Source organism: Notamacropus eugenii, chromosome 5 (assembly GCF_028372415.1).
Source record: "Notamacropus eugenii isolate mMacEug1 chromosome 5, mMacEug1.pri_v2, whole genome shotgun sequence".
Taxonomy (NCBI): domain Eukaryota; kingdom Metazoa; phylum Chordata; class Mammalia; order Diprotodontia; family Macropodidae; genus Notamacropus; species Notamacropus eugenii.
The window spans coordinates 335,454,991-335,691,816 of NC_092876.1; the positions used below are offsets into that span (position 1 = coordinate 335,454,991).

General features: G+C 38.6%; 3 protein-coding genes and 2 pseudogenes across 7 annotated transcripts; 1 reads left to right on the top strand and 4 right to left on the bottom strand.

Moving 5' to 3' along the window:
- Positions 1-21,682: 21,682 nt before the first annotated feature.
- On the bottom strand, positions 21,683-153,596 carry PAK2 (p21 (RAC1) activated kinase 2). 3 transcript variants are annotated; one of them, XM_072613642.1, is made up of 17 exons: positions 153,485-153,596; positions 99,932-100,142; positions 78,147-78,247; positions 77,629-77,776; positions 74,311-74,342; positions 73,202-73,309; positions 71,638-71,770; positions 69,123-69,186; positions 67,692-67,740; positions 63,410-63,522; positions 61,796-61,913; positions 58,667-58,766; positions 57,598-57,794; positions 56,385-56,522; positions 28,024-28,067; positions 24,358-24,474; positions 21,683-22,409 (listed from the first exon to the last, which is right to left on the bottom strand). In XM_072613642.1, the coding sequence occupies exons 2-17, from the start codon at positions 100,116-100,118 to the stop codon at positions 22,133-22,135; spliced, it is 1,926 nt and encodes a 641-aa protein (XP_072469743.1). In that variant the 5' UTR covers positions 100,119-100,142; positions 153,485-153,596; the 3' UTR covers positions 21,683-22,132. The 3 variants fall into 3 exon arrangements, with proteins under 3 accessions (XP_072469743.1, XP_072469744.1, XP_072469745.1); XM_072613643.1 differs by lacking the exon at positions 24,358-24,474; XM_072613644.1 differs by lacking the exons at positions 21,683-22,409; positions 24,358-24,474; positions 28,024-28,067 and adding an exon at positions 49,745-51,650.
- LOC140506452 (AT-rich interactive domain-containing protein 5B pseudogene) lies at positions 30,213-33,233 on the bottom strand (annotated as a pseudogene).
- LOC140506454 (large ribosomal subunit protein uL10 pseudogene) lies at positions 33,176-34,421 on the bottom strand (annotated as a pseudogene).
- Positions 153,597-156,383: 2,787 nt separating the features above from the next.
- On the bottom strand, positions 156,384-175,951 carry PIGX (phosphatidylinositol glycan anchor biosynthesis class X). Its single transcript, XM_072613646.1, has 6 exons — positions 175,761-175,951; positions 173,751-173,814; positions 172,910-173,051; positions 167,582-167,795; positions 165,753-165,853; positions 156,384-158,103 (listed from the first exon to the last, which is right to left on the bottom strand). Exons 1-6 carry the CDS (start codon positions 175,894-175,896, stop codon positions 157,960-157,962), a joined length of 801 nt encoding a protein of 266 aa, XP_072469747.1. The 5' UTR covers positions 175,897-175,951; the 3' UTR covers positions 156,384-157,959.
- CEP19 (centrosomal protein 19) lies at positions 175,753-181,494 on the top strand. Of its 3 annotated transcripts, none has more exons than XM_072613647.1 (3): positions 175,753-175,886; positions 178,263-178,464; positions 180,967-181,494. In XM_072613647.1, the coding sequence occupies exons 2-3, from the start codon at positions 178,335-178,337 to the stop codon at positions 181,326-181,328; spliced, it is 492 nt and encodes a 163-aa protein (XP_072469748.1). In that variant the 5' UTR covers positions 175,753-175,886; positions 178,263-178,334; the 3' UTR covers positions 181,329-181,494. The 3 variants fall into 3 exon arrangements, with proteins under 3 accessions (XP_072469748.1, XP_072469749.1, XP_072469750.1); XM_072613648.1 differs by lacking the exon at positions 175,753-175,886 and adding an exon at positions 176,134-176,862; XM_072613649.1 differs by lacking the exon at positions 175,753-175,886 and adding an exon at positions 176,810-177,085.
- The last annotated feature ends 55,332 nt before the right edge of the window (positions 181,495-236,826 follow it).

A 236,826-nucleotide genomic window follows, 5' to 3' on the forward strand; every position in this document is an offset into this window, starting at 1 on the left:
TATATTTTCCCCAATATCATACCAGTCTTGCATTTCTGGTATAAGTCCAGACTGGTGATAATGTAGGATCTTTATAAGATGTTACTACAGTCTTCATGCTAGTATTTTATTTAAAATTTTTACATCAATGTCCATTAGAAAAAAATGGTCTATAGTTTTTTCTTCTGTTTTGACTCTTCCTGATTTAGGCATCAAGACCATATTTGTGTCCGAGAAGAAATTTGGTAGGAACATTTTTATTCTTTTTTTTCCAGTTTATGTATCATAGAAATTAATTGTTCTTTAAATATTCAATACAATTCACTTGTAAATCCATCCTGGCCTAGTTTTCATTTTTCTTTTAAAAGTTAATTTATGACTTATTGGATCTATTTTTCTTCTTTTATCATTTTATCAATTGTCTACTCTAGACTTAAGAAAATGATAGAGAAAATGTTCATACAGATTAAACTTAAAAGTGAGTTGAGCATACTTTTTTTTTCCAGAAAGCTCATTGTTAAAAATTTACCAGCACATCCCTAATACAAACATTCAACTACATATTCAGGTCCAAGAGAAAATAAAGTTAGAAAAATGGACAAAATAATAAAACAAAACAAAATATTATATTTTACTAGTGAAGAAATAGAGAGCCAAAGATGTAACATAGCACAGGGCAGAGATTCTGGACTCAAAGGACCTGGGTTTAAATTCTGCCTCTGATCTTGTCTGTGTAACTTTAAACAAGTCACAATCTCCCCGAGCCTCAATTTTCTCATTTATAACATTAGTAGGTTAGCCTCCATGGCTTCCACCTCCACCTTCCACCTCCAGATCCATGGTCTTCCAAGGTAAAGTAGTTTAGAACCATAAATGTAGACCTGGATGTGCTAAGACTAGAGCCCAAGTTCTCTGCCTCCAAATTCAGGATTCTTGCTACTGTACCACTTAGCATGAATTATTAATTTTATAAAATTATCATTTGATATTTATTTATGTATAAAACTTTTAGCAAAATGTAAATAGTTTATAAAATTTATGAAGTGACTGGATGCAAGGTTCCAAAGAAGCACAGGTACATTTTGATGGGAAAGAAAGGGAAAGGATTATGAATTTAGAGGAAGTTTAGAGGTTATCAAGCCCAATCCATTCATTTTCTAGTCCCAGATCTGGCTATGCCAAAATGGGCTTGATCAAGAATCCTGTCTAGGGTTGAAGAAATAGAGCTGCAGGTCTGGTCATGGTCCCTGTGCTGGTGACTATTTTTGTGGGAAGAATCAACAATCTCAGGCTACAGAAATGGCCCACTATGGTTCCTCAGTGGGTTTCCTAATCACCTTCCACATCTAGTGCTCCTTCTTGGTTTGAGTTGGCATAGTTGTGAGTTGGGCTGTACTACTTCATATTCTGCCATCTTTGCTAGTGCTTCATCCATTCATTTTCTAGATGAGGAAACTGAAGCCCAAAGAAGGTAAATTGACTTACTCAAGCCCACATGTTGCAATTCAAAATGGTCTGTCCCAGAATGCAGTGCTCTTTCCATTATAACATCCTGCCTTTCCACAGGTTAGCATTAGAGGATACTATTATACAAACCTGAAATGAAGTAGGAGGGGCCCTGAATAGCCAGGAGAGCAACATGAGGGGACTGGGCATCTGTGAGACATGAGGAGAGAGGAGTATGTCACAAATAGAAGCGAGAAGTTACAGAAGAAAATATAACACGTAATTGATTTTACTATTTTGCCTAAATTTGGCCCTTCCTCCCTACTCTCACCTAGAATACTGTTATTATGAACTGATTTGGGGTTTCCAGATGAAAGATGCCAGATAAATCTGAAGAAGCATCATTATTAATAAGCCCATTGTTAAATGACGGGGAAGAATGAGGTCTATGAACATACTCTAATTACCTGACTTCCTCAGAAAATGGAAAAATCTGGGATTCAGGATTTCAAGCAGGAAAGGAATCTTCATTTCAAATGCAAGGGCACAGGCATCAGTTAAGTGACTTGCTCTTGATCACAAAGTATGTAAGTAGCCAAGCTAGAATTCAAACTAGCTCTGCTAACTCCATTAGAGCAATCTATGTTAGGCAAAAGGGAAAGAAAGTACATATTCTTTCTTTTATTCTGGATCCATCTCTTGGGATGCAGCTAAGTGGCACAGTGGATAAAGGGCCAGACCTAAAGTCAGAAGACTCACCTTCTTGAGTGCCAGTCTGGCCTCAGACATTTACTACCTATGTGACTGTGGGCAAGTCATTTAACTCTGTTTGCCTCAGTTTCCTCATCTATAAAATAAGCTGGAGAAGAAAAAGACCAACTGCTCCAGTGTCTTTGCCAAGAAAACACTAAACAGGGTTATAAAGAGTCGATCATGACTGAAATGACTGAACAAAAACATCATCTCTTGGGAGTAAGCAGGAAGAGAGAACAAAGGATGCCTGAGTCTTGGTAGACTCAGGTCATGTTATTACACAGCTGACTTAGCCACAAGGGATAATAGGGCACTCTCTCTGATGATAATAATAGTAACGATCTATAGGTTCTCCTATTACTTATGGCCACAGCTTGACCTTTTGCCTCTAGAGTATCTCTTCTCCAATTCAGAACTTTACAAAAACTTCCAAGTGGGATAGGATAACTTTGTGTTACTCTAAAGTCTGTGATATTAGCTCAAAATTAGCCTGGAATGGAAAGAGGATCTATGGGTATAGAGATATTCTAATTCTAGTAATTTGGTCCAATAGTACATGTTACTTTCCTGGAGTGGATCCAACAGCAACAAACACCCTTGCCCTCACATCTGCATTCACCAAATACATTTAAAAACTCTTTCAAGCCATTCTCTCTGCCATGTATGCCAACCAAAGTCACTCAGATACATTGATGAGGATGGGAAACAGGGAAAGAAGGGAATAAATAAGAGATTCCCTTAGAGAGAAATAAGTGGGAAATACCTTCCATGCAGAGGAGAGAAAGTAATAGCTCAAACTAGAAGCCGATGATGGTATCTCTGATCAGCAGCAGAGCTGGACATTAAAACCTGGATGGCCACATTCCTACACTGCTAACTTGGAAACATGAGGTCACTAGGCTAGAAGCAAGGGCAATTCCAGACATCATCTGGTCCACCCCCACCTTATAAACTGGTGAACTATCAAGAAGCCTGGCAATCATCTAAACTAACTAGTCTCAGGAAGGGAAACTCTAGAATCATGGGATCCAATGTCAAACACATACATGTTCTCTAGAGGAAAACAAGGTTTTCATTGACTTCATTTACTGAACAGGAAAGGCGTTGACCAGAAAATCTGGTATACTGAAAGGGAAGGGCCATGTCAAAGCATCATTCTGACATCCTGGTCAGTGCTAAAGAGCTCAGAGCTACAGAACTTCTATCAATCAATAAGCATTTATAAAGCTCCTAGTATGCATTTTTGGTGTATTAACATGAAAAAAACACAAGTGCTCCATCAGCCAACATCATATCATCCATACATGGAACCATCGGTTACAACAAGCAGAGAAGTTTTGAATGCTGTGAATAAGTTCACTTACCTTGGTAGCGTACTTTCCAGGGATGTACACATTGACAATGAGGTTGATGCACGCATTGCCAGGGCTAACTCAGTGTTTGGGAGGCTCCAAAGAAAGGTTTGGGAGAGAAGAGGTATCAGACTGACTACCAGACTAAAGATCTACAGAGCTGTTGTGCTGACCTCATTATTATATGCTTGTGAAACATGGACAGTCTACCAGCTCCATGCCAGGAAACTGAATTTCTTCAATTTTTAACTGTCTTAGGAAGATTCTGAAGATCACCTGGAAGGATAAGGCACCAGACATTGAAGTCCTTGCTCAAGTTGAACTGCCAGGTATTCAAACTATGCTTCAGAGAGCACAGTTGTGATGGGCTGGCCACATTGTTCGAATGCAAAATGCACGCTTGCCAAAAAGACTATTTTACGGAGAACTTGCATGGGGCAGGTGATCACACAGTGGCCAGAAGAAATGATAGAAGGACACTCTCAAAGTTTCTCTCAAGAACTTTGGATTTGACTGTGCAACATGGGAGACACTGGCACAGGACTGCTCAGGACGGCATGCCCACATAAGAAAAGGTGCTGTGCTCTTCGAGGAAAGCAAAATCAAGACAGCACAAAGTAAATACAGGATGCACAAATTTGGGATATCCACCCCAAATATTCATACAGACTATCTGTGCCCAACCTGTGGTAGAGTGTTCCAAGCTCATATTGGTCTGATCAGCCACAGTCAGACACACTGAAATTTCACTTTACAATGGTGATGTCATTTTTGTCCTCTTCGAAGATGAAGGACAATAACCACTATGTATCAGGAATTGTGCTTGGAATACAAATGACAAAGAATGAAACAATCCCTATCCACAAAGAAAGGAAGGGAACAAGCAGCTGTTAAGTGCCTGATGTCTTCCAGGCACAGGGCTGAGTGCTTTATAAATATTACCTGAGCTGGTTCTCACAATAATCTTGTTAGGTGGCTACTCCTATAGTCCCCACTTTACAGTTGAGAAAATTGAGGCAGAGGTTAAGTGACTTGCCTAGGGTCACACAGCTAGTAAATATCTGAAGTTAAATTTGAATTTCCTGACTCTAAGCCCAGCACTGTACATTGCGCCACCTGGCTGCTTACATTTTAATGTTTAATGTTACATTTAATGTTTGATGTTACATTTTAAAAGGGGAGCTTACATTCTAACAGGGGAAGAACATACGTGGCACAGTGGATAGTGGACTAGGCCTAGAATCAGGACCTGAGTTCAAATCCAGCCTTAGACACATTAGCTGTGTGACCCTGGGCAAGTCATTTAACCTCTTGTCTCCCTCAATTTCCTCAATTATATAACAGCACCTACTTTCCAAGGCTGTTGTGAGAATCAACTGAGATAATGGTTGTGATGTGATAAGCATAATTGCTAGCACAAATTAGGCACTATATACTTATCAGCTATGTGACCTTAGGTGACCCACTTCCCCTCTCTCTGCCTCAGTTTCTACAGTGTAAAATGAGGATAATAATAGCACCTACTTCCCAGGGATTTTGTGGAGATCAAGTGAGATAATATTTATAAAGTGCTTAGCACAGTGTGTGACAAATAGTAGGTACTATATAAATGCTAGATATTGTTATTGTTGTATGTGACTTTATACAGAATAACTTGAGAAAATAAATGCAAGGTAGTTAGGGAGGGAGGGCAAAAGTAGTTGGTGGCATCAGGAAAAGCTTCATGTAGAAAATAGTGCTTAAGCAGCATCGTGAAAAAAGAGAGGGGCTCTGGAAGGGCCAGACCCACTAGAATGGACAGATCCACATGACATTAAGTTGCAATCTCCAAGAGTCGGTCACAGAATGTCAATATTGCTCCTCTAGTTGTCTGAACATCCAACACATTGGATGAATGGGAAAGATAGCAGACAGTGCCACACTGAGTGATCAAGTCACTTCCATAAGCCTTGTGAGAGGGCAAGAGTTAATGAGATGAGTGGCTCTGGTCTGTGCTGCTCCAGAGGCAAACTTTGTCTCTCTAAAGTTATGGGGTCCACATTAAGATCAGTTGGGTGATGCTCTGGCTCATGCCTAGAAAATAAGATGAGAGCAGACATTGCTACTGATGCAAGATGGTCAGACTGCCAAGGGGGCCATGCTCACTGAGCACCGGCCAAGAAATATACATCTTGAGACCTAGCCTATCAGCATATCAAATAACTGACTGATAGCCCCTATGGGACATAACCAAATGCATCAGTTACTCCCCACTAAGAGGATGGGCCTCTAGGGTTAGCTTTGTTGAAATATTGAGAGATCCTTACCAAGTAACACTTGAAGAGGACCGTTATTGAGCTCTCTTGTTCCAGTAAGGTTGGTTTATGGGGAAAATCTGTCTCTAAGACCTGCACACCAAACAGAAGCAGAATGAGACACACCCCAAACATAGCTTCCCTTATTTGGAATGGGGCCCAGGGCAGAAACCTAAAAAACAAGGAATCTTGTTGGCTATAGAAGGAAAAAAGACACAGAACAAATAGGCAGGATGGTATTCCTGCCAGAGGGAGTTTAGGGAGTTCCCACTTCACTGACCAGGATATCCTCAATGTCCCTTCCTGGTCAAGACCCCTGAGCCACAGCCTCCGCTGCCTCCCCTGGAAACAGACGTGAGAGCCAGGTGGTCATCAGAGGCACAGAGCAGCAGCAACAGTAACAGCAAAAGTAATAGCAACAAATGTAACAGCAATAATAGTAACAGTAACAATAGTAACAGCAAAAGTAACACTAATAATGCGACAGTAACAATAGTCAAAGCAAAAGTAACACTTAACAATGCAACAGTAACAATAGTCAAAGCAAAAGTGACACTAACAATGCAACAGTAACAATACTCAAAGCAAAAGTAACACTAACAATGCAACAGTAACAATAGTCAAAGCAAAAGTGACACTAACAATGCAACAGTAACAATAGTCAAAGCAAAAGTAACAAAAGTAATAGTAATGGTTGTAGTAGAAAAAAAGGAATAGTGATAGTAATCCTTTTATTTCTAAAGTAGAAGTAATAGTAATAGTGACAGCAACCATGATAGTAATACTCTTATTTATAAATAGTGATAGTAATAGTCATAAATCATAGAAATAGTAGAAGTAATAGTAATAGTAATAAAGTAAGTCACAGTAATAGTGATAATTATTTTAATTTATAAAGTAATAATGATAGTAGCAATAAAAGTCATAGTAATAGTGATAGTAATATTTTTATTTATAAAAATACTAACAATAGCAATAATGAAAGTCATAGTAAAAGTCATAGCATTAGTGATAGTAATAAAGTGAAAGTCATAGTAATAATAGTAAAAGTCATAGTCATAGTAAAAAAGTGATAGTAATAATAAAATAATAGTGAGAGTAATTTATTTATAAAGTAAAAGTAACAGTAATAGTAGCATCAACAGTGATAGTAATACTTTTATTTATAGAGTAACAGTGATAGTAACAATAAAAATCATAGTAATAGTGATAGTAATAATAATAAAGTAAAACTAATAGTAATAATGATATTAATAATTTTATTTATAAAGTAATAATGATAATAATAAAAGTCATAGTATTAGTGATAGTAATAGTAATAAAGTAAAAGTGATCATCATAGTAAAAGTACTAGTAATAATAGTAAAAGTAATAGTAATGGTCAGAGTAAAAAAGTGATGGTAATAGTGAAAATAATAGAGCGATAGTGATACTTTTATTTATAAAGTAATAGTGATAGTAACAGTAAAATTCATAGTAAATAGTAAAAGTCAGTAATAGTAATGAAGTAATAGTAACAGTAAAAACAATAGTCATAGTAAAAGTAATAACAATAGCAATAGTTTTTATGGCACTTTAAGATTTGCAAAGTACTTTACAAATATCATCTCAATTTATCCCTATAATAACCTGAGAAAGAGGGGCTATTATCCCCATTTCATACAGGAAGAAACCCAGGAAGCCAGAAATTAAATAATTAAGTTTCAGGGTTGGAGCATGTGTCCAGGTGGGGAAAGCCAAAGCCAGGGTCAAGTTCAGCCTTAAGTATAAGTCACAGATAGGTTCAAGGGTAAGAGTAAATAAGCAAAGTCAAGCGTCAGTCTCTCAAATCTGGCCTTCTGTTTTCAGCTTTGGGTCAACATCAGCATAGCACAGTAGGAAGAATAAGGGTTGTAGCGTCCAATCCTACCTCCGGCATTTACTTCCTGTGTGACTTCAACTCTTCTTGGCCTCAGTTTCCTTATCTGTAAAGCAACGTCAGCCTGGATGACCCCAGAGCTCCCTTCTAGCTCTAGGATGCTTTTCCATAAGTGGAATGTCTTAGGTTGCTTTCTTTAAGCATTTCATAACTCTATTGAATTTTTAAAGGTCCTGAATTAAAACATTTCAACTAATCAAAAATATTTCTTCCCCCATTAGGTTCCTTGACATCAAAGGCTATCTTTCTTTGGTTCATATTTGTATTTCCCACTTTTAGCATAGTGCTTTGGTCCCTAGCAAGTCCTTAATAAGGGTTTAATCTAATCTAGAATACAAGTTATCTTCCCAAGATGATTTATTTTCCCTATAATGGTGTTAGGTGGTGTGACAAGACTAGGGTTCTCTCCTCCACCCACTTGCCACTCCCTTTCCCAAACAGGGATTAGTTTTCCTTAAGAGAAAAAAAGCTGTCCTGGGGAACCCATTGATCCCTGCCTCCCTCATTTTCAGGTCATCTAAGGGTATGATAAAGTCTCTTCCATGTGAAGTCAGTCCCTGTAAATTGGTGGATGTCTGAAGACAACAGTGGTCTCTGTATTTTTGTTTCCATGTAAAGAAAAGGTGAGGAGGGAGAAGAACAAGATATTGGAGTCAGGCCTGCCCCTAACAGGTGGGCATTGATTCATACAAATCTCTTTTTTCAGGTACCCCTTATCTAGGGCATAAATCAGCAGAATGCTCATCAGGATTAGGGGTGCATTCTGTTGTTAGGGAAACTGACAGAATCTCATATGGCAAACTGGGACAAGTTCTCTACTTTCTAAGTGGACCCTAAGTGGACCCTTGATGAACATCTATTGAACTGAGTAATGCTGATCGACCATACCTTGTTGACCAGAATTATAGCAAGGCATGTAACATAATAGGCTTAGAGCAGCCCCCAAAGTAAAGGGGTCTCCAGTGAAGAAATTCAATAGTCAGTCAACAAGCACTTATTAAGGGCTTACTGGGGCATATGGGGTGTTCAGGGTCTATTAGCACCACTGGTATGAGGGCTGCTGAGCCCTTTTGGGGGCTATTCATCCACCTTTGGTGTCCACCCAGCACTCAATTTTCAGCTGTGGCTCCAAGAAGCTGTCACATACCCAGTGCCACACCCTGGTATACTATTGTAGCAGATGGGCTAAACCAGATTGAGGGTAGCTGAACCCATCAGTGAATTAGGGCAATGTCTACACCAAATATGTGAAGACTTCCCCCAGAAGAATGAGTGGATGAAAACAGTTTGTTCCAATGGTCATGAAGGTGGCTGAAGCAAGTGCTGTGGAGCCTTAGAGCTTGGTCAGACATCAAGGACACCAATGTCACCCACTGCATCCCAGGCCATTGCCAGTTGCCTTGACTTTTGTTTTGTCAAAGAGTGTGAGGTGGATGGCTTCATGCAACTCTGCTAAATCTAATTCATGTACGTCATGACATCATGCTGTGATGTCATTGGTTGGTTTAAAAAATGAAGGACAAACAACAAGGGCTTATTATGTGCTTGGTAGGGCAGCTAGATAGCTCAATGGATAGAGTGCTGGGCATGGAGTCAAGAAGTCCTGAGTTCAAATCTGGCCTCAGACACTCACTATGTGACCCTAGGCAGGTCACTTAACCTCTGCTTGCCTTAATCCACTGAAGAAGGAAATGGTGAACCACGCCATTATCTTTGCCATGAAAATCCCATGGACAGTGTGGTCCATGGAGTCACAAAGAGTCAGAAACAAGTGAACAACAAATGTACTAGGCACCATGTTAAGAAATATAAATACAAGCAAAAAGACAGTCCCTGCCTTCAGAAAACCCACATTCTAATGAGGGAGGACAGCCCAGAAAAAGAAACACAAACCACAGTTCAGTGGATTGTGGTGACTGGGACTGATGAGGGTAGGAGTGTGGTAGAGAAGTCCAGATGCTTGCTAGCTGTGTGACCCTGGACAAATCCCTTAACCCTTCTTGCCTCAGTTTCTTCACCTGTAAGATGAGCTGAAGAAGGAAATGGCAAACCACTTCAGCATTTATGTCAAGAAAACACCAGATGGAGTCATGGAGAGTCAAACTCAACTGAAACCACTGAACAACAATAAAGGAAATTAGCCTTGTTCTGTCTGGCTTCAGAGGTCCAAACTAGGAGTAACAACAGGTCACAATCGTAGTAGGTTTGATGTCAGGAACAACTTCCTAGTAACTAGAGCTAATCAAGTAATGTCCCTCAGTGCAGCCCATTTGAAGTCCTACATCCTCCATGAGGCTTCCCCTAACTATTTATTCTACCCCCACATAAGGAGTAAGCATCAGAGGAAGACTGGAATTCTCATCAGCCCACCGCAAAGCCAATACTCATCTGCTGCATCATAACTCAGAAGGATGTGACCATGGAGTTTTTAAAATCAAACATTTCCAAGGGCAAATACTTAGAAAAGTTCTCAGGTCTTCAGGGCTCCATGGGGCCTCCAGGCTGGGCCATGCATTTGTTGGAGGTTCCTCGGGAAGGTCTCCATTTCAGATATTTTTCTCAGCTAACTCTAGGCCAAAATCAACCTTTTATGCAATGAAAAGTCCTTTCTTGAGTCCCCCTGTGGCCTTATCTTCTTTAAACAGAGGGTTGCCTTGGGCAGCACATTTCCCGGCACTTGGAAAAAGGTCATGGCGGCATTAAGGAAAACAGGTGAGGAGGCAGAGTCAGTGATATTTATAAATCATTGGCTGTGAAGATTGGTCCCTGCTACAGGTGCTTTTAATTATGTAAAACTCCATATAGATAAGAGGCTTAGACTGAGCCTTCTCTAATCTTCTGCATTACTGGCACTTTAACAAACTGAGACCTTGTAGCAACTTCCATTATCTTGAAAAGCAAATTAATGGACCAGTATCTAAGAGTGAACAAGAAATTCCTGGAAGGTCAATTTTTTTTAAATTTTCTTTTTTTATGAACAAAAATGTATGGGACAGACAAGAAGTATATTTACAAGTATAGGCAAAATAAATGTAAGGCAACTTCAGGGAGAATGCGGAAACTGGTATATTTGACAGACAGGAACATGATGAAGAGAAAAATTTTACCAAGCTATTCCTAACAATAATCAATATACATATAATTATTAAAAAAAAAAAAAAGATTCAACCCTGAAGTTTTGTTTGCTTGCTTGCTTGTTTTTCCACAGAAAGGCCCAGATGGTACCCAAGAGGCAGCTTGGGAGATTCTGGATTCTCATCCCTTTCCTCAGCATCCTCTGCATGTCTCTCCAAATGCTGGGAAACCTCCAACAGATAAGGTAACATGAGGATGGTATTCCATGGTAGGGTAGGTAGGGTAAGAAATCCTAAGCACAGTTTGAGTCAAGAGTACAAGGTCCATAGCGTTCTTCTAGGTCACAGGATGTCACACAGGTGCTGTAACCAGTGAAGGTCCACCCCATAGTGCTGTAATCACATTTTAAAGAGGTACATGAAAAAAGCCAAAGACTCTCAAGAGAAGGATAACCACAGGATCCCAGGGCTGGAAGGCATGAGACAACCCGTTGGCAAAAATGTAGCAGCATGGCCTACAGGAAAGAAATCTGAGCTTTGAGTCAGGAAGGTCTGGGCTCACATTTCCCTGTGACACTTGATAACTAAGTGACATTGGAGAAGTCACTGAATCTCTCTCAGCGTCCATTTCTTCAACCTTAAAATGAGAGTCATAAAGAAAAACGTTTACATCTCAAGGATATTGTGAAGCTCAAGTGAGACAACATATGGAAAGCACTTCACAAGCTGTGTGACCCTGTAGAAACTGTAGAAACACAAGCTGTTCTTGTTTAAACTTCCTTATCTATAAAATGGGGATGACATTACTACCTCAAGAGTCATTGTGAGGTTCAATGGTATGGAGTATCCAACATCATAGCTTTGCCCATATAACTGTCAGTTGTTGTCATTAACAGGCTTGTTCAAAACACTAACCTTCTCACTTTCTAACTGCAGTTGCAAACAAGAAATCAAACATCTCATCCTTCAGCAAAGTATCAACCTCCAACAGACATCCCAGGTTTGGAAGAGCCACAACTCCAACTCCACGTTGTCTCCTCCCGCCTTGAGCAATCTTCCCATCCGTCACACTGAAATTACTGCAACTCAAGTCTCCCTGCAGAGAATGAAGCAGGACCAAGCACTCAATCCCACTTTGCAACTGCAGAATGACCTAGGTTACCCAGAGAAGGATGCCTCAAGTGATCTAAGTTGGCTTTCTTATACCTCTAAGCATCCAAAGCCTTCATCATGGGCTTCTAAAAAAGCAGCAGGAAACAAAGGTTGGATTCCCCCTCAGATCAAGGGCTCTGGGTCCTTTCCCAAGGCTGCACACATCATGAGTAGAGAAAGAGAACGGGGGAAGAAAATGGAGATGGTTGACTCACTAGGTAGGTCCCAACAGAATCATCCTCAGGGCACAGGACAAAAAGATGGTAAACCATTAACTGATCTAGCAGACACCACTAGGGCCCAGCCTCAAGAAAGAGTAATGGAAGCTTCTTTACTCAGGCAGAAAATGTCATTTAAAGGTCAACTTACAAGGCCCAGGACTCCAATTTTCCCTTTTCTGGCCCCTGGTTTGCCAGATGGCCTTGCATCTTCCCGTGAGGCAACCTGCACACCCAAGACCCACATCTTTTTTCTGAAGGTCCACAAGAGTGCCAGCAGCACCATCATGAACATCCTCTTCCGTTTTGGAGAGCAACGAAATCTCACCTTTGCTCTTCCTGTTAACCAGTACAGTCAACTCTTCTATCCTTTCTATTTTGTGGCCGAGGTGGTGGAGGGGTTCAAAGATGATACATCATTTGACATCATGTGTCACCACATGAGGTTCCTGCAAATGGAGGTGAGTCTTGGAAGTTTAGAAAGGGGGGGGGAAGAGAAAATAATACTGGGTTTTCCTCTTGGATTCATGTCCACAAGTCACACAGAAATCACAGAATGCTGACTTTGGAGTCAACAGACTTTGGTTTAAATCTCCCCCACTGACATTTACTACCTATGTGACCTTGCTTACAAATCACTTCACTTCTCCAGGCCTCAGTTTCCTCATCTGGTAAAAAGAGGAGGCTAAAGTTAGAAAGTTACTAGGGTCCCTTCAAGATTTAGATCCATGATCATATGATTCATATTGCTCATCAACAAAGGCATCTAGATGACCTATATTTTCTAAGAACAGCAAGGGAACACTTTGGTATATCCAAACACTGTGTTCCCAACATCAACAAGCCAGGAAATGGAGACAAAATTTTTTAAAATGTATGTATGTTATGTATGTGTGTATATGTATATGTACACATACACACATATACGTATGTTCATATACATATATGTATTGTATTGCACATGTATATTTGTGTGTACATATACAGATACATCTATACATATACATGTCTATGTATATACATATATATATCTACACACACACACACACACACACACACACACACACCTTTTCATCCTGAGAGAATATAGGCCCATCTTCTCACCACTAACCAAATACTACTCTAAAAAGACTGGATTCTAAGAAGAATACAAAATACACCCAAAATGATTTAGACAATTGGACCTTTCTCTAAGACTTGTCAGTGGCTTAACCACTTGGATAAATTAACTAATAATGTCATCTTGCCTTTCAATAAACGTTCAAGAAGCATTTATTAATAATCTACTCTGGGAAGGAAAGAACAGCACCCTGGTTAGTAAACAGAGAGCTGATTTCAGAGTCAACTGGGTTGACCTGAGTTCAGTTCCCAACTCAAGCATCTCTCAGTGTCCCAGGAAACTCTCTAATACTCTAAGTTGCAAAAGAGTTGCATTGATAGAAGTTTTAGCACAGGGCCTGGCACATAGTAGGTGCTTAATAAATCGTTGCTGATTGATTTCTTCATGGGGAATTCCCTATACCAATGAAATTACACACACACACAAACACACATACACACATAGTGGCAAAGCTCTATACTGGTTGTTGTTAATTTATAGAGAAAAAAATGAAATAGTATAAAATAATACCTATCCTCAAGGATATTATAATTTAATATAGACCAAGGCTAAAAAATTGCTTATTGATCTCCAAGGCATGAATACTTTGACCACTCTAGTACTTACATTCTACTTTTCAGATGTTTTATAGTCTAGCAGTGTTTTCACGTACCTCCTCATATATGATCTTTGGAGATAGGTAGTATAAATATTCCCATTTAACGGATAGGGAAAATGAGGGTCTAAAGAAGTTGAGTAATTTACCAATCTCAGAGCCAGTAAGTGACAGAACTAGAACTTTATTCCAGGTATTTAGACTCCAACAAAAGCTAAGGCTCTTCCTATCATGCTACCAAATGGCAGCTTCACAAATCTTAGAGCTAGAAGGGGCCTCTCATGGTTAGGGTTATTTCCAAACAGATGAAGACAACTCTACTTTTAAAGTACTTCTAAGAAAGTCCTCGTTGTGTCAAACAGTGCTTAGCTAGGAAGTTTTTCCAGCTTTTTAACCTAAATCCCTCCTCAAGCTAATATGGACTCATTTCCCTGAATCAATTTCTTCATCTTGACTTTCTTTCTTCAGGTCCAGAGGGTCATGCCAAATGACACTTTCTACTTCTCCATCCTCCGAAATCCCATTCACCTCATGGAGTCATCCTTCATGTACTACAAGGCCAGTTCATCCTTTTTCAGTGCCAAAAGCCTGGATGATTTCTTGAACCACACAAGCAAGTTCTATAATCCTCTCAGGCTTGACAGCCATTATGGCCGAAATCTCATGACCTTTGACTTTGGTTTCAACCACAATGGTAAGGTATCCACCCACCACATCCAGCTGCTAGCCCAGACTATTGAAAGCCAATTTGATCTTGTCTTGATTGCAGAGTATTTTGATGAATCAATGGTACTGCTAAAAGACGCCCTCTGCTGGAGCCTAGATGATGTAGTGTCATTTCCCATTAATCAGCAAGATGCTTCTTACCATTCCCCACTATCTTCTAGTACCATTCAAAAGATAAAGAGCTGGAACAAGCTGGACTGGGAACTCTACCTTCATTTCAATCGTACCTTCTGGGAAAGAGTTGACCAGAGCATGGGCAGGGAGTACCTGCAGCAAGAGGTTGCTGCCTTGAGGAAGCGGCGGAAGCAACTGGCAAAGACCTGTCTCCAAGGTGAACAAAGCGTCCATTCCTGGAAGATTCAGGACAAATTGCTAGCCCCATTACAGTATGGCAAAGCTGGAATTCTTGGCTACAACTTAAAGCATGGATTGGACAAGGCAACAAAACAGGCCTGTCAGAGTCTTGTCATGCCTGAACTCCAATATAGCGAGAGGCTATACAAGAGACAATTTCCCCAAAAAGCCCTCCGACTCAGTCAGGCAAAGAAACACTCCAAAGTCAACAGCCTGGAGAAGCAAAGACTCTTCAAGGGCCATGCCTAAAGATCTTAGGCATCTCTTTTCTGATCCAAGCTTTAACTGACGAATCAGGAGAGGATACTGACATGGGCACTTATGGGCCATCAGCATAAAGCAGTTATATTCATAAGGTTCACATGTTCTAGACACTCTGCTGAGTACTAAACAACATCAGCTGGATGATTTACAATCTAGAATAGATGACAGGATAAACAACTGTGTAGTCATCGGTTGGATATGTGAAACAATGAACTAAACACATATGGGACTCTTTAGAAGATGAATGTGGATGTGAGTATTCTCAAGTAAATAGAAACCTGGATTTTCTCCATTCTCTCTCACTGATGAGAGAAGGAAAAATACAGTTTGTTCATTTTGAAGTCCTAAACAAATAGATCTCACATTCTTCAAAATACCCAGAATATTTGAGATTAAATATATAGTACTGAATGCTCCATCCCAAGCATTAGACTAAAGGGCATGTGCACTCTCTGCCTGGCACAGGGTTAGGCTAAAGCTAAAATAAGACCATGGTCTTCAAGTAAACCCATAACAGAGTTGTGGACACATATGGAAAACTGTCATGACAATTTAAAAAATGAGCAGTTGATTACTTGATGATGGTGACTGGGGGAGGCAGGGAAAGTATAAAAATAGAAGAGTCCAACACTGATGTCTGAAAAGTATGATTAGTTGAAAAAGACCACTGTGACCAGGAGACAAAAAAAATGTCTGCTACTCATTAAAGACTTTTAACATCTTCTTGGCATCATCTTTGGGTTTCTTTTTAAAACTGATGAAGATGTAGATTGTCAAAAAAGGGAGGGGAATGGACCTTTACAACAGTTCCCAAGCCTAGAAATAATCTTTTTTGCCCTAACTGGATCAGTATCTTTGCTAACCCAGGGAGAACTCATAGACACTCTGGACTATTTGCTCAGCAAATCAGGGAAGAAGGTAGACATATGATTCCCCCATTGTTTGCCCTAGCTTGCAAAGCTGTTTTCAAATGTCCGCCAATTTTTACAGATTAGCTCTCTCAAGAGAGCAAAATTAGTCACTAGAGTTTATCACGGCCTTGTGAAATTAGCAACTCCTTCTTCAGAAAACAAGATTAAAAAAAAATGAAATGCATAGCATGGTCACATACCTAAAGTGATCTTGAAAGAGAGCATGTATACATTTTAGTCTAGACCTGTGGTGTTTCAGTGTGGGATATTCCATATGTGGAAATTTCCTCCAGTGATTAAGATTGGCAAACTATCTGTAACTTAAAGAGTTGCTTGGGGGGAGGGGTGTCAGAGAGATTCAATAAATTGCCTGTGATCACACAGTTAGTATGTTTTAGAGGTGGGACTTTTAGAGGCCAGACTGAACCTAGGTTTTCCTGTTCCAAAGCCAGTCCTTTTATCCACTACATCATGGTGACTCTCACTAAGTGTTAAAAGGGATATAAAAAACAGTGTATCTTTTGAAGAGTCTAGTTAGGGAGAAAAGATGAGCGTTCATGAAGCAAGGTAAACTGCCACCTGCATAACTAACCAATTCCTCTCTACTTATCATTCCCATTTAGTAAATGCAAACTTAGTGTCCTAATTTTTTTCTTTCCCCAATCTGTTCCCAAATCCAGTGCTCTATCCCACTCTTAACTTTTCCATAATTCAAATAATTGCCCTTTTCTTCTTCTATTTCATGAGCCTACTGTGTGCAGTCGTCTAAAACCTGTAGCTTCCTTCAGTCTCTTTGCAGGATGCACCTGCTTAAAAATTCCCCATCTCCATGATCATAATCTAATTGGTTCCATTATCATCTTTCTCAGTTCCTTCCATTTGTTTCCCATTGCTTTTCTCATCCCTATGTTAACCTTCCCTCCTACCAATCCCATTCCATTACTCTTGTCCAGATTTCTTGATTTTCCTCCTATTTCTCCATCTACCCTGTTTACTCCTCTCAGCCTTTTCTTACTCCCTCCAGCATGCACAATCCCTGGAAATACTGGAAATAAGACCCCCTTCCAACCTTCTCAGTCCCAGCCACTTCCCAATGATCTATCCTGAAGACGCATCATTGGTAGCAAAGTTTGCCTTAGGCTTCACACAATATGCTTTATAGCCTTCTAGTTGATAATGCCTCCCCCAGCTTTGAAATAATCTTATATTTACTGTGTATATATCTTATATTTATTTATCTGTGCACATGTTTTTTCCTCTTAGTAGAATGTAAATTCCTTAAGAACAGAGACTGTTATAAATTTTTTTTGAGAAGAAAAGTTAAATAAAGGAAGACAAAAAGTACAAAGTTTAAGGTAAGATACTCAAATGAAAATAACCTAGTATGCAGGGCTAGAGATACAGATATAGGAATATGGTGATGTTAGAACGTATGGGAGAGGATGCGCTTTTTAGTGATGGCGTCGAAGGCGTCAATAGAATCAAAACTGACACGAGAACTGAATCAGGAAGAATTTCACAGTTTGGAGATGAGAAGAGGAGTCAAAGTAAAAGACAGAAGATCAGACAGAACAGTAAGAGAAAAGAATAAGGAAAACAGAGGAAGCAAAGAAGGAGAAGATAAGCATATATGTTAAATGGTTAGGGTGAGAAAGAAAAGATCATTGTATCAGGTCAGAAAAAGCTCATGGATGAACATAGAGGGTACAATTTCATATCATAATGGGAAGGAAATAGGGAGTTGTGAAGGGGGGATGGGCAGTAAGGAGCTTGAGGCAATTTGAGAAATTTAGCTATCAATGGGTTAACATTAAACTATTGTTAGTAGGGGTTGTAGGACCAAGTAAAAGATTAAAATACTGGACAATGAATGTGGAATGTGTTAGAAGGGAACAAATAAGGTACTAGCAATTAAAGATATTGGAGATATGAGGGTGGGTATAGGAGCTAGGTCTTTCTGGTGGTAGAGGGAGACTAAAACGGAAGTTTTAGAGAAAAGGAAAGAAAAGACATCTTCCCCTTTGAAAAGAGAGGGAAGGCCAACAGAATATAAACAAATGACATAGCTATGCATCATCTGATAGAAGGCTCCTTCAGTCTCTGGGGCTTTTTACTCAAATGGAGTGTTACTTGTTTTTGAGATTATCCATTCATAGAGGTATTTCAGCTTTTTTGTTAGTCAGATATACAGCAGAACACAGTCAGTACATAAAAGATCCCTTAAAGTCTTTCTTATTATATTTTTTTTCCTTAAGGGAAATTCCTTGTAGACTTATTTGATATTTAGATTGGAGGGAGTAAATTTCTCTCAATTCCTACCATGACTAGCGTCATGACTAGCTAGTGCCAGAGTCATGCAAATTACCCTGGAGATTACTTAGCAATACTAAAAGGGTGATGTAGAGCTGGAAACTTCCGTCCTACACTTCTGCATCCAAACCCATGTCACTGTCCTCCTTATGAGTAGGAAAGAGATTCCTATAGGAGTTGCAAGGTATAGCCTCGTTCTTCTTAAGGATGTAAGAAGTAAAATTATCAGCTGTAAATGATATTAGTAGAAAGGATAGAAGACTTAGGAGAACGGAGGTTGGAACACATTTTGTGAGGATCATCAGGGTATTATGAAGGATAAAGATCAGGATTGACAACCAGTGGGCAAAGTTAACTGAAAAGCACAAATTTATAAAGTCCTTTCTCTGGAGGCATTATGCAATACGAGAAGAGGAATGGATCAAGTAGAAGTCAAGTCTTATTGAACTGAAAATTGGCACAAATAAATAGAAACTGAAGGGGGCAAAAGAACATAGAATGTCAATGAGGTCAACACTGGACTAATGGATCATGGAGCTCACAGTGGAGAATAAATCTGCAGTGTAATTGAAAAGGCATGATAAAATGATGGGGTTGATTACTTAGAGGTCCAAAAGAGGATAGATAATTGGGTCCAGTGTGGGAAACAGCATTGGATAACAGGGATAAAATGCTAGATTTGGCATAAGGAAAACTCAGGTTCATATCCTGTGGTCTGATGCTTACTAGCTGTGTGACTAGGAGCAAGTACATAACCTGAGCCTCAGTTTCCTCATTTGTAAAGTGGGAATAATAACATCATTCAAAACCACCCCATAGGGTTGTTGTACATATCATATGAGAAAATGTTTATATAAAGTGTTTTGTAAACCTTATGCCTATATAAACATAAATGAATGACTACCCATTTAAGTGTTTACTATGTACCAAACGCTATAATAAACACCAGCTATTATTACTATCTCTCCCATTTTTATTTTTCTAATTTAGGCAAAAGGGGATTTTCAGTTTGCTACATAGTCTATATTTCCAGGACATGCAGTAGGTACTGTAGGTACAAACAAACAGGGAAAAGCCCTGGATTTGGAGGTGAGAACATGGTTTGGCATCACTCTCAAGGGATGTTTCCCATCTAAAAAATAACAGGATATCTGGACAGAAAGAGACACCAAGAGATCATCCAAGCCCACCATCCTGTACACAGAAGGTTATATCCAACTCATTTCAGAGAGAGAGGAAATATGCTTTAAACAGCATAAGCAAAGGCACGGGGAATTTCCATAATATAACAGAAAATATCAACAACCCTGCTAATCAGGAAATTAACATAATTTCTAGCTTACTTCCTTCTGTTTACCTACACAAAACTCTCTACAATCTAGCAATAAGTATATTCAGCATCCTCTGAATCCATTGAACCTAGCATCTTAATCCATTTGGGAAAAATGTAGAAAGAGGAAGTGAGCCAGGATCCCAAAAGAAACTAAGATTAACTATGTCCATTCTTCCCTTGGTGACTTTGCTTACATGGTTCCTAGAAGATTCTCCCCACTCTTGGTAGGATCATAGATTCACAGCTGAAAGAGACCTTTAAAGATTATTCAGTCCAACTCTCATGTTTTCATAGGTGAGAAAACTGAGGCCCAGACAGGATAAATAACTTGCCTAAGGTCACCAGGGTTTTAAGTGGCAGGGTTGGAATTTAAATCCAGATCTTCTGACTTCAAATCTAGGTTTCTTCAGTTCCACCATCTTTCAAAGTCCAGTAGAAGTCCCACGGAACTTCATAAAGGTTTCCCTGACCATCCTAGCCTTTGGCAACAAGTTGAATGAGAATATTAGGAATCAGAGGACCTGAGTTCAAATTCTCAATGTGCCATTTTACTACTTCCTGTATGACCTTAGGTAAGTCACTTCCCTTTTCTAAACCTCACTTTCCTCAATATTCATTTTATATTTTATATATTCGTATTCATACAAAAAAGCACAGAGGTAAACATGGGTTTTAATGTCCTTTCCAACTCTAAGATCTATGATCCTATAAGGAGTGGTCAAGATGACCTTCTGACTCTGAATCTAAAATGAATTCTAGGGTCCTTTCCCTAAACCCTGTATTACTCATTGAACACTTAGTTTTGTATGTATGTGTCCTGTGTCTCTGATTAACTTTTATGTGTCCTTAAGGAAGGGACCACTGTTTATACTTCTTTATATCCCTACTGCTTAGCTCAGAGCATTTCTCATAGTGCTCTTTGATAATGATAGATACCTGGCTTCAATTTTCTGTGCTATAATCCTAAAAGACATAAATTATTTTGCCCTGTTGATCTCTTAGTCTTCTCATTCCCAAGTTAATTTTCCCTAACTCTCATTTCTTCTCTGTATTTTGGGGGAGAGGGGAAGATCTTAAAATAGCTTTTGGAAAGGTAAGGGCCAAGCCAGATCTTTCCTGTCGGAACCAATCCAATCAGCACTAAGTACCTACTATGTGCTAGCTACAACTATGTGCTAACCTCCTCCAAGAAGGTTACTCCTACCACAGCATGCATGTACCCAGGAACCCTGTCAGGCATGCCCTTCCATTCAGGATTCACCCCAACTCTGAGTGAGTACTTTCTCCTAGGACTTATCAGTCAATCTAGAATAAAGGGGATATGTGTCCCTTAAGGACAACTGCCCCACAATTCATGGGCCTATAAACTAGTAAATGTTTAACAAGTGGCTCTCTAGAATACCCAGAACACACCTTAAAGTTTAATCTGCATTATAAACATTTTCTCTAACACTCCTAAGTCCAAACAAGCACCAAAACAATAAATCAAGCCCTAATAAAGCTTATCGCCAAGACATAAACACTCACATTGAAAATTTAACTATTGGCTCCTGGGACCTAGTTGGAGTTGGCTCCAACACACCCTTCCCTATAACCCAGGCCCCTCTGTCTCATAAGCCTCTCCACAGGCTAATTGGATTCCACAGACCAGGAAGTGATGGAGCACTGAGAGTATAATTATAGGGGCTTAGTGAGGGTTGAGAAGACTCCCTTCTTGGAGAAGCCCAGCCACTGCCCCTCTACTTTAGGGCTTCAGACACCTTCACCAAACCTCTGGGTACCGAGGAAGCAAACAGGTCCAGTCAATATTTTAATGATTTCTCCCAACCTCCAACCCCACCAAGGGTTGTTGTTTTGTAAGGAAAGAAGGAAGAGGCTTAACCTGGGTTTCATGTACTTATTTTATTTAATATCTTGATAACTGTATTTCAATATAACTAGTATCTTTTGTAATCCTATCTTTTTGTTGTGTGCAATTAAAATCATGAATTCTGTGAAGGGGAGTCCATAGGCTCTACCTCATTCTCGAAAGACACCTCCACCCAAGAAAGGTGAAAACCCATTGCTAGGGTGCCTGATTGTGTTTTTGGTTACTGCCTGAAAACATTCTCAACCAGCTCAACGGCTTTAGAGATAGGAGGCCAGCCAGGCTTTCCTCGGTTCCTTCTTTTTTGCTGATCTATTCACCCAATAAACTGACAAGCCAAGGAAATGGGCACACCTGTCACAAGCTAGTAGGATCACAGGAGCACAGATCCAGGGCTGTAAGGCACCTCAGAAGCCATGTAGTTGAGCTCTCTCATTTCGCAGATGAGGAAACAGATCTAGGGAGTTTAAGTGACTTGTCCAAAGTCCCCCAGGTAGTCATAAGTGGCAGAAGCAAGATTCATACTCAGGTCTTCTGATTCCAGAACAGCTGCTGTCACTCCCTTTTCTGAATGGGCTCTGCTTTTTCCCTCTTGGTACTTTTCTCCTGTTTCTGCTTCCCATTGGGTGTGGAGCCTGGTTTCCCCTTGGGTACCCGATACTTGCTCTTTTGAGGGTAAAACAGGTTTCTCTGGAAAAACCGGGGAATGTTGCCCTGATGTAGTAGAACTGCCACCACCATTCCTGGAAAAAAAGATTTTATGAGTAGTCTAGGGAAGCCTGTAAACTCACTGTCCAGCTTGACTTGAAAGCATTGCACTCATACAATACAGGCCTCCCTCCAGAGCCTCACTGGGGCAAGGAGAGGACCTGGGGTTCTCAAAGACTAATAAAGCTGGGATGCCCAGCCAAGCTGGAACCTGCTGGTTCCAGTGATGGATAGGATTGCTCATTATTTGAGGACCAACCTAGCTCAATTTAGGGAGGTTCATTAACAGGTTGGGCACCAGAAGATGAATGTTTTTGGTCAAACAAATCACAAAAGCCATCTGCAAAGGCATAGAGAGATTACCATTACCATCTGTAGTAATACAGTACCCACATAGGTTATCACCAATCTGGCCTGAAGATACTCAGGTAAATGAGTAAAATATATGGAAAACATACCATCACAGACTTATGGATTGAGAGCTGAAGGCCCTCTACGCCATCTAACCTGATTCCCTTGTTTTACGGACGAGGACTCTGAGGCCTAGGGAGATTAAGTGACTTGTCCATAAGTTCCCTAGATAATTAGCATGACATCAAGCCTTCCCCAGTAAGAGTATCCAAGGTCTCAGCGTACTTTATGTGGCTTTACTTTCCCAACAGTTAGATCTATATTTTAATACTTAAAACTATTATTCAACATTCAGTTTGAGTCATTCCATTTTGTTTCTTATTCATTTACTAAATAGTTAAATAGGGAAAGGTGGTAAAATTATTGATCTACATAAGGTGCTAATTATCCACATGCCTCCTGCTGTCTACAACCCAATAAATCCAACGTTTAAAAAGGTTACAGTTTGTTGGACTTAAAATACATAATATATACACATATAGAATAATTACATATACGTATATGTCACATGTAGTCATCATATATACCGATATACATATATGCATACACAGTCATCCTATATATTGATATGTGAACGTATATATTTATGCGTTCATATGGCTATTTATATGTAGTTCATATACTTATATATGTGCTTGTATATATTTACATACATGTCCATAGTTGTTTCATATAGTCATTATAAATACTTATATATTTACATATTTAGCCATAAATTCTCACATATGATCTTGTATATGTTTACATACATTTATAGTTATTATCTACATATATGAACGTGCATGTATACTTACATTTATGTAAAACTCATATGTTTATAGTCATTATGAACATGTGAATTTATATATGACATATCTATATGATCATAGACATATGTATGTTTTATACTGTTGTATATTCTCTTCTATATGTGAACTTTATATGTACTTATATATTGCATATATGTGAACTTATTTGTAAGTGGATACACAATAGTCATCTTAAATATCATCTGTCCTAAAATATCTCTTACTGTAGGATCACAGAAACATTCTATTATTATGCTGGGTTTGGAATCAGAGGATTTAGGTTCAAACCCTGGCTCTGCCACTTAGTGTCTGAACAACCTTGAGCAGATGACTTCATTCCTTTGGACCTCGGTTTCCTCATCTGTAAGTAATAATACCAACAACAATAACTAGTATTTATATGACACTTTAATGTTTGCAAAGTGTTAGATAAACATTATCTCATTGTTCTCACAATGACCTTGTGAAATAGGTGCTATTAGTAGCTCCATTTTATAGATGAGGAAACTAAGGAAGACAGAGGGATTTGCCCAGGCCCACAACAGCCTGTAAACGCCTGAGGTTGGATTTGGACTCAGGTCTTCCTGATTCCAGATCTAGCACTCTAGCCACTGCACCATCTAGCAGCCTCCAATTAGGGGGTTAGACCAGATGGCCTCTAAAATTTCTTCCAGTTCTAAACTTGTGACCCTTACATTGCCAACTTTGTCCTAAACAGATTCAAACCTCTAGACTTGATCAAATGCATGAAACGGACCCTTGAAGCCCCCTGTGCTTTTCTTACCTGCGAGAGGGCCCAAGCAGTAGACCTGCATGTAATCCAGTAAAGTATTTCCAGAGCAGTGAAAAGTCACAGAGGATGCTAGGGCAGGGTTGAAGAATGCAGAAGTGAATGGGCCAGCTGTGGAAAGAATAATTCAGAGTGACAGCGTTCTGTTGGTTTGAAGTCACCTCTCCATGCTACTATGTCAAAGAATCCTGGAACTGAAAGTGCCCCTCCCTGCTTCTTGAAGAATAGCCATTTTAACCAAATTGTAAAGATCTTTCCTACAATGTGCTCCATTCTGGTTTTGCTTCTTCTTCCACAGATGCTGGCACTTAGGTAAAGCTTACAAAGAGTTGGCCAAGGTCTGTGAAACCTCATCCACCTCCCTGTATTCCTGGCTGAAGAGTTACCATGAAGAGGTGAAAGGTGGAACAAAGTTCCACAAGTACCCTCCCCTGGGCCACCTCAATCAATAGAACTCAGCAGAACAAACTTGGTGCTCACGTACCCTGGTCTACTAAACAGTCTGAGAAATACTGTTTCCTTTCTCATTTGGTCTTTCTCCCTTTTTTTCAGCAATGCAAGAAACTAGAAAGAAAAATATTTGATTGCATAATGTTAAAAGCAATCAGCCTATTTCAGTATATCTCCAAATCTACAGTCTAAAAGGAAGTCAGATTTCTCAGTCTTTAAAAATTGTTCTCTGATTTTATCCTGAGAACTTCTAAGAGGAACAGTTATGAAGTCCTAACCTTTAGAGAGGCAGCATGGCAGTTATGAGTGACATAACAGCTAGAGTATTGAATCTGAATTTGGAAGCCTGGGTTAAAACGCTAACTGTGGAAACAATCACTTAAACTCCAATAGAATCAATTTCATCATCGGTAAAATGGAGGGAAAGAGGGGGTGTTTACATTTACATCAGCAGCAAGGAAAGTACTTACAGAGTTTTTCAATTATCCTCCCTCGGCTCACATAGTTAGCAAGCAATTAACAAAATGACCCTGATCTAGGTTGGTTCTCACCACGGTGGATACTTATTCAGGACAGGGAACTACAGTAGCAGGCATGCCCTCTAAATTTTCCAAGAAGGGCTGATGGATTTAGGTTCATCCTTCCATTGTCCTTCATATTTTATAATGCTATGCATGCCTTTGCTGCTAGATCATAATTCAAATGTATAACCTTAGAGGAAAGAGGCTAATTAACCTAATACTATAACTTTGGGGAAAATTGTATTCCTACTTCATAGAGATAGAATGGTCTAATTGAAAGAACACCGGACACAGAGTCAGAAAGGACTCAGACACTCAGCTTACTAGCTATGTGACCTTGGGCAAAGCATTATTTAACCTTTGTGGATTTCAATTTCCTTACTTGTAAAACAGGGATAATTTTTGGACATTACATGCCTGTTTCACAAGGTTATTGTGGAAAGGCACTCTGCAAACCATAAAATAACGTAAAAAAAAAACCTAGTTATTTATTTTTTAGGGGCCATAAAATGCTGTAAAAAAGACTAGTTATTTTGTAGGAGTAGTCCACTTTAAGAGCATAAGGCAGCTCTCTGGTAGCAGTCAATAGAGTGCTGGACCTGGAGTCAGGAAGTCCTGAGTTCAAATTTGACCTTAGACTCTAGCTGGGCGATCCTGGGCAAATCACTTAATCTTTGTCCATTTATAAAATGCGGATAATAATAGCATCTATCTCCCTTGGTTGTTGTAAGGATCAGGTGAGGTAGTATTTGCAAAGCATTTTGCAAACTTGAAAGCACTATATAAGTGTGAGTTATCATGGTGATGGTGATGAGGATAATTCATTCTACTAAAATAATAGGTAACATTTATTTAGTGCTAACTATATGCCAGGCACTACTAAGGACTTTACAATTGTTATCTCATTTTATTCTCACAACAATCCTTGGTGGTGGGGGTAGTTACTATTATTATCTTTATTCTACAGATGAGGAAACTGAGGCAAACAGAGTTTAAGTGACTTGCCCACGATCACATGGATAGTGAGTGAAACTGCATTTAAACTCAGAACTTCTGATTCTAGGCCCAAGGCACTATCCACTATGCCACTTAAAAAGGTAAATTAGTGAGTTGGCTCTCTTTCTCTCTCTGTATATGTATATATACACACATATGTGGATACACATATATAACTACGTACGTATGTGTACATTCCTTAAACTCAATACACTCTGGTTCTCATTGATTGGCCAACAATAGGTCCCTGCCCATGCACCACTTAATGGTTATTTTTTGGGCCCTAATGGCTCAAAGTGAATGCAAATAGTAATTGTTTCCCTTTCAGCTAGCAACCCTGAGGGTCTTCCCCTTCCTGTTTGTTTGTGTTTTTAATTAAAGGGGCCATCGCTCACTCACTTCTTAAAAAGGCTACATGGCTAATCAGGCATTGGCTCAGTCAAAGTGAGAACTCAGGAAGACCTTAGCTTAAAAAGGCCTAGGTCTCCCACCGCATCCTGGGCCATCTCCAGAGTCCTGATCTCAAATCCACTTCAATTGCAAATCATGGCATCCTCCTCCTGATATCCTTTGTTTGAGAACAAAGGACAAACCACATAACACATGTGTGTGTGTGTGCATGTGTGTGTGCATGTGTGCGTGTGTGTGTAAAAATTTACCACCAAAGTCTTTTCAATAGAAACCTTCCTACTGAATTTGGATTTATTTACAGATTTAGAAGAAAAACTTAAGTTATATTAGGATCCACTGTCTATAGAAAATCAATTGGAAACAAGACAAATCACCTAAAGTAGGTGGCTCAAAGGAAGAGCCAACAGAATCGTAGATTGAGAGCTAGAAGGGACCTTTGGATGATACCTAGTTTGACCCCCTCATTTTGCAGATGGGAAAACTGAGGCCCAGAGAAGTAAAGACACTTGTCCAAAGTCATATAAGTAGCAAGCAGCAGAGTGTTGGTTGTCTGACACTCTAGCACTCTCCATTTTACTACATTAACACTGTGCTATCTTGGTATTAACAAGTTATTATATAATCCTATTTATTTTTTTCAGTCCCTAAACAAGGTAACTCTACCTCAGCTCCCATTGCTTTCCCCTGCCCCTTAGAGTTATCCCCACATTCTTCCTACTTGTTCTGATGCTGTAACACTACTATCTCATTCATTTTCCCATTCCCTCTGCCCCCAAAGCACAGTCTTTTTAAGTAAATTGAACTTTTTAATTAAATTGAATAAAAAATTCCAAACTGAATCATTCTAACATATTCTGAAACTAGGGCTGGGAATCACTCCACCAAAAGCTATGAAATGAACATAGGAATTGGTTTTTAGCCCCCTCTCCCAAGTAGCAAAACATGGCCCAACAATTTCAAAGATTCCCTGACCTTCTTTTTCTGATTCTCCCCATCCCATCCCACTATATACACACATGCCACTTCCAACTACCTCTTGGTCTCTAGCACTATGCCCAAGAAAACAATACAAAGCAAATGACCAACTAAAATACAACTGAAATTCTCATATTTCTTAAGACACTCAGCTTGACTTTCATCAGGCTACCTGTCTGATTTCTATTAAGTACTGACTATTCTAATGAGTGCTTCTTTTCTCTCCAGTAATTTAACATTGCTTCAAAAGATAACCCTCCTCCCTCTCTCCACCCATCCCTAACTCTCAAAGAGAAAATTCTCTCACCTGTATAAGTCAAGACGGTGACCATGAGAGCCACAGCTGTCACCCTGTAGATAAAAAGACTGTGCTGAAATAGGAGGAGAGTTGAATGGAAGAAGAAAGAACAAGTGGCTTCCACCAAGGTGCCCTGACCCACTGATGTCCGGAGGGAGGAGCTGCAATCTCTGGCAATCAGATTCTGGATTAGATGGAAATCTGTCAACTCCCAGGACCAATAGAGATTGGTCAAAGCACAGCTGGCCTTCATCCCCACAAAGTGAGCCAACAGCTTGACAGCTGTATTCAACAGAGAGGACTCTACCATCAGGAATTCCTGGATGGAAACAGCTGGGTTGGCAGATGCACCATCAAAAGACACCCCGTGGATCAAAAAGAGCAGGAAGAGAAGAGTTAGGACGACATCTGGACCAAAGCCGCCTCCCCAAGGCCCAATCTCCACTAACATCCTTAGTTCTAGGCAGCATGCACACAACTGGAAGGCACTTGCCAGCTCCCCAGCAAAGCTGCTATAGATTTTCTGGGGGAGAAACATCTTGGAAACTCTTCTGACCCCTTCACAGAAGGTCACAATAATAAAGAAGAAGGAAAGGGAGACATTTAAACCGGCCATCCAGGAATCTTCAGTACCTAGGAGAAGCAAGGGAGTGTCTAGACTGTACTACACAGGAAATCAGGTCAGAAAACCCCACCTCTTTTAACATAGAGGTAGATATTAAGCTAACGTGGCAAAAAACTAACATTCAGGTCCATAAGGTCAAGGAGGCTGGAAGGAAAATTCACATATGGCAGGAGGCAGATAATGCACACCCCAAGAATATTTTCCCTTAACTACAATCCCATTAGCCACTGGACCTTCAGAGACTTTCTTCTCCTTTAACAAAAATGTCCCAACAGTACAGAGCTACCTGTTAGAGAGGTATACATAGACGCAGGCTACCCAGAGGAGTGCTGGTGAGTCACACCATAGTAATTGTCTACTTCTTGTGGTGACGTGGGAAGATCAGGAATCGTTTGCTCAAAGCATCGCACATCCAAAGCATAGAATTCATTACAGATATTCATGGTACTTTGATTCACTTCTGACTCCTGGACTGTTACTCACCTGACTCTTCCTGAAAGGCTGAGAATATGTTTTTGACACAAATACCAACATTAGTGAATATTAGCTATATGGAAGATGGTATATGAACTCTTTTGTAATCTTCATGTTGGGAGACAAAACTATGCCGTAATGTAAAAAAAAAAAAAAGTTACTTGTATTCAGATAGTGCTTTGTAGTCTATAATGTGCTTTTCTTATGACAACCTGAGGTAGGTAGTGTATGTCTTTTCACTCCCACTTTACAGATAATGAAATTGAGGCTAAGCAATACGCCAATGGTTCATTTAAATATACAATCCAGTTACATTTCTACAGAAACTACTCAAACTACATTCAAAATAATGTAATGATTGGTGTCATAGTAGGAGTATGCTGAAGGAAAAAATTCTCTTTGGGAGAGCAAAATGTATCCTTGCACTGTTTTTAATTAATCTGTTTTTATTTTTCTTCCTAGATATTTATTTTATGTAGAACTTATTACCAAAAAAAATTGGCTAACCTGGAATACATAGTTAGCATTTATGTAGCATTTTAAGATTTGTAAAAGCAATTTACTTATCTTTTTTTTTGCCAACAAAAATGATACTGTTTAATTAAAAAAAAATAGGACAGAATACACTGAGGAGGAAGGGGAAACTGGAACTACCTGTATATAAATTATGTGAACAAACAAATACAGGTATATTTTAAAAAGCAAGTCTATACAGACAATTGAACAGTGTTTACTTTTCTGGCTTAAGAGTGTCAAAAGGAAAGATCGATTGCAGATTCACTATACGTTGCATTGATTTAACCTTGAAAAGTCAAGCAACTGACCCAAAGATGGGTATCCCTTGATGCTGTGGATTCACTACATTCTTCCTTTTTTCCACCTCTTTAGCTCAGGCCCAACAATCTGAGGACAGATGAGGGTCTCTTTTAGCAATTTTTGGTCATTGTAAATCCCTTCACAAAAGTCGTGTACAAAGTGAAATGATTTGGAGGTTGGGGAGATCATCGATATCAGGGAGGGTCAAGACTGACCTAACCAAAGCATAGCCTTACCCCAAACAAAGAGACCTTTTCATTCTATTCCCAGGGTGGATCCTGAGCCCTAGTTTAGAAGGAATACTAACTTCTCCTTCTTCAAGATGTCATCATGGGGTAAGGAGTGATGCTACAAGATTGACATTTGCATTTAGATGCTTTGGAAGGGTAAGTTTACAGTTTTGTACTGGAGCGGACAGATGACAGTTGGGAAGATGGGAAGGCTGCCTGAGGGTTTATAGCAGCTAAAGGGTAGATGCTGTTGTGCAAAATCTCTCTGTAGGAACTTCCTACCCAGGTGTGGCTGTAGCTAAATGTTTATAGAGCTGCTGAGAATTTGCTGGGGATGTGAAGATCCCACACTGCATCACAAGTGAATGAAAAGCCAGGGGTTGCATTAGTGAACAGAGCGCTGTTTGGTTTTTCAAGTACTGCAAAGGGTGAGAATATCCAGCTGGGACACGAGAATTGAGACCAGAACTCAGGGTTCCTGGACACCACCCTGTGAAGATAGGAAAGGAGAGGGAGAGTTTGTGGCTCTCCAACGTGCTGTTGGCATGCCCCTCATGACCCAGCTTAATGCTTTCACCATCCTGCTCTGATGCCTTGTCCTTTGCTGAGGCCTCCTTGGAGGAATCCATGGGAGACACTGCAGGGATTTTTTGCCCCGAAATCACAAGATCTAAATCCTCCAGGCTCCTCTTTAAAGGGTGTGCTGCGCCAATATTCTGGGGGCTTGTTTTGTAGTGTATCATTGGATGAACCAACCCCTCCATCTTCCTTAAATTTTCCATTCTCAGATGGTGAAACTTTCTAGATCTAGCAAGGAATTCAATGTATTTTTGGGGGGCCGACATGGTCATGGTTGACGCTCGGCAGGCTTTGGGGTTACAGTCTCGATTTGTCTGGCTGCTTGTAACCTGAAACTGTGAAATAGTTTTGCCTTCCTGATGCCCCACTAATGAATGAGCCAGGCCCAGGGCCTTTCCCGTCTGTTTATACGAGCTCTTTGGAAGACTCAAATCTGTGTGTTGATCATCTGACGAGGCTTCCAATGCCATCTTTTTGTCTTGCAGATGCAAAGACGTGATAATTTACGTTGAGTTTTTCTTGGTGTTTATGTGAAAGGAAAGTAGAAATATTTTCTGATTCTCTATACATGTTTGGGGGGGGGGGAATATTTGGATGTCTGTTCATTATTAAGGTGGTGTTCTGTATGTCAGTAAAGGTTGTGTAAATGAGGAGATGAACAGAAATCTGCCAAAAAGCTGGGCACATGGGAATGCTGGAGTGCCCTTTTCTCCATCAGTTAGTCTTTGCTCTCCTCTAGATCTGATTTCAGTGCATATGACTCAGTGGTGGATTAAGGTGATGTTTGGAGAAACTGCAACGGTGGGGATCTGCTTACTTAATTTGTCATGCTTAAAGACTTCATTAATTACTTTCCTTTCTTCAGAAGTCTTGCTTTTGAAATTCTGCACATGCTGTATTACCAATGGCCGACTGACCACCATGTGGTCTGCATTGGGACTGTGATGGGCCTGGGACAAACCTGAACACAGTTCATCTCTACTAGTCAGTTTCTTTTTGCTGATGAAAGTGGGAGGGGAGCCATAGGGATAGCTGTTGGATAAACTGGCCCCACTCACTTGGGACAGAAGTTTTTTCTTTGCCAATGGAGACATGATGCCTGGATTACCCCGGGAGTAAAGCAAGGGGGTATAGTTAAACGTGGGGTCATCGTGAGGAACTGTCAACTCTTTCATTTTGAACATGTTAAATGACTAGACCACAAGGACCTTGGGGTTTTGTTTCAACACATCATGGATGTCATCATATCCAAGCTGGTCCACTTTCACAGTGCAGTTGGCGATGTAATAGGCCATCACAGACAGCTTGTCATCTTCTATCTCGTTCTGGTTTGCCAAAGGCAGCTACATGTTGGGGACACCACTGAATGGGGTTTCTTGAAGCTTATTTTCAGGGCTCTCTAAAACTGCAGGTTTGGGGCTCTTACTTCATGTCAATGAGGACATCTGGCAATGGGTGCAACTCTTTGCCAACCAATGGAATGTGGCCTGGCTCCTCCTCGGGGAGCATCAGAGGAAGGAAGAAAGATGGAGCCTCCTCTTCCTTGGCCTTGGCCTCTTCAGCTTTCTCCTTGTTTGAGCCTTGGTCCTTCAAGTCTCCTTTTTCTGGGTCTGCTCCAGACACAAGCACCTCTGCTTGGATTCCTTCCTTCTGTTTCTCCAATTCTACTGCAGCAAGGGGTGTGGTCAGACTTCTCAGATCTGGCATCTCCTCCTTCTCTGATGAGACCTCAGGAGTGTCCTGGGACTTCGAGGCATTTTCTTTTTCTTTTTTGTTCTTTAGGTTTTCACTTTTGATGCATTTGGTTCCAGATAGTTTAGATTTGCTTTCACTCCCTTGGAACTGTTATCATGCTTTTGAGGTTTGACTGGAGGGAAGGGCTTATCTTCCTCTCCTTTAATAAATCTGTCATATGACAGTATTAACCTTTCATAACGTCCGCGGTACGCGTAGCTGCACTTGTGCTTCCCGGGTTACCTCCTAATTCATCATAAATATGCTTCCATTGTCAGCAGGCTGCTATTGTTCCGTATCCTCCCAGGTTTTGAGCACCTTGAAACATAGCCCAAAGGTTGATCTGCTTAAACTCTAAATAGGGAATGCATTCTATCAGTCTTCCTTTCTTTCCATGTACTTGTAAAGGGTCACTAGGAAGGCCTTCTCTTTCTCCCAGCATTCTTCCCCAATGGTAACCTTTGATTTCTCCTCACTGGAGCCCTTTTCACAGCTGCTGTGGTTACTCTTGGGCTTGGCCAAGGCTGATTTGGTCTCACATTTCACCTTGGCAATGCTTTTGCCATCTGAATTACTGTTGGAATCCTTAACTCCATTTACCAAATCTCTTCTCTGAGGGCAGTTTCTTTTTGCATGGCCTTCCTTTAAGATTAGGTGCCATTTCAATCAGCAAGTATCAGCCTGATTTCTATCTGTGCTCATGAATGCCAGACACACAGCATGTGACTGCCCACTACTACATCCCTGGACATCTTGAGCTTTCCTCCAAAATCAGCAATTTACTTATCATATCTCATTTAATCTTTTTTTTTTTTTTTGAGATAAATGAGCACTTTTATTTCTTTGTTTCACAAACAAACTGGCTAAAATTGTTGTTTCCTGTGGGCTAATCAAATAGACCAATCCCATATGTTCATCAGACTCCTCTGATTCTTCCTTGGCTTCCACCTTGGCTGGAGCAGCAGCAGCAGGGGCACCAGTAGCTGGAGCAACGACTGCAGGGGTGGCCACTGCAAATGCCAAAGGGTCAGCCAGGAAGGCCTTCGCCTTTTCAGCAAGTGGGAAGGTGTACCCAGTCTCCACGGCTACAGCCAAGACCTGCTTGTACCCACTGATGATCAAGTGGGGCACTGATGCAACAGTTGAGTAGCCAATCTGCAGACAGACGCTGGCAATGTTACAGACACCTTCTAAGAAGTGAAGGTGCAAAGTCTCCTCCATGATGTCCAGCACTTCAGGGTTGTAGATGCTGCCATTGTCAAACACCTGCTGAATGATTAGCCCAAAGGAGAACAGGGAAATGTTCAGCATGTTCAACAAGGTGGCCCTGCTGGCACCCACTTTGTCTCCAATCTTAATCAACTGCACATCAATGGTGCCCATGGAAATTTTGGTGGTGATACCCAGAACCTGGAAGAAGAAAGTCTTCTTGGGACCCAGACCACTGTTCTGGGCAGGCACGGTGACATCACATAGGGCAATGGCACCAGCACAGGCAGCCGCTGGCACCTTATTGGCCAGAAGCGTACCCCTAATCTCAGTCAGATCTTCCTTGGTGAACACAAAACCCACATTCCCCTGAATATGAGGCAGCAGTTTCTCCAGGGCAGTGTTGTGCTCTAGATGACCATGAAAGGTTTTGCACATCATGGTGTTTTTTCCCATCAATACCACAGCCTTACCACTGAGGGACATCCGAATCTGCTGCATCTGCTTGGAGCCCACATTGTCTGCTCCCACAATGATGCATTTTGGATAATCATCCAAAAGTTAGATGACCTTGAGGAAGTAATTGGATTTCCAGATGGTCCTGTCTTCCCTGGGCATCTTGGTGGTGCTTCAGGGATTGCCACGTGGGGTTTAAAGATTATGTCCTGGATGCCTGGGGAGAACCTCAACTTAATCTTCTTAATGACCCTGTGAGAGACTGATATCATAGTGATCCCCATTTTACAGAAGATGAAACTGCAGCCAAGAAAGATGCCCACAGTTCTTTTATGTAATCTAGTTACATTTCTAGAGAAATTACCTGAAGCATATCCAAATTAATCTAACAATGCTTGGTCTCATAGCAGGAGTACGCTGCTATGGGCAGCTAGGTAGTGCAGGGGCTTAGGGCACTGGGCCTGGAATAAGGAAGACACATCTTTGTGAGTTCATATGTGGCCCCAGACACTTAAAAGCTGTGTCATCCTGAGTAAGTCACTTAGACCTGTTTGCCTCAGTGTTCTCATCCATAAAATGAGCTGCAGAAGGAAATGACCAACCACTCCATGTCTTTGCTAAGAAAACCCCAAATGGGGTCAAGAAGAGTCAGACATGAGAGACAATTGGAAAAACTACAACAGGAGAGTGCTGAAGCAAAAAATAGTCTTTGGGACAGTGAAAAAAATCTTACTTTATTTTTAATCAATCCATTTTCATTTTTCTCCCAAGAAGTTTATTTTATAGATGACTTATTTCCAAAAAATAGTTGACCCATTTCAAATAATAATTAGCATTTATGGAACATTTTAAGATTTCCAAAGCACTTCACATATCTTATGTCCCCTGATCTTCATAAGAATTCTGTGAGATGGGTACAATTATTATCTCCATTTTACAGTTAAGCAAACTGAGACAGGCAGAGATTGAAGGATGTCCCCAGAGACACTCAACTAATGCCTAAGTCACGATTTGAACTCAGGTCTTTCTGACTCTAGGCCCAGTGCATCATAATCATTGCCAACACTTACATAATGCTTACTATATGTCAGGCACTGTGCTAACCACTTTGTAATTACTCTCATATGATTTTCAATCCTAGAAGGTAGATGCCATCATTATCCCCATTTTCCAGATGAAGAAACAGGCTAAACAGGGGTGACATGACTTGCCCAGAATCACACAGCTAGTGAGTGTGTACAGCTGGGTTTTTATTCATGTCTTCCTGACTCCAGGTCTAGTGATCTATCCTTTGAGCCACCTAGCTGCCTCCAAGCAGAGGCCCAAGATGAACAAATCTGAATTACTTCTAAAAGAATGCCCTTCTTGCCAAAGGTTTTTCTACTTTGTTCCTTCCATCAGTTTGTGATATTGTCATTGATTGGGTCCTTCATTTAAGGGTATAGTCCACACCCTATCTGATTTTTCCTTTTCCTCCCTGCTAAATCCTCCATGGAAGTCCCAGTCAGCATGTTAACTGGCCTTTCTCTGGATCTCTTTGCATTACACAGGATGGTGACTAGACTAGCTTGGTGAGCCCCATTCTCACCATTACCTGGCCAGTCTCCTTTTCTAATCACACACCTCTTTGACAATATCTTCTGGCTATTTATCCCATTCACATCTTCCTTGGCACCATATCATGGCCTATACAACACACACATCACAATAACCTTCTTTGTCTTTTGGGTAAAGTATGGCTTGAATCCTCTAGAGATTATGGTATTCTGTGATTTGTAGACATACACAGCATCTCCAGAGGAATACTGGGCTTAAAAAGAAATGACTTTATTTTAGACAGGGAAGGAATGGAAAGAACACAAAAATCAAAAGTGAACCCTGCGTAATTACAGTGACCAAGGCTGACCCTGAAGAAGAATTGAGAAAGATCACCTTTTCCTCTTCACTGAAGGGATAAAGGACCATGCACATGGAATACAGCATATCCTGTCAGGTACAGTTTATGTTGGTTAGTTTTGCTGAACTGCTTATTTCAAAAACTTATTATTATAAGGACAAACACATTGGATTGAGGAAGGGAAGGAATATATTCGGAAATTAATGTAATACAAAAATGAGACAAGGATCCAAATTAAAAAAAAAAACTAAAAAAAAATCTAAAACATCACACAATTTCCCAAAGGCATTTGGAAAATTCTCCTCTTCCTAATCAGTTCTGGGTCCAGTTTGATGTTCCTCAGCAGCACCTCTCTAAGATATATGGAATGATCAGCTGCTCTCTTTGGGGTTGTCCATCCTGCTACAAATCAGCTTATATGATAAGAATTTTTCATTCATTTTCAACCATAGGCTAAACATCCTGAAATGCTCATGAACTTGATGAATTCAACACAATGTCATCCAAAAATAGGAACATCTGGAGGATTGGAGGACTTTGCCTGTCCATGTGAAGTGTGCAGTTCTCCTTCATAACAGCAGCAAATATCTTTGGGGAATGTTTTAGTTCTTGCTTGATATGAATAACTAGTGTTGAATAATGTCACTTCCTGCTGTTAGATCTTTCAAGATTTCACATATATGCAGGGGAGAAAACTGTAGGAGGAAAACTTTGAAGGGAGCATCTGGTTGCACAAATACTTTTTGACAGTTAATAGAAAAAAAATCCACCAGACAGTGGGATCTTGTATTCTCTAGTCCTTTCAGTAAATCAGGGCAGTGACTGTGAAGAGTAAACACATGGACTGGCAATTTTCTTGATCAGTTTTTTTTCTCAGTAATAAAGTTCATAATTTTTTTCCCCTAAAAGTTTGCTGTTTAGAGGTTTAAGTAAGATAATTTCTGTAAAGTGCTTTGTAAACTTTAAGCCAGTATATAAATGCCAGTAATTTTTATCATAAACATCCTTAATATTTTTGGTAGAGAAAAATTTGTTATAAAGACCTTTAGAGATCTTTTCATTTTTGCCAGTCTGTTGTCCATCTTCCAGATTTATGCTTAAACATCTCCAGATTGATCTGGCTTATCTCTTGCCAAATATTCTGTAAACCTGTTTATTTCTTCATTGAGTCTCATTCTATTATGAGGCAATACACCTCATATTGTTCCACAGTCTGCCTCCATTAGGGTTTCTACAAAAGTGTTGCTATTCTAACTGGTGTTGCCCTTGACTGTCCTCTCTCTCTGCTTGTCAGTATCATGTATTGGTTGATGATTTCTAGGTTTTCTTAAACTCATTGTGACTATTGATTTATTTTGATTAAACTTCCTTGGAAAATTACGATAATTTGTGTTAATGTCTGTTCTATTCATTTCCCTTTTTTAAGCATTAAGTCAATAAATATTTATTAAGAGCTTATTGTCATTAGCTATTAGATGTGACCCAATGTTCTAACTTGCCAAAATCCTATCATACTTGCTATCCAACCCTTCCAGCTTTATCTCCAAACTTGATAATAATATCATCTATGCCTTCATCCAAGTCATTAATAAAAATGTTTAATAAGTACAGGGTCAAAGAGATATCCCTGGGTCACTTCACTAGATACCTACCAACTCTTTCATGGCTACTGGTTGGGGAGCTAATTATACAAAGGCTGTCCATGGCTAAAGTCAACCAGGAAGAACAATTTTTACACACAAAATTTAGGCTGATAATGACAAAGGAATCCTTTTTTGTAAAAAGACTTTTAAATGAACCATTTCCCCTAATCTGGGATTGGGATTTCAAGCTAGTTATCAGACTATTCCAAGTTACCCATGTTAAGCAAATTTCTAACAGATAGCTAGCAAACTCTTTAAAAACCATCTTTTGTCCTCTATGTAGAACAGGTTGCACAGCGGTGGAGGACCAAATCCAATTGGTCCTGGGGTAAGAACGTTCCATGTTCAAATATGGCCTCTGACACTTATTGGTTGTGTGACCCTGGGCAAGGCACTTAACCTCTATTTACCTGTAAATAAATATTTACTTTCTCATCTGTGAAATGGGAAATAAGAGTACCTACTTCCCAATTATGAGGATCAAATGACATAGTAATTATAAAGTATTTAGCATAGTACTTGACACACAATACATACCATATGTGTTATCTATTATTATTGTATTTATCCGCTGGGTATGTTTCTTTTCAAGGAGCTCCCATTCTAATGTGGGAAACAACCTGCAAATAACTATGAACATACTGTGCACATACATATATATGTACATGAAGAGTAAAGACTTGTTTTAAAATTTCAGATTGGTGTTTATTCTATTACATGCCACACCCTTCTTATTTTTATTTTTCCTAATAATTCAGTATTGATTTTGATCTTGCTATAAGGCATCAAAGGTCTCAAGAGAAAGTTGATTCAGAAATGACCCTCATATGGGTGACCAGTCTTTTCGTATCCATTAATAAATATAATCATCTTCTACAGTTTTGTCTGGTTCTTTTTTTTCCCCACCCCATAGCTAAAGGATTGCATCTAAATCAATAGCTCTAATATATTATCTTTACTATTCAGGAATGGCCTACTTTGTTTTTTTTGCCAATTTTCAATAATCCATGGTAAGCGATCAAGCAGAAAACATAGGAAGGATCCTTAGCAGGTAGACAAGCACTCTCACCACATTTCCTCAGCAACTTTGTGTTAGGAAGCCTCAGTCTAACTTAAGCAATCACAATGCAAAAATTCCAAATTATCTGGGGGGAAAATGAGGTACCCTGATTTAAACTATTTTTCTTCCCCATTAGATTTAGTAGAGTTGCAAACAAACAAAATAACTAGCTTTTGTGGGTTTCTGTTCAGTTCTTTTACTCCATACTTTCACATAGGTCAGTTAATAATGAAATGCACCTATGGCAAGGAGAAAGACAACTAAATATTTTCCTACAAGTGTGAGCTCTTCTTGTAGTGATTCACTAAAATTTTTAGATGAACACACTAAGAAAAAGAATCGTCAATGTTGCATTATAAAATTCTGAATTGAGACGCTCCCAAAGCACCATAAAACTTCAGAGTCAATTTGCAGAGATGCTTAAACATGTTTAATATGGAGGGTGGAGTAAAGGTCAAACAAAACCCAATGAAATGGCATTCATTTAATCCCAGAACAGGTTTTCATTTGAACAATAAGAGGGAGCTCTACTCTCTGGTGTTAAATTTAGAATCATCAAACCAGGATTCAAAGATCTTGGCTCTGCCACCTGTGTGACCTTGTATCTCTTCACCTTTGTAGACTTCAATTTAATCTGTATCCATAGGGTGGGGTCTACTTAATGAACTTTAAGGTCCCATCCAGCTTTAAATCTAGGATCTTTCCTTAAGCGTTCAAATCTAATTTACATTACTTTACAAATAAGAAGCCTAGAGAGGCAACTGACTGGCCCCCGGTCACAGATAAGCAAGTGGCAAAGTTTAGATTCAATTGCAGGATCCAGTCTTCTTTCCATTGGATTGTTTCTTCTCCACAGGATAGGAGTAGGGAACTATTGGCAAAATAACCCAGGACCCTGACTCCAAGGGCCTTTGAAATAGCACCACTTCTCACCCAGTGCCAATAGCCATCATCCTGGGAAGCAACTCCTTATGGAGATACTGCCTACCAACTAATACAGGTGCAGTAGCCACAGCAAAAGACCCAGAAAATAAAACTTTTGCCACCAAAGTCCTTAGCGCTGCGTCACATGGTTCAACATCACAAATGACTGTTAGTTTATCCACAGAAATTATATTAATGGAAATAGTAGCATAAGCTTTGCTGCTGCCCATAAAATCCATGCAACGTCTTCTAATTTAAAACTAAAATCATCCTTACATGCTATCTCCCCCATTAGAATGTGAGCTCCTTGAGAGAAAGTAACACAATGCTTTGCACACAGTAAACGCTTAAAAAAATTTGTTCCTCCCTTTCCCGCTCATAAATGCATTCCCCCAACCTTCTTCCAAAACAGATTTCTTTTAAATACTAAGTTTACTTTTATTTTCAGTTATCACTGCACTACATGAAACTGAACCAATAACAGCAGAGCGTTTAGGGTTTTGCAAGAGTTGTGTCCTTTCTAATAAACTAATCAAAAGGAGTCTATGCTCAAGAGAAACACCATGTGAGGAAAATTTGCCTGTTATTCATGAATTACGAACTAGGCTCTAAACAAACAATGCACCTCACCAAAGTACACGATGCATTCAGCACCTGCTGGATGGAGTTAGCGTTTGCTATAATTCTCTTTTTCTCTTTGAGTCATCTCAGCTCTGTACCTTGCATCATCCCTTACCAGTTCCCTTCCTTTTCCCTTTCAAAATGTAATTTCCTTTATGCTACTAAAATTGTAAAATGTACTATAAAAGTGTGCAGATCCTTTGTATGGCACATTTAAATAAAGAGCAGGCTCAAATTTCTCTATACAATTATTGGATTAATATTCTCATGTTGAGTGTAGTTTCAGTTATGTGAATCACTGTTAGAGGTATGTATATCATACATAGTACAAATCCATTTCAATAATATGTGGAGGCAAAGGGAAGAATCCTGGATATTCCTTTAACTGGCATAAGTGACTGTCTTAAATTGTCATTTTAGTATAAAATGAACAGTCATGTCCATCCTTCCTCCCATGTTTCATTCTTGTATTTTCGTCCAAGGCCAACAGATTAGTAAGCCTCTGCCCACCATTAAAACCCCAATATCCTGTTTTTCTGCTTCCTTATACACATATATATGCATGTATTCCTTTTCTCAAATTCATATCTCATGGAAATTTATTGTAACTTTAAAATGCAAGTAGAATATTGGGAGAATACCAACTGGTACTGCCAACTGGAAACAACAATTGAAAAATGGCTGACATGAAACAACCTTCCTCACAGAGTCAGGGATAAGGTGTGTCTACCTCTGACCCATGAAGATTTTTGAAAATTGAAAGTAGAAAATGACTTAGGGTGAAGCAAGTCTCCCTATGGAGATGTGTTTATTCCAAGATCCATGGAGAACCATGAAAAATTTATTCCATGTATGTTTTCATGATAGAGATATGTTTATCTCTGATCCATGAGAATTTACATGAAAAATCTATGCAAACACAAGAGAAAATAAGGATGGACTTCCTATGCAATCTAAATACTACTTTTAAATCCTCTAAGTATCAGTTTACAAAGAAAGAATTCTCTAAAGACCTTGAGAAAATTTGATTGTTACTATCACTGCTGAAAAGAGAAAAAGGACTATTCTGGGACACATTAAAGAATGTTAAAGAACCTTAATTATTATTTGCAATGATTGAATTGAGACTGAGCTTCCAGACAAGTACAGGCATACATGAGATAAGATGATTGGGTTCCATGTCACCACAATAAAGTGAATTATCATAATAAAACAAGTCACATGAATTTTTTTGTTTCCTAGTACATATATAAGTTATGCTTATAATATGCTGTACTCTATTAAAATACGCAATGGTATTATGTCTAAAAAACAAGGTATATACCTTAATTAAAAAATACTTTATTGCTAAAAAATGCTAACCATTATCTCAGTCTTCAGCAAGCTGTAATCTTTTTGCTGGTGGAGTGTCTTGCCTCAGTGATGATGTCTTCTGACTGATCAGGGTGGTGGTTGCTGAGGGTTGGAGTAGCTGTGGCAATTTGTTAAAGTAAGGCTATAATTAAGTTTGCCCCACCAGTTGACTCTTCCTTTCACTTGAACACTTAGAGGACGTTGTAAGGTTGCTGTCTAATTTTAACATTATTGTGTCCAGGGAACAGGGAGGCCCAAGGAAAGGGAGACAGGTCAACAGTGGATGGAGCACTCAGAGTGCATACATTTATCAATTAAGTTCTCCATAATTCATGGCACCCCAAAACAATTATAATAGTAACACCAAAGATCACTGATCACCACAACTGATAAAATGAAAAAGTTTGAAATAGCGTGAGAATTACCAAAATGTGACAGAGACACATGGACACATGTTGTTGGATGCAGGGTTGTCATAAACTTTCAATTTATTTTAAAAAAAAAATTAGCAAAGTGCAATAAAATGAGGTATGCCTGTAAACAGGAGTCAACTGCTGACTTTGGCTACTCAGCTGCCACTTGGCAGTGGCACTGCTTATACCCAAATAGTGTTTAGAGCAGTGCTGTCAACCACATATTGACTCAGAAAACCACAAATTGATATTGTTACATTTCATTTTGTTAAACATTTCCCAAGTACATTTTAATGTGTTTGTGCTCCCCTGGGGAATGTCTGCCCCTGCAGGTCAGGACAAGTTTCACCCCTCTGATTTCAAGTCTGTATGTGCATACACAATTATATCAATGTGTATTGTTGCTCAGTTATTACTAAAGTATACCCAGTTGGCAATTTGAGAATTACTAGTGAGAAAGTTCTCTCTAGATCACTCAATAGTATGAATTTAATGAAGTGGAGTGGGTGCTTGAGCTCTTCAATTAGTAAATATTAATGAAGAATTATTTTAACTACCCCTAGATTGTTATAGTTATGGGTAATAAATATACAGCAATTAATCAAATGGCATGCTAAGGTTGGGTTACTTACCAGTGACTCCGTGTAAGTAGAACATGAGTATCCTTCTATAGATTATTTGCATCACTCTCCTCGGTGAAAAGGACGCTCATTTAATATTGCATGCCTACATAAAGGGTGGAGTTGGTGCTAGAGTTTGGGAGAAGACCTTCTTGTCCCTTTGGAGAACACAGGTAGTTCCAGACCCTCTTTGGGAAAAAGGAGAACTTAAAGGCAAACATACAGAGGAAAGCTATCTCCAAAGGCTTCACCCCTCCCCTCCTAAATCCCTCATTTCCATCTTTCCTTCCAAGACAGCAAGGGATTTCCTCTTGGATGAAATAGGGGACTATTTCGCTCTTAGATGAGCTAATATATTTTGCTCCAAGTGAGGATGCTCATTATTTACTCTCTGAATTGTCTGATATGCTCTAATCTGTGTAACTTCTTCAATTTGTTTGCTCGTTCATAGGATAAATAGGTTTATTCACTATTATCTGTGCTAGTTTTTTGTGTAGACAGCATCTGGTGCAGAGATCAAGTCTTCTGATATAAGCTAAGTTGTACTCTTTTCTCTTAAAGGCATACCGAAGAGGACAGTTTGAATTTAAGGACAAAATCATTTCCTCTAGAAAAGCAATATTTAAATCACAGAAAGGTTTAATTCTAGTCTAGGATTCCTCTAATAACAGTGGCCAGTCTCATGACACCTTTCTCCTGTGCCCCTTCAGACAGAAATCAAATAAAGTGGGTGAGAGACTAAAGATCTATTCATGACTGTGAATCACACTTAGATAAGCCATGTACACATGTACAAAACCTACATGGGCAACACAAACTTATCTATGTGCATACACACAGACACATACAAAGGGGTGGAAGGAGCAGGTGTCAGGTGAACCTCACAAAACTGAAAGGGACAAAAGAGAGTTGAACGCAGTAAAGAAACACATCAAACAGGGAGACAAAAAGGCATGGGGAGGGCACAGTTAAAAAGAAAGTATAAAGCTGAGGAGGGGATAGCCTCAAGCAATATAAGCATCCTGCTCTACATGAAGGGGATAGGAAGATTAAGAGGGGGGATGTAAGGAAATTTAATAGCGATGCAAAAAAAGACATTGCAACATTTTTGGAAAAGTACAACAGTAGAGAAGGAAGCACAAAAAAGCAGGGCAGTGTTCAAAGTAACACATAGAATTATGATAAACTCTTGGTTTTTTATCAGCTGGCCTAACATGGAGATTTGATTTCATACACAGTCACCTATGTTTAGGTAGGTATATGGAAATACATTTTGGAAGGAGTTAAGTTGTGAATAAATTTTATTATTATAAATCATGTCATTTAAAAATGAGAATATATATGCCTTGAAAATTTCAAAGTGCAACATACATGTCAGCTATCTAGTTCAACGCTTTTGTTGCGCAAATTCAGGAGCTCAGGTAGAGTGAGATAAGTAACACTACCAAACTGGAAAGTCTTTGATTAGGATACTCACAGAGAAATTGTGCATCAGTAATCCAAGAACTAGCCTGACTAAAGTTTGGAGACATTAGCCACCAGATCACTCACTCACACATACACCTGAGGATGACACCACCCCTGCCTGCCCACCTACCCCCTCATCATAAATACACAGACATAGACAAGCACATGCACAGTTGCCCCAAACAAATTAACTCAAAGAATAATTTGCCATGTGGGTCAGTGGAGAGAATACCATACATATTAAGTAATCTTTTCAAATACTAAAATATTTTGGCACCATTATTATATTTTCATTAGTTAACACAAAATTACTAACTGAATCCCTATCAGTACATTTTGTAGCTAAATCACTTACTCAACCTCCGTACTTAAGCGAGTACTACAAGCACGTAAAAGTTTAACAGTGTTGATATCAAACTAAAATTTTTTTTCCTCCTGAGCAAAAGGGTGCAATTTTTAGGCTATAGAAGCACCTCCATAATTGAAAGTCATCCTGAGGGGCAAAAACTATCATAATTTTTATAAATAGTATGAAACATGCTTTTCCAAATGCTGTTTCTTAGGATGTTCAAACATATCCTTATAAAAAAATTTCCTGCAGACATTAAAAAGTTCTTCCTAGATTCAAATGAGGAACACCAGAATGAAGAAAGCACAAGTGGTTTTCCTATTTCTGCTTTTCTAAAAAAAAAAAATTATTATAAAAGGATGCCAATTCAACATCCACAAATAATCAAATACTTTTTTTCTCTGAGTGGCTTCATTTGATGAGCATTCCTTGAAGATTACGATAGAAGTCATGAATGACACCGCAGATACAATACTATGTACTCTTCTGGAATATCAGTAACTAAAAGTTATCAATAATTAACACTACTAGAAAGTTTTTTTTAACATTATGTTCAACATATCATTTAACCTGTACGTTCTCTTAGAGTAAATCCCCATTAGAGTAAAAAAAGAATAAGTAATATCATCCATGCCAGGAAGAATCAATTAAGCAATTGTACAGTTTCTAAAGGATGGATTATTATTGGTCTGTTCTCACTTCTATTCTCTTTCTCACCCAACATATTCTCCCCATAGCTGCCACACTGATGTTCCTAACACAAAAATCTGAAAACACTAACCTATTGAAGATTCTTTAGTAACTCCATTATCTGTAGAAAAAAAACCACAAAATTTTCTGCTTAGCTTTTAAACCCACCACCATTTGGCTCCTATCTACTTTTCTGGTTCTATTTATACTCCATCCCTTCATGCATTTTTTGTGCTGGTCAGACTGACCTTTTAGCTGTTCCTCATATGTGGCATTCCTTCTCCAGCCTCTGTGCCATTAAAAATGTGGTCTCCCTGATCTGGAATGTATCCCCTCACCTCCAACTTTCAGAATCTCTAGCTTCCTTCCAATAACAGTCAAGTGTCACCTTCTTACACATCTTTCTGTATGCCCTGAGTTGTTAATGTCTTCTCTTTCATAAAATTACACTGTTTTTTATTTATTGTGGAAAAAGTGCTGAATCTGGAATGAACTGAGTTCAAATCCCAGCTGTCCCATGTGCTATTGCATGATCTTGGGTACATCATTCCATCTCTCAGCTTTAGTTCCTCACCTACAACAACTAGCGGACTTCTAAGCTCCCTTCCAGCCCTAAATTTAGGCTGCTAAGTTTTAACTCTCCACATAACTAGTAGCAAATACAGGGACACTTTTATTTTTGTATCACTGGGGCCTGGGCAGTTGGTATCTGTTTGCTAAAGGAGAAACTGTGCTCTTTGGGGAAAAAAACAAACAGGAGACAATATGCCCAGCAGAGTATACATCAATTGTAAAATACATAAAGTTCTGAAAGGCATATGCAGGTCAGCATTCGATTTGTTTTCACAAAGTGGCCCAAAAACACAGACTAAATATCTACATATTTTACTAGAACACACATTCCCAATGCTCAAACTTGATTTTTCAAGGCATGATGATGCCAAACATTTCTGAAAGATCTAAACCCATCACAGAAGCTGTATAAGATGAACGAAAAGAATAAAAATGCTATGGAGTCTGCAGCAAACTTTGAATAAATAGCAATGATTTTTAAAATTTTACTTTAAAACATTTTTCAAGAAACAATACTTTTTATACCCCAAAGACTTTTGAGTTTTCTGAATTCAAGTGAAGATTCCAGAGTCAACTTGCTCAGCAATTTTGTTGTCTTTCAGTTGTGCCCAACTCTTCGTGACATCATATGGATTTTCTTGGCAAAAAATACTTGAATGGTTTGCCACTTCCTTCTCCAACTCATTTTACAGAGGAAACTGGAGAAGACAAGGTTAAGTGACTTGCCCAGGGTCACACAGCTAGTAAGTGTCTGAGGTCAAATTTGAACTCAAGATATCGAGTCTTCCTTACTCTATCCACTGCACCACCGAGGTGCCCTGCTCAGCAGTTACTGCACCCAAATTAGATAATGTTAAGTCATTCCTTAATGAACAGAGCAAACAAACTCTGTTGGATTAGGAATCAGAAGAAAATAACCTTTTTTTTTTTTTTTTTAGTAAGAAGGAACCAAATGATTTATTTTATTCAACCCCTTCATTTTACAGATTAAGTAACTGAGACCCCAGGTTGGTAAATGGAATGCAAAAAAGAGTATTCAAATCATATTATAACTAGTGTCATACTGTTATCAGTTACTGCTGAGGGGAAAAAAAAGGAATAAATTCCATCTTAAATTTCCTTTGTACTCTAAACTTGATAACCAAGTACATAAAATCAACTTGAGTGATCACAATCACCTGCATAGAAGAATTCTTGATTTGTCATGGGTACCTATTTTCCCTTGTTGGGAGGGTGTCTATATATAGACCATTTCAAGGAAATCACGGATGAGTTAAATGTTAGCAGAAGTTATTGTACTATGTCAAAATTTCTATAGCTTCTACTCCAATTAAATCCTCAATGAAATGTTGCTTTAAAATATTTTAATTTTAAAGATTCATTCGTCCACACAGCACATGAGAGCAGTGTAGCAGTGGTGAGAGAGCTGGCATCAAAGTCACAAAGCTCTGGTTTCAAGACTTGCCTCTGACACTAGATTGTGTGACTGGGAAAAATCACTGAATCTCTAAGTGCCCCAAGAAGCTCTCTAGGATGATAAATTGCAGAAAAGGTGCTGATTGACACTGCAGATTTAGTTCAAAAAGAAAAGAGAAAAAAGTGGCATACAGATCACAGTATATGTTGTCCTATTTTTTTAAACTTCCAAGATTCAGCGAAGTCTACTGATACTATCTGAGCTGAAAAAATGGATAGACCCATAGTCGTTTTTCTGAACTTCACAGTCAGAAAAAAAGTTGTCAAGAATTTCTTATTAACTCAGTTCTGAACAGGGGAAGTCTATGCTTTTTATTCATGTTTCCAGAAACCTAAGACTGGAGCATTATAGAAAAAATTTATGCCATAGTCATGTAAAAAAAAGAATTCATACTGTAAGAAACACTGAGCACACTCTCCCACAACCTATTAGAAATCTAAACATTTATTTTTTAAAGCTAATCTGGTCCAAAAAGATAAAAATTCGGGAAGGGGAAAAACACATTTAAAATTTTTTTTTATTTCTAGCCCTGAAAAGAACAAAGTTATTGAACATCAAATACAGTAGTTAATGTTGCAGTAACAATTAAATAACATAAGGGATTAAATTAAACAAAAGGCAACATAAAATTTGAAGACAATAAAAAATAATATAGCTACTTGCACCTAAGTTCCACTTCCATCTGCCAAAATAAGGAAGGAGAGAGAAAAGACAACAAATTTTTACCAAAATTTGTGTTTGATTGCACCCTTTTACTACAGAACTAAAATTTAAGAAGAGTTAGTTGGCTTAATTACATTTCTTACTGCCTCTCTATCTGAAAAGGCTAGGGGGGGTGAACCAACTAGATGGCAAGGATCCTTGAAGACAGGGGGTCCAGCATATCTAGCATAGCTCTTTGCTTCTAACAGGTGCTCAATAAATACTTGTTACTTGAGCGAATATATACACTCTGAAAAACTGTTAAACTTGGAGGAGGGGAAGAGGGCAGAGACAGGAAGACAATGGATTTTAAAACTTTCCCTTGGACATCTGGTTTTTGTATTGTTACACTTCAAATTAAAGCTATGAAATTGCACTGCAAAACACCCAAAGCAAATCCTCATCTGGATGTCTGTAACCATAACCTCAAATAACTGGGCACTGAAATGTAAAGATGCTCACTGGATTTAAAAGATTTCTAAAGTGTTACCAATTCCTTACGCATCCAATTTTCCTACTACTCCTATTTCTCTCTACTACTGTCTGAGATGTACTAAGATTATAACTAGCTAGGACATGGCATACACAATTCATCTCAAAAGTTCATTTAAAGGTCCCCCAAAAGAAACACTCAAAGATACTTTAAAAACTATATTTAAAAGGCACAGGTTAATTTTGGATTGATGGTTGGCTTAATTAAGTTTAAGCAGCTTAACAGATGTTGGGAAGATCAGATTAGTTTATGTAATCCTAGTCTCAGGACTTACATGGCTTCCTGGGATTATCTATCCCTAAAGTTTTTGACACCAGAAAATGGGGACAGGTAACCAACCTAATGGCCACCACAAGTCACAGCTTTCATTGTAGTACTAAGTACAGTACTACAACATAATACCCTATAAAAAGAGCTCAACTATTAAGGTAAATCCTGGATATGAATGAGACATTTCAACCCAAAGTGAAAACAAAAATAAGTTTAAAAGGCAACTGCTTAAAAAAAAAAAGAATCTTGATTCAATTAAATTTGTTCTTTCAACAAGATCAGAAGGACATTTTAATTGTTAAAAATTAATAAATCACAATTCCTTATTGCTCTTAAACTATTTTGTTTAAAATTTACAAATTTCAGAAATAAAGTATATTCATATGATAGATTAGTTTATCTTACTAAGTAAAGAACAGACTGGGGTTTAGGTCCCATATCCCAGGAGTCAGATTTTCATGATGCACGGTCCATTGCCGGCAATGGACATAAAGGGCACCATCAATAAAAAAAGATTAAATATAATTCCAAACTCTTCCTATAAACCAAAAAGCCCTTTACTGAGTCACGTGCTTAAAAATGGGGGCACTGACATTGTATCCAGTGAACATGCTTTCTATGGCTCATGTATAGAAAAAGAAGCTATTTATAAACTCAATACCTGAAGCTACTGCCTTCTTGAGGAATGATCGTTGCAGTTTGATCATTAGGTTTTTCACTCCATTGGTAGGATGGTTTTTATATAAGTCTACCTAGTGACTGCTTACAAAGCAGAATGTTAACAAGTTGAAACTCAAGAGGCACTAGAGTTTTTCAAAGGGAATAAGGCATTTTGTTGTTGCAAAGTGATAAAATAATAAACCACTGCAGAAGGGCCAATAATAGCAAGAAAAATAAAAATCAAGACAGACTGAAATCCAGAGACCATTCTACTAAGTGCTCTAATTACAGTTATGTTTTATGATTTTGACAAAAACCTTTCGGGTAGTCATTTCTATTTATCACGGCTATATCTTAACATGGACATAAGAAGAAATTAAATATGGGCCAGCTTCCTTTGATGACAAGGTAAACATTTTAAGAAATGTTTATTTTCCCATTTTTCAGAAAGTATCCCTAACAGTTAATTTTTCTTACTCATAATTTGGCATTGCTGGTGTATGGCTAAGTAATGTGGGTTGAGTAGAAGCAACTGCAAGAAACAAATTTTTTTTTAAGCTCCTGGCATTTTAGATGAGGCAGCATAGCTTCTAAGAAAAGGTTCCTATTAATAATGAACACAATAGGTGAGAGATGATTCTGAACATCAAAATGTTTTTAAAAATCGAGTCAAAATTTAAACAGAAAGAATGCCGTATAGACATCAAAATATATTTCATACTTATTTACTTCCCTTTTCCAATTTCCTGGTACACAAAATTTAGAACTTTACATGAATTCAAAATGATTACCTCCTAATTTAAACTTATAGTAACTCAGTAAATGAAATGATCCACAAGTCCTTTAGCAGCAGTATTTGTGGAATTACTTATGTCAACCTAGCCAGTAAAATATTGGTGAAGTTTTGGGACCTCTCCATAATTCAAGATGAATCTCCCCAGTTTGTAACAAGCTTTATCCCTGTGAGATGTCTTTAAGCTTCTCCTCTCTCTTCATTAATACAACTACATCTGTTCTGGGAATACCAAGTTTCAGTTCACATATTTTCAAGTCTCTAACTTATCTTATAATATTCCCCAATACATCAAATTATTTGTGTATTTTAAATGGAATACATATATTTTAAAAAGGTATTTAATATTCAAATCCTGAAAATCCAATGGTTATCGCATTATTTGCCGTTGGGATTAAAAAAAAAGTTACAACATATACACAAACTTATTTGATAAAAGTAAAAAAGAGGCACCAGCCAAAGCGATAGAATCCAAGTTGGGGAAAGAACAAACCGTTTGGTTTCTGAAACCAAGTACACAGTAGGAGATAACTTTGAACTGTAGCCAATACAAATCCAACGGAACAGAAAGGAAGATGAAAATTGCAGGGACACAGTTGCCAACGGGCTCCTCTCTTCCTCTGCCTCTGATTTAATTAAAAAAAAATCCTCCTCTCTACTTGTAACTTTCACTCCAAACATCACCACCATGATAATTCTAAAAAAACCTTAATTTTAATCTCCCTAAACCCCCCTCCCCCGAAAAAAACCCCACCTTCCCTTCCCTTCCTCAAAATGGTCTGTAACAACTAAAATGTTATTGAAGGTAACAGTGCTTTAAGTAGCTGGTCCTGGCTTCTACACAAAATTAAATCATAGGAAGCCTCTTTTCTAATATAAGAAGGTACATAATATCTATCACACTTGCTTTAATTTAGGCATGAGAAAAAATTTCTCAAAGCAATCCAAAAGGAGTAGGTAAAGGAACAGGAAGGATAGGGGAAAATAGGAAAGGAGACTAGCAGATCAAACAAATGCCTTTCTCTGCAAGCTTGAATCTGCCATTCAAGTATCGAAAATACCCGAAAGGGTACAATGAATGGGATCTGTTACAGCAAAGTCAGCAAAAACAAAATAAGATACAAATTCCAAGCTTGATAAATGGCACTGCTGGGCTGTTGGCAGAAAGGTGAAAGGCCAGTGATTCAGTTCACAATTTCTCTTGGACCCTAAAAAGGGGTTGCTTTGAGAGTCATAATAATTCTTTTCCTTAATTTTGTCTTAGGTGTCTCTAGGGAGTGGGGACTGGTTCCCCCCACCACCCTAGTGTGCTGACAATTTTTTTCAAACCCCTAAAAAGAGTAATAATTTTGTATGTTATAAAGACTTCTTTTTAAAAAAAAAATGACAAAAGAAAGATGAGGCCACAAATGGCAAGGCTATTAACGGTTACTCTTCATTGCTTCTTTAGCTGCCATGATCAGCGGTGTCAAGCTAGACAAAGGTTTAGCCAGTTTCAGGAAGGGATGCTGCCAGAAGAAAAAAAAAATAGAATGGTAAATTTGCAACTCACTTCTCTCACTGAACCCTAAAGATTGCTTTTATAGCCTCTAACACAATTAAACTAGAAAACTGAATACATTTTTTATACATTAGAGTTAAGATAATACCACCACATATTAACAGGTTAAACCAGCATCTGTATTTTTTACTGAATAAGCTTATCTAGCCATGAACTACCAATATTTGACACTTGGATGGAACTGTGTTTTCATCAATGTGGCCAGTCCCCTCTACTGATGCAGACCATCTCCAAACCACCTCATCCAGGTTTGATTCTCATCCATGTTTTTCAATAAACCTTTCACATGGGATTTACCTACTCCACTACTGATACACTGTCTTCTTGGTATCTAAAAGGTGACTAAACTAAAACACTTGTTGTTCAGTCATGTCTAACTCTTGATGATCCCATTCTTGGCAAAGATACTGAAGTGGTTTGTCATTTCCTTCTCCAGTTCATTTTATAGATGAGAAGACTGAGGCAAACAGGGTTACGTGACTAGCCCAGACTTACACAAGTAACAAGTGTCTGAGACCAGATTTAAACTCATGAAAATGAGCCTTCCTGAATCCAAGTCCAGTGCTCTATTCACTACATCACCTAGCAATCCAAAACACTTGTATTCTCTATTCTCTTTCATCCTACGGGATCTTAGGATTCTTAGCTTTAAGGGCCCACTCACAGCATGAGTAACCCCATTACTTGTTATGATCATTCAATCCATATACATATATATACATAACATACACACATATAAAATCATATACTACACACACACACACAATGAATACACATATATAAAACCCTGGTTCTTGCATACAAGCCACTGTTGGCAGCATACTTTAGCCCACTTATATTTATCATGGTTTGTTTTTTTAGGGGAAAGGGAGGATGCAGGAATCCTTTGGGTTACTTGTAATTTTGATTCTTACAAGACGGTGGTATTTCATGATTTACAACCATGTAACACTCACCACAGCACTGATGTTAAAAAAAACAAGACTTTTGAAACAGCATTGTCCAAATGTGTTGTAGCCCTTCTCAATTCTGAGCCCATTTTATTGTCTATATTCCTGTCCAAGACATACATACACACACACACACACACACACACACACACACACGTATTTCTATTGGCAAATACCATGGGCTATGTATCTAGCTGAATGTCATAGAATGGGCATTGGATGTTTCCCATCCAGGTTTTTTCAGTTTGGATGATTCGGCCAATTCTTTTCCCACTACTGTGAATTTCCTAGAGAAGGCTTGATCCTGTACTGGAGCTTGATGCAATTAGTACATAATCCATAAACAGAACACTTGGAGAATGTTAGCATCAATAAGGAATACTTCTTTTGTTTAGACTCTGCTTGGGATAGCTTCCATGAAAATGGTGATGACCTTAAACAAATCTATTTTTCCTTGTTTTACACCTCATCCTGATGCCAAAATTCCATAGACTGTTGAAAAGTACAGTTATGAATAACTTGAATGTGCGAGAATCCTCACTTACAAGGAAAGTCTTTATATTATGTCTAACTCAGTCAAGTTACTTTTTTAAATCAAAAAACAAAACTTTGAACTTTGTTGCCTACACCTCTCAATCAGTTGTGTAAACTAAAGAGGTAAGCCACAGAAAATCATCTATAAAAACCTACCTGTTCCCTTTTAATATAGAAGAAGAAAAAAAAGTAGGTGCAGGCATTGAGTACTGCTGATGTTTTTTGCAGGGGGACATTTAGTTTGTTCTTTTTCCAATACATCTATTTCATTGTGGAATTTTTTTCTTTGAGATATCATAAAAATCAATTCCTAGGAAACTTTAAAATTGTCTCACCTCCAGCATTCGTAGTATTATCTGGCAAGATCATAGTCTCATCTACTTAAGCATCGCTTCCACTTCTCACAATTTATTTTAATGCTGAGATGGCAGAGTCCAAATGTGGTAGATTGATTATTGTTACTGATGAAAATTCATCACTTTAAAATCAGGAGATTTATTCCATTTTGTGACTGTTGTCCTTTTGGGTTAATCTAAAAATATTCTTTGGACACTCTAGACTTGTGTTGTTGTTCTGTCATTTCAGGCATGTCCAACTCTTCCTGACCCCTTCTGTGGTTTTCTTGGCAGAGATCTTGGGGTGGTTTGCCATTTCCTTCTCCAGCTCATTTTGCAGATGAGGAAATGGAGGCAAACAGGATTAAATGGCTTGTCCAGTGTCACACAGCTAGTAAGGGCCAGATTTGAACTCAGGAAGATAAATCTTCTTGACTCCAAGACCAGCACTCTATCTACTACGCCACCTAGATACCCACTCTAGGCTTACTAGGGCTCTAAGCATGTTGCCTAATTGATTGTCAGTGGTTCTTCTCTACTACTACTGAGTCCTCTATCATCTTCCTCTATTATTTTGAAGGTGACCTTGTACTATAAATCAACACTACCCTTGGCTGCCACGTATCATTTTCTAACAGGTTATTTGCTAAAACTAAGGTGGCTTCTGGGTTCTTTTAGTCTATTAATTTAGTGATCATTTTGCTCTGATTAAACTTCTCTAATAAATTGTGATGGTCAATGTTTTTACTCTAGACTGTTTCCTACAAGATATGTCCTATAGCCTATCCTATAGGGTAGGAAGCTATCTTATTCCAGTATTATTCTGTCTTTACAATTTTCTGCCATAGATGTGATATTTACTCTGACTTTAGCTCTAATGAGTTAATAAACTAGCCAAAGATGGCTGATATTTAAATGACAACTATATCTATAACCAGTCATCATGACAAGACACAGTCAATTTCACTTTTAAAGACAGTTGGGACTCACCACCTTTGTTATCTTTTGGCCTTCTTCTTGAAGGATTGTGAAGAGTTTATGCAACATTTAGCCTCTTCTATTTCTTGATCCTAAACCATATTTTCTACCAGCTTTCATCATATTCGTGCCCATTTTTGTACTGAAGTCATGAAACATCAAGATATGTGTTAACTTTGCTTTGTGGATCCTGAACTGTTTCCCCTCCCAAAATATCTCTATTTCTCTTCATCAGTCAGCAAGTATTTATTAAGTACATAGCATTGTGCCAGACACTGTGATTACAAAAGGGGGAAAAACAAATCTACGTCTCTAAGGGGTTTACATCTTACTAGGAAATAACATGAACATATAAAAGTAAATTCTAAATACAGGGTATCCCCAAAGTTCTAGTGCAGTTTTATAGCTATCAAAGCTATAGAGGTTTTTAAAGCTATAAAATAGCAGTAAGACTTTTGGGATACCCTGCATAGACAAAGTAAATACAAAACTATTTTTTTTGCAGTGAATGAAAGGCATTAACAATTAGTACCTCTAACAATAGGTACCTCTATTAGTACCTCTTAATTAGGAAAGGCCACTAGAGCTAAATTTTGATGGAAACTAGGGAATCTAAGCAGTGGAAGTTGAGGAAGGAGTTCAATTGAGGCATTAGTCAGCCTGTGCAAAGATAACAGTGATAGAAGATGAAATATGGTATATGAGAAACAGCAAACAGTCAGTATGGTTGACTATAAAGTGACTAAAGGAGAGTAATGTTCACTAAGTCTGGAAAAGCAGGCTGGAGCCAAATTCTATTTGTTTTAGAAACAACAGGGAACCACTGGAACTTTCTGAGCAGAGTACTACAATGAAAGACCTCTATTTTAGGAATCTCACTTTAAGCCTAAAGAAGGGAGAGATTTGAGGTGGCAGGGAGACAAATAGAGGTTTTTGTAACACAGATCTAGAAGTCATCTACATAGTGATGATACTTGAATCCAAGGCAGTTAATGAGACGATCCAATGGAAGTGATAAGATACAACTGTATTTACGGTGGCACATTTGCTTGAGTCATTGTGAGCCCTAAAAAGTATTGGCGAAATGACCTTCCTTGTTTCCTTTAAAAGTATAATGAAGCCAACTTGGGTCAATTTCTTTATTCTCCTCTCCGAGGGGAATCTGTAAGTCATCATTCCACTTAGTTATTTCTTTATGTCTTCTGGTTTCTGTCATATCCAGGATATCAATAAGGATGTAGATAAAAGATCTCATGGGTAGAGTACCAACAGCTAAAAATTAATGGTTATATAAACAGTAAAAATATTACAATTCTTAGCAACCTCTACTCCCTTTACCATGAACTCCACTACAGAGGCAGGAGGACAAATTCCTTGTGAGGGAATTGTGTAGCATTTTTCATTTCATGGATTGTTCTGGCAAAAAAACACTGGAAGTAAGCCACTCTGTATTGAGTTAGATTGTTCCTTAGCCAACAGACACACCATTTACACAAAGACCTTTCAGCTTGTTAGAAATGAAGAAAACCTGTCTTCAAAAACTCAAGGGTAAGTTGTAAACTACAATGAGGCATGGAAGTATGACTTCTGCAGAAATTTCATCAAAATGGCTTCAATAATTAGAAAAATGAGAATTTTCTGTTTTTCCAACATTCATGAAGCCTTCATTTCAATGAACCACAGATACATCAGTGTAAGCAGTGATAAGGCCAAGGTACAAAAACTCGATTTTACAGTAGATGAAGCCTTGGTATTGAACACTAATGGCATTTTACTTGTTTTCTAAGTAATGAAGTAATCAAACTTTTGAAATGGCTACCATCTTACTTCTGATTCCAAAGATCAAGGTTTTCTGGTACATTCCCTCCCTATTAACAAACTTACCTGTAACAATTCTTTGGCTGAACCCCTTTTTTCTACATCCATCTCCAAACACCGATTTAAGAAATCTCTAAATATTGGGGAGAGTTTCTCTGGGTTCTGAAGTTCAGGAGTTCCATTTGTTGCTATTAGATACAAGGCCTAAAAACAAAACAATATTGTCAGAATTGTTAGCTTTGAAAACTCAAGCTTTTCTTCAGGAAGATGGTATAGCACCTCTATTTCGCGGGTCCCTCAATTCATTACAGATATTACCCCTAAACATCTTAAGGGAAAATTTATAGTGGTTTTACCCATTTGATAATAACATTATTGTTATATTTGTATTTTTTACACTCATCTTTCATCTGTGTTTTAGATTGTGTATTAAAAAAAATAATCTTAGGACAACGGGTCATGTCTTTTGAAGGTCTTAGTTTTCTCCTGGGGAAAATACCTTTACTAGACTAGACGCTCTCTAAGATTCCTTCCATCTTGAATATTCTGTGTCCACACAGATAGCTCTAAGAAAGCCAATGACAATCATCTCAGAAGCTTAGAACTATCTGGCTGAGATCATCTAAATGATATATGATGTGTGTATGCTGATCAAATTACTATAAAGGGCTAACACTAACCAAATTGTGAAGCATGAATGAAATTCATAAACAAAGGAGCTCTAACTTTGACAAGAACATGGTAATTTTATTCTTTAAAGTACTAGATAATAAATGGAATCTCTATAATTTTGAACATCTTTTTTAAAGGAAAAGCACTGTTCTAAGAGGACAAGAATGGCAATTAGTGTCAAATGAGAGGAGCATTTAAAGACTGAAACAATTATAACAACTGAAACATTAATAAAACTCTCACCTAAATACTTAATATCTTTACTAAGATTGGATTCAAACTGAAGAGGCAGTAATGTGTAGTATACAGAGCTCTGAACTTAGAAGAATGAAGTCTTGGATTTGAATCCTGCCTCAGACACTTTCTAACTGTGCATGCCCTGGCCAAGTCATTTAGTCTCTTTTAGATTCAATTTTCCTCACGTATAAAATGGAGATAATAATAGGACCTACCTCATAGAGCTGCTGTAAGGGTCAAATGAAATAATATGCATAAAATGCTTTGTAAATTTTAGAGTACTAGGTAAGTCAGCTACAGTCCCACTGCCTCCTGGTTTTCTATACAGAATAGGCCTGGTAGATCGCTGTTGTGCCAGAAGTAAACTTACCCTCAGGGGATTCTCATTAAGGTACGGGGGCTCTCCTTCTACCATCTCAATCGCCATAATTCCCAGAGACCAAATGTCCACTTTAGGCCCATAAGCTTTTCGTGTGACCACTTCTGGTGCCATCCAGTAAGGGGTACCCACCATTGTACTTCTTTTGCTCTGCTCTGGGGTGATCTGAGCACAGAAACCAAAGTCGGCTGTATAACAAAACAACAGTTTAGAGTTATTATCTAAGCCTCAGAAGGCACTCCAGTGCAGCTTAGAAAACCATTTGTATATTAACTACTATTTATAACTTTCTATACCCTATGAAATTTATTGCTTTTAAAGAGGTTAAAAAATATCCACAGTTTTATTGGAGAAGTAAAATCAATAGGTTTGTGTTATAGATGTTAAGGTTCTTATTGAATAATCTCTCTGGTTATCTCTCTGTTTTCTCTTTTGTGTAATAAAAGGATTATACTAGATCTCCTCTAAGATTACTTCTAAGTCTAATTTGTGATGCTATTTTTTTTTAAATGCATTAAAATATTTATCTATGACCCTATGATTCTGAGGCAGGAGATTTTATATCATATTGCTACAGAAACTCCCAGGCAGAGGTATATTAAGTCAACATCAACAACTGGCTCTCTGAAAACACAAAACATACTTTTAAGTTTAATCTGCATGAACATTTTGTCTACCACTTTCTTAGGACTTGACAATCAAGAAAACAGTAAGTCAGGCCCAGATTTGTGGCATTTGCAATCTCCAAGGTTTTTTAAGTGCTCACACTGAAAATTGAACAACAAATTCTTATGAGCTAGTATGAGCTGGACTTCCAAGACTCAAAAAGCTTTCAGACAACTATACACAGTTAGATATACTTAACTACTATATTAGCTAGCACTGACAATTCAAATCCCCTTTTGGAGAATCTAAAAAAAGATTCTTCTCCATAAAAGACACTAGCCTTTGTGTAAGTTGTGTAGTAGTAGCAGTAGCAGTAGCAGTAGCAGCAGCAGCAGCAGCAGCATTGACTTCTTTAAAAGTAGCAGAAATTAGAAAAATGCCATCTTTTACTCACTGAGTTTAACTGATCCTTCCATTCCCAAAAGCACATTGTCACTTTTGATGTCTCTGTGAATCACCTGATTGGCATGTAGAAATTCCAGAGCTTGTAAACACTGAATAAGAGAAAAAACATTTGAATAGAAAACAGGTGCTGGGCATAACCAACTGCTGTTCAAACACAATGAGCTATAGTAGTATCCTTCAGAAGGCACAATGGTGTGATGTTAACAAAAGACAAATCCACTAGCATACACACCACACTTATACAAAAAGATCACTATGATAACATCATTTGACTTATTTGATTTTTCTAAACTTACAGAGGCAGAATACATGACAAATTTAAAAGAAAAACAATAGTTAACCACTGACCCTTCTGAAATACACTGAGAAACAAAGTGAAGCAATATCAGTTTGGCATCCCAAGCAAACAGATTTGGACATGGCAGGGGCTTGGAGATCACTTAGTCCACCTCCCATTTTGCAGATGAAGAAACTGAGGTTGAGAGGCAAAAGTGATGTGCTCAGGGTCACAAAAGCAGTAAGGCAGTAAGTTTAAAAGCCAAGATGTGACTATAAATCCAGAAACCCCTGCACCACAAATGCCTTGGACCATGCACTAATCCCTGCTTCATAATGAAGATCATGATTGCACAAGACACTTTAAATGCCAAGTTATGCAGTAACTCAAAGACTCTTCTAATTTTTTATATCTTCTAGGATACTTTGACCTACAAAAGACTATAGATCCAGCCAGCACCAGATCTGTAGCCTCTGATCTGAATTCAGGTTCAGATTCTGGCTCTCTGCTGCTCACTGTTACCTGTCAGGTAAATCCCTTGACCTCTCTGAGACAAAGGTTCCTCATCTTTGGAACACAGGGGAGCACACTACAGCAAAGGGGTCCAACTCCATGCAGCTCATAATAGACTAAATATAGTTGGGAAATATTTGGCAAAATAAATAAAAACACAAGGAAACATAGATAATATTACATTTAAAAACTAAGTCAATATACAGCCCACAGAGATCCTCACATACAGACTAGTGACTAGATGATCTCTGGGGTCTCGTCCAACTCTCCACATGGGATGTGAAACTCATCTACTGATTAGTCTGTAATCTTAGGTAAATCTGTTCATATTTATGCACAGCGTCCAAATGTATAAAACGAAGTTGAACTAAGTATTTCTAAGAATCATTTTATTTCTAAAATTCTATCATTGTCTCATCATTTAAAAAAAAATTCACTTTATGTAGCCAAAGAAACTGGAAACAAATTGGGGTTCCCTTGATTAGGGAAGGAACAGTTGAACAAATTGAAGTATATTAAGTATGTACTGCACTGAAAGAAATGATAAATTCTTGGAAACAAGGAAATATATAAAGTGATTCATAACAAAGGAAGCAAAACTAAGAAACCAGTATACACAACTACTACAATGAAGTCAGTGAAGCACACCAACCCAGATTAAATACAGTCAGAGGCAGCATGGCAAGGTAGATAGTAAACTGTACTGAAGAGTCAGAGAGACTTACATTCAAATCCTACTTTAGAAACTGCATAGTAGATAAGTCACAACTTCTCTTTGTGCCTGATTCCTGACTGATACTGGTTCCAGAGGTCAGATGATAAAACATGCCTCCCTCCTAAAAGTCAAATGTGCTAGCTCTGTTAGCTGATTGTGCTTCACTATTTTAATTTGTTGTGAGGAAGAATTCTATTTCGGAGTGGAAAGGAAGTGAGAAAACCATTGTCTTATAAAAAACAAAAGGCAATAGTAAAAAAAAAATTTTTAAAGAATGAACTTGTGGTCAAGTTCATTTGAATTTACAAGTTCATTAAGTGCATATCAGAGTATCAAAACAAATACGAGAATCTGAGTGACCTGGTTCTATGTGGTTATTTACCCATCTGACAAAGGCTAAGTTTTCTTTGTTCTCTTCTGTGGAAGGGATCCAACCAAGTTACTTAACATTCTGCAGGTATTTAGAACCACAGGCATATTCTTACAAAGAGAATAATGGTAACAAAAACAAAAGCATATTTCACTCATTTAAGTGTCTACTATATATATGCAACACTAATCCAGGTGCTAAGAAAAGATAATAGATAAGACTGTCTCTGGCTTAATGAACTTATTAACAGAACAAGACACAAATATGTAACTAGGAAAAAAACTACTTGATAAATGAAAGCATTAAACTAAAACAATGTGGGGTGGGTAGAGGAGGAGGACAAGAACATTAAATAGAAAACAAATTCAGACTCCTCTTCGTTAAAATTTTCACTGTTTCTCTTCGACACTTGGTCAGATAGCTTCTTCTTCTTCTCTAAATAGAAAAATTACTCTGAAATTTTAGAATTTACTGCCTAAACACTTTCTAATGCAAACAGAAACCACAAATTCTAAACCATCTACCAAGGAAGCTATTTTTTTTTCCTTATCTCAATTATATGGTATTGTGTTTAATCACCAAAACTATTTGTCACCCAACTGGAAAACTCAGTTGAGCTGCTCAAATATGTTACCTTCCCACTGGCTTATCCCATTTAGCAAAGTAGCACAAACAATCAACATCCAGACTTTTACTCTTACATGATCTAATCCAATCACAAGTTTTCAGAAAAGAATAAATGTGAAGGGTCAGTAGCTCTAACAGGAGTTACACACATACCTTCTACTTTGGTTTAAAAGAAAGAAGTCCACACAGAAAGGACAGGATCAAAGAAAGAACATTACCACATCTTAAGGTAAGAAAAAGGGCAAGGGGGTTGGAATTAAGAAGCTAACACCAAAGGATCTGTTTAAAATCTACTTTGTACGGTTAAGACAGCAAAAAAGCAGAGACCTGGAGCAACATAGTGGGTTTTACTGACTTATAACCTGAGCTCTCTAGAGGTCCAGACTTTATCCCAAGACACCGGAATGTGTGAGCTCTCAGACTACTCCAAAGGTAGCTGAGAGCTCACATGTAAAGTAAATCCAAATGGAAATAACTTCTGAAGACTTTTCACTAAGAAAACTTTTCTACTGCAATTTCCTAGGAACATAATCAGTTACATTATTAAAACACATGGCATAGACTTTCCTTCCTGCACCCCCACCTAACCATTTTAACAAGAAAACACAAGACCCACCTCTCTACACACAGCAGCAATCTGTGCTTCATCCATGCACGTCTCTGTTACAACATCAGTAAGAGACCCTCCAGCAAGGTATTCCATTACCACAAATAATTCATCCCCTACAAGATAACTAAAAACAGAAGAAAAAAATAAACATTCTTTTCTATTAGATTCACAGCAATCTTCACTCAAATACTTTCTTTGCAGTTGATTTTAGTTCTGTTAACATCACTAAGAATCATCTAAATTGATGATCCATAATAATTCCATAATAGAGGATTCCTCAATCCCATCGAATTTACACTTAGCATTCCCTTATTGAAATAAACATAAGAAATGAAAACTATCATGACATTCTATTTACCAGCCAAGAATCAGTAAGTAAACTAAACAGAATCAACGATAGTTGTGACAGAGCACTCAAAAGAGCACACTGGAAATGATACAAATAGATGAGAACAAGAAACATTCCCCAAGAGATAAATGGCCAAAGGATTTGAACAGGCAGGCTACAAAATAGAAAGGTAAGCTATTAGTAACCAATACCACAACAATGATGATGAAACATGATTTTCATCTTTTGGCAAAAAGGTGATGGAGGAAATGAGACATAGGCTGTCAGACAAAGCCTATGTGTGGATTTGTTTGGAGAGACTATACCTTTTGTTATATGGAAGGGCTAGAGGGTTTTTGGTGGGGGGAAAGGGGTGGGGAAGGGAGTAATAGGAATTATGGGGATGTAAAACAAAAAGATCATCAATAGAACATTTTTAGACACACAAAAAAGAACAGGATGAAATTCAGTAGGCAACAGACAAGACTGTTTTGTTAGAGTGTCAAATTCTATATGTACTTTAAAAAACTATATTCTACAACTTCACAATTTCATATATAATTCTTTCTCTCATGTTTTGTATACTGAAATGCTCATAATGGCTGTTTATTAAGTTCACAATAAAAAGAAAAATGTAGAAATTTTTAAAGTCACATTAGATAATGGCCTTTCACTTTACTTTATGAAGCCATATAGAACATCATCCAAAACTTACAGACTCAACAAATGTAGTTCTAAAAACCTTGGTTAAGTGTCCAAATCACAAATCAGAAGTAACAAATCATAAAGAGAAAGGTTAGCGAGCTCTGGTACACCCTGAAAAAACAAGACATAGCTGCAAGCTTAACAGCAAGAAAAGAGATACAGAAATTACTACATTACAACATAGTAGAAGACAATAACTAATGGTCATAATAACTCTGATTTATCAAAATATACTACATCTCAGAAATATTTTCACTAAAAATGGTTAATGGAATGTTTTAGCATTGGAAAAAACTTCACCTTTATGGGTGCCAGGTAAATGAATCATCAGTATACAAACGCATGCTATTTGCCAAGAAAATGATCATATGACACTTGAAATATGAACTAAGGGTTTCAATCTCAAGTTGGGAGAATCGTCTATCACAGACCAAAGAGGATGGGAAGGAAGAGAAAAACTACAACATAGCCTTTCATAAAGAAGCCCTTTTGTACCTTTGTGTCTAATTATCTTCACAACGAAGAAACACCATCAGATTTTAAAGATTACATTCTCACCTCAAACTTTCTGAAAAATCTGTACTTACCTATCTAAGAAGTTGACTATATTGGGGTTCTTTAATTCTTTCATTACAAGAATTTCGTTAATGATTAATTCCTTTTTAGGCTGTTTCTGCAAATTTATCTGTTTGATAGCAACCTGCATCAAAGGAAGAGAATAAAATAAGAGTGGTAACTTGCTAACCTTTTGTAGATTAGGACATCAGCACCTGTTAATATATACTGGGCACTGAACAAGAAGCTATCCCAGAAATTAATGGAACATTTAAAGTACAAAGCACTGAACTAGGCTCCATGTGATCTGAAGAGTTAACATTATTCCCTAATTGCAAAGAATGTCCAATCTAAAGAATAAATTCACTCACTACATGTATTCATGATGGGAACCATAGCATATTCTAAAGTACAAATACCAAATTTGTGGGAACTAACAATGTACTGAGAGGAAGTATGGTGTAGTTATTTGAGTTCTGGGATTGGAATCAGGAAGACTTGGGTTTAATTCTAATTTAAAACATTTACCAGCTGTGGGACATGAACAAGTCAGAACCTAAGTCTTAGTTTCCTTCTCTGTCAGATAAGGGTAATAGGATCTACAGCACTTACCTCACAGGGTTTTTATGGAGATCAAATGAGATAGTGTATTTAATACAAGCTGCCAACTTTAAAACACTATGCCATTTTTAAAAAAATAAATTTGTGTTTATATGCATTTATAATCTGTCCCTCCAGTTGCCCAACAAAAAGAAAATCTTCATCACAAATATGCACAGTCCAGCAAATATATGTAAATTTAATATGACAACGATGATAGCTAACATTTTACAAAGAACTTTTAATATTTGGAAAGCACTTTACAGAGATTATCATTTTAATCTCACAATATCCCTATAAAGCAAATGTCATTATTATCCCCATTTTGCAGATGAATAAATTGAGACAGAGAGGTTAAACGACGTGCCCAATGTCACACAGCTAGTAATCATTTGAAACAGAATTCCAACCCAAGTATTTTAAACACTGAATATATCTCCTCCCATTTCAGCAATAATAAATTTAAGTTATTACAAATAATAATTACAACCATTTATGAACTTGTCACAAAATTCAGGTTATTCAGGTTCTGAATACCTCCTTCAAAACTTTCTCTGGGACAGAAAATATCAAATTCACCATGCATGACAATAGTTTGACAAACCACATTGACAACTAATCCTCTCCTCTCTTCACCAAAGAAAGTTAGCATTTGATGCTCATAATTAACTTACCTTTACTTACCCAATATTATTTCTAGCATTCCATAACACTATCCTGCTGTTCTAAGTAGTGAACTGTCCTATATTCATTTAACCTCCATACTTTCGTTCATGCTGTTCTCACCTGAAATGCTCTTCCCTACTCTTTTCTGCTTCTACAAATACTAGTAACATCCTATCTCCTCCTTGACTACTCTTGCCCCCATATTTCCCTTCTCTGGATCCCTATTACATTTATAGTCTGTACCACATAAGGCAGTACTTGGTATTGTCTTATAACACAAGCAGAAGCTACTATTAGCACTTATTAAGCATTTATTATGTGCAAAGTTCTATACTGGCATTGGGGATTCCAAGATAGATACAATACATACCTCATTCTCAAGTACCTAGCAATCTAATTGGGGAGAAAGATGGGAGGGCAGAGAAGAGTCACATCCAAATAAACTACGGTATAAGGAAAAATGAGATGGCAAAGTACTACAGAAATTTAAGGAGGTTAAGAAAATTTCCACAAGGAAAAAGAAGGAAAGTTTTATGGAGGACAGCACCCAAAGTGAGTCCTGAGGGACTTCAAAAGATGATTAGCAAGCGGTAGGGAGACATCTTTTCTAGGCAAGGGACTCAGTGCAAGTAAAAGTACTGGAGACTGGAAAAAATAGTCTAGGTTTGAGCAGAAAAGAGAATACATGAAAAGGATGTAGTATGAAATAAGGCTATAAGGTAGACTGGAGTTACATTTTAGAGAACCCTGAATGTCAGAAGCTTATATTTTATTCCAGAGCTAAGTGGTTAAGCTTCTAGGTGATGTGACCAACAAGATGAAGGCCCAGATAATTTTTCTGATCATGAGATCTCTAAATAAAAGATAAAGGAATTTTAGCTATCTCCATGGAATGTGACTCCAAGAACCCAAACAAGGTATACCTGAACTGCTGAACTAAAGCAGAGAAGGCTAGCTCCTAATATGCTCACTCAATATCCCTTCCCTCTAGTACTTGATCCAAAGCAAAGCTATACAAGCTGAACCATTCCTTTGTGCCACAATTCCACCTATACCCTAACCCCACCCAATCTTCCTCCTAGTGCCTCAGAAATCAAAATGGCAGAAATTTTCTTAGGCTGCACAACAGCAACATGGAAGTGGTCTGGGCTACAACAAAGCTCAGTCAGAGAACAAATGAACAGAGGGAAAGGGGATATAGGATACGTATATAAGAGCTTTGTGTGGCACTCCACTAAGCAAGAGGTCAAGAGCTCAGCATCCAAGTGAGACCAGTTCTGTCCTCTCAGAATCACTTAAGGTGGGGTAATGGCAACATGAACTGTTGCCCAGCATGGGAAGAGGCTAAGAGACTTTCAAATTCAGTCTGCAGGGAAACCATCATCAAAGAGAAAAAAGCAAGAAAATGAACAAAAGGGAAAAGGAGAATAAAATTACCAAAGATCTCAGAAATTAAAAAAAATATACAATAAACATTTATTAATTACCTACTTAGGCAGGTAGGTGGCTCAGTGGAGCCTGTAGTTAGAAGACCTGAGTTCAAATCTGGCCTCAGACACTTACTAGTGGTGTGATTCTGGGCAAGTCACTTAAATTCTGTTTGCCTTAATCCACTGGAGAAGGAAATGGCAAACTACCCCAGTATCTTTGCTAAGAAAAGCCCAAAGAATAGGACTCTACCAAAGGAGTGAGGAATAACAACAAAACCAGCGTTTACAGTGTGCTAGGTCCAGAGTTAAAAACTGGGGATATAAATAAGAAAAAGAAACACTCCCTGCCTGCAAGGAACTTATACTCTTAATAGGAAAACACAACAAAGAATACTGGACTGGGAGATTTGAGAGCGAGGTGATGGTAATGGTAAAAGTAGATGGTAGCAAACAAAGAGATGACTGGGATTCTGAGCTCTCCACAAAGGAAGGCTATGGTTGGAGGAACAAAAGCAACCATGAGCACTGATAAGGCGTAAGTACCAAAGCTGAAGCAAATCTCCATGAGGAGTGAAGAAACTGGTTATACTTTTCTAGAAATCAGGTGATCAAGGAAAAGAAGAAAAGAATTATCAGTTAAAGTGGCTAGCAACATCAAGGGGAAAGATATTTGATTTATTTGGGATAAGGGAGATATGAGCATGTCTACAGACTGAGGATCCAACAGAGAAAGAAAGATGGAAAAAGTTTACAAAAAGGACAGGAAGAGATAAAAAGTATCAAGGATACAGATGGAGGAAACCCAAGATGAGGAAGAAGGCATTCCTTTTAAACTTTCAGTGTGAGCATTCATTTTACCTACCCCAATGAACCTATATACATCTAAACTCTAGTCCTGACCATCTTCTTGCAAGGTGCCACTAAGCCCTAATGACTTAAAGCCTTTTTCTCTGAGACCTGTCCCCTTCCCCCACCCAGTCCCACCCCTAGGTCTCCCACTGTTCTCATGGATAAATGCTTCATAGGGCCTATTCTTTCAGGCAACTCCCAGCCACATTTACTCTACTTCCTAAACATCTTATTAGCAGAAGCCTTGCCACTGAACTTCTACCCCCCACTTCTCCTTCAATCCCCTTTCCAGCACTGAAAATCAATGTTTCCATTACTCCTGAACTTCCTAATGAAAATACTCTTCCCCCAGGCACTGTTCTCTCTCTCCACATCTCCTCCATTACAATGGAAGCTCCCTGTGGCAGGGACATCTCACTTTTTATTAGTAACCAACAGAGCTTAGCACAGTGCTTGGTCTTTAGTGGTGATTTAATAATTTTTAAAATTAATTTATTTATTGTGAAAAGAGAACATAGCTTTTAATTCCTTTATATTTTTCTACACTGCTTAGCGCAAAGCTAAACTGAAGTAAACATTTAATTACCTTTAAGTTGATTTACCCACTATCAAGCCCAAATAATAACAAACCTCCCTTCTTTGTTTCCTGGTTAGGAATATAAATTTTTTTTTGAAACATTTTCTAATCAAAACAATAATTCTTTATTAATTAACATGCATAATTCAATTCATTCAAAACAGACAGTTATTACAAACTGATGTGACCTACCTCCTGCCCCAACGCCACATCTGTAGCAGTGAAAACGGTACCTGAAGCCCTGCAACAATAAAAGACATGACCAAATCTGGGGTTTCTAAGACACTACAAACACTGCAATCTTTCTCATGCTGTGATTTCACTGGTATAGAGAACCACAGGAGAGAAAACTCCTGTTACTGACAGAGATCAATAATGAGTTTTAGAGAGGTATACCTCACTCCTTTGGTAGAGTCCTGACAAGGTTAAGTGATTCGCCCATTATCACAAAGCTAGCTTATGTCAGAGGAAGGACTTGAAACTAATATTCCTGTCTTCAAAGTTGACCATGTGTTTACTATAATCTCTCATATTCCTCTCATAATTAGAATGAAAGGCTTAAAATAGCCAACAAAGGTACTTAACATAAATGGAAAAAAAATTAAATGATCAGAGGGATTTTTTAAACAATATAATAAGTTTTCCATAAAGGCATAAGGCTTTTGTTCCTAAAATATTTTTTTTTCAGACAGAAAAAGCAATTTTTCCAACATAATTACTCCTTAAAATTCCAAATCTTCACTGATTTATAAACAGAACAGTATGTTTTGCTTTAAAAATATGGTTTAAAAAAGTGGTTTGCTAAAATTCATAATACTATTACTACCTAGACAAGGGCAGGAAGAGTGTCATGCCATAGTGAGCATTCAATACACATCTGATGAATGAATGGATAGATGAATATAAAAATAATATCAACAAGAAGAGCTAAAAAGCTAAAACTACTTCTTTTCCAAGCTAGTAGCATTCCAAGAATTCATTTAAAGAAGCAGAACCAGTTATTTTTTTCACTTTCCATTCAGTATAATGAATGTGAATTTCCACAACATCTAATTTTAAGTATTTACCCACTAAAGGTTCTTAAAACTTATTTTCTTATTCTAAATAAAAATTAACAGAAATCCAACCTATAATTTCTTTTAAATTTCTGTTGCATAAAAAATGAGGTTTATTGCCCAGATTCCACTCCTCAGGCCAGCTGAAGTCCCAAGCCAAGCTGCCCTACACCAAGGTTTTTTCACAGTCATTATATTGTTATAATATACCCTGGCTAATTTTAATTACATCTCGATAATTACCATTATGTTTTCACATCCATTTATACATATATGGCTACAAATCTACCTACATGTTACCCCGTAAGATTCTCTGAGCACAACTACAACATAATTTGCCATTTATTTTCCTTACACACCCAAAGCAACAAAAAGAAAACAGTATTTGGGTAAAAATAAGGATGAAAAATTGTTCACAACACAACTAGTACAGAAATCCAACACCATTTTAAATGTGTTTCATCTAGTTACCATTATACTAATCCATAAAGACATTAATTTTAGTAACAGCATGATAACAAACAGCAAGCAAGATGGCATCTTGGTAAATATCTTTATGAATACTCACCCCTGCCCAATTTTTTCATATCTGGTATATTTTTTCTTGGGATCACCTATGCTGACTATAGTTCCTATTTTTAAAAAAAGAGAAAGCCAATTAAAATATTAAAAATTACTGGTACTATTTCTTTGCAAACAACATTTCAGATTTTTTTTTTAAATCAATATTCTCAAATATGCTACCAGGCTTACAAAAGTCAGAGAAAATTCACTGAGAAAGAAGTAGCAATAAAATATATTATTATGTATATAAGTTATTTCTTAAAAATAAATATAATCTTTTACCTAACTCTTAATTCCAAGTTGTTTTTAATTATGCGGAACAAACTAAATTTTCTTTAAGTACAGAAAAGTTAATTTTATACCAATCACTTTCAGAACACAACCACTGGTGTCTAATGGAAGCTGCTTAATATTAACAGACTAAAGAAGCAAGTAATAAAAATGTCTACATGGTTATTTTAATTTCATCTTGTGGCACATACTGGCAATTACTGTTACTATGAAGGTTACAGAAACAAATAAGAAAAGTCTTTTAAGTAGCAACTTTTTACAGAAAGGATTCAATTATGTAGGCATCTGCTTTGTGTCAAAGTCAAAAGACAGAGAGGTGATCAACAAGAGACACAGAATGATACATACATTTTCAGACTTGGCCAATGTGCATAATTTGTTTTACTTGACCATATTTATCTGTTCCAAAGAAGGCCTTTTGTTTGGGGAGAATAAAAAAATATGGAGGGATAGTAACAGTAATGCCATCAAAGCAGAAACAAGTGACCAGAAAGAAACACAGATATGGAAAAAGTGTTGGTAGCACTATTAAATATATGCTTTAAAAACAAGTTATATTTAATACAGACATATGATTCCAAAAAGAATCCTCTTTTCTATTCTACAGAAATATTTGTGTTGATGGTTTAGCCTCTAAAATAAATTAAAAATAAAGTCAACAAGGACTAAATAAATGGCTTCAAAATTGTGAAACTTAAAAAATGCTAACATCCTAAACTGGAATTTTTATGAACAGATCAACAAAACTGAAAATTCAATAAATTAACAATTACTCAAGTTAAAAATCAGGGCTATGTTAAAAATTCATTCCGTATAATACTCAACTTTAATTTGGCCAACTGGGACCAGAGTAGGACAAAGGGAGATGATAATGGGTGCATAATAAGTACATGTATATTTTTTTAAAACAGCACGGACACTTCTCCAAAAGAGAAAAGGTGATAAGCACATTATGAAGCATCCACCCTTATTTCCTCCAAAAAAAGGGGGGTGGTGTGTGTGCTTTATGCTTGAAAAATCAGAAATCATAAGGTAAAAGTTAGTGGGGAGAAAATAAATGCTTGAAATAAATAACATCCAAAATTATTTTCTTTATCTCTCTAAATCAGTGCTTTTCAAAGTCATTAGTAGTTCTGCCAAAATTTCCTAGAAATTCCAGAAATTCTACACTGGCACCTCATGTATTACATGTTTAGTCTAAACTCTATTCCTGGTATATAAGATCTGGAAAAAAGGTAGAAAAATGAAGTCTAAGCAAAAATAACCTTTTTACTTAAAACCCAAACAAATGTGGATTCCATGCATAAGTTGTTGTTCAGTCATTTCACTCGTGTTCAACTCTTTGTGATCCTATTTGGAGTTTTCTTGGCAAAGATACTGGACTGGTTTGCCATTTCCTTTTCCAGTTTATTTTACAGATGAGGAAAGTGAGGCAAACAGGGTTAAATGACTTTCCTAGGATCATACAGGTACTAAGTGTCTGAGGCCAAATTTGAACTCTGGTCTTCCTAACCCCAGGCCCAGCACTCCCTCTACTATAATAATTCACATGTTAAGGCAAACCCAAACCCTCATATAGCCTTTCTAACTATATTATACCTTTGTGCGAGGCACCAAACATCTATGGTACCCAAGCACTGGGAGAGGCAAAGACAAAAATGAAACAATGCCTTCTCTCCATGGAGAAAACCTTGACGGAACCTTTGAGAGATATCACTCTTAGTTAATAAAGACCACCTTCCAAATAGTGGACTGGTACACTAACCAGACAACAGCAACTCTTCTGAGTATTATTCTGACTTTACTAGATGGAACTGGAGCTATTCTTACTCTGGAAAGAAGCAAACTCTTATTAACACCTACTATGTGCTGGGCACCATGCTAAGCACTTTACAAATATTCCATTTGGATCCTCACAACCTTGGACACAGGTGCTTTTATTATCCCCATTTTACAACTGAGGAAACTGATTCAGATAGAGGTTAAATGTCTGGCCCAGAGTCACGTAGCTACTAAGTGTCTGAGACTGGATTTGAACTTAGGTCTTTGTGACTCCAAATCCAGTGTTCTATCCACTAAGCCACCAACTGTTATAAGACTATAAATTAATCTATCCTTAAGATATGGTTTAGGAATAATCTCTATTCAGCTTGAGTGGAATACAGCACAAAAAACTGTAACAAAAAATCACAACAGTTTTAGAAAATTTTAAGTGTTATTAAACTTACTTAGTTTCTCCATAATTTCTTCATCTGTCATCTTAGTCTTCTTTTTCTGTTTGTCTGAAGATTTGGCAGCACTATCAACATTAGAATCACCAGCTGGTGCAGGAATAGGGTCAATTACAGACCGTGTGTAAATCTATGGGGAGACAAAATTGACTACTCAGGCCCAACGTTTTCAGGCCTTAACTGTTGGACACGATTCAAGTCTGATTTTAACCAATACTAAAATCATTTATGGTCACTTTTAGTGATCTAAAGATTGAGAGGTTAACATTTTCAGCATTCATTTGTCTCTACAAATCACTTAATGGAAATAGTGAAGATTTGATAATATTTGTTGTACAATGTGGTGTATTTAATAATCCACTTAAAGAGTATAGCAGAGTCATGTATACAATGTCAACCTCTCATTTTAGAACTAAACTTATACTGTATCTAAAGAAAGGATGAAAAAAACAAGCCTAGAGACCTTATTTTTGAAAAAGAATTAATTTTATCTATTTTATATCTATATCTGTAATTATCTTATTTTTGCAAATAAGAATTACAAAATATGCAATCTTCATAAAATGCTATTATTTTCTACAAGAAACAAGCTTCTACTAATTTGCATCACATTTATTTCAAACAATCATCAACCAATTAGCTTACGGTTAAACAACTAGTAAATAAAATCCACTCCCTGGCTGTCACCAGGATTTCCAATAAAATTGCATATAGCCTGAAAAAAAAACCCTTTCCTCATTCCATTCTGGGACTTTCCAGTGTTTACTTCTCTGTACCTGCACAAGAAGCTCGTTGTCCTTAAGGATCTTATCACCTGCTAGTGAACCCAGGGCTCTGGGAAAACTAAAAATAGGATCTTTCAAAGAAAAGCTGGAGAAACTAGTAATTGCTTTTAACCTAGATATTATGGTAAATTTTAAAGAGATATAAGACATGATCTCTGACCCCAGGGTTTTTATTTCCCTAAACAGTTTCACACATAAGATACAAAGAACAGTTTTTAAAAGCCAAGTTAAATGGTATGCCTAATACAGACTATAAAGACAAAGGAAGTTCAAGAGAAGGAGATGGTCAGGATGGTTCAATTTGTTAAAGAAACTTCAATTTAAGAGATGGAACTTGAACTAGAATTTGTAGAACAGCCAAGAAATGGGTAGGCAGGAATACTGGTAGAACATCCAAGAGAAAATATCTACAAGTATATAGAAATGCAAGAATGAAACTTGGGTGAAAAGTGATGACTAGAGTTAAAAATTTAGGAATTATCAAAAAAAGGTGCTTGCTAAAGCATGAACATGGTTGAATCTCACAAAGCAGAAACTATACATAGATCTAAGAGGGCCTGCTCACTTCTTAATAAAAGTTATCTTTCTAGTGATCATTTTCAATCACAAGTCATTTTCATAGATCTCATTGTACAAAATTATTTTGTTAAAGCTTAATGCCTTTAGAAGGAAGATTAGCTATTGGAAGGTTTCTACAACCAGAATAACACTAATTTTTTTCTCATATAAACCATAAACCAACAAAATTATCATCAGTTCACAAATAACGCACTCACTGATTTTGTATGATCCGGTCTAGGAGCAATGACAGGTGGAGCAGTTTCTTCATCATCATCATCTTCTTCTGTTACTGCAGCTGAAGTTTCTGAGCCTTTTGCATTCAGCTGGGTTATCAAATGGGACAAATAGTACACATAACATCAAAGAAATGAAGCCTAAAAAAATTGCTTCTTTAAAGAAGCAATTTTAATATAATAAAAACCTCATTAGGAGACATAAATCCATTCAGAATCACAGTGAGTTTAGTGTAATTCCATAATTTTGCAGTCACTTAAGAGAACAAACTATTTAGCAAGCATCCATCTGTACAAAGACCATTAATATGGAAAACGTTCTCCATCTGCTATGGCCTAAAAGCAATAGTTTGAACCATCTGAGCAATTCAGTAGAACCAGGCACATTTTAAAAGAAGGTTATTAATAACCTTCATCTGACTTACACTAAGTACATAAATAAGGAACATATTAGAATATATTTATGAAATATACAAAACTTGTTAACTTTAGTTCTTCCCTTACATGATTTCAGTAAAGAACATAGCCAGAATGACTTTTACTTGACATTTGTTAATCATTAACATCATGGGATGTAGTAGATAAAAAGTTAAGTGAGGAAAACCTCAGTTTAAGTCCTGCCTCTAACTCAAAATTGTATGTGATCCTGGTTTAAGTCTCTTTACCATTTTACACTCTTGTTTTCTCATCTGTAAAATGAGGGAAAAATTAGATGTGATAAAGCTCTAAGATTTCTTCCAGCTCTTAATCTATGATTCTATGATCCTAAGTTCCACTGATTTAAAATGGTTTCTTGTACTTATCAAGAAAACAAAATCAAATACCCTGTCCATTAGACTGTGAGCTCCCTGGGAGCAAAGGGGCTATCTTTTCCCTTTCTTCCTATCCCTAGTCTTAAGTGGAGTATCTGACACACATTATGCACCTGATAAATGACTGCTGACTTCTGCGCCATTTATTTAACACAGTACCACAAGGTTCAGCGACTATAGTTATTTTAGAATGCAAAGCAGAAACTAACAACTCCTTTATTAAGTACCAAAAACATAATGGCAATTTGAAGAACTGCAATAAAAATAGCAACAACTTACTGCTGGAGTTCCTGAGGGGAAGCCATCTTTCTCTAAAAAAGAAAAACAAAATAAATATTTTTATTTAAATAAATGACAAAAACTGAACTAATTAAGAGGAAAAAACGAATTTCAGCAAATCTGAAGTTAAACAATGAAGTTCTTTGGGTTTTTTTTTTCATCCTTAAGGACTTTGGGCTAATTTATTAATCCATGCAGATTATGCAAGAAAACTTAAATTTGTACAACACATCATTACAGGTTTACAAAAAAATTAGCACCCACCAAATATCTAGAAAGACCTAATTTGAGGATTAAAAGAATCATACCTAAGACTCTTGTCTTTCATAAAATAAGAAACAACTATTCCCCACAGTACAATGATAGATCTCAAAATATTTTTTTAAAAATCAATAATAAATTGTACTGAAACTGGAACATTATCATACACCAAACTGTTGTCCAGTCACCTGCATAATACTGATCCATAAATATTTAGGAACATTTTAGATAAATGTTACCATGGCAACTCATCACAATTTCCAAGCCATATCCAACAACAAAATTAAAATGTAGAGATCTACCAGAAAAAATAAAAATTATGTGAGAACACAATGAGGTATATTTTATCCCCTTCATTCTGTTAAACAATGAAGTTAAGCAATATCCTTTGGATTTTCAGTTCAAGATGAATTAATTTTTGAGAAAAAAAATAATTATGTAGAAGATCTCCCAATAGCTAAAAATTGGTTTTATATAAAGTTGTATTAAGTCCCAGATCTTAACAGTAACTGTGACATAAGATACCTTTATCCAAAAAGATTATTATGTACTGATGAACTGACTGGAGGAGTTACTTATGAAAGGGCAATTTCATACCCTTGCTAAAGTATAATAGAGCTCTCACTGACCAGTAGATTTTAAATAACTCTGAACCATTTACATATTCCAGGAAAAATACAATGAAACAAATTCCATTTCCAAACCACCAAACTTGTACCTTAATTGAACTAGTAAGACTGAGTTTGGTATCTGGCTACAGAGGCTGGCTGCCAAATAGTTAACACCTCAGAATTTCAATGCCAATCATGTTACCAAAATTTGGGTAAAAATCACTACTGTGAGACCTTTAATTCTTTTCAGAAATTCTAGAAGTCCAGAAGATTATGCAGAATATGCAAACTGAAAGGAAAGCATTTCAAAACTGTTATCTGTCCCAAAGATGAATTTTACTGACTGATTAGATCTGAAGTGACTGAGGTGGAGGGATAAGCCACAACCCTTACTAGTAATGATTAAGGTCAAGAGAGATCAGGATATTGGTGTGGGAAGAGACTCTATTCCTTTTTGTACAACCACTGTATAAAGACCCTTACACTGAAATACCATTTAAGATGGAATCCCTAACAAAAGGAACTGTAAATTTGGCCACTATGTGACCTCAGAGAGCCAGTTTTCCCTTCTTCTGAATGACTAAAATTGAATTTGCTTGTATCAACTGGATTAATTAAAAGAAGGCCTCACCAATTTGAAGCTTTACTTTATACTCTGATACTCAGGTTCCCATGCCTGAGGTTTTAGGTGTTTAATGTGTGTAAATTCTACTTACAAAGCTAAATGTCTTTACTGATCCTGTCAATAAAGATCTGATGTGAATACCCCACAATGGAGCACAATCTTCCTATCTTTCAACATTACTAATTATTCTTCTCTGTTAAGAAACTCGGAGGGTGTCTGCCTCAGTCTGTTTTGGTAAATTCTCTGATCATATTTTTGGGAGTGAAATTCTAGATGGTGCAGTGGATAGGGTACTGGCCCTGGAGTCAGGAGGACCTGAATTCAAATTCAGCCCTAGACACCTGACACTTACTAGCTATGTGACAACGTGCAAGTAACTTATGTCCAATTGCCCCTGCTCCAAAAATACTATAACTGCCAATTTCTAGACTTTAGCTCAAAATTGTGCAACAAGTTTTAAATGGAATTTCTAAAAAAAAATCTAAATTATAAGTTTGAAATTATAAAATTGAAGATTTATAGGCCCCAGTACTCCAGAGGCCTACTCTAAGCATCTACCTTTTTTAAAACATAGTTTTCAATCTCATTAACATAAGAATCAAAAATGGTTGTACATTCTTCATTTATGCCTGTTCTGATACTCAATGATATAACAATCTGTACAAATCCTACTTCCCAAGCTTCTATCAAGTGGAATCACTGGGAGAAGCCATAAACTTACCAGCTCACCCTGCCATTTAACACAGTGGCATTCAAACTCACCTTTCCTTTATATTTTATCTAAACGGTTACTATAAGTTTAGTAATTATCAACCAAAACTACCATCAACTGAAACTACCAAAAACAACTAAAACTACCAAGGGATGGGGACTGGGACAAGGCCTAGGATCTCATCAGTAGAGGGAGTGCCTAGAGAGGGACTTACTCTACTAAGGATCCCCTTCTCAGCAACTTGAAGAGTCTCAGAGTTACCTTGATAACTGAAAGATTCAGTGACCTGCCTAAGGTCATAAAGCCAGGATATATCAGAGGCCAAACTTAAACTCAGGTCCTCCTGGATCTAGGGCCAGCTGTCTAGGTGATGTAGCAGATAGAGCACTGGCCCTGGAGTCAGGATGACCCGAGTTCAAATACAGTCTCAGACACTTGGTACTTACTAGCTAGCTATGTGACAGGTGCAAGTCACTCATGCCCAATTGACTCCCCTCCAAAAAAATTATAACTCCCAATTTCCAGATTTTAGCCCAAAATTGTGCAACAAGTTTTAAATGGATTTCTAAAAAAAAAACAAAAAACTACTACACTATCATATAGGAAAGTCTTATTCAACCCTCCCCCCCACAGATAATAAGGTAGAACAAAAAAATTTAACAAGCTACAAATATAAAAATGAGCCCTCTACTGACACTAGCCAACAATCAACTGATTATATATTTGATTATTACTCAGTACCTTTCGTGACTGATTCCATACTGGTAAGAAGCCAATTTTTCAGACATAACATATTCTTAAATCTGTCTCTCTCTCTTCCCCCAAATGACACAAAGCAAAGTAGACAAACCTGTTGTGTGTGCCTGTCTATTGTTTGCTTGCTTGTTTGCCCCACTGAACCCCTTAAACTATTTTGAGCAACCCCAGAGAGAAAAATCTGAGTAAAAAAAAAGGAATCTTTCATTTATGGATAAGTAGCATGTCCTAGAATTATTTCTTGCTTCATTAGCTATGTACATTAGTATCTATTTCTTTTCTTCCCCCCATCTTAAATTTTACAACCTTGTCAGCATCACTACACCTTATTACAACGTAGTCTAACGTCTTACCGGGAGGGGTAAAGCTCAAATACTTCTGTTTCACTGTATTGGAGTCATAGAACTTCAGAACATCCAGCACAGCCTGGGGGTTCTTCTTTTGTTCTAGTTTGGTGATATTGGAGGTCTGTAGCAACCGAGCCCATTGTTCTGGCATTCCCTTAAAAAAAGATATTAATTGAACAGCACTGCCTGCTGACATGGCAAATTGTCATACATAAAATCAGTTGGATTCAATATAGGTCAAACTTTTACATAATGGCAAATGTAATTATCCCTCAACTCTAGATTCATCTCATTAGACTGGGGTACCACAACTTAACTTCCTCTGTCTGAAGCTTGTCCATCTTCGTTAAATATTTCTCTATTCTGGACAATAAATAACAAATTATTTTTACAATTGGTAGCACTTCCCAGGAAGCAAAAAAAACTCTAATAATTAAGAAATTATATCCTTGGAGAAAAACTCAATTCTGCAAAGTAAAACTCTCTTAAGCACACAATGAAAAAGAGTAACCAATTATACTTACAGTGAATTCTCCTGTAACAGCATCAAAGCCAACATGGATAGTGTGTTCAAAATCAGAAGGAGGAGAAATTTCTGGCCGTTCCTTTTCTTTTTTCTTACTTCCTACATGGAAAAAAAAAAATCAACATATCTTTACTGAATAAAGTTTTAAACTTGGCAAAAAAATTCTGTTGATAGAGTAAATAATTTTTACAGGTTAGCTAAAATTACTGGGGACAGTTTTCATGAAAACAAAAAACAACCAACAGAAAATAGGCTGGGACCTTACAGACAAGATGGAACTGAAAGATGGGAGGAAACAAAGGCGGAACACAAAGAAGAGGAAAGAGTGACATGATTTATGAGGTAATGGGAATGAAAAGAGGTAGATTCATAGAATACTAGAGTTGAAAGAGGCCTTCTAGGTCATTTAGCCCAACAATTTACCTGCTAGATGAATATCCTATACAGTAACAGCAAGTATCTACTGGGCTCTGCTTGGATATCTCCAGTGACAGAGACTCTCAATTAGCTAACAGGGAAGTCCCTTCCATACTGGAATCCAGAAAGGTCTGAAGTACATATTGATTACTATATGAGAAGCTGAATGCTGGGCCTACCTGAATATTAGGCAATTTTGAAATCAGGTAACAGGGAGAAAAATGTCTCATTCTTCTATGACCAGTCAAGTCCCAGGACTCAGTCAAACCCTCCCTTGAAGCTTAGCTTCTGTCCTGCCACAGTAGGCATGCTTATGCCTGCCCTGCCTTCCCACTACTTCTTGCTCTGGGGGAATGAAAAGCCTCCATTTTCTGACTTCAAACCTAGTTTTCAACTCTCCGCAATAAAGCTTCTGATTTGAAATTATTCTCTCCAAAGTTATCCATGATCTATAAATTGCCAGGTCTAATATCCTTTTCTCAGTTTATTTATCACCCTTGAATTACTTAATACAATTAATAACTAACCCCTTCCTTCTAGATAGCCTCTTCTTGAGTTTTCCTAACACTGGTCTCAGTTCTGCAACCTCTCCGGTCATTCCTCAGTCTCAGACTCTAGCTATTCGTGATTGTACCAACTTCAATACACAAGTGACCCCCTAGACTCTACCCAAAGACCTCTTTCTTTTCATTCTCTAAACACATATTTTCTAGATATACTTATCAGCATCCACACATTCAATGAACAATTCTAGGCAGCTGACTCATAGATCTATACATCCAATACAAGCCTGTCTTTGAAAGGTCAGATGAGCATTATATCATCACCTCTACAACCCTTAGACATCTCAAACTCAACCTGTCCAAAATATAATTCATTTTTTTTCTCTCCCAAACCCACCATTCTTCCTTCCTACCTTCACAGAATACCTAGTTTCCCTCAAAATTTAGCTCGTGCCTCTTTTGACATGAAAGCACAGTCTGATCCTTTTCTAGTACAACCTGTACGTACGTGTACGTACACACGTACACACACACACACACACACACACACACACACCCTCTTAGACTGTAAGCTCCCCAAGGTTAAGGATTATTTTATTCTTTTCTTTGCATTCCCAAGTCTTTGAACAGTGCCTGCCACATAGTCGGTGTTTAATAAATGCTTTTTAAATAAATGAATAAAATTTTTTATCTGTTATTTCTGATTCAGAAAAATGGCCTTTTATTCTACTCATGTTATACTTACATCACTATTAATATATATACTAAAAAATAACAGGAATTATAGGTCATGCTGAGGTTTTATACAAGCCAATTCAAGGAGAAAGGAAGTGGCTTAAATTTGGATCATTTTGACAACAGAATTAGGAAGCCAAGAAGAAGAAATGGCTCAGTTCAAAATTACATTTACTGAGAATTCTGATAACTTTAAAGAGGAAGAAAAGAGAAAATTTATAATCTTCTGGAAAGTTGCCACAAGCAATTAGTAAGAAAAAATGCATCATATATCACAATGATGAACTATGTCAATATCATTTTTTCTCTCTGGCAAAGCTATTGTCCTAAATCAACATTTACCAAGAATGCAAATGTATTTGGTACTATTCGGATACACACAAAACTCTAAACATATCCTTTTCAGACCTTCACTTATTCTGCAAAGATTTCCTGGGATAAGAGGACATTAAAAAGATTTTTTTTTCTGAGCAGATATAGACTGAGGAAATTATTTAACATGGAAAGTAGAGAATTGAAGGGAAGCTGGTATGCCATAAAAAAGGGAACAAGCATGAGACTATCAGAAATTCAGTGAAAAATTCAGTGTCCTCAATCAGCTAAAGGCAAAATAATTAGTAGGTATAGGTGATTTTAGGTCTAAATAACACAAAAATTTAAGGACTGAATGATGCAGGAAGCTAGTATGCCAATGTGATGCTTCCAATCATTCCCAGGAGCAGTGATCACAAGTTAACCTTTATATGTAAGGATAATTTCAGAATTTCACTGACACCTATGATCTTGAGCTTAGCCACCTAGTTCTGGACAAACCTGAAGAAGTTTGCAGCACCACGGAAGTTCATCATCTATACAGCTTAGAAGGAAAGCATTTCTAAAGTAAAGGAGACTTCCTGACCATGGGTTGGTCTTCAGTTTCCATTTCAGACTTTTGAATTATATGAACTGCTTCTATGACACTTTATATGATTCTCTGGACTTTCCCTTTTGAAGGGTAAAAAGATCTGTCCTACTGGCAACCCCAATGGTTGGTACTATCTGCACACTGCCCAGAAGAAAAAATATCCCTCACAGGAGACCTATTTGTGTTTGTCTACTTGGGTAGGAGTGCGGTAGGAACACACAAGAGGCTGATCAGATAATAAGATGAACCAGTCTTTGATACCAGCCAAACTCAAGACTCTGTGGACTATGTCTGAGAATACCATTCTGAGGCTTCTTACATATTCCTTCTCCTTATAAACATGGAATAAAACCAGGAAATGAGATTAGGTCTTAATATCTTATCCCTATTCAGCTCAGCACCATCTTCTACCCCAGTCGCTATCTTTATTTTCAAGCACAGTTAACCAAATCCTCTTTATCCTAAACATCTTCCTCTTATATTTCTTCCATTTCTGGCATTCAATGAAACCTATTCATCTCAAATATCCCTTCCCATTAAAGTTCTTGCCATTCCTTTCATTCATGTTATATGGACCAAGCCCATATTCTTTGCTTCCCAGTGTGTCTTCCTCAAAAATGTCTTTGAAATTTCCTCCATTTATATGAACCTGTCCAGACCAACTGAATAGTTACACAGCAAGAGCAAGGTGATACCTTGGTATCCTCATAACACATGAGATTACAGATCTATTTAAGTACTTGAGAGAGTCTAGCTAGAACCTTGTTACTGTTATGAGATCATTATTTCTTAATGACTTCAGTATCTGGTTTATAATTTTCATTTTAAAACTCCTTAGGCTCCTACTTTATCAACCACCTCAACTCCTGGGATCCACATTTAAATCAAAAGCTTAAATCAAAAGTTAAGTGGCACAGTGGAAGAGTGATAGAGCTGGAATTAGGAAGACCTGAGTTCAAGTCCAGCCTCAGACACTAGCTGTGTGACTGAGTAGGTCACTTGAGACCTCCTTCTCAATTTCCTCATCTGTAAAATGAGAATAATAATAGCACCTTCCTCTTAGAGTTGATATAACAATAACGATATTTGTAAAGCATGCTACAAACTTTAAAGCACCACATAAATGTTAGCCATCATTATTACTGTTGTTATATTCTACCTCAGTCACCTGATCATTATCATCAAAATTGTTCTATCTCCAAAATCTCCATCTCTGAAATTCCCCTTTTCTGATCAATTTCCTTCAATTCTCTTCCTTGTTCCAGTCTATCATTCCTATTCTGACCTCAAGCTTTACTGTCTTCAGAGCATGTTCAGTTCAACAAGACACAGTCCTGCCCCCCTTAAATCCCTTAACTCCTTATTCTTCCACTCTTCGTGCACTCATCTTTCAAAGCTTGATCATCCCCACCACAGAACTTTAATACTTCTTAATCTGAGGTGATGTAACCAAAGGAAATCACAAAACCATATTTCCTGGATTTAACACAAATTCATGCTATTTAATTTCTGTGGCAATATGGCAATTCTCTTATTCTTCTGATTGCCAATCACATCCTATAGTGACTGCTTGAAACCTTCCCTCCACACCCCACACTCCAACTCATCTCATTCAGATCATGACTAAAACATGTGAGGTAAAAGAACTTGTCCTCTTCCATCAAAACCTCTCTAAATCTTTACCCTTACTCTCCCTATACTTCAGCTCCAGAGAATAAAACAGTCCTTCTTACAGTACTCTTAACCCCATCATCACTTCCCTTCTCCTTCAGGGACCCTCTGCACTAATAATTATTTCTGTCTCTTCTTCCCATGTAGTGGCTCCCTTCTTGTTACCGACAAAGAATCACAGATTTAGAGCTGCAAAGGTTCTAAGAGAGTATCTAGTCCAACCTTCCATTTTACAGATGAGGAAACTGTGGACAAGAGAGTTTAAGTGACCTGCGCTGTGTCATGTGACTCATTACTATTAGGGACAACATTTGAATTCACATCATAGTACCTCCAAATTTATGTTCAGGTCTTTCCTATTAAAAAAAAAAAAAACAACTTCTCTTGTTCTTACTATCCATAAGCTATCTTTCTATCTCTCTCTTATTTTGATTATTCAACCACTACAAAGAACAGTTTAAATTTCCTGTCTTCATTTTCTTACTGGCCTCTAATACCACTTTACAAAAGCAACTCTTTCAAAAGTTACCAATTATTTCTTACTTACTCAATACAACCAATCTTTTCTCAGCTCTCATCCTCCACTTTTCTGTAGTTCTTAACACCACATCTGTCCCACAATGCATCCAATAAGTTTAAATTAATTAAGGGATACTTATACCAAAGGAGGAGGCTGGAAGGCATAAAAGTTTGTAATTTAAGAAGGATACAAACAAGACATGAAATACGTTAAGAAGCGGGCCACATAGATATAAAGGAAAAAACTAATACTAGATGTTTATTTATATGAATTAGTTCATTTTTCTTAAAAAAATAAGCCTCGGAATCTAATTCTATTAGCCCTCATTTTTTGTTTGTTTAAGATGATCTATGCCTACTTGACATAGTAGGTTAGGAAAGGGTATTAGATGTCGCCAAGTTAGAAAACGGTAAAATGGCAAGGTTCTGCATTATGCCTGAAACTGAACAATGTGCTGGAAACAGAAAAGTCATTGTTGGACAAACAGGATGTTTTAAATATTACTGCATAGTTCTTGAAGCCAAGAAGTCCTTGGCCACTTTAAAGCTATTTTAAAGAGAGAGAGTCTTAGGAAGAAAAGATACCCTGACTGCAACAGAGAGGAGAATCTGTTTATCAAATGTACATCTAGTTAATCCACTGGAAAAAGAGTTCAAGAATCAATTTTTTCATCTTATCATAAAAATGTGAGGCTACAGTGTTGAGCCAAGAAGTGAGGTATGAGTCATACAGTGGCAGCAGATATTAAAAATACTTTAAAGTAGGCAACTCTAACATACTTTGGGCCTTATATTTTATTAATTTCAGGGGTTTAAAGATAAATAATAAGATAATATTTGTGCCATAATCCTAAGTCTAAAATGATTTCTCCCTTTAACTGGAAGGACTCTTTTCCTTGCCTAATAAATTCAGCAGATAGTATTTTTGTTCCTGACTCAGAAATAGCTGAAGTATAGTGCAACTAAGCTTGTTCTACATAAGAGAAGGCCCCTATTTGTTGCAAACAGGCAAAGAAGTATGTTATTATGACTTACCTTTGTGAATCAACAGAGAAGGAAGGAGTTAAATGTATGAACTACTGCTAATCAGTTCCCCACACACACACAATTCAGACACAAATTGATAGAATCATTAGCTATGAAGATGTTTTACTGTGATGAAATTATTAAAATGATCATGCTGTCAAGAATCACATTCCCAATCTAAAGAAGATGGAACTGAACTTCTTTTTAGTCAACTAGCATCTGAACTAGTGACTATTTCTACAAGGTTTGTTTTGGTAGATATCTTTGAAGAGTATAGATATGTTCTAATTAGGTATTTAGATAATTGTCTTAAGAAGAGGTAACAAGAGTTAATAAAGCATTTTATTTATAGAACTGAAAACAAAAACAACTTTGTTGTACAAAATCATTCGTTAGAATAGTATTCAACATAATGAAAAGGTATGCTCCCTTTCACTGTGCCCACTCCAGAAAAAGGTATATCCAGCTCCAACTTCAGTAAGCTGGCCTTCATTTACCAACTTTGTTTCACTCAGGGCTGCTATTTGGATATGATACCTGTTGAGTTCTCTTGCAACAAGAGCAGTTCTTCTTTCAGGTCTACTGGATTTTGTGTTGTCTATTAGTGTGTGCACATTCCATGTGCCGATGATGAGTGGAACCATCTTTGCAGATATTTTCATACATTTTTTTGTGTTTCAACCACATAGTGGGATACCCCGCCTGCCATGGTAATCAGGCCAGGCTTGGGTAAGCAAGCAATAATAAGGCACCTTTTCTAGCCCCCTTCCTCACACCAGGAGGTGAGCAATGCAATCCTTAAAAGGCTGCTCAGACACCCAGGGGGCTGCCGAGTCCCACTGCTGCTTCCAGTAAGAAGTGAACCTATGACCTGGGTCACCTGTGACCAGGGTTGTGACTACAGCTCCCAGTGTATCCGCATCTGCTGCTTGATCACTTGCCTGTCACCACAGGACACTGAGGCATAATAGTGAAATGGTATGAGTGATGACTTGTGATTCGTGCGTAAATTGGATTTAAGTGAAGCAGAGTTGCACGAAGTCATCAGCCTCACTCACTGTTCCAGAGTCATCATAGGCCAGTGTTAGAACAGAGTCAAGACAGCTTACGATAGCTCAGGATGCAGTGGATGACCTTGGCATCTTCGGTGCCTAATCAAGCTCTAAGCACTCCACGTAGCCTCCATTTTATGGAGAACTTGCATGGGGCAGGTGATCACACAGTGGCCAGAAGAAACAATACAAAGACACTCTCAAGGTCTCTCTCAAGAACTCTGGATTTGACTGTGCAACATGGAAGACACTGGCACAGGACCTCTCAGTATGGCGTGCCCAGATAGGTGCTGTGCACTTTGACCAAAGCAGAATTGAGACAGCACAAAGTAAACACAGGATGCACAAATTTGGGATATGCACCCCAAATATTCATATGAACTATCTGTCACCAACCTGTGGTGGAGCATTCCGAGCTCGTATTGGTCTGATCAGTCACAGTCGGACACAATGAAATTTCACTTTACCAAAATGTTATGTTTTCCTCACAACAGCCCCTTTTTTCAGTTGAAGAAACAGAATCAGATTAAGTGACAGTAACTAGTAAGTGTCTGAGGTTGGAACTGAATACAGGTCTTCCTGCTTCTTACTCCAACACTATCTATATCACCACCTCACTATTTTTGTAAAACACTTTGTAGACCTTGAAGTGCTGTTTTAATGCTTTATTATTCATTTAACCCATTTTTACTTTTAAAAGGACATGTCATTTTGGTTCTCTTCAAAGACGAAGGACAACTATTCAATATAATGGTATTTTATCTGTCTGCTGCTACTCAACATCAAAAATATATTCTAAATTAAAATTGGTCAAAGAAATAATTTTAGCTCAATCACAGTCAACATTCCACTGGGAAAAAAACAAAATTAAAAGAAAGTCTTGCATATTCTTTACCTGTAGTGAAAGGCTCTTAATTTGGCTGAATATGAACTTTGATTTATTTCATCAAAATAGCTATTGTAAAAAAGGCACAATTTTATCTTCAAATTTCTTTTTAATACCTAATGCATATATGAAGCCTCTTGCCCTCTAACATGAATTGTTGCCTTTCAAAAGTGACTTTATCAAGAACATGTAATATATAAAAAGATGTCCTTTTAAAAGTAAAAATGGGTTAAATGAATAATAAAGCATTAAAACAGCACTTCAAGGTCTACAGTGTTTTACAAAAATAGTGAGGTGGTGATATATATGTTGGAGTAAGAAGCAGGAAGACCTGTATTCAGTTCCAACCTCAGACACTTACTAGTTACTGTCACTTAATCTGATTCTGTTTCTTCAACTGAAAAAAGGGGCTGTTGTGAGGAAAACATAACATTTTTAAAGTGCTAAGCACACAGCCTGGCACATATAGGGACTTATTTAATAAATAAGTCCTTCCTTCCTTTTTCACAACCCTAGGAATGGGGATCTATTAATCCTATTTTACAGTGGAGGAAACTGAGCAGAGGTTAAGTGACTTTCCCAGCCTCACAAAGTTACAAAGTGTCAGGTCTTCCTGACTCTAGCTTCAGCACTCTATCTAATGTGTCATCTAGTTATGTGCCTCATTTACCTACTCATTCAACTTTTACTGAGCACCCAAATTACATATTAGAGAACTGGAAAAAGCAAAAATGTCACCAAGTTTTCTGAGGAAAATGAAATCAAATGTATATTCTCCCAACATTTCAGGTTAAGTTTCACAGCCTCCATATAATAACACCTTAAGTTAATTTGCATCTGAGCAAGCCAAACTCTTAAACAGCTGAAATAAGAAGTCTCTGGGGAGACAGAAGAACATTCAAAATCTGCTTGCTGACATCAAATGCCAAAAACTTTACAAGTCATAGTTCTAAAGTATTTTAATAGCTTCTAACACAGAATTCAACAAGGAGTAGAAAATCAGAGGCTATCAAATACAGTTGGCTGATGAGGCAGATATACAAATTTTTTGTATAGGAGACCCTTATTTTGCTGACAGCTGGACATTTAGGGAGACAATAATGTGGTTCTTCTATATCACCAAGTCAAAGAAGATCATCCATCATGTTTGCCTAAGCACATTCTTCTGGACTACTTTTTTGGCAAAAGCACTTACTGTGTAGATAGCCTTTACGAAGAGTTTCACTGCAAAGGACAGAAAAATACAGGATGAGAGTTAGCAGAGATGGAAGGATCAAGTGAGGGGTTTTTCAGGATAGGAGAGGTATGGGCATGTTTGAAAGTGGTAAGAAATGAGTCAGCAGACAGGGAGAGATTGAAAATAAGTGAAAGAGTGGAGATGACAGAGGTGGCAATCCACTAGAGGAGACAGGATGGAATGAGACCACTTAACAAACATAGGGGTTAGCCCTGGTAAAGAGTGAGGCCACTTCATGTGAGATAGGGGTGAAGGAGGAGAAGGTGACAGAAGGCATCCAAGTAACAGGAGATGAGAACTTTATGGAGAATGGCCTCAATTTTTTCTGTAAAATGTGAGGCAAATTTCTCAGCTGAGAGAATGAGGGAAGCAAGAGCCATTGGGAAGTCTAAGGAGGGATGGAGAGTGCTCCACCTTCATTCAGCAGTACACATGTGGACATGAAGGTAACAAATGGCAGGAGTGAACCAAGGCTGAGGCTTGGCTGAGTATAACTGGCGATATGATAAGAGGGCTAGGGATTCATGAGAGAACAATAGCATAGAGTTGAACTGGTTCACCAAAGAGTCAAGACGAGATGAAGAGGAGTAGCTAGTGCAGGGAAGATGCTCTGGGAGAGCTTTGAAGGGTCAAGGGATTGGAGGATAAGGATGAAGAGTACATTATATAAGGGAAGACAGAGGGAGAGGTGAACGAACACCCAACAGATTTTTTAGTTAGGTAAGGAGTTTTCAGAATTTCTGAACATGGGGGTGGTATGCTAGTGATGGCAAAAATCAAAGGTATGGCCATCTTTATGTGTGGCTGAGGCAGGGGGAGGGAGTAGCTCATAGAAGGAAAGTAAGTTAAGGAACTGGGTGGTTAGGGTATTTGAGGGACAGTCAATATATATTTTGAAATCCACTAATGTGAGAGCAGGAATTGAGGAGGAGAGAAAAACTCTAAGCCAAGTATCTAACTCACTGAGGAAGGAAGGAGAGTGACACAGGGGTCTGTAGACAACAATTACTAGGATTTAGATTGGGTGGGAGATGTGAATAAAACATGAATCTCAAAAGAAGAAAAGATACTGAGTGAAGGAGGAAGGGGGAGAACCTGGAAGTGGCAACGGGAGGCAAAGAGTATTCCAACTCCCCTGCCTTGACTGGTGAGCCAAGGAGAATGAATGAAGGTGCAGCCAGTACCGAAAAGAGTACAGGGAAACTGTCATGAGAGGAAAGTCAAGTTTCAGTAAGAGCTAGTAGATGAAAGAAGTGGGAGATGAATATATTTAAGATGAAAGGAAGTTTGTTACCTATGAAACAGGCATTCCAGAGGGCCTAGTGGAAGGGTTAGTTAGCCTTATGATGAAACTTTGAAGAGAGAGGGTTGAGAGGAACAGGAATGAGGAATCAGGTGTTTGGTGGTATTGAGTGGGGTTTAGATAATGATCTATAGGGGTTCAGTCACTGAATAAACACAAATTCAAATAGATTATTCCACAGTCATAAGAACTAAAAGAAAATGGAGTAATATTTTCTCAAAAGTAAAGAATTTCAAGGTGCAACACAAAATAAAAAGTCTTACACAAAGCTAAGTCTAATCATCGGACAGACAAACACCAGCACCACCACAGTGGGGGGCCAAGGACCTTCCCCCTCCCTCATTCTATCCCAACAGGCACTCATGAGAAAAACATCAAGACTTGGAATTCTTTTCCTCCCCTATTACCTAGTTGCCACACAGGCCATAGACCTAGAGCCAGAATGGTCTCAGAAGCTATCTAGTTCAGGCATCCATTCTTGGCTAGATGCTGACCATTTTTCAGTCATTACTTCTGCTAGAGATAACAGACCTACTATACTGTGAGCCTTCAGTCCTCTACCCCCTTTCTATAACTGGTCAGAGATCATCTGCACTGCTGTTTTGCCAGTTATATCCTAAGTATCACCTTTAAACACTGCTTGCCCTAATTAGCATGTGAACTCCTAAACAGGGCCCATCTTACTTTTATATTTGTAGTATAACAGCACAGTAGTAGTTAGCACATAGTAAGAGCTTAACAAGTGCTTTTCCAATACAACAGCAAAGATGAACTTTCAATAAAAGATGTGAGTCATTCCTCCAAGGAAAACCTAGAAATGAGCAGAATATTCAACATGCAAATATCCCCCCAAATAAAAGAAACACAAGATACACAAATTAAATGCAATGATCAAGAACCCTAAAGAAAATCTATTTTTTCATGTTTATAATGTATTTATTAAAAAAGAAACTAAGCTAAGGGATTTAAAAAAAGAGAGAGAGACATCATCCAAGGGCAAAAAGGTCCTAGAAGCTAAAAATTTGAATGAAATAATCTAAATAAGGAGGAGAGATAACTTAATAGTTGTCCTTCATTTTTGGAGAGGACCAAAATGACAGACTTAGAGTCAAGTTATAGTGTGTCCATCAGACCAATACAAGATCATAATGCTATATCACAGGTCAGGCACAAATAGTCCATGTGAACATTTGGGATGGATTCTCTAAATTTGCACATCTCACATTTCTTTTGAGCTACTTCAATTCTGCTTTGCTCATATAATACAGCACCTTCCCTAATGATGACATGCTATGCTGAGTAGTCCTCTACCACTGTCTTCCATGTCATGCAATAAATTCCAAAATTCTTCAGAGAGATCTTGAGAGTGTCCTTGTATTGATTTTTCTGACCACCATGTATTTTCCTTGTGAGTTCTCCATAATTTAGTCTTTTAAGCAAGCGTACATTTAGCAAACAAACAACATGGCCAGCCCATCAGAATTGCACTCTCTGAAGTAGAGTCTGAATGCTTGACAGATAAGTTCAAGAAAGGACCTCAGCATCTGGTGATCTTCAGAATCTTCCTAAGACAATTCAAATGCAAGCGATTCAGTTTCCTGGTGTACTGTCCAGGTTTCACAGGCATTGGTCAGCACAATGGCTTTGTAAACCTTCAGTCTGGTAGTCAGTCTTCTCTCCCACACTATTCTTCTGAGTCTCCCAAACACTGAGCTAACTCTGAGAATACGTGCCTCAACTTCATTATCAATGTGTACATCCCTGGAAATTATACTGCCAAGACAAGTGAACTTTTATCCACAGTATTCAAAACTTCTCCATTTGCTGTAACTAATGATTCCACATATGGAGGATATGGTGCTGGCTGGTCAAGCTTCTGTGTTTTCATGATGTTAACTGTTGGGAAAAAATTAGCACAAGCAGCAAAGAATCAATTCATACTTTGCACCTCAGTTTCAGAGGCTGTATGGAGTGCACAAGCATCTGCAAACAAAAAAACCACACACCAATACTCCCTCCACTTTTGTCTTACCTTATAGCCTTTACAAGTTGAGTAATTTATCATCAGTGCAGTAGCAACCTCGATCCTCATTTGAAAATGACTGACAATATGGCTAAAAATATCATGCTAAAGCATGGGAGCAAGCACACAGTCTTGTTCCACTCCACTGGTGACTGGAAAAGCTCAAAAGTATAATACTGATGAAGTACTCTGGGCAAACAAATTTTGACTGTTTTCCACAAGCCCTCACAAGTGACACTATCAAAGGTCTTGGTCAGATCTACAAACATTGTATACAGACCTCTGTTTTGCTCCTGGCATTTCTCCTGAAGTTGTTTCTCCTGGCAGCAAACACCATTTTGATCATTTTTCTGCCCTCTGTGAAGCCACACTGCCTCTCAGGTCGATGACCATCTTCCAGGTGAAGGATCAGCCTTATTATGGAGAACTCTGGCAAGATCATACAATGACTAAGAGAGAGGCCCCCTGTGATAGTCACAGGAGAATTTATTCGCTTTACCTTTAGACAGATGGACAATGGAGGCATCCTTGAACTCCTTGCAGGATAATCTCTTCTTGCCATGCAATCTAGAAAACTTCAGTCAGCTTTTGTATGAGCAACAGACCCCCACCTTGTAAATCTCAGCTGGAACAGAATCAGCAGGTGCTTTGCCACAGGAGAGGAGTCTAAAAGGCATTCAAAATCTTTTCTTCAGTTGGAAATTTGTCTAGAGTAGGACTGTCTTCAACCTGAGGTAAATGGTCAATGGCCTCAGTATTAACTGATGAAAGTCTGCTGAGAACACTATGAAAGTGTACAGCCCTCCAGGATCATACCCTTATCACTAATCAATGTAGTTCCATCAGCACTAAGTAGTTGAGATGTACCATATCTCTACTCTATAAACAGCCTTTAGGGCATAATAAAAGTGCTTTGGATTGTTACTAACAGTGTAAAACTGAATTTCATCTTGCACTTTACTTCTGATAGAGTTAAATGCTTTCTTCTTATAAATAGATGAACTATCCTGCCAGTAAACCCTGTGGAGTTCTCACTTTTCATTTAGCAGCTTCTGAATTTCTCTATCATTTTCATCAAACCAATCTTGATATTTACAAGTGTTCTGTCCCAGATGAGCAAATCCAGTGCTGTACACCATATCTCTGAACACTGCCCACTGCTTTGCTGCTTCACTGTTGGTTGCCAAATGTGTGTTGGCTCAGAAGCACTCTAATTGCTGGCATTAAGTCTTCGGGTAGTCTTTTTGCTTTGTGGTCATTGCTTTCCTTGATTGCAAATATTTAGCTTGGAGAGGATAAGTCGATGCTCAGTCCAGCACTCTGCACCACACAATGCCTTCATCACTCTCATATCCTGTCTGTTTCTTCTCCTTACAATGAAAGATTCTGTTTAACACCAATGTTTGCTGCGAGGGTACATTCACAAAGTTTTATTACATTTCAGTAAACAGAAGATATTGTTAGTAATGAGGCCATGAGACATGCAAGTCTTCAATAGTAAGTGACCACTGCTGATGCTATATGGATGAGATCTCATGATCCTCTCCTCTAAGTGAAACATGTTTTGTGGAAGGGATAACACAGTGGGAAAACATGTAAATGGAAAGAAAAGAAGAAAAAGAGTGAAAGGAGCAGGAAATTCGAGGATAGCAATTTAAGTCTCTCAACAAGACTGAATGCAGTGTGAGAATGGGATAAAAATGACAGAAGACAGAAGAACATCAGATGTGGCTAGTGCTGAGGGAAAAGAAAAGGATGTCATTAAAGAACAATCATACTCTGGTGAGAGAAATGGGTCGTATAATGGGGTTTTTCTGTATGAGAAATTTAAATATTAGGAGGCTACCTTCTCCAAGAAAATGGGCTTTGCCCCCAAAATAACAAATCTATAACCCCAGAAACTCTACTTTAAGAGCAGAGAGAGAATAAAGGGGAAACAACAAAGTATAGAGCCCAGGACAGACTACTAGGGAAGAGTAGGAAGAAAGTTTAAAATAAAACAGAATCATACATCTAGAGCTAGAATGAATTTCAGAAGTTTAATAATCCACAATGGAAAAATCTCATGGATTAAGAATCTCTATTGTATGATCAACAAATAGAACAGAGAGCTGGTCCAGCAGCATAGACCTCTTAGAGTAGCCCTATACATGTGGAGCCCACATCTGAACAGAAAGAACACAGTTTGAATAGAATTTGATAATCTGTAGAGTGCTTTCAATAATCCCAAAGATTCTCCTTGAAACAAAAATCCATCTTTTTAATATTATACTGTTCTAACAGTGATGCTGTATAGCCATAAATCACAGAATGCCATAATCTATAAAGAATCAAAATTGCCCTAAAGATAATGGAGAGGTGTGGTGAGAATAGGTTACAGCAAATAATTAGTGACAATTCTGTGTGATTGATTGGTTGTTGTCCTTCATTCTCAAAGAAGACCAAAATGACATCCATATGTTGGAGTCAAGGTACAGTGTGTCCAACTGTAGCTGATCAGATCCACAGACGCTTGGAAGGCCCTATCAAAGTTTGGGCACAAACAGTCCATGTGAACATTTGGAGTGGAAATGTCCCCAAATTCGCAAATCTCATGCTTCTTTTGAGCAATTGCAATTCTGCTTTTCTCATGAAACATCACCTTCTTTAATGTGGGCACACCATGTTGGGCAGTCCTTTGCCAGTGTCTTCCATGTCATGAAATCAGTTCCAAAGTTCTTCCTTTCACCCTTTTGCCACCTTCTTATAACTCATGGAAACTTGGCTCCCCATAGGAGACCTTGTCTTACTGGTCCCCCTCTCTACAACAAGGTATACTTTTTCTCATGCCTTCCAACACAGAATGAGGAAGATACGAAATAGGCATACTCTCACTGCCACTTCCACTGCCACCACTTTCTGTTGCTATCACTCAGCAATCTAACCATCTGTATTACCTTATCTAGGAACCTGGCTGCAGTTACCTACAGTACCACACCAATTCTCAGGTCATTCTCCTCCTTTTTCATGGAATTCAGCACCTAATTCATAGTCTTCTTTTTTATCCCAATCCCTACCCTCATACCAGGGGACTTCAACATTTATGTTTATATCTCCTCAAACATCCTCACCTCCCAGTGTGTCATCCTCCTCAACTTACACAATCTTTACTTTCTACCTCAGCCATGTGCAAGGACAGTCAAATTAGTCTTTATCTCATCAATCACCTGTAACTGTTTCACCTCTGTGGTGCAGAACTCTGATATCCTTTTCTTAGACCATACTGTATCCTTCATCTTTTCCTCTGCCTCACTCATCTTCACATACTCTTCCCTCCAGTCCCTCCAATACTCTACCTTCTTAGTCTATCACATCCCACTCTGGTCTCCTTCTGCCAGCTTAACTACAGGTAACCAGCCCAGTTCTACTGCTCTCCCCTGGAATCTCTTATTCCATCACTTTGCCAATCCCAATCCTAGATGATCACCTATATCCACCTTCTTCCACTTAGTTTTATGCTGAACTCAGAAAGTCACAACAGTTATGATGTATGATCTCAAATGGGGCCTCAATGCTGCATATCAATGCTTTTTATCTTACCTCACAGTAAGATAATCTTACCTGTTTCAAACCTACTCTACTCTCCTCAAGACACCTTGGCCTGCAATATATATTTATTGATTTTTTAAATATATTTTATCTTTCCTTTATATACTTAACTGTGCTAAGGAAAATAAGGGCCTCAATAAATATTTGCTGAAATTCCATTCTTGGCACAGTGCACAGGCTGTACGAGCATGGTCCCCGCCATGGCAGGGTTGAGCAGGAAGCCCTGGGCAGTCTGAAGCTGCAGATGCTGCAGATCTCAAACATATCAGCTAAAAATGGGAGTCCAGTGGAAATGCAGGAGAGAGAAGCGCAGAACCCCAGGTAATCGCAGCAGCCGCTCCTGAAATTATCAGCCCACAGATTAAATGTCTGTAAGTCACCTACTTGAACTTCCAGGAGCCAAGATGGGGGAAAGATCAGTAATTGCTATCTTCCTCCCCTTGTTGACCTTGAAGAGCCCAGAGAATATTTCCCCGGGAAAAATCCTGGAACAGTGGGATCTGGCAAAGGGGCAAACAGTCTCTTAGCTGGTGAGGCTAGGAAAATAGCTGAGGAGGGTCCCTCTTGCTGTGGCTGAAGGGGAACCAGTGCAGGACCAGAGCTGTCCCAGACAGTCCCACCTCACTAAATCTTGGGAGGAGATCCTGAGCCCCAGGTGAGTGGAGCCTGCAACTGCCAACACCAGGACCCCACGCATGCCTCAGAACCCCAGGGGAATCAGGAAGACACTAGCTCAGATGGGATCACCAACCTCTGAGCTGGCCTATGCTCTAGCTCAGCAGAGGAGATCTCCTGTGGCCAGACCACCCCTCCCCCACACAATGCAGTTAGCTCCAGGATAACTCCAGGGAAACCCAGAAAGACTTCACCTGGCCTCTGCTTTCAAACACCAATCAGCTCAGCACCAAGTAAGGTGCAGCATTGTAGCTTCCAGCTGAAAGAACAGAGGCCACAACATATAAAGCTTCAAGTTCAAAGCCACAACTGTGGAACAGATCCCCTTGTGCCCCAGAAGCAGAAATCTACTTTAAAAGCCAAGAAAAGGGGGACAGAGCCAAGATGGCAGAGTAGAAAGATGCACATTCACTAGCTCTTCCCCCACAGCCCATAAAATTACGTGTGAAGAAAGACTCTCAAATTCTAGAGCAGCAGAAGCCACAGAACAACAGAGTGGAGGAGATTTCCAGCTCATGGTGACCTGAAAGGCTGATTGAAATGTATGTTGCACCAGACGAGGAGCCCAGCCCAGCCTTGGCATGGCAACAGGAGGAGGACCAGAGTAGGCCTCAGGGGCGGAATCCCCAGCCGCAGCACTAGTGGTTCCCAGATCTGTCAACCCACAGGTGCCAAAGGCCAGTGAGAGGGTTTTTTCAGCTGGCCAAGGAGGGAGAAGGGCGTTCCCATAACTCCAGCCTCAGGCGGCGGCAGAGGCCACATCAGGGCAGGCAGGCAACAGCTCCCACAGCAGCCTGCATTCATTGTAGGATCTTAAAACCCCTGGGGGCACTGAGCAGCTGATTCTTACCTCAGCTCTATATAGCAGCCCTGCCCCCACCTAATACTCCTGGCAGATCTGAGCAGTTGATCTTTATCTCACACTGAATGGCAGCCCTGCCCCTGAAGCTTATCTGAATCTGGGCTCCCAGTGCTGGTATGGTGGAACTGGAGGGCAGGGGACTGTGGAGAGGAAACTCTACCACCCAGATTCTGGGCACAATAATTTCTGGTTGCTCTGAGACCAGTGTACACATTTGATTGTACCACCTTGGAGGAACTGAGATCTTACAGATACCCAGAGTATACCCTACTCTGGACAAAGGACCCAAAAGTCATGTAACTGGCTGGGAAAATGCCCAAAAAAGGGAAAAAAAAATAAGACTATAGAAGGTTACTTTCTTGGTGAACAGATATCCTCTCCCATCCTTTCAGATGAGGAATAACAATGCTTACCATCAGGGAAAGACATAAAAGTCAAGGCTTCTGTATCCCAAACATCCAAAATAAATATTCAACAGTCTCAGGCCATGGGAGAGAAATGAGAGAGATGCAAGAAAATCATGAAAAGAGGGTAAACACCTTGCTAAAGGACACCCAAAAAAATGTTGAAGAAAATAACACCTTGAAAAATAGGCTAACTCAATTGGCAAAAAAGGAGTTCAAAAAGCTGAGGAGAAGAAGGCTTTAAAAAGCAAAATTAGCCAAAGAGAAAAGGAGATTCAAAAGCTCACTGAAGAAAATAGTCCTTTAAAAATTAGAATGGAACAGATGGAGGCTGATGACTTTATGAGAAACCAAGAAATCACAAAACAAAACCAAAAGAATGAAAAAATGGAAGATAATGTGAAGTATCTCACTGGAAAAACAAATGACCTGGAAAATAGACCAGGAGAGACAATTTAAAAATTATGGGACTACCTGAAAGCCATGACCAAAAAAAGAGCCTAGACATCATCTTTCATGAAATTATCAAGAAAAAATGCTCTGATGTTCTAGAACCAGGGGCCAAAATAAATATCGAAAGAATCCACTGATCACCTCCTGAAAGAGATCCTTAAAGAGAAACTCCTAGGAACATTGTAGTCAAATTCCAGAGTTCCCTGGTCAAGGAGAAAATATTGTAAGCAGCTAGAAAGAAACCATTTGAGTATTGTGGAAATACAATCAGGATAACACAAGATCTAGCAGCTTCTACCTTAAGGGATCGAAGGGCGTGGAATATCATATTCCAGAAGTCAAAGGGAACTAGGACTAAAACCAAGAATCACCTACCCAGCAAAACTGAGTATAGTACTTCAGGGGAAAAAATCTTCATTCAATGAAATAGAGGACTTTCAAGCATTCTTGATGAAAAGACCAGAGCTGAAAAGAAAATATGACTTTCAAACACAAGGATGAAGAGAAGCATGAAAAGGTAAACAGGAAAGAGAAATCATAAGAAACTTACTAAAGTTGAACTATTTATATTACTACATGGAAAGACAATATTTGTAACTCTTGAAACTTTTTTCAGTATCTGGGTAGTTGGTGGGATTACACACACACACACACAGCACAGGGTGAGTTGAACAGGATAGGATCATATCTAAAAAAATGTAATTAAGGGATGAAAGAGGAATATATTGGGAGGAGAAAGGGAGAAATGGAAAGGGGCAAATTATTTCTCATGAAAGAGGCAAGAAAAAAGACTTTTAAATGGAGGGATAAAGGGGGGAGGTAAGAGAGAAAACATGAAGCTTACTCTCATCACATTCGACTCAAGGAAGGAATAAAATGCACACTCATTTTGGTATGAAAACCTATCTTACAAAACAGGAAAGTGGGGGAGGAGGGGATAAGCGGGGTGGGGGATGATGGAAAGGAGAGCAATGGGAGGAGGGAACAATTAGAAGTCATCATTCTTGGGGAGAGACAAGGTCAAAAGAGAGAATAGAAGAAATGGGGGGCAGGATAGGATGGAGGAAAATATAGTTAGTCTTACACAATATGACTATCATGAAAGTCTTTTGCATAATTACACATGTATAACCTATACTGAATTGCTTACTTTCCCAATGGGGATGGTTGGGGAGGGAGAAAGGAAGAGAAGTTGGAACTCAAAGTTTTAGGAACAATTGTTGAGTATTGTTCCTGCAAACAACTAGGAAACAAGAAATACAGGTACTGGGGTATAGAAATTTATCTTGCCCTACAGGACAAAAGAGAAGATAGGGATAAGGGAAGGGAGAGATGTTAGAAGGGAGGGCAGATTGGTGATAGGAGTAATTAGCATGCTCGGCGTTTTGGGGTGGGGGGAGGGGAGAGATGGGGAGAAAATATGAAACTCAAAATTTTGTGGAAATGAATGTTGAAAACTTAAAACAAATAAATAAATTTAAAAAAAAAAAGCCAGGAAAAGGGTGATCATCATGAGTAAGAAGTTAAGCAGAAAAGACTACAGAATCTTTCAATGGGGACAAGGACCAAAACACAAATACCAAAAAGGTCAGCATTGAGACTATACTCCCCTCTCAAACTTCAGAAGGGAATATGAACTGGTCTCAAGACCAAAGAATATTCTTGGAACAGCTCAGGAAAGATTTTAAAAGCCAGATTAGAGAAATAGAAGAAAAACTGGCCAATGATTTTAAAAATATGAAGAAAGAATTCACTGAAGAGAACAGCTCCTTAAAAAGAAAAACTGGACAAAGAAAAGGTAGCACAAAACCTAACTGGAGAAAATAATTCCTTAAAAGGAACAACTGGACAGATGGAAAAGGAGATGCAAAAGTTAACTGAAGAAAACAATTTGATAAAAATTAGAATCAGGCAAGTAGAAGCTAATGACTCTCTAAGACCTCAAGAATCAATTGAACAGAATCTAAAGAATGAAAGGATAGAAGAAAAAGTAAAATATCTAATTGGAAAAACAACTGACCTGAAAAATAGATCCAGGAGAGAAAACTGAAGAATTATTGGTCTACCAGAAAGCCACGATGAAAAAAAGAGCCTGGACAATACCTTCCAAGAAAACATCAAGGAAAACTGCCCAGAAGTCCTAGATCCAGAGGACAAAACAGTCATTGAAAGAATCCACCATCCACCTCCTGAAAGGGATCCCAAACTGAAATTTCATTCTTTTTTCCTCCTCCCCATTCAAGACCAAATGGGTAAGAAGAAGAGAAGTGGAAAGAAAGTGTCCATGTCGGTCACAAATAGGCAAATAGATGACTTCTACTTGCCTTCTGGGCATACACATCTCTAAACCATGCAGTTATGTTTCACTGAATGGCTATGGAAGTGCACCAGCTTAGAATCACTGTCAAGAACAATTAACATTTCTTTTTTTTTTTTTAGAGGAGGGAAAGCAAGGTAATTGGGGTTAAGTGACTTGCCCAAGATCATACAGCTAGTAAGTATGTCAAGTGTCTGAGGCTGTATTTGAACTCATGTCCCCCCGAATAAAGGGCTGATGCTCTACTCACTGTGCCACCTAGCTGCCCCGACAACTAACATTTTTGAAAGCGGGTTTTAATCTCCTCATGTTTTGAAGTGCACAGAATAGGAACTTACTAAATGTTCAATAGATAAACGAATTCTGCTTCAGAATAATCAATAACTTAAATAAAAGAGACATATAATTCGAGTAAGGCCTTCTGTCAACCCAAGCATATGTGTCCATCCCATTTCCTACTCTTTTTCCTCCCACCTCATTCCTTTATGCCTATTCAGCCTATAGTCTGGCTTCTTCCTGTGTTCTTGTCCTAAATGGTCTAAATTCAATTTTGTACTCTGATACTAATGCCAAATTCATACCCTGTCTTCTTTTCAATACACTTCAAAAATATACTTCCATGATGACCCAAAAAGAGAAATATTTTCCCCAAAGTAAAAAAAAAAAAAGTGAATAAAATACTAAGTGAGAAAGAATGACAAGGAAAGGTACATGCTCCAGTTTGTTCTATACTTCTGATTGGTCTGCAATCCTTTCTCTATTCTTAACTTTTCAGGTGAAATTAACAAATACTGAGCATTTAACATGCTTTACTGCTTGGACTAACTTTTATAATCTCCTGAATTTTTAAGAGGGTCACTAACAGTAGAGTTTTAACACTTCTTGTTAACTTGTCAAGTGGCATGCCCATCAATTATTGCCCCAGTTCCAAGTACTAGAAGAAGACCAATCCAGAGATGTACCATCTATCATACAGTAAATGATATTAGTAAGAAACAGGAACCACTTAAGCTTAAGGTTGTGTTTCTATTCTTGTATAAGACAAACAATTGGAAATAAACTCATACAGTGGAGCCTCATGTGCAATTATGACTTACTCTGTAGCTTTCCAATTCTTATCATAAAATAAAGCAAAATGAGTGTCAATGCAACTCATAAATGTTACATAATATGCTACTGATACTCACCCCTTTACCACAGAACCTTACCTTTCTCAGTGCTTGAAAATATGGAGATGATTTTATTCCTAGGTTTTCTTTCCTCTGGAACAGACGGCAAAGGTTTCAAACTATGGTTAGCTGACAAAGGGTCTTTGCCTCCAGTGCTAAAAATGGTACTGCTCATACGGACAGGAGGCGCTGGGGGCTTGTCTTCCAGTTCTCCGTTATCAGACATGATTCAGAATGAATATACAAAAACCTGAAATATAACAAAATTACATAAATACTGTCATGAAGAAAAACCTTTGAGAAACAAGCAGATTTCTTTCTAGTAAGGAATATAATTTTTATTTAAAAATTAATATGCTTCTCTTAAGGAAAGGCTACCAATCTGTTAGAAAAATAGTTTCCACAAAAAATCTCAGAGTTGGAAAGAGCATCGGAAACCATCCAGTCCAACCCGTATCTGAAAAAAAAAATTTCTTTCTTCAACTGACCTGACAAATGACCAATCTATGTTTGAAGATCTCTACCGAGGAGGAACCCATGGCATTAAGCTTTTTGATAGCTCAAATTGGGAATGTTTTTTTTTTTAACACTAGGTTTAAATATGTAATACCTATTTATTGCTCCTAATTCTTCCTCTAGGGAGCCAAAATGACAAACCTAATAATCCTCCTTCTAGGTAGTACTCCTTGAAATGTTTGAAAACTATTTTGTCTCTCATGACCCTCCCCCTAAATCCCACTCCACAAAGGGTGAACACCCCCAGTTGCTTTAATGAGGTAGCTAGATGGCATAGTGGAGAGAGGGCTGAACTTTAAGAGAGGAAATCTGAGTTCAAATCCTTCCTTGGATACTTATTAGCTGCGTGTCCCTGGACAAGTCACTTACCTCTCAATCTTAGTTCCTAATCGTACAATAGGGACAATTAACAGCACTTTCTTAAAAGCTTATTGTGAAGATTAGACAGGGCAGTATCTATAAAGCACTTTGCAAACTTAAAGCACAATATAAATGTTAGTTATTATTAATAATAATCAAATAATCCTTACACAGCACAAGCTCAAGACCCTTCAGCACACTAATTGCCCACTTCTGTAAATTTTTTTCTTAAAATAATATCAGGCTCCAAAAAAAAAATCTAAATAAAAACTTTCAAGGTCTTAGAAAATTAATGTTAATGGAAAACTGGTTCTGTGACATTCCTTTTCTTTGACACATTAGCACATCAAAAATCAGTCGTAAAGAAAGCCCCAAACTTAAAAATAAATTATTCTCAAAGATCAGTCACAAATTAACTATTTGAAACTCTTCTGGCATGTTCCCAAACATGCAATCAACCAACCAATAAGCACTTAGCATTTAGATACCAACTATGTGCTAGGCACTATGCTGGGGCTAGAAGATAAAAACCATTCCTGTCCTCACGGAGCTTGTTTTTATCCAGGAAGATATGTGCATATAAGTATGTGGGGTGTGTTGAGAAAGGTCTCATAAAAGCTAGAATGAGCTCTGAAGGTGGAGCTACAAGTAGAGTTCATTCTCAACATGGTAGCAAACTGTGCAGTACAGATGCTGATCAGTGTCCCAGGCAAGCTTACAAGGGCCTAGTTAATCCACACTGTGCATTAAATACCATTGGGCGGGAAGAGGGAAGGTCAGATAGACAAGGTCACTAAGATATAATATCTATCAATACTAGAAAAAGAGTAACAAAAGAGTAAGGAAATATTTTTCACTTAGACTGGTATATGAAGAAATCTAAGCTTAAAAGTAGAAGAAAGAACTGAATGGAAATTTTTGCACAAATTCCTAATAGAATTTCTGAGACCATTTAGGGGCTTTAGAGGCCATTAGGTAATATATTTGCTTTAAGTCAGGAAAATCTAAGTATAAATCCTACCTCAAACACTTACTAGCTAAGTGACTCTGGAGAGGTCACTTAACCTTTTAGTTTCTTCATCTGTACAAGGAGGGTAATAACAGTACCTAATTCCCAGGGTTGCTGTGAGGATAAAATGAAATATTTGTAAATCACTTTGCAAATCTTAAAAGTACCACATAAATGCTGTCTATTATAATTACTATTACCTGATGACACTAGCTCATTCTGAACCTGTAACTTCACTGGTATACGGAACTCCCTAAAAGAAACACTTTCTACTAGTGCAACCATTTAACAACTTTAGTCTTTGAGAATTGCTTAGGATGCTGAGAAGTTCAACGTTTCACCCAAAGTCACACAACCAATCAGTATGTAACAGAGGTGGATGCTACCCAGCTCTTCTACACTCTTAGGCTGGCTCCCCTATGCAACACTACCTGTCTAGCTCTATTAACAGTCTAATTGCCTCTAAAACTTGGAACTTGATTCTTTTTGCCTTTTTTCTATTTTTTAAAAATCCTTATTACAAACAAATATAAATGATTTTTCTTTTACTTGATACTATAATTCATCAATTAAAAAAATTATAAAGTACCTAATACAAAATAAATACAAATTAATTTGGGGTGGGAGAACAGGAGGAGATGGAGGAGATGACCAAAGGAGATAGGGGAAATGACAAATCAATCAATAAACATTTATGAAGTACCTCTGTGCCAGGCACCATGGTAGGTGCTGGGGATACAAATACAAAAAATGAAGTCATTCAAGAAGCTTACATTCTAACAAGAGACAAGCACATTTGTAAATATATACAAAAAAGATGACAGCTAGGTGGCACAATAGACAGAATGCCAGGAATGGAGTCAGGAAGACCCAAGTTTCAATCCAGCCTCAGGCTCAGACTGTATGACCTAAGACAAGTGATTTAACCCTGTCTGTCTCAGTTTCACCATTTGTAAAATGAAATGGAGAAGGAAACGGCAAACCACTGTTCACAAAGAGTCAGACACAACTGAAACAAATGAATGGCTGGGGGGAATGAGGGGGTGGGGGGGAGATGGGGAGAGAGAATTCAAAATCATTAAATACAAGGTAGGGAGGGCCCCTAGTAGTTGAGGAGATCAGTGAATGCTTCATGGAGAAGGTGTCACATGAAACTGCAAGAAAGGGAAGGATCCTATAAAGTAAAGGTGAGGAGGAAGTGAATTCCAGGCATGAGGGGCAGCCAGAATAAAGGTATGGAGATGGAGAGTCTAGTTTGAGGAAAAGAAAGACAGCCAGTTTGAGTGAATCATAGAGTGCACAAGAGGAAGTAATGTGAAATAAAGGTGGAAGTTCTTTAAATGTTAAACAGACAACTTTATATTTGACTCTAGAGAGGCCACTGGGGAGTAATATGGTCAGATCTGCACTTAAGGAAAATTCCTCTGGCAGTTGTCATCAGATGAATTGAACAGGGAGAAACATGAAGCAGGAAAACCAACTGGGAGGTTGTTGAAAAAAGTTAGGCTAAAGTATGGTAGTGGAACAAATAAGTTAGCCCATGTAAAGGGCTCTGCAAACTTGAAGCCCTATTATTATTATTACAATTATTATGAATACTTATGGAAAGAAAGGGTCTGATGAGAGAGATGTTAAAGAAGAAATGGCAAGACTGATTGGGCATTTGATTGGGTAAGGATAACACCAAGGTTACAAACCTGGTACTCTGGAACAATAGTGGTGCTGACAAAAACAGAGAAGTTTAGGAGATGAGTTTGAGGAGAAAGACAGTGAGTTCTAGTTCTATTTGGGGGAACAATGAGTTTGCGATGTCGTCAGGAAATCTAGTGTAAAAATGTCCAAATGGGTAAGGGTCATGCAGGATTGCAGTTCAGATGACAGTGAGGTTGGACACACAGATCTTGAAGTCATCTGCTTAGATATAATAAGTACACAGGAGCAGATGTGGTCACCAAGAGAGCATGTCCAGAGAATTAGGAGCCCTAAGACAAGACTTGATAAATCAGCAGGAGTGGCTGAAAAAAAAGAAGTTAGTTTGGAGACCCAGAGATAGTATTAAAAAAAAGGGGGGGGGGGGACAGAGCCAAGAGGGTGGAATAGAAGCAGGGACCTGCTTGAGCTATCTCCCCAAAACCTGTAAAAATGACTCTAAACAAATTTCAGAGCAGCAGGAGCCACAAAGTAACAGAATGAATCAAATTTCCAGCCCAAGACAATCTAGAAGGTCAACAAGAAGAGTCTATCCACCAAAGTGGGAGAGGAACAGAGTTTGGCATGGGTCATGCCAGCACAGACAGAGCTGGAGCAAGCCTTAGGGGACTGAAATGCTGGTGACTGTTGTGGTTTACAGACTTCTCAACCTACAAATACCAAAGACAGCTTCAAAGGTCAGTGGGATGGGTCTCTCACATGACTAAGATGAGAGCATGGTCTAGCTACAGTCCCAGTCCTGGCAACAGGGCTGTGACAACCAGAAGCAGCAGATACTTCTGGAGACCTCCACTTAACAAAGAGGTCAAAAGTCAAGGGATTGGTTGGGGAAAAACGAGAAAAAGGGTGAAAAAAACAGACTATAGATTCTTACTTTCTCGATGAAAAGTATTCTTATGTCATTGGTGATGAGGAAGATCAAGGTATGCAACCAGAAGAAGACAACAAAGTTGAGATTCCTGCATCCAAAGCCTCCAAGAAAAATATGAAATGGTCTCACGCCATGGAAGAGCTCAAAAAGGATTTTGAAAATCAAGTAAGAAAAATAGAGGAAAACTTGGGAAGAGAATGAGAGCAATGTAAGAAAATCATGAAAATGAGTCAACAGCCTTCTAAAGGAGACCTCAAAAAATGCTGAAGAAAATAATATCTTTAAAATTAGACTAACCCAAATTGCAAAACAGGTCTAAAAAGCCAATGAGGAGAAGAATGCCTTACAAAACAGAAATGGACAAATGGAAAAGGAGCTAGAAATAAAATCAAGAATCACCTACCCAGCAAAACTGAGTATAATACTTCAGGGGGGAAAAATGGAATTTCAATGAAATAGACAACTTCTAAGCATTCCTGTTGAAAAAACCAGAGCTGAATAAAAAATCTGACTTTCAAAAACAAGAATCAAGAGAAACATGAACAGGTAAACAGGAAACAGAAATCATAAGGGACTTATTAAAGTTGAACTGTTTACATTCCTACATGAAAAGATGATATTTGTAACTCATAAGACTTTTCTCAGTATTAGGGTAGTTGGAGGGAACATATATATGTGTGTGTGAGAGTGTGTGTGTGTGTTTATGTGTATCTAGTGTATGTGTGTATATATGTATATACATGTATGTTTATGTATATCTACATATGTGTATATACATACGTGTGTATACGTGTGTGTATACACACATGTGTGTGTATATATATATAAAGAGAGACAGAGGGCATAAGTTTATTCTCTTCAGATATGTACAACACAATCATCTGGACTTATCCCAGCTATCTCCAATTATACTAGGTCCAATCCTCTAAATTCTGGGGGACCATTTGCAAACCTCAATGGTTCCTCACATATTTTCTACTGTTCTGTTAGCAACTGCCCTATTATCAGCTGTTTGAAAATCTCGTTGCCACTGTCCATTCCTCACACATGCCAAAGCCCAACAGGGTTGTGTAGAAGCTAATAAACAAACAGAAAAGACTGAATTTGAAGCCCTCCTCTCTGAAGATTATAATGCATATTTTATCATTTAAATGGCTTCTCAATATGGCTAAAACTTATAGAAACCACCATCTCACCATCACACAAATTTAAGTCAGAGAAAACACCAACTAAGGGTCCAACAAATAAAATGTACATACATAAATATGTATGTATATATGTATATTTAAGCCTTGAGGCCATTTAAGTGATTAAACACTGTTTGGTAGACATTTGCTTTAACATAAATTTTTACTATTTTTTTCTTTTTGTGTCTACTTACTTTTTTTATTCTTTCAATAGTGTATTTTTTCAATTAACAAGCATATTTCCCTGTTCTGTGTCCTTCCTACCCCCAGAAAAAAAAAAAAACCAAAAGCCCTAGAAAGAAGTACAGTTAGACAAAACAAATTCTCATATTCTACATTAGACCATCACCTTTCTGTTAGAAGATGTGTAACATGCTTCATCATAGGTCTTCTGGAATCATGGATCACAGCACTGTTCAAGGTTCTCAAGACTTTCAAAACTGCTCATATTTGCAATGTTGACATTATAGTATAAACTGTTTTCCTAGTTTTACTCATTTCGTTTTGCATCAAGCAACTCAATGTTATACTGATACCACTGTCATGAAACCCAGTACAGGCTCTTACTCCTTATATTTATACTGCGAGTCATCCCTACATACATGTTCCTTCCTCCAATGCAGTCTACACACTACCATCAAATAAGTAACACTAAATTCACTAAGTAAACTAAATAAAATCACATTCTTGGTTCCCCATTGCCTACAAATATAAAAACACAAATTCTTCATACCTCTGCATTTGAGATCCTTTATATTCTGGTTCAAATCTGCCTCTACAATTGAAATTCACACTTCCATACTACACAAACTTGTTGCTCCAACCAAAATGACATTCATCATTGCTTACATGTGTTGTAACTCTGGACAAGTCATTACACCTCTATGGACCTCAGTTTCCTCAGCTGTAAAATAAGAGTTGCATCTTTAAGGTCTCCTTCAAGTCTAAATCTGTGATCTCTCTTTGAAATATAACAAATGACTTCCCACTTCCATATTTGTATTCACATCACTTTCCTGACACAAGTATGCCCTGCCCTCTTCTTCTCATTTATCCAAAGTCTATCAATCCATCAGCGTCCAGTTCAATTTCCACCTCATTTGTCTACTTTGAAGACCAAAGTGATGTTTTCTTTCTCTGAACCTTGCACTTTTCTGAGAGCTTACCTCTGTGCTTGGCATATAGCAGATGTAACATAAATGCTTATATACCTTCCCCTGTCTCCTTCCCTACTTCTTATTTTGAATTGTTACATTTTCTTACTTGTAAATTTTTTCTCCTTATCTTGACCTGTAGGCACGTTGAGGGTAGAGATTATATTTTGTATTTCTTTACCTCTCTTTTTACCTTCCAGTTTTTCAAGAACTAATTATTAATATTGACATTGTTTTGCATCAGAGATTATGTCTAGCCTTCCTGAGTTTCTTAATGTTTAATAAGCAATATGTATTGTACAAGGTACATCACTGGAAAATGTTTCTTTAAAAAAGTTTTCACCTTCGAATCGGGAAAAATCTTTTATTTTTTTCATGTATTTTTCTTTTTCTGCTACATGACCTTAGTCCTCTGGACTGTCATTCTATAGCACTGTAAAAGTTGTCAATAAGCTTTCTTTTACAAAGTAGTATTTTTTTCTCAAGTACATGTCAATACAATTTTTACAAGATTTTGAGGACCAAATTTTTCTTTCTCCCTCCCTCCTCACCTATTCCCAAAATGGTAGGCAATTTGATACAGCTTATACATGTTCTAACATGTATAACATATTTCCCTATTAGTCAGTTATGAAAAAAACAGATCAAAAGGAAAAAAACAGGAAAAAGAATAAAGTGGAAAAAGTATGCTTTGATCAGCATTCAGAATCCATCAGTTCTTTATCTGCATATAAATAGTCATTTTCTTTTCGAGTCCTTTATACTTGTCTTGCAATATGTGTTGCTGAGAAGAGGTGTGTCATTCATAGTTGATCATCATGCAATGTTGCTGATACTGTGTACACTGTTTTCCTGGTTCTGCTCATTTCACTTTGCATCAGTTCATACAAGCCTCTCTAGGTTTTTCTGAAATCTGCCTGTTTATCATTTCCTACTGCACAATAATATCCCATCATAATCATATAACACAGCTTGTTTAGCCATTCCCTAATTGATGGGCATCCTTTCAATTTCCAATAATTCGCCACCATAAAAATAGCTGCTATAAATATTTTTGCACATGTAGGTCCTTTTCCTTTTTTATGCTCTCTTTGGGATAGAACATAGTAAGTAGTATTGCTAGATCAAAAGGGTATGCACAGTTTGGTTGCCCTTTGGGCATAATTCCTAACTGCTCTCCAGAATGGTTGTTCAGTTCACAATTCTACCAACAATGCATTAGTGTCCCAATTTCTCCTCATTCTCTCTAACATTTATAATATTAGCCAATCTGATAGGTTCGAGGTGGTTCCTCACAGTTGTTTTAATTTCTATAATCAAAGGTGATTTTGTTGTTTTAATTTCTTTAATCAAAAGATTTTGAGCATTTCTCCACATGCCTATAGGTAGCTCTGATTTCTTCATCTGGAAACTGCTTGTTCATATCCTTTCACTATTTATCAATTGGAGACTGGCTTGTATTCTTATAAATTTGACTCAGTTCTCTTTATCACTGATATTTGCTGTAAAGATTGTTTTCCTGCTTTCTGCTTTCCTTCTAATCTTAATTGCACTGGTTTTGTTTGTGCAAAAGCCTTTTAATTTAATTTAGTCAAAATTATCTACTTTACATTTTGTAATGCTCTCTATCTCTTATTTGGTCATGAATTCTTCCCTTTTCCATAGATCTGACAGGTATACTATTCCCTGTTCTAATCTGCTTATGGTGTCACCCTTTACGTCTAAATCTTGCACCCATTCTAACCTTACCTTGGTATATGGTATGAGATATTGATCTATACCTAGTCTGTGCCCTACTGTTTTCTAGTTTTCCCAGAAGTTTTTGTCAAATAGTGAGTTCTTGTCCCAAAGGCGAGGACCTTTGGGTTTATTAAACACGAGATTACTACAATTACTTACTTTCCTGTGTCTTGTGTACCTAATCTATTCTACTGATTCACCACTCTATTTCTTAGCTAGTAAGTCTATAACCTTTCACATGACTTCTGACAATATCAAATGATAATTGTGAGGCTGATAAATGTCAAGCAAGATCTTTATGATGTTCCCTGCACTTACCCTTCATCTCAACCAGATACATACAATGAAACAAACCATACATGTGAATCTTAAATTCTCTCATACCTAATTATCACAAGATCCTTTTCAGTAAGTTTTTTAAAATTTAAAATGACAGCAAAGTAGTACCTCCATTTCAAATACTTTCACTTACAGCCACTTTTCAGTGAAAAACAAGTGGGTGAAACCAAAAAAGCCTGCCCCAAACACACTGTGCTCTTCTAATAAGTCCATTGTTCAACAGTGACAAGACTCGAACACAAACAATTGCCTGATTGTTAAGTGGAGGAGGCTGGGGATAGTTAAATACCCAATAGCAATGAAAAAAGTAGTGGTATTGAAAACCAGTCAGTTCAGACTAGTGGAAATAACAGTGCTGTGTTGAATTTACTATAAATCACTAGTGTCAAATAAAGCATTACAAATATAATTTGAATACTATGGATATGTGCTAATTAAAAAGTAAAGCACCTATAAGTCTTGGTTAAACTCTTTTTTCGACAATCTGTTAACAAATGGTAAGGTGGAAATTAAGTTTAGAGTTAGTCAAAGGATGACCCAGGCTCAAATCCGGCCTGGAGCCCTGACCTAGTCATGTGGCCTTGGAAAGGTCACAGAACCCCTCTGAACCTGAATGACCTCCTTTGAAAAATAAGGAAGTTGAACTAAATGACCCTTCCAGATCTAAATTTAATATCCTTTAGTCTCTACTAAAAATGACCCTGTTTTTTACAGAATCTAATACAGTAATACCCCATATATAGAGTGACCAGACATCAAGTTCTAAGGCCATAACTAAAAGGGGAAGAGGAAAATGCCTCAGGAAAGATGAAAATAGCAAAGAAAACCTGAAAATGATACTTAAAATGTGAATGATCAACCAGAAGGAAAAACTAGCATCACTAAAAATCTCTCTCCTCAAGAATGAACTAAGTTGGCACCTTCTTCCTGAAGCCAAGAGGGTCCTGACTGACCCTCTCCATTTCCCTCTTTTCATCCCTCTGCTAAAAGTTATCCCTCTGCAAATTTCTCACAGTACACTACTATCTTTGCATTGTTGTCTCTCTCTTCCACTGAATCTCAATTACTTGTGTACATGTTGTTTCCTTTTTCAGCTTCATGACAATCAAGACACTACAGAACAGAGCTATGAAGACATCTTGGCTCCAGCCCTCCTTGTAGTCACTCTAGAGCAGGTGTAAGATAAGCTACAATTCAGTATAATATGCTAGCCCAAAAGTGTACACGCAGAACAGAGTTGTAAGAAGACATCCATTTTTACTGACTCCAAATTTTCTTTAAAGACAGTCAAGAAGCATAAAACACTATTCAAAGCAAAATGGAAACCAGTTCCTAACTTGCTAAGGACATCAAACGAAAATGCTATGAGATATCAAGGCTCAAAAAGACAATTAATCCTGCTACTTGTTGATTCTGCATCATTTAGAACACCACTGCACCATGAATACAACTAAATCAAAGGCTCTAGAACATGTCTAATATGAGCAATTCTCAGATTTGAGGAAAAATGTTTTTCAATTCAAAAATAAATGAAAAGCAAAATATTTTTTACAGATAAATACACTTGGATAAGACACTTGTACTTTCTAATGAGTGTTTTGGGTGTTTAAAAGTTAAGGTGCAGCCCTAAAAAAACTAGATACACCCAAGTCAAAATTTAATTACCTTGAAAGTATGCTGTTCCAATTCCAGATTTATGTTCCCAGTACCTGGAGCACATGGTCAGCACCTAATGAATACTTGTGGATTGGTTTAAGTCAGTTAGCCATGATGCTGCAGAGAGCTTAACATGGCTCTTCTGAAAATTAATTTCTAAATAGTCTCTCTGCTGAATGAAATGCTGATGAAACTCTTCACATCTCCAGATTCTTAGAATCAAAATCAGAGGTAATCTACTCAGACATGACCAGCCCATCTCCTCTTCCTATATCTACTTCTTTAACGTCTTATACTCTTCTTCTTTGGAAATACCTCACTGGCTGATACGTTGCAGTCTGCCCAAACCCACTCTCTACCCTCTCCATTCTCTTTTGGTCTTGGAGCAAAAGATTTAGACAAGTTAAACTTTTATAAAATTATTGTAATCATTATCAGTGTCATTTCTACTGTCCATTTCCCTTTTTTCCTTTTCAACTGGTTCAATAGTTCAGGTCTGAATTGTTTTCATTGTACATTTACATTTTTTCTCACTTCTTGCTTTTTACTAATTCTTATTTGTTCTAATAAATTGGTCTAACTATACATCCACAGCTGATTATGCAAAATCTCCATATCAAAAATTCTTTACCTGTCTGTTAAAATATAATCTATTTCAGTTTCTGCAAGTCCTCAAAAACAGCACTGCATTATCTCCAAAGTCTGCTTCTTAAAGACACAAAATTAGATACCTTCCAAACACTGAAAATACCACAAAATAAGCCATAAACGAGGTAAAATCTACTATAATCAAAGCCGTTTTCTTCAAGAAATTAGAAAAAGAATGCATAATAATAAAGCAGTGACACTAACTCTTGAGAAGAATAGACTGAAGCAGAATTGTCAAGCTAAGGTGTAGAAACTGATTGGTTTAAAGATATCATTGGTATAAGGAATCCTCTGAGTAACTCCCTTCTATCATTTTAAGTCGGCCTCTTCTAGACAATTTATAGGATTAGGAGAATTGTCTGAGGCCCAAAGACATTAAGTGACTTGCCTGGGGGGTCACATGGCTTCTATACCAGCTCCCTCTATCCACTGTCATTGCCTGGAACATGGCAGATGTTTGATTATTTGAATTTTGTATGCATAGCTCCTCAGAAACTTCTTAATGAAATCCAGAGAACTGAATAAATATAATTTAAAGAGCTTCCTAAATTCCATTTTCACACACACAAAATCCATCTTGTGAAATGAAGGGGCTTTTTCAAACCCAAGATTATGGCCAATTTATAGGATACGATAGTCTGATTTTATATGGACAACATTCTAATAATCAAATATATGTGCTGACAGAATTTGGCTAAAGTTAAATTCACTTTACAAACCATTTACATTGTATAAAGATAGCTACAGCCAAAACCCACAAGTCTTTTCATATTCATTAAGGCAGATAAAAGTAGGAAAGAATTTGTACTCTTCAGTAAAGCAGAAAAAGTGAGAAAGAGTAGCTACTCATGTATCAGGTTTGGTCAAGCCCATAAACCAGGAGTTCTTAACCTGGAGTCCATGGGTCCCCATAAGGTCCACGCATAATTTTCCAGGGTGGGGGTTGTTAACTTGGGTGGAAAAAATTATTTTTATTTTCATTTACCTCTGAAATTTAGCATTTCCCTCAATTATAAATGTAGGCAACAAACCACACGAGTATTTGTGGTACCTGTGACTTAGACATCAAGAAAAAAAAAAAAAGATGTTTATCATATTACATTTATCTTAAAATACCCTACCTTCTTGAAATAGCACTACTTTCAAATTGCTATAGTCACAGCTAGATATTAACTATTTCACAAAATAGTTTTAAAAAATATTTAGATAACTACATTTGAACATAACTGATTTCCTCTATAATCCTATGTCTCTTATTCATTTAAAAACATTATGATGTGAAGACTCCACAGGCTTGATGAAACTGTCAAAGAGGTCTAAGACATCAAAAGGTCAAAGAAGAACCCCTATTGTAAACAAAAGCATAATAAAGTTACAGCCCTGAGGAAGGGAAGAAAGAATTATTGGACTAGCCCCCTCTCAAATACCCAATATAAATACATACTCCATGATCCCAGCCAACATTTCTCTCTAAATAACCTTTCAAGACACCACTAGGATTTGTACCACAGGTTTACCAACCTCAATATTTCAGTAAGAAATCTTAAGGCTAAGAAATATATTTTAGACTATAAACAAACTAGGGGAGCAAGAAACAGTTTATTTGTCAAATTTATGGAGAATGGAGGAATTTATGACCAAACAAAAGATAGAGATCATTATGAAATGCAAAATGGATAACTTTAATTACATCAAATTGAAAAAGCTTTGGACAAACAGAAGATGCAACTAAGATTAGGAGGGAAGTAGAAAAGTGGGAAAGACTTTTTACAAACTGTGTCCATGATAAAAGCCTCATTTCTAAAATATATAGAGAACTGAGTCAAATTTACAAGAACACCAGTCATTCCCCAATTGATAAATGGTCAAAGGATATGAACAGGCAGTTTTCAGAGGAAGAAATTAAAGCTATCTATAGTCATATGAAAAAATGCTCTAAATCAATATTGATTAGAGAGATGCAAATCAAAACAACTCTGAGGTACCACATCACACCTATCAGATTGGCTAACGTGACAAAATGGGAAAATGATAAATGTTGGAGATGTGGGAGAGCTGGAACATTAATTCACTGCTGATGGAGCTGTGAGCTGATCTAACCATTCTGGAGAGCAATTTGGAACTATGCCCAAAGAGCTATAAATATGTGCATACCCTTTGACCCAGCAATACCACTTCTAAGGCTGTATCTCAAAGAGCTCATAAAAATGGAAAAAGAACCCACATGTACAAATTTATAGCATCTCCTTTTGTAGCAGCCAAGAACTGAAAATCAAGGGGATGCCTATCAAATGAGGAATGGCTGAACAAACTGTCATATATGAATGTAATGGGATACTATTGTGCTATAAGAAATGAAGAAGAGGCAGACAACAGAAAAATAGGGAAAAATTTAGATGAACTAATGGAGAGTGAAGTGAGCAGAGCCAGGAGAACATTAAACACAGTAACAGTCACAGTGTTCAAAGACTGTTCTGACAGACTTAGCCCTTCACAGCAATTCAAGGACCTAAAACATTTCCAAAGGATTCATGATGCAAAATGCCATCCACATCCAGAGAAAGAACTATGGAGTCGGAACACATAATGAAGCAGACTATTTTCTCCTTTTAATTCTCCTATGTTCTTCTACACAACGTGACTAATGTGAAAATGTGTTCAATAAAAATGTATGTGTAGAGCCCATAAAAGATTTCATGCTGTCTAGGTGGGTGGGAAGGGGAGAAAATTCAACACTTATGGAAGTGATTGTTGAAAACTGAAAACAAATAAATTAATAAATTTTAGAGAGGAAAATATATATGTATATGCCTAGAAATGTCAGTGAAAAAATAAAGTTCAATAGTATTTGGCAATTAGTGATTCGAATCCAATGACAATGAAAAATATACACAAGAATAAAGTCATAGAATTGAACCTTAGCGCCAATGTCACTTGGCTTTAAAAAAAAAAAAAAATGAGAGACCCATGCCTGACACCGTACACAAGAATAAAGTCCAAATGGGTACACGATCAAGGTATTGATACCATGGACAAACTGGAGGAGCAAGGAATAGTGTATTTATCAGATTTATGGAGAAGGGAAGAATTTTTGACTAAAGAAGAGAGAGAAAACACTATGAAATGCAAGATGGGTAACTTTGATTACCTTAAACTGAAAAGTTTTTGCACAACCAAAACCAATGCAACCAAAATTCAGAGGGATGTAGTAAATTAGGAAAGAATTTTTACAGCTATATCTCGGGGATAAAGGCCTCATTTCTCGAATATATAGAGAACTCAGTCAAATGTACAACAATACAAGTCATTCCCCAATTGATAAAATGGTCAAAGGATATGAACAGGCAATTTTCAGAGGAAGAAATTAAAGATATCTATAATCACATGAAAAAATGCTCTAAATCACTTTTGACTAGAGAGATGCAAATCAAAACAACTCTGAGGTACCACATCACACCTATAAGATTGGCAAACACGACAGAACAGGAAAATGATAAATGTTGGAGAGGATGTGGGAGAGTTGGAACACTAATTCATTGTTGGTGGAGCTGTGAGCTCATCCAACTATTCTGGAGAGCTGTTTGGAACTATGCCCAAAGGGCTGCAAAAATGTGCATACCCTTTGACCCAGCAATATCACTACTAGGACTGTAGCCCCAAGAGATCATAAAAAAGGGAAAGGAACAAAATTATTTATAGCAGCACTCTTTGTAGTTGCCAAAAACTGGAAATCAAGGGGATGCCCATCAATTGGGGAATGGCTGAATAAGTTGTGGTATATGAATGTAATGGAGTACTATTGCACCATAAGAAATGATGAACAAGAAGACTTTCAGAGAGGCCTGGAAGGACTTATATGATCTGATGCTTAGTGAAAGGAGCACAACCAGGAGAACTCTGCGCACAGCAACAACCACAGTGTGTGAGAGGTTTTTCTGGTAGACTTGGAACTTCGTAATAACGCAAGAACTTTAAAAAAAAAATAATTCCCAATGGTCTAAGACAAAATGCCTTTCACACTTAGAGAAAGAACTATGGAATTCATCTGCAGAATGTAGCAGATCATGTTTGTGTGTGTGTGTGTGTGTGAGAGTATTATGTTTTGATTTGTTATATGATTTCTTCCTTTTATTTTAGTTCATCTACACAGCATGACTATAGTGAAAATGTATTCAATAGGAAAGTATACGTAAATCCTCTATAGAATTGTATGGTGTCTAGAGGAGGGAGTGGGGGTGGGTGGGTGGGTGGGGGTAAAAATCTAAGTTTTTTGGTAGTAACTGCAGAACATTAAAAAATAAATAAATGAATGAATTTTTAAGAACAAATCAGTATGTATTTAGTTCTGCAGTCTATGCAGTTCATTGCGTTGCTGCGTTCCCCAGCCCTCAACTATTAACAGTCCCAGCACCTTCACCATTCATATCTTTCCTACAGACCTTAGGGTTGCCAAATTCCATATCTGACCTAGAGCCCAATGGTGCCTCCTCCCAGGTGAGGCAGATATGATATTAGGTTCAGGCCATACCTAACTCCCTTTCTAAGGGTCAGGGAAGACCTACCCTTCGAATTCTGTTCCAGCATTTTTTAGTTGCCCTCTCTCAAAACTCTGCTTCCACTTTCCACCTGAAGGAACCATGTCCTTCCCCTGCCAGAGATGTTTCTGATCCTATGTGCTGAATAAACCTGTTTGTTTGACCTGTTTCCTGCCTCACCAATGCTAACTGCTTCCTAAGTGCTTCAGGGAATTCCCCTTAACTTACAGGCCCCCTGGCATAGTGTCAGGAGGCCTCACTCTTCCCACCCACCCCCAACCCTCAAAAGCAGAGTCAGTGGGTGGGACAGAGAGAATACAAATCCCATTACTACACAGATATGTAAAATGACGCTCAAAGAGGGGATGAGCATTGTCCAAACTCCAAGGCTGAATAGCAGAGCCAGAACCAAAATCCCAAATTCATAAAATAAAAAAAAAAAAAAACCAAAACTATAAGAAATCGGAGAGTTCTATAAAAAATGGTATTTTTTTACTAAATCACGTTAAAACTATGTTCAGAGTACTATTGAGCTAAAGAAAAATGAAAGACACAAGGCCCTATCTTCAAGGAACATAAAATTTTGAGTCAATAAGATAGCTATATACATTCAAAATATTCTTAATATTTGTGATATTTCTTAATATTTCTAAGTTATTCCCACCTTGACAAATTCCCTTGTATTCTATGCCCAATAACTTTACTGTTGAGTGTATTTTGACTTTCTTTTTTTAAGCTTTTCCACACTCTTAAAGAGCATAAATTCCTTGAAGGCAAGGACTTACTTGTCTTCTGCTTCTAATCTATTCTCTCGTTATACAATATACTCCAGATGCCTGTTTCCTTTTTTGAATTTGGAAGGAGCTGAGATCATCAGTGCTTTGTACATTTTGGGTACTTAATGTTTATTAAATTAAAGCAAATTAGGAGAGCAAGGAATAGTTTACCTGTCAGATCTATGGAGAACGGAAGAATCTGTGACCAAACGAGACAGAGAACATTATGAAATGCAAAATGCAGAATTTTGATTACATTAAACTAAAAATGTTCTGCACAAAGCCAATGCAACCAAGATTAGAAGGGAAGCAGAAAGCTGGGAAATAATTTTTACAGCCAGTGTCTCTGATAAAGGTCTAATTTCTAAAATATATAGAGAACTGAGGCAAATTTCTAAGAATACAAGTCATTCCCCAATTAATAAATGGTTAAAAGATATGAATAGTTGTCAGAGGAAGAAATTAAAGCTACCTGTGATCATTTGAAAAAATGCTCTAAATCACTACTGATTAGAGAAATGCAAATTAAAGCAACTCTGAGGTACCACCTCACACCTATCAAATTAGCTAACATGACAAAACAGGAAAATGATAAATGTTGGAGAAGATGTGGGGAAACTGGAACACTAACACATTGTCGGTGGAGTTGTGAACTGATCCAGCCATTTTGGAAAGCAATTTGGAACTATGCCTAAAGGGCTACAAAACCTTTCGATCTAACGATACCACTATCTCAAAAAGATCATAAAAAATGGAAAAGGACCCACAAGTACAAAAAAAACAATTACAGCAGTTCTTTTTGTGGTGGCAAAGAATTATGCCAAGCCTAGAGGCCTGTATTGGGCTACCCGAGTCTTTCTTACCTCACCTCCTGAGGTCTTCGGCTGGCCACGCCGGATGCACATATGAGAGAAAGGACGTTCCAGAGTCGAACAAGGGTTGAGCTTTATTACAGGGTTTCGGTTACAAGTGCAGGGGGGTCTTCCTTCCAAATCCTTTTACAAAATTCTCGGAGGTCATCTAACTCTATTGTGACCCCCGCCTTCCTGCATTCCCTGTGAAGTGTCTCAGCCCAGACCTCCTGTTCCTCTGGCTTTATTACTGGCAATAGATTCCCCATCTCCGCCCTTTTCCCAGGGGTTTGGGAAGCTTCTCTCCACTTTCTCTCCTTCCGAATCTAGGATTCGGGACTCGCTTCTTTCACAGCCCCTTCCGGGTGTACCCCAAAAGCACCCAGGATTATCTACGTTCCCAATCCCTGTTGGGGCGCCAACTGCCAGGCCTAGAGGCCTGTATTGGGCTACCCGAGTCTTTCTTACCTGTCCCAGGTCTTCGGTTGGCCAAACCGGATAAACGTATGAGAGAAAGGACATTCCAGAGTCGAACAGGGGTTGAGCTTTATTTCAGGGTCTAGTTACAAGTGCAGGGGGGTCTTCCTTAGGAGGAAGAGGGGGAGATTTCCTAAGGAGGCTAGGATCTTAAGGGCTTGGAAATAGAAGTACAAGCGGGGAGAGAGGGGGAGGGAAGAGAGAAGAGAAAAGAAGCGGAGCCTACTCTCCTCTTGGCTCCTCACGTGCTAAGAGAGCTTTCAGGCTTCCTCAATCCTACCTAACCTTCAGCCACACAGTTTGCATCTCAATACCGTGCTGTTAGGTAACTAGGTGTGCTCCAATCCGGGACGACCTCGAGGGCAGGGAGACTCCACCCATCACGTATCTCCCGGGGAGAGGCGGAAATACCCGAGCTAGCCGAGCTAGCTCAGTCTGACCTTCTCGAACCCCCGCTGTTCATGGAGGGCCTCGTAAGACTCTAAGATTTAGAAGTCCCACTTTTACCCGCCCGAGACCGTCCACACGGAATTGAGCTTCCAATCCCAACAGAATTACAAATTAAAGAGATGCCCATCAAGTGGGGAATGGCTGAACAAGTCATATCATATGAATGTAATGGAACACTCTTGTTCCATAAGAAATAATGAGCAGATGGATTAAAAAAAACCTGGAAAGACACGTACAGATGCTTAGCAAAGTAAACAGAACCAGGAGAACATTATACACTAAAAAAACAGCAACATTGTGTGATGATCAACTTTGATGACTTCAGTCTTCTTAGCAATGCAATGACCTAAGAGAATTCCAAAAGACTCATGATGGAAAATGCTATCCACATTCAGAGAAAGAACTACGGAGCCTGAATACAGATCAAAACATACTATTTTCCTTTTGTTTTTTTCTTTCTCATAGTTTTTCCCTTTTGTTCTGGTTCTTCTTTCACAACATGATTAACGTGGAAATATGTTTAATATGATTGTACACACATAGTGTCTATCAGATTGTATGCTATCTTGGGGAAGAGGTAGCAGGACAAATTTAGATTTGACAATCTTGTAAAAGTAAATGCTGAAAATTAAAAATAAATAATTTTTTAAAAAATTAAATCAAGTTCAGTACATCGAGAAGATCTTGATATTTCTAAATGAATTAATTACTGAATATGTTCTAGCAAAAAGGTCATCAATGACTTTATAAAGTTAACCCAATTTTTTTCTTTTTGGTAGACAAGTCAAACACAGCTGAGAAAGATATTTTCCAAGTTAAAAAGCCTTATCTGCCAAAGGATTAGATTTTTCTTTTAAAATTAAGATAAATTTGAAAATATTAATAGGCTGATTACTGCATATTGATATACAACCTGATTATCAAAATGCTGACAAAAGATACTCAAAAAGTAAGCTACTATGTTGGAACTATTAGTACAATAAAAGAAAAAAAACAAGTTATGAGATGGTGCTACAAAAATCCTATTGGAAAGACATGAAAATTACCTGTTTTAAAATTTGGTCAAATGGAAATCTATTACTAAAGAATCCAGGAAAGAGAAGCTTATAAGTTCACACACTCATTTGACAGGAGAAACATGAAAACAGTTATCAAACTTTAATCAATAACTCAAAAAGTACATATTAAAGTCTCTGCACTAAATGTTAGGCATATAAAGACAAAAGTGAAATAGTTCTTGCATTCAAGAAGCTTATATTCTAATCGGGGAGACAACAATAGGGACACATATAAGTACATATATATAAGATACAATGAATACAAGGTAATTCAGGAATATTAACAGCAGCTGCGGGAGAGAACTGGCAGAAAAGGAAGGGCTTCCAGTGGAAAGTAACACTTGAATTGAATCCAGAAAGAGACCAGGCATTCCAAGAGGTGGAGATAAGGAGGGAGTACATTACAAAGAAAGAAATTAGCCCCTGCAGAAGCAGAGACATGGGTGATTAGATGATCATGGAGAAAACAGAGTAGGCCACAATGGCTGGATCGAAAAGTTATTGTAAGGTAGGAAGTAGACACAGGGTGGTGAAGAGGCAGGCAGCTGGAAGACTCTGGAGTTTACTGGTGGGCGAGGGGTTCATGTGCCATGATGAGATCTTCATCAGAAGAAAATCATTTTGGTGACTGCATGGAGGATGGAGTGAAGTGGGGAAAGGCTACAGGGAGGGCAGGAGAGAGACCAAACAAAAGATTACTACAAGAGTTCTGAAGGAGAGGTGGATCAGAGCAACAGACTCTTAAGACCTGGCTCATCCATGGTCTTTTAAACAAAGGTCCATGAACTTGAATGGGAAAAAAAAATTTACAACTTTATTTTCACTAACCTCTAACTGAAATCAAATTTTCCTCCAATTATTTAAAAAAAAAAAGGTTAGTTTGAGAAATGGTCCACAGGCTTCAGATGTGGCTCATGACACAAAAAAAGGTTCAGAACCCCTATCTAGACTCAAGCATCAAAATCAGGATTCAAAGTGGTAGGATTTCAAAACCAGTGCTCCTTCCCCATGACACAACATTGCCTCCAGCTGCCTCCCCTCTTCACTTTTAGAGTATGTTGTAGCTGGGATTTTTATTCAGCAACAAGTTGAAACCAAATGACCTCTAAGGTCCTTTCCAACTCAGACACTCAACTCCAGTCCCATCTATACTTATGTTTGTATATACAAAGATAAAACAAATGGGATGGTCTGCTATCACTTAAAATATGTACAAAACCAAACTAATTTTGCCTTTATAATAGGCTCCCCTTTCCAATTTTCCCACTCCTGCCACAATGTCACCACTCCTCAGTCTCAAAATCTATCTACCTCCACCCCCTAACACATGAGAATACATCAGTTAACAAATGCTATTAATTCTTCCTTCTAAAACGCTCATATTTGTCCCTCCCTTTCCTATCTTGTCCTCTCCTTTTCCACTACCCAAGTTCAGGCTCGTATTATTTTATAACTGGGTTACTGTGGACATCTTCTAAATAGTTTAGCTATCTGTGTCTCTCTACTGCAATCCAACCCGTACGTCAACCAAAAAATGAATTCATCTTCTTATTTTGAGAGGTTACTCTCCTATTTAAAAGTCTTTACTTGGATCTCCAGAGTCCACAGGATAAGGTCTAAAATTCTCACATTGGCCTTCTACATTCTGATGCCAAAATTTAGCTTTTCTTCCACTATTCCTTTAAGGAAACCTTCCATATTTCACTCTGACTGTCCTACCTCCACTACTTTATTCAGGAAAATCTTCAATACTCATTGATATCCTCTTTCCTTTCTATATATTTGGACCTTAATCATCCCTTATCACTCAGCTCAAATTTCACATCCTTTTCTGATCACTCAAGAGCATAAAGACAGCACTTGATTTGGCTAATATTGATTGTATTAATTGTACATACCTCTGTCACTGATCATATGTGACCCTGAATTGTTAAACTTTTTCTGTGTACATTTCTCATATAGTCTCAATTCTATTTTAAGTTCTTAGAAGATCTTATTTATTCCTCAGACTACCTAACATTTTACATATACTTTGATCTTGATACAAACCAGTGTCATGCAATCTACCTCAGCTTCTATAATGACAGCAAAAAAAAAGGCACAGAGGAATCTAAGAAGTAGAACTCTTAGGTCACCTATAAATATCGATCTCTAAATATTAAGATTCTTGGTTAATGACTAGAAATAATATATTACTGAATCAAAAGAACCATCTCAACAATGTTATTCTTGCTATAAACAAAAACATAAGGCATAAGAAAGCAGTAGCTAAATAGAAGAACAGATAACAGATTCTCCTTGGAAAGAGGTGACCCAATGGTGGCTTAAGCTGTACTTGATATGAAAAGCATAAACCAAAAGATCATGACAGTTTAAAAACCAACATCTGTTCCAGAAGAGATCAGGAAATTCACTTAAAATCTTAGTTAGATACTCCAAACCAAATCAATGTATACTTTAATGCTCAGTTGCTTCAATGCAAAGGTAAACGTAAGGAAAAACAACCAATTACACACCAGAAAATTTGGTTTAAGATTAAGAGAGAAAAGAGGCCAAAGGCTTGCAGACTACTCAGGAATATCATTTGCCTACAGAACACGAATACTTTTTCAAGAAGAGTTGGAAGATGCTAAACATGGGAAATCAAGCCAAAAAAAACACTTACTAAAGACCTACTTTGTGCCAGGCACTGTGTAAATGCTCGTGGTAAGCATGCACCAAACACTGTCACACACATTAAAAAACTGTCAATATCTTAACAGAAAATGGCTGGTTACCAATGCACAAGTAATTATTTTAAATCAGTCACATACATACATACACACATACATACATACATATATATACATATATATATAGTACACCACTGATTTGTTTGACTAAGTTAAAATCAGAATCAAATTAGAATTATAAAAATAAGGCAAGAAATTTTAATAATGCAACCTGACCTATTAAAAAAAGTTACTTATAGAAAAGATAAATTGAAATGGATAAAAAAAAGAAACCAGAATGAATTATCACTCTTTCTTATGTAAGCAATCACTAAAAGAAGGCTTAGAGTCTGCAAATGTAATCAATCTCAGAGCCAGTTTAATCAATCAACAAACATTTATTACATGCCAACTGTGTACATGAAACAAGTCCTACTCTTAAGGATGTAAATTTATAAAATACTATGGACAAAGATAGAAAAGGGAAGAGGAAGGTTATGAGCAATGTTGCTTCAAATGAACAGTAGAGGGAAAAACGAATAGGTAGAAAGCTAGATGTGACACAATTAAGCCAGACAGAGAACCTTAAGAACATTTAAAGATGAAACCAGAAGAAAGGCAACAAATATGCCTCAAATGAAACATAGGCCAGCATTTTTAAAAGCAAACTAATTTAATCATCGATGATAGTAAAACCATCAAATCTGGATTACAATGCTATGCAGGGAAATGGAAATAGCACAAAAGAAGACAAAGAAAGGAAGAGTAGTTGAAATAGACTAAATACACATAAAAGCAATTCATGCTGGGGGTGACCATTTTAAAAGCATTGAAGGACTTATTCTCAAGATACTGTGTAGGAAAGAGATGAAGATACAATGAGAAGAAAGTGACAAAAAACTTTATTACAGGAAAAAATAGTCAATTATGAGGACAAAAATATTAATCCACAGGCCATATTCCCATCTCTACAAAAAACTTTAAAGAATGATCTACACATAAATCAAGAGCATTCTTAATGAAACTATTACCAGGAATGGGGAAGATTTGTGCAATGTGCTTCTTTATAGCACATCAAATTTTTTAGTCATACTACTGAATTAAAAATTTAGAGAACACAAGATTAGTTTGTTGACTATGAAAAAAAAAAAACTTCACTCAGGAGTAAAAGGCTGCCTTAAAAGCTCTCTTTAAAAAAGGTGCTAACGTCATACAAAATTACTTGATGCCTACAAAAGAAACTGGAGTGACATGACCAAAAAATAAAGGACTAGCTATTTTCTTCACAGCTTTCTTTTCATCTTTCAATCCTCTATACAATAGGAATTATGTTCCAGAGATAGTACAATTTCAACTGACTCCATGATCTAGGACACCAAAAACCCAAACAAGGTAAAAATTTCATGAACTAACAACATAGAAGGCCAGCATCTCCTCCCCCGCTGCCCAGCACACTCTCTCAGCAGCCCTGCACAACTGACCTATTATCCCCTTGTAACAGATATCCTGACCCCTCCCCACCTCCTCCCAATGCCTAGGGAGATCCAAAATGCAGAAATTTGCTCAGTCTGCAATACCATGCTGCAACAGAGCTTGGCCTCAGAGCCAAGGAACTAAGAAGACACAGCAGGACACATGTGTCTGCACTTGTAAAAGTGCTCTACTCTACACCCAGACCTTCCCCTAACTTCTCAGGACTCTGTATTCAGGCTGTAAGGTCAGCACGGCAGGGCTCTGTGTCACTGAGCTACAGAACTGAAAAACGGAGAGAACAGGGCAGGACAAACATATTTGTATGGCACTCTAATAACCTAACAGAGAGGGTCCAGCATCCACACGAGGCCAGGTCTTTGCCCCAAAAAGGTCACCTGGGATAGAGAGCAAGACTGGTGAAGAACTGCCCAACATAGGAAAAGGCTAAGATCACTCTGAGATCCAGACAGTCGACAAACATTTAAGTGCCTTCTATATGACAGAAACTGAAAACGACAGAGACAAGTTGGGAAAGGCTTCCTGTATCCAGTGGAATTTTAGCTAGGACTTAAAAGGAATCGAGAGAAGGCAGTAGGCAGAGATGAGGGGAGTTTTTCTAATGAAAAGACTAGAGCTGAGGAAAAACTTTGAAACGCAAACAGTACTGCAAACTCAAGAAAAACAAGTAAAAATAAACATATTTGAGCAAATGGAAAAGGCCAAATGATGATATTAAGTGCTTACATTCTAATGAGGGAGAAAAAAAACAGCGCACCCCTGAAAATCCTAATGTCTTCAAGAGCAAGAAAATATAAACAAACAGGATAGGGGGAGGGTTTATTCTGTGTAGTTTATAAAAAAAGGGGGAAAGCAAAAAATATATATACTAAGGAACAAATGAGGAAGAAAGGAGAGGAAATTACAAGTTCATATACGTAACATAAGCAAGAGTATTAGGATACAAACATTAAGGAAGGAGAAAGACAAATAGCTATCTCATGACCTAATTTTTATGCAATCTGTATAAAAGAGCAAAATATTGGCATTATTGAATGAGAACAGATAGGAACATACATATTTCTAAGCTATGCATGACACCATTAAGGAAACATGTACAAAAGGAATAAAAACTACATAATTAAAAAAAAAAAAGAAATATTAACTACATCCTTTACTGACCATGCTGCAATCAAATTATAAATAAAAGGTCTATGAAAAAAGGATTCAAACTTAAGGAGAAAAACAATTTAGTCCTAAAGAATGATAGATTCCAAGAGCAAATCATTAAAATTTGCAATTTCATCAAAGAAAATGACAAGGGGGGGGAGGAGCCAAGATGGTGGAGTAGAAAGACAACATAAGCTAGCTCCGAACCCACAGCCCATAAAATACCTGTAAAGAAGAACTCCCAACAGAGCAGCAGGAGCCACAGAACAACGGAGTGGAGGAGATTTCTGTTCCAGAGAGCCCTGAAAAACCAACGCGAAAGGTACATGTCGCACACGGACCAGCGCAGAGCCCAGCCCTGTCTCGCCACAGCACCAAGAGGAGCAGATCTGAGTAGGCTTCAGGGACAGAATCGCCAGTGGCTGCACAGGTCCCTCCACCCATAGGTGCTGAAGGTCAGTGAGAGGGTCTCTTTGGCAGGTCGAGAGGGGAGTGGGGTGCCCCCATAACTCAGGCGCCCTTGGGCGGCAGCAGGAGACAGGGGCTCCCCAAGCAGGCAGGAGTTTGAATCCATTGTTGAAGGTCTCCACATAAACCCCCTGAGGGAACTGAGCCCCTTGCAGTGGCCCTCCCCGGACCTGAGCACCAGAACTTAATCTCACACTGAATAGCAGCCCCACCCCCGCCCAAAGCCCTGAGGCTGGGAAACCGCATTTGAATCCCAGACCCCAATTGCTGGCTGGGCGGATCTAGAGGCGAGGTGGGTGTGAAGAGGAAGCTCAGAAGTCAAGTCACTGGCTGCGAAAATGCCCAGAAAAGGGAAAAGAAATAAGACTATAGAAGGTTACTTTCTTGGTGAACAGGCATCTCCTCCCTTCCCTTCTGATGAGGAAGAACAATGCTTACCATCAGGCAAAGACATAGAAGTCAAGGCCTTTGTATCCCAAACATCCAGACTAAATATTCTGTGGGCTCAGGCCATGGAAGAGCTCAAAAAGGATTTTGAAAATCAACTTAGAGAGGTGGAGGAAAAGCTGGGAAGAGAAATGAGAGACATGCAGTCAAAGCATGAACAGCAGGTCAGCACCCTGCTAAAGAAGACCCAAAAAAATGCTGAAGAAAATAACACCTTGAAAAATAGGCTAACTCAACTGGCAAAAGAAGTTCAAAAAGCCATTGAGGAGAAGGATGCTTTAAAAAGCAGAATTAGTCAAATGGAAAAGGAGATTCAAAAGCTCACTGAAGAAAATAGTTCTTTCAAAATTAGGATGGAACAGATGGAGGCTAATGACTTTATGAGAAACCAAGAAATCACAAAACAAAACCAAAAGAATGAAAAAATGGAAGATAATGTGATATATCTCATGGGAAAAACAACTGACCTGGAAAATAGATCCAGGAGAGACAATTTAAAAATTATGGGACTACCTGAAAGCCATGATCAAAAAAAGAGCCTAGACATCATCTTTCATGAAATTATCAAGGAAAACTGCCCTGAGATTCTAGAACCAGAGGGCAAAATAAGTATTCAAGGAATCCACAGAACACCACCTGAAAGAGATCCAAAAAGAGAAACTCCTAGGAACATTGTGGCCAAATTCCAGAGTTCCCAGGTCAAGGAGGAAATATTGCAAGCAGCTAGAAAGAAACAATTCAAGTATTGTGGAAATACAATCAGGATAACACAAGATCTAGCAGCTTCTACATTAAGGGATAGAAGGGAGTGGAATATGATATTCCAGAAGTCAAAGGAACTAGGACTAAAACCAAGAATCACCTACCCAGCAAAACTGAGTATAATACTTCAGGGGAAAAAATAGTCTTTCAATGAAATCAAGGACTTTCAAGCATTCTTGATGAAAAGACCAGAGCTGAAAAGAAAATTTTACTTTCAAACACAAGAATGAAGAGAAGCATGAAAAGGTAAACAGCAAAGAGAAGTCACAAGGGACTTACTAAAGTTGAACTGTTTACATTCCTACATGGAAAGACAATATTTGTAACTCTTGAAACTTTTCAGTATCTGGGTAGTGGGTGGGATTACATACACACACACACATGCGCACACACACACACAGAGACAGAGAGCACAAAGTGAATGGAATAGGATGGGATCATATCTTAAAAAAAATGAAATTAAGCGGTGAGAGAGAAATATATTGGGGGGAGAAATGGAATGGGGCAAATTATCTGTCATAAAAGAGGCAAGCAAAAGACTTTTTAGTGGAGGGAAAAAGAGGGGAGGTGAGAGAAAAACATGAAGTTTACTCTCATCACACTTGACTCAAGGAAGGAATAAAATACATACTCATTTTGGTATGAAAACCTATCTTACAATATAGGAAAGTGGGGGAGAAGGGGATAAGCAAGGTGGGGGGAATCATGGAAGGGAGGGCAATGGGAGGAGGGAGCAATCTGAAGTCAACACTCTTGGGGAGGGACAAGATCAAAAGAGAGAATAGAAGCAATGGGGGGCAGGATAGGATGGAAGGAAATATAGTTAGTCTTACACAACACGACTATTATGGAAGTCAGTTGCAAAACTACACAGATATGGCCTATGTTGAATTGCTTGCCTTCCCAAACGGAATGGGTGGAGAGGGAGGGATGAAGAGAAGTTGGAACTCAAAGTTATAGGAACAACTGTCGAGTACTGTTCTTGCTACTAGGAAATAAGAAATACAGGTAATGGGGTATAGAAAGTTATCTGGCCCTACAGGACAAAAGAGAAGATGGGGACAAGGGAAGGGAGGGATGATAGAAGAGACGGCAGATTGGTGATGGGGTAATCAGAATGCTCAGTGTTTTGGGGTGGGGGGAGGGGAGAAATGGGGAGAAAATTTGGAACCCAAAATTTTGTGAAAATGAATGTTAAAAGTTAAATAAATAAATTTAAAAAAAAAAAAGAAAATGACAACAATGAAACACATCAAAACCTTAGAGAAGTTGCCAAAGCAAATCTTAAGGAAAAATTTACATTTCTAAACATGTTCATCAGCAAAAAAAAAAGGGGGAAAAATATACTGATGAATTGGAGATGTAACTGAAAAAAGTAGAGAAGCAAGAAATAAAAAATCCAACTAAACAAATGAAAATCTTTTTAAATCTTAGAAATTAATTTTTAAAAAATTAAAATGAATAAAAATGAGTAGTTTTTTAAAAAAATAAAAATTTCATAACTATTAATCGGTGAATCTGAAATTTTTAAATGGAAAAAAATTATCAATAACAAAAATAAAATAATTTATAACAATAAAGAGAAAATTAAAGTCATCAGAAACTAGTTTGCCCATTTAGATGCTAGTAAAAATGGTCCACATAAAACAAATGAATATGTACAAAAATACAAGCAACTGAGGTTGAGACCAACAAACTGAAAATTTTAATAGATCTGAAAAAATAAGTCATAAGTGAACTCTCAAAGAAAAAAATTCCAGTATTGATTTGATTGATTTACAAATGAATTCTATCAAACATTAAAAGAACAATTAACTACTACATAAATTATTTTCAAAAATAGGGAAAGATGCCATTCATACAACTCCTTTGAGACAAAAATACAGTCCAGATACTAAGCCAAGTACTTTCTCTCTGAAAGGTTAATGAGAGAAAGACAACTATACACAATATCTCTAATGAACAGTGATGTGAAAACAGTGAATAAAAACTTAGCTAACAATCTGTTGGAGCAGAATTCGTAACAAAAATTCAAAGTAAGTACAACATTAAACTAAACAAATTAGACTATAGACTACACTACTGACAAAAACAATCAATCACATGAAAGCTTGACAATATTCTTTTTTGTACACTTAGGCCTTTGGCACCACCATCCCCAATGCTTAAACTGTACTTTCTTTTTAATTCCATTTCATAAAATTCCTCTAAGACAAAACTCAGATGATGGGAGCATACATGCCAGGATGTACCTGAACCCTTACAGCATTCCCCTCCAAACAACTTTAAAATAATGCCTCAAAACAAATTTTGACTTGGCAGAGCCAACAAAAGGTGTGAGGCACATTTTTCCCACCTAAGATAATTTCACAGATCTGAAGGGGAGATCTATAACACTGGGATGGGTGCAGGGACTTGAGGGTGGCAGCAGCATCCGTGGTGGGCCTTGAAGGCAGTTGTGATGGCAACATCGTCAGCACCTTTCGAAAGCTCTCAGCTCAGAGATGATAAGAGAATCAAATAGCTGATCAGAAAGAGATTACATAGGACCCTCTGCTGGTATGGGACCCAGATAGTACTGATTAGCAACTCTACTGCCCATAAGCAGTTCTGGGTCACAGTTCCAGGGACAAATGTAAGGACTGTTTCCAAAAGGGTAAACCAAAAGTGAAACTCCTAGTTGTGAAAATGTTTCATAGGGATTCATGCTTTTGACAAAGATTTAATGAGGGTAATTTCTTTCTTCCTGTTTCTGCTGTTCAGAGGAATGCTAGGGACGACAATGAGAGCGGTACAGGAGAAATGTAGCTGTTTTTTCCGCTGAAATCCTGCAGGTCTTCCCCTGCCACCTGAAAATAGCCACAGCTGTATAGGAAGTTTCACAGAAAGGGATTTTTTAAAAGTGAAGCCATGAGAGTAGATGGGAGAAGGCCCTAAAGAGTTTCTCACAGAAAGTGGGCAATAAGAGGGATCAAGAGGCTTCTCAGTATCCCTAGGCTAAGACAAATTGGAACAACCATCCCAGAACCCTTCCTTTGATTGTTGAGTGTGAGAAGGTGAGTAATGTGTAATAACCTGAAAAGGTAGGTTAAAGCTAGCACATGAAGAGCTTTAAATGCCAGTTTATATTTGATCCCAGAGGCAAGACAGTTTGAGTGAGGAAGACAGGAAAAAATGAGCATTTATTAAATTCTCACTTTATGCCAGGAGAGCAATTTAAAAATGTTATTTGATCCTCACAATAACCACAGGAGGTTGTTCCATTACTATTCCCATTTTACAGTTAAGGAAATTTGCTCAGGGTCACACAGCTAGGAAGTATCTGAGGCTGGATCTGAAGTTCTTCCTGACTCCAGGCCTAGCACACTATCCACTGGGGGACCTGGTAGAAGCAGAAAAGTGAGATCAGACTTGCACTTTAGGAAAACGACCCAGCTACAATAAAAAAGACAGATTGCAGTGAGGAGAGATTTGAGCTCAGAAAACCAGTAAAGCGAAAGGGGATGAGGGCCTAAACTAGAGTGGTAGCTATGTGAGGATCTGGCAACTGCTTACAAAGGAACTGCTTGGGGGTGAGAAAGTCAAGGATGCCCCTGAAGTTGTTAATCTGACTGATTTATAGGACAGTGGTCCCCCTCAGCAGAAACCGGAATGTCTGAAAGAGGGTAGGTTTGAGGAGAAAAATAATGTACGTATCCTCACCTAATTATACTGTTCCGCCTAAAATGAAAGGTGGTACAAAACCCTTACTCAATAGTCACTGCCCCAGAGAGTCCACTCTCTCTAAAGATACCTGCAGCAGCCACAGGGGACAGCTGTACTAAGGAAAAGTAAGGAAATTTTCCCACTAGTACCTGAGTAGTGGGTATCTAGGTCAGATTACATTATAAATGCCCTGACAGGCAGACCATCAGGGGACTGCCCTGGCTCAGGAAACCCTTAATAAGCACTATTAAATAAATTTTTAAAAATATTCTCATCCTTTTAAATTTTCTATTTTTGTCTAAGTTTTATAATGTACAATATATATTAATAAAATAATATGTGTATGTAATTTGAAGAATAAAAAACATATATTGAAGATGGATTCAAACCTTTTTAATGTTCAATCCAAAATTTTCATCCACTTAAGCTTTTCCTGCAAGAGAAGACTTTCTTTTTAAAGAAATCATGGAATTCAATGAGGAAATGCTGTAATATTATGGGGCTTGATGCCATCAGCATAAAAGTATCCTCAAATAAACGCACCTGTAAGACTTCAGTCTATAATACATGAAATCCCTCTTCCAAACGTACACTGTAAAGATGCATCTTCCTGTCTTTGGGTTCACAATGAAACCGAATCTACCAATTCCTGTTTGCCTCCCAAAGAGACTTACGGTTACATTTCACTGCAATTTCCTTTGTCTGTCTTCTAGTAGTATGTCAATTCTCTAACTACTGGGAAAAGATCTCACACTGATGGACCCTAGAGGTTAAACTAACATGTACAAAATGATCTGAAAGCTGTATAATTCTTACCACCTTCAGAACCCCTTTTCCACCATCATCACAGAAATAGAAGGGAGTTGCATAAGACTGAACACCATTTTTTAATTTTTTGTTTCTATGTATAGTTATATCCAAAAAAGAAAAACAAACACCTAGTGTTCAACCTACAGGTGGATAAGTCTCTTTATAATTACATCGATCCTCAGAAAGTAGACTATCAATCACCAAGACCACATAAAATCCTTTCCAGAATAATAAAACCGGACAGAAATCATACTCAATTGGCAAAGCCTTCAAGAAAATTCATTCAAAGGAAATATAAGTTGGCAACTTAGGTTATGGGATATTTAACCATCTAATACTTTATTTCCATTCCATCTTATCTAACTTACAAGCACATTACACATTTACAAAAAGATGTAAGCTTACATTAGATGGCTAATAGGTGGTTAAAAGTGCAACCATTTATAAGACATAGAGTAGAAGCATAAAAAACAAACAACAGAACAAACAGTGCAAACAAACTAATAGACACTTCAGAACTGCTATTATGAAAGTAGTTTTTTTAAAAAGCATACCACCAGAAGATAAGAACAGAATATCATAATATCATATTGTCTTATTTTTCAGAATCTTGGCTGTGAAGAAGTACTAATACTTTGGTAAAGTTGAGTGAAAGGAAAAATACAGTAAAACTAAGGAAAACAGATCACATATTGTTGCAAAAAGAAAAATACTGAGACGTGTGTGTGTGTGTGTGTGTGTGTGTGTGTGTGTGTGTGTGGTGGGAGGAGAGGGGAGTGTAACATACAAATGGGAAATTAAGAAAACAAAAAGTTAAATGAGAAAATCAAGTTACATAACCTATCTTAAAGCACACTTTCCCTAAATCATTCAGATTAAAGATTCTTTTCCCCCAAAGTAATAAAAAAAAAAGTTTGATGAATTAGGAGAAACTTCGATAATCCTTCTCTTTAACAATAAGGGTTATTTGGGATAGCAGTTGGACTTTATATTTTAAGTCAATCAGTGAGAGAAAAAAATAAGCCCTCCTTATTTTTTCAGTTCACAATTAACAATTTCTATATGGGTGGCAAATTTTTCTACATTATACTTTTCCCAGAATTGTTACTATGTTTTAGTTTTTACACTAAACAGTTTTAATTCTACAATCAAACAGAATAAATAAAATAAAAATGCAACAGCAGCTACTTACACAGGATAAATCTGTGATAGATGCTGGAGAGGGCAACCAGCAGAAAAGCGAAAGAGAAGTAGAGAATGGGAAAAATAATAAGGCAGGACCAGCAAGAAAAAATAAGGAATGCCCTCAAGTCACTTGAGCATGACCAAAAGAGCTTGCTCAAATATATCTTATCAGAAAACCCCAATGCCTTTCCTGCAGGTCTCAACTTCCTAGCTTTTGAAGAATAGTAGTAACCTCACCTGTTATCTTTCCATTACCCAAAATAAGTATGAAGAAAGAAGAGATGCCCAAACGTAAATGCAGCAAAAAAACCCAAAGAAAATCAGAACTAAAAAAAAAGCCAGACATGATCACTGATGAACTTCAAAAGTACAATTCTAGTGGCATATGGAAACGAACAGAAGGAAGGGTAGACAACACACTACAATACTGCATTAGTTTTCCTTCAGGATCGAAACTACAGCAATCTGTCAAGAAAACAGAATAATCTCACGCAATAATTAAAAGAATACAAGTTAATACGAAATGAGTAGTTGAGATAGGTGTTACTGGAAAGCAGAGACAAAGAGTGTTCCCATGAGGGTTAGAGTAGTCAGAGTTTCAAAAAAGGTCAAACAAGCTTGAGCTGAGTGCTGAAAGACACAAATAGACAAAGAAAGGCAGGGAGACCAGACATGAAAGGCAGACGCAATGGAGTGAGGAAAGAAAACACAGCAAGAGGACAACAGTATGCTTTGGAAACAGTCAGTACCTTCTGGCAAAGGATCGATTTAAGTAGTGAAACAGAAAAAGAAGGCTGAGGTCGGACTCTGGAAGAGACTCAAACACTAGGTTAAGAAAGTTGGACTTTACACTAAGACAATGAGGAGTCGGTAAAGGTATTTGAAGAGAAGATAATATAAGCAAAGTGCTTTCTTAGGAAAATTAATCTCACAATGGCATAAAGAATAGACTGGAGAGTGAGAATAGATGCAAAGAGATTTATTAAAAGATAATTAAAATTAAATGAGTATAAAGTGAATTCCATCTGACTTTTGTTTGAATAAGTAGGAAGGTGGAAGTTTCATTAGGAAAGGCATCATGGAGCTTTCTTAGGCTTTTAAAAGCATGAACAGAGCTTATACATGGGTTGCAGAAATTTGCTAAGGAAATTCAGAAGCTATTGTAAAAAAGAAATTGAATAACATCTAATACAGAAGGCACTGTTTTCAAAGAGATGATCGCATAGTACTGGAAGGTACAGATGGAGCAGGACTATGAAATTAGATGTCTTCAAAAAAAACCATACTTAACAAGAGTAAAAATAATACCTGAAGGACAACATTCAGATCCAACTGAGCAGCATCTAAAGTTGCTAGATGACTTGAAAACTTCACAGTCAGATAATTTAAACCAGAGTCCACAAGATCTGAAATGACTGACCCTGACATTCTTTAACTATATTCCATGTCTCCAATCTCATCGCTTTTTTAAAGTTACTTGTATACAAAACAATAATGTGAACATGTTGGACTTCTGTGGACCAGGGTTTAAACTGGGATACGCCTCAGGAAGAGGAGGAAGTGGGAGAGGCCAGAAATCAGGGCTTGACCCTGAAAGTGAGAAAGTCCTAACACCCCCTTTTTATTCCTATACAGTAACTGTAATTTATAAACAACTAAGATGGAGGACACAAAATGGAAAGAGCAAGGTGCTAAGACTCATTACAATGAAGCTCTTCTGAGCCTGAGCAAAATGACTATCAGTGGAGAATGAGTATTTTAATAGAATGTGCTAGTAAAAATGTTTAGGCCACTTTAAAAAGTTACCTCAAAAAATACCCAGAACTGTGACTATTTAAGCTTCAAAAGGCACTTAAGTTAAAAAAAATACAGTCAGAGAACTGGCAGGCATTTTAGACTCCATAGCTTGAAGTTATCATTTCATGGAGAAAGTCAACCTGCCTTACAGACTTTTAACAAAATTTTTTTTTCAATTGCATGTAAAAACAATTTTTAACAATTTTTTTAAATGTTGAGTTCCAAATTCTCTCCCTCTCTCCTTCCCCTCCCCCACCCAATTGAGAAGGCAAGAAATTTAATATAGGTTATATACGTGTATTTGAATGTTCATATTATTCAGAATAACTTAGTCATTCACAGTTACTCTTTGAACAATATTGTGACGCCTCCTAGCCTGATTTAGCTATTTTTCTTTGCCTCATTAAAGAGGCTATCCCCTGACTACTTCTTAACCAGGCCTATTCACTGAATGGGTGTTACCTCACCCTAAGGGAGTACCTGCAAAGACCTTGGCCTAAAGGGCCCAAAGTCTCCCAGTGTATCCTGGGTCATCTCCAGTCATCCTGATGAATATCTGGTCACTGGATCCAGATGGTTCTGGAGGAGAAGTGAGGCTGGTGACCTGCACAGCCCTCCCTCACTCAAAATAAAGTCAAGTGCAGGCATGTCATCATTTCTCTGATGGCATGGTCTTCTTCTACAAGGAAGGATGAACACAATAACAACAATTTCCATATTAGTCATGTTGTAAAAGAGAACAGACCAAAAAAAAAAGAAAAGAGAAAGAAAAACAGTGTGCTTCGATCTGCATTCAGACTCTTTCCTTGGAGCTAGACAGCATTTTTCATTCTAAATGGTCACAGTCATTTAAATGCCCTAAGAACAAACACTAAGCTAAACGTGCAATAAAAGACTTCAATAACTGAAACTTAATTTTTTTAAAGGATTTGTTTTGCTTACTCTGCCCTAAATCCTGGGTCCATTTAGAAGATCCCAATAAGGGTCAAAAAAGGTACTACTGGGGGGCAGAAGAGTTAATAGGGGAGGAGAGGTGAGATAATGGTACAAAAATAAAAGCATAGACAGTAAATGAAATATAAAATCCACAGAAGGGAGAAGTCCAGGGGGAGACAAAGATAAGCATACTGTTATACAATCCAAAAAAAGAAGAGCTAAACTGTATATAATTGATCCAGTACGGTGCCTGGTTTCACATGCAATCCTTTTCCTAATCTTCTTTATACATAGAAATGTTATTGTTTGTTGATGTTTGTCAAATTTCAAAGTCAAAAAAAATTAAATTTAAAAAGCACTGACAATTATTTATTATTGTGCTTTCCCATCTTCTACTGACAGTGGCACTGCTGCAAACTGTCACATGATTTTACTGTATTATTTTGGCAGTCATCAAATGTTGTGACTTGGGGGAAGGTCTTTAATACATTTAAGTAGGATTCTCTATGAAGATTTCATGCCAAACAGGTGAAAAGTGGGGATGAATTCCAATGAGCAGAGATGATACCTCCACTAAAAACCCCACCTCCAGCCAGGTGCTGCCCAATTTCACCTTTCTCAGAACCCTTCTTAGTTAGACCTTTCATACTCAACCCTTGTGTGTTAATACTGTTTTTTGTAAAATATGAAATTGCAAAGGCCCTCATCTCTTCTTGCCTAAACTATTATACAAGTCTTCTCAGTGATCTGATACACAAATCTTCTAACCAGTCTCCCTACTTACTTCTAGTCTTAGTCCCTCCGCCTCCAAACGATGGTCAAAACTAAGGTAATTAAGATTTTCCTTCTGAAAAATACAGTACACTTGGGTCTTATTTTACATAAGCATTACCACAACTCTCCCATACCTCCAAAGCTTCAGAGGCTCCCTACTGCCTCTCAGATAAAATACAAACTCCTCAGCCTAGCATGTGAAGTATTCTCAACTCTGGTTCCAAAATCATTGCATGTTACTCCCCTTCATTTACTCTATACATTGTAGATAAGCTTGGACTACTAAACTGTTCCCTGAATTCAGCATTCCATCTTCCTTTGCTTGTACCTTTAAAATGGACACTATGCCCGGAATGCAGGCTGTTCTCACCTCTGCCATAAGGCTTATTATTAGCTCAGGTTCCATCTTCTATACAAAGCCTTTTTTGATTCCCCTAAGTTGTTAGTGTCTTCTCCTGCTTCAAATTACTATGCATTTACTTCTTTGTATAGTAGATTCTTCAACAGAGCCTCTTATGTAGCAGCAGCTTTCTAAATTGCATATTTAATAACTTGTTCCTTGCTGCTGAAAGGCACAGACCCAGCAAAGCTATGTCCAGAACAACATCTACTCTTTTGCTAAAGAATCACTTAAAACAGCTGAAAAGTTTGCACCTAGACAAAAAAGACAGCATTGTGACATAGGGAGGGAAAAAACCTCCAAATGGAGATCACTTAACTTCTGGGCCAAACTACTCATCTTTTTATTAAACTGTGCCTGCCAGTGGGGAAAGATACAGAAGATTATTCGTCTTCCTCTTATCCCACTTATCACTTAATAATGATCCCTTTTAATCTCCTTCAGGATCTACTCAACTCCCTGACCTACTCCTCCACTCCAACTCCACTCTACACAGGGAAGGCCATCGGTCCCCACTGCTACAGGATGAAGAACCCAGAAGTTCCTTTATCTGATCTCGACTTATTGTTTCATCCTCATCCTCAATGACCTCTGATCCATTCACATCATCGTTACTCCTCCTCTGCTTCTCTGTCCTTCCTTCTCAATCTCAATCCTTTAGTTACTAACCAGTTCAAATCTTCAGTATCTTGTATTCTTGAATCCCTTGAATACCTTGCTCTTTTACTATTATCTATTCACTATTATCATACCCTGCCAAATCCAAACCCTGAATTACTCTCACCACTGCCTCTTCTCCTCCTTCTCACCGGCTGCTTGAACAGAACTGGAAAAATTCACACAACTGTGCTGACTGGTCCCTCAGGGCACCACGGCTACCCTTTTAGTTATTCCTCCTTTATTGGATTCTCTATCCCACACACCACAAATCTATTCTTCCCCAGCCTCCTCACATTACACTCTTCTCACTCCCCATGAACACGGGGTTTCCTTTCTAACCTGAGGAGTTATGAGTTCCCTCTTCTCCCCTTCCCTGACATTATCCATCAAGCTGTCTTCCTTTGCTCCAATCTGTGATAAAAAGGTAACCTTCTTCCTCTTCAACCAGGCCAAACCCTCTCCATAGGTCCCTGATCCCATCTCTTCCTCCTGTTTTTCAGCAGGTTGCCTCTATGATCATCCTCTTTATCAGTTACTTCAATCTCTCCTAATCTACTCCCTTTCCTGTTACCTATAATCATGCCCAGGCCTCAACCATTCATTAAAAAAAAAAATCCATCTTCTCTCTTAACCTTTCCATTACTTCAAACTATCACACTTATTCCTTCCTCTTTTCATAGACAAACTGCTAGGTTGCAGGGCAGCCAGTTGGTGCAGTGGATAGAGCACCAGTGTAGGAGTCAGGAGGACCTGAGCTCAAATCTCACCTCAGACACTTGACACTCACTAGCTGTGCGACCTTGGGCAAGTCACTCACTTAATCCCAACTGCCTCATCCTGGGTCATCTGCAGTCATCCTGATGAAATATCTGGTCGCTGGATTCAGATGGCTCTGGAGGAGAAGTGAGGCTGGTAACCTGCAAAGCCCTCCCTCCCTCAAAAACAAAGTCAAGCGCAAGTCATGTCATTATTTCTCTGATGGCATGGTCTTCTTCCGCAAGGAAGGACAAACACATGCTAGGTTGCAGCAGGTCCCCCTACTGGATGAACATTTAATACTTGTGCTTAAGTCTCTTAAAGTTTTAGAATACTGACTCCAAATAAAGCAGATAACGCATCACTGTTTCGTCATTCTAGGATCTTATCCCACTGCCTTCAAACATGTGCAGATTTGTCTTTATCCTAAAAGAAAAATTAACCCTTTGTCATCACTAGTAAAAAGTCCTCATTTTGAATATACTTCCAAGAAAAAAACAAAACTTTTTACCCTTATTGCCTTCATTACTTCTCCCTCATTCACTTCACAATCCTTAGAAATCTGATTTCCAACACCATCCCTCAACTGAACCCATTCTCTCCAAAGTTACCTATGATCTCTTAATTGAGGAACTAAGAGCCTTTTCTTAATCCTCATCCTTTTTGACCTCTCTATACCATCTGCTGACTACCTTCTTCTGGATGCTCTCTCTTCTCAGGGTTTTCATGATACCATATTCTCTTGGCTCTCTTTCCCCCAGAATCTCCTTTGTGGGATTACCGGTCATCTCAGGCATCTTGTGAATGTGATATCCTTCAAAGTCTCCATTCTGGGCTCTCTTCCCTCAACACTCTTTTTAGTGACCTCATCAGGTACCATGGTTTTAAATACCACCTCTACACAGATGTCTCCCAAATCTAAGTATTCGGCCTGATTTCTCTCCTGTGTCACCATCTTTAATGTTTAGAAATGGATATTTTACAGACATCTCAAACTCAACACATCCAAAAACAGAACTGGTCATCCTTTCCCACAAACTCAGTCCTCCTCCAAAATTCCTCTTTCTGTTAAAAGCACAAACAAGTTTCTACTCACACAATTTGGCAACCACAGCATCATCCTTAACTTTTCACTTTCACTCTCACTTTACCTAACCAATCAATGTCTAATCTTGTCCTATCTACCTCCATAACTTATCTCACATCCAACCTCTCATCTCCATTCACACAACCACCACCCTCTGGCTTTCACCACCACCGAATTGGACTATTGCAATAGTACTTCCTAAAAGCTCAACTCTCTCACCATTCCAGTCCATCCTTTACAGAGTTGCCAAAGTGATTTCTCTCAAGGGCATATCTATGTTTCTTGCATACACAATAGTAGTGGTTCCCTAACTTCTCAAAGATAAAATACAGTGTTTGGCACTTAATACCTTTTACAACCTGACCCCAAACTACCTTTTCCAGACTCATTACACATGACTCCCCTTCACACACATACATCATGATCTAACCAAACAGACCATTTAATCATACAAGGTATTCTACTTGACATCTGTGTATGTTAGCACTGGTCATCGCCCTGCCTAACACACTCTCCTCACCTCTGCCTCTTAGAATCACTAGTTTCCTTCAAGGCTTAGCTCAAGTTACCTTCTACACGAAGTCTTTCCTCTTCTTCCTAGAGCTAGTGTCTTCCCTTGAGTTAACAAGACTTGAGTTCACATTAAGCCTCAGGCACTACTAGCTATGTTACCCTAAGCAAGTTATTTAACTTCTATTTCCTCAACTGTAAAATGGTCATATTTGTAAGGTCCTTAGCATAGGTACATGGTACACAGTAGGTGCCTAATGAATATCTGCTTCCTTCCTATATTTTTATAAATACATATATGTATACACACATAAGCTTCCTGACTCCTTGAGGGAGGGGACTGTTTCACATTTGTCATGGTATCCCCACTGCCTAGAACAATGTGCACATAATAGGCACTTAATTGATTCATCTTGCTCCAAGGGCACACCTCCACCCCATCTTCAATTTTACCTACTCTACAAACTCCTTTTCTCCTTTATCTAAATATCTTCTTTTTACAAAAGCCTAAGGGCAGATCAGGACAGAGAGAAAGCTATCCCTATTGGGTCTCTTCTTCCTCAAAGACCAACTGAAGGACCAAAGCACTAGGTAGTATTATATAATTTCACTACCAGCAAATTTTATATCTGGATCCTAATCTGATTTCCAACATAATTTTCCACTATTAAAAAAAAAACCTGTAAACTTTTTAAGCAATAAACTACTAAGTGTGCCACATGCTTCAAGATGTAGAAGCCTTGACTTTTATGTCTTCCTCTGATGGTATGCTTTGTTCTTCCTCATCTGAAAGGATGGAAGAAAATACCTGTTCACCAAGAAAGTAACGTTCTATAGTCTTATTTTTTTTTTTCCCTTTTGGGGGCATTTTCCCAGTCAGTTAATTGAATCTTTTGTCAAGTGGAAGGTATACTCTAGGGACCTGTAAGTTCCCAGTTCCTCCAACATGGCACAATCAAGCGAGAGGAGTTTACTCCTCTCCTGGCCTGCGCTCTGTTCTGGGAGCAACCACAAGCCCTCTTCTGCCCAGGATCTGTGAGTAGAATTCCCTTTCTACAGTCACCACCAGCTCGGCCATGCCAGTGCTCCTCCTTACGCTAGCACCGCCACTCAGAACTGAGACGCAAGTCAGCTGCTCAATTCCCCCAAGGTCTTTAGGCCCAGTGGACTACTGGGGCCAGACTGTATTTCCTTCTTACCTAGGTGAAAGAGCTTTCTTATTCACCTCTGAAGCTGTCTTTAGCCTTTGTGAGTTAAGAAATCTGGGAACCACAGTTACTACCTGTGGTTCCGCACCCTGAAGCCTGCTCCAGTCCTGTCCATGCCGCATGACATGACAGTGCTTCGCTTCACTCTGAGCCCGGTGTGATATACCTTTCCTGTCGGCCTTCCAGGCTCTCTTGGGCTGGAAATCTCTTTCATGCTGTCATTTTGTGGCTTATGCTGCTCTAGAATTTGTTTAGAGTCATTTTTTATGGGTTATCCACATGCTTCTAGAGATCTGCATTATAATCTTCATTTGATCACTTTCCATTTCTCCAAAAGGGATCTATAACCATTAATCTACAGACAGGAAAGGTTTCTAAAACAAAGTTTTAAAAGTAGACTTTCAACGGAAATTTTTTCAAAATGTGGACCACTGAAACTATTTCACTGTCCTCAGGCTTGCTATATATGTATATACAAAAGCATGCTTCCCCCCTCTAAGCAATTATTCTGTTTTGACCAAGCCCCAAAGGGCTCTTTCCAAAGTAAGAAAAAATGGAGGGAGAGGAGTGAATAATGAACAGCAACACTGTTGGTATGCTAGGAAGGGAGGAGGGGGGAAATGTGGTAACTGAGAGGAGCCACATTCCATCATTAAGTATACAAATAAGTTACCAATTTCAATACCAATGATAGAAAACAAAAAGATTTATAGCAAAGATAAACCCAACTAAAATTAATACTCATCAAAAATGACTACTGAAATGGAACAAAAAGGAAGAAGGAAAATTTTTGCTAGGGAAAGAAATTCAGAAAGAATTAAGAAGCTAATAGAGACAAAGTGTGCCTATGTCACAGTTATACCAACCACATGTCCCTAAAAATTACTATGAATATCTAAATGAAGTTATAAGAATCAGTTTCAAAGACTAAAAATCTCAGCTTCTGGTAATTCAGGTCAGTCATCTTGGTCCAATATAGTTCAGTGTAGCCTTATTTCTTTCTACACAGTCTTTGTTCCTATCCAATTAGGGAGAAGAGAGGAATAATATAATCTTCTCATTCTCTTTTCATTAACAGAATGATACAGGTGGAGCCAAGATGACGGAGTAAAAGGAGGGAATGGCTTAAGCTCTCCCCCAGACCCCTCCAAATATCTGTAAAAAACAACTCTAAACAAATTCTAGAACAGCAGAACCCACAAAATGACAGAGTGAAACAAATTTCTAGTCCAAGACAACCTGGAAGACCAACAGGAAAGGTCTAATGCACCAGGCTGAGAGAGGAGCACAGTCTAGCTGAGGTCGTGCCAGCACAGACTGAATCCTAGCAAACCTGGAGGAAGCCTCAAGGAACTGAATCACTGGCAGTTGTGGCAGTTTCCAGACTTCTCATCCCACAAATTCCAAAGACAACTTAGAAAGTCATTAGGAAAGGTCTGTCAGACCTCAGTGAGAGAGCAGCATGGTCCAGGTCCAGTTCCGGTGTGGCAGCAGTAGCAGTAGCTGAGCTCTCGGCCCACAGATAGTGGGGGGTTTGAACAACTGATCAGAGGGGGACTGCAGGGACCTCTTTGCTGGTGCTGAGGAAGGATTCTCTTGATTTGCTTTGCATAGATCTGGGTAGCAGTCCTGGGTGGTGGTCCTGAGGTGAAAAGGAGCACTGGCATGGTGAAGCTTGTAGGCAATGGAGAGGGAATCCCCCACACCATTTCAAGGCAGAAAAGAGTGCCTGTGGTCACTCACAGACCACAGCATATGCCAGGAGAGTAAACACCTCTCCTCAGTTCATACCACATTGAAAGAATTGAAAATTTATAGGTCCCTAGAAGTATCTCTGTAAACAGCTACACAAAACCCCTAAAGTTTGGGACAGTATGCCCTACACAGTGAAAGCAGAGCCCTACTTTAACAAAGAGTTAAAAGGTCAAGTAAATGGCTGGGAAAATGAGCAAACAGAAGAAAAATAAATCAGACTATAGTCTTTGGTGACAAAGAAGATCAAAACATACGACAAGAAGAAGACAACAAAGTCAAAGTTCCTACATCCAGAACCTCCAAGAAAAATATGAATTGGTCTCAGGCCATGGAAGAGCTCAAAAAGGATTTTGAAAATCAAGTAAGAAAAGCAGAGGAAAAAATGGGAAGAGAAATGTGAGTGATGTAAGAAAACCATGAAAAACAAGTCAACAGCTTACTAAAAGAGACCCCAAAAAATACTAAAGAAAATAACACCTTAAAAAATAGATTAGACCAAATGGCAAGTGGTCCAAAAAGCCAATGAGGAGAAAAATGCCTTAAAAAGCAGAATCAGCCAAATGGAAAAGGAGGTCCAAAAGTTCACTGAAAAAAATAATTTCTTTAAAATTAGAATGGAGCAAATGGAAGCTAATGAGAAATGGAAGCTTTACGAGAAATCAAAAAGTTATAAAACAAAACAAAGAGAATGAAAAACTAGAAGAGAGTGTGAAATATCTCCCTGGAAAAACAATGGACCTGGAAAATAGATCCAGGAGAGATAATTTTAAAATTATTAGACTACTTGAAAGTCATGACCAAACAAAAGAGCCTAGACATCATCTTTCAAGAATATCAAGGAAAACTGCCCTGATATTCTAGGAGCTGAGGAGAAAATAGAAATGGAAAGAATCCACCAATCACCTCTAAAAAGAGATCTCAAAAGGAAAACTCCTGGGAATATTGTAGCCAAATTCCAGAGTTTCCAGGTCAAGGAGAAAATATTGCAGGCACCCAGAAAGAATCAATCTAAGTATTGTTGAACACAATAAGGACAACACAAGATTTAGCAGCTTCTATATTAAGGAATCAGAGAACATAGAATATGATATTCTGAAGGTCAAAGGAGCTAGGATTAAAACCAAGTATCACCTAACCCAGCAAAACTGAGTATAATCCTTCAGGGGAAAAAATGGATATTCAGAGAAATAGAGGACTTTCAAGTATTCTTAATGAAGAGATTATAATGAATAGAATATCTGACTTTCAAATACAAGATTCAAGAGAAGCATGAAAAGGTAAACAGGAAAAAAATTATAAGGGACTAATTAAAGTTGAACTGTTTACATTCCTACATGGAAAGATGATATTTGTAACTCATGAGACCTTTCTCAGTATTAGAGTAGTTGGAGGGAATATATATATAGACAGAGGGCACAGAATGAGTTAAATATGAAGGAAATGATGTCTAAAAAATAAAATTAAGGGGTGAGAGGAATGTACTGGAAGAAGAAGAAAGGGAGAGGTAGAATGAGGTAAATTATCTCACCTAAAAGAGGCAAGAAAAACCTTTTACAGTGGAGGGGAAGAGGGAGGAGATGAGAGTAAATGACTGAACCTTACTCTCATCGGATTTGGTTTAATATACACACTCAATTGGGTATGGAAATCTATCTTACCCAACAGAAAAGTAGGAGGGAAAGGGATAAGAGAGGGGGAGATGATAGAAGGAAAGGCAGAATGGGGGAGGGAGTAACCAGAATCAAACACTTTTGAGGAGAAACAGGTTCAAAGCAGAGAACAGAATGAATGGGGAGCAGGATAGAATGGAAGGAAACAGTCTTTCACAACAAGACTATAATGGAAGTGTTTTGCATGACTACATTTGTATAACCTATATTGAATTGTTTGCCTTCTCAGTGAAAGTGCATAAAGAGGGAGGGAGAACTCAAAGTTTTAATAATGAATGTTAATATCTGTTTTTACAAGCAACTGGGAAATAAGATAAACAGGCAATGGGGTATAGAAATCTATCCTGCCCTACAGGAAAACTGAAGAGAAAGGAATAAGAGAAGGGGGAGGGGTGATAGAAGGGAAGGCAGATTGGTAGTAGGGGTAATCAGAATGCCCACCATCTTGGGGTGGTTGGAGAGGAAAGATGGGAAGAAAATTTGGAACTCAAAATCTTGTGGAAGTGAATGTTGAAAACTAAAAATAAATTAATTTTAAATAATAGAATGATACAGTATTTATAGAATTTCACTATTTCCAGAATCCTTAAGAGTTTCTCGCCCAATCATCAATTACCAATAGATATAATAAAGTAAAAACAGCTAGCTCAAATGAAAACTGTGATCTAATTAGCTAAATTGAGTTAAACAACATAATAACCTTTAAACACACATCCATACCAAGAAGTCTCCACTAAATAGGTTATTAAGCTCTCATTTTAAGACATTTTACTTAAAGTTTTCATATGCTAAACACCACAGTGGGGCTGGAAATCCCAGAATATTAGGCTGTTGGTTGGCAGGCTGGATCCACACTTCCATAGCTAAATAGGACCTAAGCCCATCACTTTAGGTGTCAAAATGCTTAAAAAAACAAACACATCTTGTTACTTCCCAATAACCCCACTCCCCAAACAGAACCCATCCTAGTAACAAAGTTCAAACAAATCAATGACATTTGGCCTTGTCTGGCAATGTATGCTTCCTCTGGCACTTCTCTACTGAGAGGAAGATCACAGATTCATAGATTCAGAGTTGGAAGATGCTTTAGAAGACACCTAGTTCAAAATGTCCATATTCTTTGTTTCAAGAGACTCCATTACTACGCATATACAGACATAACACAACACCAATGAAATTTTTGGAAAAGAATCAGAAAAAACATTTCTTACAGAAAACAGTCAAGACTGTGAAGAACTTTTTAAAGATGAAATGGAAGGAAGGAAACTGAAGGGAAAAGAAAAAACTGAAGGGAAATGAAGGGGGAAAAAATGTGCCAGACAAGGTGCTAAGTGTTTTTTTACAAATATTATTTCATTTGATCCTCAAAACAACCCAGCAAACTAGGTGCTATTATTATACCCATTTTTACAATTAAGTGACTTGCCCAGAGTCACACAGCTACTAAGTGTGTGAATTTAGATGAAGTATTACTTGTAGATTTCAAACCAATTTCAAAATAAAGTAGTAATTAGCTTTTAAGTAACAAACAGAAAAATAAATCAATTAAAAAGAATAATCTGGGAAAAGAAGTGACTACAAGAGAAAAACTAGTCTTTTCACAATCCTAACATCACTCAACATTATTAGAAGTTATAATTCAATACAAGCTATTTGGAAAACGAGGGACTACTAAAATGATAGAAGGGGAAAATGACAGATGTTGAAGGGGATATGGAAAAACCAAGACACTAATAAATTGTTGGTGGAACTGAAGCGATTCAATCATTTTTGGACAGTAACCTGGAATTACGCCCAAAAAGTTATAAAGTATACCCTTTGGCCCAGCAATACCACTATTAGGTCTGTTTCCCAAAGTGAACAGAGGAAAAGAAAAATAAACCTACAGGTTCTAAAATATTTAGAGCAGCTCAATTTGTGGTGGCATAGAAGTAGAAACTGAAGGGATGCTCGTCAACTGGGGAGTGGCTAAACAAGTTGTGGTCTACGATTGCAATGGAATACTACCGTGCTGTAAGAAATGACGAGCTCGATGACATTAGAAAACCATGGAATGACTTGCATGAAACAAGCAGAATCAAGAGAGTGTTACATAGGCAGGAACAGCAATACTGTCTGAAAACAATTGTGAACGACTAAGAGAAATAACTGATAAACATAAGTATGCTTCGTATGGTTTACATACAAACACGTCAAATGGCAACCACTCGTTCAGGGTGGGGAGGGAGACAGCTCAAAACTTAAAATGCAATCAAAAACATAATTTTTTTTTTAAAAAGCTAAATTTTTAAAGAAGGATTATCCACGGTTAGTGGGCAGTTCATTTAAATGTCAGGAAAGAAAATCTGGTAATAATACCATGACAGAGAAACCAAGAGAGGGAAGAGATTCAAGAAGTAGCAGGTGCAGGTGATCAACAACGTAAAAAGCTTACAGAGAAGATGCGTACTTAGAAAAGACACAGGTTTTTTCTGGAATAATATGAAGTATCAGTTAAGAGAGCAGTTGCAATAGAGTAAAAGGGGGCAGGGGGAAAAGAGGAATTAGAGGTATTAGCAGAAGACAACATTCTCTAAGTATCTGAAAAATTCAATTCAAGAAACATTTATATACAGTGATATCCATTAGAACATAAGCTCCTGGAGGGCAGAAAATATTTTTGCTTTTTGTTTATATCTCCAGTGTTTGGAAATTACTATGTTTAATTGATACTCACTGAACGATTACAAGGCACCAACATAAAAACAAAAGGAGATAGTCTCTGCTCTCAAAGTTTACATTCTAACTAGTATTTTAGGCAGCCAGGCTAGTGGATTGAGTATTAAACCTGGAGTCAGGAAGATCTGAATTCAAATCCAGCCTCAGAAAGTTACTAGTTGTATGACACTGGGAAAGTCATTTAACCTGCCTGCCTCAGTTTCCTATTCTGTAAAAAAGGCATAACAACAGCACCTACCTTCCAGGGTAGTTGTGAGGATAAATAGAGATGACATTTACAAAAATACTTTACAAACCTTAAATCACTATGTACCTAGTGGCAGCACAAGGATCAAGTGAAGGTCAGATAAGGGAGAGCCATCTCTTCTGAAAAGCAAGGGATTAAGACACTAAAGGTAACACTAAAGCTATTAGCTGCTTTATTTAGAGTCATAATTCCAAAACTTTATAAGGTTTAATTAAATTCAAGTATTAAACATTCACTTTCCTTAATCCTTAACAGTGGTGAACCAATAGTGGCACCTGCAACCTACCAGCCTCAGAAATACTCAGGAATGAAGAATAAACTTCAAAGAGGATGGTTTTTCATTACCATAATCCCTAATACATTTACCACTGTGAAAAAAGCTAAAACAGGTGGAACTTCCATCTTAGGTAAAATGTAAGAAAAAACTGCCATTCTTTTTTAACAACAACATTATCAGGAATCTGAGTATTTTAAACATCTCAATCCTTGTCCCCCACTGGCAATAAGTCCAGCAATGTTTACTGATATTTACATGTACTATAGGATAGGCTGTGGATTATAAAATTTAGAGCTGGAAGGGGGTAGGAGATCTTTTATAGTCTGACCACCACTCCCCTCCTAAGGGAGATGAAGTAATCTGCCCATGGTCAAACACTAAGTAACAGTATTAGAATGGCAAGTGTAGTCTGATTTCAAATACTTACTCTTTATATCATAAATAATAGAATTTTAAAGTGGGGAGAGGGGCTTAGAGATCAACCGTCCCATTTTTAACTATGATGTTAAATGGCATGCAGGGGTAAAGATGAGATTTGAATGTAAGCCACATTTTACACTATGCCAGTCTTCCTTGTAGTCTCAAGTTGTACAAAGTCTAGGTTTTCTTACAACCATCCCATGAAACAGGTTGTAGAAGTACTATTATCCTCATTTTAAAAATAAATTAACTGAGATATGAAGTTATTTGCCTAAGATCATACAATATCCTAAGACGCCAACACCACAGTTTTTTCCCCACCTACCACTCCCTCTCAAAGCTGGGATGGCATCTCAGTAAAGGACATCAATATGAAGCAGTATGCATTGGATGAGGGACGATAAAGAAACCAGGCTAACTAGAATGGATTGGGTAGAACTGAAAACTAAGACTGAATAGGTGAAGTAATGCTTCAAACATAATGGAGATTTAGCCACATATGAATTCAGATTTGATGTGATAAGCAGGAAAGAACTACTAAAAGGTTTTTTTGAGCACTTTGAGAGAGTGAGTAAACGCGAAACAGAGGGATCATAAGAGAGCAGAAGAAAAGACAAATGAGAAGAAAGGAAGAGATTAATAATACAAGATAGGTTTAGAAAGATGAAGTCCAGCCTATAACCATTCTGACTACAGCGCACATCAAAAGTTCTCCAAAAATGCTTTATAGCATAACATTAGAATGGAATTTTACTTCTCCTCATCATAAAATCTCATTATTTAGTAAAATTTTTAAAAAATTATTTCTCAGCTAACCAGACATGTAATGGTCTAGTGAATGAAGGAAAAAACATTAAGTACTTATTATGGGGAAGAAAAGGGAAAAGAAAGGAATGAATATTTAATAAGAACCTACTATCTGCCAGGCACTGTGTTAAGTGCTTTACAAATATTAATTTGATCCTCTCAAGTCAGAGCGATAGGTGCTATTATTGGCCTCATTCTAAAGCTGAGGAAACTGAGTCAGACAGAGATTACATGACTTGCTCAGGGTCACACCTTTAAGAAGCATCTGAGGCTAGATTTGAACTTGGTCTTCCTGACTCCAGGCTCAGGCTCTATATATTATGCTGTGGAGCTATAAAGCACTGTGCTTAGAGGTAGAGATACAAAGAGAACAGTAAAACAATCTCTGTTCTCAGGGAGCTCAACATTCCAATGGGGAAGAGGGGGAAAAATAACACATACAGTACGTTTCAGCTGCAAGCCAGTGGAATGATCTGATGAGCCTTAGGATACAGAAGCAAAGCAGAAGGTAATGCATCTTTAATGCCATTTCCACTGACAAAATCATATCTATTTTTGATACTCAATCATTTGACACTGCCAAATATTTGGATTGCAATAATTTTCTTTTCCTGTCTTCAGTAGCTATGGTTGTTGAAGTGATAGAGGATACAATAGCCACAGATGCAGTTCCTGGTCCTATCTCTACTGGGGTTGCTTCCCTAGATGATGATAGCTTCTGAAGCTGGGGTGAAAGTAAGACCCATCATTTAGGGGGGTGCAACAACTCCCAGGGCTCTTAGATTATCCTTTCCTTAAGTGGCAGTTGATCATCAACTAGTATTACAAGTGGCCCAGTACCTTATTCACAGTGACAGCTCCACTAAATGGATTTGGGGCCCAAACTACCCCCACCAGGGTCTGAGCAGAAATGGTGGTGAAGTGATGGTAGTTGTTTGACTTGCCAGGCACATCTGTCTCCTGTCTCTCCCTCAGGGTGCCTTGCTACTTCACTTAGGATAGTCTGTGTACCTTGAAGGTAACTATTGGTCAGCTGGTCCTTTTTTCACAGGGGAGGCTATAGGAACTGGGTTGTTAGCAGATTCAGTGGTTCAGGGTCCAGGGCTGTCTCCACCAGATAGGCCTCCTATCTCTCCTCAGGATATCTTGCTGCTTCAAGCTAGTATAAACCTAGGCTTAAAGCAGAATCTTTCAATGAGAGACCTTGGGACCAAAGAAAAACCTAAAAAACTATGAAAAACAACTTTCTAACTCAGATAAGACTACTTGGAACCCAATATCCAGCTTTTTGTTTTGATTTTTTGCTTTACATTTTAAAATTTAACATGAGGTTTGGAAACAGTTTCCCACCACAAACTATGTCAACTGTTTTTAAAATATTTCAATAATTAAAGCACTATAAGATGCTTTCAAAAATGTTGAACAATAAATGTAACACACTCATTTTGTACTGAGGCATTGGCCTAGATTTTATTCTTCAGTGCACCCAGAGTATTACATGCCTCCCCACATACAACAAGGTGGCTTTTTATCTCTAAGTCTGTAGCTCCTGGATAAACTCATATTAAAAAACAAACTATATAAACTGGGAAGATAACTTAAAATACACTTTGATGTGCTCTACTGAAACAAATGTGCAACTTCAACAAAATCTTTCCTTCTCATGAAAGTCTGAAAAAAACTGATCATGTAAAAGAGCATTAAATTGAGGGAAAAGATTTCCTCCCAAAATGGAAATGCTGCAACAAGAAAGCTTTTTGACTTTCTCCATTCCTAACCCAAGCCAATTTACACCTCCTTAGGAAGGCTGGTAGTGCACCTACTCTCAGGTGGCTCACCGTATTGGTGCCACACTTAATGAGGACCCTCTAACAGCTTTTGCCAAGCAACAACAGGAATTCCAAGCTCAAGTGATCCACTAACCTCAGCCTCGCCAGCAACAAGGATTACAGGAATGTAGCGCCACCCCCAGATTAAAATTTACATTTTAACCAGGAATATTCTATTTTCACTCTAACCCCTAAAATTACCTCCCAAAATTTCCATGTTTTGTATCTGTTGTAAAAGCTTATCATTTGAAAAATATGCTCAAGGAAGATTAGTTGTGTAACGCCAATGCTTTCAGAAGGCATTTTGTACTTAATCAAGGGTGTGTGATGGTTACTATAGAAACAATTAAACATGAAATGAGGGGTTTGTACTAAATTATATCTGAAGTCCCTCTTCCAAGCTCTAAAACAGCTTTGGGGTTTTGTTTTATGGATTGTGAATTGGGGGGAGTAGGGAGAGGAGATGCTTAGAAACAACCAAGTAAATCAGCATTTAAATTTCCTTCTGACTAGAAACAATCAATGAGCATCAACTGAATTGAATTCTCCATCTTTCCAAGTATGAGGAGCTTTTTTTTTAACGTCAGAAAATTTCATGGATGGTCACATATAATTATTATGCTATCAGTATCCACTGAGAAAATTCAAGACAAAAACAGCTACTAAAAATTCAGTAAAGCTTTCAAATAAATTTGTATTTCATTAATCACAAAAGGTCTCATTTTAATTTCAAAAAGCAAAAACAAAAAATCAAATTAGACACACATGATTCAGCAAAATAACATAAAACTATCACAAGACCCATTATTCACACTTGATTATTTTGAAGATAAAGATTCAAAATGCTTGACGGACATCAAGATTCATATGTTCACTGACCCTAAAACTACCTCTTATGATTCCTTTTTTTTCTTTTTCACCTCTAGACTATGAAAGATGAATGCTACAAGGACAGCAGTACTGGTTTGGAGCTAAGTCACCTGAATATATTCCATCTTTTTTATTAGCTTAGAAGTGATCAAATGCCCATCAATGAAAGATCAATGGATTTGAGGGACGCGGCTAAAGAACAGGAAAAGCATGAACTTCTGACACCAAAAGGACCAAAATACTAATGAGATTTCCAGACACCTCAAAATTTTGTGACCTAATATAAATTCAGGAGGAATCAAAAGAAGCATTTTACTAAAATCATTAGATAAATGTTTTACCTAAGCATTTTACTTTAAATTGTGGTTGATGAGTAAATAATAACAGCTAAAGATCTGTGGGAAAATATATCAAATTGTACCTAGGTTCTGATATCTTAAAGTCATGAACTAAAAACTGTGTTTCCTACCAGAATACTTTGTTTAAAAAAAAAAAGCATTTAATGGAAAAGCATGCTACTCTATCAGCCATGTCAATGAGGTATCCTGTCTGCTCAAGCGATAAAACACCTGACGGCAGCTTTCAGTAACTGCAGGCAAAGTACCTAAAAGGAAATATTCTCTGCAAACATTAGAAACATTATAATGCTCCAGAAAAAAAATAATTTCCCAAATAACAGCAATATCACTGAGTAATAAGTTGTCTAGTCACAGGATCCTAGGTCTCAACTAGACAGGAATACCTAGAAAAAAGATAGCATACCACAGCAGAAAAAGCTTCACCAGTCTTGTCGGTCAGAAAGCCTGTGATAGAATACTGATTCTGCTACTTATTAGCTTAATAACCTTAAGCAAGTCACTGGACACCTCTATGGGCCTCTAGTTCCTCATCTGTACAATATAGTCACTGGCCTAAATGACCTTTAAGGTCACTCCCAGCTAGCTATAATTCTGGGTGTGTAATTTCCTGAATGAGAACCAGGGATTGCACATACAACTGTCATAAAAAACAAAGTTTTAAAGAACTCTAAGAGTTCCAACATCTCATACCCTGAGATTATCAGAACTACAATTATCAAACATTTAACCCCATTCTTGGCATGAGGGGTTGTGTTAAGTCTCTAAAAGAAAAAGAAGAGGTTAAGATCTTGGCTATTCATTGTTGCTCACCAACCAATCATGTCACGCACATAGCCTTTGGAACACTTCAATACTAATGCTTTTTTTATTATGTTTGGAAAAGGGACACCATACCATTTGTAGGTTTTCAGCAGTAACAGTGAGAAGACCACACAAAAACACCTGAATTTGGATCACCTCCATGGGTTCAATGTCTAGGTCCACATCAAAAACATAAAAAATCATCTTTGTTGAGGGGCTAGAAACTTATCATCAGTCCTGAGTTTTCCTAAAGCAACTGTCACCTTAAACACTGCCTTAACAAAATGTTCTCTCTGATAGATGCTTTTTCTTCTGATGATTAAAAAAATTTGTCACTTGCTAACCAATAGTGCCAAGTGCACAATTTAAAAAGCCAAAGATAAAAGTGTCACCTTAAACCTATATTCTTAAACGAGATTTTACTCGGTCTTCCTTTTTTCTAAAAAGTTAAGTCTTTGACAAAAGCTACAGAACCTCTGGCAAGGCTGGACAAGTTTTTACTTGCCTCCAAAATTACTGTGCACTTAGTTCATCTAACAAAAGAGATCTTCATCTAGCTTCATTTTAAATTATTCTTATTTTTCTGGACAACCTACAAAAACAAACTCTCAAGAGTAAATTCTTGTAGATTTCAATATCCTGCCTACTTATAAGAGCGGAAGAGTCAAACACAGCAGGGGAAAAAATGTGACGCGTATAGCCTTGATCCAAAACCCAGCTTGTGGGTCTAATTTTAGGCCTAACCATTCTGATTGTGTCCTTTTGCAAAGGAGGCAAAACATGTCTAGATTATTAGATAGAAATCGATGAATCACCATATAGCGGGAAATAAATCTCCTGTTGCATAAAGAGGATATTCTCTCTCACCCCCAATAAAAGGACGACCACAAACTATACTCTAACCAGGAAACTAGAAGTACTTTCCAGACATCAATACTCGGGTCATTCAGTACTTAAAAGACTTGTGCAAAATGATGAATCCACTTAAGAAGTTTTTATTCTAGGAGTGCCCCCCCCCCCAAAAAAAAGAAATTTAAGTAGCTGAAAGCAGCAAGTTCATGCTCAGTAACTTCAAGTTAATTTAAGGTTACCTACAGAAGTCCACAACTCGCCTCCTGGCACAGTGGGATTAAAATGGGAATGATCAGAAATGAGACCTAAGGAGTTGTTGCTACAGAGGTGGGGATGGATTTGTGGACCAGGAGTTTCAGCTGCTGCGGTTTGTGGGAAGGGAGATAGCAGATTGGGGTTAAGGGCTGGGCAGAGATTCAACGGACCCATGTCCAGAGCCCAAAGAGGGAGGACAGGAGGGATCGCTGGGAACTGTCGGGAAGGAGAGAAACTGGCCGGACTCCAAAGGGGCCACGAGGAAAAGAAAAAGACGTGTGAGTGGAAGGGAGAGATAAGTGGAGAGCAGAGGGGCAGAGGCTCGGGGCAGGTCAGGGGCAGGACGACCCCCACTCCCGTCCAACTTCTCGGCCCTCCCGCCCAACTTCTCGGCCCTCCCTTCCCCCAGAAGCAGAGAAGGGGAAGAAGTCTGCCCCGGGGGAGCAAACAATAAGCAGCCACCGCCCCGGGACGCAGGTGGCGGCGGCGGCCGAGCCGGGGTGCCTGGCGCGGGGGAGGGGGCGCCAAGCCTCACTTACCGCGGCCACGGAGAGAAGCGTCCCCGCCCCTGCGAGGCGCCTGGGTCAGCGTCTCCTCCTGCGACCGCCGGGACGCAAGCCCCGCGCGCCCCGCCTGGCTGGCTGGCTGGCTCCGGAGCCGCCCCGGGAGGGCGCGGCAAGGGAGAGCAGGGTAGGGGGGGGACCGGGAGCCGGCCTCGCAACTCGAGGCCCCCTGCCCCGGGACACTACTGCGGTCGCCCTCGCTACTAGGCCGTGCTGCCGCCCCGAGCGCCCCAGTGCAGGCAGGGCAGGGGAGGCAGCCTTGGGCAATGGCGACCGCCGGGGCCTGAGGGGAAGCGGAACAACCGCCGCCGCCGCTGCTGCTGCGCGTGGCCACAACCCTAGAGGAGGGAGGGGGGACGAGGAGAGCTCAGGGGAGGAGGCGTCAACAACTGCAGCGCCCCGCAGGCTGTGCCGAGCGGGAGCCGTCGCCTCTCCTGGGTCAAACCGCGCCCCTCAAACCCGATTGGCCGCCGTCCGCGAAGGGAACAAGAGGCTACTGGGAGTTGTAGTTCCCGGGTGGTTGGTGATTCAGAGCCCAGAGAGGCTGTGCAGTCTTTCATGTAGTGCAATCCCCTGTCTCCTAAAGGGCCTATGCCAATTCTGCTCTATTTGGGGAATTCACCAGATAGTTAGGATATACATAAATCCTATGCACACGTCAATGCTAATTTTTTTTTATTATGCATGAAAAAGGCTTACCATTTCTAGTCTGAGAGTCCTCTGAAGTGATATGCCACCTTCTAAATCCATTTAGGTGTTTACCTACCAAATCTTGATGTCCAAAACACAATGCTTTCTGATAGTAAGCACTAAATAAATTTTTTATTCATTCATTCAAAAAAGTCATTCTACTTAAATGAACTGATGCAAAGTAAAGTGAGCAAAAATAGAACATTGTATACAATAACAGCAACGTTGTAACAATGATCAAAGATGAAAGACTTAAACATTGTAACATAGACAAGGATCCAAGACAGTTCCAAAGGACCCATGATGAAAAATGCTATCCACCCTCCAGAGAAAACTGACAAACTCTGCTGGCATTTTGAAGTATACTTTTTTTTTACTTTACTTTTCTTCCTTTTTGATGTGTTTTCTTTTGCAACATGTCTAATAGGAAAATGTTTTGTATTTTGCATTTGTGGGAAAGAGGGAGAAAATTTGAAACTCAATTTTTTTTTTAAATTAATGTTGATTTTGTTTTTACATGTAACTGGGAAAGTGTGCATGTGTGTGTGTGTATTTTAAGTCATTCCTGAACCCAGGCCTCAGTTTCCCCATGATGTATATAATCAATATTTTATTGCATTGCAGTACAATGGAAGGTTTTTTGGTTGCTTAGTGGTATCCAACTCTTTGTAACCCCATTTGAGGTTTTCTTGGCAAAAATACTAGAATGGTTTGCCCAGGTATATACAGCCAGTGTCATAATGCTTCCTGACTTCAGACCCGGTACTCTATACATTTTACCACCTAGTTGCCCCACAAAAAGGAAGCAGGAGACCTCCAAAAACAAACCACCTACTTCAAAATTTGGATCCACCTTCCCTCATCCGAAGTCAAGTATAATGATCACTTAACTGTCCTCACCCTATTCCTTATTCTGCCTGAAGCAGCAAAATGAAATGAGCGGAAGAATGTCAGGATGCAGTGAACTAGGCCTGTGGTATACTTGAATGCTTTTCAGAGACAGATCCAGGATGTACAGACAAAAGATTTGTGGCATTCAGTTTTGTAGAAGTAACATGATAAGGTAGAAAGAACAAACTGGGAGAATCAATGGTAAACTGGAATTATGTCTTGGTCTTGCCTTTAATACTATCTACGTGATATTGTGCAAGTCACTGTCTCCACCTCGATTTCCTTATCTGTCCAATAAAGAAAGGGGAAATAGATTTATCTATCAAGCCCACCCAACTGGTAACATTCTGTAACTATATAACTTGAAAATATGACCTCAGAGAAATCACTTCCCATCTTATTATACTTTCCACATCTGTAAAATGAGGTATAATAGCTGGACTAGGTAATCTTTAAAATTCCTTGCAGTTCCATGAGTTGATTCTTCCTGTAAAATCATTTTAGGAGACACTGTACTTCAAGAAGCAAGCACTCTAGAAAGCCACAAAATTGCATAGCAACTTTGAGGTTTGGTAAATTTTTAACAGTTAAACCTAGCCCTTTAATGCTAAATCTCTTTAAAAAATCAAAGGTACCCATAAGAAAAAAATAACAGATCAAAAAATGTAATTGGCCCATAGAAATTTTGCCTTTTCAATTATCAAATCAAAGAATGAAGCCCCAACTCATCTCTGCACTGGAGTGAAAAAAAATACTGATTAAGCACTTACTATGTGCCAGGCATTGGGCTTAGGACTGTGTGTATTACAAGCAAGCAAGTCCTACCCTTAAGAAACTGACAATGCAATTGAGGGGGGGGGGAAAGGGAGAGAGGGAGGGAGAGAGAGGGAGGAAGGGGGCGGGAGAGAGAGAGAGATGGAAGTATATATCTATCTACTTATCATCTATCTATCTTTGAGCTAGAAACTGGGATGGGAGGATGTTCCAGAAGTGGTCTGGAAATGATGTGGTAGCCTGATTCTGGGCAAGATAAGGTCCTGGGTCCAACTATAAAGCCTCTGAGAAAGATAAACCCTCTTTGAAGGTATTTATCTTTGGAAAACAGTAGAAAGCCATATTTTAGGATGGCTTCTACAATACCCCAGCTGCTTCTTTTTTGTGATAAATGCTGCTACATAACCTATATTACTATACTATGTTCTTCATACAATAAAATATTTACTGATATTAACAGGATTTTTTACTGAGTCAGTATCTAAACTGAGAATGACGAAACAGCAAGCCAGAGACAAAGTGCCAACAATCAAGCAGCAGTTTAATTAATTAGTTTCATTGTGAGAAACAGATTTGCAAATTGGGAATTCTCCTGATCTTACATGTTTATGTATATACCACACACATATATCACATTGTATTTACTCTACCAAAAAGCATAGTTATAATATATCCTGACTGAAAAATCTAGGAAGACTTATATGAATTGATATAAAGTGAAGTGAGTAGAACCAGGGGAACACTATACACAGAAACAGCAATATTGTAATGGTGATCAACTGTTAAAGATTTGGGTATTCTGATCAAGACAATGATTCCAAATCCCAAGACAATCCCAAACAATTCATGATGAAAAATGGTATCCACCCCCAGAGAGAGAACTGATGAACTCTGAATGCCAACTGAAGCATACTTTTTTTACTTTATTTTTTTGGGGGAGGTTTTGTGTCTTCTTTAGCAACACAGCCAATATGGAAATATGTTTTGTGTGATTTACATGTATCATAGATACAATATTGCTTACCTTCTCAAGGGGTGGGTGAGGGGCAGGAGGAAGGGAGAGAATTTGGAACTCAAAATTTTTAAAAATGAATGTTAAAACAATTTTTTCAAGTAATTGGGAAATATTTAACACAATAGATAAAAATATATTTTTAAAAAATAATATGCTCTGATTTATTGGTTAGCAGCACATTTACTTCAGGGTTATTTTGAGGTTCGCCTACTGTTATTCTTACTTCCTATTTTTTTTAACCAAATAAAGCAGGGACTAGGCCTCCATTTTTAAAAATCAATGTATAATAATCTTATTATGAGACATACAAGGTTTCATAGAAGATCTTCTTTAATGAGCAGACTGAGCTGTGTTCCCTCACACTTCTCTTATACTAAAGCTTATTAAGTAACTTCATTATTTTTCCTTCCCCACCATTAACAGATGTATATAAATCCAGAAGCAATATAATAAAAGAGAAATAGGATGCCACTGAGTATGGTAAGTTTTGCTATTAGCAATAACAGTCTCTGGTGTTAATTTTGCTTCTCCCTAAACCATTGGATGTTTTCTAATGTTTTTCAAAAAAATTAATTGTCAATCAAATGTCTGATTAGAAATACTGTGCCCTCATCTGTAATGCTTTCTCTGATTTCTATTAACATCTGTTAGTTAATAATATCAAAAAATATAAGAAATTCATTTCTCTGAAAATAGAACTCATTTTTCTCTTCTAATTCAATTAACACATATTACACTAAGAGCAAAGAGCTACCTCAGGCTGTGAGGCAAATACAAAGATAAATAAGACATGATTCTTTACACTCAAAGGGCTTACAATCTTGTAACTGACCCTATTCTTTGAAAAATAATTTATCCATTTAACAGAATTAAATTGTTTATATTGGCACTTGATACTTGAGAAATTACCAAGCACAAATGCAGCATAAATTTCTGTATTAAGTAAAAATTAGGTGAAATTATTTACAAAACACCATTCTACATTTTTTATTTAACTGTTCTCAACAAAACTAAAATACATTACTGTCAATTAAAAGGAATGCCATAATTCTAGAATACTACCAACTATTACATTACATTCTCACAGGGAGAAATGACCATGTTTGAAGATGGCTCTGAGTATAAGACCAGAACATAAGATTGTAACAAGCAGAGTTATGACACATACGAAAAGACAATGTACTCGCAGCCCCACTGGAACCTGTAGTATCACATTCTGATTTACCTACGGAGAGAGGGTAGACAAGTTCAATTTAAGATTAGAGGAACACTCTAAATGCACATTCAAAAGAGAGCTTACATTTACTCAGTTTGGTGGATTTATTGTGGGGGAGGAGACACCAGTTTTGGGGTTTTTTTCTGGTGGATAATTTTCAGTCAATAATTATCCCACTAGATTTTAAAAGTGTGGTTTAATTCAGGCTCTTTCAATGAACAACTTATCCTGTGATGTAATGCTTTATTTCCTGTTCCTAAGTCCACTGTTGAAGTCACATTTATGGAGGCTTTCTTTGAATCTCATAACTAAGACTGAAGTCTAACAAACCCTCACAGGATCCCAATACAGCTACTATATTTATCTTAAGCAATATTAATATATTTATAAAATTCAATTTGTCACAGTGGTTTTATATGGCCTATATAAGTAACATAACTCTCTAAAAGATCTGTTTCTTCTTTACAAAAATCACATTAGGAAATATATGTTAAGTGGCAAATATGTAAATGTTTTGCATGACTGCATATGGTTAATATATATCAAATTTAATCCCTTCTCAAGGAGGAGAGGAAGAAGAGAATATAAAACTCAAAGTTTTTAAAAATAAATGCTAAATTTTTTTATTTACATGAAATTGAGAAAAAATAAAATAAAAATTAATTCCACTTAATTCCACTTAAATGAAAGTGTACGTTAGGAAACACTGAAAGAATAAAAATAGCAAGTGAACACCCAAATTACAAATCTCTCATCATTCTTCTATCTTTTCTGTTTTTTCTATCTTTCTATCTGCTTTCTTCTCCAAATGACTTGAAAAATCTGATACTCAAGAACTATTACAACTGAATTATTACAGCAAGAGCAAAAGAGCTACGGTGTTCTCTTTTGCAACTAAACTGATTTTCAAAGTTTAACAGAAGCACTGTCTACACACTGTAGCTAATTTCCCATTGTCAATTTAGTTACAAAAGTCTTACGGAAATGGGAAGCCTGAAAAAATCTGACAGGTAAACTGGAAATAGTTTACTTTCTTTTCAAATTAACCAAATATTTGGTTTCTAAATTCATGTCACCACAAAAGCTCACACAAATTCGGTATTCACCGAACCCATAACAATTAGCTTTACCACCTATAAGGAATCACTTGGAGGAGTCACTTAAACTCTCTACATCAGATTCATCATTTATGTAAAATGTGTTGGACTAAATGATGTCCAAGGCCTCTTACAATTCTAAATCTATTAATTTATTCTTTCAGTATTAAGATAAATGATATCTTTTTTTATTTAAATTTATTTAAGTTTTCAACATTCATTTCCACAAAATTTTGGGTTCCAAATTTTCTCCCCATTTCTCCCCTCCCCCCACCCCTAAACGCCACGCATTCTAATTACCCCTATCACCAATCTGTCCTCCCTTCTAACTTCCCTCCCTTCCCTTATCCCCATCTTCTCTTTTGTCCTGAAGGGCAAGATAAATTTCTATACCCCATTACCTGTACTTCTTATTTCCTAGTAACAAGAACAGTACTCAACAGTTGTTCCTAAAAATTTTGAGTTCCACCTTCTCTTCATCCCTCCCTCCCCACCCCTTCCCTTTGGGAAGGCAAGCAATTCAATATAGGCCATATCTGTGTAGTTTTGCAAATGACTTCCATAATAGTCATGTTGTGTAAGACTAACGATATTTCCCTCCAACCCATCCTGCCCCCCATTTCTTCTATTCTCTCTTTTGATCTTATCCCTCCCCAAGAGTGCTCCCTCCTCCCACTACCCTCCCTTCCATTATCCCCCCTACCCTGCTCATCCCCTTCTCCCCCACTATCCTGTACTGTAAGATAGGTTTTCATACCAAAATGAGTGTGCATTTTATTCCTTCCTTTAGTCAAATGTGATGAGAGTAAGCTTCATGTTTTTTCTCTCACCTCCCCCCTTTTTCCCTCCACTGAAAAGTCTTTTACTTGCCTCTTTTATGAGAGATAATTTGCCCCTTTCCATTTCTCACTTTCTCCTCCCAATATATTTCTCTCTCACTGCTTAATTTCATTATTTTAAGATATAATCCCATCCTATTCAATTCACCCTGTGCTCTCTGTCTCTCTCTCTATGTGTGTGTGTGTGTGTGTGTGTGTGTGTGTGTGTGTGTGTGTGTGTGTGTGTGTGTGTGTGTGTGTGTGTAATCCCACTAACTACCCAGATACTGAAAAAAGTTTCAAGAGTTACAAATATTGTCTTTCCATGTAGGAATGTAAACAGTTCAACTTTAGTAAGTCCCTTATGACTTCTCTTTACTATTTACCTTTTCATGCTTCTCTTCATTCTTGTGTTTGAAAGTCAAATTTTCTTTTCAGCTCTAGTCTTTTCATCAAGAATGCTTGAAAGTCCTCTATTTCATTGAAAGACCATTTTTTCCCCTGAAGTACTATACTCAGTTTTGCTGGGTAGGTGATTCTTGGTTTTAGTCCTAGTTCCTTTGACTTCTGGAATATCCTATTCTACTCCCTTCTATCCCTTAATGTAGAAGCTGCTAGATCTTGTGTTATCCTGATTGTATTTCCACAATACTTGAATTGTTTCTTTCTAGCTACTTGCAATATTTTCTCCTTGACCAGGGAACTCTGGAATTTGGCCACAATGTTCCTAGGAGTTTCTCTTTAAGGATCTCTTTCAGGAGGGGATCGGTGGATTCTTTCAATATTTATTTTGCCCCCTGGTTCTAGAATCTCAGGGCAGTTTTCCTTGATAATTTCATGAAAGATGATGTCTAGGCTCTTTTTTTGATCAAGGCTTTCAAGTAGTCCCATAATTTTTAAATTGTCTCTCCTGGATCTCTTTTCCAGGTCAGTTGTTTTTCCAATGAGATATTTCACATTATCTTCCATTTTCTCATTCTTTTGGTTTTGTTTTGTGATTTCTTGGTTTCTCATAAAGTCATTAGCCTCCATCTGTTCCATTCTAATTTTTAAAGAACTGTTTTCTTCAGTGAGCTTTTGAACCTCCTTTTCCATTTGGCTTATTCTGCTTTTTAAAGCATTCTTCTCCTCATTGGCTTTTTGAACTACTTTTGTCAACTGAGTTAGCCTATTTTTAAAGGTGTTATTTTCTTCAACATTTTTTGGGGTCTTCTTTGGCAAGGTGTTGACCCTCTTTTCATGATTTTCTTGCATCTCTCTCATTTCTCTTCCCAATTTTTCTTCCACCTCTCTAACTTGATTTTCAAATTCCTTTTTGAGCTCTTCCATGGCCTGAGCCCACTGAATATTTATTTTGGATGTTTGGAATACAGAAGCCTTGACTTTTATGTCTTTCCCTGATGGTAAGCATTGTTCTTCCTCATTTGAAAGGATGGGAGAAGATATCTGTTCACCAAGAAAATAACCTTCTATAGTCTTATTTTTTTTTCCTTTTTTGGGCATTTTTCCCAACCAGTTACTTGACTTTTGGGTCCTTTGTCAAGAGTAGGGTATACTCTGGGAATCTGTGAGATCTCGGTTCCTTCAAGGTGGCACGATCAAGCGTGTACTGGTCTGGGCACAGAGAGGAATTTTTGTGCCCAGAATCTTAGCAGAGGTTCCTCTCCACAGCCACCTGGCCTCCAGTTCCACCAAGTCAGCACTGGGGGCTGATTTTCAGATAAGCTGGATGGGCAGGGCTGGCATTCAGTGTGAGACAAAGACCAGCTCCCCCCAGGGCCTCCACACAGGGCGGAGGCAAGAATCAGCTCCTCAGTGTCCCCAGGGTTTTTACACTCCAACAATGGATGGGCTGCTGCGCCTGCAATGTGACCTCTGAGGCGGCTGCCTGCTGCGGGAGCTATGGAAGGCCCTTTTCCCTTCCTGGCCAGCTGATAAAACCCTGTCACTGACCTTTGGCGCCTGTGGGTTGAGGGATCTGGGAACCGCTGCTCCTGGGACTGGGGTTTCTGTGGCTGGAGATTCCACCCCTGAGGGCTGTTCACGAGCCACATGGGCCAAGGCTGGGCTGGGCTCCATTCCGTGTCAGGTACAACAGACGTATCCCATGGGCCTTTCAGGTCACCCTGGGCTGGACATCTCCTCCACTCTGTTGTTCTCCACTTCTGCTGCTTCAAAATTTGTTGAGAGCCCCTCTCTACAGGTGTTTTACGGGCTGCGTAGGGAGAGCCTGCGTATGTGTCTTTCTACTCCACCACCTTGGCTCCACCCCCCTAAAAGCTCAGAGGTCATCACTACCTTAGTAAAGACATTATTTTCATTGCGACTAAAAGGAAGACATCATCCAAAGTAAAGCAATGTGCACTAACAGACTGATTTCAAATTTCATCTAATGTGTTAAGGACAGAGGCAGAGTCAAGATGGCAGAAAAAAGGCAGGAAGTTGCCTGAGCCTCCCCAAATTCCCTCAAAAAAACTTTAAATCACACTTCCAAACTAATTCTAGAGCAAGAGAACCCACAAAAGGATGGGGTGAAACAATTTTCCAACCCAAGATAACTTAGAAAGATAACTGCAGGAAAGGTCTGTCTCACTTGGGTAAAAGGGGAGTGCAGCCCAGTGCAGCATGTGTCTGGGCATACCAGTGGGAAGCTCCTAACCCCAGCACAGATCAGCAACCAAGGCCCCTCCATCCTAGCACAGCAAGCCAGCAGTAAGGCCTCCAAGCTCCATGAAGTAGGCTAGCAGTCTGGCCTGGCAGACCTGGAGGCTCTAGCACAGCTGACTAGACTAGGCCTGGCAACCCCAGCCTGGAAGGAGAGCTGCCAGCCCCAGCACAATGGTGCAGCAAGTCAATGACCAGCACCCTGGCCTCCAGCACAAGAAGATTGGGACAGTGCCCCTAGTGCCACAGGAGTAGAGCTCAACATTAAAAAGTCACAACAAAAGCTGAAAATGATGGAAAAAAAAGTCCTCACCATAGAAAGCTACTATGGTAACAGGGAAGATCAAAACACAAACTCAGAAGAGGAAGACAATGTCAAGATGCCTACATCTGAAGAAGCCTCAAAGAGATACATGAATCAGCTTCAGGCCTAGAAAGTCCTCCTGAAGAGCTCAGAAAGAATTTTAAAAATCGAATGACAGAGGTAGAAGAAAAACTGGGAAAAGAAATGAGGGAATCATGAAAAAAGAGTCAACAGCTTGGAAAAAGAAAACAACTCCTTAAAAAGTAGAATTGGCCATTTCCTATGGACTTACAAATCAAATGTACCTTCCCAGCAATACTGTAATGTTATAAAGATGTGGTCACTTATAGGCCAACAGCAATTCATTTGATAAAAAATACAAATTCTATGAAATATTAGCATGCTTTCCTGGATACCCACCCAAATGAAAATAACTTTCTAGCTCCGAGAAGGCATTTTACAGATGAGGAAACTGATGAGGCAAATAGGAATTAAGTGATTTGCTCAGGGTCACATAGCTAATAAGTGTCTGAAGTTGGATCTTAACTCAGTTCTGCCTAATTCCTGGTCCAGCACTCTATCCACTTGGCCACTTAAAATATTGTAATAATAAATCCATTTTGTGTTTGTCTAATACATTTATGTTATTTGATGGTTGGATATAAATGTATTTAAACCTATCTGGTCTCAATGCAAAATGGTTTCATATATTATTCATACCACACAAAGGCCTAAGGAAGAACTGCAATAGCTAGGAGCACCTAGGTAGCACACTGAATAAAGTGCTGGGTCTAAAGTTAGGAAGGCTTATCTTCCCGAATTTAAATTTGACCTAAGACACTTATTAGTTAGCAACTTTGGGCAAGTCACTTAATCCCATTTGCCTCAGTTTCCTCATCTATAAAATGAGCAGAACAAGGAAACGGCAAACCACTCCAATATCTTTGCCAAGAAAACCCCCAATGGGATCATGAAGAGTCAAACATGACTGAACAACAACAAAGAGCTAGACAAAGACATGTCAAATTAAAAAGTGCAGAAGAAGGAACTAAGGAGACAGAGAATGGAAGAAAAATCAACAGCAAGGATCTGTGCAGAAGTGAGTCATTTTGGGGGAGGAGGGCAGAGCCAAGATGGCAGAGTACAGGCAAGGATGTGCCTCTCTTCCAAACCCCTCCAAATGCCTGTAAAAAAAAATGACTTTAAACAAATTCTAGAGCAGCAGAACCCACAAAAATATGGAGTGAAACAAATTTCCGGCCCAAGACCACTTGTAAGGTCAACAGGAAAGGTCTGTCAGATCTGAGTGAGAGTGGAGTACAGTCTAGCACAAGTCACACCAGCACAGCTCCAACAAATCAGGAGTAGGCCTTGGGAGTGACTGAATCAGCAGCAGAAGCAGCTATTTCCAGAGCTCTCAGAAGGAGATCACAGGGGTCTTTTTGCTAGCACTGAGGAAGGACTCTTGCTTTGCCCACACTCAGATCTGGGTTACAGTCACGGCTGGCAGTCCCAGGGCAAGGAGGAGCACTAGCATAGCAGAGCTTGCAGTCACAGTGGAGGGGGGAACCCTCTTCACAGTTCCAGGGCAGAAAAGATTGCACGTGCTCACACACAGACCAGAGCACAGGCCAGGAGAGGAGTAAACACCTCTCCTTAGATCATACCACTTGGAAGAACTGGGAAATTTACAGGTCCCTAGAATATCTCTGAAAACAGATGCACAAAACCCCCAAAGCTTGGGACAGTATACCCCCAATAGGACAGAAAAGATAAATGACAAATGTTGGACAGGATGTGGGAAAAATGTACTTTAATGCATTGTTGGTAGAGTTGTGAACCGATTCAACCATTCTGGAGTGGAACTATGTCCAAAAGGCTATAAAACCATGCATATCCTTTGACCTAGCAATGCAGTACTAGGTCTGTATCCCAAAAGAGATAAAAACAAAAATGAAAAGGACCCTTATTACAAAAATATTTATAGCAGCTCTTTTCTGGGGGTAAAGAATTAGAAGTTGGGGGGAAGTTCATCATTTGGGGAATGGTTGAACAAGTTGTGGTATGTGATTATGATGGAATACTCTTGCACTATAAGAAATGCGCAGGATGCTCTCAGAAAAACCTAGAAAGACTTGCATGGGCTGATGCAAAGTGAAAGGTAAGATGTACAAAGTAACAGCAATATTGTAATATGATCAGCTGTGAATGACTTAGCTATTTTCAGCAATACAACAATCCAAGATAACTTTGAAGGACTTATGAAAAAATGCTATCCATCCCCAGAGAGAGAACTTGATGGTGTCTGAATACAGATCAAAGCCTACTTTTTTTACTTTATTTTTCTTGAGGTTTTTGTTGTCTGTTTTCTTTCACAACATGACTATTATGGATATGTTTTGTATGATTACATATATGTAACCTATATAGAATTGCTTGCCTTCTCAAAGAGGTGGAATGAGGAAAGAAGAAGGGAGAGAATCTGGAACTCAGAGTTTTAAAAATGAATGTTAAAAATTGTTTTTACATGGAACTGGGGAAAAATAAAATATGAAGTAAAAAATTTTTAAAAAAGAAATTAGTTATTCTGGAAGAAAGAAAAGATGAATTTTGGGAGAATTGAAGGGTTGAGACACTAACAAACCTAAAAGCAGGTTCCCATACTGGAGACAGAAACTAGTCACCTCCCACGGATCATGCCCTAAAACTTTAAGTCACTGTTACAGAAGCATCATAGCAATCAGAATAAAGAAACATTTTCTAAAATCAGCTTACTGATTTATACTTTACGTTGCTCCACTGACAGATGTGCCTATTCCTCACAGAACAAGGAGCATCCACGTCAGACTGTTTCCAGCAGTTCCGAGAAGGAAAATCTAGGGAAAGAGGGAATAATGAGACATGTAAAAGCCCTTACTTAGGATAGGAGAAAGAAAGTCATTTATCTGAGGATACTGACAGTCAAGCGTCTCTTGAACAGCAGCAAAGGTCTTTTTGATCAGCTGCTTCATATTTCATTGCTATTTCATCTTCACATTTGTTTCGCTTAGAGCCCGGCACACAGTAGGCATGGAATAAATGCTTGTTGATCCATTTTATACATCAGTCCATCAAATATTTAACTCTCCTGATTTCCACACATACTTCAGCCTTTAATAGCAACCTTCCACCACAGACTTCACAAAGCAATGCATCTTATTATTCTTGAATGCACTGTTGTAATGGAGCAGATTATGATTATCTCTGTTGGTATCTTACGTCCTTCCTATACCATAAGCCTTCCTCCTAAAGAGAAGGTTAGCTAAATTTTGTATCTTCCTCCTGTACCCCCAACATCTAGCATGGTAGCTAGACATCAGGTGCCTAGTCAATGTTTTTTATGATTACTTAACATAGCAGCCTATTCTATATTTTCACAATCTAATTTATGAAGGCTGGGGAGGGGGAGGGGGGAATGTGAAAGGGAAAGGAACATGTAAATGCAAGCTTAATCACTGAGTGCCTACTATGTGCCAGGCACTGTGCTAAGCATTTCATAAAGGATCTCATTTGATCCTCAAAACAACCCTGGGAGGTATTGTTATCCCCAGTTTACACATGAAGAATCTGAAACAGACAGAAGTGAAGTGACTTGCCCAAGGTCATACAGCTAGTAAGTAGGTGAGGCTGGATTTGAACTCAAGTCTTCCCAACTCTAGGCCCAGAACTCTATTCACTTCACTGCCTAGTTGCCCTTAACATAGACTTGTTTACCAAGTTCCACTATAGCAGAACTAGGGGGATGTTCCCAGAAGTCTGAAAGAGATAAATTTAGAATAAGACAGTACCTTTTTGTTCAAAGGGTTCTACAGACATGGAACTCATAATTCCAAGTGGTATTAGAGGCTTAATACATTAATCATTTCCCCCAAAAAAGCTTAAATTCATAGATGATGATGGATAAATAATAGACTTTTAATGAAAATGTTCAGGGAACATACCTCTAACATTCTGAAGTCCAAGTCTAGGAGGAAAGCATATCACTTGATCTTACTATCAAAGCCAAAATATTAGTCTGAATAGACAACCAGAATGACCCAGTCTGACAACTTTTATATTCTTATATAGTGAAATAAAATATGTGGTGATCACAAATTTGTTACCAAATTTTCCAACATAATTAGTACTTAGTAGAGTTACCAGTACTTAGCTCGTTCTACATTCAAATAACTCACATTATAGAGAGGCAGCTTTGAAGTTATAATGATTCTCAAAATCAATAAAAGAAAAATGAAAAGTCAACAGTATCGTTCACCTTCATGCGAGACTACGAGAGAGGGTAGAATGGGACAGTAGAAAGTCAACCTTGCATCTATGAAGATATGGGTTCAAGTTCTGCTTCAGACACACATACCTCCTGCATTGCCCTGGGCAAATCACTTAAATTTTCAGTGCTCTAGGCAACTCTCTTAGTCGATAACCTACAAAAAAGGTGCAATTTACAATGGTAGGGTGAGTTTCCTTACCAGGGAGTAGTAGTTCCTTGGATCAAAGAGATCAAAGGTCCATCCTCTATCCCTATGAGAAACTTGTTCATCTTTAGAGGCATTTTAAAAAACACTTACCATTGTGGCAACTGACAAATAATTCTGGGTTCTTCACCACCACAAAAGCTCTTTCTTCTTTCTCCTCAGGCTGGTGATACCGACAGTGAATAGGCAAAATCGTTCTGAAGCACTCAGAGCACTGGGAATCTGACTTGGCATAAACAAGGACATCAAATTCTTCAGACAAATAGTCAGGGGCTTCAAGGTCAACAGTATCTTGAATGATCATTGCCTGTAAAGAGAGAAAACAAGTATCTAGGAAGAAGAAAAAAAAAAAGACCTGCTACTCACGGAAAATCAAATTGACTGGCATATTCCCCCTATTTAATGTAACTTTCTTCCCATTCCCTATACTTCAGACTTTGCAAAAGAAAAAACAAAATATTCTTTCCAAATACTTTCCCTCCAGTTTAGTCACCAATTCGAGTTCTAATCCCTTAAAGTAAGGGTCCCTTAACCATGTGTGTGTGTGTGCATGTGTGTAAATGAAGCCTAATGCTACTGTGCTTTGTTGTCTACATTCACAATTGAAAGAATTACTAAATTTCAGTTACTGTTTGATGAAAAGAAAGATGTAATATCCCCCCCATTCAAGTTCACTGAGCCCCTGAAGTCTAGACTGTAAAAGTTATGAACTATATTGAATTAAGGCTGGCTACTTAAAAGAAAACAACTCTTACATTCAAGCCTTTGTTGAGGCTGCTACATGAAAAGTCACTGCAGCCCAAGGAAGTTCTTAGAAAAGAGGGCTGCCAGAGTTCATCCTTGTAGGAACATGACCATTGACATAACCTCCCCTTGCATCCTGGTTTTGATAATAAAATATTTTCCTGAAAGGGTGAAATTATGTCAGTCTTACCAAACCTATATGCTATCTACTACTATTAAAAAAAAAACAACCCAACAAACAAAAAGATAGTGTGGAGGCTAAAGTGATTAAGTCATTCTAATAGCTTCCTGTTCTTCACAGACTCAAATAAGGGAGTCGTGCAGAAGACAAAGCACCATGGTCAGGCTGGTCAGGAAGTCAATGTTTCTCATATAATATACAGGCTATTCTGGATACTTTAAAAATGAATATGGCATGCGACACAATGCAAATGATAACTCATGAGGAGAAGAGTTTAGCAATCAATATTAGATTTAGATATGGCCAGATCCTTTCTCATGGGTAAAGGAAAAAGTAATGATGATACAAAATTACACACAAAAATACAAGACAACACAAAAAATACCTGATTGCATTAGAGAGGTGCCAATTCCTTCTGTCTAAAGGAGAGAGATTAGGAAAGGCTTCCTGGAGATGGCATCTACATTGGATTTTAAAGGATGATTAACCTAACCCATCCCTTTTCAGAGGTGAGAGATCCCTGCATGTGGTATATTGTATATATTTGTGGACCTTTTTATGTATTACTTGGTTTTGCTTATTTTTTTTCTCTTCTACCTCTTCCTTTTTTTCCTTGAAAAAGTATTAATTTTTACATAGGATGGGTCTCTGGATGGGGAAAAGAGAAGGATACTGGGAGAAATTTTGGTGATGTAAAAACAAAAGATACCAATAAAAATTTATCTTTAAAAAAGGATGGTTAGGAATTCAATAGGCAAAATGAAAAGGAAGGAGATTCTGGGCCTAAAAAATATTACAAAAAGGTTGTTGTCAGGAAAGCACATGGCATGCACAAGGAACATAAGTAATATAGTTTGGCTAGAGAAAAGACTGCATGGAGGAGTAGAATATGCTAGAAATCTGGGAAGACAGGATGGATGGCATCAGATAGTAGAAGGCTATTTTCTAGTCCTCTGAGAAGTCTGAACTTTACCTACTAAACAACAGGAAAGTAATTAAAGATTTCTGAGAAGAGAGGTCTACGAAAGGACAGATCTCCACACATAAGGATGATATAGTACAACTGGGTAGCTAAAGTACTGGATCTTGTGTCAAGAAGACTCAGTTCAAATCCAGCCTTAGCTACTTACTAGTTGTGTGACTTCATATATTATTCACACAGCATAAAGTTCTAAGAAAGAACTGGAAATAGCTAGAAGCAGCTAGGCAGCACAATGCATAGAGCACTGGGCCTGAAGTAAGGAAGGCTCATCTTTATAAGTTTAAATCTGATCTAAGACACTTATTAGTTTGTGACCTTGGGTAAATCACTTAATTTCTGTCTGCTTCTGCTTTCTTATCTATAATATGGGAAGTGAAGGAATAAGCATTTATATAGTGTCTACTATACACCAGGCACTTTTTACAAATATTATCCCATTTGAGAAAATGGAGCTATTAATAGCACTTACCTCCTAAAGATGTTTGGAGGATCAAATGAGATATTTGTAAAGTGCTTTAAAACTTAAAGTGGTCATTGATGAAGATGATGATGATGATGATGATGATGATGATGATGATAAAGGTAGTAGCAGAGGGAGGAATAAATGGAACGTAGATGAAGGAAGCTAGGTTAAGAGGCTACTGCAACAACAGTATATCTGAACTCATACCAAGCAATAATGAGGGCCCAGAGGAAATGAACATAGAACTAAGGCAACATAGGATTTAGATCTGGAAATAGAGATTATCTAGTCCAGGGGTGGGGAACCTGCAGCCTTGAGGCCAAATGTGGCCTTCTAGATCCTTGGGTACAGTCTTTTGACAGTCCAAGTTTTACAGAACAAATCCTTTTATTAAGAGAATTTGTTCTATAAAGTTTAGATTCAATCAAAAGACCACACTTGAGGACTAAGAGGGCCATATATGGCCTTGAGGCTACAGGTTCCCCAGCCCTGATCTAGTCAAACCCCCTTATTTCAGAGAGAAGAAACTGAGGTCCAAGAGTTTCAGCTCAGTGCTATAATCTTTGTAAAATCTTCCAAGATTCTCATATGAAGGTATCAATGAAATCAGGAGTCCCACCTAAATAGGTTGATAGTTCACAAGACTTGTCTTTAGAAAGACCATCAAAGAAGTTGGCAGTTGGAGTCCACAGATAATAAGGAACATCATTTCATGAGATTAGTCATCTCACCTTTCAGTGTTTGGAGCAAATGTAAGGAAAAAAGATGACCTAAGTCCCAAGATCTAGAAGGAAAAGCCAGAAAGCCTTAGGTGAGGCCTGCCAGCTAAAAGCAACATTTATAGGGCTGTATTTGTTTTCCTTTCTGTTACTGGTTGGAAACAGAGTATAAAGGAAATAGGACCAGATTTAGAGTGAGAGGGCCAAAGTTGACATCTAAGTTCGAATCTTTCTGAATTTGTGAATTATTTTGACTCTGGTTTATAAGTCTCCTCACCTACAAAATGAAAGGTTTGGACTAAATGGTCTCAAAGGTCCCTTCCAGTTCTCAATCTGGGACTCTATAATCCTGTGTTTACTTTAGGATTATTCCCTGATAAGCTCATAACTCTATCAAAAACAGGAAAAGAGGTTAGTTTGGCATGACTTGTTCCTAATGAACCCATCTTAGCTTCTTTCCTTTTTCAAAGTGCTCAAAAACTTAAGAGCATTAGTCTATACTACAAATCTGGTCCTAATTTCCAAAGACAGGGATTTACTTCATGAGGATAACAGGCCCCACTCAGCAAAACAAAAACAAATCTCTCTCCACAACTGACCCCCTTCCACCCCATCAGGTTGGGAGCACAACCCTACTTTTCATGAAGTTTCTCTGCCCGACAGACCAGGATCCAATTGTGATACAGCTAAGGAGAAGGATCAAGAGCTCCTAATAAACACAGATAACTGGGTGTTAATAATTTGTTGTTTCCCAACCACATATGATTTGCAAATTCATTCCATAAAGAAGTAAATTAACTTATGGAGCAAGGACAGGAGGTGAATCATAATAATGAAGTTAGAGAAATTCTGAGACATGTTATTTAAAAGTCACTCAACACTATTAAATGAGCTTCTGCATGGAGTATTATTAAAAAAACTCCTAACAAAAGTTGCCAAAAAAATTAGCAGTCTTTACTTTAGGAAATTTGTAAATATAAGCCTTTAAAAAGTAGGATCAAGAACAATCAATGCATGGATTTGTTTTCCTTGAGTATGCTCACTAAAATAGAGAACAATAGTAATCCAAAAAAAAAAGAAAGAAAAGTATCAATAAAGAACTTAAAATGCAAAGAAGACATAAGTGAGATTCAGAAAGTGTCACTGAAAAAAGAGACAGCTTTGGAACCAATGTGTAGAATTTATTAAACACTTTATTTTAAAAAACATGCTATATATAATGAAAATCATGCTTTCACATACAACCTTCTTTTTTATGTTATTCTCCTGTGTACATGGGAATGTTCATGTTTGTTGCTGTTTGCCAAATTTAGAATAAGAAAAAATAAAAATGGACAAACCTTAATGGGGGGAGAAGAGTCAAGCCTCCGATATCTTTTTTTCCGGCAGTCCTGGTTGAAGGTATATTCTAGCATACCACCAACTCTCATGGGGGAACTAGGTCTACTCTCAAAGGAAATATGCTGCGAATGGCTCTTTAAAATAGTAGGAAGAGATACTTCGCAGGGAAAGAGGATAAGGAAGTAGCAATGAATAAAGTCATTTAACACTCCTTTCCCTCCCTGCCCTGTTCCTGTTTCTCTAGATTTCAAAACCCCCTCTATAGCAGCTCATCCTGAAACTTCCCCCAGTTACTAGGCCTCCTCACCCTGGAGTGGCCTATCACTGCCTGTCTGATTCTTCCAGGTATGAGAAGAAAACAAGAGTCATCATTGGTGAATTCCTCCTGCAGCATCTATTTCATAGGTAGGTCAATCAGCTTTTATTCCCCTCAGAGCCCTGTTCCAGCTTTCTCAGTATTCTAAAACCAGGCCCCCACTCTTTATTTTCAGGTAGATTTTGTCTTCTCCTTTCCAGCTCCCTTTTGTGTGTTTTCTTCAGCTATTAGAGAGCAGGACTGTCATTCTCTTTGCTTGTATTTCTATCATTATCTGGCATATAATAAACACTTAGTGCTTGTTTCCTTCCTTCTTAACTACTCCAGGACTTGGTTTCCTCATTTGTTGAATGCATGTAATAAAACTTTTGTACAATCTTACTATGGGTTATGAGGAAAGCACTTTGTAAATCTTAAAGTATGCCATGAAGTAAATTACAAAGTATACCATAACTAGGTAATGGTTAGTTATTATTACTCCTGACAAGTGCCACACATTTTGACACATATCATTCTGACCTTAATCTTGAAATGTTTTCAAGATATGGCTAATAAAATGGACAAATCCTGGCTGACAATGTTACTTTTCTCAACAAGCTGCAGTTTCTCTGATTTAAAATATTCAGAGAAGATATGATCTAATAATCATACTCAAACTTTACTTATTAACTATACCTCTGTCACATTGTGTTCTTGTAATGAAGCCAATTCATATGGGTCCACATATAATCCCTTTGGAAGGTGGTATTTAATCAGAACTTTGCAGGTCTGTGCATTTTCAATGTTTGTACCAAGTTTCACTCTTATCATCAAGTCTCTAAAAGAAAAATAAATTTAAAATCATTTATGCAACATGTCATCAAAATTAAGCTGTATTTGTTTTAGGAAACAGTTATATTGATTGGTTCTTTTGATAAATATTTTTCACTTAACGGTCAAATTATGACAATTATGTTGTGGCTCTTTCCAAATTCCCCAGATACTTCACCTGAGTTCCCCTCAACTCAACTCACTTTTTAGTTACAGTACATTTTAGGTCCTTCTTCCTAACCCCAAATGTCTCACTCTTCCCATTCTCAGGTGGCCTATCCAAGATAATTTCTCATTTTTTCTGCAAAGCTTGTTTTTTACATGCTATATAAAAACTGCTCCATAATATTTCCTTAAATAGATAATTGTAATAAAATCCAGCATTTACATAGCACTTTAAGGTTTGCAAAATGCTTTACAATATTATCTCATTTGATCCTTACACAACCCTAGGAGATAGGTACTAGAATTATCCCCATTTTAGAGATGAGGAAACTGAAGCAGGTAGAAGTGATGGAGCTTGGGTCACACAGCTAGTAAATGTCAGAGACCAGATTTGAACATAGGTCTTCCTTACTCCAGGCACAGCACTCTCTCCACTTGGGTTCTGATTGCCTTACAAACCACCTTCTGCCCTCCAGCAAACTGTCCAACCATGGCACAATTTTGTGAAAAAAGCGGCCACGAATTTATTAAGAAAACTTACCTATGAAAGCCATCTTTCACAATTTCTTGTATCAGGATAATCTCTGAACAATTAGTATCTTTGCCTAGAAACAATTGAAAGAGACCTTTTATGAAACTGACAAAGTAGATTCCCCCTACATATTTAAGTAATAAGGCCTGAAAAGAAACTATGCTTAAGAAAGTTGCAATGAATTCTCTACTGACTTCCCTAGAAAATCTGTCCTAATTGAATTTCTTAAAATAATGTGCTGTTGTTTTTTTAAAATTGGGACAATTTCATATGTACTTAAAGAGAAATGTACAAAAATCCATTTAATTCCAATAAACTCAAGACAGACAAATGAAGACATGACAAAAGACTGAGGTGCTCTTCATTCTAATTCCTGTGCACAGCAACCTCCTGTGAGAACACTGGCAATTTCTCTACTGCAGCCAACATTTCTACAAAATAGAAGTAGTCTATATATTCTGTTGGAAAGGTGAGAGGGAATAAAAAAAAAAGATTTTTTTAAAATATGAACTACAAATTCATAAATTTAAGAATAACAAGAGATCTAGTAATATAGCATTTAAAATGACAACAAAATTTCCCAGCACAATATTCTCTGTATGTTGTTATTCTGTCATTTTCACCCTCCAGAACCCCATTTGGGATTTTCTTGGCAGAGATACTGGAGTACTTTGCCATTTCCTTTTACAGCTCATTTTACAGATGAGGAACTAAGGCAAACAAGGTTCAGTGGCTTGCCAGGGTCAAACCGCTAGTAACTATCTGAGGTCATATTTAAACTCAGGTCTTCCTTACTCCAGGCCCTTGATCTATTCACTACACCAAAACTATCCCAATATTCTGCACACAAGTGAGTTTACTGAATGAATGGCAAAGAACATGACAAAAAAAAATCTTTGAAGTTGCAGAAATAAAAAACAAATTTTGTAAATATTAACATTTTCAAACGCTTTGGGAAAGCTCCCTGTTCATAGCTTGCTAAAGTGAATCCTCCTAAATATCAAGTACTCTTATGTAAATCTAGACTTTACTACATTATCTTGGCTTAAAGTAAAATTAGATTCAAAACTGAAATTAAAACTGCTTTGTTAAAGACAATTACATTTTACTAGGAGTGCACTCTGGGAGGGAGTACTAAGTAAACTCGATCGCAACAAGACCAAACTTCCAATACTACACAGAAAGATTTCCACAAAAATAATAATTTCAAGACTGGGAGAAAAAGAGACGTCACTGCTAAGGAAAATATGGAAGTCCAATTACTCAACACTGGAGTCTAAATTGCCAAATTTCCTCATTAGCAAGTTTGAACTGGAAGTTAGTTCCTGCCTCCTGCAAATATTCCAAATCCCTGTTTTCTGGTCATGCAAACGTTAAAAAACACTCTCAAGCCATTAATTATTTCGCAGGCTTCATGTACTCCTTGCATGGAGTGAGGGAAAGAAAAAGGGTTATTACATTATTGAAAATGCTGGGTCTCCGTCTGAACTGAGGCCCCAGATCGTTTTTAAGTCTGGAGCTGCTCCACGCACCACACTCCACCCACCACCCTTGCCCGTGGACGTGACACTGCTTCATGACTTGAAAATTAGCTCGTTTTGAGAGTGACGTGCAGACTTGATTGTGGACCCTAAAAAAGGGGCAATTGATAGGAAATGGACATTCGCATTCGTGTTCCGCGGTGCACACGGAGACGCTCTTTTCCCGGCGTTTAAGTTAAAATATTGAAAAGGAAAAGGTACAAACGTCAGCTCCCCCAGCGAGGAGCACGCTCGGGTGGAGCTAAGGCGTGGGCCAGCGGTCCACGTGCGAGCTGCGGGCCCCAGGGCCAGCTTCTCCCCTTTCCGGACTCCGCCCACATGCTCGGGTCCAGCCTGCGCCCCTCACAGCGGGGCGGGGTTCGAATCTCCCTCCTCATCCCACCCTTCGGCTCTGCGCTCACTAGCCCGGCAGTTCGCGATTCTGGACCCAGAGAGCAAGCCTGGCACTCCCCGAGGCCTCCCTCTGCCTTCCCTTTACCCGAGTGGTTGGCTGCGGCGCCGTGGAGAAGCACGGCGGCCCCCCACGCCAGGAGCCAGGCTCCCACCCGTGGAGCCACGGCGCTGGAGCGGGGAAACCCGCCGGAGCAGACGAGACAAGGGAAAGGTGGGAGCATGCGCAGAGCAGGGCCCTCGCCGCGCCCCTCCCCCGCCTCCGCGCCCCTCCCCCGCCTCCGCGCCCCTCCCCCGCCTCCGCGCCCCTCCCCCGCCTCCGCGCCCCTCCCCCGCCTCCGCGCCCCTCCCCCGCCTCCGCGCCCCTCCCCCGCCTCCGCGCCCCTCCCCCGCCTCCGCGCCCTTGCGCTTTTCCGAAGCGGGCTCCGCAGGGGAGATGGCCGAAGGAAGGCGCGTGCGCATTTCCCGCGAACACTTCCCCGCTTCCTTCCCCTCCCCCGCCGTGACTTCTGCCCTAGTGTAGCAACCTCCTTCCTCTACCCCCTCCCCCACCCATTCCTCTTGCTCCACCTGTCTAGGTCTTGGTTTCCTCAGCTATAAAATAAGGTTGGCTAGAAGGCCTCTAAGGGCCCTCCTAAGTCCAAACCCTTGCTGCCCAGTCCCCCTTCCCAGGGAGGAGACGAATGAGGTGCGGCAGAACCCGCGCTGGATCTGCGGGCGGGAGGGAGAGGCTGTGGCTGTGGGCTCCCTCAGCCTGTGCCCTGGAAAACGGGCCATAACGATGCTTACATTACGTCACTGGGCTGCTGTGAGGAAAACATCCCCGGAAAACTTTTAAAATACTATAGTCAGCGAAGGGGTCCGGACAAGACCCTGCTCCAGTTTCCCCTCCCCTCCTTTCCCAGCCTCTTTTATGCCCCGCCCCTTCTCTCCTCCATTCCCCCCTCCCTTCTGAGCCCCGCCTTTCCTCCTCCTTCCCTGGTGCTCCCCACTCCGCCTCTCCCCATCCCCTCAAGGTTCCGCCCCGCCCCTCCCTCTTTGGGCCCGCCTCCTCAGTGAACTGGGGCGGGGCCTTGGGTGACGTAGCTGGGGGGGGCTGTTCCCGTGGAGATGGCTCAGCCGCCTGGAGCCGGAGCCAAGCCATACTGGGCCAGCTGCTGTGACGTCTTACCTCCTCCTGGGAGACCCAGGTAGCCCCGGGCCGAGATACCCCACTCCCACCCGGCGCCTCGTGCGAGCGGGAAGCTGAGCCCGGCTCGGCCTCTCTCTCGGTGCCCACTCTCGCTCTCCTCGGGGCACGGGCCTTGCTCGTGGGGCCAGCCGGGCTGGTGTTCCTGGACAGCACTGGACCTGCAGCCTGTAAAGACACGTGGGGACGTCCCTCCTGGCCCTCCTAGATATGCAGCTGGGCAGGTGGGGCCGGCCATCCTAGAGCTCCTAGGTAGTGCTGGACATTAGCTCAATCTGTCCTGTGCTGCTGGACAGGTGGGGCCGGCCATCCTAGAGCTCCTAGGCAGTGCTGGACGTTAGCTCAATCTGTCCTGTGCTGCTGGACACCGCTGGACAGGTGGGGCCAGCCATCCTAGAGCTCCTAGGTAGTGCTGGACATTAGCTCAATCTGTCCTGTGCTGCTGGACAGGTGGGGCCGGCCATCCTAGAGCTCCTAGGCAGTGCTGGACATTAGCTCAATCTGTCCTGTGCTGCTGGACACTGCTGGACAGGTGGGGCCAGCCATCCTAGAGCTCCTAGGTAGTGCTGGACATTAGCTCAATCTGTCCTGTGCTGCTGGACAGGTGGGGCCGGCCATCCTAGAGCTCCTAGGCAGTACTGGACATTAGCTCAATCTGTCCTGTGCTGCTGGACACCGCTGGACAGGTGGGGCCGGCCATCCTAGAGCTCCTAGGCAGTGCTGGACATTAGCTCAATCTGTCCTGTGCTGCTGGACACCTCTGGACAGGTGGGGCCGGCCATCCTAGAGCTCTTAGGTAGTGCTGGACGTTGGCTCAGTCAGTCCTGTGCTGCTGGACACCAATGGACAGGTGGGGCTGGCCATCCTAGCAGTGCTGGACATTTAGCTCAGCCAGCCCTGTGGTGCTGGATGCTGCTGGACAAGTGAAGCTGCCATCCCAGCACTCCTAGACAGTTATTATCTTATTTGAGTCTCACCAAAATTCCTGTGAGGTTATATTATCTTCATTTTACAGATTAGGATTCTTGGGCCCAGAGACTCTGTGATTTGCTGTGATCACAAACCCCGGGTCTTCCTGATTTTTCTCCTTTAAGATATACTACCTCTCTAGATATTTGCTGAATGAGTCAGTGCTACCCCACTGGGAGGCTAGATTAGGTCCAGATCCAACCCAGGAGGTGATACATCATCCTCCAAGAATTCTTTAACAAACCCACACCTGTAGAAGAACTATACATGTCCCCACTAAATTTTCTGGACTGCTCCAAGAAGAAATAGCAATTCTCTTCAGTTTCGTGCAAACCTAGAACTAACCTATGAAGGTGGGAAGTGTGGAAGGATGAGGAACATCAGACACTTCAATAGAAAATGGAATTGAAATATCTGTTTTTCCTTTATCAGGGAGTTATTATGCAACTAGCTAGAATACTTCCATCAGATTCCTCCTGATTTTCCCAGCAGCCGTGAATTATAATGATGTTCACTGCCAAGAAATGTGGAATTAGATTCCAGCCTCCAGCCATTGTCTTGATCTATCAAGGGGAAGCCAAGGACAAAAATCGCCAGCGTATCATGCCAATCCGAAACTTTTCCAAGTTTTCAGGTATCAAATATTTTATCTTACCTACCCTAACTCACCTGTGCTAGAATAGACCCTTGAGAGCTGAAACGGACCTCAGGGGGCCTTTCATCCAAGAGACAGCCAAATCATGAATCTCTTCCATAAAATCCCTTGCAAGTGATCATCCAGCCTCTGTATAAAGATTTCTCCTCATAGGAAGCAGAGTTAATTCTGTTGTTGGACTAAAAAGAAGCTTTTTCTCATATTAAGTTAACATCTTCCCTGCAACCAATTTCTAGTTCTACCTTCTGAGGCAAAAAAAAAAAATTAATCTCTCCAAATATTTGACAAAAGTAATCATTTCTCATGCAGACTAAGCATCCCTACTTCTTTTGATCAGTCCAAAGTTAAATTTTTCTTAGGAAAATCTTAGCAATAGAATTAAAAATTTCTAACAAACAACTTGCAAGTCCAGAATTTAATGAACAATGCATGCCCCCGTATTCACCTTGATTTTGATTTCCCATGCCTCAAGCCATGACTCAGATCCAAATTTTTGGAAATGAAGTATGATTTAATTCCTAACTTCCCACATAACCATCGTAGTAGAAATATAAATTCTTAGGGGTACTTTTCCCCTGTGGTTTGAACTGATACCAGTTAAATGAGTACTTAGGCTTTGCCTTCTAAATGAGTCAGTATCTTGTTGCTAGCAGAAGGGAATAGAAAATTTGGACACACATCCAACAACAAAAATATTGAACACCAATTATACTACTCATTATGGAACATCTAAAGGTGAAACCAGTCTTCTCCTGATCTCAGAGATCTGGTAATAATAGCAAATATTTCTTTAATGCCATAGAGCAGCATACTATTCTACACCTAGATAGTACAAGTATCATTAGCTGTGATTTGCAGGTGAGGGAACTGGAGTTCAGAGAGGTCAAGTCACTGGCCAAAGGTCACACAGGTAGTAAGTATGTGGAAGAGCAAGGACTCAAATCCAAGCTTTTGACTTCAGGACCATATTCTTTCCACTGAATAATGGAAATCCCTGGATTAGGGAAAGGTGTCTAAGGACAGGTCCAGGGGATCATAAGATCATGTATATACCTAGGAAAGACCTCAGAGGTCATCTACTCCAGTCCTCTCATTTTACACGCAAGATTAATGATCAGCCTAGGGTCATACAGTTAGTGTCAGGTTTTGAACTGAGGGCCTCTAACTTCTGCACTGTGTTGCAGAATGCCCCTTGTACAGCACAACTTTGCTACAATCAGAAATAAAAACAAGTATTAGTGTAGCTGGAAAGATGGAGTTTGACCCCAGCATTTAGAGCAGAGATGCTTAACCTTTTCTCTGCTGTGGTTACCTCAAGCAGTCTGGTGAAGTCTGTGGACCTCTTCTTGGAATCATTTTTTTATTGTTGCTGTTTTTTAATTCATAATTGAAGGAAATGCTCAATTTAAGTTAAAGACTCATGAAAGTAAAGATATAACTTTTTCCCCATCCAAGTTTGCAAACTTCCTGACACTTGGGTCCAAGGACTCCAGGTTAAGGGCCTCTGATTTAGAGATAAGCCAGGCCTGAACAGATCTGCTGCTTCTTAGAACAGGTTTTTTTGGGGGAGGCTCCTCTTTTGTGTGTCTCCCCCCCATTAGAATGTGAGTTCCTTGATGGCTCGGACTGTCTTTTTTTTTTTTGGCCTGTATTTTTATCCCCAAGCAGTTAGCACAGTGCCTGGACACAGGAAGTACTTAATAAATTCCTGCTGCCATCTGCCTGCCTCTCTCTGAAGAAGCAGAGAAAATTGGAAGTGAAATAAGACAGATGAGGATTGCTATTCTATAGACCATGACTACCTACCCTGCTTGTGGGTAAGACCAGCCCAGTGGATGTATTTAATGATTTCTGTATGCAAAGAATGAGCAAATCACTCTTGGTCTTCTCCTTGGAGACCATCAATACCTGGAATGTGCCAGTCCCCAGCACCACTGTCACTGTGGGCCATGTTTAAAAGGTGTGAGAAGAGCTTCTAAGGCTTAGCATCCTTAGGGCTAATTCTGTGTTGAATGAATAGGGCCTGGGTTCTAGAGCTAAGCCAGGTCAGTGTCCTTTCTTAGTCAAATGTTCATGATAGATAGGCTATGGACCCTGCATCCCAGAGCTGAACCCTATAGAGCATATTTTGGGAGGTATACTGAATGTGCCCCAGGAGATGTAGATGTTTTACTGGCAGAGTTCTGTCCTCCCAGTAATCTATATGAGGAAAAGAGAGAGAACCTCCACAGAAGCCAGCAGACCCAGAACAACCTATACCCATGAAGTACTCACAAGTATGTGTGTGTGTTGTCCATCCTTTGTTTTTGAAGAGGACCATGGGTGGTGTCTTAATTTGCTTGTGAATTGGATTGAACTGAGGCAGAGTATGTGTGTGAGTGTACAGCTGACACCCTATTTGATGGGGCTACTACAAGTTGTTAAGGGTTTTTTTCTTTTCTCTTATCACTGACAGTGTATATAACTTTTTCATTTTTCCAGACTGCAGTAGAGCTGCTGAACAGCTGAAGTATAACCCAAGACACAAGGTCTATCTAGAGGGAGTGTCTCTGCAGCAGTTGGAGAAGTTATTCACTGTTTTAAAGGGTTTTCTAAGGGGACAAACCTTGGACCAAACTATGGAACAGATTCGGCGAGAAACAACCATTGATCCTGAGGAGGACCTGAACAAGCTAGATGATAAGGAACTTGCAAAAAGGAAGAGCGTCATGGATGAACTCTTTAAAAAGAATCAGAAAAAGAAAGATGACCCAGATTTTGTCTATGATATTGAAATTGAATTCCCACAGGATGAGCAGCTGCAGTCTTGTAGCTGGGATGCAGAGTCAGATGATGAGATCTGATACTAAATAAAGTCAAAATTTATTGGGAGACCAAGATATCTGCATTAACTCAGACAACGTTGTTTAGATGTTGCAGAATTTCAAAAGGACACAAAATGTACATATTGGGTCAAAACAGAATTGACTGTGTTACTTTTCAATCAACAAATATTTATTGAGCACCTACTATGTGCAATGGTATTTCTTAATCATTTAACCTGGCATGGAGCTTGCCATTGGTATATCTATGGGGCACTCCATAGCTACAAACAAATATTCTCTGATGATGAGCAAGGAGCCTTGACCTGCCAGGAAAAGGCTAATACAGTAGAGGTCCCCCAATTCTGAACCCCTAATGCTAAATAAAGTAGGCAGAATCTACCTGTATTAAATGAATGACCAGAACAGTCTGTCCAGTTCATAAGTTTGGACCTTTGTAGAAAAGGTCTTTATGTAACAGTTGATCTTTACTTAGAAATTACTTACCTTTTTCCAAAATATTACTTAGGGAATAAAAAATTTTTGCACACCAGCTCAAAATACTTCATTAAAGAAAACAATAGTAATTCATTAAAGAAATAGAAAAATAATTGTCAAACTCCTACTTGATCATTACTACAGGAGTTTTATCAGTGACATCATGGATAGAGATTCTTCTTTTAAGAGGCTGAAACATAGCCCTTGTATATAAAACAAACTGGGTCCTCAAGGAGTGGGCCGAAAAAGGTAGGGAAGCAAAACTAAGAACTGTGAAATAAAAAATCATTTGAGTACTGACAAACTGATTGCCCAGAAGCGTAGGAGGGGCAGGTCTTTGAAAAAGTATAACCAGCCCAGGTCTTAGCATATCTAAGCAGGTTGTCCTTCCCCATAGTCCATCCTCTTTAAAAAGCCCTGTGCCCCAGCCTGGTTCACACTTTATGGTGTTTTTCACCACACTAAACACCACTCATTCTTCTTGGGAGGCAGCATTGTACAGTGGGAAGGATGTAGGGTCTCAAGTCAGAGAATCTGCAAAGAGGAGCAACTCTGGTTCCAGGGCTGCAAGAAGGAAGGAAACAAGCATTTGTTAAGCTTCAATAAAACATTAAATGCACAGGAGAAAAAAGGGGGTAAGTACATGAATAGAACAATTTTGTTACTACTTAGTTAAATTTAATATCTATCTTTTAGAAGTTGTATGAAACAAGTTCAATTTCATATACCAAAAAATGAGCATGTACAGAGAAAAGTAAAAAAAACATAAAATTTGAAAATGATAAATTGGCAGGTAAATGAACTGATTAAGAATACTTTATGCAAATAAACATTAAATATGTATTGTGTACAGAGTATTTGGCATAGTGTACCATCCCAGGTGCTGGAGAAGTTACAGAGGTTAGAGAAGATGTGGTCCCTATACACATGGAGATGTCATGGAATAGTTGGGAGATACTACAGATTAATAACATCATATTTGGGCCCAAGAGATCATCAGATAAATAATAATGAAATACTATCTAAAAAACTATATGTCTTTCCTTATTTCCACCACATCAAAAGTCTCCCTCAGAATTACCCTAAAGTCTTATAACTAAGTCTATACCTTCAGAAGCTGCCTTTATCCCTGAATGACTTTCTCTCAACCCTGTATCTTGATTATAGTCAAATAAATCTGGGCTCCCCATGACTCAGAAATGCCTTCCAACAATGCAGATCTCCATCTGTCCTTGTCTGCCCATTATGCATGAGTTGTCCATGGTTTTCCAAAAGTTTACCAAAAGGGATCCAACTAGTGTGCTCAAAGTTGTCCTTGTTTCATTATCAAAAAAGCCCCAGTGAATCCCTGAGCTGTCCACTTGTCATCCATCCCTCTTGCCAGAAGATGACCAGTCCTTTTCCTTTCATACAATTCCTCAATGCCTTCCTTCAGACTTCCTTGTTTGTTACATATTGCACCCTGCTCCCACCCACCATGTGCCTCTCCAGTACTCCCTGTACAGTACTTATTGATTCTTCAAAGGCAGTGTAATTACATATCTTATTGCCATATAGCAACACTACTAAGATGGTAGTAGTGAAAATACAGGCCTTTGCTTTAATGAGAAGCTTGAAGTCATTGAAAAAAAAAAGCTTTGCAATTTACAGAAGCAAGTCTACTTCTTGCCTCCTTTTAATTAGAATAGCATTTATATACCACTCTAAGGTTTGTCAAGTACTTTCCACATGTTATTTGATCCTCAAAACAACTCTGCCAGGTAGATGCTGTTGTATCCATTTTATAGATGAGGAGGCTGAGGCCAAGAGAGTTTGAATGACTCAGGGTTACACAGCTAATAAATGACTAAGGCAGGGCTGAAACTTGAGTCCAATGCTCTATCAGCTGTGCTACCTAGCTGTTGTAAGTCTGGGCCCCGCTCATTTTCCAGCTGTGTTGTCCTTCCCCAGATTACAGACAGTTGGACAAATTCTATAAGGTTCATCCAGGGGTATGCTGGAGTAAGCTGATACCAGCTCTTGAGAGCCAATTGTTAAATTTTCAGTGTGAACCTTTACATCTTGGAAATCAGCAAATGCTATACATCAGAGCTTGATTTTTTGCTGTGGATTATCAATAATGATGCATAAATATTAGTAATACACATTAAACTTAAAAGTGGATGTTGCATATTTTTTTCAGAAAAATCAGTTGTTAAATATTTATCAGCAGAATCCTGTGTCCATCCAAATGTATGTTGAAATCTGAGAATATCAATAATTATCAACCTATATATCTACTCACATCTACACAAATCTTTGTGAAAGTCATCTATACATGAATTGAGGGCAGCCTGGATCAGCATCAGTAGGGAATAAGCAGACTCTCTCAAGTGGAAGATGTAGAGTATTGAGATTCCGTTGTGCTTATCATTTGTTAATCACACAACCACTTAATTTGATAAAATAAAAGATTGCCTGGCATATCTTCTACAACAGGGGTTTCCCACCCACATAATCAAGGTCATTCTGGATTCCATGGGATATGTAACAGCAGAAATAATCCTATTCAATAACTCTGATAATACACATCAGGGGAAGTATAAAGATATACTCACCAAAGGTCTTTACCACAGTTGTAGAAGAAATCCAGCTTGAATGCAAGATAAGTAGAGATTCTCTGTGGATAGTGAAGTCTTTCAGATACACTTGTTTTCAAATGACATACAAATGACACCAGAAAAATCAAGTTCTCCCGAGAGAGAGAAGAAAAACCTATTCTATTACTTTGATTAGGCTAAATAAAATACAGCTGGTGCTGTATTCATTAGTGGGCACCTGGGGACCTAAACAGAAAAATCCACTGAAGCAGATAATGTGAGGAACTCGAGGCAGGTGAGTAGGAAGCAGCAGAAATTTGGAAGAAAGCACTGACCCAGCCACAGAATCTAGGACTCAGGACCAGATCTTCAACTCCTGAAACAGGTGGGCATAAAGCAAAGGCTTGTTAACAAGAGAGCTGCATAAGAATAACCAAGATTCCAAGCATCATAGATCTAGAGTTGGAAGGGATCTAAGAGGGCATCTGTTACTAACTTCCTCATCTTAATAGATGAGCAAACAGAGGCCCAGGAAGGTGTGTGATACACCCAAGGTGGGGTTTGAACCCAGATTCCTTGACACCAGAGACTGATTTTTCCATAGCACCAATGTTGACTTATGTCTCTTAATATCCTCCTTACCAAGAAACAGTAGTTGTCCTAGGATCAGGGATGAGACTAAGCCTTTTGGGGAGGGGGAAAGGGGATAAAACAAGAAAGAGTTAATTGGGATGTGTTGTAAAACTTAGATGAAGATCAAGGGAGGAAGTGAGAAAATGGAGTAAAGTTCTGACGGCTCTCTGTCTTAATGCCATACCCACATATCTTTACAACAGGATCTATTAGTCCCAATAAGATTAGTGGTAGATGTGAGTTAGGCAACCACAACTAGGGAGACAAAGGAAGGCCTTGAACCGAATCTGAAGAGAATTAAGATTCTGAGAGACAGAGGTCAGCAGGGAAAGCATACACTAGGCAGTGACTGGGGCAGCCAGCCCATGCCAAAAAAAAAAAAAAAGACAAAGGGGAAAGATAGATTGTGATATTCAAAGAGTAACAAGAGAGCCAATTTGGCTGGACCTTAGATCGGTTGTGGAGGAACGGTGTAAAATCCAGCAAGGTAACCTGGAGCCTCATTGTGAGGCTTCACACGGTAAATAGAGGACACTTGTAACGTATTGTATTTTGTCTTCAGATTGAGCAAGGGAGTGATGTGGTCAGACCTGCACTGTAGGATTATCCCTTTGGTCCCTGTATGAAGGATGGATGAGAGAGGGTGCCCGAAGATGTAATGACCAGGCAGAAGGTGTTGCAGTAATCCAGCTGGGGCTCTGTAAATAGGGAAGATGGGACAAATGGATGCTGAGGTAGTAGAATCAGCCAGAGGAAAGAGAGAGAAAGAGGGGAGAGTTAAGGATGACTTTAGGTTGTGAAACAGCAGCTGAAAGGACTTTGCTCTCCTTGGTCATCGGCTTCTTTGCAACTTTAAGGCATTTATTGAAAGGGCTGGTGCTTGTTTTTGTGACTTTCAGAAATTGGAAGTGTGGCTGATATGAAGAAAGTTCACCCTAAAACCAGAGTTCCACCTTCAACACATTTCAGTGTTTAGATGTCAGTGCAACACATGCAGAAAATCTACTTTCACAAGCATATGTTGTTTATCAGAGAGTTTGGAGCATTCACAACAATCATGGATCTAGTCAGTCTGTCAATAAATGTTTATTAAGAGCCTACTGTGTGCCAGGTACTGCACCAAGCACTAGGGATGTAAAGAAAGGCAAAAATAGTCCTCGCTCTCCAGGAGCTTAGAGTCAAATGGGGGAGATAACATGCCAACAACTGTGTACAGCTAGCTAGCACAGCAGATAGAGTCTAGGGCTTGGACTCAAGAAGACCTGAGTTCAAATCCAGCCTCAGACACACACCAGCTATGTGACCCTGAACAAGTCACTTAACTTCTCTGCATTTGCTTCCCATCTGTAAAATGGGGATAATGATAACACCTCCCTCCCAGAGTTGTGAGAATCCAATGAAATAAGAATTGTAAAGTGCTTGGCACGTAATAAGCCCTATGTAAATGTTAGGTATTAATAATGATAATAACTATTAGGTACAAGCAAGCTACAGACAAGATAAATTGAAAATAATTAACAGAAGGCTCTAGCATTAAAGAAAGGGCTCTTGTAGAACGTAAAAGTTTATCTGGGACTTGAAAGAAGCCAGGAGGCAAGCAGGAACAGCCTGGGGTTTGGAGATGGAGTGTTATCCTAGCAGCAGGCCCATGTCACTGGTTTGCAGAGTTCATAGGGGGTAGTAATGTGTAAAAAGACTGAGAAGGTAGAAAGGAGCCAGGTTGTGAAGGGCTTTGAAAGCCAGAGGATTCGATATTGGATCCAGGAGGTTATAGGGAGGGGGCATGGTGGGACCTGGGCGTTAGATCACTAATAGATGAGCAGTGGACAAACTGGAGTGGTGGGAAGAGACACAAAGTCAGCTAAGGGTTTGGAATTAGCATTAGTTTTAGATTATTAGGCAAGCTTTTTCCCTCTAAAAATTCTTAGTCTCCTCATACCATTGAAAGAGGCATATGCTAGAAACCTATGGTACCATGCATGCCCTAGTGAGAGGAAAACTCTTGCACTGAATTGCCACTAGATGTCACTCTCACTTAATTTTGGTGGCGTGGATTTGGGGTCCCTTCTATTAAATGCATACTTTTGAGATTTTGCAAGCATCTACTTGATATAATGCCCAGTTTTTGTTGTTTTAGACTAACTTGCCCTTAAAAAACAAGTTGCGAATATATTAGTGTAATTAAAATTAGATGCTTTGATACTTCACGAATCCCCATTATATAAGCAGTGTGATTCCCTCCAATTCCCTTCCCTAGGCAAGACTCAATCCTTCTACATCTTAGGGAACTGTCAATGAGTTATTTCCGTGGGCCAGAAAGCACCCGTCACTTGGTGGCCAATCTTCTCATGAAAAGCATCCCCAAACTTACTCAGGCCAGACTTCTGACCACAGACATACATAGTCCATCAAAAGTCACATATCTGAAATCATTTCAGTTTGGTAGGATCTATCAGAGTTTACATTCCTCCAGCATAACCTCTGAAAGCTTCAGGGCACTTCTGTGTCCTTATGAAGCAAAATAGAATTATTTTAGTGAAAGTACAGTTAAACGGCAATAAGAAATCACTTTGGGAGACTGAAATCATAAACTATATGTGTAAAACCCTCTCAGAAAGACCAATGAGAATGGTAGCCGTTGGTCAATAAACATTTATTAAGTGCCTACTATGTGCCAAGCACTATCCTAAGTTCAGTAAGAGACAAAAAAGCAGCGCCTGCCCTCAAGGAGCTCCTCATTTTATTTTATATACAAACAAGCTATATATGGGATAAATAGGAAATAATTAAAGAACAGAAAGAAAGAGTTGAAAAGCATTAGGAAAGGCTTCCTTTAGAAGGTGGGATTTCAGTTGAGACTTCAAGGAAGCCAGGAGGCAGAAGGATGAAGGAAATCATTCCAGGAATAGAGGACAGCCAGCAAAACTATCCAGAGCTGAGAGACAAAGTATTTTGGAACAGCCAAGAGACCAATGTCACTGGAATGAAGACTATATGGGGGGGAGGAGAGGGTGGCAGAGCCAAGATGGCTGAGTAACAGCATGGACTTTCTAGAACGCTCCCGCCAAGCCCAGCCAAATACCTGTAAAAAAATGACTCTAAAATTCTGGAGCTGCAGAACTCGCAGAATGATGGAATGCAGCAAATCTCCAGCCCAAGACAGCCTGGAAGTTGCTGGGAAGTGTCTATTGCACCATACTGGGGACAGGGTACAGTCCAGTTGTGGGCTGCGAGTGCACAGAGGGAACCTGAGCAGGCCTTGGGAAGACTGAAACTCTCACAGCTGTGTTGGTTTCCAGACTTCATGACTTCAAAATGGTGTGTGTGTGTGTTCATCCTTGGTTGCCAAAGAAGACCATGCCATTAGAGAAATAATGACATGACTTGCACTTGACTTTGTTTTGAGTGAGGGAAGGCTGTACAGGTCACCAGCCTCACTTCTCCTCCAGAGCCATCTGGATCCAGTGACCAGATATTCATCAGGATGACTGGAGATGACCCAGGATGAGGCAATTGGGGGTAAGTGACTTGCCCAAGGTCACACAGCTAGTGAGTGTCAAGTGTCTGAGGTGAGATTTGAACTCAGGTCCTCCTGACTCTTACTCTGGTGCTCTACCCACTGCACCTCAAAATACTAAGGATAAATTGGAAGTTAAGTGGGAAAAGCCTGTGAGACCAGTGCATGTGAGTGGAGTGGTCTGACCCCAGCTGTAGGACAGCAGAGAGGGGAGGGGGCAGAGGAACCCTTGGCAGCCACAGCAGCAGCAGGAGCAGCTGCAGTCACTGTTTCTGGAGCTCTAGGCCCACAGATTGTGGGGGGATTGAGGAGCTGACAATACACCTCTACACATACACCCATTGGAAGCAAAGAACTACCTTGACAAAGAGCTCAAAAGTCAGGTAAATGGCTGGGAAAATAAGCAAAAACCAGAAAAAGAATCAGATTATAGAATCTTACTTTGGTGACAAGGAAGACCAAAGAATGCAAACAGAAGAAAACAAAGTCAAAACTCCTCCATCCCAAACCTCCAAGACAAATATGAATTGGTCTCAGGCCATGGAAGAGTTCAAAAAGGATTTTGAAAATCAAGTAAGAGAAGCAGAGCAAAAATTGGGAAGAGAAATGAGAGTGATGCAAGAAAATCATGAAAAACAAGTCAACTGCTTGCTAAAGGAGACCCAAAAACATGCTGAAGAAAATACTTTAAAAAATAGACTAACTCACATGACAAAAGAAATCCAAAAAGCCAATGAGGAGAAGAATGCCCTAAAAAATAGAATTGGCCAGATGTAAAAGGAGATCCAAAAGCTCATTGAAGAAAATAATTCCCTAAAGATTAGAATGGAACAGATGGAAGCTAATGACTTTATGAAAAATCAAGAAATTATAAAACAAAACCAAATGAATGAAAAAATTGCAGACAATGTGAAATATCTCATTGGAAAAACAACTCACATGAAAAATAGATCCAAGAGAGACAATTTAAAAATTATGGGACTACCTGAAAGCCATGATCAAAAAAAGAGCCTAGACATCATCTTTCATGAAATTATCAAGGAAAACTGTCCGGATAGTCTATAACCAGAGGGTAAAATAAATTTTGAAAGAATGCACCGATCACTTCCTGAAAGAGATCCAAAAAGAAAAACTCCTGGGAATATTGTAGCCAAATTCTAGAGTTCCCAAGTCAAGGAGAAAATATTGCAAGCAGCCAGAAAGAAACAATTTGAGTATCGTGGAAATACAGTCAGGCTAACACAAGATCTAGCAGCTTCTACATTTAAGGATGGAAGGGCTTGGAATATGATATTCCACAAGTCAAAGGAGTTACGATTAAAATGAAGAATCACCTACCCAGCAAAACTGAGTATAATACTTCAGTGGAAAAAATGGTCATTCAATGAAATAGAGGACTTTCAAGCATTCTTGATGAAAAGATCAGAGCTGAATAGAAAATCTGACTTTCAAACACAAGAATCAAGAGAAGCATGAAAAGGTAAAGAGGAAAGAGAAACCAGATAGGACTTACTAAAGTTGAATTGTTTACATTCCTACATGGAAAGATAATATTTGTAACTCTTGAGACTTTTCTCAGTATTTGGGTAGTTGGAGGTATTACATACATATAGACAGACAGGATGAGTTGAATAGAAAGGGATGATATCTAAAAAAATAAAATTAAGGGGTGAGAAAGGAATATATTGGGAGGAGAAAGGGAGAAATGGAATGGGGCAAATTATCTCTCATAAAAGAGGCAAGAAAAAGCTTTTTCAAAGAAGGGGAAGAGGGGGGAGGTGAGAGGGGAAAAGTGAAGCTTACTCTCATCACATTTGGCTGAAGGAGGGAATAACACGCACACTCAATTTGGTATGAAAATCTGTCTTACACTACAGGAAGGTAGGGGAGGAAGGAGATTAGTGTGAGGTGAGGGGGATGATAGAAAGGAGGGCAAATGGGAGGAGGGGGTGATTAGAAGTAATCCTTTGGGGAGGGACAAGATCAAAAGAGAATAGAATAAATGGGGGGCAGGATAGGATGGAGGGAAATATAGTTAGTCTTTCACAACATGACTTTTATGGAAGTCTTTTGCATAACTACACATGTATAACCTATATTGAATTACTTGCCTTCTCAGTGCGGGTGGGTGGGGAGGGAGGAAGGGAGAGAGGTTGCAACTAAAAATTTTAAAATGTTAAAAATTGTTTTTATGTGCAACTGGGAAATAAAAAATATAGATAAATGGCTATAGAAATCTGTCTTGCCCTACAAAAAAATAGAGGAGGGGTGTGATAGAAGGGAGGGCAGATTGGGGGAAGAGGTAATCAGAATGCACAATGTCTTGGGATGGGGGAGGGGAGAGATGGGGAGAAAATGTGGAACTCAAAATCTTGTGGAAATGAATGTTGAAAACTAAAAATAAATAAATTCTAAAAAAAAAGACTATATGGTGGGGAATAAGGTGTAAGGAGACTGGAAAGGCAGGGGAGTGCAAGTTATGAGGAAGGGTTTTGAACCCCAGAGGATTTTGTATTTGATCTTGAAGGCAATAAAGAGCCACTGGAGGATTAGGGAAGAGGGGCTTACTTACTGAGTAGGGGGTAACATGATCAAACTTGCTCTTTAGGAAAATCAAGACTCACCAGCAGGCTATTGCAATAGTCCAGGCATAAGGAGATGAGGGCTTGAACCAAAGTAGCAGCAGTATCAGAGGAGAGAAGGGAGTATTTTCCGTAATTGTTACAATGATGAAAACTACTGATTGAATATGCGTTTTGGGACATAATGAAAAGTCCAGAATGACACCTAGGTTGGGAACCTAAGGGCCTAGAAGAATGATGCTACCTCACAATAATCAAGGTGTAAGGAAAGGAAAGGGGTTTAGAGGAAAAGATGAGTTTGATTTTGGTCATATTGAGTTTAAGGTGTCTACTGGACACTCAGTTTGAGATATCTGAAAGGAAGAGAGGCAAAATTGGAAGTCATCAGAGAGTTTAGAGCAGAATGGGTAGATTTAAGAATTATCAGCATAGCGATGATTATTCAATCAACGGGAACTGGTGAGATCACCAAATGAAGTAATATATGAAGAGAAGAAAGCCCCAGGCAGAACCCCATGGGATACTTATCCTTAGAAGTAGTAACCTGGATGAGGCTCCAGCCAAGGAGACTGAGAAAGAGCAGACTGATAAGTAAGAGGAGAATCAGGTCAGGTTGATAGAAGGCAATATCAGGAGAAGAGAGAACAATGTCAAAGGGTGCAGAATTCTGGGAGCAGGGACCCAGAATGATGTGGTTGTTTGACTCCAGAGAACTTTAATGGTCAGGGGACCTTTGAGACATGTTATGAAATTCTACCCTCAGGGGCAAGGTTAAAACCAAAGACCCCATCCTTCAGGGTGGTGGAAAATGGCAGCTATTAGAGCCAGGACAGTGACCCAGCTGAGAATGCTTATTTATACTGAGATGCTTTTCCATTGTTTAGATTGAGGCAGAGATGACCATTCCAGAGACTCTTAGCATCCATCCAAGTTGCAAGAAACAAGGTTTGTTGGTGAGACTAGAATGACTTAGAGATTGATTTATCTGCTTCACCAATCCTCTGCCTTCACAAGCTAATCCCTTCCCCCAGCTGGAGGGTGGTACAAAAGGGAAACCAACAATATTATTTACTGTGCTCCATCCCCCCTCCTCCTCAGAGGAACATCTGGCTCCTTTAGAACTGTTATCTTTTTCTTTTTCAATGGGAGAAGGGGAGGTGGAAGAGTGAGAAAATAAATGCTTGTTAATTGAAGAAAAAATGCTAAAAAGCAAAGCTAAGTAGCAGGTGTTGGCACGAGTACAAAAAGAACCGTTATCTTTTTAAAGCAGTATTGTTTTAAATTTTCTCCATGTGCATGTGACACCATATTAGAAGCCAGATGGCCATATGAATCTGTCTAAATTCTGCTTGAATGTGAGTGGTGAGGTTGAACTAAGAGAGAAGGGAAGAGAAGCAGATTTAAATGATTCAAGTTTAATAAGCTAGATTTGGATTTAGACACTGGATACTAGCCATGGGCTTTGGCTGCTTATTCAACTGAGATTATAGTGCATTAGAGGGAAAAAAAAGAATAATAATATCATGAACCATATTCCTCCTAAAACACAAGAATTAAACTGTGAATGTGGGCAAAGCAGGGCAATTTTTCCTTTCCTTTTAAAACCCCTGGCAGCTGCCATTTGGGGGTACTTTGTGGTTTGAAAAGAAAATCACGAAGGAAGGAGGAAGGGAGCTCTTCCCTAACACATTAACTCTCTAGCACCACCTCATGGGTTCTATATACAGAGAAGGGCCAGATAGTGGAAAGAGCCAAGTAAGAAATGCCCAGTATGGAGACAGATTCCAGTCCTAGGAGAACCTAGTTCTAGAGTAGAAAAGTCCTTTAGTAATCACCTAGTCTAACCCCATCAATGAACAGGTGAAGAAACTGAGACCCAGAGAGGTTAAGGGACTTGCCTGATAACACACAGATACTAAATGACAGCCATTCGAACTCAAGATCCTGGAATTCCAACTTGACTATGTTTATCTCTCTGCCACTTGGTTATTAACTATTTTTATGACTTGGGACAAGTCACTTTACTACTTTGCTCCTGCTTTCTGTAGAATAAGGGGCCCAAGCTAGGTGATGCTAAGACTTCATTACCTCTAATTCCCTTTGATCCTCCTTTTTCTTTTTGAAATGTTTTGTTGATGCTCCATTCTTTTTTTCTTTTCTTTTAGTTTGGATGACAGTTGACTATATTTTTTTAATTGAATTTTTAAAATTTTCATTTTAGATTCTGAATTTTCTCCTTTCTTCAACTTCTCCCTCACCCATTGAGAAAGTAAAAAATATAATATCCATATTGTACATATGAAGTCACCACGCTCCTTTCTTGATGTTACTGTTACTTCTCTATAAGAATCCCCACACCCATAGAACCCTCTTTTGTAACAAACACGGCCAAACCAAACAAATCCATGCCTTGGCTATGTCTGCCAATGTATGTCTCATTCCACACCCACCATCTACCACTTCTGTGCTGAGGGGCTGGAGGCAAATTTCACCACCAAGTCCTCTGAAGTCAGTTATGCCCTTGGATTCTATGAAAACAAAACTATATGCAGTGAGAAACCTTTCTTTTATTAAAGAAAAGATCTTTATTCCTCTGCTTCTAGGGCCTGGATGGAAAAGCTAATGTTCTCTTAGTTGAATTTGCAATTGATAATAAAACTTCCAGTTCTTCCAATATTCATAGACATCACTGCTTCCAATCGTTCTTTGTTTCTTTTTTTAAAAAAGTGTTCATAGTGAAATTCCTAGACCAAAAGGAATGATCCGTTTTTAAATCTGTGTAGTATCTTGATTTCAGCAAGGCATTTCATAGTGTCTCATTATATCTTTGGGATTAAGATGAAGAAATGTGGGTCAGATGATAAAATAATAAGGTTGATTCGTAGCTGTTTAAGCATTAACTATGTAAAAATGTTGATGAATGCCTTGTTGGATAAAGATCTTTGGTGATGTGCTTCCTGGACTCTACATAAGCAGATTTATAGCAATGATTTGGATGAAGACAGTAAGCTAGGTATAAGAGCAGAATTGAGGTTCCAAATTATCTTGACATGGCATATGGCAGGATTGAAAGTAATTATATACAGATGCAAATATAGAAATGCAATATATTGCATATAGAAATACAAACTCCTGCACTCTGGTTCGAAAAGTTATCTATACAAAGGCAGGATGGGGACCTCTCTTAACAGTGTTTAATTCTAAAAAAAACTTGGTGGTTTTAGCTGATCGTAGAGTCAGTAATGAGATGTGATGTGGCTGCTGCCCATTCAACCTTAATGAAACCTCAAATTACTCTAGAAGTCTAATATCTAACTCAAGCCTCATGGGTTTCTGCACTGCTCAAACTCTGTTCAGACGTACTGTTTGGAGTTCTGGGCAGCACATTTTAAGAAGGAAGCTGACAAGGCAATTTCCATCTCCAGATCCTTTGACCACATGTGTTCCTTATAACAACCCCACAAGGTGAGCAGAATGAGTATTACATTTTATAGTTTAGAAAAATGGTACTCAGAAAGGTTAAGTAACTACTATCACACCATAACATAAGAACCATGATTTGACCTTGTATCTCTTGGACATAATCTGAACTCATGTCTTTTGACTCTAAGTGCAGAACTCTTTATGTAACAACATATTGGCCTTCCAAAGGAAGAGGAAGGCAGTTAGCATGGTGGATTGGCATCAAATCCCATCCCATCCTGGGTGGGGAGGATAGGGAGAGTAGAGGTGAGGCTGGAGGGGGAGGGTGTATAGGCCAAAAAACAAAAGACAGTATTTGAAAGACTCACCTAAAGGGTTAAAATTAAATTCTTCTCTAAGAGAATAAAATTTAGACAAAAGTGGGGATGGCTCTGGGTAGAAGATACCAGCTATGCTAAGTCTGGGTCCTCAAAGGAAAAAATACACACACACACATGTGTACATATATAACACACATATTTACATGTATATAACACAGATACATACACATGTACATGCATATGCATATACACATACACGTACATTTTAGGAGTGTCTAAGAATTGCCCAAGTTCATGGGCTTTTTGCAGGCTCAGCGTATGGCACTGAGGAGACCTTTCAGAACTGTGAAGATATTCTGCAGGGTAGAGCACAGGAGGAAGCAATCAAGGAAGGACAATGCTTAAGCCTCCTCAGGTTCCCAAAAAATAATACAGGATTGGAGATATAGTCCACTGAGCCTAGCATTCATCAAATGCATACTATATGCCAGGTATTCTGCAAAAGTGCTAGGGAGATAAAGGAAAAATACTCCCAACTCTTGAGGAACTCAGTCAAATGAGAGAGACAACATGCAATCAACTGAGTCCAAATAAGGTGCATGCAAAATAAACTGGAGATAAGCATGGAAAGAAGGAATTAGCAGTTAGGAGGATCAAGAAAGTCTTTTTGTAAAAGGTAAAATTTTTAGCTGGGACTTGAAGGAAGCCAGAGAAGCCAGAAGGCATGGATGTAGAGGGAGAATATTCAAGGAATGAGAGACAGTCAGGGAAAATGCCCAGACTCAGAAATTGGAGCCTCTTGTTTGGGGAACAATAAGGAGGCTAATGTCACTGGATCAAAGAGTTCATGGAGCAGAGTTAGGTATAAGAAGACTGGAAAGGTAAAAATGTGTTGTTCAGTTCTTTTTCAGTCATGTCCCAACTCTTGGTGACTCCATTTGAGGTTTTCTTCACAAAGTTAACTTGAGTGGTTTGCCATTTCCTTCTCCAGTTCATTTTACAGATGAGAACAATGAGGTAAACAGGGTTAAATGACTTGCCCAGTATCACACAGCTAGAAAGTGCCTGAGGCCAGATTTGAACTCAGGAAGATGAGTCTTCCTAACTCCAGGCCTAGCACTCTTTCCACTGTACCACATAGCTGCCTAAATGGTGGAACACTGGCTTAATAACAACTGAACAGTTATACCTGAATTCAAAACTCAGGAGAAATCAAATTGCAGTTTCACCTCACATAACAAGTCCCACTTATAGTTTAGAGCAATGTAAAGGGTTTTTTTCATATTTCAATAACAGTTGATTAACAATAAATAATAAAAAAAAAGAATTCTTCTTCAGTGCTTCCATATATGTTCTTTATAAGTATTTATTTATTATTTTCTTATAAGTTCTTTCTAAAAGCATTCATTTATTATTTTACTTTTCTCATTTAAATATATGCTAATATAAAAATAAATCATTAAAAAAATTTTTTTAAATTGCACTCTGAAATTTTAAAATAGTCAAAACATAATAGTTCACTCAAAACACAGAGGGGAAAAACCTGGCAGCTTCTAGTCTAGATGTCTTAAAGTTTTGAATATGAACCCTTAGGGTAAAAGAAAAAATATTTTAAACAGAGGTTTGTAGAGACTAAGTTGACTCAAAGATGTAATTTTCTCATATACTATTCCATGTTCAGTTTCATAATTTTCATAATCAGTAGTCAGACAATTCATCATATAAATCATTTCTATACTACAAGCAAAGTCATTCCCCACTTTGGCTGTGTTTGTGTTGGGGAAGGGGCTTAGATAATCTATAAGATAATGTCCCAAATCACTTCTAGACTCAGAGTAGAATTTACAAAGCCCTTATTTACATACTCTCTTTCCTGTGGCTCCTACTTTCACAGAGCTGATAAGGGTTTATGAGTTTGCCAGGGATGGAAAATTTGATAGGTCTAGCAAAGTCTCACACAACAATGAAATTTCCCAAGCAAGGAAATAAATTATGACAAACCAAGGCATACTTATTTCAATATTAAAGACAATCTTTAGCCAGAAGGGTCCTCTGCCTTCCAGACAAAAGTTTCTAATAACTTGCGATTCTAAGTAATAAAGTGATAACATTCAGATGAAAAGAAGAGCTAATCTCCAGCAAATGTATTATACTCTGGCTATCATCTCAAATTAACAGCATTTCTTATATGATAGTTTCTCAAAATCACAATGCAAGAAAAACAAGCATACTACAGTACTAACATAAAATATCATAGATTTAAAACAAAACTTATTGCCAGTCAAATGTATTACCAGTTGAATGTATTTCTGAATTATTTTAACAAAAAAATTATTTTACTCATCTATCAATTTTCAGGAACCAGCATAGAGTAATTATGATCCAGTTGCACTTACAGTTACGAAGAAGGCATTACCATTCAGAGCAAAGAGGAATCACACTGTAAACAGTGATTTTTCAAATTAATTCATCAAAATCCAATATAAAATTTTAAGTTATTTGGTGTGTTTGCCATTTCCTATGATCTTGACATGACTTAATTTTGATAGAAAATACTATAATTCTTATTCTAAAGACTTACATTTTACCTTAATGCCAAATTTTAAGTGTTTTTTTTCCATCAAGGTGTGTTTTACCTATAGATGGTCAAATATCACAATTGTTCTAAGAGAAAAAAAAACACATCTCACTTTAAATGAGACTGTATCATAATTTTGTTTAGAATTGATTCAATTAAATCAAGTTGAATGAATTGAATCAAAATTTATTCAAATCAAATTTGGCTATATATATATGTATATATATAGTTTGTATAGTTATGAATGGTACCACACAGAATATCAATTCAAAGGCCATTCACTGCCAGCACTTCAAATTATAGATTCCAATACCTTCAGTACTGTCAAAGATTTATTTGCAATCCTGGAGTTTCAACTCCTGTATTTTGGTACATTCTCAGTTCTTCCGAAACATGAAAATTGTAAACACAACCCCTGTTTTATTTAGTAACGAAGTTCTGAATATATATTCCCCACACAAAGATTATAAAGAATACTATTCTATTGGTTCTTCAAAGACAGAATTGTAATATCTTTTATTCAAGTAATTTCATGCTGCACATTTATTTATACTGTTTCAACTGGTAAATGTTGTAATTGGATAGACTCTTGTTAATTTTAAAGAACTCACCATTTGACAAAGATTGCTGGGAAAACTAAAAAGCAGTTTAACAGAAAAAAGGTACAGACCAATATCTCACACCATATACCAAGATAAGGTCAAAATGGGTACATGATTTAGACATAAAGGGTGATACCATAAACAAATTAGAAGAGCATGGAAGATCTATAGATAAGGGAAGAATTTATGACCAAACAAGAGATAAAGAGAATGATGAGATATAATTTGGATAATTTTGATTACATCAAATTAAAAGGGTTTTACACAAACAAAACCAATGCAACCAAGGCTTAAAGGAAAGCAGAAAACTGGGGGAAAATTTTTTAAATGAAGTTTCTCTAATAAAGACTTCATTTCTCAAATATATAGAGAGTTGAGTCAAATGTATAAGGATGTGAGTCATTCCCCAATGCTATGGTCACGGCATAGCATACCGAGAGGAACAAGTCTTATGCCTGACGAGCAGGCTGCTCGTCCTCCTGTGGAGCTCACGAGTAAAAGAATGATGTGGGAGAGCAGGTCATGAAGCAACTCCGATTTATGCAAGCACTCTGATTATATAGTCTCTGCCAGCCAGCCCAATGAACCATGGTAACACACACAAACAAACCTGAAACTATAGTAATGAACACAAGCTGGAACTATAGTAACAAACACAAACCAGGGGTAGGGCCATCCCTTCCAGCGCCATTTTGTTCACCCTTCACTGCACCAGACTCAGTTGACCTGATGTCCGTCAGTGTGCTGTCCCAGATGGTGTGGCAGTCAGTGCCCCTTACACCCCAAGTGATAAATGGTCAAAGGATATGAACAGGTAGTTTTTAGATGAAGAAATCAAAGCTATCTATAGTCATATAAAAATGCTCTAAATCACTATTGATTAGAGAAGTGCAAATTAAAACAACTCTGAAGTATCACTTCCTACCTATCAAATTGGCTAATATGACAGAAAAGGAAAATGACAAATGTTGGAAGGGAAGTGGAAAAATTGGGGCACTAATGTACCATTGATGGAATTGTGAACTGATCCAACCATTCTAGAGAGCAATTTGGAGCTATCAAAATGTGCATAGCCTTTGACCCAGCCATACTATGTCTAGGAATGTATCCCAAAGAGATTTTTTAGAAAAGAGAAAAGACCCATGTATACAAAAATATTCATAGCAGTTCTTTCTGTGGTGGCAAAAAAATTGGAAATTGAGGGAATGCCCATCTATTGGAGAATGGCTGAAAAAGTTGTGGTGTATGGATATGATGGAATGCTATTGTGCTATATGAAATGACAAGCAGGATACTTTCACAGAAACCTAAAAAGACTTATACGAACTGATGCAAAGTGAAGTGAGCAGAACCAGGAGAGCATTATACACAGTAACAGCAATGTTGTATGAGGATCAGCTCTGAATGACTTAGCTATTCTCAGAAAAACAATGATCCAAGACAATTCTGCAGAACTTATAGTGAAAAATGACATCCCCATCCAAAGAAAGAACTGATGGAGTCTGAACACAGACTGAAACATACTTTTTTAAAACTTTCTTTATTTTCCTTGGGATTATTGGTTTGTTTGTTCATTTGCTTTAGTCTGTGTTATCTTTTGCAATATTGCCAATAAGGAAACGTTTTATCTGACTACACATGTATAGTACGTAATTACTTGCCTTTTTATACTCTATATGTAATTGCTTGCCTTCTCAAGTGGGCAGAGGGGAGAGAGGGAGAGAATTTGGAACTTAAAATTTTTAAAAAGTAATGTCAAAAATTATTTTTACATGTAATTGGAAAAATATGAAAATCAAAAAGAAGAGATAACATAAATAAGACATTATTCATGAAAAAAATCAACGAGAATATCTGTCAGCTAAACAAAACTTAAGAGATCACAATAAATCTCAAAACTAAAATTAACAAACATTTCTCCAAAATTACAGACATAGAAATCTTCCCATTCTTCTCTTATGTCAATGAGACCCAAAACCTTCTCAATCTTTCTCTCTTTTTTCCCCTGGTGGATTTTGATTAAAGTCCTACAAACTTCAAAATTGTCTTTCCATACTCTGATTCAATACTTCATTACTTCCTCAGTAGTCTCTCTTTTGTTTATATTTCCCAATCATATATTCCAGTCTATTCTCAGAACTGTTTTTTTTCCACTCTAATGAATTTCTCTTTTGCAAATTAGCACATTTTCTTATAAAATACCAAACTAATTCTCAAATTTTTACTTTTCCCTAATCAAAATGGAAACTTTTACAAATTTGGAGGAAACATCTTCTCCCCTCAGAGGCCAAAGAAACAGTTAGAAAGTTGTGTAAATAGAGCCTGTGCTCAGTCTCCATTTTACTCAACCACAGGGTAAACCTACTAATTCTATCTTGAGGGAAGCCTCCACTATCTTACCCAATTAAGATGTTCTTAGGGGACTGACTAGAACTTCCTGCTGCTCTGGAATAAATTCCTAAGATCTCAAAGTCCAGGTAAAACTTTTCTAACTTGAGTTCTTAAGAGTTTTCAAATGCATAGCTTATTCTAATTTCTTTAAAGTGACTCTACTTCTGATTTACCTAAACAATTAAGTTCTATAGAAGAAGATAAACAGTGACAAGGTAAAATCTTTCAAAATTAAATTTTGATTATTCTTTGATCATTATTTGAATTAAGAAGCAAAATTATTTGTTAGAATTGCTAAAATTGTTCACTAGAAATTGGCTTCAGTTTTATTTAAGACCTTAGCATTTTCTGTCATTTTCCAGAGAACAAAGAAAATGATAGAGGGGTATGCTATTTGTGTGAACAAGTCCTAGGCAACTGCAATCCCTATAACCTACTTCTTTCAAATCTTTCTGACTTTCATAATTTAGTTTACAAATTTCTTTTTCATTCAAAAATTTAGTCCCTAATCAGTTCACAATGCCGTAAATTTCTGCAAAGAGGAAAGGATCTTTTTCTTCTTATCTGTCTCTCTCTCTTTGTATTCCCTACCTGGCTAGAATTAGGAGCACAAAGATGAGATTGCATCTTTTTTGAAAACTTTGACATTTTCAGCAGAAAAAATTGTCAGTCTTCTCCTAGCTGTTCTAGGACACAGCTTTATAGGTAAGCTAGATAAGTTTTGAAACTTGCCACTGAAAGTTTACTCAGAGGGTCAGTGGAAATTCCTGTTTATTGGGAGGGCAAGATTACATCAGAACTGCAACAATTACAGACACCAAGGAGAATTTATCTGGGTATGATGCATCACAATTAAGTTAAGCCTATGCAATTTTTCAAAATTAAAATATTTTCCACAGGGTCAATGATGTCAAGTTTTAGAAATTAATCCTGTTCAGAGATTTTCACAAAGATACCAAATCCAGATTTTAGGTAGACTAGGTTCTTTGAAGGAAATGTTCTTCCCATTAGCTGAAAGATGACACAAAGTGGAATCTCTAGAAAAAAAAAGAGATTTGACCAGGAACAATTAAGCTTCCAAATCTACAGGCAAATGCTACAAACTATAATCATGAAAACTAGACTATAGTTACCAGAACCCAAGGGATGTCATAATGGTCACTGACTACTCAAGACAGAATTGAGATGTCAGACTTATATTAGTAGTGATAGGTATCTTACTGACCAGCTGAAATTTACATCAGCCCAAACCAGAAAAGGACTATCCAGGAATTTAGATAAGGAAGTTAGCTGAACACTATGTAATAATTACAAATGACAGACCAACAATCAGTCAGGCAAGTTTCTTATTTGCCTGAGAGAAATAAGTTAAAGGGGCACCAGGTTCAGACAAATCTTAGCCCTAGCCTGGGCATTCACTTAGAAAGAGAGAAAGCCACCCCATTAAAACAATCAAGGCTTTGCTTTTGATTTCTGAATCATAGTGCCATGCTCCTCAGGACATCAGTGTGGTGAGAGATCAGTGGTTAATATCTAATAGGTAATTCAGATACAAGAGATAAAACAGACAAACAATACAAACAAATACACAAAACACCTACCTATCTCTGAAATTTTCTGCAAGTCAGTCAACTTTTCCTCCCTATAAATCTCCCATAAAAATCTACCTTATGTGTTCTAGAGGATTACTGGGCTGCAAAACTTAATCTTAATCTAACCTAGTATATCCCATATAGGATCACCAATAATTGAAATAAAATGCATCTGAAGATCCATTGACTAGGTACTGCTTCCAATTATACAATCAATGATGCAGAAACAGAGACTATGCATAGGTCCCCAAAGTGGGTGATACTGACCCCTGGGGGGCACTGGAACAACCCAGGGGAGCAATAGTAGCCTCAGGTGCAACTGGGTAGCATTGAATAAAAGTAAGGGGGTCGTGGAAGCATAAGGAAAGAGAAGAAAATTTTGAAAAACCATTCTTACATGTTTCATCTGTTTTGTAACAGGGTTAAAGTTATAATCAATCAGTAGTCAAGCTCACCAACAGGTCTTAACAAGCAAGTGTTGGGAGGTGAGTGTGTCATGCATTGTTGGAAAGTCCAGCATGCATTGGCAGGAATATGTATGTGTAATAATTTGTTTACAACATGAGTATTGTGTTATCAAAATTTCAATGCCAGAAAAAACCCACAAATTTACAATACATTATTAAATTTAAGATGCATCATTTTTTTTAAAAATTAAAAATTTTTTTTAAAAATTATTTTTTGAAATAATGCAAATTTTTTTCAAAAAACATTAAAGGGTTAAAGAAAGTAGATTTCCAGGAGGGTGCTGGCTTTTTTAAGGTGGCAGTAGACCAAAAAAGTTTGGGATCCTCCGGATCATACTTTTAGTATGCTCAGAACTCAGGTTTCACTGTTGCAAAAATCAGTAAGTCCTAAGAATCAGTTTTAAGTTATATTCGAATTTCAAATAACAAATAAGGGAAAATAATGATTTACAGATTAAAGAACAAATGACAGAAGGGAAAGATCTATATCAAGTAAAATAGGAAATTGATCAGTTAATACCAAACCTATAGCTGATATCTCAAGCTTTTTTTTGCTATGACTTGCTCATCTTAAATAAATGATGGTGAGAAGGTTACACCAAAAGTTCTCCTCATATTTCTTTCCTCTCTTCCTTTTTTCCTCCTTTCCTTCCAGAGTGGAGTCTAGTGAACCTAAAGATTCCATTATATTTACTATGGGTCTGTAGAAAAAGATGATTGTTCTGGGATCTGCAAATAATGAGGGGAAGAAATTAAGGCTATAAAACAGAGAAGTCAGAGGAAAAAATACAGGCATCAGATAGAGATCCCTGACACATTCATTTACTATTTATAGTTCAGAGAGAAAAAGGAAGACTACAGGTTTACACTTTTGCCTACTATGGTTTTAGCTTTGGCCTCTAGGGTTGGGTGACTATCACTGCCCATAGGTTCTGAAGTAACGAGTGGTATAAGCCTGGACCACTGCCTGAAAACACATCCTTATAGTCAAGTCTTATGGCACTTGCCATGGTGCCACAAGGCTTGGCCATAGGAACCACAAAAATATCTGGAAGAAATGAAGCCAAATGAAATTACAAGTGAAATAAGAGTTCTAGAGAAAAGAAGTGGGAAGAAAATGAGTAGCTTAAAACTGAAGTTTGAAAAGTACATTAGTGTAGAAAGAAGGAAGTAAATGTAAACTTGTTATTTCTTATCACTGGAGTGAATGAGAAGAGTACCATATGTAAACACTAAGTACAGGACAACTATTTAATTCCTCTATACATAAAAAATGCTTTGACACACACAAGGAAAATGAAACTTAAAATTATCACAATATAAAGCATTTTGGGGAACTGCTGAAATGGTATTTTACATTTCACATCACCCTTTCTGTCCCTCAATCATGTCTCAGTGCTGGCAGGTTAGGCCAGGGCAGGGCAGGCCTTGGGCTCACCCTCTCATCAGAAGTCTCTCCTCCAAATATCACTATAGTGAATATAGGAAACAGCTTATTTATTTCAACCATCAGCAACTGACGTACCTAGGAACTCTCACCTCTCAAACTCTCAAAGTTATCTCCAAGGCTGGAGACATCCTCCTCATACTGTTCAGTCACCTATAAAAAGAAAAGAAAGGGGCAGAGCCAAGATGTTGGCATAGAAGCAGGGGCTTCTAGAGCTCTCCCTCCCCCCTCCAAGCCCGTACCTGTAAAAAATGACTCTAAACAAATTCTGGAGCTGCAAAACCTACAGAGTGACGGAGTGAAGCAAATCTCCAGGCCAAGACAGCCCAGAAGGTCAACAGGAAGTGTCTGTCGCACTGGGCTGGAAGCAGAGCACAGTCCAGCATGGACTGGCACAGAGCAGACCTAAGCAGGCCTGGGGCTGAAGAGGGGGTGCTGAAGGGGGGAACTGAATCTTTGGCACCTATGGAAGTTTCCAGGCTTCACAACCCCAAAAGGCTGAGGACAAATTGAAAGGTCAATGGAAAAAACCTGTCAGCCCTATGTGAGAGACTAGAGTGGTCTGGCCCTCAGCCTCAGGGTGGAGGAGTGGGTGAAGGAACCTGCAGCAGCCACAGCAGAAGCAGGAGCAGCTGCAGTCACTGTTTCTGGAGCTCTAAGTCCACAGATTGTGGGGGGATCGAAGTGCTGACAGTACACCCCCCCACACACACCCACTGGAAGCAGAGAACTACCTTGACAAAGCTCAAAAGTCAAACAAATGGCTGGGGAAATGAGCAAAAACCAGAAAAAAAAATAGACTATAGACTCTTTCTTTGGTGACAAGGAAGACCAAAGAATGCAAACAGAAGAAAACAAAGTCAAAGCTCCTCCATCCAAAGCTTCCAAGACAAATATAAATTGGTCTCAGGCAATGGAAGAGCTCAAAAAGAATTTTGAAAATCTAGTAAGAGAAGTAGAGCAAAAATTGGGAAAAGAAATGAGAGTGATGCAAGAAAATCATGAAAAATGAGTCAATTGCTTGCTGAAGGAGACCCAAAAAATGCTGAAGAAAATAACACTTTAAAAAATACACTAACCCAAATGACAAAAGAGATCCAAAAAGCCAAATGAGGAGAAGAATGCCCTAAAAAACAGAACTGGCCAGATGTAAAAGCAGATCCAAAAGCTCACTGAAGGAAATAATTCCCTAAAGATTAGAATCGAACAGATAGAAGCTAAAGACTTTATGAAAAATCAAGAAATCACAAAACCAAACCAAAAGAATGAAAAAATGGAAGATAATGTAAAATATCTCATTGGAAAAACAATTGACCTAGAAAATAGATCCAGGAGAGACGATTTAAAAATTATGGGACTACCTGAAAGCCATGATCAAAAAAAGAGCTTAGACATCATCTTTCACAAAATTATTGAGGAAAACTGCCCTGATATTCTAGAACCAGAGGGTAAAATAAATATTGAAAGAATCCACCAATCACCTCCTGAAAGAGATCCAAAAAGAAAAACTCCTAGGAATATTGAAGCCAAATTCCAGAGTTCCTAGGTCAAAGAAAAATATTACAAGCAGCCAGAAAGAAACAATTTGAGTATTGTGGAAAACAATCAGGCTAACACAAGATCTAGCAGCTTCTACTTTTAAGGATGAAAGGGCTTGGAATATGATATTCCAGAAGTCAAAGGAGTTAGAATTAAAACGAAGAATCATCTACCTAGCAAAACTGAGTATAATACTTCAGTGGAAAAAAATGATCATTCAATGAAATAGAAGACTTTCAAGCATTCTTGATGAAAAGACCAGAGCTGAAAAGAAAATTTGACTTTGAAACACAAGAATCAAGAGAAGCATGAAAAGGTAAACAGCAAAGAGAAATCATAAGGGACTTACTAAAGTTGAACTGTTTGCATTTCTACATGGAAAGATCATATTTGTAACTCTTGAAACTTTTCTAAGCATTTGGGTAGTTGGAGGGTATATACATATATACATATAGACAGAGAGCACAGGGTGAGTTGAATATGAAAGGTTGATATCTAAAAATAAAATTAAGGGGTGAGAGGAATATATTGGGAGAAGGAGAAAAGGAGAAATAGAATGGGGTAAATTATCTCTCACATAAAAGAAGCAAGAAAAAGCTTTTTCAATGGAGGGGAAGAAAGGGGAGGTGAGAGGGAAAGAGTGAACCTTACCCTTATCAGATTTGGCTTAAGGAGGGAATAACATGCACACTCAATTTGGTATGAAAATCTATCTTACATTACAGGAAGGTTGGGGTGAAGAGGATAAGTGGGGTGTGGGGGGATGATAGAAGGGAAGGCAAGAAAGAAATAAGGGAAAAGGGAGGCAGGAGCCCCAAGTCTAGCCACACCCCTGCCTCAGCTGTCATATGGATGCAATTGCCTTGCTTCCACAGTGGAAAAGATGAACCTTTACAGGAAGTCCCAGAGTTATACAGTGCCACTTGGAGAGTCTACTGAATTGGCTTCTTTTGACTCAGGGGCTAAGCCTATCTGAGCTTTGACTCAGGCTCCTCTCCATGATCCCTTCAGGCATCACTGGGTACAAGAGCAAGAGATCAACGAGGGCTTGCTTCACCATTCCAAAGCTGCAAGGCCATGCAACACCAAGTCACATGTTTCCCTAAAAACTGTCGGAGCAGCTCTGGTATATTCTATGCAGGATGGTCCTGACAGGCACTCTTTCATGCCTCCTCTATACAAAGTAAGGTGCATGGCATATAGTATTTGTTGAAATGTGGATGTGTATGAGAACAAGATATAAACCTGGGGGAGAATTTTTACATTCACATAGTGCTTTAAGATGTACAAAGCACCTGCCTCACCAGAATGTTGGCAGCACATATATTAATGCATTCTTGTTACAGGTAACAGGATCTCAGAAAGATTAAAGGACTTCTCTGAGATTACACAGCCTCACTAGCCCTGCCTCCTCTCAGTCCTCATTCATACTTAGCTTACAGCGCCAAAGGCTGATCATAAAGATGTCTCCCATCCCTGTTGCTTTCAGTGCTGATGGATACAGACAATGAATGGATGGACAGATTTAAAAATATTTATTAAGTGCTTACTAACGTAGTAAATGCTGTGTTAAGTGCTAGGGATATAAACACAAAAGCAAGATAGTCCCTCTGCTAGAGGTCAGATTTCAGTAGTATGAGATGACACATAAGAGGGAGTAGTGGCCAGAGAGGGTATTTTGGTTTGGGGACTCCCAGGAATGGTGAATGAAACCATTGAAATGTCATTTGACATGCCTTTTCCATTAGCAATGGTATGCTAAAATTTAAGTGGTTTTCTGGTAGGTTTTTAAATTACTAGTCATTTCACCTTTTTTTTTTCATCTCTCATTTTTTTGGGGACATCAGGGATATAGAAAAGGTGATGCTGGGGAAGTAAGAGAGTTCAGAGGCCCAAGGGCTGGGATCAGTTTGGGAAATGAGTGACAGGTAGTAGTTTTCAATTCGGTGTCAATTCAGCAAGCACCCAAGAGGTGCAAGTCATCATGACAAGGACTACACAGTGAGAAATCTTCCTCTTTCAGATCCCTCTAACAGCTCTGCATCAACCTGAGTGACACAGTATGCCCACCTGCCCCGAGGGGCCCATCCCCAGTCGTCCTGATCAATGTCTGGCCACTGGACCCAGATGGTTCCAGAGGAAAGAGTGAGGCTGGTGACTGCACAGATCCTCATTTAAAAACAATTCACTTGCAAGTCATGGCATCATCCTCTTGATGTCACATTCCTCTTCGAGAATAAAGGACAAGCAACAACAACCTCTCCTGAGAAACCTCAAGTTGGTTCCTGTAGCCAAATATGCTCAGAGTTCAAATCCCCTGGATCACTGACCTGCAGGGACCTCAGAGGCCATCTAGCACAACTCCCTCCTTTTACAGATGAGCAAACTGAGACAGAGAAAGGAGAGCTGATTTGCTCAAGGTCATGAGAAAAGTGAGCCTCAAAGATGAGATCTGAATGCAAGTCATCAGATCCCAGAAATGATGCTTTCTCCACACAAATTCATATGGAAATCTCATGTAAACATCACAGCTAAGAGCTGTGCAAATGGAAGAGAAAAGAAAACTACAAAGATATACTACCAAATTGGTAAGAGGAAAGAACAGGACAGGACTCCAGGGGAAGGAGATAGAGTAGAAGGAAAATGAAAAGAAGAAAAGAGAAAAACCAATAGAAAGGACAGATGGACCAAAACAGTAAAGAAGGCAGAGACCAGTTAGTGGCACAAGCCTTTTTTGTTTAGAATTTTTTCTGATTTCTTTGAGACTCTGAATTCTGTAATACAGACGAATTTGCATTTGGGGTTTTTTGTATTTGTGGTAGCATTACCCTACTCTACAGCATTACCCAGCTTTGAAACAAAAAAGGAAAGAAACTGTTGAGGAAATTTGCATCATGAAGTAGACTGACTCAAGAAGAGAGATTCTGACAGATATCTTTTGGCTCTGTCAGGCATTGATACGTCCAGATCAAACTCAGACAAGGGATGACCAGTCCTCCCACACAGCTAAGCCAGAGGACTAAGCTCATATCCAAACTATTTTTCCTAATAGCAAGTCATTTTATCTTTCTTGGCCTGAGTTTCTATATCTATAAAATTAGTAGTTGGACTAGATAACCCTAAAGTCACTTGCAGCTGAAAGTTCTCTGAGCATATGAACATCATCACCACACAGGAATTACTGTTATTAAAAAAAACAACCCATCTTAGAGTGCTCCTGCAGGCTTAACTCTAATTCAAACAGTAAAAAATTCTACAGTTTCATAACTCCACCTGTTACTGCCTTGTAGCATGTGTGACCCTTGTGCCATTCATTCATGCAGCAAGCAAGCATTTATTAAGTGCCTATTAGAGAAATAAAGTGAAAAAAATAGTCTCTGCCCTCAGGGATCTTACTTTCACCTGGATAGGGGAAAACAACCCATACACAGATATGTTCATACAAATTATGTACAATATAATTTCCAGGTGGGACTAGAGTACTAACAACTTGGAGGATCAGGAAAGACTTCTAGAGAGTTGAAGGGAGAGAAGGATTCTAAGAGGGAGGCATGGAAGAGACAGCCAGTACAAAGTCGTGATGATGGGAGATTTGGTATGTGGGGTGAACAGTAAGTAAGCCACCTTGATGGGAATATAGTGGGGAATGAGGAGTAATGTAGAATCCTGGAAAGATTGTTGGGATAAAAAGGACTTTAAATGCCAAATGGGGTTTGCGTTTTAATCTAGATGGAAAATAGGCAGGGCCATCTCATCTATATCTCACCACCGGGCCAAGATGGCTCCAGAGAAGAAAGTGAGGTGGTGATTTTGCCCAGCCGTCCCTCATTTAAATCCAATTCACTTGCAAGTCATGGCATCACTTTCCTGATGTCATGATCCTCTTCAAGAAGAAAGGACAAACCATAGCAAATGAAATAGGGAACCAGCAAAACTTCTAGAACAGGGACTTGACATGCTTGTACTTGTACTTTATGAATATCAATTTGGCAGCTGTGTCAGTCTTTGACATTACAAAAAGGACCAGGATGCCTTTGGGGGAGCTTTTCACTTCTCTGCCTTGTTATATCCACTCACAAAAATCTGAGAAACCCAACTGGTGCTCTGACAGAAATTCTCTTTGCAAGTGCAGAGTTCACAAAAATCTAAGGAGAAACGTTTTATGTTATACAAAGAAAATAAAATAATAATACCTACCAGTGAGGAAATTACTCCCCAGAAACCTATCACCTCATTTACTTACTGGCATGCAATAGGTAGGGCTCTAACCAGACATTGTCTCTTGGGTTCTTCAACAGGTAGCATCTCCTTTAGTTCTGGCAGTTCAACAGATGGTATCAACATGATTTCCACTGTGATTCTATTGCATTGTCCTCTCTCATGATCATAGAATTACAGGATCATAGATGTGAAATCATAAAATTTGGATCTTTGAATCATAGAGCTAGAAGAGACTTTCTAAAAGAAGATCATCTGTCCAACCCTTACCTTTTATAGATAAGGAAACCGAGTTCTAGGCAAGTTAAGTGGCTTGCCCCAGAATGGATTGTAAAGATCATCTAAGTCAACCTTTTCATTTTTAAAAATAAAATTTTATTTCTATCTTTTAATTTCATCTTCATTTCCCAACATATCTCTTCCTATCCCCTTTCTCCTTCCAGAGATATCCTTTTAACAAAGAATATAAAAGATGGGAAAAAAAAACAGTTCAGCAAAATTAATCACACATCAAAAAAGTATATTTCTTTCTTTCTTTTGGTTTTGTTTTGTGATTTCTTGGTTTCTCATAAAGTCATTAACCTCCATCTGTTCCATTCTAATTTTGAAAGAGCTATTTTCTTCAGTGAGCTTTTGGACCTCCTTTTCCATTTGGCTAATTCTGCTTTTTAAAGCATTCTTCTCCTCATTGGCTTTTTGAACCTCTTTTGCCAATTGAGTTAACCTATTTTTCAAGGTGTTGTTTTCTTCAGCATTTTTTTGGGTCTCCTTTAGCAAGATGTTGACCTGCTTTTCATGCTTTTCTTGCATCTCTCTCATTTCTCTTCCCAGTTTTTCCTCCACCTCTCTAACTTGATTTTCAAATTCCTTTTTGAGCTCTTCCACGGCCTGAGCCCATTGAATATTTATTTTGGATGTTTAGGATACAGAAGGCTTGATTTCTATGTCTTTCCCTGATGGTAAGCATTGTTTTTCCTCATCCAAAAGGATGGGAGGAGATATTTGTTCACCAAGAAAGTAACCTTCTATGGTTTTGTTTTTTTTTCCCATTTTCTGGGCATTTTCCCAACCAGTTACTTGACTTTTGGGTCCTTTGTCAAGAGCAGGGTATACTCTGGGAATCTGTGAGATCTCAGTTCCTCCAAGGTGGCACGATCAAGCATGTATTGGTCTGGACGCAGAGAGGGATTTTCATGCCCAGAATCTTAGCATTTACCTCTCCTCAGCCACCTAGCCTCCAGTTCCAAAGTCAGCACTGGGGGCTGGTTTTCAGATAAGCTGGATGGGCAGGGTGGCCATTCAGTGTGAGACAAAGACCAGCTCAGCCAGAGCCTCCACCCAAGGCTGTAGTAAGACTCAGCTCTTCAGTGCCCCCAGGGGTTTTTACGCTCCAACAATGGAGCTTCCATATGGGCTGTTGTGCAGCCTCTGTGGCTGCTGCCTACTGCGGGAGCTATGGGAAGGCCCTTCTCCCTTCCTGACCAGCTGATAAAAACCTGTCACTGACCTTTGGAGCCTGTGGGTTGAGGGATCTGAGGACCTGCAGCTGGGACTGGAGATTCCGCCCCCAAGGTGTCCTCCTCCCAGAGTCTCACCCTGCCACTCAGCCAAGGCTGGGCTGGGCTCTGCGTCCAGCACAACCAACATTTCCTGTGGGCCTTTCAGGTCACCCTGGGCTGGAAATCTCCTCCACTCTGTTGTTCTCCACTTCTGCTGCTCCAAAATTTGTTGAGAGTCCCTCTCTACAGGTATTTTATGGGCTGTGGGGAGAGACCCTGCGTAAGTGTGTCTTTCTAGTCCACCATCTTGGCCTATTTCTTTATTTATTCTACACCTTTGCAAAGAAGGATGTACCTTCTCATAGGAGCTGAAAAATGGAAGAAGGTATCTGTGCGGGAGCATGTTTGTGAAGTCTAGAGAGTCAGAAGCAGAGCCAGGAGAGGAATGAAAGATGGCTGTCCCAAGTCTTCCCTCAAAATAGGGACTCTGAAGCAGAGCACCAATGAGAGAAGGGGCCCACAGAGGCAAAAGGATGCTTCAGGATTAGAAGGTATCTAGTCATTGTGGTGAAGTCTTTGAGAGACAGAGAGGGAGACAAAGAGATAGAGACAGTCACAGAGACAGGAAGAGAAAAATTGCCAGTGCTCATAATAGCAATGTCAACAAGAGACTGAAAAAACCTTGACATAATAATGGAATGGAATGGTACCATAACTAGTGCCAAGTATAAAGACTTCAGAGAAATATGGGAATATGTATGTGAAGAGATACAAAATAAAAGAAAACAAATTCAAAAGGACAATAGACCCAATAACCACAAGCAGCATGACAGCTTAAAATATAGACAACTTTAAGAGGCAACACGATTTAGGTCAAACACAATGAACAATTTCGGTACCAGACTATCAGAGTTAAGGCACACATCCTTTCTGTTAATAATCAAAATTCTTTTTTAAAAATAATTTGTCTTGGGGGGCGGAGCCAAGATGGCGAAGTAGAAAGACGCACATACACATAGCTCCGAACCCACAAAACACAGAAAGGCAGAGGGGACTAACCCAGGGCGAATTCTGCACCCAGAGACCACGGAATATTGGAGCGAGGGAGATTTCTGTTCCGGAGAGACCTGCAAACCTCTCGCGGGGGTCCTTCGCACCGTGGACTGGGCGCGGGGTGAGAAGCAGAGAGCAGCCCTACCGCGGCAGCGACAACGTGGGAAGCAGATCCGAGAGGGCTGCGAGACAGGATCTCCAGTGGCCACGCGGGTCCCCCCACCCACAGAGGGACCTGCAAACCTCTCGCAAAAGGTCCCTCGCGCTGCAGACGTGGAGCCCAGCCCGGACCTGTGGCGGCGGCCGCGGCTCTGAAAGGCACAGTCCTAAGAGGGCTCCAGAGGCGGGATCTTCAGCAGCGGCACGGGCCCCCCCACCAACAGGTGACTGACGGGGGTAGGTGAGAGAGTCTCTTTGGCAGGTTGAGAGGGGAGTGAGGTGCCCCCATAGCTCGGGCCCCCCCCGGGAGGTGGGGACTGAGAGGCGGCTGTGGCTGCGGACGGCGGATCCCCAAGCGGGCGGGAGCCTGGATCCATTGTGGAAGGTCTGTGCATAAACCGCCTGAGGGAATTGAGCCAGAGAGGCGGCCCTGCCCCTGACCACCTGAACACTGAATAACAGCCCTGCCCCCGCCAAAAGCCCTAAGGCGGGAAGCAGCATTTGAATCTCAATCCTCCCAAACGCTGGCTGGGAGGAGTAGGAGGCGAGGTGGGTGTGAGGAGAACATTCAGAGTTCAGGCCACTAGGTGGAGAATATGCCAAGAAAAGGGAAAAGAAATAAAACTATTGAAGGGTACTTTATCGCAGAGAAAAAAACACTTCCTCCCCTCCTTTCTGATGGGGAGGAACAATGCTTGCCATCAGGCAAAGACACAGAAATCGAAGATTCTATGTCCCAGCCCACCCAATGGGCTCGGGCCATGGAAGAGCTCAAGAGGAATTTTGAAAATCAAGTTAGAGAGGTGGAGGAAAGACTGGAAAGGGAAATGAGAGGGATGAGGGAGAAGCATGAAAAACAGATCAGCTCCCTGCTAAAGGAGAACCAAAAAAATCTTGAAGAAATTGGCACCCTGAGAACTAGCCTAACTCAGCTGGCAAGGGAGGTGCAAGGGGCCAATGAGGAGAAGAATGCTTTCAAAAGCAGAATTAACCAAATGGAAAAGGAGATTCAAAAGCTTACTGAAGAAAATAGATCTCTCAAATCTGGAATGGTACAGATGGAAGCTTTGGACTTTTCGAGAAAGACAGATATCTCAGAACATACCGCGCAGATTCGAAAAATGGAAGATAAGGTGAAATATCTTATTGGAAAAACAACTGACCTGGAAAATAGAATCAGGAGAGACAATGTAAAAATTCTGGGACTACCTGAAAACCATGATCAAAAGAAGAGCCTAGACATCATCTTCCATGAAATTATCAAGGAAAACTGCCCTGAGATTCTAGAACCAGAAGGCAAAATAAATATTCAAGGAATCCGCAGAACACCGCATGAAAGAGATCCCAAAAGAGAAACTCCTAGGAGCATTGTGGCCAAATTCCAGAATTCCCAGGTGAAAGAGAAAATATTGCAAGCAGCTAGAAAGAAACAATTCAAGTATTGTGGAAATACAATCAGGATAGTACAAGATCTGGCACCTTCTACATTGAGGGACAGAAGGGAATGGAATAGGATATTCCAGAAGTCAAAGGAAATAGGACTGAAGCCAAGAATCACCTACCCAGCAAAACTGAGTATAATACTTCAGGAAAAAAAATGGTCTTTCAATGAAATAGAAGACTTTCAAATTTTCCTGATGAAAAGACCAGAACTGGAAAGAAAATTTGACTTTCTAACACAAGAATGAAGAGAACCATGAAAAGGCGAACAGCAAAGAGAAATCATAAGGGACTTACTAAAGTTCAACTGTTTACATTCCTACATGGAAAGACAATATTTATAACTCTTGAAACATTTCAGTATCTGGGCACTGGGTGGGAGTACACACACACACACACACATGCACACACTCACACATACATAGAGACAGAGTGCACAGAGTGAATTGAAGAGGATGGGATCACATACTAAAAAAAAAAAAATTAAATCAAGCAGTGAGAGAGAAATATTGGGAGGAGAAAGGGAGAAGTTATATGGGGCAAATTATCTCTTATAAAAGAGGCAAGCAAAAGACTTATTAGTGGTGGGATAAAGAGGGGAGGCAAGAGAAAAACATGAGGTCTACTCTCATCACAATCCACTAAAGGAAAGAATATAATGCACACTCATTTTGATAGGAAAACCTATCTCATAATACAGGAGAATGGGGGACAGGGGCACAAGTAGGATGGGGGGGAGGATAGAGGGGAGGGCATGGGGAGGAGAATGCAATACGAGGTTGACACTCATGGGGAGGGAAAGGATCATAAGAAAATAGAAGTAATGGGGGACAGGACAGGATGGAGGGAAATATAGTTAGTCCTATACAACACAACTAGTATGGAAATCATTTGCAAAACTAAACAGATATGGCCTATATTGAACTGCCTGTCTTCCAAGGGGAAGGGGTAGAGAGGGAGGGAGCCAAAGAAGTTGGAACTCAAAGTGTTAGGACCAAATGTAATGTTCTTACCACTGGGTAACAAGAAATACAGGTTAAGGGGTCAAGAAAGCTATCCGGCCCTACAGGACAAAAGAGAAGATGGAGACAAGGGCAGGGAGGGAGGATAGAGGAGAGAGAAGATAGGTCACAGGGGCAATTAGAAAGCTTGGATCTGGGGGGGGGAGGGGAAAAAAGGGGAGAAAATTTGTAACCCAAAAATGTGTGAAAATAAATGTTAAAAGTTTAATAAAAAAATAAAAATACAAAAAAAAAAATAATTTGTCTTATTTTTAATTTATGGAATAAAACAAGCATTTCCATAATATACTGTTATGAAAAAGATGATTACAGAAAAAACTATGAATCTATTATGTACAATTTGCTATTCCTTTTAAATATATAATAAAGTTATCATGTAAATTTGCTTTTTTCTTCCCTACCCACCCTAGAGATGGTTACCATTGGACATAAATAGATATATACAGGTAAAATTATTCTATGCACACTTCTATTTATCATTTTTTTCTAGATGTAGATAATGTCTTCCTTCATATGTCCTTTATAGTTAATTTGGGCATTTATAATAGTCAAAATTACTTAATTGCTCCAAGTGATTCTTACAACAATATTGCCGTTACTGTATACAATGTTCTCACTTCTCATCATTTTTTGTGCATGTCTTTTCATGTTTTTCTAAGATCATGGAGTTCATCATTTCACATAGCATAGTAGTATGCCATCATAACCATACAACTTGTTCAGCCATTCCTCAGTTGATGGGGATCCCTGAAATTGCCAGCTCTTTGCCACCACAAAGAGAGCTGCAATAAACATCCCATTCACATTCAAAGTTATAATTACTATTTACGAATTTCCCTTCATCTTATTTTTACTCATTATTTTCTTTCTCAGCCTCTCTTTTTACCCTATGCTTGTTATCTTATCTTCTCCCCTCACCCTCCCATCCCCCTCTTTACCCATCTTTCCAAGAGTTCCCCCATCCTCTCCTCCACAATCTCAATCCACACATTCCTCCAAAAGTCCCTCTGCCACTCTGTCCCCCAGTTTTCTCACCTCTCTACATGTTCAAAATATTTCTACAGCCTTGATGTACATGTTGTCTCCTCTTCAGCCCAGGTGAGAGGAAGGTTAATCAAATTTCAGAAGTGGAGAGTGACCTGTATTGCCAGTTAAGATCATGCTATTAGGTAATTTTGCTTAACTTTCTTTAGGAAATATATTACATAGTGCGGTTTGGATGTTTATTAGAAAGTATTTTATGTTGAAACAAAATGTATCAGTAATAAAAAAAAAACAATAATTAAAGAGGTGAGAGAAACAGTGGTTCCTAGAACTTTGTGGCTTTACCTAGAATTTGACAATACTTCTAAGAGGTGTCACCTCTGTCCTCTTTCCTGCTTGTCTGAGTGCTAAGTAAGAGTTTGAGTGGACTTTGTCAAATCAAAAGTTGTAGAGCTCAGCTGTTGTGAACTGCCTGATTCTCAGAAATAGAATACACCAGGGGTGGGGAACCTTTTAATCAAATAAGGCCACATTCAAGAAACTTCAATTAGATATACTTAAAAATGTACATCATTTTGTAAAAATCTAACTACTATGCACTTAATTTCAAAAAATGGAAACAATTTGTTAATTTTAAGGTCAACTAATCTTTTTTTCATTTTATTTTATTTTTCCACTTTTAAATTTACTTATTTTAGTTTTCAACATTCACTTCCACAAGATTTTGAGTTACAAATTTTCTCCCCATCTCTCCCCTCTCCCCGCCCCATGATGGCATGTATTCCAATTACCCCTTCTCCCAATCTGCCCTCTCTTCTATCACACCCCACTTCTCTTATCCCTTTCCCTTCCCTTTCCTATAGGGTAAGCTAGATTTCTATTCCCCATTGCCTGTATATCTTATTTCCCAGTTACATGTAAAAATAATTTTTAATATTTGTTTTTTTAAACTTTGAGTTCCAAATTCTCTCCCTACCTCCCTCCCCACCCACCCTCATTGAAAGGGAAATAAATTTGAAATAGGTAACACATGTGTAGTCACGCAAAACCCTTCTATAATAGTCATGTTGTGAAAGACTGTATTTTCCACAATCCTATCCCACCCCCCCCATTTATTCTACTTTCACCTTTGACCCTGTCCCTCCTCAAAAGTGTTTGGTTCTGCTTACCCCCTCCCCCAATCCACCCTCATTTCTATTACCCTCCCTCTCTTATTGTCTTCCTCCTTATTTTCTTGTAGGGTAAGACAGATTTTCATACCCAACTGAGTGTGTGTATGTTATTTCCTCCTTAAACCAAATCCAATGAGAGTTCACTAATTCCTTCTCATCTTCCTTCTCTTCCCCACCTCTGTAAAAGCTTTTTCTTGCTTTTTTTCATGAGATAATTTACCCCATTCTACCTCTCCATTTCTCCTTCTCCCAGTACATTCCTCTCTCTCACCCCTTAGTTTCATTTTTTTATAGTATTCTTGCACATTCAACTCACCCTGTGTCTTCTGTCTATATATATATATATATATACATACATACATACATACGTACATACATACATATATATTTCCTCCAACTATTCTAATAATAAGAAAGGCCTCATGAATTACAAATATCTTCTTTCTATGTAGAAATGTAAACAGTTCAACTTTAATAAGTTCCTTGTGATTTCTCTTTCCTGTTTACCTTTTCATGCTTCTCTTGAGCCTGGTATTTGAAAGTTGACTTTTCTATTTAGCTCTGGCTTCTCAAGAATGCATTAATTTCCTCTATATCATTGAATTTTCATTTTTTTCCTCTGAAGGATTATATTCAGTTTTGATAGATAGGTGATTGTTGGTTTTAATCCTAACTCCTTTGACCTCCAGAATATCATGTTTTAAGCCCTCTGGTCCTTTAATGTAGAAGCTGCTAAATCTTGTGTTATTCTGACTGTGTTTCCACAGTACTTGAATTGTTTCTTTTTGGCTGCTTCCAATATTTTTTCCTTGATCTAGGAACTCTGGAATTTGACTATAATATTCCTGGCAGTTTTCCTTCTGGGATCTCTGTCAGGAGGTGATCCATGGATTCTTTCAATTTCTATTTTATTCTCCAGTTCTAGAATATTAGGGCAGTTTCCCTAGATAATTTCTTGAAGGATGATGTCTATGTAAATTTAAATGAATAGGCTTGCTTTTTAAAAAAAATCTTTCTATCATTATATATAACAAGGGAAACAACCATTTAATAATGCCCATTTTCTGATGTATGGAAAGGTATTGTTTCTATGGGAAAACTTGCTTATATAGTCTCTTCAGGTTAATAGGTTAGAACTTCACAGAAAATTACTCAGTTTACATGCAACAAGATTTCATTGATTTGGAATAATAGAAAATGAACAATGTAACATGTTGAGTAACTCAAATAAATATTTTAAAAGATCCATTTTGTTAAAGTATAAATTATAAATGGAGATATACATGAATATTATTAATGAGGCATAATGTAATGGTTTAAAATCACATTTACAGTAAACTTTATAATGTATCACAAACAAATAATCACCATGACATAAACTTATAGGAATTGTTTTATTAGGAAGTTGTAAATATGTCAAAGGAATACTTAATTTCTAAAATCTTTTGTTTCAAAAAGTTACTGATTTTAGATTAGATTCCCCTTATTTTCACTAAGACTATAAAAATTTAAAAGAAGAAATATTTTTAACCTTTTACTAAATAAGAATCATACTATATTTGAATTGTTATTAGATTTTACTATAGTTTAATTCTTTACTTGAATGAGATTGGATTTAGGTGTTTAAGATATGGGAAAAGACATACTGTTAAAAAAAATTATTCTGGACATCCTTTGTACATAAATTGCCTGTTATTTATTGTGAAGACCAGTATATTATAGTATTTAAGATGTTAGAATATAATCATTTGCAAAGGTAAGTTGCAACTTTTTCTTTTTGTATGCCACAATTAGGTACCTTTTCTGCATTTGAATAGCTTTTTATTTAAGTACGAAAATTATGAAATGTAAATATTACTATGTTTTCATCATTGTACAGTACCAAAAAAAGAAAAAAAAAGATGATATTTAGGCTCTTTTTTTGATCATGGCTTTTAGGTAGTCCCATAATTTTTAAATTGTCTCTCCTGGATCTATTTTCCAGGTCAGTTGTTTTTCCCATGAAATATTCACATTGTCTTCTATTTTTTCATTCTTTTGATTTTGTTTTATAATTTCTTGATTTCTCATAGAGTGATTAGCTTTCATTTACTCTCTTCTAATTTTTAAGGAGTTATTTTCTTCATTAAGCTTTTGGACCTCCCGTTCCATTTGGCCAATTCTGCTTTTAAAGACATTCTTCTCCACATTGTCTTTTTGGACCTCTTTTGTCATTTAGTCTAGTCTATTTTTTAAAGTGTTAATTTCTTCAGTATTTTTGGAGTCTCCTTTAGCAAGCTATTGACTCGTTTTTCATTATTTTCTTGCATCACTCTCATTTCTCTTCCCATTTTTTTCTCTGCTTCTCTTACTTGATTTTTTCAAAATACTTTTTGAGTTTTTCCATGGCCTGAGACCAAATCATATCTTTCTTGTAGGCTCTCAATTTAGAAGCTCTGACTTTATAGTCTTCTGATTGTATGTTATGATCTTCCTTGTCACCAAAGTAAAATTCTTTAGTCAGAGTTTTTTTCCACCATTTGCTCATTTTCCTAGCCAATTACTTAACTTTTAAATTTTTTGTTAAGGTAAGGCTCTGCTTTCCAGTGTGGAGGACTGCTGTCCCAAGCTTCAGGGGTTTTGTTTAACTGTTTTCAGAGATAGTTCTAAGGACCTATAAGTTTTCAGTTCTTCCAAGGTGGTATGATCTAAGGAGAAGTGTTTACTCCTCTCCTGGCCTGTGCTCTGGTCTGTGAGTACTCTTCTGCCTTAGAACAGTGAAGAGGGTTCCCTCTCCACTTCTGCCACAAGCTCTGTTATGCCAGTGCTCCTCCTTGGCCCAGAATTGTCATCCAGAATTGTCAACAGAATTCTGCCTCAGCACCAGCAAAAAGACTCTTGTAATCTACTTCTGATCAGTTGTTAGAACCTCCTACAATCTGTAAGCTGAGAGCTTTGGAAGCAGCCACTGCCACCCCTGGGCTGCATTGAGGCTAGGGCTGGTCTGCACTCTTCTCTCAACCAGGTCCAACAGACCTTTCCTAATGACCTTCTAAGTTGTTTTTGGTGTTTGTGGGTTGAGAAGTCCAGAAACCACAATAGCTGCCAGTGATTCAGTCTCCTGAGGTCTGCTCCAGTTTTACTGTGGTCCGGTCTGTGCCAGTGTGACCCATGCTGGACTGCGATCCTCTGGCAGCCTAGCACAAGACACCTTTCCTGTCGACCATCCAGATTGTCTTGGGTGGGAAATTTGTATCAATGTAACTTTTGTGGGTTCTGCTGTTCTAGAATTTGTTTAGAGTCACTTTTTACAGGTATTTGAAGTCATTTCTTACAGGTATTTTTATAGGTATTTGCACCCCTTGGCGAGGGGGTTTGAATATTTGTTTGCAACACAGAAGTCCACAGTTTCAGTTGATCTTCTAGATAAGTATCAGTCATTTGTGACTTTAAGGGAGTCTTGATTTGGGTTAGGTGGGGGAATGCAGATTAACAGTCATAAGTGTTTGAAAAGCAAAAAAGCATTTATCAGGCATGTTGCCAAAGGTGTGGGTATTCTACCATATTTTTCCATATTTCAACTGGCTCTTTCTTAGTTAGCATCAATGACTTTAAAATGTCATCTACTGAGAGCTTAATCAATTCCATCTGTAGTTATTTTTTAGCTCTTAATTTGTTCATTATTTTTAAAATATATGATTAATTTATTTTTAGTTTCCAACATTCACTTCCATAAGATTTTGAGTTTTAAATTTTCTCCCCCTCGCTCTCCTCCTCCCTTCCCCAAGACAGCATGTGATCTGATATAGGTTCTACCTATACATTCATATTAAAATATTTTCACATTAGTCATGTTGTAAAGAAAAACTAGAACTAATGGGAGGAACCACGAGGAAACAAAATAAAACAACAAAAAGAAAGGAGAGCAAATAGTATGCTTCCATCTGCATTGAGACTCTTTCTCTGGATATGGATGGCATTTTCCATTGTGAGTCTTTTGGAGTTGTCTTAGAACTTGCATTGCTGAGAAGAGCTAAGTCCATCAAAGTCAGTTATCGCACACATCTGTAGTTCTTTAGGTACCTTGGTGATGTCAACTAGAAGAGGCTGAAATGCTCATGATGACATGATTCTTAAAGTCAGTGAACCTTTCATTGTATTCTCCAGTTATTAGGCCTACAGCATCTGCATATATTCTTCCAATGATTCACATATATCATCCTGCTCATCGATGACCTTTGCTAACTGTGGAAAATGTTCATCCAAAATTTCCTTTTGAAAAAAGATAGCTTTTTTTGAAATGCATGGATTTCTTGCCACATATCATATATAGGCTTAGTTTTACCCTACAAAGAAATATGCAAGTTATTTTGATTTGACATATCACACAGAAATGCAGCATACTTTTAGAAATCTTCTTTCAATAATTCACATTGCTGATTCTGCTCTTCATAAAATTTAACTATCTCTTATCATAGAGATAAAATTTTAGCTAACACCTGCCCCTGCAATAACCAATTCACTTTAGAATGATACGGCAAATCCTTACTGAATACCTCATCATTCAACTTCAGCATCAACAAAACTGACAATGCCATGTTGCATTTTCAGTGAATATAGTTAACAATAGTTAACTTAAAATTTGTTTCAAAGTGTCATTTAAAATAGCAGCTTTAGCACAGAGATTTTGCTGATACAAGATAAAATGAAAAGAAATGAAAGCATCTGGATCTGTTAATACTAATTTTTTTTCTGTGCAACAAACTTTTCATGTTTTCCTGTCATGGAAGGTGCACTGTCCGTATATACACTCACTAAATTTACCAAATTCAGTCCAATTTCATGAAATTTATCTTGAAAGTCGTTGAAGTTATCTATTTCCTGTGTTCTGTTCACAAGTGTCCAAAGTGAGTAACTCTGTAGCAAAGAAAATCTTCTGTTATGACCCAAATGAAATATAAGACCTGCACCAAGATTCATCCAAACAGATTGAATAATATATATTTTCCTTTTGAAGTGTGTATGAAGTTGTTCTATAAAGTTGAAGGCTAATTCATGCTGCAAATCAGTCATGGTTCTCCTTGAAAGAGGTAGTTGTTTGCGCTTTGAAACATTATTGGGGTCTAAGCATTGTACAACTTTGACAATGCATTTTTCAGATTTCTATATCCTGAGTACATAAGCTACTTTATAAGTTGCTTCAGTGGCATTGTTTCCAGGTCTTATTACTGCTTGAAAGAACCATCTTTGCTTTTGTTTTTCATCTTTTAATTTCTGCACTGCAACCTTTTGCACCTCTCCCTATAGTTTAAAATATTTGTGGTCCTTATGAGTGTTATAATGCTGATGAACACTAAATTTCTTTAATGTTGATGTTGCAGTATCACTATTTAGTATTTACTAAACAAGCAAATCATTTTATCTTGAGCAGAAACAAAATAACACTGTAATTCCCAATACTCATTTAAAAAAATCTGTTTTCTTCCTTCAGCATTCTCCTAGACTTCTTTGACATGATGGGCTGTTAAGCAGATAGAATTAAAGGATACTATTGACCTGTGCAACTATTCACAAAATCTACTTCAAATAGAAACATAGTGTGCCATTGTCAAAAGCTGATAACAGACTGGCATAGTCAAGCCTCATAAACTGTCACTAACCAGTCTGATGCAATAGTGGTGCCAGTCAGGTGGGGGAAGTTAGAACTAAATAATAAGCATAGTAGCCATCAATTTAGTCCTTATGGCTTACTAATATTCTAATTGTGCCAGTCAATCTAGGGGGATTATTTCATTGAAACTGATTTTATTCTTTAGTATATTAGATATGAAAATAAAAATATAAAAGACAAACAAAAATATATTAATAAAAATAAAAGAATTTGTTCTATAAAATTTGGATTCAGTCAAAAGGCCATACTTAAGGACCTAGAAGACCACATGTGACCTTAAGGCCACAGGTTCCCCACCCCTGGACTACACCAAAGGGCTAGAGAACAATAACTCTCACAAAGTCATCACTGCATCCTTGACAGTACTTTCTCTATTATTTCAATCGTTGTAACAGCAAGCATCCTAGCATTCCCAGGATGACCTGCTAGCACAGGTTCTTGGATCTGCTTTTCTTAAAGGAAAGCAACTTTTAAGGGGTCAACAATCTTCTTTAATTACATTCACTAGTTCAGGGGAAAGTCAGCACCCTGAACATCAGAGGAAATATAAGCAGAGAAAATACAAGCAGAAAAATTAGCATAAAGATCGATAGACAGGGCTCTGACTGCCTGAATCAAAACAGTATTGCCATACACTTTACATATCAAGAAGATCAACACAGTCTTTACATTTGAGCAGTTGGGGAGTCTGAATATACAGCTACTCAGTCTCGACCAGGGAACCAAATGGTCTTTCTCATAAGCAAACCCCCAAAGCAAATTACCAACTCATAGTATATATACACTTCTCAGAGCTAGAAGGCATCATAACCCTGGTGACTCAGTGCCTAATCTAGTTAGTATCAAAAGATGTGGAAACCTTCCTACAAGCAAACTTCCCCTAAGCAAGCTTCCCTTAATGGGTTTCACATGAGGCTTATTAATTGGTGGGGGAAGATCTTATACCCCATTAATTTTACAAGCATACTTGAGTCAGAGATCCTGGAAGGCAGTTGTTGGGAGATCTTGAAATGAGTACACTGGATTCTACCTTTTCTGCATGCTCTCCATGACTTTCACACCTTCCCCCCAATAAACACTAGAAGGTCTGTTAGGATGAGTGACTACTTGTAAGAATAATAAGAAGTAGTTGATTTGCTTATGGTGCTAATCACCATGTTTCCACCCATATCTTGGTTGTGGTGCATTATTGCTGCCTTAGGTCTGCTATTGTTTTTCATCCTGTTTTCCAGGGACAGTAGGTACAGGGAAATCCCCTAGGAGGAGAGTTCATAGGATCATAGGATTTAGAGCTTGAAGTTACATTCAGTCCAACATCTCATTTTTTACTGATGAAGAAACTGAGTTTGCCAGAGAGAAAGTAAGTTGTCTGAGGTCATGAAAGCAAAATGACAGAAGCTAGAATTTGAACTTAGGTTCTCTGATTCCAAATCCTGAGCTCTTTCCACTATAACATAACAGGAAACCATTCCAATGACATTACAGTGGAGGGAATCACTCACACTGGGAAGTTTTAGCAGTGATCCACATAGCCTTGAAAATAGCTTTTGAGCATCAGTGAGTTGGAAGTCACAACCCTGGTATCTCGATTGGAGCTCAGGACAATGCATTTAGTTCATAGTAGTAAAGATTCAATCCTTCCCCAGATTCCACTGCAGCACCTAAATCCTTCAGTTAGGCTAATCCGGAGGGAAAGTCTGATTAATAGCCTAGCTTCAATCTAAGCCATTTTACTTATGTAGCTCAGTTCCTGGTCAACATGAATTTCAATTCAAGCTTCTGCCTTAGGTCAAGGCAAGGTGGTGCCTTAATTAAGATGTAATTAGGCATAATGAAAGGAGCAGTGGACCCCAATTTAGGAAACCTGGATTTGATTCTTCCCTTAGACACTTTCAAGCTTTATGAAGAATACTAAGCAGGTCAATCAATGAACAAGAATTTATAAGGTCCTCCTGTGTTCCAGGAACGGTACTAAGTGCTCCACAAATGTTATCTCCTTTAACCACTAAAGCATAAGGTATATGCTTTTAATCACAAAGAACGACCATCTCTAGAGAAGGTGTCCAAGCAACAACAGCCAATGGTAGATGGTAATAACAGTTGACATTTACATGCGACGGTAATGTTTGCAAAGCACTTTATATCTTTCATCTCATTTGTTTCTCAGAGTAGCCAAGTGAGATAGGTACTGCAAGAATTCTTATATCCCTTTTACAGATGAAGAAACTGAGGCTTAAACTTGCTCATGGTTCCACAGTCAATAAATGTTGGGGGAGGGATTTGGATCCAGGTCTCTCTTGACAACAGATATTGCCTTCATTGGCAGTTTCATTGCATGCCAATTACAACAAGATTGTCCATACTCTTCCCCCAGGTACATATATGAAGGTCAGATTACTCACCTTTTCCCAGGATAGGGAAGAGTAGAGTTAGTGTCTTGGAGGGATAGAATTCTCATAAAGAGACAGGGCAATTCAACTATGGGATCAGCCTTAAACAAGGGCATCGGTCTTCCTCCAACTCCAAGGCTGCTTATAAGAGTATAAATAGCTCAGTTCTCTGGACTGGTTTTCCATAAGCCAGAAATACTATGGGTGTACAATTGAATGCCTTGACAGGAGGAAGGACAAGAAACAGGTGGGACCTCTTTGGCAGCTAGGTGGTACAGTGGATAAAGTGCTGGGGTGGGAATCAGGAAGACCTGAGTTCAAATGTAACCTCAGATACTCACTAGCTGTGTGAGCCTGAGCAAGTCACTAAGCCTCTGTCTGCCTCAATTTTCTCAACTGTAAAAATTATAATTATAACAGCACCTACCTTATAAGGCTGTTGTAAAGATCAAATAAGATAGTACAGTGCCTACCACACAGTAGGCACTAAATAAACGTTTATTTCCTTCCCCTTCTTTGTGGCAAAGCAGTAGAGCTCTAGGTTGTGTAATTAACTAAATGACTTTCCCCATTCATTTATATTTCCATGCCTGTGTTGTACACATCCTTGGAAAGAGTGCATTAAATTATTCTGTAAGTTCCTTAAAGTCTTAGTCACAGAAGATTCCAAAGAGCAGGTCAGTGACTCTGCATCACACTAACAAAAGCATTCTGAAACTTTCCCTTTTCTCTGAAGCACATTTACATCAGAGGTCTCCAATGACATAAAGGGGGAAAGAATAATAAGGGCAAAATGAAGGTTAAGCAGAAACTGGGGAGAATTCTTGGTAAGCTTTTGAAGGGAAGAGAATGCAAAACAGAATTAGGAACTAGAAATAGAGAAAGACAGGGAAAATAGGTAATTTTCGAATGAAGATAAAGATGAAGCAGTTAGGGCAGATTAGAAGCAATGTAGTGGGGGTGAAGTGAATGCCAAACATGGGAGTTAGGAAATATAGGTTCTAGTCTGGGATCTGCCACTAAGAAGCTGCATCATCTTGTGTACCTTCTTCATTTCTCTGCATCTGCTTCCTCATCTGTAAAATGAAGTGGCTGTACTACATAAACAATTGCACAGAACCCAAGATGGCTTGATGAGATACCAGTTTGTTCTGATGAAGTCTGTTGCTTAATTGCATATGAAAACAATTTCTGTTGCATTCTTTCCTATATGGTTTTAAACAGAAGCAGATAGTTTTGCTATTTCAATTCTTTCTCATCACCCTGTGCAATCATAGGACAAATAGAGTCAGTAACAGCCTACACATCTACCTCTGTAGAAAGAAAGACTAAGAAAAGAGAGCTTTAAGTTTCCTCTTAATAAGGCAACTTTTCAGACATAAGGGGTGAATGAGAATAGAGTTGAGAACTTAAAATTGCATTTTCCTTGGCTGAAAGTGCAAAAAGTACTACTGGTTATGGCTTTCCCAGATATATTTGTGTTGTTTAAATAGGATGTGTGGAGAAAGTATCAAGCCAAAAATTTAATCCCTAATGGTAAAAGTTCAGGCAATAGCGCGTCTAGGTGAGGAAGATTATTCATGTACAAAGGGGTACCCCTCAAATTATACTACCCAGAAAACTGAATATTCTGTTTATATATGAGATATGTTCCTTAGGAATGGAGGCAGCTAGGTGGTACAGTGCATAGAGCACCAGTGCAGGAGTCAGGAGGACCTGAGTTCAAATCTTACCTCAAACACTTGACACTCACTAACTGTGTGACCTTGGGCAGGTCACTTAACCCCAACTGCTTCATCCTAGGTCATCTCCAGTCATCCTGATGAATATCTGGTCACTGGATTCAGATGGCTCTGGAGGAGAAGTGAGGCTGGTGACCTGCACAGCCCTCCTTCACTCAAAACAAAGTCAAGTGCAAGTCATGTCATCATTTCTCTGATGGCATGGCCTTCTTTGGCAACAAAGGACGAACACACACATTCCTTAGGAACAAATGTCATAAGAGATTTCCTCGTTCTTAGTGGGTCATTTTCCTCCTCTATCCTATCAATACTTTTCCCTCTCTTTGTTCTTCACCTCATCTTTACAAAAAAAAAAAAAAGTTTATGAGAAAGGAGTGTGCTCAGCACCACCATTATCTATATCTTTGGCAATTTGCTTCTCTCCCTGTCACCTAGATCCCAGTCACAGGCTCTTACCTTTTCTTTCTTTCTTTTTTTAAACTTCTATTTACAGTCTTGCTTCTGAACTTAAGAGTTCGTTTTGCTTATAACTAATCCCTCCTTCAAAACTCCCTCCCTCTTATTCTCTTTATCTCTCCTTTTTCCTCATCCCCGTTAAGCTGAATGTGTGTGTATACATATGTACACGCATATGTACAACAAACTATTTGTGTGTGTGTGTGTGTGTGTGTGTGTGTGTGCTTGCTAAACACCCGTGTGTGTATGTATCCTATCCTCCTCTGACTGGTTCAAAGGGAGGTTCAAATGTTATGTTAATAACTTTCCCCTCCCCTTTATTTTTTTAAACTACTTGCACAACCATATTATGTCAGAAAAAATTCTCCCCTTATTTCTTCCCCTTTCTATCTTACTCTCTTTTTCTTCTCTTTTATTTCTTCTTTTAAACTCATCAAAACATAACAAAAATCATTCTCAGACCATCTGTCTTATTTAACTCCTCCAGGAAGTTATTTTTAAACTTAAACCAATAGTTAATTCCTGGGAGTTTTGAGTTAACATCAAGAATGAAAGTCATTAGACCAGATTATATTGGGTGTTGAGGTATGTGATGAGAAATCTATTTACTTCTAAATGACTTTTCTGAGAGTGGGTATTCTAAAATTTGGTTGAAGACTATTATGTTCTATCATTAGTATGTCAATTGGCACAAGAGACCCCTACTGGAACTTAGTCCACACACTGATGTCTGAGTATGTCCACTGAGATTCTACTTCACTTAAAATACTGAAGGAAAGAAGGGATCCAGAGAAAGAGGTCAGCTAGAATTTTGTGACCATATAAGTGTGGTAGAATTATCCTAAATAATAGAGTTTATAGGTAGACCCAGTCCGTGGTCAAGGAAATCCCCTAAGCATTCCTGGGGGAATCCCCATTTACACTAATCTCTGGGCAAAACCCTCGAGGCCTCTGAATCCTAATAGCTACAACCTGAGTAGTACCATTTGAAAGATGGAGGTGGGAGAAATGACCTGTCAGGATTTCTAGTAGTTAGAACAAGAGCTATTCCAGGCATATGAAAAGACAGTCCTACCTGAAACAAGGAAAACGGAAAAAGATCCGCAAGTGGTATGGTATCTTAGAATGAGCTCTGGATTTTTAAGTAGAAAGCCTGAGTTCAAATTCTGGTCCTGCTGTTTATTACTTGGGATATTATGTGATCTTAACCTCCCATGGCCTCAGTTTCTTTATGGACAAAGCCAAGGGATTGGGACTAGATGACTTTATACAACAACTCTAAGATTGTCCCTGTCACATAAGAAATACAAATAAAGTAGTTTCTACCTCAAAAACTGGTATGACCAACACACCTGAGTTACAAAGTGAGGAAGAAGGAATATCAGAAAGGAAAGGAGGAGGGGGAATGGGGAACAGCTAGCTATTTATTTACAATTTCCATGTAACTTTGAATACATATCAGCAACTGATGCACATGCTAATAAAATATTGGGGCAGCTCTCTACCCACTTCTCAAATAAGAAAATGGTAATTCATCTAATATAGAAGAGTGAGGGACCCACTCTGACCCTTTCCCCAGAATGTTTGAGACCTGACATTCTGTTGTCTAAGTAAAAGGAATTTATATTCACCTAAGACTAGGATTATCCAGCCTTCATGGAGTCCTTTTCAGTACATACAAAAATATTAAAGCTAAAGGTGAATGGAATTATCTGCAACCTATTGGAGGATAAATTAGATCTTCATTTTTAATGTCAATCTGGAGTCATAATTAGAATACTTGATTGACAGGTTGGGTGAGACCAGATTCTTGACTTCTGGAAGCTCATCAATAAAACATTATGTTGCCACCCTGTTGGGCTTCTATGAGGTGTACCATCAGTCCCAATCAGAAATAGCACCTTGATGGGGAGCATTAAGCTGAGATCTGTATGAAGCAAGCTTCAGATCATATTCTGATTGTTACAGGTAACAGCACCAAGTACCCATAACTACAAGGCAGGATGTCATTTGGGTTCCATAATCTTTATGTGAAAGTATTCTCTAACAGCAGTTCAGCCTCAGGACTACCAAATCTACTGATCTCAGTGCACTGAGGCAACCAGAAATGAGAAAATAGTCATTGTGACAATTGTGAAGAATGCCGGCATCTGGTCCTGATAATACCTGCAGGTATATAAATGGGTAAGCACCAATCTCCTATTCTTTAGTGGTCAACAGGACATAAATAGGGCAGCCTTCCCATCACATATAAGTCTCTTTGTAGAGTTGGGGTACATACCACCAGTCGCCATTTCTGAGCATATGCACTATCACTTGTGATAATTGGTTTATTGACAGTATGTGGCTTTTGATGGAGAATGTCATGTGCGACTGCTACGTCCACTTCCAGATTTTAGGTAACATCTATGTATTGATTTTTGGACTAAGACTAAATAATGGACCAAGTCCCTGCATGTGAGTAGAACTATTTATTATTTATTATATACTGAAACTACCAGTTCAACTTCTATATTAGGAAATTTCCTCCTTCAATAGAAGAAACTTTGTTGTTCAGTTGTTTTTGAGGTGTGTCTAACTCTTAGTGACCCCGTTTGGGGTTTCCTTGACAAAGACACTGGAGCGGTTTGCCATTTCCTTCTCCAGATCATTTTACAGATAAATAAACTGAGGCAAAGAGTGTTAAGTGATTTGCCTAAAGTCAATTAGCCAGTAAATGTCTGAAGCCAGATTTGAATTTGGGGAAAATGAGTCTTCTTTACTTTAGACTCAGCACTCTATCCACTGCCCAGAAGAAACTGAATTCAAATATATTCAGTAGCATGTTATTGTGACCCTTTAGCTTTTACAATGAGTTAATATTTTGAAATACAACTTTTAAAAGTTCTGAGGTTCTACCTTAATTCTCATCAAATTGGCAAAGATAACAGAAAAGGTTAGCCTTTGGTTAACCTTGTTAGCCTAGGGACTATGTTATGCAGGAGAGGCACACTAATGCACCGTTGGAGCTGAGAATTGGTTTGGTCATTCTGGAAAGCAATTTGGAACTACACCCCAAAAGTCACTGAAGTGTGCATAACCCTGACCTAGTGATGCAGCTATGTAGGCATGTACAGCCAAGAGACCAAAGGCAAGTGGATTAAAGAACAGCTCCAGAGGCTCTTTCTGAGAAGATGCTCTGTCTCTTTTAGCAGTCAGCTTTTTAACAGCGTACGTGCTCTCCTCTCTCCTGTCATTTGAGCTTCCACTGATTATATTCTCCTCATTGTTAGTGACAAGCCTTCAGTTCTATATGATCACTTCAGACCAGTCATCTCTTCAAATAACCAAAGGGTTATTTGCTTCAAAGAGAAATCAAGAATAAAAGGATAAACATTTCTTCCCACACCTCAGTTAAAACTTGGTCCCACTAAGTTCATGCCTCGATGTGACCTGACTGTCAGATAGGTCCTCATCTTAGCTTCTACTAGCCTGGTCACTCCCTGATTCTTGAGGAATCAGTTCTGAACTCACTGAAATACCTGACTTGGACTCCAGATTCCAAATTCCTGTGGCTCATTCTCCTGACCTTTTGAAACTTGTGATATTGGAAGATACACTCCCTTCACCTAGTATAGAAAAGAGCAGATGCAGAAGCCAAGGACCAAAGTCCTTTTGTAGGCCCATGTGGACTCAGACCCCAGGGTCTCTCCCCCTATAGCATTGTCTCTCAAGTGCTAGGAGTGAAGAGGTCACAGAGCTCAACTACAGTGAGCAAGAGATGAAGGACGGAGGCTAATGTTGACTCAACCTTTATGAAAAGATGTCCAATTTCAGCTACATAGCCAGTGGAGAATGGCTCCTGCCAGCTACATGGTTAGTAGATGGGAACCAATTATAGAAGAGCTAATAGGCACCTCCATTACATGTTATCATGACTCAGCTAGAGGCAGGGTCCTCAGCCTCTCCATGTGGGGAAGCTGCATCCACCCAGTGAGTGAAGCATCAGTAATGTGACCACTTTAAGTGAATCCGACATCCTGAACCTGTTATTGGCCTTTATTGTTGTTTAGAGAAGTGAGATCTCCTCCTTCTGAAAGTATTTCTGTAGGTTTTTGACTCATTTGTGATGTTCTCTGATAAGACCTATTGGTCTTCTTCCTCTTTATTTGCGAGATGTGAAGGAAAAAATATAAGATTATGTGCACTGACAGATTCGTTATCTGTATCTCAGTTTTTTGCTTAATGGCTTTTCTTTGTCACAGGAAAAGTAATTGTTTTGAAAGACAAATTTTTAGATTAAAAGACAATTTTTCAAAAAAATTTATTTTAAAAAATCCTCTTCCTCCTTTTTGTCAAGGAAGTATTCACTTTTTTTTTCTTTTTGGAGGCAGAGTTCAGTGACTTACCCAGGGTCACACCACTAGTAAGTGACTATGGCCATGTTTGATCTCAGGTCTTCCTGATTTCACAGCCTGTACTCTATCCACTATGCCACCCAGCTACCCCAAAGGGTTCACTTTTAGTATAGACATTTCAGGGTGTCAGGCCTTGTGTTTAGATAGTCGTTCCACAATCATACATTAAAACTGGTATTCCAGCAGTGTTAATAAGTCTTAAATGGAGTCTCTTCCCATTGCATTCTGCTTTCTGGATGCCAGTGTCTTTTTTAACGTATTTAGGCACCGCTTCCTCCTCAATAGTTTTATTCTTAGTGTATCTTCCCTGGAGGAAGTCAAAGTAGCAAGAAGTATTACCTTTGTCCATTGGTTCACTTTGACCACTGGCTTACAGCTTAAAATCTTCAGTCTCCTTTCCTCTGCTTCCTCTTCCTTTCTTCTTTTCCTCACTATTCATTATTATCACCACTTCCTAACAGAGGCAGAAACAACCAGAGGTTGTCCTTTCTTTCTTTTTTAAAAACAATTAACTTGTTTTCAGTTTTTAACAGTCAATTCCATAAGTTTTCCATTTTTCTCCTCTTCCCTACTCCCTTCCTCACCATGACTCCATGCAATCTGATATGGGTTCTACACATACATTCTTATCAAACACATTGTCACATTAGTCATGTTGCATGGAAGAATTAAAACGAATAGGAGAAACCATGAGAAGAAACAAAGCATAACAAAAGAAAAAATAGTCTGCTTCATTCTGTGTTCTGACTTTATAGTTCTTTGTCTGGATGTGGATGGCATTTTGCATCATGAGTCCTTTGGAAATGTTTTAGGTCCTTGCATTGCTGTGAAAGGCTATGTCTATCAGATACAGTCCTCAAACACTGTGGCTGTTACTGTATGTAATGTTCTCCTGGTTCTGCTCATTTCACTCAGCATCAGTTCATGTAAGTCTTTCCAGGTTTTTCTGAAGTCCACCTGTTAATCATTTCTTATGGCACAATAGTATTCTATTACATTCATATGCTACAACTTGTTCATCCATTCCCCAATTGATGAGCTTCACCTCCATTTCCAGTTCTTGGCCACCACAAAAAGAGCTGCTATCAATATTTTTGTACTTGTGGGACCCTTTCCCATTTTTATGATCTCTTTGGGATACAGCCCTAGAAGCAGTATTGCTGGGTCAAAGGGTATGCACATTTTTATAGCCCTTTGGGCATAGTTCCAAACTGTGAGATTGTCTTTTCTATAGAATCCAGGAAAGGCATATATTCTGAGCAGAAACCAAGAGATTTTGACTCAAAAAATTGGATTTGAATAGGTAGAAATGAGTGCCAAGTGCATTCCAGGCTATTCAAATAGCATGACCACAGGCAGAATGGTGAGGAGGGATAGTAAAGAAACTAGAGAGAAAGATTTATTTGAGAAGGAGTAAGAAATAAATTGGGGCAGCTAGGTGGCACAGTGGATGAAGCAACAGGCCTAGAGCCAGGAAGACCTAAATTCAAATGTGTGACCTTGGACAAGTCACTTAACCCTATTTGCCTCAGTTTCCTCATTTGTAAAGTGAATTGGAGAAGGAAACAGCAAACCCCTCTGATATATTTGCCAAGAAAACCCAATATGGGGTCAAGAAGAGTCAGAAGCAACTAAAAGAAAGTGAAAAATAAAACTTAACAAATAGGGTGAGTCCAGGATATCTACAGAGATCTTGAAAGTCCAATTGTTTAGACTTGATTTAGTAGATAACAGGGAATCACTGGAAAGTTTTGAGCAAGGATGTGACCTGCTGAAAGTGACATTAGCAAGACTGAGATGGTGCTTGCTGTATAAACTTAAATCCAAATAATTTTAAAGGTCACCTTTGACTTGAGTATTTTAGGACTCTAGTCCTAAATTTGATGAATTTCCCATTTTACTCAGGAACAAGGCCTCTTTCCCAACCATCTCCCTTCTCCTTAACCTCCAGCAGTTTTGACAGATCCTGGGGGTGGAGGCTGGCTTCCCCCAAACCAGAGGAGTTTCCCTTTTCTATTCTTTTCTTCCCTTTTTTCAGAATTATACTTTGCAAAGTAAGTAAGACAACAGGAAGTTCCAGTGCTTCCTCTCCCGGGTATTCAACCACCGTAAAGTGCTCACCACAATGATAACAGTAGGGGAAGAGAAAAAAACACACCCACCACACCCGGAAAACATGACCCTTTTCTTGACTCTTCCTCCCTCCCTACCCACCAGTTTCATATCCCCTCTTGTGCCTAAGGCCTTGATGCTGGGGTGTTCAGGCCAAGTAAGGCAACCAAAACCTTTGGACCAGATATATCAAGGGTGTGTGGGAGCCAGCTTGGACCAGAGAGTCAATTGTTCAATTTCAACGTGAGCATTTACACCTCAGAAATTGGCAAACACTGCAAATCAGAGCTAGATTTGTTGTTTTGTTGATTGTCCAGATTCAAGAAAAGATTATTAATGAAGATTAATCTTAAAAGTGTGTCCTGAACACATTTTTTTCCAGAGAGCCTTTTGTTAAGCATGTACCAAAACACCAAGATGTGCATTTCTCCCTGGTAGTACCATTCCTTTAACTGCATATGGCACCCTCATGAAATCAGAATTTATATAATACACCCTCTTAAAAGGAAATTCACTCAGGATATCATTCCAAATAGGAACATTAGAAAATGCTGTGATATACTTTATGTCCATCTTCAAGGAACCACATTTATCAATTCATTGAGTTCCACAGAGGCAATAGAGTGAGACTGAACTTATACTTTCTCTCTTTTGCCCAGGCCTTCTGGCAACAAAAAGTTGTATTGCTGGGGTGTGGGAAAGGACTATCGAATCCTTAAACTGGAATTACATGTCCAATGCAGTCATCTGGTCCCCACACTCTCACAGATGGCTGATTTTAAACTAAATTGAACTTCACTTAATGCCCTAAGGACATCTGTCTAAATTACTAAACTGCCAAAATGTATGTTTCTCAGATTCATATAGCATCCCACGTGAATCCAGTATAGTATAGTAGTAAGGGCAATGGATTTGAAATTGGTGTAATTGTCACCACTACCACATATGGGGCAATTACTGGACAAATAACTTTCAGCCTTCTTCTTCCCATCTGTAACACCAGTGCAGGAGTCAGGAGGATCTGAGTTCAAATGTCACCTCAGACACTTGACACTCACTAGCTGTGTGACCTTGGGCAAGTCACTTAACCCCAATTGCCTCACCCTGGGTCATCTCCAGTCATCCTGAGGAATATTTGGTCACTAGATTCAGATGGCTCTGAGGAGAAGTGAGGCTGGTGACCTGCACAGCCCTCCCTCATTCAAAAACCAAAGTCAAGTTCAAGTCATGTCATCATTTCTCTGATGGCATGGTCTTCTTCAGCAATGAAGGACAAACACACACACATCTGTAAAATGGCAATACAACTGCATAGAGTTGGTGTGGGTATAACAGAACTTTACTGTGCATGCCTAGATCACATAAGATGGAAGCTCCCGTATGGCAGATGGCAGGGCTCTACTTCTGGGAGAAGACACCATGCTCCCCTACCATGTACGGGGGAGCAGCCTCTCTACATTGACTTCCTAGTCTGTTCAGGCTGTATCTTTGGAAAGAGTAGCTCTCTGTTTCTGCAATGGGAAGGAAGGTCCTCTTCAACCATGGTATGGGCATCATGAACTAAACCAGGTTGGGAGAAAGCCCTGTAATCCCAAGTAGTGGGTTTGGGATTCTGGTCTGCTTTATGTGTCCTTTTCAGTTTTGGGATCAGAAGGTAAAATTCCCAGACTGTGACTCTCTGAAAGTTCTCTGGCTTCTCAAAATTTCCTTGCTGGGATAGAAGCAATATCTATCCTGGAATTCTGCCTCCAGGGCCACCATTGCTTCAGCTCCTGGTCAGACTCCATTGTCTGCACCCAGAACTAAAAAAGAACAAACAAAACAGACCAAAACCCCAGTCACATTTCTTTAGACCACAGGGCCTAAAGAGAGAGGGAAGATAGCCCTTCCCTCCCACTCCAGCTTAATTCCTGGTACCCATGATGTGGGTGAACAGGACCCTCAAACCTGAGCACTGCCAGAAAGGGAAAGCCCTTTTGGGCTACACGACCAATGGAAAGAGGCAAACCCCTACCCAACTCCCACATGGGTGTGTCCACCTTAGGTGACTTGGGCAGGTATATCAAAGACTACATGGACAAAGTGTTTTGCAGATCCTAAAGTTCTATCGGTATATGTTAGTCACTTCATACTTAGGGTTAATCAATGGTCAATATAGTTAATATAAAATATGGGTTTCCAATTAAAATCTGAGGAAGGGAACCTTTATACTTGGCTATCAGCCTACTGAGTAAACAAATAGGTTTTACTGAGTAGCTACTTACTATAGGCTCATGACTATGTTGATAAAAAGCAGCTCAAGTCTTTGCTTGCAAAGATGTTCCCCTCGGCTAGGCAGACACAACACAGAGTACATCATGTAAAACTACATAGGTGGCATTCTTCTCAACAGAGGATGCATTCTAGCTATTCTGACATACAGGAAGACTAGCAAACACTGTAACATGTGGTATATTTACCCTCAAACATCAGGGATAAGGCAGCAGCTGGGTGGTACAGTGGATACGGCTGTGAGCTTGGAATCAGGGGGACTCATCTCTCCAAGTTCAAATCTGACCTCAGACACTTCCTAGCTGTGTGACCCTGGGCAAGTCACTTAACCCTCTTTGCCTCAGTTTCTTCATCTGTAAGAATGAGTTGGAGAAGGAAATGGAAAACCACTCTAGTGTTTTTATCAAGAAAACCCCAAAATAAGGTCACAAAGGGTTGGATACAACAATTTATCCTATATATAACTTACTTTGTATATCCATTTGCATGTTGTCTCCTCTTTGTTAGATTGTAATCTCCTTTATGGCAGGAACTATTTTGTACTTCTTTTTGTATCCCAAGTGTTTAGCACAGATAGTAACTGGGTACACAGTAGGCACTTAATAAATGTTGATTGATTAATCACTTTGAAAAAATATGCATATAAACAAATATTAACTTTATGCTCTTGCTCTTGCTCTCTCTACATATATGTAGAGAATAAGAAAAATAATTCTTCCCAGCGAGCTTACATTCTCATGGAAGAGACAAAAAGTACAAATAGAAATATATATATATATACATTTGTATCCCTAGCACCAAATATAG

Bases quoted from the DNA above. Each gene is read 5' to 3' on its own strand.
- PAK2 (XM_072613642.1), bottom strand. From the start codon at position 100,118: ATGTCTGATAACGGAGAACTGGAAGACAAGCCCCCAGCGCCTCCTGTC. The intron at 77,777-78,146 runs GTAAGTATAATT...TCTTTTTTTAAG, and splicing joins CTGTTACAGGAGAATTCACT to GGAATGCCAGAACAATGGGC. The intron at 74,343-77,628 runs GTAAGACGTTAG...TTTCTTTTTTAG, and splicing joins TTTGAGCTTTACCCCTCCCG to AGAAAGATGGCTTCCCCTCA.
- CEP19 (XM_072613647.1), top strand. From the start codon at position 178,335: ATGATGTTCACTGCCAAGAAATGTGGAATTAGATTCCAGCCTCCAGCC. The intron at 178,465-180,966 runs GTATCAAATATT...TCATTTTTCCAG, and splicing joins AAACTTTTCCAAGTTTTCAG to ACTGCAGTAGAGCTGCTGAA.
- PIGX (XM_072613646.1), bottom strand. From the start codon at position 175,896: ATGCTCCCACCTTTCCCTTGTCTCGTCTGCTCCGGCGGGTTTCCCCGC. The intron at 173,052-173,750 runs GTAAGTTTTCTT...TTTTTCTTTTAG, and splicing joins GTGAAAGATGGCTTTCATAG to AGACTTGATGATAAGAGTGA. The intron at 167,796-172,909 runs GTATAGTTAATA...CTCTCTTTACAG, and splicing joins AAGAACACAATGTGACAGAG to GCAATGATCATTCAAGATAC.